General features: G+C 43.7%; 2 protein-coding genes across 2 annotated transcripts; one reads left to right on the top strand and one right to left on the bottom strand.

Moving 5' to 3' along the window:
• Positions 1–148,809: 148,809 nt before the first annotated feature.
• On the top strand, positions 148,810–276,734 carry LOC147684818 (cytochrome P450 3A5-like). The gene is made up of 13 exons (XM_086940693.1): positions 148,810–148,964; positions 175,726–175,819; positions 179,155–179,207; positions 186,140–186,239; positions 201,822–201,935; positions 214,633–214,721; positions 215,202–215,350; positions 217,004–217,131; positions 231,895–231,982; positions 235,257–235,417; positions 245,060–245,286; positions 252,196–252,358; positions 275,908–276,734. The coding sequence occupies exons 1-13, from the start codon at positions 148,894–148,896 to the stop codon at positions 276,007–276,009; spliced, it is 1,539 nt and encodes a 512-aa protein (XP_086796819.1). The 5' UTR covers positions 148,810–148,893; the 3' UTR covers positions 276,010–276,734.
• On the bottom strand, positions 261,469–262,389 carry LOC147684819 (uncharacterized). Its single transcript, XM_086942393.1, has one exon. The coding sequence runs from the start codon at positions 262,387–262,389 to the stop codon at positions 261,469–261,471; it is 921 nt and encodes a 306-aa protein (XP_086798519.1).
• Positions 276,735–277,324: the final 590 nt, after the last annotated feature.

Here is a 277,324-nt window from a genome sequence, read left to right as displayed (position 1 = left end):
GGTTGTTCAGTTTTATGGAGGATAGAATATTCAAGATAGTATGGTTGTCATATAATTAGAAAGCAGACCAGTGCGCTTGTTTTTTGGGTATTGCCTGGTGGGAATGTGTGGAAAGATGTGTAGCTGAGAGAGGAGAATGGACGATAGCGGCGGAATTCAGCTTGTTTCCCAAATAGTTGATTTTGGCTGAAAAGAAAGAGGAGAACTCATGACAGGTTATTAGGCTTTTTGTTGCTTCTTTAGAGGTTGGTGCCAGTTTGTTTGATTGCTGTTTTGCCATTTCAAAGAGCTTACAAGGTCTGTTCTTAGTGTTCTCCAGTTCCAATCTAAAGAATTTTGATTTGAGAATGCTCATGTTGGGCGCATTTCTGGTCTTTCTAAGAAGTTTTAGTTGGGAAGCGGAGGGGTGTTGTCTCCTATTCCTTTCTGTAAGCCGAATATTTCTTCTTTCATTATTTAGGGAACCGTTGAACCAGGGATTTATGTCTTTAACCTGAATTCTTTTTAGTTTGACGGGGCTAGAGAATCAATTATATCAGACATTGTTGAGTTGTAATGCTCTGTAAGTTCTCTAACATTTGATAGCTTGGGGGGAAGGGGAGATACTTCTAGCATCCTACAGCCAGCTTCTCAAAGTCTAAGGGGCAGATTTACAATAAGTGGCGCATCCCTGCATATCAGCAGGGATGCGCCACTTATTGCGCGCCATGACTCCGCCACCATTGATGCGCCGCATTTACAATGATTCAGAAAAGGGGGTGGTGATGGACAGAGTATCTGAATTAAGCAGAACACTCCTACCCAGTCAACAGATCAGGGCTAGATCCATCACTGTTTTTTACCTCACTGCACCATCCCATCTCAGAACCTGGCTACATGCAAATTAATCTGTCCCTGGCCCAGTGCATCATGGGAACAGGGCAGACAAAACTACCAAGCCAATTCTTTTACTGGAAAATAAACAAGCTTCCGGGGACCGGTTTCTGGCATTACAGCCGTCTTCGGCCCGGCTTGCTTGAATCCTGATGGTGCAGTGAGCAAGGGACTAATGTCTGAGCATACCCTTCCACCCTTATGGTGGACAAAACGATTCAGAAAAGGGGGTGGTGATGGACAGAGTATCTGAATTAAGCAGAACACTCCTACCCAGGCAACAGATGAGTGCTAGATCCATCACCGTTTTTTAGCACACTGCAACATCCCAGCTCAGAACCTGGCTACATGCAAATTAATCTGTCCCTGGCCCAGTGCATCATGGGAACAGGGCAGACCAAACTACCAAGCCAATTCTTTTACTGAAAAGGAAACAAGCTTCCGGGGACCAGTTTCTGGCATTACAGCCGTCTTCGGCCCGGCTTGCTTGAATCCTGATGGTGCAGTGAGCAAGGGACTCATGTCTGAGCATACCCTTCCACGCTTATGGTGGACAAAACGATTCAGAAAAGGGGGTGGTGATGGACAGAGTATCTGAATTAAGCAGAACACTCCTACCCCGTCAACAGATCAGGGCTAGATCCATCACCGTTTTTTAGCTCACTGCACCATCCCAGCTCAGAACCTGGCTACATGCAAATTAGTCTGTCCCTGGCCCAGTGCATCATGGGAACAGGGCAGACCAAACTACCAAGCCAATTCTTTTACTGGAAAGGAAACAAGCTTTTGGGGAGCGGTTTCTGGCATTATAGCCGTCTTCGGCCCGGCTTGCTTGAATCCAGTGGCAAAGTGAGCAAGAGACTCACGTCTGAGCATACCCTGCCACACCCATGGCGGCCAAAAGCGGTACAAAAGGGGGTGGTGATGGACGGAGTATCTGAATCAATCAAACACTCACACCCAGTCAAAAGATCTGGGTTTAATCCATCACCGTTCTTTAGCCCACTCTGCCACCCCAGTTCAGACATAGCTATATGCAAATCAGTCTGACCCTGTGCCTCATGGGAACAGTCAAGCCCGAACTGCCAAGCCATGTCTTCCCTGGACCGAAAACAAGCTTCCGAGGACCGGTTTCTGGCATTCCAGCCTTCTTCAGCCCGGCTTGCTTGAATCCAGTGTCAAAGTGAGCAAGAGACTCACGTCTGAGCATACCCTGCCACACCCATGGCGGCCAAAAGCGGTACAAAAGGGGGTGGTGATGGACGGAGCATCTGAATCAATCAAACACTCACACCCAGTCAAAAGATCTGGGTTTAATCCATCACCGTTCTTTAGCCCACTCTGCCACCCCAGTTCAGACATGGCTATATGCAAATCAGTCTGACCCTGTGCCTCATGGGAACAGTCCAGCCCGAACTGCCAAGCCATGTCTTGCCTGGACCGGAAACAAGCTTCCGAGGACGGGTTTCTGGCATTCCAGCCGTCTTCAGCCCGGCTTGCTTGAATCCAGTGGCAAAGTGAGCAAGGGACTCACGTCTGAGCATACCCTGCCACACCCATGGCGGCCAAAAGCGGTTGATGGAAAGGCTTGATTTGGGGGACGAGTACTGATTTTGAGTGAGCTTGATTATAGAGAGAGAGCGTTCAGTAAGGTGTAGGATGCTCTTCATTTCAAGGATAGCATTATGGATGCTCTGAGCTATGCTGGCTGTTCTAAGGTTCAGAGCTTCAAGGTCCATTAGTCTAGGTTGTACTAACGGTGAAGGGACCCATCGATCAGAACATGGTTTACTAGTATGCTCGAGGATCCTGGTAGAGGAGTTTGATCTCCCTGGGACTGCATTTCTGTGCGGAGATGTGTGCAGAGAGCTTATCTTGCTCAGCAGGGTGGCCAAAGGGCCTTTTGGGGAGTAAGCGGCGAACTCTGAGTGATCTGTGAGCTATCCACTTTGGATGTGAGATGGAGAAGAGGATTGGATGATGGGGGTGCAGTCGTTGCCTTAATGAGATGTTGAGGATATTGCGGGGACGTGGTGGGTAGTACTCTATTGGATTTAGGGGCGATGCTGCCCTGAGTACCGTGCTGTAGGGACATCACATTGGGGAGGTGAGTGCCAGTCCCTTCTTTAGGAGAGAGTGATAAGGGGCTTAAGTTGGTAGGTTCTGCTTTGATGATTGCGAGCGGGAGGACCTTACCCTGCGATGCAGACTTTGCACTGCAGTGAACACTGCTCCGATGTGAATTAAAGACAGCAGGTGCTGGGGGTACGTTGAAGGATTTGATCCATACACCTCCTCTTTGAGGGTGGTGAAGATGTCACTTTAATTTTTTTAGATCCATGTTTGGAGTTTGGATTAGAACAGTGCCATTTTTATAGATTGTAATAATGTTAAGGTCAACCCTTAGGTTTTGAGAAGGAGCAATCATATTTTTGTGCCATACAGAATGTTTCTGGTTTCAAGAACGTTATGTATAGTTAGGTCAGTGTTCATTTTAGCCTGACCAACAGGAAACAGTAGGAGGAAACATGTCACAGGAAATAGGTGGTCTTTGTTGGATTGGACTAAGGTAATGTAACTTGTAAAAAGACATTAATTGCTAAATTAACGTAATAATTATAAAATGAATAATTCATATTAGTTAAAAATTAATTATTAATCAAAAATTACTTCCCACTCTGTTGCCCAAAAAACCCTCAACCCACTACGATATTAAAAATCACAAAATTAATTAAATTATATTTAAGAACTACTAAAAATGCAACAACTACATTAAAAACATAAACAATAATTATACAAAAAATGTACATCATATGCATTTAAAATATATACTAAAATGCATAAGAATAATTAAAAAACAATATTACTAACATTCTATATTATAATAAACAATATTAATGACTTTGATATTTTCAAAATTGATATTACCTTAAAACCGATATTCTTGACAACGATATTCTTGCAGCGATATTTTCTTATCACAATATTTTGTTCATGATATTTTGGTTGGACGATATTTTGTCTGAATATCCTGAAAATCTTATCATCAATGTATGCAGTCATATATCTTTGAGGATGGGTGGGACCCAAAATGAGGCACAAGGCACAAGGCCACTAAATATAAATATACATCATCATAGAAATCCAATACTTTACATGGGTATAGAAAATATGGCCTTGTGTGGCCGGATGGGATGACAGAGTACATGAGCCGTAAAGTAGGGCACAGATGCGTGGCGCATCTGTGCCGTAAAGGCGGCACATTGCTGGAGTTGCGTCGCAAGCGCTACGCAGCTCCAGCAAGGCTCTGGGGTGCCCTATCTTGTTAATGCTGCATCAATCCTTACGCCTGCTTCAAGCAGGTGCAGGGTTTTGACGCAGCATGGGCCCCAAAGTGACTGAGTGAAATCTTGTAGATTTCACTCAGCCACTTTTAGGAGGTGTTCCTGCGCCGGAGCGCCCGCCCCCTGCGCAGGAACGCCTCCTTCTGGCGCAGGGCTGTACAACGTGACGCATTCTCCCAGATGCGTCACGTTGTAAGTACCCCGCACCATGGCGCATCTTTTGCGCCGCCGCTGCGTCACAAGTGATGCAACTGTGGCGTAAAAGAAGCTCAAGGGGCTTGTAAATCTGCCCCATGTTTTTTGTGTCCCTGATGTAGAGTTTAATTTTCACTGGTTGCGCTGATCTTTTCTTATGTGTGCCCAGTATTAGGAAGCTAATAGTGTGGTGGTCTGACCAGTCACAAGGAGTAATTGAGGTTAGCCTGACTGCCATTGTCTTTGAGATGATCCAATCCAGCGTGGAGCCTTTCGCATGGGTTGGTAAAGCGCTGGCTTGTCTGAGTGATTGGTCAGCCAGGAAGTCTTTGAGGATGTTGACCTGCGGGTCATTAAGGTTGTTCCAGTGAAGATTAAAGTCTCCTAGGAATATATCATTTGCTGTAATGATTTCAATGAGGTGGTCGATGAATGGGTCATTCTTACCCCGGGGGGGGGAGAAGAAGGTGTGCAGTTTGCACAATTGGTTACAGCTGTTACTCATGGAGAGTGCAAGATATTCAAAGGAATCAATAGGTTCAGAGCAAAGTTCGGTAACAGAGAGGTCGGAGAGGTAGATGCAAGCAATACCTCCCCCTTTTTTTATTTGCCCGTCGAGCCTTACAATGTTGTAGTTAGACGGAACCAATAAATCCAGGCAGGGTGATAATGCTTCGTTGAGCGGTGATTTGGTTAAGATTGTCAAGCCAATTACTTGGCTCAGGATGAATGCAGCGATGTTGGAGGCATGCTTTACTGCTGATCGGCAATTAAGTAGGAGTCCACAGAGCAGTGAGGCCAAGTTCCCCAGGATTGTGTTGTGAGTTGAGGTGGGGAATGGTACTCACGTTAAGTGGTTACTGTTCACCCCTCTGTTTCTAGTGTGGACATTCTTTTTGTGTTGATTGAGACCGTATGAATTTTGTTTTCGTCTTTATTGTCTGGGGGACTGGAAGCAGCATTTGTTGCCTCGTAAGATAAAAAAAGAGCTAGTGTTTCATCCTCCGATAGCTAGTTAAGTTGTTTGGGAGGGCAATAGTGGCTCTTGGCCAGCAACATTGGTTGATGGAAAGGCTTGATTTGGGGGTAGAGTACTGATTTTTGAGTGAGCTTGATTATAGAGACAGAGCGTTCAGCAAGGTGTAGGAAGCTCTTCATTTCAAGGTGGTACGAAAGGGAGTGGTGATGGATGGAGCATCTGAATCAATCAAACACTCACACCTAGTCAAAAGATCTGGGTTTAATCCATCACCGTTCTTTAGCCCACTCAGCCAACCCAGTTCAGACATGGCTATATGCAAATCAGTCTGACCCTATGCCTCATGGGAACAGTCCAGCCCGAACTGCCAAGCCATGTCTTCCCTGGACCGGAAACAAGCTTCCGAGGACCGATTTCTGGCATTCCAGCCATCTTCAGCCCGGCTTGCTTGAATCCAGTAGCAAAGTGAGCAAGAGACTCACGTCTGAGCATACCCTGCCACACCCATGGCGGCCAAAAGCGGTACAAAAGGGGGTGGTGATGGACGGAGTATCTGAATCAATCAAACACTCACACCCAGTCAAAAGATCTGGGTTTAATCCATCACCGTTCTTTAGCCCACTCTGCCACCCAAGTTCAGACATGGCTATATGCAAATCAGTCTGACCCTGTGCCTCATGGGAACAGTCCAGCCCGAACTGCCAAGCCATGTCTTCCCTGGACCGGAAACAAGCTTCAGAGGACCGATTTCTGGCATTCCAGCCATCTTCAGCCCGGCTTGCTTGAATCCAGTAGCAAAGTGAGCAAGGGACTCACATATGATCATACCCTGCCACACCCATGGCGGCCAAAAGCGGTACAAAAGGGGGTGGTAATGGACGGAGCATCTGAATCAATCAAACACTCACACCCAGTCAAAAGATCTGATTTTAATCCATCACCGTTCTTTAGCCCACTCTGCCACCCCAGTTCAGACATGGCTATATGCAAATCAGTCTGACCCTGTGCCTCATGGGAACAGTCCAGCCCGAACTGCCAAGCCATGTCTTCCCTGGACCGGAAAAAAGCTTCCGAGGACCGGTTTCTGGCATTCCAGCCGTCTTCAGCCCGGCTTGCTTGAATCCAGTGGCAAAGTGAGCAAGAGACTCACGTCTGAGCATACCCTGCCACACCCATGGCGGCCAAAAGCGGTACAAAAGGGGGTGGTGATGGACGGAGTATCTGAATCAATCAAACACTCACACCCAGTCAAAAGATCTGGGTTTAATCCATCACCGTTCTTTAGCCCACTCTGCCACCCCAGTTCAGACATGGCTATATGCAAATCAGTCTGACCCTGTGCCTCTTGGGAACAGTCAAGCCCGAACTGCCAAGCCATGTCGTCCCTGGACCGGAAACAAGCTTCCGAGGACCGGTTTCTGGCATTCCAGCCTTCTTCAGCCCGGCTTGCTTGAATCCAGTGTCAAAGTGAGCAAGGGACTCACGTCTGAGCATACCCTGCCACACCCATGGCGGCCAAAAGCGGTACAAAAGGGGGTGGTGATGGACGGAGCATCTGAATCAATCAAACACTCACACCCAGTCAAAAGATCTGGGTTTAATCCATCACCGTTCTTTAGCCCACTCTGCCACCCCAGTTCAGACATGGCTATATGCAAATCAGTCTGACCCTGTGCCTCATGGGAACAGTCCAGCCCGAACTGCCAAGCCATGTCTTCCCTGGACCGGAAACAAGCTTCCGAGGACCGGTTTCTGGCATTCCAGCCGTCTTCAGCCCGGCTTGCTTGAATCCAGTGGCAAAGTGAGCAAGGGACTCACGTCTGAGCATACCCTGCCACACCCATGGCGGCCAAAAGCGGTTGATGGAAAGGCTTGATTTGGGGGACGAGTACTGATTTTGAGTGAGCTTGATTATAGAGAGAGAGCGTTCAGTAAGGTGTAGGATGCTCTTCATTTCAAGGATAGCATTATGGATGCTCTGAGCTATGCTGGCTGTTCTAAGGTTCAGAGCTTCAAGGTCCATTAGTCTAGGTTGTACTAACGGTGAAGGGACCCATCGATCAGAACATGGTTTACTAGTATGCTCGAGGATCCTGGTAGAGGAGTTTGATCTCCCTGGGACTGCATTTCTGTGCGGAGATGTGTGCAGAGAGCTTATCTTGCTCAGCAGGGTGGCCAAAGGGCCTTTTGGGGAGTAAGCGGCGAACTCTGAGTGATCTGTGAGCTATCCACTTTGGATGTGAGATGGAGAAGAGGATTGGATGATGGAGGTGCAGTCGTTGCCTTAATGAGATGTTGAGGATATTGCGGGGACGTGGTGGGTAGTACTCTATTGGATTTAGGGGCGATGCTGCCCTGAGTACCGTGCTGTAGGGACATCACATTGGGGAGGTGAGTGCCAGTCCCTTCTTTAGGAGAGAGTGATAAGGGGCTTAAGTTGGTAGGTTCTGCTTTGATGATTGCGAGCGGGAGGACCTTACCCTGCGATGCAGACTTTGCACTGCAGTGAACACTGCTCCGATGTGAATTAAAGACAGCAGGTGCTGGGGGTACGTTGAAGGATTTGAGCCATACACCTCCTCTTTGAGGGTGGTGAAGATGTCACTTTAATTTTTTTAGATCCATGTTTGGAGTTTGGATTAGAACAGTGCCATTTTTATAGATTGTAATACTGTTAAGGTCAACCCTTAGGTTTTGAGAAGGAGCAATCGTATTTTTGTGCCATATAGAATGTTTCTGGTTTCAAGAACGTTATGTATAGTTAGATCAGTGCTCATTTTAGCCTGACCAACAGGAAACAGTAGGAGGAAACATGTCACAGGAAATAGGTGGTCTTTGTTGGATTGGACTAAGGTAATGTAACTTGTAAAAAGACATTAATTGCTAAATTAACGTAATAATTATAAAATGAATAATTCATATTAATTAAAAATTAATTATTAATCAAAAATTACTTCCCACTCTGTTGCCCAAAAAACCCTCAACCCACTACGATATTAAAAATCACAAAATTAATTAAATTATATTTAAGAACTACTAAAAATGCAACAACTACATTAAAAACATAAACAATAATTATACAAAAAATGTACATCATATGCATTTAAATATATACTAAAATGCATAAGAATAATTAAAAAAATATTACTAACATTCTATATTATAATAAACAATATTAATGACTTTGATATTTTCAAAATTGATATTACCTTAAATCCGATATTCTTGACAACGATATTCTTGCAGCGATATTTTCTTATCACAATATTTTGTTCATGATATTTTGGTTGGACGATATTTTGTCTGAATATCCTGAAAATCTTATCATCAATGTATGCAGTCATATATCTTTGAGGATGGGTGGGACCCAAAATGAGGCACAAGGCACAAGGCCACTAAATATAAATATACATCATCATAGAAATCCAATACTTTACATGGGTATAGAAAATATGGCCTTGTGTGGCCGGATGGGATGACAGAGTACATGAGCCGTAAAGTAACAATGTATTCAGTAATAGCACTTTGACTTCCTTTGTAAATGATAGGGTTGAGGGGGGAAAGAATTTCATATTCTTTGGGCAATAACCGAGAAAGGCTCGATTATAAGTTTTCTTCTTATAGAATTTCTGTAGTTTCAGCAGTAAGGTGCTAGTACTTCTAGAAGATCTACAGCCACCCATTTTTGTGCAAAGTACCTCGGGTTGTTGCAGTGTAGGGCTTTATGAGTCATGCAGGCAATTTTTAACTCAATCCTTGTCTCATGGGAGCCAATTTAGAACCTGTAGATCAGGATGATGTGGTTGTACTTTTTAGATCCTGTGACGAGTCTTGCTGCAGAGTTAAGAGAAGCCCTTAGTGGAGCCAACGTTGATCTCATCTAGGCCGGCCGCAAAGGGTTGCACTTCCATAGTCCAATCTGTAAACCTCTAGGGCTTAAACAACTGATTTGAAGATGTCGAGGGGGGGAGGGTTTTAATTTTTTTAGGATGTCAATTTGTAAGTTAGCGCCTTTAGTGGCAGTACTTATGTGCTCCTGCATGTTCAAGTTCTTTTCAAGGGCTATTCCTAGAGATTTCCGGGAATCTATAATGTGTGGAAGGGAATTAAGAGGTGTTAGCTGCTTCATCCATTCTCCTATATCAAAGGACTGTTTTGGTGGGGAGTTATAGGAATTCCACATTTCGAGCATTTAGTTTGAAGTGGTTGCGTGTCAGCCTGGTTTGAGTTTTTTGAAGAGTTGTGTTAAGAGACCAGATATCTTCAGGGGAAGAGATTTTCAAGTACATTTTGGTGTCGTGGGCATACATGTGATAGCGGATGTTGGATAGCTTCAGAATTTAAGTTAATGGCTCATGAACAAGTTAAAGAAGGTGGGTGAGAGTGTTGATCCCTGTGTGGCCCCTAGTGTGACAGTTGGCAAATTGGAAAGGGACTAATTAACCATGATTTGTTGGTATCTGTTGTGCAGGAATGAGGTGAACCAATTAAGGATGGACCCAGATAGCAACATACTACATTCTGGTTAGTCTAAGAGGCTGCCATGTTTGCCCATGTTAAAACTGGACAATGGGTCAAGGAGAATTAGCAGGCAGAATTCATTTTGATCCAGCACTTAAAGCACATCATTCACTATGCACGTTAGAGCTTATTCAGCGCAATGGCCTTGTCGGAAGCCAGATTGGATTTGGTGTAAAAGTAGGAATTGTTTAATGTGGTTATCTACTTGGATACAAACACATTTCTCCAGGAGCTTCTCCAAGGTCGGAATATTAGTGATTGGGTTGAAATTGTTTATGGCCGCCTGATATGGCATGGGTTTCTTCCAAATAGGTTTTACATGTCCAGACTTCAAGCAATCTGGGATGGTGCCTTGATGTAATGAGGCATTTACAATCGTGGTTCAGTTTGGGAGTATGGACAATTTGAACTAATTGAAATTTGATGCAGGGGTCGTTGAAGTGGTTTGAGGGCTTTAGAGCTGTAAGAATTTTGGGGGTATGCCCTGAAAGAGGCGTGAGCTCAGTGATATAGAGTATGGGGTGGCTGAGATGTGGTGGGTCAGGAAGGTACTCCATTGCTATCATCAGCTGAGTTTCAATTTTGTTTGTCTTTTCCAGGAAGAAGGGGGAAAAATCCTCGCAGTTTGGTTGCAGACTTGATCCAGTAGAGGTAGGGTTGTATTGACAATTCAATTGTAGTTTTATTTAAAAAAAAATGTATTTAAAATGTTTTATATAGCGCTGGCTAGACCCGGGGGTATCAGAGCACTTTACATGAGACCATAGTTGCAGGTTGAAATATTATAAAGGTTACACAGTTGTTAGAGCATGGCAACATAGTTACATGTAAGGGCAAGATAGACAATAATGACTTGTACGTAAGGGAATAAGCAGGCAAGGGGAGAGATTCTGGGCAGGGGGTAGGAGCAAAGGAGGTAGACGGAGAGTGAAGGAGGGAAAGAGGTAAGGGGGAGGGTGATGGGGACACAAACCGGTAGACGAGTCAAAGCTGCGTCCAAAGTCAAGTAAGTTGTGATCCCAGGGGAAGTGGTATCATTTCCCCATCTCTGTTGCGAGAGGTTCCCTTTACGCAGTGGACTCTCTCAGAGGGGTTTCTGAGACTCCATGGCCTACATACTGGATCCTTCCCCCAGAAAGGGGAGAGGAAGTGCTTTGGCAAGGGGTGCCATACAGAGATAAAGGAAACTATCCCAGACCTCCGCTAAGTGAAGAATCCCTTAACACTGTGGACTCTCTCAGAAGGGTATCTGAGATTCCAGGACAGGAATGCTAGGATCCTTCCCCAGCAAGGGGAGAGGGAGTGCTTTCACCAGCTCGAATAGTTATTTAGGTCAGTTTCTAGGTTTAACTAGCTGATTTCTGAAGAAGTTTGCTTTTGAACTTCTGATGTGGTGTAATATATGTGCCTAACTGATCTAAGATGCGCCAGGTGATCGAGGGATTGCGAGAATCTCCACTTACGTTCAGCAAGTCTCAGATTGTATCTTTCTGCATTAAGGGCACCATTGTACCATGGTTTAGAGTCTTTGGTGCACAATCTTTTTAACTGTTGGGGAACAATTGAATCTAGGACATTCGTTATTGTATTGTTTTAATGATCTGTGAGCTTATGGACATCCGGCATTACAACCAGAGAGGGCAAGATGTTTTTGCTGTGGATGTCAGATCATTCAGGTTTATACATCTTTTCCAGTGTTTAGGTTTCTTTAGTTGAGCCTTGCTAGTTATCACCAGTTCTTTAATGATGAAGGTGATGTGACGTTGGTCTGTCCAATCACAAGGGACTATAGATTTGAGTAGAATGGAATTGGCCTTAGCTATGACTAGATCTGAATTTGCACCCTTGTTTTGTGTAGGACTGTTGCAAATTTGGATCAAGTTTAGGTCATCTAGGAAGGTTTTAAGGCTGTTCGCTGCATTCATTCTGGTCATTCTAGTGGAGGTTGAAATCTCCAAGGAAGCTCTGAGTGCAGTGCTGTCCCACGTCGGATGAGATTATTTCCATAATTTGTTCTAAGAACGAAAGGTTAACTCCTGGTGGATGATGGATCGTGTGCAGTTTGTATACTGGTCTGTTGTTACTTGCTATGTTGATCCATAGGTATTTCCATGAGGACAGAGCAAAGGTTTGTGACTGTTTCACTGAAAGATGGTTACGGTGAATGCAGGCGATTCCTCCCCCTGTTCTGTAGGTTCCATCCAATTTTATGATGTGATAACTGGGAGGAACTAGTAGGTCAATGAAAGGAATGGAGGAATGGTTTAGCCATGTTTCAGTAAGAATTATGAGGTTGAGTTAATGTGTAAGGATGAGGTCAGCGATGTCCGTTGCATGTTTTACTGCTGATCTACAACTAGTCAAACTCAATAGCGCCGAGACACCCCTGGGTAATTGTCGCGCTCTAAAAATTGCAAAAACATAAACATGTATTTCAGAGGAGAAATAGTATCTGCTGAGGTAGTCTGTGTGGTGGAAATTTGCATAAATGTTGGAGTTGTTAATTGCTCTAGAGTTGGTCCTAGGTTCTCTGAGTGGGTTCGAAGGAACTGTTTGGATTTGTTCCAGAGTGTCTGTGTAGCCAGAAGATGTTGAGTTAAAGGAGAGGAGGGGGGTGTTAATGTCTCTGTCAGAAAGAGGATCTTTGAACCTAATGGGTCTTGTTGGGTCCTTGTAATACGGAATAGTTTCCCAACTCAGTTGGGGAGAAGTAGAGATTGTATAGAACACAATGGTGGGGGGTATGAAGGCAACCCAGTGTGGAAGTTGGTAGGTTGGGCATGGGTGTGACTGTTCCTACTGGGAGTCCTTTTGGGCCAACTAGGTAGTAGGTAGCCTTCATGGAAAGTGAACCTATGATTTTAATGAATTAGCTTAGAGATTGGAAAGAGCTCTAAATTAGATTTCTGTACCTGAATAGCTCTGTCCCATAATCCTTCAGGTCACCGACATCCTACCTCGAACCCAACACCAGAACTGTGTCCAATAGATGTAGGCGACACAAAAAAGGCTGGGGTATGCTGCACCTTCGTAGTAAGTATTTTCTGAAAGAAACTGACGGGCAAGGAAGAACTCCTAAGATCCCAACTGTGGGCAAATACAGGTAGAACACAAGCCTGGCACAATGGTGCAATAATACTGAGCAGCACTCGCAGCTCCATACTGTATGTAACTGTGATCACTCTCCACTTCTCTGCTGCAACTTTGACCCTTCTCTGCCTGTATACCCAAGGGTCCAAGCTAGAACACTACTTCACTTAGCTGGTGGGAGTGAAGGGATGGAACAGTCACCATGCAGAGGGAGATGATGATAGTTTCAGTGCACCCCCTGCCTCTGTGACATCAAAGACCAGGTACAGCACATCAGCAGTTCTAAGGGATGACAAGGAAATGGGAGATGTGATGGTACTTGCCCTTAGTGATTAAGAAGAAGACAATTTGCAAGGTGTGTCTGGTTGTGGTCAAAATGTGGGGGCAGAGATTACCGATGCTTCTTAGTTCTAGAAGTATAGTGGAGGCAAGGTGGCATTGTTCACCACTGAGACAAGGAAACATGCCAGCATATAAATGTACAAATATGGTGAGAGAAGTGAACTAGGTATATGAGGAGGAAGGAGCAGTGGACACATTTGAAGGAGAGGTAACAGAACCTAGAGGGGATAAGAGACAAGGTCCAGGCTATATGGCATGAGCCAGGAAGCCATTGAGGAGCTGGAATAGACTGATTTGAGCACAGAGAATGTTAAGGAGGATGAGGGTGAGAGACCGCCACAGGATAAGAATGTAACTCCAGAGTTTGGCAATGACGCAGACAAGAGTCGGTGGGAGAGAAGAGTGGCCCTTGATAAAGATGATAGAGGAGGGAAGGAGGAAAGGAGGGAAGGAGGAAGAAGGTGTGGAAAGGTATCCAAGAGAAACACAGGTGGAGCACAGGCACTGCAAATCTAGAAAGGGTGAGTGGGAAGACGGCATGAGATGGCCATAGAAGTGTGGAAGACTCATAGCTAATTTGTGCATTGAGCATTGGTGGCTTGGCATAGGAGAAAGGCTCAGATAGGTGAGATGGGGCTCTGCCTCCTAGAAGAGGTAGTCCTGATGAGATAGTGAGACGGTCAGCAAGTGGATCTGTTTGTAAAATATAAATAGGTGTGATAGGACTCTTAGGAAGATAAAAGAGATAAGGTAAAGATTATGAATGTGATTATGAATGTGTCAGAGGTGGTGGTGAAGGCCATCTGGGGTGCAAAAGTAGGTATTTTGGTAATGGTTAGGAAAGTACCCAAACTCAGTGGATTGAAGTACATTGATGCTAGTGAATAGATTGTTCTGTGGTTAGATAAGATTGGTGAAAACTCAAATGATGTGGTGTGGGTAAAAGTTTGAAAATAAGACGAAAATTGCCTTGCATGGTCATACCGTAACCACTGGAGTAACACGTGGAAGAGGGTCAAAGTGGAAAGATTTTTGCATTCTAGGCTCCTGCTTATGGAGATGTTTTATGAGGATAGGTCTAAGGAGGAGGAACGGGAATTGTTGATTCGACCGAAGGTTGCGCCTACATTTAAAGTCTGGATTTTGACCTTCCTAATTTAAGCCTGTGTGTACTTTAGGAAGTTTGAAGAGGAGAGTGCCTTGCCATTTAAATATAATGGCATGATAATGACAGAGCTGACAAACTTTGTTAGAGTACAGTAGCAGGGTTATAATAAAGTTAACAAAGAATGAGTGAATATGGGCCCATGGTGTTTAAGGATTTGGACACCAATTAATGGTTATGGTGGAAAGCACCCAGAAAGCTGATAGTGGCAACACACACACAGCTATTGGGATACCCATACCATATGCCCCATCTTAGGTCACCCAACTGCAGGGGTAGCTCGGAATCAGACTTTAGATCTGTACAAGACCAGATTATTGGGCATAGTTGAACCTATAATCAATCCATCAGTCAGGGGGTTTGTAAAGCGGGAAACTCACCCTTGAAGGGCTCGGTTCTATGCATTTATTTAGGTGTAAACAGGAATGTTGGAAAAACTGCTGCACTCTTTCAGCACTGAAGTGCTCTGGCCTGCAGGTGGCATTAGTCAGTTGCACTCAAAGGCAAAGAGAACAGGAAGTGGACTTTAGGGAAAGATTGTACTCCACTTAGATAGGGGCAGAATTAGAAGCCTGTTGGCCATCTCTATCTACTGTGCAATCTACTGAGGAATAGGAATCAAGTTGAGGGTGCGGTTGAGGAGCCTTGGCAGAGAGACAAAGGGCTAAGGAATATGCCAGAGATTGCCTACTTCAAATGTGACAATGTTCCAATTAGTTTTCATTTACACATATTTCGAAATGTTTGGGATCACCGATATAGCCACAATCAGCAAAAAGTCAACAGTAAAGCATTCAGTCAAGCAAACTAACGAAATATTAGCATTTAGCTATATTATGAATAAATAAAAAAAGTAGGTGTTGCACTGTGCCAGAAAGGTGTGAACACAGAGCAGAAGTGGAGGAATAACAGCCCAATGGCGTTTAAACTGGAAAACGACTATAGGCGGTAAAAAAGTGATTACACACTATTTTGGACAACAATTGCACATTCAAACAAGTCCTCTGCAAACAGATTCTTTTTGGAAACCATCTTTTATCTGCCTAGCTGCCAGCGTATGGACCCAAGGTTATTGACAGGTCATCACCAGGAAGAACAAAGTATGGCAGGAGCACAATATATTCTTCAGGGGTGTGGATGGAATGAAAGATGGCGGTCGGGTCCTCCATCTCGGTTTAGCCTGGTGTGGGTCTTGGAACAGTTTCCTCATGTAAAGCATGGTATGACTGTGCTATACAGCGCCTTGAGACCCTCACGGGTGAGTAGCGCGCTATACAAACCCCTGATTGATTGACCGGTTGATTGATTGATTGATTGATTGATTGATTGATAAAGGGGGCAACTGTTCCTGGATCACGCCTATTTATATGAGGTCTGAGCACATGATGTGCTGCCCAGCTATTTTTGGTGGAGCATCGAGATGGAGAACTCTAAGATGGAGGAAAGCACAGTAAGCACAGGGGACAACATTTGGAATTCACCACCCACGAAGAGGAACAAGCGCTATGAGGCAGGGAAGGAAGTCCTCTCAGGGGGGCTTTTCCGATGGCAGAAAAAGTTTACTGAATAACAAAAGTGAAAGTGTTTCACAGCATATTCTTATTTTAAGGGTTTAGAAGGAACAGAGGATGCAGGGATACGGTCAGCCCTTTTCCAGGTGGGTGCAGCTGGCTGTGAGGCGAGCAGATCTGTGCTACTGAGGACTGCATCAATAGAGAAATGGAGTCTAGATTAGGACCTTGTACCAACCAATTAGGCCTGGAGCATGGCTTTTAGACCTCCGAAAAGTTAATTAGAAAGTTGGGGAATCTGAGAGAGGGGAGAGCCAATTGCAGACAAAAAGAGGGGCCGAGTTGATTTGTTAATAGGGTAGAAGTTAGAGGACTAGTTTGATGTCCGGGACATATTATATGTGTATAGGACCAGAAAGAGGCCAAATAATACATTTTGTGAATTCTATTATACCCCACAATAAAGCCGCCTTTATATGAACTTCACCCTATCCCCTCTCATGCCCACAAACCTGAAGATAAGCTGGAGAGAGGCATGACAGACCTGCTTCAAGAGACAAAACAGTGGTCCTAGGGTTCCTCCCCAAGGCCCGTGAGCGCCTTGTCCCTGTGACCCTCACCTGGGAGTTTTATGATTAACAATGGGCAGAATAAGGAATTCGGGGGGGTTCCTACAAGAATAGGAAAGGGAGAAATTATTTGAAATACATTAAATACTCATACATGCCAGAGATTTGAAGTCTCGGGTGAGGCTATGACAGGGAAGACAGACGAGGTGGTAATTACATTCTATGCATAGCTGGTCTGAAAGCACCTTTCCCTGAAATTGTACTGCATTCACTTATGTGTTCCTAATTTACACCCTGTCAATAATGTTTGCTGCCCTTCTCCTGTCATTGACTGAATTAATTTCACTTGCCCAGCGTGTTGCTGTTTATGTTGAATGGGTTTTGTTTCAGATAAGAGATTAATTGAAAGTTGAAGGATTCATAGCTGGAGAGTCTTTAAAAGCAGACGGTAAGAAAGTTACAGCCCATCTGTCTCTTCAGAGAGCACTGTTGTGAATGGCGCTGACACGTCATCTGTGCAGACTCCCTGCAGGGTTCAACTGAGCATGCCAAGATAGAGTCTTGTAATACTGCAATCATGCTTCTAGTGAAACAACTTCAAGACAACAGTCAAGAGATTTATTATATTACATTTAATCATTAAATTGTGTCCTTTTGTATTTGGATTTAATTAGCTGCACCTCTTCCCTTTCATGACTTGTCCCTAAATCTTCAAGTAGAAGACTGCACAGGTTCTAAAGCCCAGATGTGTTATAATTTATTGACAATTTTCTTACACTAAAAGGCAAATGTGCTGGCTGATGTAAATCTTGTGATTTAGTCATAATCATAATTAAGCAGATAATGTGTTCCACAACTTCCTTGATTAAAAGAAATGCATAAAAGTTGGTAAAGCATTATGATTATTTAAAAGAAAACTCCAAATCAGCAGGAATGTGAAAGATGGCACAGCCATGAAGCATTATGATGATACGCCATACTGACAACCAGATGAAACAAGCATCGGCAAATCAACTAAATCTGAATGCCTTTTGCTGCTGCTGTGCAGCATCATTAAAACAAACTAAAAAAGTGCAATGGTGTACATGCATGCATCACTGAGCATATAAACCACGACAATATTGTGGCCCAGTATGAATATGTATTTGCATATGTCTCCACGCTTGTGCATGCATGTGTCACGAGAAGTCCATCATTTTATTTTATTTTATTTACCATTTCAAGATTGTGGACGTCAATCTTGGAGCAGTACATTAAAAAAACACTAAATGAGCAAGAAAGCTCATTTTATAAAAGGACTATAACATTTCAAACTACCTGCCCCTCCAAGAAAATTGTAAAAACTCACCTTTTTTATTGAAATAGACCATCACGATGGGAGAGGTAGTGGAACAACAATTAACAGAGGAGCAGGGCAGGGGAGCAACAAAGCGTCTTGAGACAGGGGATAGGAGGAAATAAAAATAAATATATATATATATATATATAAGTGTGAATATATATATATATATATATATATATATATATATATATATATATATATATATCTGCAATACCTCGCAGCGCTCCACCACTCGGGTGAAATACAAGGCATGGACCACTTTGTTGCAACATACAGTTTATTCGCCCAATAAACAGCTAGTCATGACGCATTTCGACCGTCCCTGCTGCCTTGGTCACATGACAATGCAATATGCTCAGCCCATTTTAAAGTGCAAATGCATCACATGTCCAAATGGAAATAGACAAAATACTATATATATATATATATATATATATATAAATATATACGCTCCATCACCAACAGCCACCGCCGAAAGTGAAGAGGCCAACCCAGGAGATACAGGTGGAAACAGACTTTATTCAATCCTCAGCAGGTAAGGGAGCATAGTACACCCGCTTACAAGGCGAATGCATTTCGGAATTTGTTCATCCTTCTTCAGCGCCACAGGTGTGTAGGTAAATCAGGCGGCGGCAAATGTGTCTGACAAAATGTCACGCCCCTCCCGATTTATATATATATATATAATCCACAAGGTTACCCTCTCGGAATTGCCACACTCAAAAGGGTTAACACACAAACTGCAGCAGGTAGTGGAGTTCTCAGCATACAGCAAGCTTGCCCATGCGTCATACGCGTTTCGAGCACTTTGGTGCTCTTGTTCACTGGCAAAATGACGGAGCACACAGGTATCACAGAGCAACTGATTTATTCATTAATTAGTCCCGCCCCAGTGGGCGTCGATAACAGTGGCATTCTGGTTGTAGTAGTCCCAATAATGTGCCACAAGACTTGAAAGGCTCGTCAAAACAAGTGCACTGCTTCCTCCATCATTGTTTGAATAATGTCCCGGTTAGGTGAAAAGCACTGTCTGCATCACTGACAACACCGCCAATATGTACCTAGTGCTCGAAACGCGTATGGCGCCTCAATCAGAGTGAGGAACTTTATGTACACTTATAAGGGACTGATGGATTGTTGTGTTCAAATAATTGGTTGTTTTTTGTTTGAAATAGAGAAAGCAATGATCTAAATAATTATTCTAATGGACAGTGGGATTTTGAAAGTAACTAAAAATGACATATGGTGTGTGAGACAAAACCATCTTAAGGAATCAATTGAAGGTGATAGTAATAAGAACAATTAGCTATAAGTGGTGTATACTAGAATTCTGATTTATGATGCAATGAAAAGGAAACGGGGCGCATACAATTGCCTACTGGAGGGCTTTATTGTGAAATTAATTGTATAGAATTTACAGAGTTTGGCCACTAGAGGGTGATATGTTAACTTACAACGTTGTTTTCGTTTTGGGCTTTTGTTCTCGTGGAAACAAAGTAACTAGAATACAGAAATGTATCTACAACATTCTAGGAATGATACATGTATACAGGCACCGTGTAAATTCGCATTACCTTTTTGTTTGTTAAAATTACATCGCACGATCTCACCATTTATTTAACGAAAGAATTTTATGTAAACTACATTTCCCAGCTATTTCCTGTTGGCTAACAGGAAGTAAACGTAAATCCAAGGCGGGTTCCTCAAAATATAGGAGGAGTATCCATACTGACAATCGACCGTGATCAAGCAACTGCTGTTGTGAAACGCGTTGGTTTGTGTTACTGTTTGGAGAGAGTGACAACGGAATAAAGAAACTTGGGAAACTTGAAACCTGTGAGTGCTGACTCATTCCCCTTCCCGCGGGAAAGGGGTTTGTTCGAATATATATATATATATATATATATATATATATATATATATATATATATATATATATATTATATATATATATATATATATATATATATATATATATATATATATATATATATATATATATATATATATATATATTCAAGGCTGCCTTCCCGTCTCTTTTTTGTCATCCGCAAGGACCAAACTCAGACTCCAGCTTCAAAGATTATTTATTCAGCACAATGCTCCGTCATGACTGGCCTTGAGCACATGCCTGATATACACATATATTCACTGGAGAAAAACAAAGTTTACAGGAACGTTATAGTTAGGAAATACAATTTAAAAAACTTAGAAATTCAGCAGATATAGTTACAGTTAGCTCAAGTAACTATAACCTGTGCCCTAAGGTATCTATAACTCACACCCCTGTCATGCACATTTTTCTTATGAATAATTTTACAGCACATGTTGCATTTATATTATGAATGGTGTCATAGAAGTTATTATGAGTGATGTAATATCTGTGGTAATTAGCAGCCCATGACATGATTGCAAGTTACAGTTACCATAGGGCATGAGGGAGGACGGATGGCACTAGGGCCAGGCATGCAGCCAACTGCTAGCAAGGAGCCAACCCCACACCAAACATGGCCTTGCACAATGGGATTTGGCCACAGGGCCTGGCCTGTCACCAGGACCAGTGACCAACTCCCCAAAGGCAGCCAGCTTAGAACGGGGTGCACAGCTCCCCTCCCCATGCAGATTTCGGGCTTGTGGACCCCATCCTTGGAGCCCATCACATTATTTAGGGGTGGGGGTACATAGCCCCCTTCCCAGGTCCTGTTTGGCCCCGAGGACACCATCTCCTGGGGCCCATCACTTAATTTATGGGGGAGGGGGGAATGCAGCCCCCTACCTGGGCCTATTTGAGCCCCATGAATCCCATTTCCCAGGGCCCAGCCAGATTTTAAATGGGGAGCTGGACATGCAGCCACCTCCCAGGGCCAATTTCTGGCCTGGGAGACCCCATCCCCCAGGGCCTATGCAAATTTTAACTGGGGAGGAGGACCTGGTCAATTTAAAATGGGGGCAGATTTTGGCCCAGGACTCCAGTGCCCAGCCAAAATTAGTGGAGAGGAAGGGGAAAATAATGCAGCCCCCTCCCGGGCCCGATTTCAGCCCTGTGGACCCCATCCTCTGGGGCCTAGTCAATAAAGGATGGGTGCCTTGGAGTTCACCCAGAGCAGCCAGCTCTGTTGGTGTATGTGAGTGTGTGTGTGTGTGTGTGTGTGTGTGTGTGTGTGTGTGTGTGTGTGTGTGTGTGTGTGTGTGCGTGTGTGTGTGTGTGTGTGTGGTTTTGAGTGTGTGTGTGTGTGTGTATCAAGATAAACTTAGAGTGCTTATGTCTTTAGAATATTTATTTTCCACAGTTGTTCTCTTTTAGACTTTTAAATTTTCAAATACTATCCGTCAAGGAAATGATGCTAATAGTTCCACAATCCTTTAAATTTCAGCTTTTCAGCAGAGGCCAGGGCTTGGAACACATTATCAATTATGTCTTCCAGAAAATGTTTGAGGTATTGAACTAGAACATAATTAAAAACAGATTCCATTCTTTAGAAGTTTTTTGAGATGTTGTAGGTTGTAAAGTTCTTGGGCCCAATTCACAGAACTAACTTAAGACAAAATGCTAAACTTACTACCATCTTGGTGTTCACAGAAGGCACTTACTAATTTTGGAATTCACAGAAGGCACTTACTCATTTCGGTATTCACAGAACCTAAATGCCTTCTGTGAATACCGAAAGTCTTAAAGTTATGATTTTCCTTAGTTTAGGAGTCCTAAAGTTAGCAGTCCTAACTTTACTCTTCCTAAACTGAGAAAAATCCTAACTTTAAGACTTTCGGTATTCACAGAAGGCATTTAGGAGTCCTAAACTTAGGACTCCTAACTTCTGTGAATACCGAAGTGAGTAAGTGCCTTTTGTGAATACCACAATGAGTAAGTGCCCTCTGTGAATATCAAAATGGTAGTAAGTTTAGGATTTTGTCTTAAGTTATTTCTGTGAATCGGGCCCCTTGCCTTTTCTTTCAATCTGAAATAATTGTTTCTTTTCTTTGCTGTTTAGAATTTCCTGGATTTGCCTGGTCCTCTGCCCCCGGTTATCTTTATCTGGACTTCACCAATGCCATTTTCCCATTAGTGGCTCCAGTCTGCGCTTTAAGTTGTGACAGCTGGAGAAGGAACTTTGCTCAATCATTGGCTTTCTGTCTTCCTGCTCACTACTCTGAGTTTTGTTGCAAAACCCTGCCCGTGCTTACTCCAGTAATTTCAACTGGAGGCCGCAAACAAAATGAGGCCCTGTTAGGGGCCCTAAACACGCTTTCCATGTTGGAAAGTCAGGCATGTAAAGCCTGTTGGTAACCGTGCACCGTATTCCGGATGCCTTAAAAACGCCGTCCGTATGGATTACAGGCCTTGAGCCCATTGGAATCCAGCTGGAATGACCAGGCACTTTCACTTCCATCCGGTTGTATTGTAATCAGCTGGTCGGAATTGAAACCGATGATCTCGATGGGAGGCTTTCTGACCAAGATCAAAATAGGCCCCTAAATCTTTTGTGGTGGCAAAATCTGGGAAAATGTATCTGTTGTATCAACCCCGAACAGAGTGAAGAGCTTTTTGGTGTAAGGAAATGGTGCATGCTGTATGGCAGTTACTTTATCTAGTTGAGGTTGTATTTGATAGATATTTTATCTGAGTTGCGGGTAACAGACTTTCCTTACAGTTTGCGTGTAAGCATGCCTGTGGGGGTAAAACGAATACCTGATGCACATAATGGAGGTAGGATAAACAGTATTCACTGAAAAAAATATTGCCCTACCAAAATATTGGGACCAAAATATTGTTGTCAAAAATATAGTCATCTTATACTTATAATAGTAGCGCAAAAATATCAGCAAAAAAAGTCATTAATTTCATTATATTGAATATCGTATATTAAAATATATATACATTCAGTTATTACATATTAAATAGTAACATTCATTTAATGAAAATAAAATAGATTTCATGTATATTTAAACGAATATAACAATGAAACTTATTTCAAAAAGTTAAACACAAACACACGCATATATGTGTGTGTTTAACATGTGTTTTATATATATACATATATATATGTATATATATTGAATTGGAGAATTTATATTTAAAACGCCTTGCAGAGAATGATTGTTCATGTGCTCTTTATTGTCTTGACTTTAAAATAAATAATGTAATAATTAACCTTGCTCTTATTTCTCAACAAATGTACAAGAAGAAGAAGTAAGGTGAAAAGGTAAATTTTTCTTTTTCTATTTGGTAAATGGACAGAATGTCTTTTTGTAACTTTTACGTACAATTGATGGCTCGAGATTCAGTTCACTCAGCACAACTCAGAAAAACTAGTCACTTAGTATTCAATAGAATAAGTCTTCCACAGGCTTTCGGGTTTCAGACTGTTTCTGCAGAAGAAGTTTCGAATGCATCAAGTCTTCTGCAGATCTCGGACTCAACTCACAAAGGCTGGTAGATTCAGGATAAATGCCTTCACAATGTCAATATTTAGATGGAATCACTACTACTTCAAGGATACGCCTACTTAAACTCTGTTCTCTATTCTTTCCTGTCTTGTGTGGACAAGCTGTCAATGCGCAGACTCGAATTTAGTAGGAAAAAGATTCCCCTAACACCCGATGGGTAAAGACCGAAAATCTAGCTGCACGGTGCCTTCTAAACTTGACTGGCAAAACGCAAGCTACCTGACTGACTTCAGCTTCCCAAAACTAAGTTGCATACCCATGAATTTACTTCAGTGAAGTGCACTGTCCTCAAAAGCCACACGCTTCAAATAGTGTTCTAAACTCTGCTTCTGGAGAGAGCAACTAGACCGCATCCCTGATAGGAAGCTCGAGGTGCCATCTTAGAGTATAGTTTGTACTAGGTTTCTACCCAAGATTAATTCTTATTCTTAATACTCCCTTCATAAGTGTTTTGGTATAGTATAGCACACGTCGAATAATCCTGGGTTTTTGGAATCCTAACTTTACCCCCTGCAAAGGAGGTCCTTCCGATTGAGGTTTAGTTGGGAATTTTGGGTGAAAAGACCTCACTAACCTAGGAGCATGAACATCTGAATCTAATTCCCAAAACCTTTATTCTGGCCTATAGCCTTTCCAGCCAATTAAATAGTAAAACTGACCCTTGACTCTCTTTGAGTCCAGAATTCTCTTCACTTCAAACTTCACCCCAATTCCTATTTGCACAGATTTTGGTGGTAAAATCTTCCTTACATCTTAGGGTACCTTCTTAAATAAAGAGACATGAAAGATTAAGTGAATCTTCATTTTGGTGGGTAGGTTTAATCAATAGATCACTGAGTTTACTACTTTGTCTATAGGTAACAACCAATATACTAAGGGTGGAATTTGCAATTCCCTTTCAATCTATGATTTTTTGCACTAGCCAAACACTTTCTCCTACATGCAAAGTCTCTTCTCTTTTTGTCTGCATACATCTTATATTTTTGTTTAGCTTTGTTCAAATTCCTAAATGCTGCTTGATGAATAAGAGTCAAATGCTGCACTAAATCTTTCACTGCTGGAACTAAGATCTCTCTGTAAGTTACCAAGGGTATCTACCATAATTGAGATAAAAAGAAAGAATACCCTGTGGATAATTTTTTTTCGTTATTATGTGCAAATTCTGCATCCCACAAGTGCCCTGGCCAGTCACCATCCTGATCTAATAAAAACAGTCTCAGATACTGCTCTAGCTCTTGGTTTACCCTTTCGGTCTGCCCATCTGTTTCCGGATGATAATTGGTGGAGTATCTTTTGCCTCAACTACCAAACCTTCTTCAAAGGCTTTCCAAAAGTGATACAACAATTGGGAACCCCAATCAGAAATGACAACTTTGGAATTCTATGTACTCGGTCCACCTGTGTTCTGAAATAAATGGCTAGTTGTTTAGCAGTAGGGACCCCTTTCAAGGCCCAAAAATGTGCCATATTTGTGAAGGTGTATATGATTACCCGAATGGTATTATACTCTTGACTGGAAGGTAGATCCACTATTAGGTCTAAGGTGACTGTATGCCAGGAGTAAGGGGTATATATATTTACAACAAGGGGTGGTGAGGGACAGAGTCTCTGAATTAAACAGAATACTCTCACCCAGTCAAGAGATCAGGGCTAGATCCAACACCGTTTTTTAGCTCACTGCACCATCCCAGTTTCAGAACCTGGCTGTATGCAAATTAGTCTGTTCCTGTCCCAGTGCATGATGGGAACAGGGCAAATCAAACTACAAAAGCCAATTCTTACACTGGGAAGGAAACAAGCTACCGGGGACCGGTTTCTGGCATTTCAGCCTCTTCGGCCCGGCTTGCTTGAATCCTGATGGTGCAATGAGCAAGGGACTCACATCTGAGTATACCCTTCCACGCTTAGGGTGGACAAAAATATTTACAACAAGGGGTGGTGAGGGACAGAGTCTCTGAATTAAACAGAATACTCTCACCCAGTCAAGAGATCAGGGCTAGATCCAACACCGTTTTTTAGCTCACTGCACCATCCCAGTTTCAGAACCTGGCTGTATGCAAATTAGTCTGTTCCTGTCCCAGTGCATGATGGGAACAGGGCAAATCAAACTACAAAAGCCAATTCTTACACTGGGAAGGAAACAAGCTACCGGGGACCGGTTTCTGGCATTTCAGCCTCTTCGGCCCGGCTTGCTTGAATCCTGATGGTGCAATGAGCAAGGGACTCACATCTGAGTATACCCTTCCACGCTTAGGGTGGACAAAAATATTTATAACAAGGGGTGGTGAGGGACAGAGTCTCTGAATTAAACAGAATACTCTCACCCATTCAAGAGATCAGGGCTAGATCCAACACCGTTTTTTAGCTCACTGCACCATCCCAGTTTCAGAACCTGGCTGTATGCAAATTAGTCTGTTCCTGTCCCAGTGCATGATGGGAACAGGGCAAATCAAACTACAAAAGCCAATTCTTACACTGGGAAGGAAACAAGCTACCGGGGACCGGTTTCTGGCATTTCAGCCTCTTCGGCCCGGCTTGCTTGAATCCTGATGGTGCAATGAGCAAGGGACTCACATCTGAGTATACCCTTCCACGCTTAGGGTGGACAAAAATATTTACAACAAGGGGTGGTGAGGGACAGAGTCTCTGAATTAAACAGAATACTCTCACCCAGTCAAGAGATCAGGGCTAGATCCAACACCGTTTTTTAGCTCACTGCACCATCCCAGTTTCAGAACCTGGCTGTATGCAAATTAGTCTGTTCCTGTCCCAGTGCATGATGGGAACAGGGCAAATCAAACTACAAAAGCCAATTCTTACACTGGGAAGGAAACAAGCTACCGGGGACCGGTTTCTGGCATTTCAGCCTCTTCGGCCCGGCTTGCTTGAATCCTGATGGTGCAATGAGCAAGGGACTCACATCTGAGTATACCCTTCCACGCTTAGGGTGGACAAAAATATTTACAACAAGGGGTGGTGAGGGACAGAGTCTCTGAATTAAACAGAATAAGGGGTAAGCATTGATTGTAACAGTTCCTTAGGGGGTTGCTGTTCCGGTTTTCCCTGAGCACAAATCTTGAATGTCCTAACATACTTTTGAATGTCCCTGTCATTTGTGGCCAACAAAACCTTCTCTTGACTAAATCCCCAGTTTTTAAAATTCCTTTGTGGCCAGCTAGTGGACTATCATGGCATTCATGCATAGCCTGGGTTCATAGCTCTTGGGTCGGAAGGTACAAGGCTTCTTCATAGAAAACTGGTGTCGGATTTTTCTTCCAGCCTCCTGTTCAGCCCATTCTCACATTTTTTCAGAATCCATTGCATGCATTACCTGCACTTCTATGGTTCATGAGTCACTACACTCATAATCTTTGAATCTGGTGTTATTTTCTTGAACTTCGATTGGACTTTTTGGGTTTTCCATATCGATCCTGGACAAGGCATCTGCTTTTCCATTTTTAGTTCCTGGCCTATAGGTAATCACAAAATCATAATCTGCAAAATATAATGGCCATCGGAGTTGTGGTGAAGTTAGCATCCTTGCAGGTTTTAGGTTCCCGATGATCAGTGAACACGATGACTGTGTGTCTTACCCCCATCTGGTAGTGACGCCATTCTTAAAAAGCATCCTTAATTGCCAGCAATTCCTTTTCAGTAATTTTGTAGCTCACTTCCGTTGAAGTTACTTTCTTGATGATAAGCACCTGGATGTAGCTGACCAGTCCCTTTATGTCTCTGAGATAGTACCCCTCCTGGTCGGAGGCATCGGTCTCCACAGAAAATGGTTCTGTTGGGTCTGCATGCAAAAGGATGGGCACAAAGGTAAAATCTGCCTTTAAGGATTCTAGCGCCCTATTTGCCTCCTCTGTCCATTTGAATTGAACTCCTTTCTTAAGTATCTTGTGTGAGAATTCACAAATGAACCTTCTGTAAAAATTGGCAAAGCCTATGAAACTTTGTATCCCTCAACTCTTGTTGGGGATTTCCACTCAGTCACTGCTTTTTATTTTCTGTTCATCCATTGTGATTCCTGTTGTGGAAAGGACGAAACCCAAGAATTCTAGTGTGGTAACATTAAAAGCACATTTCTCTAGCTTTACATATAATGTATTATCTCTGAGTTTTTGCAAAACCTTCCGTACTTTTTCTCAATGTATTTCTTCTGAGGTGGAGTAAACCAATATAGCGTCTATGTACACAATGGCACACTGATCGATGAATTCACTTAGGATGTCATTAATAAAATGCTGAAAAGCGGCTGGTGTGTTGCAAAGTCCATAAGAAATTATCTGATTCTCAGATAGACCAAATCTTGTTCGAAAAGCGGTCTTCCATTCATCGCCTTCCCTCATTCTGATCGTGTGATAAGCCACCCTCAAATCGAACTTTGTATATATCTGTGCCCCCTTCACCTGATCAACAAAACTGAAATGAGGGGTAATGGATAGTGATTCTCCTTCATAATTCTGTTAATTGCTCGATAATCAATGCAAGTCCCCAAATCCCCTTCCTTCTTTGGTAGGAAGAACAAAGGCGATGATACAGGGGATTGGGATGGTCAAATAAAACTATTTGCTAGGTGCTTGTCAATATATTCCTTTAAATGCTGGTTTTCTTTTTCCATTAACGCATAGACTCAACTGCAAGGCAAATTGGAACCTGGTTCCATATTTATCTCATATATGCGATGAGGCAGTAATTTCTTGGCTTCCACTTCATTGAAGACATCCTCACAGTCCTAGTATTCCAGCGAAATGTCATTTGTGTGTACCACACATACCGAATTTCCAGCACCACATAGCGAAGTTGGTGGATTTAGTTCTCTGCAGCTTTCTTTCCTTCCAAAACAATTTTCCTTGCAATATTCTGAATCCATTACTATGGTTCTAGCACTCCAGCTGATGGTAAGACTATGCTCTGTGAGCCAGGGTAATTCCAACATGATCTGAAATTGAGGGGCGTCAATTAGGTTGCACTGACTTATTTCACTAAGAAATCAACTGCACTTGTTCAGTATGACTCATTATCGGTCCTGAAGACAGGTTAGTTCCATCCACAGCGTGTACAGGATCACTCTTGGACTTCTGTATTGCTCTCAATCCCACCTTGTCTGTGAATTTCAGATCACAAAAGTTCCTGAAGCTCCGGGGTCAATCATCACTGATATCTCAGTTAGTGTAATTTGTCTAAATGTTATTGCCATCGATAAAATCAGGTGAGGAGATGAAGATTGCAATGTATTAGCCAGTCGGTGTTCACCTGGAGTTGTTTCCTCCTCTGCACTCATCAGTCCAAATCTTCCTACTGATGGTGCTGCAAGGTTTCCTTCAGCTTCAAAGGAGTTTTAGGTTTCTTCTGAGAACCCCTTACGAAATGACTACTTGCTCCACAATACAGACATAAGTTGTTTTCTCGTCTCTTGTCTTTCTCTTCCTTTGTCGAAGGCCCTAGAATAATTACTATCTGCATTGGATCTGTTCCTTGCAGGCATTCAGCAATTTTGATGAGTTTGGATTTAATTCTGTCAAACCTTGGTATACTATGCCTGAATTATTTTCGTCGTTATTCTTTTCTTTCACTTTGACGGAAGGCAATTTCTAATACTAAGTCTACTAGTGCTGAGATTTTAGTCAATCAATCAATCAATCAATCAATCATCGCATTTATATAGCGCACTACTCACCCAGAGGGTCTCAAGGCGCTGGGGGAGGGGGTCCGCTACTGCTCGAACAGCCAGGTCTTGAGTTGCTTCCTGAAGGCGAGGTGGTCCTGGGTCAGGCGGAGGTGGGTGGGGAGGGAGTTCCTTGTCTTGGCGGCGAGGTAGGAGAAGGACCATCCCCCTGTGGTAGCTCTTCGGATGCGGGGGACGGCGGCGAGGGCGTGGCTGGTCGATCGAAGCTGGCGTTTGGGAGCATAGAAGTTGAGGCGGCTGTTGAGGTATCCTGGGTCTTGGTTGTGCAGGGCTTTGTGTGCGTGGGTGAGGAGACGGAAGGTGATTCTCTTGTTGACCGGGAGCCAGTGCAGGTCTCTCAGGTGTCCGGAGATGTGGCTGCGACGGGGGATGTCCAGGATGAGTCGTGCTGAGGCGTTCTGGATCCACTGGAGTCTCTTCTGGAGTTTGGCGGTGGTTCCGGCGTAGAGGGAGTTGCCGTAGTCCAGACGGCTGGTGACGAGGGCCTGGGTGACCGTCTTCCTGGTCTCGGTGGGGATCCACCGGAAGATCTTACGTAGCATGCGCAGGATGTTGAAGCATGACGAGGAGACGGCGTTGACTTGTCTGGTCATGGAGAGGGAGGAGTCCAGGATGAAGCCCAGGTTGCGTGCGTGGTCTGTTGGTTTGGGTGCGCTGCCTAGGGCGGGGGGCCACCAGGAGTCGTCCCAAGCGGCGGGTGAGGATCCCAGGATGAGGACTTCCATCTTGTCCGAGTTCAGTTTCAGGCGGCTGTTCTTTTTCCATTCGGCTACCTCTTTCATCCCTTCATGAAGGTTGGCTCTGGCGGTGGCGGGGTCATTGGTGAGGGAGAGGATCAGCTGGGTGTCGTCGGCGTAGGAGATGATGTTGAGGTTGTGCTGGCGTGCGATGTCTGCGAGGGGGCTCATGTAGACATTGAAGAGGGTTGGACTGAGCGAGGAGCCTCAAGGAACGCCGCAGATGACTTCGGTGGCTTCAGATCTGAACGGCGGGAGGCGGACTCTCTGTGTCCTTCTGGCAAGGAAGGAGATGATCCACTCCAGTGCCTTCTCCTGGACTCCGACATTGCTGAGGCGTTGTACTAGGGTACGGTGGCAGACAGTGTCGAAGGCCGCGGAGAGGTCGAGGAGGATGAGGGCCGCTGTTTCTCCGTTGTCGATCAGCGCTCGGATGTCATCAGTGGCTGCGATCAGGGCAGTCTCGGTGCTGTGGTTGGCCCGGAAGCCAGACTGCGAGGGGTCGAGGGATCCATTTGTCTCGAGGAAGGCGGCCAGCTGCTTGTTGACGGTCTTCTCGATGAGTTTTGCAGGAAACAGGAGCAGCGAGATGGGGCGGTAGTTCTTGAGGTCGGTGGGGTCGGCCAATGGCTTCTTGAGTAGGGCGCTGAGTTCGACGTGGGTCAATTAGGAATTTGTGCCAAGGCATCCTTTAGTTAATCTTTTAGCCCCCAATAAAAAGGTTTGTCTCTTTTGCTTTATGGCCAATTTGTTTCTACCACTAACTTATTTAATTGGGCTAAATAGGCAACCGAGACTTTGTTTCCTTGCCGTAACTCCAGCAGTTCATTATCAACTGCTTGTGAAGTTTGTTGGCGATCAAATATTCGGAGTAACTCTTTTTTGAAATCCTCAAAATTGTATAGCAATGCATCGTCTCGAGAAACCAGTGGCATTGACCAAGATGCTGCATTTCCATTGAGGTAAGAAAAATATAAATGCCACCCAGGATTGTGCATCAGGGAAAATTGAAGGATGGCACATGAAGTGTAAAGAACATTGAGTTAAGAAAATCTGTGCTTTTTATGGATCCCCACTAAAACGTTCTGGTGGGGCTAACGGAATGACTGGATAATGAATGTACTACTCGGGTCGTTAATCTAGATGACCCCGCTGAGACTGCACTTGATGTTTCATTTTCAGAGACTGGGAGTCTACCCATCCTAGAGGGTAAATCTGAGGTTTCACTTCTCAAGGTTACCACTTCCAGTCTTAAACTTTTGTTATCCTCCCTGACTGCTACCAATTCTTTTCGCATTGCTTCTAACACCTTCCTTCCCAGGAACCCTCCAGAAACATGATATCAACTGTGTATCAGACGACTCAAGGGCGGGGGGATTTGGATAAAATAATAAACAAGAAAGAAGAGACTGCCCAGGAATGCAGGGGTCTGGTCTTCCCTCTATGTGCTGCTCACTTGTTTTAAACATATGATATTTGTAGGAAAATATGAGGAAGTAAAAAGATGCAACAATTACTTATCAATTTATTTTGCTGAATCTTTCCCTTGTTTTATATTTATTTTCTAATTTGTTCTACCTACCCTGCAGTCCTATACCTGTGCTTCTCTTCTTGTGTTTTGGATTGGAGAAGTTATAGTAAAATGCCTTGTAGAGAATGATTAGTCATGTGCTCTTTATTGACTTGCCTTCAAAATAAATGATGAAATACTTAACCTTGCTCTTATTTCTCAACAGATGTACAAGAAGAAAAAGTAAGGTGAAAAGGTAAGTTTTTCTTTTTCTATTTGGTAAAAGGAAGGAATGTTTTTTTTTAAGTCTACGTACAATTAACTGATCGTGATTCAGTTCACTCAGTACAACTTAGAAAAAATAGTCACTTAGCTTTCAATAGAAGAAGTCTTCCGTAGGCTATCGGGTTTGAGAATGTTTCTGCAGGAGAAGTTTTGAATGCTTGAATTCTTCCATTGATCTCGGACTCAACTCATAAATGTCAGTAGATTCAGGATGAATGCCCTCACAATGTCAATATTTGGATAGGAACACTACTCCTGTGCTCCGACTTCAAGGATACGCCTCCTTTAACTCTGTTCTCTATTCTTTCCAGTCATGCGTGGACAAGCTGTCAACGCACAGACTCAAATTTGGTAGGGAAAAGATTGTCGGAACACCCGACGGGTAACAGACTGAAAATCTAGTTGCACATCGCCTTCTAAACTCATCGGACAAGACGCAAGTTACCTGACTGTCTTCGGCTTGAAAAAAAAATTAAGGTGCGTACCCATGAGATTACCCATGAAAAAAGATGCGCTTTTCACATAGTGTTTTAAACTCCTGCAGCGAACAACTAGACCGCATCGCTGATAGAAAGCTTGAAAGACTATCTTAGAGTTCCATTTGTGCCAGGTTTTTACCCAAGAGTGATTCTTATTCTTTACTCTTCCTTCAGGAGTGTTTGGTATGGTATAGCACACGTCGAATAACCTCGGGTTCTTGGAATCCTGACACATAAATCTAGGTAAATCTATTATTAAACTAATAACTGTATTATAATTATAGTTTCTGTATTGTTAAAATATTTGAATATTAATATCAATATATATATAGCAAGAATGTAAAATATTTTTGAAAAAGCTTTTTTAATTAAATAAAAAAGTATTCATCATAATTGTCTTACAATTCAATACAAATATTTTCACATTAAAAACTAATATAATTTTAAATAAACTAATGCATAATATTATGAACTGTAACAATATAAAATAAATTATAACATTTTACATATGATACATATACTATTCCCACTATTTTTTAAAAAGTAAACAAAGTTTTGTACTAAGGATGTATACAATTCACTACTCCCACTTCAATCAAAGCAACAGTAGGATATCTGTTACATCACACAAGGTAACATTTACTTTTCCCACTACCGTCAGTATAACAGTTGAGAAAGTGGGTCTGATTTGGATGTCGGTCAGTAAACTCCCGACCGCTCATCGTATGCTTACCGACTGACATGGTAGGTTTACATTATTTCTGCTGAATTACAATGTAGGTAGTCAGAGTGTAAACCGGCCGATCAATATGATTTGGTTTCAATGGGCTCAAGAAGCATGTTGAGCAGTCAGAAACCAATCATGATCCTTACGGATGGCGTTTCTGCCATTGGGATTATGATGCCGGTTTTCGAAAGCCTTACCATGCTGGCCATTCCGATAGGGAACGCCTGTTGCAAAGCGACTTTGGGGACCCTTGCAGGGCCCCCATCCCTCCGCAGCCTCCGGTTGGAGGCCACATTTGATGCGCCACTGTAAATCTCTGCACCGTGTGGCAGGCACTGTGCAGGGATTTACAGAAAATCCTATTTCTCTATGGGAACTTGGGCTGCACCTGGTTTCCAACTGTCGCACAAGCTCCCATAGAGAAATGGGAGTTTGGTGCGGTCGCATCTCAATAGCATGTGCGGAACCACTAACTGGAGGTCGGTCGGGACCTCAACCGCTAGATGTGGGTCGGAGGCAACTCTGACCGACATCACAATGAGGCCCAGTGTAGGATTGCGGAGGGGTATATCTTACTATTCCCACTCCAGTCAGTACAACCGTAGTTAAAGTGTTGGATTGCAAAGGGGTATAATTTACTATTCCCACTCCAGTCAGTACAACAGTAGGGAAAGTGTTGGAGTATGGAGGGGTAAAATTTACTATTCCCACTCAAGTCAGTGCAACACTAGGGAAATGTGGAATTGCGGAGAGGTACAATTTACCATTCCCACGCAAGTCCCTGCCACAGTAGGAAATGTGTTGGATTGCAGAGGGGTAAAATGTACTATTCCAACTCCAATAAGCACAACCGTAGGGAAAGTGTTGGATTGTGGATGGGTAAAATTTACGACTCCTGCTCCCAATGAGTGCAACAGTAGAGAAAGTGTTGGACTGCGGAGGGATAGAATTTACTATTCCCACTCAAGTCAATGCAATAGTAGGGAAAGTGTTGGACTGTGTAGAAGCAAAATGTACTATTCCCACTCCAGTCAGTGCAACAGTAGGGAAAGTGTGGAATGCGGAGAGGTAAAATTTACTATCCCAACTCCAGTCAGTGCAACTTTAGAAACAAACAAATTCTCTTCAACATAATAAAATAATTTAAAAAACATAGTAAGTAATTGAAAATATAAATATCTTTTTTATATATACAAATATATTACAAAGTAAATAAATACATATTACAATATTAAATATATTTTATAAATAACTACACATATAATTAAAATACATACATTTATTCTCAGCATACTATTAACTAACAAGTAAAATATTATTTATATTTAAAAAACACAACACACACTAAACAGGGAAATTAAATAAATATTATTTTCAACATTTTCATAGTTAAATCTTAACCGCTTCCGTGCGGTGCCGATTCCCCCCCGGTGCTGGACATTCCAGAATAGGGTGCGGTCGTGACGGAACCATTCCGTCATCAGCACAGCTCAACCGTGACTGATGACAGAATGGTTCCATCACAAGCATCAAAGGGGTTAATTAAACATTTATAATAAACAAATAACACCTAATATATAAAATAAAACATATTTTATGTACATATTTAACATAAATATTTTGTATTTCTATAAATATTATAAAATAACGTATTTATTATTTAGTATAAATAAATTCCTCAAAACACCTGCAAAAACTGGGCCGTAGTGCATGCTCCAATAGGAAAATGTGAAGTGATGTTAATCCCTGCACCCCATGGCAGGCACCTCAAAGTGCCTGCCACAGGGGTGCAGGGATTAACAGAGGGGCACACTATGTGCCCCCTAGGCCACCAACGAAGGCCACAAATAAAAGGGGATCTTGAGAGGGGCCCCCAAACACTCTTTCCAACGGAGTTTCCATGTAGAAAAGGCCGGCATGGAAACCCTCCCCGAAACCGTACATCGTAATCCAGATGACATAAACCGCCGTCCATTTGGATTACATTCAGGTTCCTACTGGCCGACAGGCTTCTTGAGCCTGTCGGAAGCCAGCCGTAATGACCGGCCTGTTTCAATTCCAACTGGCTGAATCAAAATTAGCCACTCAGAATTAAAACCAACAATGTTGGTCGTAAGGTTTCCAACCTGTGGTGATTGTAGTAGGCCCCTTAATATATTACACAATTTTTCATTTAATTAGATATCATTATTTACAAATTATTAATTATCAAAAATATATTTCTTAAATATTTCTAATTTAGGTACTTCCCACCCTGTACCCCAACAAAACTCACAACCCGCACCTAAAATGTAACCATATAAACAGATTATGTACACTATTAACATAAATATTCATCAATTTACTAATTATCATTGATGAAAAAGTAATTATCACTTAATTATAATTAATTCACTTCCCAAAGTATACACCTAAACAACTCACAACACACTCCTAAGATGTAATTTAACAAAAAAATAATTACACAATTAACATAATTAATTAACAATGTAATAATTATTAGCAAATTATAATTAATTATGATTTAATTACAAATAATTAACTTCCCATTCAATACCCCTACAAAACTCACAATCCACATCTAAAACTTAAGTAAAATAAATGTAATTGCACAATTAAAATCATTATCAATTAAAGAGTTGATAATAATTACAAACAAAATATGAAATAATCATAATTAGTTTACTTCCCACCCTGTACCACTTTACACCCCACAACCCACACTTCAAATGTTAATTTAAAAAGAAATTAATTGCACAATTAACATAATTATTTATAAATTAAATGATTAATATTAATGAAAAAACAAATTATTAAACAATAGAATAACATTATTTCCTACCCTGTCCCCTTATAAACCCACAACCCGCTACAGTACTAAAAAGCACAAAAAATAATGAAATCATATTTAATAACTGCTAAAAACCTAACAACTAAATTAAAAACATAAATACTGATTATAAACATGTACATTGTTTACATTTAAAATATATACTAAAATACAAAAGATTAATTTTAAAAATGATATTACTTACTACTATAATTTTGGAAAGATATTAATGACTTCAATATTTTCAAGATCAATATTACTTAACTTAAAAATCATATTCTTGACATCAATATTCTTGCAGATGATATTTCCATATCACGATATTTTGATCATGATATTTTGGTAGGACGATATTTTAGTTTCAAATTTTGTCTGAATACCCTTAAAATCATATCTTTAATGTATGCAGTCATATATCCCTGATTGTAATTTAATATATTATGCATGAGTCCATTGGAAGTTTCGGGTGCTCCACATAATCCAAAGAAAAGTATCTTAATTTAATAAAAAAGCATCAGTGTGGAAAAGGCAGTCTTTATCCAATCCTAAGGCACCAAAGGAATTTTTCAGTATCACTTACTAGGATCTGTTGTGGCTAGAAACTGATCATTCTCCAACTGTTCTAATAATTAATTTATATGTGACATTGGGTAAGAGCCCAATTGAAATTTGACATTCCCTTGTTTAAATTCTATGCAAAATCTAAGTGAGCAAACATGTTTCGGCACCAAGACAATGTGTGAATTACATTAATTCCCATATTCAACAACTTTTCCAAGTATAGATCAACAGCCTGCCTATGGGCCTGCGGAATTCATGAAGGTTATGGTATAACTATCTTATGAAGTACTGTTATAACTGGATATTCATTATAGTTCATACTGAAATTTCTAAAAACAATGGATGAAATTGACTCACAAATTACTGAATGTCTCTTGCTTGATCAGGTTACAACGTAAGACCCACAGACATTTTGTATAGAGTAGTATCATCTATGGGCTGAAACTATTCCTTTCGAAGTTCCGGAAAACAGAGTCATTTTATCCAGATTTTGATTGGCACTGAAGTGAGGGAACATTTCATCCCATTCTAATTTCAAGCAAGCTTAGTTTGTGTATTCGGGTCCCCTTCTTTTCTAACAAGGCCAATTGTAGGTTAGTTTATTAAAAGGATATATTTTGTAGGATCTTGACCACCTTAGATTAGCACCTCGCAGTGAGGGAGGGGGAAGTCGGACAATGTCCATTAGCTCAGGTGATGGGACATGCTGGGCCTTTTTATAAAGGCGCATGTGCCTGGTTTCCATGTAGATTCAATTTGAACGACTGAAATGCATTAGATCACAGCCAGGGATGCTATCCTCTGGCATGCCAGGTGGTACAATGCTCTGGTGGCACAGTCAGTGAAAGAGTGAACAGAAAGACTTCAGTGTTGTGTAGTCATGTAGTTCCTACTAATCTGTAGGATCTGCACATTGTTTGGACAACCTAAACTAGGGACTTGGTGCCAAGACTGATTCTGGACACCCCCACAGGATATGTTGGCATATCGACCAGTAGCTACAGTGCCACCGTAAGCACCCCTAACCTAGCAGGAAGCGAATGGTTTCTGGCAACCACTGAACATGACATCCCTGACCCCTCAGGGATCATGGGAACCGTACAGATCCTTTCGCTCAGTCACTCATGCTCACCTATTCGCAGAGAAATATATAGAGAATACTCATTGGGACGTTTTCAATAAATGTATTGAACCAACGTTGTTCTTGCATAAAATGCGTATGCTGCAATGATTAATAGACAGAAGCAGATAAACGTGATTACAAGCACCAAAAGCGTAAATAGTAGATATGGTTCTACCATGGTGCTGAAGCAATGTATATATGCAGGCATCTAAAACAGGCAATAATCAAGTGTAATCTTACGATGTGAACCCTACTTTAAGTGTAACTAAAGTGTGTGTAGGTGTAAAGCCAAGAATCCCCCCAAGGGACAATCCAACCCTAATGCCTGATGGGTTAGAATAGACCCATCTTGGTCACGAATTGGACAATCCTCACAAGATGTCAGACTGCTGTGTGGTGAAGTGTCAGTATGCAGGGACCCTCTGTGTCAGTGGAAGTGCCTCCTCTACTAACCAATCAAGATGCTCATTATTTATAAGAGAAAGCAGCCTTGCAATGTACGCATTAGATTAGCAATGTAATGGATATGTAAATAGCCCTGTTGCTCTGCGGATGAAGATAGGACAACTTTTGTATATAGGGGCTGATTATGATGTCATGTGGAAAGCCCCTGACCGAGAGTCGGATTCCCCTAGATCGTGTCTGAACTCATCCACCCAACCCGGTCAGATTCTAATCTGCCCGACCGATTAGGATGTTGTGGGTCGGAAGGTAAACCGTCCGGTCATCCCAAATCGGTTACAACCAGCTCTCAGAGTATACGTGTCGGTCGGAGCCAAATCGTACAGCTCTTAGGATAGCGTTTCTGACAGAAAGATAATGATGTTGGTTTCCAACAGCCTTTCCAAATCAGACTGTCCGACACAAAAAGGCTGTTGCAAACTGAATTTGAGGGCTCCTAGCAGGCCCCCGTCATCCTGCAACCTCGGGTTTGGGGCCGAGGAGGTGCCCAAGGGACCCCCCTGTAAAACTATGCACTGTGTGGTAGACATCATGGGGTGCCCGCGACAGCGTGCAACGTTTTCCGCAAACACCCCTTTTCCCCACAGGTGCTAGATTTGTCGGTCGGAACACAGGCTCCCATGTAAAATCAATGGGACTCCAACCGAACAGTGTTCGGTCGCATCGTAATCGGTCGTGTGGCACCGCAGACCACGAGTCGGTTGGAACCGATCCAGGAAGAAGTCAGGTGGAAGGTTCCGCCTGACATCGTGGTTGGCCCCATAGTGCTTAGCGAGGCCTGGTACATGATGTTCGAGGTATAGTGATAATGATGTGCAAAGCTAGATGTGGCCCTCACTGCGTCCCCATCGACCTGTTTAAATTTAAGACGGAATTGTGGCTGCCCATCTTAACAAGGGTCCTTCAGGCAACGTGTGAGGTGGGCCTTATCGATTCATGGTCACAATCCATATTAGTGTCTATCTTTAAGAAGGGGGATCGCCAAGCACCATCGTGCTACCGACCTATTTCCCTGTTGAATTCTTTAGGAAAAGTCGCTGGCCGTATTATATTAGATTGCTTACAGCAGTGGGCCATGGATAATAATGTTTTGTCCGATCTCCAGTTCGTGTTCCGTGAGGGATTGGGTACAATAGAGCAAGCCCTCAATCTATCCCTATTAATTGAAAAATACGTCAAAGCGAAGGGGGGGCCATCCACATGGCATACGTGGACCTATCAGCGGCATTTGACTGTGTCACTCACAATAAGCTGTGGATCATTCTAGCTGATATGGGAATGGATAAGTTTCTCTTAAATTATCTGTGTGAACTATATTCCAATGCCACAGCTAGAGTTAGATTTGGAGTCGGGCGACTTAACAAAGCCATTTAGAGTAGTGCGCGGCGTAAGGCAAGCCTATGTCCTAGCCCCGTTTTTATTTAATTTGTATACCAATGGCCTGGAAAAAGCCATGGTCACGGGCTCTAAGGACCTCCCCATTGTAAATAAGCGCCCTATACCGATCCTACTCTATGAGGATGACGCTGTCATATTATTGCGTACTCCGCTAGAGCTTCAACGTGCCCTAACAAAGTATCACGACTTCATGGCTAACCTGGACCTAAAGATAAATATTAAAAAGACGTTTGTCATGTTTGCAGGTCCAAGGGTGAAGAACATTAAACCAATCTACATTGAAAATCAGAAATTGGATTCAACAGCCACTTATCCCTATTTAGGAGTTTTAATTGACAGCAAATGCACCTGGAAACCTGCCATTGAATCAAGGAAGCTCACTTTTAAGAGGACTAGAGCCGCCTTGTTTAACTTTGCTAATAAATTAGGCAGGCGTCCCCCGGTTGAACTTCTTGAAATCTACAAGGCCAAATGTATTTCAAGTGCAATTTATGGGGCTGGGATTTGGGGCTTTGTCAAGGTTGAGGAGCTTCAAAGGGTCGAAAACAGTTTCTTAAAATGTATTTTGTCTGTCCCGAAAGGATCCTCTAATTACGCATGCCATACGGAGTTAGGCCTGACATTTATAACAGATCTGATCAAGATCCAACCCCTTCTTCTATGGCACCGTATATGGTCCACCAGTGAAACTTCCCTTAGTAGGGAATTTATTGAGGACTGTATTTCCCTAGTTAAGGGACATTACATCCCCTGGTTAGCTTATGTCAGGAAATCCCTGTGCGACCTTAGTATGCAGCAGTTTTTTACCCTACCCTCTACCATTGCTAAAATGCCAAGGAAACAGTTTAAAAAGGCGTGTTTGACCCATCTAGAATCTTTACGATTACTGAGTGAGGTATCCAAATCTACTGTGCAACACTCACTTCAGATTCAGACTACATTATCGGTCCAGCCTTACTTAACTTTTGAACTTTCAGGATATGAAAGACTCCTGCTAACGAGATGTAGGCTTAATATTTTCCACCACTTAGTTACTTTCCCTAATATTACAACTGGGAAAAAGACCCTCAGCCATGCCCCTGTGATGATTGCTCCCCCCAAACCACTATTCATACAGTACTCTTCTGTAATTTTTATCAGGACCTGAGAAAACAGTGACTAATTCCCATCTTAAAAATCATGGCTTACGCAGGTGTCGACCGGCATTTCTCGCGTTGCAATTTCTAGAAGTTGAACTTTTTGCTAAGTCAATCGTAAACTTCCTGTAATTGACAATCAGACGCAGGCAGAATTTACAGCAACATTGAAGTGTACCTCGTGTGTTTATAAAATGGTTTAATTCTATTGTTCTTTCTAGATTTTAATGTATCTATATATTAGTTTTATGACATATGGTTTGTCACTTTTTCTTAACCTGCAAGCTTTTTACCTCGATTGTATTGTTTCATTTCATGTCTATGTCTTAGCATCTAATATTCTTATGGTCGTTGCTCCCATATAAAGAGTAAACAGTGTCTATTTATGGAATGAACTGAACTGTGCGATAACGTCACACTGTCGATATTTTTTATCATTTTTATTCAATAGTTCTTAATTGTATCTTTTTAGGCGTTTTATATTATGTGCTTTTATGGATGTTCTATATATAACCGAATAAAGCTTGATTTGATTTGATAGATGTGTAAAGAAAGTGGTGTCAGAGAATTCAATCCAACATTGTCGTGCATGCAAATGTGTGCAAAAGTTCTCATCTGAAATGTTATTTTCTATGACAATGTAAGAAATAAGCTGCTTTGCTATATGGGCTAACCTTGCAATGTAACACTCACTCCTTATACTAAGGGTCGATATATGAAAGCTATCTAAACAAAGTCAACAGACCATAATGGAATAAAAGTATAAAAAAGTTTCATAACTACTCTTAAAATCATCTAAAAGCAAGATTTCCTTTAAATTATCATAAAAATTTCAAAGTAGTTATACTACTTGAAATCCTAAGTACTCCAAAAGCCTTTGTCCCTGAAAAAAAATAAGGCAAAACTGTTTTGAATCACTTTGTTTAAAAACATGCGGAATTGTTCCCACACGGAAAAAGCCAATATTGTTATGTGTTCCAAGTGGTCGACGCAACATTGCTGTTGCCCACAACCGCAGACAACAATCCCAGAGGCACGCCTCAAAGCATTTTTATGTAACAGAGGTGATTCCATCCTGTTCCCGCAGTAGCCGCTGAGGGAGGGACTGCGTATTTAAACGTTACATAACGTTACATAATGCCCTTCCAGCTGTTGGCGATAAGTCAGAAACTGAATTAAAATGGGAAAAAAATCTCAAATTTTCCCGCCCTATTACACTTTAAAATAAAATATGATTAAAACTTCATATAAACTCACAGCCTACCAATACCTACTCAAACCCACTTTTTTATTTATAACAGACTTATGCTCACCCCAGTCAAAATGCACAACATGTAGCCCGAGACTTTACTAACTTGTTGGTCGTGTAGTTACACTCCTGCAGATCTTCATCATCTTCTTTTCACCTGTACTCTCACACATGATTTTTGGGTCAAAGTATGGACTCAAATTAATACTGCTTTTTCATTCACAAATATTTATCTAGGTGTCTTTCCAAAGATTGGCAACAATGCTCATTTAATGGTAACATAGTTGACATGTTAATTTCAATTGCTTTTCCACAAATAGCTTTAAACTGGAAAAATAACTTTCAAATATCTCTTTCCAAGCCTGGTGGTATGGTGTTTGTTATAAACACAAGCTTGACAATGCATATGTTCACCCTATTTCACTTGCTATTAAAAGAGACATTGTTTAGTCACATGTTACTCCTTTGTTGGACATTTCATCATGGAATGCTGCTTCTTATCATCCTTTAGTTGAAGAACACTCAAAACCTCCATGAACTAATTTATATTGCATTTTAAGGGTCAGTTTATACTATACCTCTGGCACTATCTCCTCACTATTGTGTTTTTTATACACATTTCTTATTTCTTATAATCTCCCCTTGACTTTTTTTTTGCACTCCATTTCCTTTCTCCTATCTCCCTATTTTTTATCTCTTTTTCATTACAGTTTTATATAGTATTATTACAGTATTATAGTATATTATTTTAACTTAAATATTATAATAATATTCATGTGTAACTTTTTCCGCTAACCTATTGTATGATATTTAATTATATTATTATTTTTATTGTAATTTGGCTCTTTTTTTGTTCTATAATTTTGATGATTTGAAACTTCTCTAATAAACTTTATTTAAATGTGAACATTTGTTTAGAGGATGGCAGAAGTTACAGATGTTTGACATATAACAACAACAAGGACATATTAGTGTGTATGGCGAGAAAGGAAGGTAGATATATATGGTGAATTTTACCCTGCCCTCACAATAAAGACCTTTATGCGAACTTCATCTGTCCACCATGAGCAAGCATAGTGTTCCTGCACACTTACCTGAAGATGCATGGGAGAAAGGCAGGTATCTTATACCTATAGGAAGGAAGTGAATGTATCCAAAATATACTAAATAACTTGCAAATTCTAGGGATTTCAGGGAAACTTGGGACATATTTGATATTTATATCGCCCTATTAGCAAGCTGTCGCTAATTTATTTATTTATTTATTTATTTATTAAATTTATAGAGCGCTGCAGCTACCCAAAAAGGGTTTCCCGGCACTGGACAGGCAGAGTACTTGGTAACAAAAATTCAAAACTATGAGCAGAGTTATTGATTGAATAGCCAGGTCTTAAGGGCTCTGCGAAAGTGTATGTAACTAGATTTTTTGCGGATATCCATGGGGAGAGAGTTCCAGACTGTGGGACCAAGGTATGAAAAAGATCTGCCACCCATCCTGGCGAGTTTGATTCTAGGTACAGTAAAATTTCCGTGGGATGAAGACCGACGGTGGCGGGAAGGAGTATAGGAGCGGACCAGGGATTGTAGGTATAGTGGAGCGGTGCCCATTTTAATTTTAAACATGTAGCTCAGGGTTTTGAATTTGATACGACTCTCTACCCTGAGCTAATGTAGGTTGCGGAGATGTCCGGAGATGTGGGCTGTTAGCGACAGCTTATAGGCGATAGCTACAGGTTTGGGGCCCGCTTTGCATGTCAGCGATATTTATCGCTAATGACATGCAAAGTAAGCGTACCCAACCTGTTAGCGACTGAAAGCAGTCGCTATCACAGCTGTCGCCTATTAGCAAGGCAGGCGGAGCGATTAAAAAAATTGCGCTATGAGCGAATATCGCCAGAACCTAACGCCTGCTCAGACCATGACTTAACCTGTATATCCAATGGAAGGTGGATATTCAGGTTAAGTCCCCAATAGCGATAACGCCAGCGATATTCACACATTGAGCCGCTTTCGCCGGATATTTTATCGCTTTAGAGATAAACGTTGCTAATAGCACGTTATGTCTGCGATAATATCCGGCGATAGGCGGCGATAAAAAAAAATGCGCTAAGCGCATTTAGCGATAATTATCGCTATTTGTTGCTAATATGCCCCCTTGTTTTTATTTAATAATTAGGTAAGTGACTTCCTCATCTCCCTGGTGAGGTCTCAATGAGTCTATGAGGAGGAACATGCACGAGGTGGTAATAAAATTTTGCATTTTGCAAATAACTGGACTCAATTCACCTGCCCTGAAATGTTATTGCATTCACTTATGTGATCCTAATTTACACCCTGCCAATAACGTTAGCTGCCCTTCTCCTGTGTCATTGACTGAAATAGTTTCACTTGCCCAGCGTGCTGGTGTTTATGTTGAATGGGTTTTATTTCAGATTAAGAGATTAATTGAAAGTCGAAGGATTTATAGCGAGAGAGTCTTAATAAGCAGACGGTAAGAAAGTTACAGCCCATCTGTCTCTTTAGAGAGCACTGTTGTGAATGGCGCTGACACGTCATCAGTGCAGATTTAGCATGCCAAGGTAGAGTCTTGTAAAACTGCAATCATGCTTCTAGTTAAACAACTTCAGACAACAGCCAAGAGATTGATAATACATTTACTCAATAAATAGCGTAATTTGACTGTGCGTTTAATTTGATGCACATCTTCTCTTTCACAACTAGTATGTAAATCTCCCAGAAGTAGACTGAACAGGTTCGAAAGCACCAGATGTGTTTTGTTATATTGGCAATGTTCTTAAACTAAAATGCGAGGAATGTGTTTGCTGATGTAAATCATGTGATGTTGGCAGAATCATAAATGAGCGGATTTTGTGTAGCGCAAGATCCTTGATAACATAATTAAATGGAATGCACAGGAATATAAAATGTGTGTGAGCCAGGGAAGCACTTTGATCTAAGCATGGGCGGAAAATCCGTTCCGCTCGCGGATTTTGCAGATTTTCGGTAAATTCGCAATCCGCGAACGCTCGCAAATTTACCGAAAATCCGCAAATCCGCACGCAGCGGATTTTTTTTTCTTGGTGATACAATTTTGCGGCGTGCGGTGTAAGTTCGCAATTGCGAACATGTAGGTGCGGCGGGCAGCAACAATCTCGCACCCGCGAAATTACAAAAATTGCAATTCTGCACAAGAAATCTACTAGCAAGGAGCATAGACCTTCTGAAAATGATGATTTTTATCAGAATAACTCCTCAGGTTGACATTTGCCTGCACTTTTTTGGAGTTGAGGCCTTTTGATTTTCTTTGGATAACTTTTGGAATAGAAATCAACTTTCTCATATAAGCTTGTTTGGGGCATTACAGTTGCTGTAATGCTGTTCTGCAGAAAAACGAGTTTTGCAAAAGTGAAAGCAGGTTCAAAAGTTCAAACTCATCATTAGTAACCATTCCCTGTAGTGCTTCCTGACAAGGGCCCCTCAAGAGTTCAGTTGCTAGTTGCAACAATTGTATGACCCTGCTCTGACCCTCACAGCAGGCTCATAGAATAGCTACAAGTAGGCCACAAAGGTCCTGGAAAAAAAATTGCACTGCAACAGAAAGCAAATTACAGATAAGGAAGCAGGTGCCAGACTGGAATTTTGACACATTAATAAATCAACCCCAAATTAATTCATGTCAGTTGAAGCAGGCAGGTGTGCTTGCTTTTTCCCCCCATAATCTACAGTGATGATGAACCAGAGGGTGGCATTGATGTACCAGAGGGTGGCATGGGTGAAACAGAGGGTGGCAGGGGTGAAACAGAGGGTGCTGGGAACCTGTGATGATGAACCAGACGTAGAAACAACATAATCGTGACCGTTGCGAGCCGACATGTAAGTTCGCAATTGCGAACTGGTACAAAACCCTCGCGAACTGTCAGAAATCCTTGCGAACTGTCAGAAATCCTTGCGAACACAAAAAAAAATCTGCAAATTCGCGAGAATTCGCGGATTTTGCGGATTGCGAGTTCGCAAATTCGCAAAATTCGCGAACGCCAGATTCGCGAAATTCGCCCATGCTTACTTTGATACCATACTGACAACCAGTGAAAAACAAGCACTGGTAAAGCCAACAGGTGTGCCTTTCTTGGTAACCAGCAACACTAGTAGAGGCATGTGGGCAAGAAGAGAGAAAATACACACTCGCAACACAGAAAAACAAAATGAATATGCGCATGGGCCCACAGAGATAGCATCTCTAGAAATGCTGGCCTTTGCATGCACAATAGCAAAGACAGACCTGTTGTCTTTGTTACAGACCACTGCACCATGCCACTAATTCCCCTACCTCTTTCTCTCAACACTTTCCTTGTGCTCCCTGATTTAGGGCCTATCATGAAGAGCTGCACTGGTTCAGCATAGAGCTGCACACCTTTTTTTGCTTGTTAAAGGTCTAAAGTTCACTGTTGTAAGTGAAAGATTCTCATAGTTAATGCATGAAATGCAGACAGTAAACGTCAGAAACAGTGAGCAGATTGCCATTCTCTTTTTTGGCTTGTTCTCTCTAAAGTTCATGCCTTAAGACAGAAAAAATATAATTATAGGTATAAACTGTAAGCAACTGAAATGCAAAGACAATTTATGATATGGCCACTTGAGCTGTATCATGTTGCTCTTGTTCAGTGCAGAGCCAAGCCTGATTTTTGGCCTGTAGTCCGTAAAGTGAATTAATTTAACCCAATGATTCTCTGAGTTAGGACTTGATTTTCAGACAGTACCACTCAGAAACAGTGAGTAGGATTTGCCTCTTTGATCCTGAGCTTACCTGTCTAAACTAAAGCACTAACACAGAACAAGCATTTGCAATGCAATAGGTCTCGCATCCATGCGAGTTGTAAATGACAATGCCTTTTATGTATGTTTTGGGTTTTAAAGCATAAATAAAAAGCATTGTCATTTACAATACTAATAGCTTAAACTCTCGCAAATGCCAGACCTTCTGCATTGCAAAAAAGGGCATTCTCAACAGCTTGTTAGATTGTAAATATCAGAGGAAGATACCGGCCTGCGACGTCTTCAAAGTAGTAATAAATAGTGCATTGAAGATGTGTAAGTGTGGTAAATTACACAGACAGTGTGAAGTGAGAATTACAAATGATCTGAGCTATAAGCACTACCAAAGTGCTCCAATACCTTTTTCTCTGTGATTACACTGTCGCAGCTCAGAAGGAAGAGCGGAAGGGGGAGCTATTTCCTGACCTCTCCGTGACTTGAGTGTGCAGCGTGGCATTGCGTAATGTCATTGCTATCTTTGGCCTAAGAAAAAACACTCCAGCTGTAGAAGGTCCCTGGCTTCACCTCCTAGTGCAGGGCGGGCTGTGCTTTATTGCAGGCATGAAGGGAGGGATGGTCTCGGCTGCAGCTCTGGCCTCGTACAGTGCCCCTGCTATCACTAGTGAGCGAGAGGTGCTGAGGTGGTGGTATTGGTGGTGGTGGTACTGGTGGGGGTATTGGTGGTGATGGTATTGGTATTGGTGGTAGTAGTATTGGGTGTGGTAATGGTGGTGGTGGTACTGGTATTGATGGTGGTACCAGTATTGGTGGTGGCGGTATTGGTGGTGGTGGTATTGGTGGTGGTGGTACTGCTATTGGTGGTGGTGGTATTTGAGGTACTGGTATTGGTTGTGTGTGGTGGTATTGGTGAGGGTATTGGTGGTGGTATATTGGTGGTGATGGCCGTATTGGTGGTGGTGGTGGTATTGGTAATGGTGGTATTGGCGGTGGTATTGGTGGTGGTGGTGGTATTGGTATTGGTGGTGGTATTGGTGGTGGTGGTTGTATTGCTGGTGGTATTGGTGGTGGTGGAGGTATTGGTGGTAATAGTGGTGGTTTTGGTGGTGGTGGTATTGGTGGTGGTGGTTGTATTGGTAGTGGTGTTTGTATTGGTGGTGGTGGGGATATTGGTTGTGGTGGTATTGGTGGTGGTGGTCTTGGTGGTGGTATTAGTGGTGATGGTGCTATTGGTGGTGGTATTGGTGGTGGCATTGGTAGTGGTGGTATTAGTGGTGTTGATGGTATTGTTGGTGGTATTGGTGGTGTTGTTATTGGTATTGGTGGTGGTATTGGTGGTGGTGGAATTGGTGGTGGCGGTATTGGTGGTGGTGGTATTGGTGGTGGTGGTATTGGTGGTGGTGGTACTGCTATTGGTGGTGGTGGTATTTGAGGTACTGGTATTGGTTGTGGGTGGTGGTATTGGTGAGGGTATTGGTGGTGGTATATTGGTGGTGATGGCGGTATTGGTGGTGGTGGTGGTATTGGTAATGGTGGTATTGGTGGTGGTATTGGTGGTGGTGGTGGTGGTATTGGTATTGGTGGTGGTATTGGTGGTGGTGGTTGTATTGGTGGTGGTATTGGTGGTGGCGGAGGTATTGGTGGTAATAGTGGTGGTTTTGGTGGTGGTGGTATTGGTGGTGGTGGTTGTATTGGTAGTGGTGGTTGTATTGGTGGTGGTGGGGGTAGTGGTTGTGGTGGTATTGGTGGTGGTGGTCTTGGTGGTGGTATTAGTGGTGATGGTGCTATTGGTGGTGGTATTGGTGGTGGCATTGGTAGTGGTGGTATTAGTGGTGTTGATGGTATTGGTGGTGCTGTTATTGGTATTGATGGTGGTATTGGTATTGGTGGTGGTGGGATTGGTATTGGTGGTGGTGGTATTGAATTGGTGATGTTGGGATTGGTGGTGGTGGTGGGATTGGTTGTGGTATTGGTGGTGTTGGGATTGGTGGTGGTGGGATTGGTGGTGGTGGTGGGATTGGTGGTGGTGGTATTGGTATTGGTGGTAGTGGTATTGGGTGTGGTAATGGTGGTGGTTTTACTGGTATTGATGGTGGTACCAGTATTGGTGGTGGTGGTGGTATTGGTGGTGGCGGTATTGGTGGTGGCTGTATTGGTGGTGGTGGTATTGGTGGTGGTGGTATTGCTATTGGTGGTGGTGGTATTTGAGGTACTGGTATTGGTTGTGGGTGGTGGTATTGGTGAGGGTATTGGTGGTGGTATATTGGTGGTGATGGCGGTATTGGTGGTGGTGGTGGTATTGGTAATGGTGGTATTGGTGGTGGTATTGGTGGTGGTGGTGGTATTGGTATTGGTGGTGGTGGTGGTATTGGTATTGGTGGTGGTATTGGTGGTGGCGGAAGTATTGGTGGTAATAGTGGTGGTTTTGGTGGTGGTGGTATTGGTGGTGGTGGTTGTATTGGTAGTGGTGGTTGTATTGGTGGTGGTGGGGGTATTAGTTGTGGTGGTATTGGTGGCGGTGGTCTTGGTGGTGGTATTAGTGGTGATGGTGCTATTGGTGGTGGTATTAGTGGTGGCATTGGTAGTGGTGGTGTTAGTGGTGTTGATAGTATTGGTGGTGGTATTGGTGGTGCTGTTATTGGTATTGGTGGTGGTATTGGTATTGGTGGTATTGGTGGTGGTATTGGTGGTTGGATTGGTATTGGTGGTGGTGATATTGAATTGGTGGTGCTGGGATTGGTGGTGGTGGGATTGTTGGTGGTGATGGGATTGGTTGTGGGATTGGTGGTGGTGGGATTGGTGGTGGTATTGGTGATGGTGGTGGTGGTATTGGTGGTGGTGGTAGTATAATTGGTGGTGGTGGTATTTGTGGTGGTCGTGGTATTGGTGGTGGTCGTGGTATTGGAGATGTTGGTATTTGTGGTGGTGGTGATGGTATTGGTAGTAGTGGTATTGGTGGTGGTATTGGTGGTGGTGCTGGTATTGGTGGTGGTGCCATTGGTGGTGGTGGTATTGGTGGCGGTGGTTGTATTGGTGGTGGTGATGATATTAGTGGTGGTAGTGGTATTGGTGGCGCTGATGGTATTGTTAGTGGTAAGATTGGTGGTGGGATTGGTATTGGTGGTTGTGGTATTGATGGTGGGATTGGTATTGGTGGTGGTGGAGGTGGTATTTTTGGTGGTGTTATTGGATTGGTGGTGGTGGGGTTGGTGGTGGTGGTGGGATTGGTGGTTGGTGATGGTGGTGGTATTGGGGTGGTGGTGGGATTTGTGGTGGTGGTGGTGGGATTGGTGGTGGTGGAGGTGGTGGTATTGAAGGTGGTGGTATTGGTGGTGGTGGAATTGATGGTAGTGGTGATAGTACTGGTGGGATTGGAGGTGGTATTGATGGTATTGGTGGGATTGGTGGTATTGGTGGTGGTGGTGTTGGTGGTGTTGGTGGTGTTGGTGGTGGTATTGGTGGTGCTGGTATTGGTGGTGGTGGTATTGGTGGGTGTAGTGGTGGTGGTGGTATTGTTGGTGGTGGTAGTGGTGTTGTTAGTATTAGTGGTGGTATTGGTGGTGGTGGTATTCATTGTAGTGGTGGTATTGGTGGTAGTGGTATTGGTATTGGAGGTGGTGGTATTGGTATTGGTGGTGGTGGCATTGTGGTGGTGGCATTGGTGGTATGGGAGGTGGTCTTGGCATTGGCAGTGGTATTGTGGTGGTGGTGGTATTGGTGGTGGTGGTATTGATGGTCGTAGTGTTGATGGTTGTATGCATGGTATTGGTGGTGGTATTGGTATTGGTATTGGTGCTGGTGGTGGTATTGGTGGTGGTGTTGGTGGTGGTGTTGTTGGTGGGGAATCAGTGGTGGTGGTATTGGGGGAGGTGGAGGTGGTGGTATTGGTGGTGTTGGTGGTAGTGATATTAGTGGTGTTGTTAGTGGTGGTGGTGGTATTAGAGGTGGTGGTATTGGTGGTGGTGGTATCGGTGGTGGTGGTGGTGGTATTGGTGGAGGCAGTGGTATTGATGGTGATGGTATTGATGGTGGTGGTGGTATTGCTGGTGGTGGTATTGGTGGTTGTGTTTTTGTTAATAAAACAGGCATTTTTTTAAGCTACCTGGCAGATGGCTTTAGTACAGATAACATGTAATACAGATGTACTGTTGTCAGCTTCATCCCATCAGCACAGGATTATGCGCTACATGTAATACACATGACTTAATTCACTAATCATTTCGAAATCCATTTTACTTGGGGGAGGGGTTGAAACAGGCACAAGATAATGCTCGGTTAAAGTGATTGAAAGTAGGCGCCTGTGTTACGGGGGTGGCTGTGTTGCTTAAAAAAACACAAGCGGTTTCAGCTGAAGCAGCGCATGTCCGGCCTGCAGAGAGAAACTCAATAAAGTAAATAGTGCTTACAGACTAAATAACTGGCCCCTTGAAACAACCAAAGTAAAGGGGCCAGTCGCCGTGGGAGGGTACAAATGAAGACAAGACCGTACTATAGAGGGACAAACAAGCCTATTAACGTATCCAAAGGCAGCATTTACGAAAGTCAATGGCACAAGCCAATGAAAAATATGGGAGGAGAGTGGGCACTGCTTCTTTCCCATACTCTACAACAGCAGTCTTGCAAAGCGAGCACTGCATGCGTGCTGCCGCTAGGCTCGACCTTAAAATACCAGGTTGAATGAATTCAGTCTTGACCCTATACCTTGTCGGACTGTTGGTTTTGTAAAAAGGGGACTCCTACTGAAAACAATGTATCTTACTAGCTGTGGGGAAAATATTCAATTGGGGTAAAGAAATGTGCTAAATACAAGATCTATTTTATATTATCATAATAAAAACATCAAGTGTAATCATGCTTATTGGATAAATATGTACATATGACTCAATGCAGTGCATTCTGATACAAAATGATATTTTATTCTTATTCTTATTTAAGTTATTTCTTATTTTTCTTTTTTTTGCTATTTAGATATTTTCCCTGATTTTTTTTATACATATAGTTCATATTTTCAATTGACAACCGCATATGTACATAACATATACACAGAATAAACACATCACAAACAGTACATTACAGTGCTGTAAAAAACTCGAATGTCTGACATAATATCGACAGACAGAATATCGAAATACAAAAATATCGGAGCAAAAATATCGACATCAAAAATATCGGAATCCTATCTTCATAAAGGTAAGTACAAAAATATCGAAAAAAAATTATCGTAGTACAAAAATATCGGAATAAAAAATATCGTTTTTTTAAATGTATTAATAATAATGTAAAAATAATTTTAAAATACATATAATTTTACAAATATTAAATAAAAATATTAAAACAAAATTAAAACTAATACATATACATTTAAAATAAATAAAACACTTAATAATGTAATGTAATCTTTTTTAATGTTATTAATTTGATTTAATGTAATATTTTTTTGTTTTTACCCTGTACGCCTGTACCCCAAAAACCCAAAACTGACCCTGAACCCTAAAAATATCCCTGTACCCCAAAAACCCAAAACTGACCCTTAACCCTAAAAATACCCCTTTACCCAAAAACTGAAAACTGACCCTGAACCCTAAAAATACCCCTTTACCCAAAAACTGAAAACTGACCCTGAACCCTAAAAATACCCTTTTACCCATGAACTGAAAACTGACCCTTATCCCTAAAAATACCCCTTTACCCAAAAACTGAAAACTGACCCTGAACCCTAAAAATACCACTTTACCCAAAAACTGAAAACTGACCCTGAACCCTAAAAATACCCCTTTACCCAAAAACTGAAAACTGACCCTGAACCCTAAAAATACCCCTTTACCCATGAACTGAAAACTGACCCTGAACCCTAAAAATACCCCTTTACCCAAAAACTGAAAACTGACCCAGAACCCTAAAAATACCCCTTTACCCAAAAACTGAAAACTGACCCTGAACCCTAAAAATACCCCTTTACCCAAAAACTGAAAACTGACCCTGAACCCTAAAAACACTCCTTTACCCAAAATTAATTAATATTATTTAATTACCAATTAATTATTAATTAACAATAACAATAAAGTAAATATATTAGCACATTAGCTGTAATTAATTTAATTTAATAATTAATATTAATTTTCCAAATTAATTAATTAAGAATAACAAAAAATTATATATAAAAAAATACTATAATTAATGTAATTAAATAATTAATATTAATTAATTACCAACTAATTAATAATTATAAATATGTACCAAATTATATTAATTAATTAACTAATTAATTTAAATTAATTACCAACTAATTATTAATTAAAATATGTACAAACATATATTAATTAATTAATTATTATTAAATTACTTCCCACCCTATTCCCCTATAAACCCATAACCCGCTACAGTACATATTTATCAATTAATCAATTAATTAAAATTAATTACAAATTATTTCTCAATTAATTAATTAATAATTTCTACTAATTAATAATTAATTTAACATAATTAAATTACTTCCCACCCTATTCCCCTATAAACCCACAACCCGCTACAGAAGTAAAAGACAATATTTAATTAAATTACATTAAAAATAAATAATAAAACATAAGAAATACAATATAATATACACTAAATTTATTTAAAAATTGATATTAGTAACATCGAAGTTATTTATTTTGATATTATTGACATCGATATTTAAAACTTCGATATTACTGATATCATACTAATATCGATATTAAGACTGTCGATATTACTTACCTTCGATATTTTGTCCCATCGATATTTAAACTTCGATATTTTTGTATATCGATGTTTAAAAATCGATATTTTGTCTGTGTACCAAAAAACTCAAATATAAAACAAGGAGAGGAAGTTCCTATATTGACAAATCTTTTCAGAGGCTGGCGGTCGGATAGAACACAACATGTGTTTTGGCGTTTTGAGCCTTCTTCAGGGAAACCATCTCAACTTTTTCTGTAGTTCTAAAACAAAGCTGTGATCTGCATTTTGTCACAGCTGAAGATGCTATTCCATAGATATTGAGGAATTTCATGTAAATTCGATCACTTCTGAAGGTGAACAACTTCAAAATTTCAATAGCCGGTTATGAATACAATGAGTCCATCCTACTGGTTACTCGATAATATATTTTAATAATTGCACTCCAGCATATTAGGGAACAATGGAATTCAGTAATAGTTATCTTCAAGTCTTTTATGTCTGGTCTGTGACACTAAAGAATTTGTACCGACACCTCAACGAGGTTCTACAGAGAGTCCTCGGCCATATATATTCTATGTCTCACCCGCACACTTTATCCATGTGAGTTTTTGTGAAAACTTCTGGCACAATGCTCCGTTCTGTATGAAATCAACAGAAACCTTTTGGGACTATTCCCATGAGGCACAGGGTCAAGAATGATTTGCACATAGCTGTGTCTGAACTGGGGTGGCGAAGTGAGCTAAAGAACGATCATGGATTCAACCCAGATCTCTGACTAGGGGTGAGTGTCTGAAAAGGTTTCAGCGCTCCGTCCATCATCTCCTTGTGTTTGCTTCATCCCGGTGGGGCCGCCTTTCTTTATACTAATAATAGCTTGGGAGAGGAGGAGGAGCTTAGGGCGCATCCAAGATGGTCGTGTAAGCTGTGAGCTCCCGAGACCCTCGCGGCCTCCACCGTCTATCCTGGCGCAAATCCTGTTTCTGACGACGGGTTCTAGTAGCTGAGACTCTCCTGATCTGAAAGGCCTTTTTCAAACTTTGAATTGGATGCCGGACGCCAGAATTACTCCTTCCTGAAGCCTGAAGGCCTACTCCGTGGCTCATCCTGGGACTTGGGCATCCGGAGCACCCCGAAAGTAGTTGAACAACAACGGCGTGTGGAAGGGGACGGCTACCCGGGGTCTACTTTCGGTTTCGCTTTTCCTGGCTAAGAAGGTTGGAAGCGGCTGCTTAGTGATCAAGCTGGCCTGTGAACGCACTCGCTTGACTGATCTTCACCGACGCCCTGCACTTGAGTCTCTCGTGGTTTTTCCTTGTGGGGAGCCATTTACACCAGGTCCCAAAAGCCCCGGAGGGGTGCGCAGCCCACCATGGCGGGCAAGTCTGATACTGACAATCGGTCCCTCAAGAACGCGACTCGCGGTGGCGTAACTCAGACCACCATTATGGACAGATTTGCACGCAACAAGGGCTCGCCTAGCGGGACTGGCAAAACCCCGGAGGACCTTGGTGGTGGCCCCCCTGAGTCGGAAGAGCCAACTCTTCAAAACGTGATGGGCGCCATTGCGAGTATACAATCATTGATGGGCCAACAATACGAAACTTTGGTGGCCAAGATCGACACGGTGGCGGAGGATGTAGGCTTGATTAGGGTGGACTTGGCCAAGACCAACGAGAGAGTCAACTCGTTGGACGTCAAAACAGCCAGTCTCACCACCGATGTCTCCGATCTCCAGACTGAGATCCGGACTCTTCGGACGTCGAGTGACCAGTTTGCCCGCCGGCTTGAGGATTTCGAAAGTCGCGCTAGGCGCAATAATGTCCGCATAGTCGGAGTTCCGGAGTCCTCAGCCGATCAATCCACGGATTTACTCGTTGAAGATCTTATCCTCAACCACCTCGCCCCTAAGGGCCTGAGTAACCTTTTTGCGGTGGAGCGTGCCCACAGAGTCCCGGGCGGCAGACGCAAACAGGGGGCTGCACCGCGACCCATCATTGCGCGGATCTTCAATTATAGGGACAGAGACGCCATTTTGCAGGCCTCAAGGACTAGCGGCCCCACTAAGTTCGAGAATGCGTCCATCAACTTCTACCCTGATTTACCCCTTCGGTGCAAAAGCAGAGACTGGGATTTTCTGGGGTGAAGCGGAGACTAAGAGACCTGGGCATGAAATATGCTATGCTTTTCCCCGCTCGATTGTGCATCAAACATAATGAACGGGTGCTGTTCTTTGATATGCCAGAGGTGGTCAGTGCCTGGTTGGACACACTATCTATGCCACGGGACAATGTGGAACAATCCAGAGGTGCTGAAGGCAGCCAACGGGACCAGGAGGAGTATGGGCACCGGCGTGTGTTACCATCGTACCGTGCTGCGGTGGATTGTTATCCTTTTTTGGGTCAATGACACTCTTACAGACAAACCCTGGGGCGGCGGGGAGTTCGGGACTTTTCCTCCTCCGGGGGTGTTTCCTTTTCTACTTATAGTTTAGTTTTCTGGGGTAGGGCGACAGGCACACTGCAGAATGGGGTGGTTTTCTGGCTTTATCGCAGGGGTGCAGGGTGGGGGGTTGTTGTTCTGGTATTTTGGGGGGTCTTTTCTTTTTACTGTTTGCATTGTTCTCGAGGCTATGTATTGTTGTATGGCTTATTCTGTGTTTCCTTTGTGGGGTTTGGGGGACCCTGCTACTCTTTCTTTGGATGGGGGGTAGGGGGCTGAGAGTCTTGAGTTGGAATGTCAACGGCTTGGGGGACAAAATAAAACGGGGAATTGTACTCCAATATGTGAAGCGCCATTCCCCGACATTGTATTACTGCAAGAAACCCACTTGGTGGGGAACACGTTCCATGCAATGAACCGAAGGGGCTACCGGTTCGTGGCACACTCGGGATTCACTTCGGGCTCTAGAGGGGCTGGTGTTATGATCCGTAGTTCCCTTCCCCTGGAGATTGATGAAACGATATTGGACGATAGGGGAAGATATGCGGCGATTGTTGGTAGGTGGGAGGGGAGAACAGTCGCCATCCTCTCGATATATGTCCCCCCGGGTTTGCAGGCCACCACGTTTGTCGACCTGGGGAAACTGGTGTTGAGGCTTCCTTAGGGGATCCTAGTGGTTGGAGGGGACTTCAACTCGGTGGTTAGCGGCCTGGAGGATCGACATCCTCCCAGGGCTCTTACACCATCGCAGTCCTGCCTGAGTGGTTTCTTGGAAACGTTTGGTATGGTGGATTGTTGGCTGACGCTTCACCCAGGGCAGGCTCAATATACTTTCCACTCCGGGGCCCAAGGGAGCTTAGCTAGACTTGGCTATATTCTTGTGCCCGCAGCCCAGGCCACAACGGTGCGAGAGGCCCGACATTTGCCTAGAGGCATCTCTGATCACTCCCCGCTATGGATCCATATAGATCTCCATTTAGGCGCAGGGGGCCGGGTCGCCCCAATTAATCCCTGGCATCTCCGTGTTCCAGAGACCAGGGCTGGGGTGATTAAAGCCATAGAGCACTACTTCGTTGAAAATGTGGGATCGGTGTCTTCGTCTGTGTCCCTATGGGAGGCCTTTAAAACTGTGATACGGGGTCAGACGCTGTCGCTAGTCGCCAGCTCTAAGAAGCGCCACAATGGAGAGGTTGAGCAGCTGGAGTCTGATATAGTGGCTTTGGTGAGGGATCTTGAGTGTGGGGTCACGCGTGAAAAGGAGCATGTTTGCAACTGAAGCAGTCTGATTATAATTCCTTGGTCACGAATGCCACGAAAGCCATGAGTCGAGAGCAACAGGGCCGTTTGTATGATGTGGGCGACAAGGCCGGGAAGTTGATAGCTTGGCTGGACAAGAGGGAGAGACTGAATCGAGTGGTACCGGTGGTTGAGCGAGTGGATGGTGTACGTGTGACGGATCCGTTGGAGATCGTGGAGGAGTTCGCTTGCCACTTCCGAACGGTGTATGCGCCGGTCTCGGACCGGCCGGAGGAAGACTCCCATCTTTTGCTTAGGGATATCGCTTTGCCTTGCTTGTCCGAATCTGACAGAGAGCTAATGGAGGCGGACTTCTCCACTGAAGAAGTAGCGCTCGCTATTCGCTCCATCCGTTCTGGAAAGGCCACGGGCCCGAACGGCATACCCATCGAGCTGTACAAGTTGTATCCAAACAAAATGGCGTTGTATCTTCGCTCGATGTTCTTGGAGTCCAGGGAGAGGGGTTCGCTTCCCCGTGACCAGCGTTTAGCGTCTATCGTGGTGATCCCAAAAGAGGGTAAACCCCGTGAATTCTGTACCTCCTATAGACCTATCTCACTTCTTAATGTGGAGCCTAAAATCTTGGCAAAAATGTTAGCTAACCGTCTGATTAAAGTGATCGGAGATTTGGTGCACCCGGACCAGTCTGGTTTTATTCCGGCCCGCAATACCGCGTTGAATTTACGCCGCTTTCATGGCATGCTGGCGAGGGCAGAGACGCTACGTGAGCCGGCCATTTTGGTTTCTTTGGATGCCACTATGGCATTTGACACAGTGGAATGGCCATACCTATGGGCAGCTCTGGCGAAGTTTGGCTTCGGACCGGTATTCATCGGATGGGTCCGATTACTCTATGAGGAGCCCCTAGCCCAGGTAGTCGTTAACGGTCGAGTGTCGGCTCCCTTTGTTCTGAGGAGGGGTACGCGGCAGGGGTGCCCGCTGTCTCCGCTGCTTTTTGCCTTGGCTCTGTAGCCCTTGGCCGCTTGGTTGCGATGGGAGCCGTCCCTCAAGGGTATCAGGTGGACTCCCGGTTTTGAAGATCGCATCTCACTTTATGCGGACGACATTCTCCTTTACCTCACCTCCCCTCGGAAATCTCTGGGGGTATTGTTCGACGTCCTTAATTCCTTTGGGAGGAACTCTGGACTGGTCATCAATTGGGGTAAGTCCTGTGTTTATTCGCTCACAGACGATACTCCACTCGTACCGCGCAATTGTCCAATACAAATTTCATCCACCGGGTTCAAGTATTTAGGTATCTATTGTGAGAAGTTGGCCCGATATGCAACGTTCGCTATTCTAGCGACCGCTATGTATCGTTCCAACGACCCTTATGGTGTTTGGTTGTAAGTCAACCTATAGACCAGCTATCCTAGTAGCGTGGATACGAGCAGTCTAAGGCTAAAGACTCGAGAGGGCGCGTTAAGCCAGCTGTTTACCACACATGTACCCCTTGAACACCCAGTGAAAGGACACCACACAAGTGTTATGAAAATAAACAGTATATTTATTAAGAATCACAACAGCCCTGTACTCTTTATGAGGACAGGGTACTTAGCACAAACCAAATCTCTTTAGCAAATACTTTAAGTGCACAATTAAAACAAGTGTCCAAGGACACGGAAAGGTTAAGGCAAGTCGGAAGCGAGGGACTCGGGACCCTAGAGTAAGGAGGCTATGCAGGCACTGAAATGCCGAGTTACCTAGCCACGAGGGCTGCGGCTGCACAAGTCTTACAGGCGTCGGGGTCTTCGCTGACGAGCCAGGAGCCGGAAGAAAAGGAGTTGCTGGCCGGCGACCAGTGCTGAATAGTTCGTAGAGATCCAAGCCTGGATCGGAGATTGATGAAACCTGAAAGCAGAGGGGACCAAGTTCGTACTACTAGCCAGTAGTCAGAGGGTACCAGGAAGGCACCAGTTGGCCGTCACCTCGACCAGGTGAGTGGGCGACGCTAGGCTCTGCAGTCTCACGGACCAGGAGGCGTTGTCGGCGACCACGGTGGAGGTGCGAGCTGTCCCACGACGGATGTCGCTGTCGGCGTCTTGAGTGGACCAGGAGGGTCCGGGGTGCTTCTTGAAAAGATGGAAGCAAGGGCCAGTCTGGAGCAACCAGACCGGCAGTGATGATTCTCGGATGTCGTCACAGAAGGACACAAGCCAGCGGCTAGTGACCAGACAACGTGCTGAGCAGCGAGCAGAAGGGCCCCACGCAGATCGTGGAGATGCTGGGAGACTGCACTTCCGTGCTGGAGCGGCTCAGGGTCGGGGCTTCTCGGACCCCAGAGCACTCACCAGAGAGTTACCTCGATGGTCGTGCTGATTTTTAAGAGCGTGCAGGTTCTGATGATGGCCGGTCCCTCGAGGTCTCGTCGCACCCACAGATCACAGCTGAGCTGATGACGGGGGTAGAGGTCAGAGGTGCCAGGGAAGCCGGTTCTCGTCGAGCTGGGCCGTCGGATTCCTTGAGGAAGGACTTACAGCAAACCGCAGAGTTCTTAGATGGTGCCCGCTGATGCAGGGTGACTACTCCTTAGCCACAAGGGAGAAATCTTGAGAAGAGTCTTGAAGTCCTTTCGTAGAAAGTATTCTTGATTCAAAGATGATCTAATTTGGAAGGGTCCCCACTCCGGCCTTTATCCTAAAGAAAGGGGTGGGTACATGACTAGGTCCTGCCCTAAGGGTGGGACCAGGAAGGGGGGTAGTTACACCCCTCTCCCCTGCCGGACTTTCCCCAGGCCAGGGCTGTCGCCCCTGGAACTGGTTCTAACCGGCAGATGCGTAGTGAGCACCGGGGTGCCACTCCGCAGTCACCTTCTCGCAAAAGCCCTACCTACCCAGAATACACAAACCCTGTCTGGGACGGTGCGAACACCGCCCTCGACAGGAAACCCTTTGTCCAAGTGCTCCTCGCTGGAAGGACTCCCAGCAGCAGGAGGTCAGACTCGTGTCTGTGGTGGCAGCATCCATTTTGTGGAGCTGAGGCTTTCGTTAACTTTAACCGGGGTTCACAGTTACGTACATGTCGTGTCCCTCTAGAAGGGCGGAATGCTAACCTCGTCGCCAGGGTTGGTGAGAGGGCAGCATCCCGATTCGTATGACACCTTACTCGACATGTCTTGATAACGCGACACCGAAGTTACCGATGTGGTACGCGTTATCATGGAACAGCCATTGGATCTTTTCTCCGCAAGCTGCAACCGGCTCGGCTCGGGCCAGAACACAGTTCACACGAGCCCATGCACTCTGCCTTCAGGATTGTCAAGGCCTGCCATAGGAGTGACTGATAGGAACTCGGGTGTCCATTGTAGGGTTAGATATAGAGCTACTATATCTAAAGCAAAGGGTGATTACACGACTTCGCCCCAGCTGTCATGCAGCCAGTTGTGTCAAATTTAGGAGGCCAGCCAGGGGTGGCATAATACATGCTGCAGCCCCTGGCGGCCCTGGGTACACATATGCCCTGAGTTACAGGGTCTGATAAGGTGGCCCAGTACCAATTGGAAATGTACCTAGGGTACATGGAATCCATTTTAAAGAGAGAGCAGTAGGCCTGGGGTCCTGATTGGCAGGGTCCCAGGTCGACTATGTCCAAAACCAGCTAAAACACAGGGCAAAAAAGTTGGGGGCAACCATAGTCAGGATGTACCTTCCTACACAACCCCCCCCCCCCCCCCCAAACGAAAGGAGATAAGGCTATCCTTGTCCAGGTAAGCCTCTATTACCTAAGTGGCCATATAAGGAAGGACCAGCTCTGGCTTGGTTTCCCCCTGTGTCATGGTCCACTAGGCAACCCCTCACCCTAAGGGTATCTGAGGGTCTCCCCCATAGGGAATCTCTGTCTCTGGTGTGTCTTGGGAAAGAAGAAGGCTGATGCTGGGATGGAGTACTGAAGTGAGGCTCCTCTACCTTTGGGCTCAACTTCCTCCAATCACCATTCATCATGTGTGCCTTCCTTTCTTTAGCTGAGATGCACTGAGCTCTCAGGGTCAGCCTCTGGCTACCTAAAGCTGGAGGCTGAGTCCTTCTGTTTGGCTTACTGGAGGGACAGGTCAGGTCTGGGGTTTTTAGGCCCCATGTTTGGCTGTGCCCAACAGTGTCCAGCTGTGGGAGTTCCCTAACTACTTTTAAGGGGGATCCCTCAGGAGTCTGTTCTATTTTCACTTGGCTAGGTTTACCAGCTTCAGTGGTCCTAATCTGCTGATTAAGGGGTTCTTTTGGACAGGGGACCCTTTGGGGTCCACCACTGGCCTCCCTAATCTCTTCAGCCCTGGGCTGACTGAGACAGGGTAGAGAGGTGCAGGTTACCTGCTCCAGACTGGGTCCCACCCGGGAAGGGTCCACTGTCATCAGGGGCTCTGCCAGGCTAGGCCTGACTACCTCTGGGGCAGTTCCTTCAACAGGGGTAGAGTCAGTTCCCTGAGGAGGCTGGCTCTCACCTAGTGTCTGGGAGGGGGAAGACTCTTCTTCCTCCTCAATTCTCTCTGTTTGAGTGGAGTGATCCATTGTTTCAGGCTTCACAACCTCACTATCTGTTTGAGTAGAGGCTGAGACCATTTCAACCTTGCCAACCTTTTCAGGAGGGCACTCAGTCTGTGTTTGGGCTGTGACTGTCACAGCCCTCCTATCCTGTTCTGAAAAGTCTGTCTGAGCCTGGGCAGTGGCTACCACTGCCCTTCCAACCTTTTCAGGGAGGAATGGTGCTTGGACTGGGGCTGTAGCTATTACTGCCCCACTAACCTGTCTGGATAGGCCTATCATTCTGGAGTGAGTTTCTTGCTCCACCTCAGCCCATGCTGAGAGTTCCAGGTCGTTCCCCAGTAAGCAATCTACAGGTAGGTTATCTGTCACTGCCACTCTCATGGGCCCTGTGACATTACCCCAACTGAGCTTGACTACTGCCATGGGATGCCTTCTCTTCACTCCATGAATGTCTGTCACCTGATAAGTAAAACCAGGGGTCAGTTGAGCAGAGGGGACCAGATGGTCAATCACCATGGTGATGCTGGCCCCTGTGTCTCTGAATGCCTCAACTTTCTGACCATTCACTATGACCTCTTGTCTATACTTTCCCAAAATGTGGGGTCCAGTAGTGAAGTTGGCAAACCCCATGCCAGTCTCACAGACAAGAGTGTGGTCAGGGGACCTGGCTAGGCCATAGTCCTCCTGATGGCCCAAAGTAATGCCCACCACATTCTTGGGGGCACTCCCACCACCTGGGGGATTACCACTAGTGGTAACAGGAGGTCTGGGAGTGTTACTTGGGGGTATGTTTTCCTTATTGCTATTTTTAGGGCACTTGGCATCACTTTTGTAATGGCCCACCTGTTTACAGGTATGGCAATAAGGCTTCTTCTGTTCTGAAGGAGTGTTCTGGGACCCACCCCCCTTGTTGGAGTTTTGGGGCCCTTGGGAAGTCTTCTCTGTGGATTTATCCCCACCCTTCTCTTGAGGCTTGGTTGATTCCTTTTTCTGGTCACCACCCTGGTTTTTAGGCCTAACCCTGGTTCTGACCCATTTGTCTGCCCTCTTACCCAATTCCTGTGGAGAGGTCAACTCAGAGTCTACCAGGTGCTGATGTAATAGCTGGTTCTGACAATTATTTAAGATTTGCTCCCTCATAATTAGATTATACAATCCTTTAAAATCAGTAACCTTACTACCCAGTAGCCAGCCTTCAAAAGCCTTAGTGGCACAATCAACAAAGTCAGTCCAATCTTGAGACTGAGTTTTCTGGGTGTCTCTGAACAGCATCCTGTATTGTTCAGTGGTTAAACCAAACCCATCAACCAGTGTATTCTTCAAGATTTGGTAATTGTTAGCATCCTCCACCCTTGTGGTGAGGAGCTTATCTCTACCTTTACCATCAAAGGAGAGCCACAAGATAGCTGCCCACTGACTTTGGGGAACACCCTGCACAGTGCAGGCTCTCTCCAAAGCAGTAATCCATTTGTGGATGTCATCCCCTTCTTTAAAGGGGGGCACTATCTTATTCAGGTGCTTTTTATCAAAACTCCTTTCCCTATTGCTTGGTATATTGCTGCCACCAGTGGGGACTGCCCCACTTAACTGTTGCTCTCTAGCAAAAGCAAGCTTTTCCTTGGCCAGGGCAAGTTCTTCCCTTTCGATCCTCAGATTAGCTGCCCTTTCCTTCGCTTCGTACACTCTCCTCTGAGGGGACGTCATCCCTCTTTGAGAAGAGTTGTGAGAGCCGTTGGTATGAAGGGATCTGCCAGAGCCTCTTGACAGAGATCTGGCTCGTCCATTCCCCATGTTAAGCGGACCCGACAGTAGCGCCGGGGTTTCCCCCGTACCACTATCGTGTTTGCTTAAGTTGGACCGTGTTAGTCTGACGACTTCTACCTGTCCCTTATCTGCCTCGTCCCCAGAGAGATCCTCATCCTCATCCTCCTCGCCATCTTCGTTCTCAGTTGCGAGGTGTATGAGGTCAGGATCGTCCCGGGTTCCCTCGAGGGGAGGCATGTCTCCTTCTGGATTAGAAGAGCTACGAAGTTTCTCAGCTCTCCTGGCATCATAAGTCTCCAAGAGACCAATCAGAAAGGACGTTGTGGGGTTAGACCCCTGCTGAATCTTCCGGGAGTGACACAGTCGTCTTAACTCCTTGAAGCTCAGTACAGTATATCCTGAAGGGATGACCTGTGGAGGGTCAACTGACACAAGGGGAGACTCAGAGTTTCCTCCTTGGCCCGACATACTGTTTCTAGTGTGGTGTAAGTGATGCACCTACCTACACTATGTGTTTTCCTACTGTACCCTTGCTAAGAGTTGTAGCCAAGGTGTGCTAAGCCTTGAGGAGCTACAACAGCTGGTTCAGTAGAACTCAGAGTATTCTAAGCTTTAGTTATATGTACTAACAGTACTTGTGCGATCTTTCAACAAGATATTCTTAGGATACGTGTGGTAAAACAACAGCAAGCTCAAATCCCACCCGCTGCTCACCAATGTGAGAAGTTGGCCCGATATGCAACGTTCGCTATTCTAGCGACCGCTATGTATCGTTCCAACGACCCTTATGGTGTTTGGTTGTAAGTCAACCTATAGACCAGCTATCCTAGTAGCGTGGATACGAGCAGTCTAAGGCTAAAGACTATGAGGGCGCGTTAAGCCAGCTGTTTACCACACATGTACCCCTTGAACACCCAGTGAAAGGACACCGCACAAGTGTTATGAAAATAAACAGTATATTTATTAAGAATCACAACAGCCCTGTACTCTTTATGAGGACAGGGTACTTAGCACAAACCAAATCTCTTTAGCAAATACTTTAAGTGCACAATTAAAACAAGTGTCCAAGGACACGGAAAGGTTAAGGCAAGTCGGAAGCGAGGGACTCGGGACCCTAGAGTAAGGAGGCTATGCAGGCACTGAAATGCCGAGTTACCTAGCCACGAGGGCTGCGGCTGCACAAGTCTTACAGGCGTCGGGGTCTTCGCTGACGAGCCAGGAGCCGGAAGAAAAGGAGTTGCTGGCCGGCGACCAGTGCTGAATAGTTCGTAGAGATCCAAGCCTGGATCGGAGATTGATGAAACCTGAAAGCAGAGGGGACCAAGTTCGTACTACTAGCCAGTAGTCAGAGGGTACCAGGAAGGCACCAGTTGGCCGTCACCTCGACCAGGTGAGTGGGCGACGCTAGGCTCTGCAGTCTCACGGACCAGGAGGCGTTGTCGGCGACCACGGTGGAGGTGCGAGCTGTCCCACGACGGATGTCGCTGTCGGCGTCTTGAGTGGACCAGGAGGGTCCGGGGTGCTTCTTGAAAAGATGGAAGCAAGGGCCAGTCTGGAGCAACCAGACCGGCAGTGATGATTCTTGGATGTCGTCACAGAAGGACACAAGCCAGCGGCTAGTGACCAGACAACGTGCTGAGCAGCGAGCAGAAGGGCCCCACGCAGATCGTGGAGATGCTGGGAGACTGCACTTCCGTGCTGGAGCGGCTCAGGGTCGGGGCTTCTCGGACCCCAGAGCACTCACCAGAGAGTTACCTCGATGGTCGTGCTGGTTTTTAAGAGCGTGCAGGTTCTGATGATGGCCGGTCCCTCGAGGTCTCGTCGCACCCACAGATCACAGCTGAGCTGATGACGGGGGTAGAGGTCAGAGGTGCCAGGGAAGCCGGTTCTCGTCGAGCTGGGCCGTCGGATTCCTTGAGGAAGGACTTACAGCAAACCGCAGAGTTCTTAGATGGTGCCCGCTGATGCAGGGTGACTACTCCTTAGCCACAAGGGAGAAATCTTGAGAAGAGTCTTGAAGTCCTTTCGTAGAAAGTATTCTTGATTCAAAGATGATCTAATTTGGAAGGGTCCCCACTCCGGCCTTTATCCTAAAGAAAGGGGTGGGTACATGACTAGGTCCTGCCCTAAGGGTGGGACCAGGAAGGGGGGTAGTTACACCCCTCTCCCCTGCCGGACTTTCCCCAGGCCAGGGCTGTCGCCCCTGGAACTGGTTCTAACCGGCAGATGCGTAGTGAGCACCGGGGTGCCACTCCGCAGTCACCTTCTCGCAAAAGCCCTACCTACCCAGAATACACAAACCCTGTCTGGGACGGTGCGAACACCGCCCTCGACAGGAAACCCTTTGTCCAAGTGCTCCTCGCTGGAAGGACTCCCAGCAGCAGGAGGTCAGACTCGTGTCTGTGGTGGCAGCATCCATTTTGTGGAGCTGAGGCTTTCGTTAACTTTAACCGGGGTTCACAGTTACGTACATGTCGTGTCCCTCTAGAAGGGCGGAATGCTAACCTCGTCGCCAGGGTTGGTGAGAGGGCAGCATCCCGATTCGTATGACACCTTACTCGACATGTCTTGATAACGCGACACCGAAGTTACCGATGTGGTACGCGTTATCATGGAACAGCCATTGGATCTTTTCTCCGCAAGCTGCAACCGGCTCGGCTCGGGCCAGAACACAGTTCACACGAGCCCATGCACTCTGCCTTCAGGATTGTCAAGGCCTACCATAGGAGTGACTGATAGGAACTCGGGTGTCCATTGTAGGGTTAGATATAGAGCTACTATATCTAAAGCAAAGGGTGATTACACGACTTCACCCCAGCTGTCATGCAGCCAGTTGTGTCAAATTTAGGAGGCCAGCCAGGGGTGGCATAATACATGCTGCAGCCCCTGGCGGCCCTGGGTACACATATGCCCTGAGTTACAGGGTCTGATAAGGTGGCCCAGTACCAATTGGAAATGTACCTAGGTACATGGAATCCATTTTAAAGAGAGAGCAGTAGGCCTGGGGTCCTGATTGGCAGGGTCCCAGGTCGACTATGTCCAAAACCAGCTAAAACACAGGGCAAAAAAGTTGGGGGCAACCATAGTCAGGATGTACCTTCCTACATCTATGTTTCGCGTGATTCAGCTGTCAGGTATCAACGCAACTTACTCCCCCCGCTTATTCGCCTAAAAGCGGACGTGAAAGCCTGGAGCAGACTGCCGCTGTCTCTGGTGGGCAGAGCAGCCTTATTCAAAATGATGTCCCTTCCCAGATTTTTATATGCGCTCCAAAACACACTGGATCTAGTGCCTTCCAGCTACTTCCGCGAGATCAAGTGCCTACAAAGAAAACTGCTGTGGGCCTGACGTCCCCGGATTGCCTTGGCTAAGCTTATGCTGCCTTGGTATGATGGTGGTATACCATTACCGGATATAAGACGATATTACTGGGCCTCACAACTGAGCTTAGTTAATCATGCGATGTATGGTCCAGCTCCTAACCCGGCTTTTGCTATGGACAAATGGTTGCTGCCGGGCGGGGACTATAACAGGGCGCTTTATTCAAAACGGTCTGATGTAGCGTTGACGGGCGCACCAGAGTCGGGGTGCGGGTCTGGTACAACGCTAATGCTGCTATGGGCTGGTCGGACACTCTCACCCGAGCGACTTTAGTCTACGCAGCCGAGATGTTACGCAATTTGTGGACTACCAAGGGTTTAAAAAAATGGGACCTCATTGAGATTAGTAGGGTGGGGGACCTTTGGCGGAAAGACAAGATAAAGTCTTTTGAAGAGCTGCAACTTGAATTCAAACTCAGCAATCGGGAATACTTTCGGTACCTACAGGTCCGACACGCCCTTTCCTCTGTTTTTCCGGCCGGCACGCTCGTTCCAGAATCCTCACCCCTGGAGGACAGAGTACTCGACGGTCATGTCCCGGACAGTACGATCTCGCTTATATATAAAAAGCTGATAACTGACCAAGCGGACCTTCTTCTACAGATCCGTACGGCCTGGACCAGCGATGGACTGGAACTTGATGATGAAGCCTGGCAGGCGGCGATATCCTCCCCGAAGGAGGTAGCAATCTCGGCCCGTCTGAGACTGGTGCAGTTGAAAATCCTACACCGAGTGTACATGATGGGTCCTCGCTTGTTACGTATGGGGTATGCTTCGGATGATTTGTGTAAGCGCAGGTGTGGAATGGTGGGTACATTCCTTCATATTCTGTGGGAGTGTCCGGTGGCAGTGTCTTTTTGGAATCGTGTGCATGGTGTTATGACCGAGGTGATGGGTGTTTCGCTTTTGCCTGAGGCCCGAAGGTGTCTGTTAAATGTGTGGGAGCCCAATGATTATAATGTAGCACAGATGCAGTGTGCCACCTTGGGTAATAAGATCGCTAAGCGTGACATTGCGCAATTGTGGGGATCGTCGAGGGCGCCCAGTCTGTCGGACTGGTCTAGAAACATGGACTGGTGCATGTTTCGTGGAAAAACAGTCTACATTGCTCGGGCAGGCCCAAGAAGTGGGGGAGGGTGTGGAATCAGTGGAACCAGTATCATGGTGAAATTTGTACTCCCCCTTTTGTGCCTCCACCTGAGGTGTTACACTCCCCTTAGCGTGATGTTCCTTCTAGTCTGTATTTTTGTCTATGTATTGCTGGCTTGCTCTCTTTCCCCTTTCCCCCTCCCGTCTGCTCTTCTTATAGCTTCAATTTCACTTGTTACTATGTAACAGTTGTAGATGTGGTAGTCCCTCCCCAGAAGGATTACTTATGTATCTGCCTTGCGTTTAGCCTCTGCAGTTATTTTTCTTACTTCTTGGTTGGTTGATTTTCAAAAAACACAAAACAAAGACCGTATTCCTCCTGTGATGTAATGTAGGACATGACATGTTTGTTTAATTGCCGCTGGGCCCTAAGGTTGTCGGCTGAAGGGCTGTGTATTCATTCATCCTGCTATGACCATTGTAAATGTTGCCAGCCGACCCGATGTGGCTGTATGATTGCTATTGTATATCCATGTTTATCAATAAAGGTTTAAAAAAAATAGCTTGGGAGGTAAAATTTCTTTCATATCTGTGTCCAGACCTAAGATTCGCCAATACTTGTTGAGACTGTTGTATATGTTCCTGTTTTCCTCACTGTACGTAGTGATGAATTTTAAAGTTCTACTCCTGGAAGTTTTATTATAAATTTTATCTCTGAGAAGTTCTTCCCATGTTATATTTTGTACTCTCTTTCTTGCTCTATAGATAACCTGTGTGTCATAACCTCTTTTTCAAAATATTTCTGTAATGTCACAGCTCACTTTCTCAAATTCTTCTCGATTGCTGCAATTTTGTTTTGCACACCTCTGGGATATTGGGTGACCTGAACCTGTGTGTAGAATATAATTTATCAAAGGAGAAACAGACACTTGTAACACTAAGCCATTGGTTTAGTAAATTTTAGAGTAACCTCATAAACCCTATGCAAATTGGAATATAGCGGTATATGTGGTTCATCCGCCCCGCATATGGGTTAACGGCCGTTATCATCGGTTACTCTAAATGAGTGATTTAGCCAACCTCAACCGGAGGCACCTCTGGCATATAGTGCAGTGTCCAGAGAGAAAAAAGTGGTGTGTCAAAAAAAGGGAAGAAGGGAAAAAAAATTTGTTTAAAAAAACTGGAAACTCACCCCCAGTAGGTTTATTAAGTGGAGTGGTTACCAATTGGTTAAAAATAGTTGGTACTACTGAATTGATCGGGTTACTGGATCATAGTAGTAGGAAAAAACACTTATTACATAAACGTCGACATGTTTCTGCTCTGTCGGCCCATAGGGGTCTATAGAGCATTCGTCAGGACTAACAAAGGACAAACAATATTTAAATTTACTCACACCTTTTTGTGTTGTAATGCTTAAATAACCTGTATTATTTGCAGGGTATTGACTCCTCTGGTTTCTGAAAAGTAATCGGGAGACAACATCGAGAGAAGACACACTCTATTATTGACAAAACCTAATTTAGGCTAGTACAATTCATATGAAATAACATTGTTTTTCATTTAGTACTCGAAAATGCAAGACATATCGTCTCAAAGATGGGGAGGGTAGTGTTACTGGGAAGAGCTTATCGCGCTATAGACTAGGTGATGAAAAGAAATCGCATTCCGCTGTGATGCAGTGCTTACAGTGCGCGTTAGTCTAGTATCTAACAAGCTAAGCAGGAGGACAGCGCGTGAAATAGACTGAGCGCACTCCCGTCAGGGCTGAGGGTACGCAGCTGGCACATTCGGCAAAGTTGCATTATAACTTTTTTACACACATGAACCTCTTATCTAGCGAGTCTTGCATGCGCACTGAGGTAAATAATGTTGGGTCGAGTAACATTAAAGCGCAATAAGCTTCTAAAGCAGAGTTGGCGAGTTTTTGTAAAAACGCGGCTCATTTCTAGTACCTTATAACCAGGAGTACTTGCTTGCGTCGGGGGGCCCTCGGGACTCAGAGCTATATTAAGAGAATATCGGGTTGATTAGTATCTTGTTGTGTCACCTTACCGGGATTCAGTTGGCTGTATTGTTTGGTTCCGCCATTACCCGCATGCGTCTGCACATTCGTCTAGTGCTGACTCTGCCCCCGGAAGCTAGGGAGGCCGGCTGTGCAGATATTTTTAAAGGGCCAGGCGCTGATGACTCACGTGTTACCTGCAACGTAGGCTGATGTATTTTTTTCTTTCTCGAACTCAGCTTTATTGATCTCATCAGAAGCGGAGTTTTGGATGCTCATATCTGCATCATGGGCTGATGTGTTTTTTTCAACTCGGCTTTATTGATCTCATCAAAAGCGGAGTTTTGAATGCTCATATCTGAATGGAAGTCACTTGTGTTGGAGATTGTAATTCATTGTGTGGTTTTGTCAGAGGCACTGGATCAACAGTCTCTTGTGTTAGAGCTGATAACACATTGGGAGGTATTTGCAATGGCACTAAAATAGCGGTCGATCATTTAGAGAATTGGTGCCACGGTATGGAGTCATTAAGACCGTTTTCATGGGTTCTAAGGCGTTCCACCCATCTTTGTTCTTTTTCAAACAATGTTCTTTCACATCTTTGTGATTTATCGGTAAGCATTTCGATTACTGACCATTGGATGTCGTCGCAGGAGTGGCCTGCTTGCACAAAGTGGGTACAGAGTTTGGTGGTGTTCTTTTTTAATCTAATGTTACTGCGATGTTCGCCAATCCTTGTTTTTATCTTTCTACATGTCATCCCGATGTAACGTTTGCCACATGGGCAGGTGACAGTGTAGATGACGTGGGTCGAGTTACAGTTCGTATGCTGTCGTTGTTGCCAAACAAAGGTGTCGGATAGTTGCAATGTTTTCGTGGCCGTTGTGGTTTTACATGCCACACAAGACCCACATGGGTAGTGTCCCATTACTGGTGCCATGGTTATGTCTCTCAGAGGGATTGCTTGCAGTTTTTTACGTACTGGTCGGGTGTGTACTAGGACATCCTTGATATTTTTAGACCTCCTATTGGCAAATCTCGGTCTGGGCCAGTCAAATTGTCCGGTCTGGAGGATATGCCAGTTCTTGTTTACAAGTTTTTTTACTGCGTAAGACGCCTGGCTGAATGTTGTGACACAGGTGGTTAGGTCAGGTACTGTTTCTTTTTCAAAAGTTTGCAGAAGGCATTCCCTTGGTTGGTTAGAGGCTCTCTTTTTGCAGAGTTTGATGGTTTTCTCTGTGTAATTTCTTTGTCTTAGTCTGTCACTTAGTTCATTGGCTTGTGCTACAAAATCAGAGTTGTTACTGCAATTCCTCTTTAAACGCAGGAACTGGCTGTAAGGGAGGTTGTCCCTTAAAGGTTTGGGGTGGAAGCTGTTGTAGGACAGAATGCTGTTCTTAGCCGTGGGTTTCCTGTATGTTTTGGTATGTAGCTCATTATTCTTGACAAAGATTGTTATGTCAAGGAAGTCAAGGTTGCAGCTTGTAGCTGTATGTGTGAACTTAAGCCATGGGTCAAGGCTGTTGAGCCAATTCATAAAGGCTTGTAGGTCCAATTTTTTATCCCAGATCATGATGATGTCATCAATGTATCGCTTCCAGTATAAAATACTGGAAGAGAAGGTGTTATCTACATTGATTATGTTGAGTTCTTCAAAGTGACTGACATAGAGCCCCGCTACCGAGGGAGCGAAGGCGCTCCCCATGGATGTACCATGGATTTGGAGGTATAGGTCTTCTTCAAAAGCAAAGAAATTCTCCTTCAATGCTAACTTGCAACATTCTAGGATAAAATGTCTTGGTGTTTGGAATTCCCAATCTTTTGAGAATAAGACATCTTCCAGAACCTGTAGAGTCTCATTTTGAGGCAGACTGGTAAATAGAGCTTCAACATCAAGGCCCACAAGGAGCATGGTTTCTGGATTGAAAGGTTTTTTGTCTATTTGTACCAGGAGATCTCGTGTGTCCTTTAAATACGCCGGTGTTTCTTGGACGAGAGGCTTCAGGAATTCGTCGGCAAATTTGGAGAGGGGTTCTAGAATAGAACCAATGCCCGAAACTATCGGACGGCCTGGTGGTGGGCTCCTGTTTTTATGGGTTTTTGGCAAAGAATAAAAATACGGGGTGATAGGTTCTTTTGCCATCAAGAAATCTGCTTCTTTCGGTGTGATCCATCCTTTAGTTTCAGCTTCATTGACCATAATTGAGATGGTGTTTCTGAGTCTTTCAGAGGGATCCAAGTCTATCTTTTGGTAAAACCTCGCATCTGATAACAGGGCTAGGCATTGTGTCTCATATCCTTCTTTACTTAAGATAACAGTTCCACCCCCCTTGTCTGCTGGCTTGATCACTATTTTTTCGTTGGTTTTCAATGCTTCTAAAGCCATGCGTTCATCTTTGCTTAAGTTTTGGTATGGTTTTTTATATTGCAATTTATCTACGCCATTAAGGAGTGCCTGCTCAAAAGTCTGTAGTTCTGGGTGAACGGTTGTGGCTGGTGGGTTGAAAGTTGACTTGTTTCTCAAGGTTGTATCACCCTGTTTCGTAGTCCCAGCGTTGGAATTGTGATCAGAGAAGAAGGCTTTCAACTTCAAAGTTCTGCAGAATTCGGCTAATTCACTCTTCAATTTAAAAGTGTCGAGCCTGGGAGTTGGAACAAAACCTAGTCCCTTGTTAAGGATTTCTATCTGTTCTTCCGGTAGTTCAATGCCTGAAAGGTTTACTACGAGGGATTGGTTTTGCTGGTGGAGGGGTGCGAAGCTGCCATGCTGCGTGTCTGGACATTCCTCTGTTGGTCTTGCCATCTGAGGGATTTTTTCTTGCCTCTTGGCTGATTTTGGCCTCTCGATAAAAAATGAGGTTCCTTTTGTGTAGTGTACTGATTATGACCCATTTGTTGTTCTCCCAAATTTGGCATTTGTTGCCCGCCTGGGTTGTATGGGTCCATCCAGCCACCATATGGTGGGACGAACGGTTGGTAGTATGGCATGTTGTATCCGTGAAAGAATGGTCTCTGCCATCTATTACCTCTCCTTGGGCGATTTTGTCTATAATTGCCCCTTCCTCGTTTGGGGAAATAACCATCTGAACTATTGAACGAGCTGTTGGAGGAATTATTGGATTCGTTGTCAGATCCTGTGTCCTGAGGGGAGTATTCCTCTGCAGTATACGGGTGCATCCTCTCCTGATTGAATTTCTTGAGGTCTTTTCCCAATTTGGTTAATTTGCTCTGAGTGAGAAAATCCCGGTTTTCCTGCAGTTCTTTGTTGATTTCATCAAGCCTTTGTTTGTACACTGCAGGGTTGATACCTTTCTTCAGCTCTTTTTCGCAATCCTCAATCTCTTTGAGGAGCTTATCTGATAATCTCTTTGCTGTTTTTACAATTAATACTAAATAGTCCAGAGTGCACTTCCACGATATTGAGGACCAGTCACGTCGGAAGGCTAGATCAGTCAAAAAGATTCGTGGGGCGTTATTAACCCAAAGGCCTCTTGGGGCAGCTTTCACTCTCAGATATTCCGTCATAATGATTCCATGTATAGATGTTCTCATCTCTTCTCTTTTCATCTCTGTCAATTTGTCCCAGTCATCTGCCTGTGCCAGTGCTTCAGTAAGTTCAGTGTTCTTCAAAAGCGATTGTCCAGCCAGAATTTCATCAATGTCATTAGCATCAAAGCTCAAACCAAGATTACCCTCCATCTTGAGTATCTGGGTAATACACACACCTCAACTGTGTATATTGTGTTTTTGTCCCGCTGCGGTGTGCAGCTTAAATATCAATCAATCACAGGTGTAGGGACTAGGGATTTACGGGTCTGTCTCATTCCCCAGGGAAAGTACAAGATTTATCAAAGGAGAAACAGACACTTGTAACACTAAGCCATTGGTTTAGTAAATTTTAGAGTAACCTCATAAACCCTATGCAAATTGGAATATAGCGGTATATGTGGTTCATCCGCCCCGCATATGGGTTAACGGCCGTTATCATCGGTTACTCTAAATGAGTGATTTAGCCAACCTCAACCGGAGGCACCTCTGGCATATAGTGCAGTGTCCAGAGAGAAAAAAGTGGTGTGTCAAAAAAAGGGAAGAAGGGAAAAAAAATTTGTTTAAAAAAACTGGAAACTCACCCCCAGTAGGTTTATTAAGTGGAGTGGTTACCAATTGGTTAAAAATAGTTGGTACTACTGAATTGATCGGGTTACTGGATCATAGTAGTAGGAAAAAACACTTATTACATAAACGTCGACATGTTTCTGCTCTGTCGGCCCATAGGGGTCTATAGAGCATTCGTCAGGACTAACAAAGGACAAACAATATTTAAATTTACTCACACCTTTTTGTGTTGTAATGCTTAAATAACCTGTATTATTTGCAGGGTATTGACTCCTCTGGTTTCTGAAAAGTAATCGGGAGACAACATCGAGAGAAGACACACTCTATTATTGACAAAACCTAATTTAGGCTAGTACAATTCATATGAAATAACATTGTTTTTCATTTAGTACTCGAAAATGCAAGACATATCGTCTCAAAGATGGGGAGGGTAGTGTTACTGGGAAGAGCTTATCGCGCTATAGACTAGGTGATGAAAAGAAATCGCATTCCGCTGTGATGCAGTGCTTACAGTGCGCGTTAGTCTAGTATCTAACAAGCTAAGCAGGAGGACAGCGCGTGAAATAGACTGAGCGCACTCCCGTCAGGGCTGAGGGTACGCAGCTGGCACATTCGGCAAAGTTGCATTATAACTTTTTTACACACATGAACCTCTTATCTAGCGAGTCTTGCATGCGCACTGAGGTAAATAATGTTGGGTCGAGTAACATTAAAGCGCAATAAGCTTCTAAAGCAGAGTTGGCGAGTTTTTGTAAAAACGCGGCTCATTTCTAGTACCTTATAACCAGGAGTACTTGCTTGCGTCGGGGGGCCCTCGGGACTCAGAGCTATATTAAGAGAATATCGGGTTGATTAGTATCTTGTTGTGTCACCTTACCGGGATTCAGTTGGCTGTATTGTTTGGTTCCGCCATTACCCGCATGCGTCTGCACATTCGTCTAGTGCTGACTCTGCCCCCGGAAGCTAGGGAGGCCGGCTGTGCAGATATTTTTAAAGGGCCAGGCGCTGATGACTCACGTGTTACCTGCAACGTAGGCTGATGTATTTTTTTCTTTCTCGAACTCAGCTTTATTGATCTCATCAGAAGCGGAGTTTTGGATGCTCATATCTGCATCATGGGCTGATGTGTTTTTTTCAACTCGGCTTTATTGATCTCATCAAAAGCGGAGTTTTGAATGCTCATATCTGAATGGAAGTCACTTGTGTTGGAGATTGTAATTCATTGTGTGGTTTTGTCAGAGGCACTGGATCAACAGTCTCTTGTGTTAGAGCTGATAACACATTGGGAGGTATTTGCAATGGCACTAAAATAGCGGTCGATCATTTAGAGAATTGGTGCCACGGTATGGAGTCATTAAGACCGTTTTCATGGGTTCTAAGGCGTTCCACCCATCTTTGTTCTTTTTCAAACAATGTTCTTTCACATCTTTGTGATTTATCGGTAAGCATTTCGATTACTGACCATTGGATGTCGTCGCAGGAGTGGCCTGCTTGCACAAAGTGGGTACAGAGTTTGGTGGTGTTCTTTTTTAATCTAATGTTACTGCGATGTTCGCCAATCCTTGTTTTTATCTTTCTACATGTCATCCCGATGTAACGTTTGCCACATGGGCAGGTGACAGTGTAGATGACGTGGGTCGAGTTACAGTTCGTATGCTGTCGTTGTTGCCAAACAAAGGTGTCGGATAGTTGCAATGTTTTCGTGGCCGTTGTGGTTTTACATGCCACACAAGACCCACATGGGTAGTGTCCCATTACTGGTGCCATGGTTATGTCTCTCAGAGGGATTGCTTGCAGTTTTTTACGTACTGGTCGGGTGTGTACTAGGACATCCTTGATATTTTTAGACCTCCTATTGGCAAATCTCGGTCTGGGCCAGTCAAATTGTCCGGTCTGGAGGATATGCCAGTTCTTGTTTACAAGTTTTTTTACTGCGTAAGACGCCTGGCTGAATGTTGTGACACAGGTGGTTAGGTCAGGTACTGTTTCTTTTTCAAAAGTTTGCAGAAGGCATTCCCTTGGTTGGTTAGAGGCTCTCTTTTTGCAGAGTTTGATGGTTTTCTCTGTGTAATTTCTTTGTCTTAGTCTGTCACTTAGTTCATTGGCTTGTGCTACAAAATCAGAGTTGTTACTGCAATTCCTCTTTAAACGCAGGAACTGGCTGTAAGGGAGGTTGTCCCTTAAAGGTTTGGGGTGGAAGCTGTTGTAGGACAGAATGCTGTTCTTAGCCGTGGGTTTCCTGTATGTTTTGGTATGTAGCTCATTATTCTTGACAAAGATTGTTATGTCAAGGAAGTCAAGGTTGCAGCTTGTAGCTGTATGTGTGAACTTAAGCCATGGGTCAAGGCTGTTGAGCCAATTCATAAAGGCTTGTAGGTCCAATTTTTTATCCCAGATCATGATGATGTCATCAATGTATCGCTTCCAGTATAAAATACTGGAAGAGAAGGTGTTATCTACATTGATTATGTTGAGTGGTCAGTAATCGAAATGCTTACCGATAAATCACAAAGATGTGAAAGAACATTGTTTGAAAAAGAACAAAGATGGGTGGAACGCCTTAGAACCCATGAAAACGGTCTTAATGACTCCATACCGTGGCACCAATTCTCTAAATGATCGACCGCTATTTTAGTGCCATTGCAAATACCTCCCAATGTGTTATCAGCTCTAACACAAGAGACTGTTGATCCAGTGCCTCTGACAAAACCACACAATGAATTACAATCTCCAACACAAGTGACTTCCATTCAGATATGAGCATTCAAAACTCCGCTTTTGATGAGATCAATAAAGCCGAGTTGAAAAAAACACATCAGCCCATGATGCAGATATGAGCATCCAAAACTCCGCTTCTGATGAGATCAATAAAGCTGAGTTCGAGAAAGAAAAAAATACATCAGCCTACGTTGCAGGTAACACGTGAGTCATCAGCGCCTGGCCCTTTAAAAATATCTGCACAGCCGGCCTCCCTAGCTTCCGGGGGCAGAGTCAGCACTAGACGAATGTGCAGACGCATGCGGGTAATGGCGGAACCAAACAATACAGCCAACTGAATCCCGGTAAGGTGACACAACAAGATACTAATCAACCCGATATTCTCTTAATATAGCTCTGAGTCCCGAGGGCCCCCCGACGCAAGCAAGTACTCCTGGTTATAAGGTACTAGAAATGAGCCGCGTTTTTACAAAAACTCGCCAACTCTGCTTTAGAAGCTTATTGCGCTTTAATGTTACTCGACCCAACATTATTTACCTCAGTGCGCATGCAAGACTCGCTAGATAAGAGGTTCATGTGTGTAAAAAAGTTATAATGCAACTTTGCCGAATGTGCCAGCTGCGTACCCTCAGCCCTGACGGGAGTGCGCTCAGTCTATTTCACGCGCTGTCCTCCTGCTTAGCTTGTTAGATACTAGACTAACGCGCACTGTAAGCACTGCATCACAGCGGAATGCGATTTCTTTTCATCACCTAGTCTATAGCGCGATAAGCTCTTCCCAGTAACACTACCCTCCCCATCTTTGAGACGATATGTCTTGCATTTTCGAGTACTAAATGAAAAACAATGTTATTTCATATGAATTGTACTAGCCTAAATTAGGTTTTGTCAATAATAGAGTGTGTCTTCTCTCGATGTTGTCTCCCGATTACTTTTCAGAAACCAGAGGAGTCAATACCCTGCAAATAATACAGGTTATTTAAGCATTACAACACAAAAAGGTGTGAGTAAATTTAAATATTGTTTGTCCTTTGTTAGTCCTGACGAATGCTCTATAGACCCCTATGGGCCGACAGAGCAGAAACATGTCGACGTTTATGTAATAAGTGTTTTTTCCTACTACTATGATCCAGTAACCCGATCAATTCAGTAGTACCAACTATTTTTAACCAATTGGTAACCACTCCACTTAATAAACCTACTGGGGGTGAGTTTCCAGTTTTTTTAAACAAATTTTTTTTCCCTTCTTCCCTTTTTTTGACACACCACTTTTTTCTCTCTGGACACTGCACTATATGCCAGAGGTGCCTCCGGTTGAGGTTGGCTAAATCACTCATTTAGAGTAACCGATGATAACGGCCGTTAACCCATATGCGGGGCGGATGAACCACATATACCGCTATATTCCAATTTGCATAGGGTTTATGAGGTTACTCTAAAATTTACTAAACCAATGGCTTAGTGTTACAAGTGTCTGTTTCTCCTTTGATAAATCTTGTACTTTCCCTGGGGAATGAGACAGACCCGTAAATCCCTAGTCCCTACACCTGTGATTGATTGTAGAATATAATTAACAGATGTTGTTTTCTATATAACATTGATTCAAGCTTCCCTTCTGCTATATAAATTCTAAATCTAAGAAGCAGATTTTAACCTTGCTGTATTTTAGACTCAGTGTTATGTTGTAGTGATTGTTATTCAGTAACTCATGAAAGGTTTTCAATGCATCTTTAATCCCTTTCCAAATTATAAAGATGCCATCTATATACCGACCCCAGTACATCAAGGTCTCTTCTGTGTTGTCATTCCAGATCCAGGCATGCTCCCTTTCAAACAACCCCATAAATTGGTTTGCATGAAAGGGAGAAAACCTGTAACCCATTTCAGTGCAAAGAATAGTTATTGGTAAGTATATCTACTAGGCCTAAATCATATTAGAATGGGTCAGAAAACTGGCAGATTTTGTGAATAAGAAATATGTGATAGCTTCTAAACCTCTTGAGTGTTCTATACTTGTGTAGAGGCTATTGACGTCCATAGCCACCATATAGTATTATTATTATTATAGTGGTTTTTATTATTAATAAATTATTATTAAAAAAAGTTTATAAAGCACACAGATACCCCATGGGTGTATCCTGGTGCTAGCATCAGATAGGGACTGCCAGGGGGGCGTGGCTTGGGCGCCGATGGCGATGGTCGCCTGAGAGCTCGGCTCCGGGACTAAGCCCGAGATTATCCTGAAATTCGGAGGCTGCGGGGCACCCCAGACCCCGCATTCTGCTGAGCGTGCCGACGGCAACCTGCCGGGAGCCCTGGTGGAGTTTGGACGAGGGTAGCTCCGAGGAAATACCGAAGTTTGCGGAGTTGCGGAGTGCGACCCAACATGGCGCCCGGACTCCTTTGTCCCCTTGATCGAAACTACTGAGTTGAAGAGGGGGCGCGGGGGTCGTCTGGCGCCCGGCTTCGCCATCCTCCGTTGTTTTGGACATTACTTTACAGGATTGGACCTTTTGCAGCGGATTTGGACTCGGTTGGAAGGCCAGACGGGTGCCCGCGCACTAGAGGGCACCGGGAGCGAACGCCCTCTGATCCAAGCGGTGGCCCGCCTCGCGACTCCGCAACTGGCTACGTCTTCCTGGCCAGTCCAACTACATGGGAGGCGCGACACTCTGGCGCCACAGATCATCCGAAGGAGTTGGTGGCCCTCACCCCGGTGCTATTGTGGGTGAACGGGTCTGCCCGACTCGGCGACGGCTGTCTCCGCCCCCTCATCGGTGCCCTCGGACGCCGTGGCGGTGGCGTGAGCCGAAGCGGCGGAGTCTCCACAGGCACTGGAGAAGGAGATCGCCCATACCCGAACTGAGGACAAGCACCCGGGAAGGTCGTGATCGACGCCTGTGCACGGAGATACCCACTTCGGGACCTTCACGGAGTGCCCCTAGCAGCATGGGGAAACCTAAAGGGGCCAAGGGATCCACCCAGACCACCTCGGACTCTGAAGCCCAGGACAAGGAGGAGCACGGGGACCCAAAATGCTCTGGTAGTGCGCCACTGCAACAACAGTTCGACCGTGTCCTGCAGGCGATAGAGGCTACGAGGTCGGCCCTTCAACAGGACATTGCTCAGGTGGCGACGAGCCTGGGCCTCCTCAGGGCGGACCATGGCAAACTCTCAGACCGGGTCAAGGAGGTGGAGGGCACGGTGAAAACTTTGGAGCCGGCGCAGCGAACCTTAGCTGCGACGATAAAGGACGCCTTATCTCGAATCGAGACCCTCGAACGGAGGGCGGAGGATGCGGAAGGCCGCAACAGGAGGAACAACATCCGAGTGGTGGGCCTGCCGGAAAAGATCGAGGATGGAGACATGGTGCGATACTTGGAGACCTGGCTCCGAGACACGGTGGTCCCGGAGGGTCTGTCCTCCTTCTACACATTAGAACGGGCCCACAGAGTCCCAGCACGGCCCCCACAGCAGGGACGTACCCCGAGGCCGGTAGTGGCGCGGTTGCTGCATTTTAGGGACAGGGACTTGATCCTTAATGCCGCCAGGCACAATGGCCCATTCCAAGTTGCGAACAGTCAGGTGAACATCTTCCCTGATTACACCTATGAGACGCAGCGCAAGAGGTTCTCCTTCCTAGCGGTTAAGCGTGAACTCAGGAGCGAGGGCATTCAATATTCCCTCCTATATCCTGCAAGGCTCCGCATCATTGTTGACGACAAAACCCAGTTCTTCGACACCCCGGAGGAGGTCTGTGACTGGCTCGAACTGTACCGGACGGGGAAAGGTGGTTTTGGCTCCTCGTCCCAACAGGCAGACGAGCCGGACCTAAGGAGGCGATCCAAAAGGGTCAGGAATCGTCGCGGCCGCACCGGAGGGCCATCGACCGAGGAGACATCATCGGAAAGGAGGGGAGTGTTGGAAGTACTGTCAGAACTGTCGAGAGCAAGAGACGACGCCATCGAGGAGGAAGATAACCCGGGCACTCAGGGGGCACCGTCGGACTCGGAGGATTCAGTGGCAGATAGTACCCATACACCGGTGATCACACCGAAATCGGTGGAGGACCTTCTAGATGGACAAGGATAACGGGGTATGCTGCCTTGTGTTGGGTGGGGGCCCGGCAGGGGGGAGGCGGTTGCCGTCCTTTATTGCTGACAAAGAGGGAGAGGGGGTTGGGGGGCCTCTGCTTTTGCCCCGGAAGGTTTTGACACTGGTTGGGGCTTGTTATAGTCCTGGTGGCCTGGGCGACGAGGGCCCACTGCCTCTGCCCAGCCCGCACCTGGCCCATAAGGCCTTCCTACGGTGGCGACCGTAGGACTAGTGGGGGTTCTGGGGTTGATGTACGACGAGGTTTGGATGGGATCTAGATGGTGCAGTTTGGGTCCTGTTCTGGGGGGGGGCGGGGGGGGGGCTTTGTTGGTTCTTGGGTGGTTTGGTTTTGGTTGGGGAAAATGGCCGCCATCAGCGCTAGGAGGATCGATGCTTTTTCTTTGTGGGGACCCGGATGGGGGGACTGTGCAAGAACAATCTGGGACAATGGCTGATGTTGCTAATTTGAAATGTGTTACTTGGAACGTGAGGGGGCTTCACACTATGGCCAGGCGCCATAAGGTCCATGCTTATTTAGTGCGTAGGGGAGTGCAAATGGCGCTGCTGCAGGAAACGCATCTGAACAAGGCGGAAGGGGCGGCGCTTCAGCGTAGATGGCGGGGGCAGGTCTTTTCCACGTCGTACTCAGCGTATGCCAGGGGGGCGCTAATATGGATCAGGGCAGGGGTCCCCTTTCAGGTCACGAGGACAGTGTTGGACCCAGAGGGGCGTTTCGTGGCCATCTCAGGCACTCTAGGAGGGAGGGACTTGAACGTTTGCTGTGTGTACGCTCCTAATGTAGACCAGACTGCCTTCCTTTCCAGGTTATCGGGCTCGTTGGCCCATTTTTTTGCCGGGCCCCTCCTGTTGGGGGGAGACTTCAATTCCGTAGTGGATGTGGACATAGACCGCTCGCATCCCCCGCTCCCCGACTCCCCGGTCCGTCGCACGGCTAAGGGGCGTCAGGATTGGCAGACCCGCTGGGGTTTGACGGACATTTGGAGGGCGCATCACCCCGCATCCCGGGATTATTCATATTTCTCGAGCCTCCATGAGTTGCATGTCAGGCTAGATGGTTTTCTTGGTTCGCCCGAACTGGTTTCGGCAGCGGTCCGATCAGAGTATTTATCGAGGACCATCTCGGATCATAACCCCCTCCTGCTGGACATTCGCTGGTTTCCTGGGACGCCGGCGGTACCCACCTGGAAGATGCGTCCCGAGATCCTCGAGGACAGTGTCTTTAAGGCGGACCTGGGGGAGAGAATATCGGATTATTTCGCGTCCAACGGCGGTTCCGCGAGTACTAGGGCGTTCGAATGGGACGCTTTTAAGGTAGTGGTGAGGGGCTATTGCATCTCTAAGAAGGTGGGCATGAGGCGAGTTATCCTGGCTGATTTAGACACAGCGGACCGGGCACTCCGCGAGCTTGAAGTTAGCCGCCCCGGTCACCCGGAATTGCAAACACAAACGATGGAGGCGAGGGAGAGGGTAGCGGTGGAGGTCGAACGGCTCCGCTGTTTTGATTACAAGGCCTATACGGTCCGGTCTATCGCGGAGGGAGACAGGGCGAGTGCGTTGCTGGCCTGGTTGGCCAACCCTACGCGCCAGTCCCAGACAACGACAAACATGCGTGGGGCAGATGGGACCGAGGTATACACCCAACCGGAGATTCTTAGTTGCTTCCGGCATTATTATGAAGGTTTATACCGCAGCCGCTCCGCACGCGATCCAGACCGGCTTGATAATTATCTTCGCCCACTGGAGCTCCGCACAGTAGAACAGGAAGTGGCGAAAACTCTGGGTTCCGATATCGATTTGGGGGAGATCCGCGGGGCCATCAAAAGGATGGCGAGGAACAAGACCCCGGGCCTGGATGGCCTACCAGTGGAGTTCTACGCAGCTTACGCTGACCTCTTAGCCCCTCGGTTGCTGGTGGTTTACAGGGAGGCGAAGAGGTTGGGGCGACTCCCGAGCTCGATGTGTGAAGCGTTGGTGGTTCCTCTCCTCAAACCGGGCCGTGACTCATCCGACCCGGGGTCCTACCGTCCCCTATCAATGTTGACGGTGGACTACAAAATATTGAGCAGCATCTTGGCCTCGAGGCTGTTGGGACATATGAGTTCCCTGGTGCATGAGGACCAGGCCGGTTTCATCCCACGGCGGAACACGACTATGAATATTCGAAGGTTGTTCCGCTTGTTTGGGGAACCATTTGTGGATGCCCCATCCCCGGTAGTCTTGTCGGTGGACCTGGAGAAGGCTTTTGATAGCCTAGAGTGGGACTACCTCTGCACGGTGTTACGGAGATTCGGCCTCGGGGAGGGATTTGTTCAGTGGACCGCGGTTCTATATGCTTCTGCTTCGGCCAGGGTCCGATCGGGCCCATTGATTTCATCGCGGTATCCGGTGGAACGTGGCACGCGGCAGGGGTGCTCCTTATCCCCGCTTCTATTTGCGCTTGCGGTGGAGCCACTGGCGATGCACCTTCGCTCGGGAGCCTACTATACGGGCTTATGGACGGCTGCGGGCCCGCATTATGTCTCGCTATATGCGGACGACCTGCTGCTCTTCCTGGAGGACCCGGTCGACGCTTTGCGGGGAGCGGAATTGGCGCTTACGGAGTTCGGAGCGGTCTCGGGCCTCCAGGTGAGTTGGTCTAAGACCTGTCTCTTTCCAGTGCGCAGGGGTACCCCTGCCCCTGCGCTACGTAGGGAGATCAGATGGGAGCCCGACTGCTTTAAGTACCTTGGGGTATTCGTTTACCACGACCAACCGGACCTACTAGATGGAAACATTGCCCGCTGTATTCGAGCTCTCAGAGGTAGCATGGACTTTTGGGCCACGCTGCCGCTCTCAGTGGCGGGACGCATCGCCCTGCTCAAAATGGTGGCGCTTCCCCGGTTATTGTATTACTTCCGGACTTTGCCGATTTGGATCCCACCGGCCACGTTTCGTCGCTTGCGCTCTATGGTGGTCGGATTCCTCTGGGGAACGGGCCGACGACGGGTGGCCCTCAATACCTTGATGAGGCCGAAGGACGAGGGGGGGCTCGCTGTGCCGGACTTCGAGAAGTACTATCTGGCGGCGCAGCTCCAGACCTTCACCCAGGAGATAGCCAGGGAATTTAGGGGCCCGGAAGACGGTAGAGGGACGGGGATGGCCAGGCATGTTCTCTCCTTTATAGCGCTGCGACAACGCCTGGTCCTGCGGGACTTGTCGATGGAGGAGCGGACTATCCGACTGTGTTGGAATCGGGCTCACGCCAGAGGCCAACTGAGAATACCATACGCGCCTGAAATACCGTTGGGGATGCTGACGGCCCTCCCCCACGGAGGGGATTGGTCAAGATTGGCGGCCTGGGAGGATTCCGGGTTACAGCTCGTCGGTGATCTATACGAGGACGGAGCGCTCTTGTCCTTTCGGGATCTCATTGACCGCTTCGGGATCCCCCGGGGCGACTTTCTGTTGCACTCGGCCATTGTGCGGGCGATCCAGGCGCACTGGCAGAACGGGCTGGAGGAACCCCACTTGTCTCAGGTGTGCCAGTACGTAATGATGTCGGCGGGCACGGTGAAGGCGGTCACTTGCCTCTATGGCAGGTTGATTGCCGAGGGATTGGTTCCTCTCACCACATTGAGGACCCGCTGGGAGGATCACATTGGTAGGGAGATCCCGGAGACGACCTGGGCCCAGTTGGTGAGACGTGCCTGGAAGGGCACGCGTAGCGCCCGTTTCCAACTGGTTCACTATTATGTCCTCCATAGAGCGTACCTAACCCCGGTAAAGATCAGGCGTTACTTTGCCACGGCTTCGGCGGAATGCCCTAGGTGCCCGGCTCAGGAGGCGGACCTCCTACACATGTTATGGGCCTGTCCAGGACTGCAGTCCTACTGGCAGGAGGTAGCGACGACTTTGGAGGAGGTGACGGGGAGGTGCTTATCATTCGATGCGGCGGTGGGGCTCTTGCACTGGTTCCCCCATACCCCTCGGAATAAAATCTCCAGTAAATTTATCGACCTGGGGCTCCTCCTTGCTAAGCGAGAGGTGACCAGGAACTGGAAGGCACGAACTGGTCCGGCAGGCAGCAGATGGCACAGTGAGCTTTTGAAATGGGCGACGGGAGAGAGCGCGCTAAGATATCAGCTGGCTTGGAGGCAGGGTAATGAGAAGGCGCAGGAGGCCGCGTTGGAGTGGGAAATGCTAGTACAGGCCCTCAGGGATTATTGTGCCCCCAGCGACTCCGAAAGTGAAGAAGCGACTCGCCTCGAGTCCCGATGAAAGTCAGCACTGACAGTCCTATTACCTTCCCCGTGGGTCACACAGTAGATCCTATGTTGATAAGCTCCCTGGCGCTGGTGGTGGGGGGGAGGGGGGGGGTTTCACAGTTAGCAGGTATTTTGAGGGGGGGGTTGTTTTGGGGGTTTTGGGTTTGTTTGGAAAAGCAGATGACGGACAGTGTGTTATCCGGACCAGCTTCAACATTCTTCTGACCCCTGTTGCATTTAGCCGCCCGACTCCAGGGTTGCGGACCAGTTGGCTGTGTACAGACTTTACGAAGGGGGGCCAGAGGGCTTTATTCTGTATGGGTTGCTTTTAATACAATGCTGGTCGTTACTGTACTGATTTACTGATTCCTGCAATAAAAATATATTTAAAAAAAAAAAAAAAAATCAGATAGGGACTGCCAGAACAAAGAACTCAGAAGAGCCATGTTTTCATCTTTCTTCAAAAGATCGTGAGTGAGGGGCATTTTCTCAGCTCTTCTGGAGGGAATTCCACAGCTTCGGGCCCTGAAATGCAAATTAACATCCTTCCATACGTTACCATTTTACTGTTGGGATCCCACATAAGGACCGGCCACTAGAACGAAGAGAGCGGGCCGACTGAGACACTCTCACAAAGTCCTGTAGATAACATGGGTTAACCCCTGCACTTGCTCTTTGCACATAATACAAAGTTTTCAAACAAATTTGCTTCTCTATTTTAAGCCAGTTCAACTCCTGCAACAGATCCTCTGTCAAGCTCCGCTTCGGAAGCCTGTAGAGCATCCTTGCTGCAGAGTTTTAGACCACCTGTAACAGTCTAATTGAGGATGTGTCCACCCCAAATGGAGTATGTTGCCATAATCCAATCTCACCATAAGAAGTGCCTGTAGTACCACCATCCATTGAGCTGAACATGGGAGCAACCAGATGATCTTTCTCAACAATTTCAAACAGTAAAACATGTGGCTTCATTGACTGCTTGTCATTGAGCACAAACCTCAGGTTCTTAACCTTAGGGGCTGGCTCTGGCAATGGTATTCCTTATCCAAAGTTATACCATTGATTAGTATTAGAAAATCCTTAGTATCTCTAATATAGGGCGTCATGGTTCGGACAAAAATGTGCTATATACATGTCTACGCATTCTAACACATGGTCTGTGTGACAACCTATACCTCAAATTATTGGTCAAACGGGAGAAATCCTACCTCCTTTATGGATTTTCGGTAGAAAATAAATGTTTTGGGTCTTTACATTGCCCACCCACATATAATTGTATTCTTCAATATCAAGCAAATGTTTATCAACATACCATTTCAGTTTGTTTTTGATCAGCATTTTAGACATTTCAAGTTTAGACATATCTACTGTTTAATAATTGCATTTATCTGTCAATTGTCAAAGTGCTTCATTGGGATTCAAAACCACAACATTAGAGCTTTTGGAGGCCTGTCTGATTATAATGGATTTATCACAACATAAATCTTGTTGTGCTTTGAATTCCTCTTTATTCAGATTTGAATCATAATTATTTAAGACACATGTATCAAAATCTCAAATGACTATATTCTAAAAGATGTTCATGACATTATCTGCTTTCATAGGAGGTATAAATGTTGATTGAGGTTTAAGACCACTTGTCACACATACTTCTGTATCTATTTAAAGTTCTATTGTAAAATCTTCAATATCACAGTCTATATGTTCTTCTAAGCAAATTAATACACCAATATCATGCAGTTCTTTTCTAGAAATGTGACTGGGGTCTTTGCAGATACATATGGCAAGCTTAGTCTTTTATCTAGTGTAATTCATTTTTTGATTCCCATATCATGGGGCACCTATAAGGATTGTGAAGAAGATGCAACCTTAGATGGCAATTCATCTGGTTTATATGCTACATTTTGGTAAGTGAAAAAACCTAGTAGAATATCGTAGAATAGTTTGGGTCATGGTAGTGAAATTATTTAAGACTTGAGGAAGTGACAATAAAAGTGATTTTTCAGAATTACCTTTAATAATCTTTTATGAAAATTGAGGATGAGGTTGCTTAAGTATCGAAGAATGTCAAGGAAAACAATAATTTATTTAATGGAACTAACAAATGTTTATTGAAAGTAAGTGTCAATTCACCAAATATCTTTGAAATTAAATTGTTACTGCATGGGTAATTTATATTATAATTGGTGTATTGATATATATTTGTAGACAGCAACATATGAAGTGAACAAACAGCTACTGAGACATAGCAAGGAAACCGGTATATGAGGTCTACATATAAAAGAAAATATACATGAGACAGACAACTTGTACAAAGGGTATTGATTCATTTTTATGACTTTAGTTTGTTAACACCATAGCTGCTTTGAACGTTCCGTGCCAATGTGGAACGTTCGAAAAACGGGCGGGTCATGTGGGCCTTTGGCCGTTCGCAGCACCAGCCCGGTAGTGCTCGCGACGGCCAACGGCCGACGAGAGCACTTAAAGGGTTAATAACTATTATAAAACACATATAAAATCCATTTACACATGAATATTAGTGATTTTTCACATGATGTACATGCATTAGGAATAATAATAATAATAAAGGAGTTTATAAAGTGCCTGGTGACGCCATCCCGGCGTGTCCCCGCGCTGTGGAGAGAGTAGCAGGAAAGAGGGCAAAATTAAAGGGTATACAGGTAAGTTTTTAAAAGTTTCCTGAATATTGTTTCTGTTCCAGCTAGTCTAATGTTCATAGGGAGGGAATTCCAGTTTTTGGCTGCCAACACACGAAAAGATCGTCCTCCCATTCTGGCCTTCCTTATACGTGGAATTTTGAGGAGACCAGTTCCCATAGAGCGAAGTGCTCTGTTGGGCTCATAGGGAATGGCTAGATCCTTGAGGTATTCAGGGGCTTTCATAGAGTTAATCCTGTAGCATATAAGGAGTGCTTTGAAAAGGATCCTCTTTTTTATAGGAAGCCAATGGAGAGCATCCAAGGTGGGCTTCGATGGTGCTCTTTTAGGTAGCCTAAGGACTAACCGTGCTGCCGTATTTTGGAGGACTTGTAGCTTTTTCATATTCTTTTCTGTTGTTCCTAGGAGTAGCACTTTACCGTAATCAATACGGGAGATGACTAGTGCTTGGATCAGGGTGCATCTGGCCTCTAAAGGAAGGAGGTCCAGAGTTCGATTTAAGGTTTTTAGCACCCCAAAGCACTTCCCTACTACTTTGTGGACATGGCTGTCAAAGGAGAGTTTGGGATCAACCCAGACCCCTAGGTTCTTGGCTTCCTTGCCGGCGGTAGGTAAAGGACCCAGACAAGGAGGCCACCAATCCTGAGTCCAGCTGGTAGCGCTACCACCTATCACAAGAACCTCTGTTTTAGAGCCATTGAGTTTCAGGCAGTGTTGGTTCATCCAACCTGCAAGCTCCTGCATGCAAATTTTAAAGTTGGTTGCAGCTAAGGTAGGGGCTTGGAATAATGAGATGAGCAGTTGGGTATCGTCGGCGTAGGATACTAATTTTATGCCGTACGATTGTACCACATCTGCCAGCGGGGCCATATAAAGGTTGAACAGGGTGGGGCTCAGGGCAGAGCCCTGAGGCACCCCCTGTTCAAGAGTAATGCTGTCTGAGAGGAAAGTACCTCTTTGGACCTGAAAACTGCGGCCTAAGAGGAAAGCTTTTAGCCAACCTAGTGCCGACTTGGTGACCCCAGCTTTGTTTAGACACTGTAGCAAGATGGAGTGTGCTACAGTGCTAATAAGACAGCACTAATGAGGTTTTTAGCTACATCATGACAACAAGGCTGATTTGAATACATTGTTTAAACAGTTGTGGAGTACAACAGCTATAGGACTATGGTTTGAGAACAGGTGTATGATTGGATATGCAAAGTTTTGGAGAATGTTTTGTGTAATTAACTAGCTTTGTGAAAAGTAAGAAATGCAGTGTTTAGATTAAGGGGCCCATTACAATGTCTGTGGGACAGGTTCCACCGACATCTGTAACCAGATAGCATTGCCCCAGGGACAGACCGACAGCTTCCGATGGGCTCAAGGAGCCCGTTGGGTCGTCGATCAGATTGCATTTCCCACAATGGTGGTGGTGGCTTTATAGGCACCGCCATGGGAATTAAGATCCACCTTTCCACCAGCCATTTCATGTTGGTTCTTCTGATGTGAAAAGGCTGGTGGAAAGACTTTTTTTGTAATTGTAATTGTTAAGTACTCTTATAACGCGCAACAGCTACTCCGAGGAGTGTCCCGGATCGGAACCAAGAGGAGTCACTGAACTGCACCACCCTCATTTATGGATACAGGTAAGTTTTAAAAAGTTTCTTGAAGGCTAACAGGTCTTGAGTATTGCGCAATGAGAGAGGAAGGGCATTCAAGCCTGTGCAGCCTTGACAGCCAAGGAGCAACCACCCAACTTTTGACGGAAGAAGTGGGGCACCCTAGATAGAAAAAGAGCTGAAGAGAGCAGTTGTCTCAGTGGGACATAGAAGGAGAACCGCTTCTGTAGACGGGCAGGCCCACAACCATAGAGGGCTCGATGAGCAATGACCAGGGATTTGAATTTAACCTGATCCGCCACGGGAAGCCAGTGGGGTGTGCGGAGATGTTCATGCACGCTGCTCCTCTTAGCGATTCCCAAGAGGAGCCTGGCGGCTGCATTCTGAATGGCCTGGAGTCTATTCAGAGAATATCCAGGGATGCCTATGTACAATGCATTAGCGGAGTCCAATCGGGAAAGACTAAAGGCACGAATGACCGTCTCTTTGTCCAGCCTGGGGAGGAGAGGTAAAAAGCTCCTTAGTGTTTTGAGAAGGCCAAATCAGTTGCCTGAGAGCTTTTTCACCAGAGCATAAAAGTAAAGGTTGTCCTCAAACCACACTCCAAGGTTTTTAGCGGTTTTGCCATTAGAGATTGGTAGGGGGACCCCAGGAGGCCAGATCGTGTCTCTGAAGCCTAAAGGGTATTTACCATAGAGTAGGATCTCTGACTTTTCTTCGTTACAAGCCACTCAAAGACCGAAGACAGGCAAAGCTGAACAAAGGATACAGAGTCTTCTTCCATTTCCCATGTAAAGAGAAGCTGGTTGTTGTCAGTGTAGGATTTCAACTTAACCCCAGTTCCTCAGCTAAATAGACCAGAGGAGTGACGTAGTTAATAAAAAGAAGGGGGCTAAGGGAAGATCCCTGTGGGACACCAGTGGTGACCGACTGCGGAGTTGAGGCGGTGGGTGGCAGCCAAACCTGTTGAGCCCGCCCTTCAAAGAAGGACCTCAGCCAGCCCCAGGCTGCACCTGAGACACCAATCACCGTGAGTCGGGCAATCAGCAGGGAGTGTGGTACCATGTCAAATGCCGCCGACAGGTCGAGCATTACCAGTCCTGCTCTCCCTCAGAGGTACAAAAGGGGGTGGTGATGGACGGAGCATCTGAATCAATCAAACACTCACACCCAGTCAAAAGATCTGGGTTTAATCCATCACCGTTCTTTAGCCCACTCTGCCACCCCAGTTCAGATATGGCTATATGCAAATCAGTCTGACCCTGTGCCTCATGGGAACAGTCCAGCCCGAACTGCCAAGCCATGTCTTCCCTGGACCGGAAACAAGCTTCCGAGGACCAGTTTCTGGTATTCCAGCCGTCTTCAGCCCGGCTTGCTTGAATCAAGTGGCAAAGTGAGCAAGGGACTCACGTCTGAGCATACCCTGCCACACTTATGGCGGCCAAAAGCGGTACAAAAGGGGGTGGTGATGGACGGAGCATCTGAATCAATCAAACACTCACACCCAGTCAAAAGATCTGGGTTTAATCCATCACCGTTCTTTAGCCCACTCTGCCACCCCAGTTCAGACATGGCTATATGCAAATCAGTCTGACCCTGTGCCTCATGGGAACAGTCCAGCCCGAACTGCCAAGCCATGTCTTCCCTGGACCGGAAACAAGCTTCAGAGGACCGGTTTCTGGCATTCCAGCCGTCTTCAGCCCAGCTTGCTTGAATCCAGTGGCAAAGTGAGCAAGGGACTCACGTCTGAGCATACCCTGCCACACTTATGGCGGCCAAAAGCGGTACAAAAGGGGGTGGTGATGGACGGGGCATCTGAATCAATCAAACACTCACACCCAGTCAAAAGATCTGGGTTTAATCCATCACCGTTCTTTAGCCCACTCTGCTCCTCAGCAGAGCCCCTGTCCCCTGTGGCACTCCGCCATGGGCCCACAGTTGACCCTCAACATCCCTACATCGTGTGGCAGGCACCGCATAGTGCCTGCCACAGGGTTCAGGGATGTTTAAAAACATGCTTCTTTGCATTGGGCCTTGTGCTCCGGCTATTTTTCGGGCCACAGCACAAGCCTAAATGCCAAGAGACATACTTAGTCGGATTGTAATTTGGTGGGCATGACCACTGACTACCTAGTGGCTGGTCCCGTTCCCGCAAAGATGCCCATCGGACGCTCATCCGACCACCCTCGTAATCAGCTCCTAAGAGTCCAATATCTTAAAAAAATTGTCAAAAGCAGATATATTATTAGGTTGTGGGTGATTTGTGAAACTATGTATGTTTTAGGAATAAAAATCATAGCTCCGATGTTTTCATGATGTTGGTATTTATATGTACTTTTCTACATTTGTAATATCCCTGAAGTAGGGCAGCATGCGTGAAACAAGTGTTGATGGTTTGAAAATAATTTCATTATAGAATAAAAGAAGTCATGACTCAATTGTTAAATAATGTTATTTTGGATTATACGTACCAAACACTGGTTGCGCACCAGTGTACTGAGAGTTCAGTGCTGCTCATTATTCCTGATACCCACAAGAGTATATATATTCACTGAAAAAAACATAGGTTTAAGCCACGTTATAGTTAGGAATTAGCATTTAAAAAACCTTAGAAATTCACTGAAAAAAACATAGGTTTCACACATGTTATAGTTAGCTGGACATTTCACTCATACAAAACCATTGAAATTCCCCCGTTATAGTTAGTTCAGCTAACTATAACTCGCGCGTCCGCAATGCACTGCTGATGACGTCAAATATTACATCACTCATGACATGGTCAGTGACATCCCTCATGACATCACTGATGACATCTCAAATGACATCACTGATGACATCACTGATGACATCATCCAGTGAATGTGTGTCTTTCTGAAAAATAAATATTTTTTATATATGTATATCTAAAGGTCGATGGAAGAACTTCCATGGGTAAATTAGTGTCTAAATGGATGGTTTTTTTTGACAAAACTGATTGTATAACTGACTTATTAAGTGTATCTTACAACCAGATTCATCATTGTTTCGTTTTGCGAGTCCTTAATAGCGATTATTAAGGAATCGCTACTAAGGACTTGCAAAACGGGATTCATGTAGGAATCGCTAAATAAATTGCGATTCCTACACATTCCTTATTTGCGATTAGCAAATTGCTAATCGCAAATAAGGAATAACTCCCCATTCATTCCTATGTTTAAAAACATGCTTCTTTGCATTGGGCCTTGTGCTCCGGCTATTTTTCGGGCCACAGCACAAGCCTAAATGCCAAGAGGCATACTTAGTCGGATTGTAATTTGGTGGGCATGACCACTGACTACCTAGTGGCTGGTCCCGTTCCCGCAAAGATGGCCATCGGACGCTCATCCGACCACCATCGTAATCAGCTCCTAAGAGTCCAATATCTTTAAAAAATTGTCAAAAGCAGATATATTATTAGGTTGTGGGTGATTTGTGAAACTATGTATGTTTTAGGAATAAAAATCATAGCTCCGATGTTTTCATGATGTTGGTATTTATATGTACTTTTCTACATTTGTAATATCCCTGAAGTAGGGCAGCATGCGTGAAACAAGTGTTGATGGTTTGAAAATAATTTCATTATAGAATAAAAGAAGTCATGACTCAATTGTTAAATAATGTTATTTTGGATTATACGTACCAAACACTGGTTGCGCACCAGTGTACTGAGAGTTCAGTGCTGCTCATTATTCCTGATACCCACAAGAGTATATATATTCTCTGAAAAAAAACATAGGTTTACGCCACGTTATAGTTAGGAATTAGCATTTTAAAAACCTTAGAAATTCACTGAAAAAAACATAGGTTTCACACATGTTATAGTTAGCTGGACATTTCACTCATACAAAACCATTGAAATTCCCCCGTTATAGTTAGTTCAGCTAACTATAACTCGCGCGTCCGCAATGCACTGCTGATGACGTCAAATATTACATCACTCATGACATGGTCAGTGACATCACTCATGACATCACTGAGGACATCTCAAATGACATCACTGATGACATCACTGATGACATCATCCAGTGAATGTGTGTCTTTCTGAAAAATAAATATTTTTTATATATGTATATCTAAAGGTCGATGGAAGAACTTCCATGGGTAAATTAGTGTCTAAATGGATGGTTTTTTTTGACAAAACTGATTGTATAACTGACTTATTAAGTGTATCTTACAACCAGATTCATCATTGTTTCGTTTTGCGAGTCCTTAATAGCGATTATTAAGGAATCGCTACTAAGGACTTGCAAAACGGGATTCATGTAGGAATCGCTAAATAAATTGCGATTCCTACACATTCCTTATTTGCGATTAGCAAATTGCTAATCGCAAATAAGGAATAACTCCCCATTCATTCCTATGTTTAAAAACATGCTTCTTTGCATTGGGCCTTGTGCTCCGGCTATTTTTCGGGCCACAGCACAAGCCTAAATGCCAAGAGGCATACTTAGTCGGATTGTAATTTGGTGGGCATGACCACTGACTACCTAGTGGCTGGTCCCGTTCCCGCAAAGATGCCCATCGGACGCTCATCCGTCCACCATCGTAATCAGCTCCTAAGAGTCCAATATCTTTAAAAAAGTGTCAAAAGCAGATATATTATTAGGTTGTGGGTGATTTGTGAAACTATGTATGTTTTAGGAATAAAAATCATAGCTCCGATGTTTTCATGATGTTGGTATTTATATGTACTTTTCTACATTTGTAATATCCCTGAAGTAGGGCAGCATGCGTGAAACAAGTGTTGATGGTTTGAAAATAATTTCATTATAGAATAAAAGAAGTCATGACTCAATTGTTAAATAATGTTATTTTGGATTATACGTACCAAACACTGGTTGCGCACCAGTGTACTGAGAGTTCAGTGCTGCTCATTATTCCTGATACCCACAAGTTTATATATATTCACTGAAAAAAACATAGGTTTAAGCCACGTTATAGTTAGGAATTAGCATTTAAAAAACCTTAGAAATTCACTGAAAAAAACATAGGTTTCACACATGTTATAGTTAGCTGGACATTTCACTCATACAAAACCATTGAAATTCCCGCGTTATAGTTAGTTCAGCTAACTATAACTCGCGCGTCCGCAATGCACTGCTGATGACGTCAAATATTACATCACTCATGACATGGTCAGTGACATCACTCATGACATCACTGATGACATCTCAAATGACATCACTGATGACATCACTGATGACATCATCCAGTGAATGTGTGTCTTTCTGAAAAATAAATATTTTTTATATATGTATATCTAAAGGTCGATGGAAGAACTTCCATGGGTAAATTAGTGTCTAAATGGATGTTTTTTTTTGACAAAACTGATTGTATAACTGACTTATTAAGTGTATCTTACAACCAGATTCATCATTGTTTCGTTTTGCGAGTCCTTAATAGCGATTATTAAGGAATCGCTACTAAGGACTTGCAAAACGGGATTCATGTAGGAATCGCTAAATAAATTGCGATTCCTACACATTCCTTATTTGCGATTAGCAAATTGCTAATCGCAAATAAGGAATAACTCCCCATTCATTCCTATGGGCCTAAAAGCCCATAGGAATGAATGGGGAGTTAATCCTTATTTGCGATTAGCAATTTCCTAATCGCAAATGAGGATGCGATTTCAAGGGTGCCAGGGGTGTCCAAAGGACACCCTGTAGCACCCCTGAAATGTAATCTAAATTGGTGTTGCGCACACACATGTCCAAAGTACATGTGTGTGTGTAACATGCAACTTAGAAAAATGCATTTAAATGCATTTTTCTAAGTTTTCGCTATTTACCACGAGGTTTGACCTCGCGGTAAATAGCGGCCATAAATAGCGAATTCGCAATTTAAAAATGGTTAATGAATTGCATTTAAGGAATCTCAAATAGAGATTCCGTAAATGCAATTCCTCGCAAATGTGCGAATTCTTTATTAGCGATTTTTGCATTTGGGATGATGAATCCCAAATGCAAAAATCGCACTTGCAAAGGGCCAGATTCTCCGAATCTGGCCCTTTGCGAGCCCATTTTTCTTTGATGAAACTATGTGTTAGTGAATAAATGTATTAGCGAGTAATGTTTAAATATGTAAATATCTGTATCAGTGTCTCACTTTGTGTATAAGTGGCTGCATGGGTTGGAGAGTAGCTACATGAGTGTCTATATGGGTCAGAATGAGTGTCTGTATGGTTTAGTGGGGGGTATTACTTAGCACACACATGCACGAATGACTGACTCACTGTTTGTATGTGTTTTGAAGGCAGCATGTGTGCAGGACTGTATGGGTGGATGAGTGTGTGTATGGGTGTGTTAGTGAGTGAATGACTGTCTCAATAGCATCTTTATGAGTAACTACATATGTTTTAAACTAATATATGTGAGTATTGATGTATATAAGTGAGTATATGTGAGAGTGAGAGATTGGAAGTGTTCCTGCATAAATAAGTATGTGTTTCTATAAGTGATTGTTTAAGAGAGTAAGTATGTGTACGTTTCTGTAGAAGTAAGTGTAGTGGTGTGCGCATAGCTGTATATGCAAGTAAATGGAGTTTGATAGTTTATTTGCATGTGTGAGTATGTGTGTGAGTAACTCTATGGATGAGTATCGGTGTGTAACAGGATGTATAGGTGTATGAGTACATAGGATGAGTGAGTACATGTATGAGTAACTATATAGAACTGATGGTGAATGAGTGGATGTGTATGTAGATGTTGGAATTACTGAATAGGTTGTTGTAACTGGTATTGGTATTTCAATGTTTTTGAAAATGTAAGTTTCTATTTTTGAATGTGTGTATCAAAGGTTATATTAGGGTGAGAGGAGGTCTTCTACTCTTTCACAAGGATGATGCCATCAGTGATGTCATTTGAGATGTCATCAGTGATGTCATCAGTGATGTCACTGACCATGTCATGAGTGATGTAATATGTGACGTCATCAGCAGTGCATTGTGGGTGCCCGTGTTATAGTTAGCTGAACTAACTCTAACGGGGGAATTTCAATGGTTTTGTATGGGTGAAATGTCCAGGTAAATGTAACATGTGTGAAACCTATGTTTTTTTCAGTGAATTTCTAAGGTTTTTTAAATGCTAATTCCTAACTATAACGTGGCTTAAACCTATGCTTTTTTCAGTAAATTTCCAAGGTTTTTTAAATGCTAATTCCTAACTATAACGTGGCTGAAACCTATGGTTTTGTTCGGTGAATTTCAAAGGTTTTGTACATTTTTAAATGTATTAATTGTTATATTTTTTTATTCTGATTTACTACATAGTTTTAAAGTATTTATTTTTAGATATTTTATTTTTATTTTAAATTACATTACATATTTTTAATACAAATTGAAAAAAAATGTTTTAAAAATATTGAAATTGTAATATTTGTTTTTTTAATTTTATATATTCTTTAATTTATATATATTTTATATAGCAGGCAATTATATCATATGGAAGGAAATTCAAGTTACTGGTAAGTACGGTTAAAATTACTTTTCAGGATCAGTACTGGGCTGAAAGATGCAGCACTGAGGTCTCTCCTGATAACAGAGGAGTAAATCAGCATTCATATTTCAACTGTTTTTAGAGGAATTTTTTAAAGTTCCAAAACTCCACATTTAGAAGAATTTCCAAGTGAAACCAGTCAATGTTAGCCTGAGAAGGAAATTCAAGTTACTGTAAGTATGGTTAGAATTACTTTTCAGGATCAGTGGTGGGCTGAAAGATGCAGCACTGAGGTCTCTCCTGATAACAGGTGAGTAAATCAGAATTTGTCGTTCAGTTGAATTTAGAGGAATATTTGTACGTTTCAAAAAAAAAAATTAGAAACTTTTCTGGTGAAAACCACACAATAGATTCCTATGGAAGAAAATACAAGTTACTGTAAGTACGCTTAGATTTACTTTGCAGGGTCCGTACTGGGCTCAAAGATGCAGCACTGACGTCTCTCGTGATAACAGTTGAGTAAATCGGAATTCGTAGTTCGGCTGATATTAGAGGAATATTTTGCTCAATAGCGAAGGAAGGGGGCCTGAGGTGACATGTGTGCAAACGCCCTGTGGTGCATTTTAAGTTGGGGAATTAATTCCTCTTCAATCCTGAGGTCCCCTGTGGGCCAACTAGCCCACCAGGTACCTCCAGTATGGGCCAGGGAGCTGCGTTGCAGAGAGGTGTTCAGAGGCCACGCCCCCTTTTTACAACACTCTGCAACGCAGCTCCGTGGCACGTACTGGAGGTACCTGTTGGGCTAGTTGGCCCCTAGGGGACCTCTGGATTGAAGAGGAATTAATTCCCCAACTTAAAACGCGCCACAGGGTATGTTTGCACACATATCACCTCAAGACCCGCCCCCTACCTTCAACACTGTGCAAACGAGTTGGAGGATTATGTCCCCTTCAATACTGGGGGTCCCTGGGGGCCAACTAGCCCACCAGGAACCTCCAGTATGCGCCAGGGGGCTGCTTTGCAGAGAGGTGCAAAAAAGGGGTGTGGCCTCATTACACCTCTCTGCAATGCAGCCCTTTGGCGCGTTTCCAGAGGGGGAACTAAATCCCCTTGAATACTAGGGGTCCCTGGGGGCCAACTAGTCCACCAGGAACCTCCAGTATTCGCCAGGGGGCTGCGTTGCAGAGAGGTGTAAAAAGGGGCATGGCCTCATTACACCTCTGTGCAACGAAGCCCCCTGGCATGTTTCCAGAGGGGGAACTAAATCCCCTTGAATACTGGGGGTCCCTGGGGGCCAACTAGCCCACCAGGGATTTCGGACCTCCAGTATGCGCCAGGGGGCTGCGTTGAAGAGAGGTGTAATGAGGCCACGCCCCTTTTTACACCTCTCTGCAACGCAGCCCCCTGGTGCATACTGTAGATTCCTGGTTGGCTACTTGGCCCCCAGGGACCCCCAGCATTCAAGGGGAATTACTTATCCCTCTGCAAACGTGCCAGGGTCCGCATTTGCAGAGTGGTGCAGGAAGGGGGCGTGGCCTCCTCCCCGATGCCAGTTTTTTATATTTTTTTAAGAAGGGGGGCTGTGTAACCCCCCCTATTTTTCTTTTTTTGGGGCACTGAGGACCCCATCCCCCAGGGCCTGACCCCCCAATTTGTTTTTATTTGTTTTTAACGGGAAGGGGGCCGCATGGCCCCACTCCAGTGGCTAATCCAGACCCCGGGGCATGCCACGTTTTTAAAAAAAAAATTAAGGAGGGGGCTACATAGCCCCCTCCTCAGGCAACTTAAGACCCGGGGACCCCATCCCCCCGGCACCAGCCTGCCTCCTTTTTTTTTAATGTATTATTTGGGGAGGGGGGGGGATTGGCCCCCCCTCCTGGGCCACTTCTGGCCCCGGGGACCCCAATTCCCCGGGCCCTGGCCCTGTCCGTCGAGGACCGTGGGGGTCCCCAATCCCCCCACGGTTCGCTAACATGCTGCTCCCCATGCAGAAAAGAAATCGCCTTTGGATTTTGAAAGAGAGAGCAGGTTTCCTGCTCTCTCTTTCAAAAACCATAGCAAACAGCAGTGTCCCAGGGGTGGGTAACCTGGGACACTGCAGGAGCCGGCCCTGGGGGGTGGGGGTCCTCAGTGCCTCTACAAGGCTCCAAGAGGGGGGCCACGCGGCCCCCCCAATATTTGTAAAAAAGCCCCGGGGTGGTAGTCCCCGAGGCTTGGGGGCCTCAGAGCCTCCCCACTCTATTAAAATAAGCCCCGGGGTGGCGGTCACCGGGGCTGGGGGCCTGAGAGCCCCCCACCCATAATTTAGTAAAGCCCCGGGGGTGGCAGGGCCTTACTCATATGCCTGAGAGAACTGCCTGAGAGAACTACAAGGTTTTCAGAAGGGATCTAAAGCGGGTATAAGAAGTAGTTAATTTAAATTCCAAGGGGAGTGAGTTCCAGAAGTGAGGCGCAAGAAAAGAGAATCTAGGACCACTGTGTTTCTTTCGTTTGAATGTGGGGGTGGTAAGCAGAGCCAAGTGAGAGGAGTGAAGATCCAGAGAGGGGAAATAGCGGTGGATCAAAGAGGAAATGAAAGCTGAAACCAGACTAGTCAATGCTTTAAAGGTGGTACAGCCCAATTTGAATTCGCAGCGTTTGGCCACCGCGAGCCAGTGAAGGTTCTTCATCAGGGGACGAACATGGTGGTGTCTAGGTTGTTGAAAGATGAGCCGAGCTGCCTGGTTTTGTACCAGTTGCAGACGACGGAGCTGGTAGGCAGGGATGCCAACATAAAGTGAGTTGGCATAGCCAATGCGGGAAATGACCAGGGCCAGGAGAGCAAGGGTTATGGACTCCGTAGTTAAGAATCTAGAGATCTTTCGAATGCTGCGGTGATGGAAGAAGCAAGACGACACCACTGCGCCAATCTGAGGCTTCATGGATAGATCTTTACAGATTATAACCCCCAGGCTTTTAACAGATCCTGCAGGACGGGGAGGATTGCCTAGGAGGGGGGGCCAGAAGTTAGGGTTCCATGGGTTAGAGAGGCCTCCAGTCAGGATCAGCTCAGTCTTATCGGGGTTGAGTATTAATTGATTGGCCACCATCCAATCGCTAATGAGGATCATGGTGGACTGAAAGTTATTGACTGAGATGTCAGAGGAGCCAATTTCAAACACCAGCTGAATGTCATCTGGGTAGTTAAAAGCAGCTACCTTACTTTCGCGCAAGGACCGGATCAGGGGAGACAGGTACAAGTTAAAAAGAAGGGGAGAGAGGGAGAATCCCTGGGGAACACCACAGGTCATCCTACCTTTCTCCGCAGAGAAGTTGGTAAGGCAGACAGCCTGGTGTCGGTTACTAAGGAAGGAGGAAATCCACCTCCGAGCCGACCCCTGGATGCCAGCATCGCTGACACGGCCGATCAGAATGTTATGGTTGACCATGTCAAAGGCGGCCGACAGATCCAGGAGCACTAAGGCCTGACTGATGTTATGGTCTGTTGACAGACAGTTGACAGCCAATTAGCATGCAGCTCGTGCTCGTAATGGTTCGCGTACAATCCTCGGACGGTATGCGTATGGTACAACTCCGTAGATATATCTATGATTTTACTTTTGATTTTCTCAGGAACTATTGAACGGATTTACACCATTTAATAAAAAGCACAATCTACGAACCAAACTCTACCTTTTTGCCAAATTTGGTGTAATTCCGTTCAGCAGTTCAGACTGTAGCCGTGTCTAAAGGTCCCTATGGAAAATTGCATGGGGAAAACATGTTTTGGGACCCCCCTTTTTTCTCAGCCCCCACTTGACAAATCACCCCCAAACTTTCAGGGAAGGAGCAGAGCGGAGTGCCCCATCTTCTTTAAGAATTTCGCCAAAATTCGTCATCCGGCGCCAAAGTTATTCCAAAAAAAATGCTGCGGATTTCCTATGGAAACTAGGTCCTAACTATAACTACCTACTGGCGACTGCCAGTAGGTACTATACATAGACTTAGGCAAAAAGAATCTAAGCATATCATTGGCCTATGTACACTGTACTCTAAAGGGCATAATATGGATGAAGAATTAAGTATACATTTGCAGGAGGAATAATGTATTTAAAAGTTGCACTGTAGTTCAACCAATGAATTTGCTGTTGTATTATTGTTACTTAACCGTATACTCTTCTAATCTACATATGTATTTTCTTCTGTTTCTCTTTCCTCTCACAGGATGAAAGGGAGGGACATTGTCTCAAGATTGCGGCACCTGTACCCTAATCCTTTCTCTGTGGCTCTTCTACTCTCTCTCCATCTATGTAAAGTATCTGGATTTTTTATTGATTGTGGTTTTGATCAAATACACATGCACTGTTTTAATTTTTGATGTGCACTACTTTTCACAGGAGAGTGAGAGTATTCCCTGAAACCTTTTACACTTTATTTCACGTTTGCCGGTAACCATTTCTGAGACTTACGCACGCAGCACATAGTTACACAGCCCACTAGCCAGGGTATTATATTTATATTTATCTGTGATTGGTTGGACAACACATATATATGCCTACATTCACAACCTAGTCCTGATGTATCTGCTTTGGGTGACACCAAATGCCCATTGGCTCCGCTCTTAAGCACTAACAAGCTAATACCTATAGAAGAGATGTTGAGACATTACATGCACACATTAACATGTATACAATCGTATTAATTTGGCAATTGCAGCTCCTCAGATCCGTTACATTCTGGCTCAGAATCTGTAGACATTGCCAAATGTCAGCACAAGAGAAATGCCGAAACGTGATGGTGCATTTATTCTGACTAACATCACGATGCTATTACATGTCCTTCATAGCGGGAACTACAGGGGAGAACGTGCTGCATCCACATTGCCCACAATACACCTGGACAGAAGCATTTACATAACGCGGCCAGCAACTATTGTACAAGTGTCGGATACATATGCCAAACCTCTTTGGATATATCTATAGCGGTGGGCAGGTACAATTGACCACATTCACAGTCGCACCATGCATTGTAAAATTAATTTTGTGCTGCAAACATGTATTTATGTGTTTTGACCATGATAAGATGGCTCTTATATTTTTTGTTACGAAGTCCTCTTTCCATTACTTTGTACACGGAAACACCATGACTTGAAAAATGGCAAACTTTATTGTTTATGTTTTGTGATCAAGCGCTCTTTGGAGCGCGAAATGCGTCACAAAGGTTCATGGTGTGAATAAACCTTGAAACTTGGACACGTTGCTGTGACTCTGTCATTTATCTTTCACCCGAGAGCTCGTTTGGAACTCCGTTTGTTTGTGGATATTGTTACCGGCTGCTACGCCGGCACCGAGCCACCCCAGCTGAAGGCGAAGGGTTTCCAACAGGAGCATACCTTGTTGTGATATATATATATATGTTCACTGAAAAAAAACATAGGTTTTACACCAGTTATAGTTAGCTGTACATTTTAGTCATACAAAACCATGGAAATTCCCCTGTTATAGTTAGTTGTACTCACTATAACTCGCGCAGCCGCAATCCACTGCTGATGATGTCACATATTACGTCATTCATGACATGGTCAGTGACATCACTGATGACATCACTGATGACATCATCCAGTTAATGTGGTTTGCTTTGATATTTAAATATGTATTATAAATACACTACTTTGCATTGAAGAATGGGTAGATATATAAATATAAATAGGTGGATGGTGGATTTAGTAACAGTGTCATTGATTGTTTCCTTGACAAATTTGTAGAGTCTCACTATATATATTGTGTAGTTATTTAACTGTGTGAAAATCTTTATTGCTTTGTCTTAATTGGTGTGTTAAAGACTATATTTGTCGTGGTTTCTTAACTGAGTATTTGTATGGGAAAATGAATGAGTATGGGGTTTTGTGGGGGTTATGTTATTGCTCAAAAATGTGTGAATAATTAATTCAGTCGATAATAAGGTTCTGACTACATGTTACAACAGTTGTTTTAGTGAGTGTATATGTTTATAGGTGTGGTGGTGTTGAAAAACATCTCTCAATAGTATATCTCTATTAAATTTGAATAAAAAACAGTATATGTTACAGTAATATCTAATTAAGTGAGCCTAAGAACTATTGTTCATATGAGTCACTATATGGATAACTGTATATTTTTAATAGTTATTTCATAACACACTAAGTGAATAGATGAATATATAAAGTGGTTTTCGTATATGTGTGCAGGTGAGTAAATGTAAATATGATCCATTCTTTGCATAAGTCAATAAGATGTTTTTATAAGTGAATACAATGTATCTTGGTTTTTTAATGTTGAAATAGGCATATAAGTATATTTGTTAGTGTTCTATTAATTATTCACTGCATATAACACTGAACCTATAGGTAAGTGATTAGATGTGTGTCTAGATCTATGATTCACTGAGTGGGTGCTTAGAAAATACCATTGGTGTGTCAATGGTTTCAAATAGGGCACGTTCTATTTTACATTGATGAAAAATATTATAGTAGTGTATGATGAGGTGTATTTCATTACCACATGGATGATGTCATCAGTGATGTCATTTGAGATGTCATCAGTGATGTCATAAGTGATGTCACTGACCATGTCATGAATGATGTAATATGTGACATCATCAGCAGTGGATTGCCGGCGCGCGAGTTATAGTGAGTACAACTAACTATAACGGGGGAATTTCAATGGTTGTGTATAACTAAAATGTACAGCTAACTATAACTGGTGTAAAACCTATGGTTTTTTCAGTGAATTTCTAAGGTTTTTTAAATGCAAATTCCTAACTATAACATATGTCAAACCTATGGTTTTTTCAGTGAATTTCAAAGGTTTTTTGAATGCTAATTTCTAACTATAACGTGTGTCAAACCTATGGTTTTTTTCAGTGAATTTCAAAGGTTTTGTAAATGCTAATTTCTAACTATAACATGTTTTAAACTTATTTTTTATTCAGTGAATTTGCAAGGTTTTTTAATTCTAATTTCTAACTATGACGTGCGCGATACCTAAGGTTTTTTTCTGTGAATTTACAAAAATTTTAAATGCTAATTCTTAACTATAATGTGTGTAAAAATGATATTTTTGTAGTCTTTTTTTTGTGAGACTTAAGTTGAGATGGCCTATTTGCAGAGCTACAATAGACTGGACCCGAGAACTCCAGTGGTAGACGATCCCAAGTAGTACAATTGTGGCCGAATCTTGACTTTGTTCTTCCGAACAGGGTCTGACGTGAACTCTTGCTTGCCCTCCAGGGTCCTACTCATGTCCTCTCTACGTTCACGTGTCTCAGACCTCTTTGGACTGTACGGATGCAATAAAGCACTGAAGTCTTTGTGAACTCTTCCCTATGACTTACTAGTTGCCCGATGGGTGAGGCATTTCTTTACAGATTTGCTTTGTTCCTACCTACTGTGTGAAGCGGTATTTCAATTCTCAGTCCATTTCTTACTAATTTTGCCTGCTTTAAACGTGTTATTGAAATTGTCAGTTAGACAGTGAATAATGTATAAAAAGTGCATGGTTTCATCTCTCTTGATATACGATGGACGTCAGCTCTTTGATGTCCAACAATCCTTTTACGAAAGTATGGTGCACATTTTATAAAAAATGATATAAAAAAATTAAATATATTCAGGTGTTTTCTTAGATAATAATGAAATAATATTAATAATAATAATAATTTTTTTTTAGACGTGCGCGCACCTCGCGATTTTTTTTAAAGGGTTTTTTTGCCAGTTGGGGTTCTTTAGGGACCCCCTGAGAAGCTCTAGAGGGTCAGGGAGTGTCGACCTTGCCTCCTATTCACGTTTTGAAACTTTTATGTAAATCGGGTAAAACACCATTTTGAAGTGAGGTGCGCGACCGGGTGTGCGCACCTCGCAATTTTTTTTTAAAAAAAAGGTTTTTTTTGCCCGTCTGGGTTCTTTAGGGACCCCCTGAGAAGCTCTAGGGGATCAGGGAGTCTCTACCTTGCCCCCTTTCCACGATCTCCACTATAGTTTTTCACACTCTTGTAAATCAACCTCGCGATTTTGTGAAAAAAAATGTTTCATTTGCCCTTGGGTGTCCTTAATGGACCCCCTGAGAAAACCTATGGGGGCAGGGAGTCTCCACCCTGCCCCCTTTCCACGTTCTGCTCCTTTGTTCTCTACAAAATGTTGACTCGCACTGACAAAATGGCGGTCAACACTTCCTGATTTCCTCCGAATCGAATGTTGACAGACGTCAAACAGCAAATCAGAATTCCGCTCGCGCACAGGGTTGTGCGCACCGGTGCGCGCACAGGTGCGCGCACCCGTGCGCGCTTACAGATATATAATTGATTTCAACTTTAATTTTCTCAGCAACTACTCAAGGGATTTACACCATTTAAAGAAAAGTGTAATCTGCGAACCGGACTCTACCTTTTTGCCAAATTTCTTATAATTCCATTCAGCCGTTCGGGCTGTAGCCGTGTCTAATCGTCCTATGGAAAATAACATGGGGAAAACACGTTTTGGGACCCCCCTTTTATCTCAGCCCTCACTTGACGAATCCCCCCCAAACTTTCAGGGAAGGTGCGGTGCGGAGCGGGCCATCTTCTTTGAGAAATTCGCAAAGATTCGTCCACCGGCGCCAAAGTTATTAGAATGTTGCGGGTTTCCTATGGAGACTAGGTCCTAACTATAACTGCCTACTGGCGACCGCCAGTAGGTAATATATATATATATATATATATATATATATATATATATATATATATATATATATATATATGGAAACCAAATCCTGGAAGGAAAGCACAGTCCACCTTCACGAACTGCAAACCGCCACACACCAGGAACGGCCCAACACGAAGAGGATAGAATTTAAAGTGCAGTTTATTTAGCCATACACAACATGACGCGTTTCAGCCGGGTTTCCCCAGCCTTGATCACATGACGTGTTTAGGAAAGTAACACCCCTAAATACCAGGTATCAATTTAGACCCTCCCCTCTTTTTTGCTTTTTTTCATTGAGAGAGAAAACAAACTAAGTCATTACTAAAGTGCATTGAACATGAGTGCAAAATATATAAAAGTGCACTCCTATTTCTAAAAAGAAACAAAGTACTTCAAGACATCCAATTGAACTTAAATTTCAACATCGTTTCCACCAAACAAATGGTAATTGGAGAAGAATTAATTGATTATGTCATAGATATTAACATCTGGAAAAATCCGGGGCCAGTGCCCAAATCCTGCTCCAATAAATAGAATTGCCAAAATTGCACCAAATGACAAAGATTAATTGATCATGGTAAATTACCCAATGTGCAAAAAGTGAAAATGTGGCTAATACTAGCCATACATTATAGTGAGTTAAAATCAGATGATTAGGGATGCAATCAATAAGCGGGACAGTTAGAAGCATAAGGAAATACAATAATTCATATAGTTTCAATCAAAAACAACAGTATACAGAGTATCAGAAACGAGAAGGATCAATTAAAACACATTATCAAATATATATATATGTAATACAAAGGAACTTAAAATCTATGAATTTTTAGTCGGATCATCACTGAGTGCAAAAAATAGTTGGAGTATAAAGAGGTCAGTATAAAACTGATAAAACTCTCATAGACTGTCATATTAAGACATACTAAAATATCCAAAATTAATTTCAACACCGAAATTTTATCTTAAAATTCATTGCAGTCAATAAAACCAATGTCCATAATAAAAAAGCCAAAGTTCATATATATACATACATACACATTCAATCCGTATAGAAAAAGACCACAATCAGTTGAGGATAGACACTTCATGAATATATAATCACAAAAATGAGGATAAAACGTTGATGTTGAGCCCAACATCAGCATTATAGATAACCAATTATTGTATAAGACTTATTAACGATAGTGCTGATCTAGAAAAATATATATCTGTACTTATAAAAAATGGGCCAAATCTTACCCCGTATTAAGACCATTAGGTATCTTTGTATTAAGTCTTACTATGTAATGACTCTCTAGTTGGCGGAGTTTCTTTTCTCTGTCACCACCTCTTATAGATTTTGGCACAGAGTCAATCACATAATATTTTAGATCATCCAATTTGTTTTGATGCACAAGTTTAAAATGCCGGGCAACCGGATAAGATGGATCAGAATTCACGATTGCCCGCAAGTGCTGGAGGATCCTATATATATATATGACATACAAAATATAATTAATTAAGGTACTAAATAGAATGAATTACTATTCCCAATCCAGCCAGAGAACCCATTGGATTTGGAGGGATTACATGTATTATTCCCACTCCAAACAGTGCAGCAGTGGGGAAAGTGCTGAACATGAGAGGGGTAAAATGCATATTCCTACTCCAGTATGTACAACAGTAGGAAAATCATTGGACTTTAAAGGGGTTAGATTTACTGTTCCCATTCCAAACAATGCAAAAGTAGGAAAAGTGTTGAACTTTGGAGGGGTAAAATGTTCTATTGCCACTTCAAACACACAACAGTAGGGAAAGTGTTGGACTTCAGATGGGTTACATTTAGTATTCAAACTCGAAACAGGGCAACAGTAGAGATAACGTTGCATTTCCAAGGGGTAGAATTTACTATTCACTCTGCAAACAGCGTAACAGTAGGAAAAGTGTTAGACTTATGAGAGGTTAAGTTTACTATTCAAACCCCAGTCTAAGCAAGAGTAGGGAAATTACGTCACTTCCAAACCCCTTACATATATGGGTAACCCCATGTATGTAGAAAAAATATTATTATCTTAATTAATAATTAATAATTAACACAAGTATATAGTATATTAAAAATCTATAAACAATTAATCAATTTACATAATTGTTATTCAATAAAATAACGGGTGAACAACCTTTACAACGCAACTTTTACCACGCAGTGCCTTTACAACGCGGTATTTACAACGCAAACCATTACAACCATTGCGCTGGGGGCGCTCTAGGATAGGGAATAAGTTTAATTTACTATTGAACACCTTCCCTAGTGTCCACGGGGACTGGTGTTGGAATAGTAAATTAAACTTTTCACTATCCAGCACCCCAAAGCGCTATGCGTTGTAATGGTTTGCGATGTAAAAAACGCATTGTAAAGGCATGCGTGGTAAAAGCATGTGTTGTAATGTCATACATACAAAATAACTATCAATTAATAAATACTTCTTATTAAATTACTAATAAAGTACCTCAAACCCTATACTCCTACAAACCTAGTAGCCCACACCCAAAATATAACTATAAGAAATAGGTATTCCATAATTTACATTTATAAAAGCAATTAAATAATTAATTAACAATTAATACTTAGGGGTCGATTCCGATGGCAGTTTGAAGGGCTCCGAATTGAATTCGGATTTGCTGAATTCGATCCAGAGCATTTGCTTCCGACAGATTCGGACACACTTCCGAATGACCAAGTAAGAAGCCTGGAAACTGTTAGAGCTGTCCGGATCAGTTCTGAAAGGCATTCGGACAGGGCGAGCCTTTCCAGAGCCGTTTTGTACAGCTCTTTGGACTTGGTTTCCAATCGAGGAAGTACGATTACCGGTACAGACAGCATTTCCGATGCGGTTTGCCCAGAAGAAATGGCTGTTGGAATCTGTTTTCGGATTGCGTAGCAGGCCCCTCTTCACCAGGGCCATCCAAATCAGGCCCATGGGGGTACCCATGGATCCCCTCTTCCCAACCATGCACAGTGTGGCAGGCACAATGGAGGGCATGCCACAGGGTGCACGATTTTCCCCAACCAGCCCTTTCTTCTATGGGAGCCTGTGTTCACGTTCGGAGCACAGGCTCTCATTGAAGTCAACGGGAGTCCGACCAAATCATATCCATGATCCATTGAAAGGCATATGGAGTTCTCTTTGGGAGCCCGTTGCAGGCCCCCAGGGAGGTGGGGGGCTGCACTTGGGGATACCTATGGTACCCCCCAACATTGGCATGCACAAGGTGGCAGGCACTGCGCGGTGCCAGTCACATTGTGCATGCCAATGCACAACATCCATATATTGCATTTGTGGAGGGTGCTGCTTACAGCACCGCCCGCCACAATGTAATATATGCGGGATGCCACCGCCACCACTGGCGTCCGGTTCCAGCACCGCTAGGGTGGTGGGCAGACTGAAGTCAGCCCGCCATCCTAATGGACCCCTAAATATCAACAAAATATCTAATTAGCAAATAATAATAAATTAGTAATTAATTATTACTTAATTTGGTTCCCACCCTAGACCCCTACAAACCTAGCAGCACCCAACTAAAATGTAAGGAAAATAAGTAGGCATTCCATAAATTACATAATTAAAAATCAATTAAATAATTAATCAGCAATTCATAATTAATTGTTAAATAATTATTACTTACTTAACTTCCCACCCTGTATCCCTGCAAACCCAACATATCACTATGACACTGTAAATTGCTATTAATAATTAAATACAACATTTTAAATCACTTAAAATTACAAGCTATATTTAAAAAATATATTAACTAAAACACATTAAAATAATTAAAAAACAATATTTTTAACAACTGTATTACTGAAAATGATACTAAAAACCTTGTCTTTTGTTTAAACGATATCACTTCCCTCAAAAAATTATATTCTTGTCAGCGATATTCGTGCATCACGATATTTGTGTGTCATGATATTTAATTTCCAGAATTTGTGTCTCTCGATATTTTGAGCTCAATATTTTGTCTAAATACCTCTAATGTGACATGGAGGCTAATCCCAATAGATGGGAGCTGAAATAAAAGAAATCTTTATCCTACTGGTAATGGTGGTCTTTAAAATATTACATTCTTCTCAAACTAATATATATCTATAAGAAGCACATGATCCAGTCTCGCAATGAAAGCCAGGCTAATATACGAACTGTTGATTAGGACAAAACAGCATAAATTAGAAACACAAGCAATGTGGGGAACAATTTCAGAAAGTCCATAATTTTTAAGGCAAATAAGAGTGGAATATCAAGAAAGGGAAAGAAGGAGACGATACAGGGGAGCCTCAATGGCCTCTGAGTCTTTTTCTCTTGTCAAGTTATAGGAATCTGTAAATCTAAAAGTAAACGAGTGCCGTGCCTTGAAATGGACCTATAATAAAGATAAACTATCACTGCACAGGAGACAATGGGCCAGATGTATCAAAGGATTTTACCCATTCTGTGTCTATGGGAAAATATGTTCATACATATGGCCCAATATATTGAATGTGTGATCTAAAGTATAGCATGAAAGAATACTATCTCCATATCAAAACCTGCTTCTGATGTTAACCATTTGCACTTTGAACAGTGTAATTCTATGACACCTCCTGTGCTCTTTGTGATATACTAACCTGTGACCATAAATGGCTAAGTTGTAAAACTGAGGTAATCGCTATATTTATCCCAGCTTTAAATACTCTTTAACCTGCCATTAGTGAAAAAGGATAATTAACTGGTCTGATGAAGGCAGTTTGAAAGCCTTCAAATATAAGTGTTTGCAGGATTGTTATATTGTAGGGAGCATATAGAAAAAGGTCTTACACTTTACTTTTTTAGAGTCATTGTTGGAGTCATTGTTCTGTGATGTTCTTTACTGTACTTAGATTCTAAAAAGATTATGAATGTAAATTCAGAGTCAGGAATCATAGAATTTACCGATTGTCAAAGGCACTTCCGACAGCAAGAAATCTTGCAGGTTGGCAGCTATCCCACTCGCATAAATTGAGCGCTAGAGATGGGACACCGGATGTTTCAGGGTGAAAAGACCTGCAGAAGTGGGTGTGAAAACCTAGAAATATTCAGCTATTCAAATATCTCTTGCAGTCAGTTTTCTTCCATTGAATGTTACACTCATCTATTCCAATGAAAGGGTTGAGCAGGTGCCTCATTCTAGATGGGAATGCCAAGGAAATAATCCTGCATTTTCTGGGCATGTAGGCAAAGTCTTTACACCAGAATGAAAAAAATACTTTACCTATACTAGAAAAAGAGCTATATGTTTAAAGAGCCCACTTCCAATCCATATGTAGAGAATCTATTTGAAATGTGAATTTGAGTAATTCTGGAAATTGACATTGGTTGTACATTTTCAGGTGAACTGGGATTCTTTCTCAATCCAGCAAAAGTTACAAATACAATCCAAGTTTATATGAGTAGATTATTGCCTTTCAAAATCCTGCCATTGTGAATCGAGCATTAGGAATGTGTGTATGCTGTCAAATCTTAACACTTCTTCAGATAATTGAGTGATAATGATATGAATTCATTGGTAAGGATCCAAACTATGCAAACAAACCACGAGAGAACACTTGCAAGTGTTGCATTTTTTTCAGAATTGGCCAACTGTTCATTTGTCTTAGTGATGAGCTAGTGCTGAGGGCTCCACTTACAACACTGGGGCCCCTGCTAAGAGGAATCCCAGTAGAACCCACCTCTGGAAGTGCTTCACCATCTCCAGAGGTTTCAGGTTTGCACACCTCTTTTTCTTAACTCAAGATATTCTGGCCAAGGAAGACTTCAGGTATGTCCACCCATCCACTGGACAATCACACTATCCACCTGTGCACAGTGGGAGCTAGGGCCTGTCCAGAAAGTCAAAGAAACTGGTGTCCCATTGTAGGGAAGAATCTGCAGTTAGGTTGTTCCAAAGTTATACGTAGACCTGTAGCTAAGGAGACCAACAGGTGGATAGGCTCACTTCATACACTAAGGGGCCGATTCCGATTTCGGTCAGAAGGGCTCTGAGCAATGGTCGGAGCCCTTCCGACCAAACCGGATGTGTGGCCCGGATTCCTTTCAGACCGAGCCATTCTGATGGGCTCGGTTGGAAAGGAATCAGACTCGGATTTCCGAATTGTGGACTACAGGCTCGGAGAGCCCGTCCGCCGTCCGAAAATCCTCCAGTACTCCCCCGGCCGCCTCTTTGTGACAGAGGGAGTATGATGGCAGTTTTCCACTGCCTTGTCGTGCCGGTTTCTCCGGCACAAAATGACAGTTGGAGACTATCTCTGGGGGCCCCCAGCAGGGCCCCCATGGGTGCGAGGCCGCCAAACGGTGGCCTGGTGGCACCTTGGGGTGCCGGCCACAGGGTGCAGGGATGAACTGCACTCCTGCTTTCAAAAATGCAGGCATGCATTCCGCTCTTGTATTGTTAAGAATACGAATGTGACCGAAACCTGTTCTGCCGCATTGTACTAGCAGGGCTGTAACCGACGACAGCAGGTCGGTCGGTTACAGCTCCTGGCCGATGTCGGAATCGCCCCCCATATGTATTGTGACTTGGACACTATATTCATTCTACAAGAAGGTAACCCTACATCTCAGACCACATGATTAAGTGGCTCCAGCCTCATGGATGCTATTGGGGGCTTGCAGCTCCCCATTATGAGGCAATCTCCAGCTCTAGCGTTTGCCTTTTGGAACAGGAACTTTTGGTACTGGAAGTGATGTTTGACCCACCAATTGACAGTTTTGCCATGGAAGAAGGGTGGAGATGGCCCGAAACGCATCGCAAGAGACTGTTAAGTGTTTGAGGCGCTAGCATCTCCCTAATGGAACCACGTCTCCAGCGAGTGCTTCCCGCAAAAGGCAAACCCTATTTCTCATGTAATTCGGCCCGCCAGGTCGAGGGCAAGCACCACCGCGATGTCCTTGCGGGTCCAGTGCTGTTTATTGGGACAGCTGTTTTCCATGAGTTGGAGATTGCCTGGTAATGGGGAGCTGTGTTGCAATCGAGCACTGCAAAAAGAACTCATGTTTTTATCTTTGTAGAGGTCTGAACAAAACCGCATGGATTATTTATTTTTAACAAACTTCAAGTCCCATAATTCTTTGCTACGGCGTGAGTGTTCTGCCGGCCCACATGGGCGTGACTATCATTTAAATTTGGGGGACATACTGGAAGTGATGTTTGACCCACCAATTGACAGTTTTGCCATGGAAGAAGGGCAGGATTGGCCCGAAATGCGTCGCAAGAGTCTGTCAAGTGTTTGAGGCGCTAGCAGCTCCTTAATGGAACCACGTCTCTAGCGAGTGCTTCCCGCAAAAGGCAAACCCTATTTCTCATGCAATTCGGCCCGCCAGGTCGAGGGCAAGCACCACCGCCGCCTTCGACACAGTATGTCATAGCACACTCATACAACGCCTCAACAACGTCGGAATACAAGGAAAAGCCTTGGATTGGATCATCTCATTCCTCGCTGGAAGAACCCAGAGGGTCCGCCTCCCCCCATTCAAATCGGAGGCCACCGAAGTCATTTGTGGTGTACCACAAGGATCTTCACTCAGCCCCACCATCTTCAACGTATACATGAGTCCCCTCGCATCCATCGCGCGCCAACACAACCTCAACATCATCTCCTACGCAGACGACACCCAGCTGATCCTCTCCCTCACTGAAGACCCAAACACCGCCAAAACCAACCTACACGAAGGAATGAAAAAAGTAGCCGAATGGATGAAGAACAGCCGTTTAAAACTCAACTCGGACAAAACGGAAGTCCTCATCTTAGGATCATCCCCCTCTGCCTGGGATGACTCATGGTGGCCACCGGCCCTGGGTACAGCACCCATACCTACAGATCACGCTCGTAACCCGGGCTTCATCCTAGATTCCTCCCTCTCAATGACCAGACAAGTCAACGCCGTCTCCGCTTCATGCTTCAACATACTACGCATGCTTAACAAAATCTTCCACTGGATCCCCACCGAAACAAGAAAGACAGTCACCCACGCTCTGATCACCAGCCGACTGGACTATGGAAATACCCTATACGCCGGGACCACAGCCAAACTACACAAAAAACTCCAACGCATCCAAAACGCCTCAGCCAGACTCATACTGGACATTCCCCGTCATGCTCACATCTCCGATCACCTGAAAGATCTCCACTGGCTCCCTGTCAACAAGAGAATAACGTTCCGTCTCCTCACCCACTCACACAAGGCCCTATACGACCTAGGAGCCGAATGCCTCAACACACGACTGTCCTTCTACACACCCACCCGCCAACTACGATCATCCAATCAAGCCCTCAACGCAATTCCGCGCATTCACAGGTCCACCATGGGAGGAAGATCCTTCTCCTACTTAGCGGCCAAAACCTGGAATTCTCTCCCCACTCACCTCCGACTTACACAGAAACACCTCTCCTTCAGAAAGGAACTAAAAACCTGGCTTTTCGATAAGTAGCACACCCACCCCCCATCAAGCGCCTTGAGACCCTCCGGGTGAGTATTGCGCTATACAAATTCCTTAACTTGAATTTGAACTTGAACCGCGATATCCTTGCAGGTCCAGTGCTATTTATTGGGACAGCTGTTTTCCGTGAGCTGGAGATTGGCTGGTAATGGGGAGCTGTGTTACACTCGAGCACTGCAAAATTAACTCATGTTTTTATCTTTGGAGAGGTCTGAACAGATCCATATGGATTATTTATTTTTAACAAACTTCCTGTCCCATAATTCTTTGCTATGGTGTGAATGTTCTGCCGGGCCACATGGGCGTGACTATCATTTAAATTTGGGGGACGTACTGGAAGTGATGTTTGACCCACCAATTGACAGTTTTGGCATGGAAGAAGGGTGGAAATGGCCTGAAACACATCGCAAGAGACTGTCAAGTGTTTGAGGCGCTAGCGGCTCCTTAATGGAACTACGTCTCCTGCGAGTGCTTCCCGCAAAAGGCAAACTCTATTTCTCATATATATATATATATATATATATATATATATATATATATATATATATATATATATATATGTATATATATATATATATATATATATATATATATATATATATATATACTAGCAGCCCGTCCCAACCTTGTCCGGGAGCATTCAGGCTTCCCCTACACCGCCTGCCCTGACATTGCCCAGCACCCCGTGCCCCCGCCCGCCCCGTCCCCCACCTGCCCCGACCCCACTCCTCGCCTCTCTGCTCCTCACCGCTGCCCGACACCCGCCTGCCCCGACACTGTCCCCGGAGGCTTACCTGATCCGCCGCTTCTTAGTTTACCGCTCATTGCCTCTCTGCTCCTCCCCGCCTGTTCGCCGCCGCTCCTCCCCTGCGCCATGTCCGCCTCTCCACTGCTCCCTCTGCCGCTGGCCTCACGTCACCGCTCCTCCCCCGCACCATGTCCGCCGCTCCTCGGACGCCTCTCCTCCCCGTGGTGACGTGAGCACGCAGGTCGCGGCCGGCGCTACTTTGGGGGGGACTACTTTTAAAAAAGATATAAATATTGTAAATAACGTTTTATTTTGACATTTATATAGCCTATAACCATCTACACACCCTGACGATTTCAACGGTGTATCGGGTGTGTAGATTGGCGCAGTGGTTCCCGAGTTTACCCGCCTCAAAGCCTGAAAGTTCTTACTTTATTACAGTAGTATAGATATAGATAAATATATCCAGACAGCAGCGCTTTCTAACGTGGGTCAGGAATCCTCCACACCACAGAACACGCAGACACGGACCAGGTTTGAGTGCAATTTTCTTTTATTTAGGTGCAAGCAACTCGCATGACGTTTCGGCTCCGAAACGTCATATATATATATATATATAACTATATATATATATATATATATATATATATATATATATATATATATCAATTAATGCTTTATAGGCATGCTCTAAGAACAGTATGTCCTTATAATTGCAATGTCTTCTTTGAGCCTGAAACAGTATTGTACCGCCTCTGCAGTTGTTCTTATTTTAGCATTATCAAACAAGGGGAGTAGATATATCCTCCGTATGGGCAGCAGCTTCAGGCAGATGCATAATAAATGTTCAAGAGTTTCCTTATCAGTTCCACAAAGCCTCATTTTGTACATAGTTGCACCTCACATACATTAATATTTAAAAGTATGCCCGGGCGGTAAACTCCACTCTGCTCACAGACTTTTCTGAATTCTGGCACTCTGCGCCGGAGTTCCTGGATTCCACCTTCTGCGTGTAAAGCGGAGATTTTTTTTGCAGTTCGCAAGCGCCACAATATTCTCGGGCCGTTAGGAAGCATGCGCTAGACTTCACGCGTGCGAGACTTTGCACCCGCTTCCACAGCTTCCGGCTGCGACATTGCCAATGCAGTGCCGCTCGCAAACACATTACTCGAGTAGCGTTTGTGCTTGAGAAGCAGCTAAATCTACATTAAGAGGTTTACAAGTGGATTTTCTTCTCCAGTTCACCGTTCAAGTTGTTTTTTGTGTAAGAAGCATTTTTTGCACATTTTTTTCAACAGGAAGGAGGGTGCCCCTGATAATCCAACTTCCTGTTCCTGTCCAACAGGCTCCTCCCAGTGCTTTGTCCATCTCCTGGTCAAATTTCATTTGTATTTGAAGCTGGGAAGATCACACTTTTTGTCTGCTTATATATATTATTGGATTTAAGGACTTTGTGTTTGAGATTTCGCAAGTAAGTTAAAAAAAACTCTTGTATAAGGGTGTTGGTTGTTTGACAGAGGGCATGCACCAGTACTTATTTGTAAGTTTATTCAAATGTTTTAATTTATTGAGGTGGGTGGCCTGCTGTTTCAGTAGGGGTCTAGTTATATTTTAGCAATTCGTTTTTATTCTTTTGTAAAGGAACAATGTTGCACAGTTCAGTACACTTTCTTCATGTTTGTTAAATTTGCAATAGTCATTAATTTTACTATGTGGCATTGCCTGCCAAGGGACCATCCAGTCAATACGCCTAGGCCAGTGCTAGTCAAGGGTGAATAAACAAGCTGTTTCTGTGGCATATGTTGTTTTAAAACATCATTTCGAGTTGTGATGGTATTGGATTAAATTAGGAATGTGGTGGGTTTTTTTTAGCCTTTCACTGTTTTGTGGAATTATTTCATACCTTGGGAGGATGTGTATTGTATAATAGCTAAGTTAATTTTCGTTTTTGGCATTGCTTAATTAATGGTTGTGTTTTCTTCAGTGTTACCATGCCTCCTTTGTCTTGTGAATGTGCTTGCCATAGGCAACCATTTGTCTTTGATCTACATGCCATGTGGTCAAGGTCTATTTTGTTGAATCTGTGTCCATAGGCCTTAATGTTTTCTCTTTGTTCCCCATGCGGCTGTACAGTTTGCTTAATTAGAAAAACACTCTACTGAACTTCCTCGGCTCGATTTTAATTTCCTTGTATACCAAATGCAGTTTGATTTTATGGAGAAGCCTTGTTCCAAATATGCGTCACGATACAGGTGCTGCCAGTTTATTTTTATTTTATTATTTCCCTTTTTCACTTTTGTTTTAGTTAGTTTTGATTTACCAGTAGGTCACTGGAGTTCAAGGGAGCTTGAACCGGTGATCTGCGTTGCTGGACCCCAGGTTTGTGGGTTCATTTGCCCAATTACAGTTTCCAACTGGCAGTGACTTGTGCTGCTGGCATTGGTTAACAACCTGGCTATGCCCATGCTGGAACTCAAATTTAAGCACAGACTGCGTCCGTGCAGCGGCTGCACAGCTTGCTTATTTGGAAAAGTACTCTACTGGATAACTGAGGCTTGATTTTAATTACCTTGAATGCCACTTTTCTGTTTCTTTCTGTCCGTTATGTTGTGATGCAGGTTGGTAATAAAGCGCCGGGACACTCTTCTGAGTAGCCGTGCGCTATACATGATAATAAATAACATAACATAACATAACATAACTGTTGTTCTTTTATGGAAATGCTTGTCTTCAAATATGCGGCATGATACAGGCACTGCCTGTTTATTATAATTATATTATTTCCCCTTTTCACTTTTGTTTTAGTTAGTTTTGATATAACAGTAGGTCACCGGAGCTCAAGGGAGCTTGAACAGGTGTTCGGGTTTGCTGGGCCCGAGGTATGTGTTTTCATTTGCCCAATCACAGTTTCCAGCTAGCGGTGACTCCAATAGCTGGCATTGGTTAACAAATCGGCCATGCCTCAAGCCAAAACTCAAATTTAAGCACAGACCCTGTCCAGGCAGTGGCTGCACAGCTTGCTTAATTGGAAAAGCATTCTACTGAATTACTGCTGCTCGATTTTAATTTCCCTGTATGCCGACCGTTGACAGACTTTTAAGGAGATTTCTGGCTCCAAATATATAGTGTGATACAGGCGCCGCCTGTTTATTTTAATTTTATTATTTCTATTCTTAACGTTTGTTTTAGTTAGCTTTGATTTACCAGTAGGTTTCCGGAGTCCAAGGGAGCTTGAGCCTATGAATGGGTTTTTTGGACCCCGGTTTTGTGTTTTCATTTGCCCAATCACAGTTTCCAGCTAGCGCTGACTCAACCCCTGGCATTGGGTTAACAACCCGGCCATGCCCCATGCCAGTACTCCAATTCAAGAACAGACCGCATCCACACAACAGGCATGCCAAAGGCATTCCAAAGGCAAGCCTGTCCACTTCCAGACAGTGGCCAGTGCCAGAACCCCAGATCAATTTTTTAACGATTCCATAGACCTTCCCCTACAGCTTGCACCTGGAGGTAAGGACCCTACCTGTAAGCTTTTTAATTTTAACCTGACAGATTCTAACTATTGTTGTACTAACTGTAAGCTCTCTTGATCACTCGAGGGAGCTTGTGGGAAATTCTCTCCCTCCAAGCTCGATTGCTTTCCCTAGCAAGTTGCTAGTATTGCTACTAAATTAAGTTGTATCCTGCTGAACACAAGTTCGGCGATAAAATATAAGTATGAGCTCTTTCAATATCTGAATAAATACAACCAGGACATTTGTTTTTTAACAGAAATATTGGCTGATAAATCATCGGACCTGGACATAGGCGCTGCTCGTCTACTAGGATATGTAGCGTCTAGGTTGGAAGGATTGAAGAAAAGTAGTGGTCTTGGCTCTTATCTATAAAAATAACCTTGGTATTAAATGGGAGCCGAGGCAGAGGCTCTCATGTTTAATGGCAAATTGGATGGCCATACTAGGTTTAACGGCTTCCTGGTTTACCGACCACCAGGCCCCAAAGTATAATTCCTGGAAACCATATGGGAGCTGCTAGATAATTTATTCCATTCACCATTTTAGGCGATTTTAATTTTCACTTGGAGGAGGTTACCAATAATGATGCAAGGCAATTAATCGACAATATGGTAAACCTAGATATTAAGCTACTAATCACAACTCCAATGCACAGTTCTGGACATACTTTGGATGTAATCATCTCTAATTTTCCAGAACTTTGAATTGATAGTATCTTGTCCCTCACATGGTCAAACCACTCGCTGATCAGTTTTACCATTGAGGTTCCTTCCTGCAAGCAGAAGAGTATGGTTAGGGAATTAGATAAAACATTTTGAGCCTGGAATAACTTGGACAGACATGAACTAGCAGCGACTCTGGACTAATCTCCCCTGGAAATATTTGGGGAGGTTAATGCATCAGCATATGCATTCTTCATTTGGATTGAGGAAGCATCAACAGTGCTGGCACCTCTTAAACAGGCTAAAAGTCACAGAAGTCTTCCTGTTGCAGGATAATACTCACCTGGCTTAAAAAGCTAAAGAGTCTGTTCAGGAGACAAGAAAAAAGATGGAGAACTAGTTATCTAGAGGAGGAGAAAGTAAAATATAAGGAGCTTTTATCAGAATATACATCTGAAATAATAGTTGATAAGAATAACATCTTTATAGATAAGATTAAAACTGCTGGCAATTCTTCTAAGGAACTTTCTAAAACAGTCAATCCGCTCTCCTGTCCCCCGATTGCAAGCCTTTAGACCCCTACTCAAATCTTCTGCGACAATCTACTGAACTTTTTCAAGTAAAAGGTGGAAGATGTCTATAGAGCTTTTAACACTAGAAAATACTCTAAGCCTGTGAACTGTGGTTCCCACTGATAAAATTCCAATCTTAAGTAACTTTCCCCCCTGACAGCAGATGAGGTGGTTCGAATGAACAAACTCACCAAATCTGTGGCCCTAACAGATCCTTGTCCAGTGTTATCTTCCATGATACGGCCTATACCTTAGCACTCACACTCACAAATCTATTCAATATTAAATTGATCACGGGTGTATTCCGCATAGATTGGAAAAGAGTCTCAATCTTTCCTTTACTAACAAAAGACATTTGTGACCCTAGTGTACTAAAAACCTATTGTCCATTTCACAGACTCCCAGTTCCAGCAAACATTTTCGAAAAACGCCTCAATAAGGCTCTCTCCAATGTTCTGGACTAGAATGGTATCCTGGATGGATCACAATTTGGTTTAATGAAGTCCCACAGTACAAAATTCACCATAGTGGTGGTAACCAAGGAAATTTGTGGAATAATGGCTGGAGAGGGAAGGCTGTCGTGGTCCTTGTGGACCTATCTGCAGCCTTTGACACCGTAAGTCACAAGGTTTTGAGACAGTGTCTCATAGAGATAGGTATTAAGGACAATGCACTTGATCTCCTTGCCTCTTTTCAGAACAACAGAAGGCAATCTGTCTCATATGGAGATTTCCTTTTTAACTCTTTTTCTCTGCAGTTTGGGGCCCCACAGGGACCTTCATTAAGCCCCACATATTTCAACATCTATTTTGCCCCTTTAGCCACTTTAATTAGATCTTTTGGTTTCAAACAGTATCATAAACAAATGATATACAACTTGTTAATCTCTTTTCACACTAATATAGATAAGGTAGCCATGAGATTCGGAAACTGCATGTCAGCCATAGTCAGTTGGATGGATAGTCAAAGCCTATAGCTGAACTCCGATAAAATGGAGGTGATCCTCGTTGGCTCTATAGGCTGAAAATACTAAAAAAGGTGTTATCTTTTACCCCCGATCTTCAGGCAACAGTGGTGGTCTCAATTGTACTCTCACACTTAGACTATTGCAAATGCTGTCTATCTAGGCACGCAACAAAGGCTGATAAAAAAAGGATCAGAGACTGTAAAATGCAGCTGATTGGCTCTTGAAAAATTTGAAGAAAAATGAGTCAGTGACTAAGGTCCTTAAGAGGCTACACTAGTTGCCGATCAAAGTTCTCTGTATGATGCACAAAGCCCTGCGTGAAATGGGCTCAGCCTATCAGAGGGTAAATCATGTCATGGCCCATCCCCAGAAGAAACCTGGGCCCTACCTACTCTAGAACTATGGCAGTTCCTAACATCCATAAAGCCTTCTGGAGATGCAGAAGTGTTGGTCATGCTACTTCCATTCTTTGGAACCAAATGCCTTTTCACTTAAAATCACAGGCTAATCTGATGATCTTAGGAAAGCATTTAAAACGTGGCTTTTTGCATCATCGGCTTAAACAATTCTTGTACTGCTTTGTGGTCTTTTCCAATTAGTAAGAAGTGCAGACACACCACCAAGACACCTTAGGTTATACGTTGCACTTTACAAATATAAATCAAATCAAATCAAACCTTGCCTCTTTGCTCACTGTTGTTGTTTGGCTATGTGGCTGGCAGTCATTTTGTACATCCAGCCAGTGTGTTTTTTTCCCGTAAGCTTGTATGTGTTCTTTGTTCCCCATGCCTCTGTGCTCATTGTTGTTGTTTGACTGTGTGGCACTGGCTGGCAGACGTTTTGTGTATCCATCCAATGCGCCTTTGCCATAGGCTTGCATGTGTTCTTTGTTCCTCCTACCTCTTTGCTTGTTGTTGTTGCTTGACTATGTGTCAATGGCTGGCAGCAATTTTGTGCATCAAGCCATGTGCCTTTGCCATAGGCCTGCATGTGTTCTTTGTTCCCCATTCCTCCTTTCTCGCTGTTGTTGTTTGATCATGTGGCACAGGCTGACAGATGGTTTGTGCATCCAGCCAGTGTTCCTTTGCCATAGGTTTGCATGTGTTCTTTGTTCCCCGTGCCTCCTGCTCACTGTTGTTGTTTGACCATGTGGCACTAACTGGTAGCTATTTTGTGCATCCAGACAGTGTGCTTTTGCCATAGACATGCATGTGTTCTTTGTTACCATGCATTCTTGCTCACTGTGATTGTTTGACCATGTGGCACAGGCTGGAAGATATTTTGTGCATCCAGCCTTTGTGCCTTTGCCCAAGACTCACATGTGTTATTTGTTCCCCATGCCTCCATGCTCTGTGTTGTTGTTTGACCATGTGGCACTGGCTGGCAGCCATCTTGTACATCTAGCCAGTGTGCCTTTGGCATAGGCTTGCATGTGTTGTTTGTTCCCCATACCTCCTTTATCACTGTTGCTAATTGACCATGTGGCACTGGCTGGCAGTCATTTTAAGCATCTAGCCAGTGTGCCTTTAATATAGACTCAAATGCCTTCTTTGTTCCCATGCCTCCTTGCTCGCTGTTGTTTTTTGACTATGCGGCACTGGCAGGCAGCCAATTTGTGCATCCAGCCTGTGTGCCTTTGCCATAGGCTTTTGAGTGTTCCTTGTTCCTCATGCCTCCTTGCTTGCTGTTGTTGTTGTTTGACCATGTGGCACAGGCTTGCAGCAATGTTGTGCATCCAGCCAGTGTACCTTTGACATAGGCTTGCATTTATTTTTTGCCTCATGCCTCATTGCTCAATGTTGTTGTTTGACCATGTGGCACTGGTTGGCCTCCATTTTGTACATCCAGCCAGTGTGGCTTTGCCAAAGGCTTTCATTTGTTCCTTGTTCCCATGCCTCCTTTCTTACTGCTGTTGTTTGATTATGTGGCTGGCAGTCATTCTGTTCATCAGCCAATGTTGCTTTGCAATGCCGCAATGGTAAAAATCGTAGTAGTCCCTCGCTGCCACATGTTACAAAACACGCTATATGACATTCCTAGCTACTATTTCCTGGAACTGGATTGCCTGCTCCTGAGCCTCCTATGGCTAACAAGAGAAAAAGAGCTAACTTACCTATGCTGTGACAAACTTGAAAAAGGGGAGGCATTGAGATTCCCCATATAGAGCTTTACTACATGGCAGCAGATCTGCAGCATGCCATCCATTGGATGTATCCAGATGATAATTGGGAGAAGCAGTTACTAAAAGGAAGCCACCGCCGGCCCGGAGGATGCGGAAAATCCGTAGCGGACCCACCAAACACCAACCGCCACATTAGGATGGCTCGTGGGTCCTGGTTTCCGTCCGCAGCTTTTCCTCCGCGGTTGGCTTACAACTGCGGAGGAAAAGCACTAATCTGGTGACGGTGTCTCTCAGACACCGTCCGCCAGATTAGTATGTGCCTGCAAACATGCTTTTCCGCGGCGGCTTTTCCGCCGTGGAAAAGCATTTGTAACTTCACTGCGGGGGCCCGTTGTCGGCCCCCTAGGTGAAGGGGGGGTGGGGGGTGCACATGGGGGGTACCTATGGTACCCCCCTGCATTTGTATGCAGAAAGCGGCAGGCACCGCACGGTGCCTGCCTCTTTCTGCATGCAAATGCAATGCATGCATTTTTAACATTGCTGCGGGTGCAGCTTGAAGCCGCACCCGCCGCAATGTTAAAAATAGAGGATGTGACCGCCTCCCTGGCGGTCACATCCTAATCGCACAGAAGGGGACTCCGCAGCCCATGCGGACCTCCCCTCCTCCTCAATGATCGCGGACGGGCGCAAGTCCGTCCGCGATCATAATCGGCCCCATAGTGTGGCAGGTGTGTTGGATTTGGGAAATGATGGTCAAGAGGATGTTACAGTGTGTACCATATGCACAAGACATGTCGATCTGATATCTAAAACCCTTTGCCCAGGTTGCACAGGGGATGTCTGTCATATAGCAGCTTTTTTGCCGTTCCGAGCGCCGCACAGCACATGCAGGCTCGGAAATCCTCACTTCCGGGCGGAAGTATAGTCCCGGTCTAGTTCTCCGCCACCTGAAGCTCTTCCGGGGTTAAAAGCTTAAATGCGTTCTCCACAGCAGGATCAGCGCTTCTGATTCAGTGTGTGACCTGTCCAGAGCCCAGCAGACTGCAGCGGACTGTTCCGCTTCTTCGTCCGGAGCCCAGCAGACTGCAGAGGGTTTTCCCGCTTCTTCGTCATAGACGCCTTTGAAGACCTCGCCGGAGTCCGAGACACGGTAACGCCTTCTGTCCAAAGACGCTGTTCGTGACATTTTCTTTGCCGCTTTTAGTGTAACTATCGCTGTATTCCCAGGGGGTGTCTCATATCGCGCAGGAGCGCTATTGAGCATATTCCCTGAGTGTTACTCGTCAAATGCAGCCATGCAGGAGCGCTGCTGCAGTTACTGTTTGGTTGAGCGCAGGAGCGCTGTTGATCATATACATGTTGTGCAGGATCGCTGTTTTGAACATGTACTGGGCCGCGCTATAGCGCTTACCCTGGAGTGTTTGTTTGGGACACAGTGCGCAGGAGCGCTATTTCCTTGGTTCCTAATCACCGCGCAGGAGCGCATTATCCTGGGTTGTTTTGTCCTTTGGTGGTTTCTCTTGCTTTCCTCAATGTATGCACAGGAGCGCTTTACTTTATGGCATTGCTCAAGCGCATGGGCGCTAACTTGCTGACCTTTCTTTCCTTGGTCCTACATGCATAGTGCACCTTGGTAAGTTCTGGGAACTGGGACTCCTTCCTGCATGTGTTTCGTGGTTTGCTCTGAAGCAGGAGTAGTGCCTTATTCTAATTGGGTCTTTTCTTGTTCCCTCAGCCATGCCAAGACCCTACCCTACTCCACTTCCACCAAAGACCTCTCCATTCCTTATTTGCCCCCCATCCCTGGATATATCTCATCCTTGCCGGGTGCTACTCCCGCACGGGTCAGTTCGGTACAGGGGCGGTGGTTCTTGTCGTCTCTGCGGACTTGCTTCACATGCCCAGGTGAGTCTTGTGGGGCACCCGACAATGTCTTTACAAAAATGGAGGGAGGGCAGCTGTGATGTGCTTGGTGAACTATACCTAGGGGGACGATTTATAACCCGAGGGGATGCCTTTGACTCCTTCGTCTTAGATAAAGGACAATACTGACAGTATATGAAGCTGTCTGCGACAGCCACAGTATTATGGCCTTGTTTTCCAGAAGAACCGGAACTTCCCATACATTGACATTGCTTCTGTTCCTTGCAAATGGGTTCAGGCTGATACCCCATATGTACTGAGCACTTCATGTAGAAAGACCTACGCTGATACCAAAGGCATGTGCTCAGTGGGGGAAGTTTCTTGGGGAACCTCTGTCACCCAACAGTGGAAGAAAATTCAAGTTTGGGTACAATCAGTCAGCTCAAATGCTCAGTTTAAACTAATCCAATACAATTTTATCCACCAAACTATCTCTCACCAAAAACACAATATTACATTTATGAACAAAGATCAGATGGGTGCAGTAGGTGCGGACGCCCTGCTGCATACTTTATTCATGTGATATGGCACTGTCCATTTATAGTACCCGGTTCACTGACAAAACATCGAAACCCAAAACATCCCCATACCACAAAATTGAATCATAAATATAGATGTCAAGAATATTGACATCCTCTATTTATAAAGGTAAGTACATAAATATCAGGGAAAAAATATCGATGACATAAATATAGATGTATAAAAATAATAAATATTAAATATATTTTTTATTAAATAGATTTAATATTCATTTTCATAGAAAGAACAATTAAACTTCCCCTAAAAAGTTAAACACATATGTAATAATTATTATATATATTTGCTGTAAAACAATCAATAAACTATTAATTTAAATTTATTTTATAATTTTAAAAATGTATAAAAAGTAACAAATACATGTATATATATAGGCGGATAAAGGCGGCAATGTGATCATCTGGCCGAGGGAAAAATACATTGAGGAAGCATGGCAACATCTCAATGACAAAGATTGCTACAAAAGGGTGGATGTAGCCACAATTAAGGTATTTTGGAACAATTTGTATATGAAACTAGTGGCCTGGAAAGGTTTGGGATTGCTGAGCTCTGATGAGCTTAAATTTTTAAAGACCGATCACCCAATCATACCCTGCATATATTTCATACCCAAAATACATAAACACCCATTGAACCCTCCGGGCAGGCCTATCATCTCTGCCTGGGGTAGCCTGCTAGAGAATACTTCCAAATATATCGACTTTTTCCTACAGGAATGCATGAATAGTTTACCCACTTTTATCCAAGACACTGGAGATTTCCTCAGGAAATTAAAAGACATTACATGGCAGGAGGACTACTTACTTATCACGTTAGATGTGACTTCGCTATATACTAGCATTAATCATGTTGACGGCCTTAAAGCTGTAAAACACTTTTTGGACAATCGGCCATTACATTGCCATGCCCACAATAATATGATTGTAAACATGATTGAAATGTGTCTGTATAACAATTTCTTTATGTTTCAGCAAATGTGCTTTCAGCAGACCAGAGGGGTGGCGATGGGTTCCTGCTTCTCCCCCAGTTATGCTTGTTTGCATATGGGACTGTGGGAGAGGCAGGTTCTCGGAGTCCAGTTTGCTGAAATTATGCACAACAATGTTGTATGCATATATAGATCCATAGATGATCTGTTTTTGATTTGGATGGGGAGGAGAGTTTGGGGAATGTATTTATTGACAATCTGAATGTCAAATCTTAAATTTACCTCCAATATTAGTAAGTCCACAGTGAACTTTCTAGATGTTGAAGTTTTTATTGACCAACAAACAATACAAACTAGATTGCATGGTAAGGCCACGGCAGATAATACACTACTGCACGCGACCAGCCACCATCCTCGCCATTTGATCCACAGCATCCCCAACGGGGAGATGCTGCGTATCAAATGCATTTGCAGCCGAGTACAAGATATGGAGGAAGCGCAATCGGCTTGCCGACTGCGCTTCCTAGCGAGGGGCTACAGTGACAAAACTATCATGGCAGCTATTAAGCGCACACGGGCCTTACCCAGAAATGAAGCTTTAATTACAAAGGCCATGAGACAAAGAAATCAGCCAGTGACCGAAGACAACACTATTCGCCTAATAGTTACCTAGAGCAAACAACATCAGGCGATTAGAAAACTCATGGGTAAACACTGGGCACTAATTCAGAATGATCCAGTGCTAAAAATGGGGTCGTTTAAGTCACCGACCATCACGTATAGAAAGGCAGGATCAATGCAGAATAGCCTGGTTAGTAGCAGCCCGGAGGTCTTGGCTAAGACCGACTGGCTGAGTAGAAGTACAGGCTTCTATAAATACATGACGTGCAAAGCCTGTAAACATGGGGTTAACAAAAAATCTTATACTTCCCCTTTTTCAGATAGACAGATTTCCATTTCAAAATATTTAACTTGTAAGACCGAATTTGCGATTTACGTCTTGGAGTACCCATGTGGACTTAGGTACATAGGAAGTACTAAACTTCCTGTCCACAAGAGAGTACTACAGCACATGAGGGCCATCACGCATTGTGATGAAGCTTATCCTATCGCAAGACATTTTAATGACTGCCACAATAGAGATCTCCAACTACTACAATACTATGTGGTAGATGCAGTCATGACCCTGAGAAGGGGTGGCGACAGGGAAGGGATCCGCCGTAAATTAGAAACCCATTACATTCTCAATCTTGATAGTAAACATCCTAATGGGTTGAATGCATGGGAGGATCTATATACTTGCTTATAGATCATTGTTAAATCTGTCTTCCAGTTATTGTTCTGTCTAAAATGAATTGCAAGCAACATATTTGATATTTGTCTATTTTATTAGGAAATACGTAATGAATGTTCTGGTTTTTCAACTTTTTGATAAATTGATTTTACAGTTATAATCAATTTTATTCAGCACTGAATTATTTTATATAAGCATTTTACTATTTATTGGTTTTTAAATAGTGGTTTGCATATTTTTAGCACATTTGTGGTTTGTACAGGTTTTTCTTGTATTATTGTTTTGCACGTTGCCTTTGATATCAATTTTTAGTAATTAGCAGTGTCTTTGCTTCTGATTAAATTTACTAAGGAATATCCATCAAATTATACATCTGTAGCAATTGTATTTTACAATTATTCCCAGAAACAACCGCAGAAGGCATGTTATTTACACGAGTTAGTGTCAAATACGGTTTTAAATTGCTATTTTAGCAGTAACTATGTTGACTCTTACCTTTCTTGATTTTACCATTGATTTGTGTAAATAGGTTGTATTACTTTTAAAAGCATTATTTATTGATGTCTTTAAAGCAAATGACAAGCTGCTTGACATTGTATTTATGTCTATGTCCATGATGACGTTGTCGATTGCAACTTGCACTGTCTCTTTAAATTCATGAACATCACTCCATAGCGTGTCATGTGATCAAGGGCCAAGGGGGCCCGAAACGCGTCATGGCTAAGGTGCGGGGTTACTTGCACGAATAAAATATTTGCACCTTCAAAATTTGGGTCCGCTGTCGTCCTTCAATTCCTCAAGGTGTCGACTTTCCTGATCATATATATATATATATATATATATATATATATATATATATATATATATATATATATATATATATATATATATATATATATATATATATGAGGTATGTAAAGCTCCGAAGGTCCGCAAGTACAGCAGGTGAAGCCACACAAACAAACAGGAACCAGCAAGACCTAGGATGGTGCAATATTTTTGTTTATTTAAGTTTCAAGCCCAGCACAAGTCCGCCATGACGCGTTTCGGCTAGAGATAGCCTTGATCACATGACGACGTCATGGGGGCTGACCACCCATTTAAAGTGCAACAATGCCATCACGTGACATAGAAAGGGAAAAAATACTGTTTCCTATTTTTTCACAAAGTTGATAACTGCATAAATGTCGGTATTGCACAGAGAATACAAATTGGTAATAGATGGTTAAAATATCTGTAAAATACATATTCCAAACCCGAATGTAAAACCTCAGTGACCAAATAACATTGTGAAAATTGATGGCAACACTATATAAATATACAGTTAAAACCTATAAAATGAGTATAAATGTTAAAACCTATAAGTATTCACATATAAATATTGCCATTTAAAATCCATCGGATCAAAACACCCTCCGTATGTCGAATAGGGCAACAGAGGGTAAATGCAAAAGGATAACAAATAATCCTGATTGTCGCACATTCATGTCTGATCAAAGGAAATAATGCCCAAGTGGGATATACACTAGCACTGAGCTAAAAGGTGAAATTGAATCTGTGCAAATACGCGTAATTAGTGCAAGCATGTCATGATGGCAATAAAGTGCTACCAGAGAAAAGTGCAGAATTGTTAAATCAATAAAAATAGGAAAACAGTTACAAATAGGTCAGGAGGGGTCCATGATGCATGTTTAGAGTTTCATTTCCCTGGCCTAAACTCAAGTTTACAGGACAATCACAGTACTGATGAGAAAGTGCAATGTGCATGTTACAGGATGAGCAGATACTATAGATAGGTGTGGCAGTCCTCCCCAGTGTTGAGCCCTTGCGGTGTCTTGGTATCTAGTAATATAATGTAACGGGTCTCTAGCTTTTGCAACAGGGACTCTCTGTCACCTCCCCTCCTCTGGGGGGGAACACAATCTATCCCAAAATACTTTAGCAAGGAAGCATCTTTCCCATGAATCTTCTCAAAATGCCTGGCTACAGGATATGAGGGATCTGCGTTGATGATCGCTCGCAGATGATGTAGAATGCGTTTGTGGACTTGTGGCCTCGTACTGCCCACATATCTTAGCCCACAAGGGCATTCTAGAACATAAACTGCAAATTCAGATTTGCAGTTTAGTTTGTGCTTGATTTTAATGGGAAACGGGGAAAGTGGCGTGCTCACCTCAGACTTGCTGGTGCCATATTTGCATGCTTTACAAGTAAAACATTTCAGGAAGCCCTTGCTTTCGTCTAACCAAGATCCCATAACCACCTCTGGACTGCTAGAGACCAAGCTTTCTTGCATTAACCGGGCTTTCCGATAAGTTATACTAGGGCGTTTGGGCATGACAGGGCCAAAGACAGGATCACTAGAAATGAGGGACCAATTGTCCTTGATTATTTTATGAATACTTTTGTGTTGATTACTGTATCCAATAATCAACCTTGTCTCCTCACAGGATCTATTAGCGGGATACTCAACCTGTTTAACTCCTGAGCCCAGGAGTACTATATATATATGCCAATAACATAACATTTATGATAAAAAAAATCTATTATTAATTAAAACATTCAACTTTTAAAAAATATTTAAACTTACATTTTCCTCTCCAGTCAATGCAACATTAGGGAAAATGTTGGATAGGGGGGGGGGGGGGGGGGGGGAATGACTATTCTCACTCCAGTGAGTGCAACAGTAGGGAAAATGTTGGATTGCGGTGGGATAAAATTTACTATTCCCACTCCAGTGAGTGCAACAGTAGGGAAAGTGTTGTATAGCAGAGGGAACAATAAAGTGTTGTATAGCGGAGGGATACAATTTACGATTCCCGCTCCAGTCAGTGCAACAGTAGGGAAAGTGTTGGATAGCAGAGGGGTAAAAATTTCTATTCCCACTCCAATGAGTGCAACAGTAGGGAAAGTGTTGGTTAGCGGAGGGGTAAACATTACTATTCCCACTACATTGACTGCAACAGTAGGGAAAGTGTTAAACAGCGGAGAGGTGAAAATTACTTTTCCCACTCCAGTCAGTGCAACAGTAGTTAAAATATTGGATAGCAAATGGGTCAAAACTGCTATTCCCACTCCAGTCAGTGCAACAGTAGGGAAAGGGTGGGATAACAGAGAGGTAAAAATAACCATTCCCACTCCAATGAGTGTAACAGTAGGGAAAGTGTTGGATAGCGGAGGGGTAATAATTACTATTCACACTCCAATGACTGCAACAGTAGGGAAAGTGTTGGAGGGCAGAGGGGTAAAAAATTACTATTCCCATTCCAGTCAGTGCAACAGTAGGGAAAGTGTTGGATAGCGGAGAGGTAAAAATTACTATACCCACTCCAGTGAGTGTAACAGTAGGGAAAGTGTTGGATAGCGGAGGGGTAAAAATTACTATTCCAACTCCAGTGAGTGTAACAGTAGGAATAGCGTGTGATTGCAGAGGGATAAAAATTACTATTCCCACTACAGTGAATTCAAAATGAAAAACAAACAAAATATCAACAAAAAATATTTGAAATGTAAAATAAATTAGAAAATATATATAAATATGTTAAAAATTAAAATACAAATATAGTTAATATTATAAATGTTAAAAAACCAACATATTTTAATGTTAAATACATATCACAAATACCTACAAATATTATATTAAATAAAATGTAAAAATATGTTTCAAACAAATATTTTTCGTTAGAAATTATTTATAAACAAAATCATTATCACATACATTTATTTTATTTACATCCTACCCTATAACACCACACAATTCACAACCCACAACTAAATTAAGCATAAAGGGGCAGATTCCGATTCGGTAAAATCCCCTACGAATAGCCATCTGGAGCATATTTCCCGAATGAATCGTACACCTTAAACATCCCCGTACGTACAATGAAGTACGATCCGAACTCAAAGCAGACACGTACGATGAAGTACGATCCGAACCCAAAGCAGATCTCCGTACGAATCGTACGAAAGACCCTACGACTCAAAAATCCGTGCAAATCACATTCGGAACACGCAGAACGCGACGTCTGTACGGATTGAAGCAGCTTTTTACGACTCAGCAAGTACAATTCATCCCGTCAACACTCTGTACGACTCTTTTTATACGTTAGCCCAAAACGTCAGTAAAAGCAGATTTCGAGTTGAACCGCGTACGAAACGGACCCCCTCGGGTACGCGAGTACACCCCATGTTAGCAGGGGTATGGTGCGTAGGGGTACGGTGCGTAGGGGTACGGTGCTTAGGGGGGTTGGTGCGTAGGGGTACAGTGCTTAGGGGTACGGTGCATACCCCCATGATTGCAGGGGTACGGTGCGTATGTGATTGTGTGGTTCTCCGTACGAATTGCTCATACAACGTTTTCCGTACGAATCGCGTTCTCGTTTCATGGTTGGATCGTACTTGTCGGGTCGTACAGCAAGTTTACGATTTGTACGGTTCACCGTGAGGGTCCGTATCGTACGGATTTTCCCTTGCTTTTCGTATGGTTCAAAAAGATTCGGACGTATTTTTTTCCTACGGATCGTACTACGCGATTCGGACAGATTTGTACGATTCGCACGGAAAGGGCTATGAATACGAACCGTCGTACGGATTAGTTTCCCAAATCGGAATCAACCCCAAAATGTACTTCCATAATTAACATAATTCATTATCAATTAAATAAGTATTAATAATTAAAAAACAAATTAAAACACATAACAATTAATTAACTTCCCACCCTTTACCCCAATAAACCCCACAACTGACACCTAAAATTCATTACAAAATTCCCATATTTAATTTTTAATGATTGAAAAAATATTAAGAACTAATTATTAAATATTTAAAAATATATTACTTCCCACCCTTTACCCCTAAAATCCCCACAACCCAAACCTAAAAATAATTGCACAGTTTTCACATTTAATTTTCAATTAAATGATTATTAATAATTTATACTAATTATTAATTAATTATTACTTCCCATTCTCTACTTCTATAAACCCCACAAACCACACATAAAATTAATTAAACAATTTTCAAATGTAATTTTCAATTAATTATTTAATAATAATTTAAAAAAAATATGTATTTAAAAATAAATTACTTTCCATCCTTTACCTCTATGAACCCCACAACCCACACCTGAAAAGAATTACACAATTTCCATATTCAAAATTCAGTTCATTAATTAATATTAACAACTAATTATTCATTAATTAAAAATAAACTACTTCCCACTCTTTAGCCCTATAAACACCATAACCTGCACCTAAAATGAATTACAACATTTCCATATTTAATTTTCAATTAATTAATTAATAATAATAATTAACAACTAATTATCAATTGGTTAAAAACAAATAACTTTCCACCCTTTACTCCTACAAACCCCACAACCCACACCTAAAATTAATTCACAAATTCCATATTTAATTTTCAGTTAATTAATCAACAACAAATTAATAATTCCTTAAAAATAAATTACTTCCCACAATTAACGCTATAAAATCTCAATTAAATAATTTATGAATAAATAAAAAATATCATTAATTTATTATAATTAAAATACTTCCCACCCTATTCCCCAATAAACCCACAACCAGCTACAGAACTAACTACTAAAAATTAAATACATATATTAAAAAACATAAACAATACTTATACAAAAACTACATCACATACATTTAATATATATACTATAATACATAACACTAATTTAAAAATCGATATTTTAAACAACTATACGTGTGCAAATGATATTATTGACTTTTATACATTTTTTTGCGCTATTTCTTGCCTTCAAATCAATATTCTTGACCACGATATTCTTTCTGTCAATATTTATCACGGATGATATTTAGGCTCGATATTCCTGTAGTTCAAAATATCCAACTCGATATTTTGTCTACACAGCATAGTACTGTACTGCGATGGAAGGCCTTAATGTGGCAACGGGGTGGGAGCTACAGCTCATCCACAAGCGGGGCAGCTGGGCCTGGTGCCAACCCCAGAAGGCGATTCAAATTCATTTCAAAACAAGCTTTATTCGATTTTGAGCATTAAAATCATAAAAGCAAACATGTAAAAAGAGACAATACATCATCATATATTACATTAGGAAAATTCATTTATACATGGCTATCATGCGTAAAGTTCTGAAATGTTCATAATAATATACTTGTAAACATGTTGTGGTTCCCTTAGGTAGATATTCCAGTACACATTTCCTAAAATTCAAATGTTAACAGCTTTCCTTGTACTCAATACATTCTTTAAGAACCCCAGAAGGCAAAAAGTAGTAGGAAATTCTTTGTACTGGGTCTCCTCCACGCTAAAGACTGCATCACATAAAATGACTGGAGAGCCCGTCCGCCATCCAGAAACCCTTCAGTACTCCCCCAGCCGCCTCTTTCCGGCCGAGGGAGTATGATAGCAGTTTTACACTGCCTTTCTGTGCTGGCCTTTCGGACACAGAAAGGCAGTGGGAAACTGTCTTTGGGGGTCCCCAGCTTGGCCCCCATGGGTGCGAGGCTGTCGAATAGTGGCCTAGGGGGTAACTTAGGTGCCTGCCACGGGGTGCAGGGATGAACTGCACCTCTGCACTTAACGATGCAAGCATGCATTCCGTGCAGAATGCAGGCTCTCATTGTTAAGTATAGGATTGCGACCAAACAGGGTTCGGTCACATCCTACTTGCAGGTCGGAAACCGACGACAAGAGGTCATACGGTTCCAGTTCCTGACCGATGTCGGACGGACTCTGGTCCGTCCGACATCGGAATCGGCCCTTTAATCTATAATTCATATAAAGAAGGTATGGCTTTCCAGCTGTTATAGGACTAGTTGAGTCTTAAGAACTGTAAACTTGTGACTACTTCAATTGAACTCTTTAGACACTTTATTTTACCAGCATTAATTAAGTGTATTCCAACAATAGAATTATAATTCTCCTGGGCCTGCCATTTTTGACTCATTACTGAGATCACTTGCCTAGTAATGGTGCATCTAACACTTAAGAGCACAATTTCTTTAAATAATTCAAAGGATCATCTCTCTTCACCCCTCTTTCCATCTATTCTGACTGTTTAAAAAAAAGATACATTCTTTACAAAATCATGATCCTTGCCAGATAAGCCTTGTCGACTGCTGAATGTTGTAAACTCTTTTCATTGCCAGTTACCAGTCACCTGTCTCTTTTAACTTATTCTTGGTGGTGTCAGTAAACTGATGCAAGGCCATTTTTTGATTGATGGAGACTTTGATGAGATAAGAATCTTAGTAGAATTTACAGAGAAGTGTGTGTTTCTTTTTTCCATTGCACTAACAATATGATGTGCCCATAGGCTGCCAAGTCTTATATGTTCAGTGATGATTTCCTTTTTTTTATTATTATTTTTTTTTATTATTCACCTTGAAGACAAAACAATAGCACATATCATATGAGATTATCATGGATATCGATGTACATTATACATTTCATATATAGCATCAGACAGCAAAGGAAAAGAGAGGAAAAAAACAAGAAAAAAGGGAAAAGAAAAAAGTTAGAAGAAACAAATAAGTCAGACAGATCCCCCATGTCCCAATAAAACAAATACAATAAACCTGTAGCAAAGCTGGTTTTTACACCTCAGCTGTTCAACCATTGTGTAAATGGAGCCCATATTTGTACCCCCCTTTCCCGCCTCCTCCTACCCCCCCTTCATAAACACAGCTAATTCCAAATTGTGGAGAGCTAAAATCCTTGCTCTCCAATTCACAAAGGTGGGGGCGGTAGGACTAATTCATTCCGATGTAATACATAAACGTATTAAGGACATTGCAATAAATATTAGGGCTGAAGTATGACTCGTTCTGACAAACAGAGCATCAGTCTCGCAACCCAGTATTACTAGTTCTGGGGATAAAGCCACAGGGATTTTAAGACTTAGGTTGATAAATGTTTGAACGTCTTGAAGGAACTGATCAAGTTTGGGGCAGGTGAAAAACATGTGTACATCGTTAGCTGCTACTAAGCCACATCTCGGGCAGCTATGGCCTCTCCTACCTCCCCATTTAGATATTTTGGCCGGAGTGTAGTACAGCTCGTATAGGGTCATATAACTTTGGGAGCGTAAGCTCCCTGAAATTAGCACTGGATAGCTCTAGTGCCTGTGTAATATGCATACCAGCCTTACCTAACTTGTTTTCCCATTTAGTATTGTGAAGAGATAGATCATCAGGGAGACCTAACAGTAAATTTTGATAGAGCAGCCCAATTCATGACCTCTTCAAAATCAAATCCATAAGTATATTCTTAACGAATAAAATGGGGGTGTTGTGCAAAAGTTTATCTAAATAGCTTTGAACCTGTAAATATTTGAAAAATTCATGCAAGTCCAAAGAAAACTTATTTTTTTTAAAAAGAAAAGAGGCCATGCTCCCATCATGAGCTAGATCCTCCAAAAAAGTGATGCCATGCAGCCTCCACCGGATTGTAATTTGATCTTGAAAAATGGAGGTTAGCAGTCTAGCTGCTGAAAGGGGGGGTAAAAATGAATACTGGGAATGGACCATTTCCGCCGTACCTTCCTCCAAACTGAATACATTGACGTGATAACTTTGAATTTAGTTTTTTTATAATAGCTAGGTTCAAGGACTGACATTAGTATCCCCTTGGCATCTTCTCCTAAACCAATCTCAAAGATAGAGGGTCTACAGAATGGTGGAAGTATTGCTCTATCACCAAAGAGTGGGACAGCAAAGTGTTGGAGTAAAATTGTCCAGCTGTAGAGCAGCAAATTGGGGACTGACCACCCACCCCTGTCCAGTGGTAACTGCATCCATTTTGCCGCCCTTCGTGGCTGGCGATAACCCCATAAGAACCTGCTACAACATCTCTCTGCACGGGCAAGACTTGACTGAGCGAATTCTAACAGAATGGTCTGGAATAAGCAAAGGAATTTCGGTAAAATCAACATTTTTAACACATTCCTTCTTCCGAACAAAGATAGATGCAGATTGTCCAATCTACGCAGAGTAGAACTAGCTATGTCTATGATAGGTAAGATATTCATATCTGGCAGCTTGTCCACTGCAGATGTAATTTTTATTCCTAGGTACACTGCACTTTGAACCACTGGTGCGTCAGAGGGACCCATAGCGGTAGATTGGACAACCTGAGTTTTCTGGGCATTAAGTTTATAGCCCGAGCAGTGGCCATATTGTTCCGCTAAGTTTTTAATTGCTGGAAATGAGGCTGCCACATCACTAGTTAACACTACCATATCATTGGCGTAGGGCAGGACTTTAAATTCAAATGTATTGATCCTAACCGGTGATAAATTCGGGGAGAGCTCAAGTTTGCTTAAAAATTGATCTATATACAATATATATAATAGCAGGGGCGAGCAGGGACAGCCCTGCCTGGTGCCCCTGCTAATTTCAAAAGATCTTGAGACCAACCCTGATATACATTGAGTTGCATGTGGTGTGATATAAAGAGACTGCAGGGCATAGATGAAATTTGAACAAAACCCCTCCCAGTGCAGAACTTTCCACAGGAACCCCCAGGCAACCCTGTCAAACGCCTATTCGGCATCTAACAGGATTGCACCAAAGGGGGATCACGTGACTTGAGCCCAGTCCAGCAATGCTATAACGCGGCGGACATGGTCCGCCGTGTCCCTACCTGGAATAAATCCATGTTGGCGAATGGAGACTAATGGAGATATCACTGACGCTAATCTTGTGGCCAAAATCTTTGCAAAAATCTTATTATCAGTATTAATCAGTGATATCGGGCGAAATGAGGCAGGGTCCAGCTCCGGCTTATCTTCCTTCCTAAATAGAATGATAGTTGTATAGCGCCAAGAGTCTGGTATATGGCCAAGCTGCGCATCTCTAAGGATCGTTAGAAAATCCTCCCGAATCTCAGAGCGAAATATAGTATAACACTCCAAGGGAATGGAGTCCAGGCCGGCCGCCTTGCCCTTGGCCAATGAGTTCAGTGCCAATTTGACCTCCTCCCATTCTATGGGTGCCGCCAAGATTGTATTCTGCTGGTCTGTTACTTTTGAGGTTTTAAGCTCATTTACAAAGGTACCGAACTCATAGTCTATATTAGGGTCCTTAGCTTCCTCTGTGTATAGAGAGCCGTAAAACTCAGAGAAAACAGTCAGGACTCCTTCAGGAGTATCGTGAATATGACCCAGAGGGTCCTGAATCTTAACAATGCGGTTGGCCAGGGCTCGCTGCTGAATTCGTTTAGCAAGAACCCTGCCTGATTGTTCGCCAAACTCGAACATCATCGAGCGGTACTGTAGATATTTAGCTGCGAGGTCCTGTCCAAAGAGCTCGAGCAGGGAGGCCCTGATACGCGCAACCTGTGCTTGACTATGGGTTAAATCACGGCCTTCCCTGATCGCATCCGTGAGCAGGACCTCTGCAAGCCGTAATGCGTCAATCCGCCCATTTGTTTGCTCTTGAATTTGCCTCTGACGAGAGAATGAGAAGCTCTTTCTTTCGCCCCGAAATCGCTGCTTTAAGTGTATCCCAAACGATGTTACTAGGGGCTGACCCTCTATTGATGTTCAAAAATTCGGATACCCAGGGCCTCATGTGATCTAAATAGAGTTGTTCTGATAGAAGCTTTCTCTCAAAGGTCCATGCTCTAGGAGGATTCACAATACAATTTAAAGTAAAACCAATAATCAGCGGATTATGATCTGATATGATACGGGGTGAAATCGAAATTGATGTAGTCTCTGCGAGCTGATGGGACAAAAAAAAGTAATCTAGGCGTACCATTTTATTGTGAGGGGCTGAAAAGTATGTATATCCATCTAAGAGCTTATAATGATGAAACCAAAGATCAGTCATAGAGTGTTCCTGAACCAGCGCTTGTAGCGCCCTAAATACTCTGGGTTTCTTGCCCCCATATTTTTGCCCTCCTGTAAGATTAAAGTCAGCTGAAAGATTAATATTAAAATCGCCACAGAGACAGATGGGGTGGGGCCATAGAGCTAATTCTACATTTAAGTAGTGTAAGATTGCAGGGTCATCCACATTTGAGCTATATACAGTACAAATAGTCAGAGGTCTAACATTAATCAGAAACTCAGAGATAACCCAGCGCCCCTCATTACCTTGACAGGTTCTAACACAAGATCCTATCCCCCGCCTTACTAACATTGCCACCCCTCTTATCATTGAGGACTGTCGGGAACATCCTATTAGGTCAAATCCAGGAATTTTTTTATAATCTTGATTGTTCCAAGGCACATGGGTTTCCTGCAGGCATAATACCTCTAAATGTAAAGCCTGAATAACTCTTTAAAATAAAGCTCTCTTCTTCCCATTGTTAAGACCACAAACATTCCATGATGCTATACGAATTTTACCCAACGCCATTAAGTCTTTTGTACAGAAGAATCAAAATAGTGAATATAACAATGTAAACGATACCATGATAAAAAATGTTCAAGCTTGTTTTTTCATGCACCCCAACCCACCCCCCACCCCAACAGCCCCCCCATCCGCCCACCCACCCTTGACACCCACCCAACCTCAAACCCTCACTCGACCACCACCCCCCAACCTAGGCAATAGGACCGAAGTCCGAGTGATGGAGGATCTGGTATGAGCCACAGCCCCCCCCCTGGAGTCGCTGCCGACTTAACGATACTGGAGGACTTGCCCTGGGGGATATCAGAAACAGAACATTAACACCAAATACTCCAAGAATATCATCCCCATAATAGAGCATTGTCCCAACTAACAATTCTACAAAAAAAGAAAAAACTAAGGACTTAGATCCAAACAAATTTGCCTTACTAAATTGAATCTAAAAAGGCCTTGGCCAGAATTTCAGACTCAAAAAATGTTGTCTGAGCTTGATAAATGATTTTAAGTTTGGCAGGGAAAAGCAAAAAGACCTGTGCCCCTTTAGACTGAAAATGGGCAATGAGCTGACGGAGCTGCCCCCTCCGTTCGACCGTGACTGGACAAACGTCCGGCCTGACAAAAAACTGACAGCCCTTCCCTGGCCTTTGCTATCGAGCCTGTCTAGATCATAGATCCTTTCTCTAGCTAGAAAGTTATGTAGACAGATTAAGATAGCACGAGGTCTATTGACTGTTTGGCCCGGGCGATGTTTAGGCTTAAAAGGGAAACGATGGGCGCGTTGGATTTCTAACTGCCAGTCCCATTCCTTGATCTCTGGGAATGCCTCGGTGAATAGATCAACCACGAACTGCCGAGTGTCCGATCCTTCCGTGCCCTCGGGAACCCCCAAAATTCTTAAGTTGTTTCTTCGTGCCCGATTTTCCATGTCAACAAGTTCCCATTTGATATCCTCCCGCTGGGATTGAATTGCGTCTATAGTGGATTTTTGGGTGACTAAATCATCTTCAAGATTAGAAATCCGGGTTTCTGCCACAACAACCCGGGATGCAATATCTGCACAGGTCTTAATTACTCTTCGCAGAGAATTTAGGACCCTACGGCATGCCCCCTGTGCGCGGGCACTTTCCTGTTGGGTCTCCTCACGGTGAGCCATTATTGTTTGGTATATTATCGCCAATGTAATTTCACCAGGAGGCGGGTCTGTCTTGGGATCGAGATCCTTAACAACTGAGTCTTGAAAATTGTCATGTGCTCCAGGCTGAGCAAAAAATTAATAATCCCAAGCTAGGGAGCAAATGTTTGAGCCAGAGTCTTGGGGTACCTTACGAACTTTGGGGAGGCCCCTCGAGATGTCAGCAGAGTTCAAAACATCGTTTGTACGCCAATCACACGTCTCATTGCCATCATCGTCAGTCCAGTCCTTATCCAACCCATTGTCATCCACAGAAGAGCCCGTATGTTCAGATAGAGAGTAAAAGTTATCTCTGTCTATGTCGCCATCAGTGTTTATTAAAGCAGAATGTAAAGGAACTTGCAGTAATTCTGTTTTAAAGGGATGAGCTACTGCTGATTGTATACTAAGTGCTGTATCTAAGGGGACTATATCTCCCAGCATCCCACTGGGTTGCAAGCCCGGATCAGGAGAAGATTCTGTACATTGAACAATCCCTGTCATGTTCTCGGCAGGCACCCCCACTTCGGATGGAACAGTTAAACTTGTTGGAGTGCCCCATCAATGTTTTTAGGCAAATCTGCGGAGGAGGATGTCAAGGAAGCAACATTCGCCTTACCGGTTGCAGACACTGTGGTGGCCATGAGAGGAGCGGGAGGAAGACCGGAGGATCTCACGGCAGCAGGGCTCTGCAAACTCTTGCTAGTAGAGCTCGCCCGAGGTTTGAACATTGCAGGCACCGGTACCAGAGCTGACTTTGATGTTTTGCCAGCCATGATGTCTGGCTGGCTCCTTTTCAGGGCCTCTACTAATGGCGGTGTTGTTTGAGCTGCCGAGGACGCTGAGGTTAAGGTTGCAGTTTTTACTGCAGCCCGGGACAGGTTCTTTGTTTGGCCCTTTGGAGGTATTGCGCTGTCACTGCACTGATAGCGCTGGAAGCACTGGAAGCAGCGGTGTTCAAGTGGCAAGCCGTCTCCCGGTGAGCGTCTTGTTGTAAAGATCCAATGCGGCAGGCTAAGTCGATAGCAGCAAAACCACTGGAGCATCCCCCTTCAGCAGTAAGAGGTAAAATATATCAATGCTGACTCTGACCCCGCACTGTGAGACTTAGAAGTTCGCAGGTTATCCAGGAGGGAGAGAACGCTGGTACCAGCTCACACGGCCAGAGTGCTGGCCGCCATCTTGCCCCCGCTCAGTGATGATTTCATACGAAGTTTAGTAGCTCTGAGATTGTTTGGAAATCTTCTGAAATCAGAACTGAAACTTTACAATCAGTATCAAAATGTGTGTGAATCCTATCAAGTACACACCCAAGCCAAAGTCAGGAATTAATTGTCAATTGGCAGCCTGTATCTGCCTAGTGAATTATAAGAGGGTATTTCTTCCTTTACTGCTAATCTAGTAGAAGGCAGACAACCTAATGATTTGTGTGAGATATAACAATGCCGCTCCTGCCCAATTCACAATTCAAATTGTACATCGTTTCTCATAGTTGTACGCTTATAGTTGGACTAGATTTCCGATTTGTTTGGAATTTGCAAACGTTTCCAGGAGTACACCTGGACAGTTGCAACTGTTTCCTTCAGTATTATTGAAGTCTATTTGTGAATTCTATTTTCACATGAACAAATATACATGTGCATATTTGCTCCTGACCAATGCAATTGCTCTTGCTACCTTTCTATTTCTTTTTTTCCCATGTGAAAGATATTAGGACCTTCCACGTCCCCACCCACCCCAGAGCCACAGGTATCAGTTTTCTAACACCCTGACACAGGGACTTAGTTAATACGCCAATACAAATTAGAAATCCAGTTGGACTGCAAACCATACACAATCCCCTGAGCAATATTGCACAGGAAGTGTTTCTTGGTAACAATCAGTCTCACAGGATGAGTTTATGGACACAGTGGAATGCCAAACCCTGATTGTTAATGAATAACATTCTCAAAACAGCACTAAGAAACAGGATGCTACATCACTATGTCTCATCCTCACTCCCTTTCAGGACAGGTATTTCATCATTGTGATGAATTTCCAAACTGAAGAAAGTCAGCATGATGAAATCAGGGTGACTACACTTCCATTTTGGGTAAATGCCACAGTAAATACCTATATATTCTATGACAATAAATTGTTATCTTGGAAAAGGTATACTGGGCCCAGCATTGAATCTCAGGTTATGAAAAAACATATTACTAAAATTGCTAATACTATAAGAATTAAAGTCTTTTTTTTAAGAAAAAAGGGGGTAGTCCTTATTTTATGTCACTGCAACCAGGTGGTTAAAAAAAGCACAGGAAGTGCAAAGACGAGACAGAGCTAAGACGGGAACCTGGGGTGGAGAAGGAGGTTGGGGGAGGTGTGGATGGGGTGGGGAAGCTATTTAGGAAGGGGTCAAGCAGAAGATGGAGCACCACTAAGGGGTTTTTAGGGGAGCGGGTGATTGGGATGGGGTTAAAGGTGAGAAGTGCACTCCTTCCTTTAAAGAAAAGAAAGCAACTTGATTAATTAGAGGGTTAAGGGAGTGAACACCTTTAAGGACACATAAGAAAAACCAGCTTGCAGAAAATAATTGTTCTTCAAGAAACTCTTTTACCAGGTTGATTTCTTCATCTTGGAGAGAGCCATTCATGAAGTCAAGTATGGTTCAACAATAACATTTCATCTGAATCTTTTAAAACACCATGGCTAGTCTGAGTTGAAGGCCCTACGTGCTCACCCACTGTGTCACTTATCCTTCTGACATATACTTTAACAAGATAACAAGAGGTTGTGGGAGTCAAAAGTTAACCACAAATCAACAGTACCACCAAATCTGCTTTCATCATACAAAATTGTATTCGAAAAATGTGAAACAAGTAGTTCTCATAAACAAAACATGTCAATCATATCAAAACGTTATGTACATAGGTCCTGAAGGTATACAAACACTGAAGTTGCCACCAATGTTTCGGGGACTCGTATCTGCTTCTCAGGGCTACAATAATTCCCAGAATGTCGACTATCAGTGCTCAGGGCCTCCTTAAGGGTGTCAAAAGCTTTCTAGCACTCCTCTGACCAGAAATATGACATGGCTGCTTCTTGGAACTCAGCTCTGTCAAAGTGCAACATTGGTGCCATTTCCCTTGACAAATCTCCTGTAATAATCAGTGAGTCCAAGGAATGCTCCCACTTCTGTCTGGGTCTTGGAGGTTTTCCAAGCCAGAATGGTTTGGATTTTGGCCTGTAGGGACTGCACCTTGTTTCCTCCCATTTGGTGACCCAAATAGACCGCTGAACCCTGCCCGATTTAGCACACAAAGGCCTTGATAGTCAGGTCTGCCCTCTGCAGACCCTAAAGCACTTGTCTGAGGTGGCACAAATGGTCCTCCCAGCTACAACTGAAGACTGCAATGTCGTCTAGATAGGCAGCACTAAAGTTCTCCAACCCAGCCAGAACCTGTTTGACCAACCTCTGGAAGGTGGGAGGGGTATTCTTCAACCCACTGGACATTAGCTGGAACTGGAAGTGTCTTTCAGCCATAGAGAATGCAGACCTCTCTTCCTCTGCCTTGGTTAAGGCGATCTTCCAGTACCCAGACGTTAGATCAGACATTCAAAGGAACTAGGCAGCTCCCAACCGGTCTATTAGCTTATCAGCTCTGGGTATGGTGTGTGTGCATCAGTCTTGGTGAACGCATTGAGCCCCTGGTAATCCACACTGAACCTTAGTTCTGGAGTGGCACCTGAAAGTGCAGCCTTGGCGACCAGCACCACTGAGCTGAACCAAGGGCTGTTTGAGGGCTCAATAATCCCTAACTTCCGCATCTTGGAGACCTTCTCTTTAATGCTGACTCTCACCTTATCAGACAACCAGTAGATTTTACTCTTCACCGGTGTGCTGTCCGCAGTGTCAATATTATGGGTGCACCATGTAGTGAGTTCGGTCATAAGGGACAATAAAGAGGCAAACTTCCCCAACAACTGGTGGGAGTCTCTCTGTTGTTCTAGCATCTAGCTTACACCCTCCACTGACCCATCCTACTCCTTGGAAAAAAGGAAGTCAGGGAGAGGTTCACTCTCTTTCTCCACTATCCGCGACCAGAGCATAGTTAACTCAGACCTCTCAGAGTGGGGTTTGAGGTTATGATTGATGTGCAAAACCCTTAAATATTTCCTGAAGGTTTAAGGTTCACTAGGTAGGTGACCTCACTCTTGCACACTTTCCCCTCATAGGGCCCAGGCCATTGGTCTTGCAGGGCCCTAGGCACTGCAGGCTCCATCACCCACATTTTTTGGCCAGGCTGAATCTTGACCAGAGAGGCCTCCTGGTAATACCACTGTTTCATGACCTCCTGGATGGTTTCTAGATTAACCTTAGCTTGCTTCCAGAAGGTCTTCAACTGGGTCCAGAGTGCCAGCAAGTATCTGACGACATCCTGCGGAGGCCTTCTCGGGAGCATGCTCCCACCCCTCCTTGACCAGACTGAGAGGTCCTCGCACTGGGTGCCCTTACAGGAGTTCAAAGGGGCTGAAACCAACTCCCTTCTGAGGCAGCTCCCGGTGCGCAAACAACAGGCATGGCAAGAGCTCAGACAGACCCATGTTCATGCCTTTATGGGTCTTGTTGAACCTCTCAACAAGCCCATTGGGTTGAAAGCGGTAAGGAGTAGAGAACTTGCAGCTTACCCCACACTGCTTCCACATGGCCTTCATGTATGCCAACATGAACTTGGTACCAGAGTCTGACATCACCTCCTTGGGGAACCCAACATGGTTAAAGATCCCCATAAGTGCCTTGGCCACTGCAGGCGCAGTCACAGTCCTCAGAGGCATAACTTCTGGGTATCGGGTGGCATGGTCCACCAAAACCAGGATAAACCTGTTATCCATGGCTGTCTTGGGATCCAGAGGCCCGACAATGGCAATGCCCACCCTTTCAAAGGGGGTGCCAACAGCAGGAAATGGTTGCAGAGAAGCCTTGTGCTTCCCTCCTGACTTGCCACTGGCCTATGAGGTAGGACAGGACATGGGGTGGGTGGAATTTTTTTAGTTGTGCTACGCAAAGCTTCCCAAAATGGTAAAAAGTCTCCACAAGCATGCAAAAGTCCGCAAAGACGCGGAATTGCTTGTTCCGCCTGTCCACGATGCTTTTTTCCTGTTCACAAATGCTGTTTGCGTGCTCAGGAAGAAATATCTTGTGAACATGCATTTTGAAAGCGCGAACAAGCAAACATTTTCGCGAAGCAGCGGTTCGTGGAATTTTTGACAAATCCGCATTCTCCGCGGAACGCGAAATTACCCAAATTCTGCAAATTCCGCGAGCGGGACAGAATTTACCGCCGAGGCCTAGACAGGAACTGCAGCAAACATCTGAGACCCTCCTCATATGAGGCCAATAAGAGTTGGTGACAAGCCTGTCAAAGGTCTTGTCCTGACCCAAATGACTGGTCAGGGGTGCATCACGACCCAGCTCCAATAGGAAGGCCCTGTAGCAGTAGTGCCAGGATCCTTAGGCTTGCTATACAGGAAACAATTCTTCCAGTAGATTAGGTGATCCCCAGAGGTGTCACCAGCTACCTGGGCCTCGGTCTACTGCTGAAGGCCCACAAGTGTAGGGCACTCCATCTGCACCTTGCAGAACACTTCTGTGGAGGGGCCCCTTTGCTGCTGCGAGTTGGCCAGCTCAGGTAGTTTTCCAAGGGCAGCAAAATTCTCCCCTGTAAGCTCTGGGGCATCCCCTCAGGTTCACACTCCTCCCGGACTGTGGAAGTTTCAATAGTGAGTTACCCGTGCCCCTTGCCCTCCCTCTTTTTGGCAGGTCCCTAGGGCCATTCTTCCAGGCTCCAAGAACTCCAGACTACCCTCTGAGGCATCCATGCACTGTGTAGTCAGGCACACCCACTCAGGCAACCCTAACATCGCCGAGTGGGGCCTGAGCACTTTAGCACTGGTTAGCAGTGGTAAAGTGTGCAGAGTCCTCAGACCAGAAAAAACGAACTCAGTAAAAACAGGAGGTCTGAAAACAAAATGTTAGCGGTATATCACGCCAAGGATGCTAGGTCTAACAGGGACCTCAAGAACTGCAAATGAAAATTTATATGGGGCACGCTTTTACTGTGCCGAGAGAGGGGATACTCTAAATGGCTCGCCCGGCCCTTGTCTCTAAATGGGGGAGTTCTCTTTTACTCCTCCTTACACATACCCTGTTTGCTTATTCATAGGTTTTAGGGAGAATTGTTTCCACCAATGGGAGCAGTCTACGTGCCTTTCTTTTAAATTAAGCCAGTAGCCTTGGGCAGATGGGAGCCTATTCATGCTAATTATTTTTTATGTTTGATGTTTTGTATATTCGTAAAAGGTGTGCACAAAAGTGTTTTTGCAATATTGCGGCCATCTGAAAGTTTGCCCATCATATAGCCTTCATGAACACTACTGCTGCATTTGTTGTTAGTGTCACCAATAGCCATTTGCAAAGTTTTATTTTGTTGACATGATTTGCAAACTAGAGGATGAATGTTGGTCATAGACGGCAGCCCCATCACCCCCTTCTCCCACAGCTGTAATTTTCTTTCTAGGCAAAACTCAAGATTTTTCTCCAGAGCATATGCAAGAAGGCAGGTATCCCTCTATTGCATTCTGGAGAGAAGCCCTTCCCAGAATCCTAGGGAAACAGTGTCCCATCATTACTGGTTGGGCCCTTTGAATGTGATTGGCAGCTCATGACCAATTTATTGAATGTGGACATGGATGATGGGACTTACCTTCAAATTGGTGAACAGTCTGGAGCTAAGTGTTAATCACTTCTTTGATGGACACAGCTGAAGATATTCAAGCCTGCCATGCAGGTGACCTTGCTTGAGCAGAAGCCTCCAACTGCCCCAAGCAGTTCATAGACACAGCTCCTTGAAACACTATCTACCCATCACCAAGGACAGGGGGGTGGCTGCCCTAGAAATCTACTGTTTCAAATTGTAGATAAGCTAAACTATGACTGCCTTGTGAGCAAACCTCTAATCGCACCAAGGTTTGTTATTTTATGTTCTTTGTTTACTCTGCAATGCATTTGCCTAGAAGCTGCTTGATTTCAAAGGTAGCCGAATCAAGAGAGGGCTGTGTAGTCTGTGAAAAGCCATTTGTACCTTCGGATTTCAATCGACTTCAGGGAGCCAGGGTCTGTTCTTCCAGCTTCACCATCCAGGCTGGTTCCCTTTGAGTGTGGTGCCACTGCCCAGAGCCTCTGTAGCCCCTAGGTAGCGAGACATTCCCACATTGAGAGAGCGGTATCGTTAATCCTAAACCCCGGACTACCTAGAACCATGAAAGGAGTATTATACACTCTGAGACACCAACCCCTTTCTTTGAGGAATACATGTTCGCTATTATTTTTGCTTTCTTCTTGTCTGATTTTAGGGGTTTGTGAATATTAGGATTGCTGTCAGTTAGTGTTACTAGTGTCTAACAGGTCATTACTTTCATAGGAATTCGACTTGTTTATTGTAACAAACAGTCAGTTAGTGATCACAAACGTTTTGGCTTATGGGCATTCACAAACTTTTCCAGTGACCTCTGACACTGAAATGGTCATAAATGTACTTGTGTCAGAGCCATTGCCAGTAGCGAAGGCGGGTCTTTAGTCCATCCAGGTCTAAGGGCCATGCCATTGTGGCTTGGACTGGCTACTGGGCCTTTCCCATGTGGGGTTTACCTGCATCCTTTGCTTCCTCGCGAAACTGGCAACTGGTGGTGGGCAACTCACCGGAAATGGTTAAAAGAATTGGACAGAAGGGGTACGGGGTATAAAAGGCTGACTTGCCCCGAGGGGATCCTCTTTGTTAATTTGGGCTAAAAATGGTACTCGATTGCTACATTGCCCTTGATTTTATTATTATCAACCCCTCTTCCAGAGAGGTTGTTTGGAATTCGGGTTGGTTAGAGGGAGGACTGACCGGCTGGTGGTCCTGGCTTCTCAGCCCTACCTCTCGTGCCCATGATGTTTCTTGGGACACATAACCAGATTGTTACAGGTTGCCCTAGAAGGGTCAATGTGCTAAGTGGTGTCCTGATGTTTGCCTTATGAATATGTCATTCCTCTGAACGTTCTATTTGTTTTGAGTAATCCCTGTTCGCCTGGCCTTTGTTCCCTGCCTGACTACAGGCAGGTGCGGCCTTAGGCATGTGCAAGCTGTGCACCTGCACAGGGCCACCAAATCCTAGGGGCCACCACACCAATAGTGGGAGAGGTGTGGCACCACGGCTAGGGCGACTGACTCCGGAATCTGGGGATCACAGTTCGAAATTAGCCCAGCACCATGTGACTCTGGGCAATAGCTTGCTTAATCTTCCCGACGGCCCCCAGCGCCTAGAGACCCTTACGGGTGAATGTGCGCTTTACAAATGTGGATTATTATTATTATATATTTCCTTAATATAATAATCCTCTGAGGATGGATACATATTTGCGTGGCGGCCCATGGCAGGGATTTGGTGGCACTTCCAAACACCCTGACCCCTCCCCCACCCCTTCTTCACTGGCTTCCGCGCTAAGCCCTGACCCACTCTTCCGGGGCCCCCCACCTACGCTCCCTGCCCAGGGCCGCCATGAGCCTAGAGCCGCCCCTGCTAAAGGAGATGTAATATCTATGCCATGTGGTAGGTACATTCAAGTTTCAAGCTTAATATCTGTCTTAGGATGTTCACAGGGTCGGACTAGCCTATAAGGCATTGAGGCAGTGCCCGACGGGCTGGTCTGACAGGTCAGTATTTGCATTGTTTTTTCTCCGTTTGTGGGCCTGTTTTCTGGTCTACTGATCCGGTTTTTACTGTTTATTTCCAAATATTGCCTGCAGCAAGCGCAACACATGCAGTACTTCTATACCTTGCAAACCCCTTATATTTTCCCATGGAGAAATACTTAAAAACCGACTCTTACAATATTTTTTTTTCTATCCATAAATATACTTTTCAGGTTGTCATAAAAGAGGAACTTATAAAAGTCTTCCAAAAGAGACCGCAAGTGAGCCTGTGGCTTCTCCGGCCTACTCCACAATCTGTGTCCATTGCAAATAAAAAAGTAGGGAATTTACATTAAGTACAGGGAAAAAGACACTGTTTAAAACTGCTGCGTAAACCCACGCCTGTGTGGCCAAGGAGCAGGAAATGCTGGGTTATACAATCTTATACAATCTGTCATGTTTACTGTGAACCGTGTCACTTTGTAACTTGACCTTGGCAGGTCGACGTCATTGTTCACTTCCGTTCAGTCTGAAAATTCTGCACTTAGTCTCCGAGGAATAGATATGAAGCAATGCAAACTTCTTTGAATGCATTGAGCAAGAATAATCACGTGAATCATAGCTCAGCCAATCATATTAACGGATGGTGGTAATGTATATGATGCGGTCCCGTCCAACCACGCAACCACGTGACCTGGGCGAGTCTGATATGAGAGAGGCGCACAGAGGGTGTGGCATCAGAGCTGCGAAGGCCATCCGCACGGAAACGAGATGAGCGTCCTTTCGTTTTTCTCCGTAGAAACCTGGACCCTGCTCGTTGTGTGCCTAAGCCTTCTGTACCTGTGAGTAGAGCACACTCCTTACTCTGTAGCTTTGTTCAAAAGGCTAAAAAGTGTTTATTATTTATTTGAAGGCTTTAGACCTTGGGTACAGACAGTTTTTAGAGCTCTCTGTTGGGCATACCTGTTGTTCCCAGTGAATCACAGATAGATAGATAGATAGATAGATAGATAGATAGATAGATAGATAGATAGATAGATAGATAGATAGATAGATAGATAGATAGATAGATAGATAGATACATAGATAGATAGATACATAGATAGATAGAGTGAGTGAGTGAGTGAGTGAGTGAGTGAGTGAGTGAGTGAGTGAGTGAGTGAGGGAGGGAGGGAGTGAGTGTCTTTCCCTCGCCCATGATTGGAAGGCTTTGTTGTCTATCTCAGTTGTCTACTCTTCAATGGTTTTAGTCCTAATTTTTATGTTTTTCCTCCCTAATAATTTTGGTCTCACAGTGTTGTAATTGGATGACTTTTATCCTTCTACTGGATACCTAAATGAGACTAATTTCTTTAATTTTAAATTTAGCACTCCATTAGAGTGCAGGCGTTCTGCTATTTCTTCCCTCTGCTCATCTTTCATTCCTTCTTCTCCATCCCTGGTTCTATCCATTCTGCTCACAGTGGCTTATATTTATTTCTTTTCTGTATTTTATTTCCTGCTCATCCAGTTTCCCATCCTACTTCTTGTCATTTATTTACAAGGGCCCAGCGACTGCAAAGTGCTGCTGAACTTCTCACACTTTTCTATGTGAGTGCACTGACGAGCAGTTTTTCTTCTCCACTTTTATTTGTTTATCATTCTAATATGGCCATCCCCAGTGTTAGATCAGTAACTAACAAGCATCTGCAACGCAATAGGCCTCGCTTTTACACAAGTTTGAGCTGTTGGCATTGTAAATTACAATATCTTTTATTTATGTTTTGGTTTTTAAAACTCAAAAGGCATTGTCATTTACAATGCCAGTAGCTTAAACTCTCGCAAATGCAAGACCTATTGCATTCCAAATACCTGTTTAAAAGTTTGTGTGTGTGTGTGGGGAGGGGGGGTGCAAACAGAAGGTAGCAGAAGGAACACAAACAAGGAGGGTGTGGGGAAGCAAAATTGAGGGTGCGGGAGTGGGGAAGCAAAAATGATGGAGCAGTCGGGGAAGGGGCATGGAGGGCATAGGGAGGCAAATGATAGGCAGAGAAATTTGGCGGCAAGGAGGAGAAAAGCAAATTAGCGAGAGCAATGTTAAGCTGGAGGTGAAAGCACACCCTCTACGGGTAATCTGAGCTGAGGAGCAAAGCGCAGCAAGCAGCCACTTTGGAATTGGAGAACTGCTCAGTAAAGCGCTCCAGTACCTTCCGGTCAGGTTCGCGCTTGCGGCTGCGGGAGAGTGTGTCCAAAGAGACATTTCCAGCCAAAGAGTTTTTTTTTTTCTTTTTTGGATCCATTTCATAGAAGAACAAATTGAGAAAAGGGGGTAAGAGCTAGGCAAAATCTTACTACGCAGTGGAAAGGACTTAGCCAGCCAGCCCCCCACATGGCCCAGTCCCTGCTTCTGATCCCAGCCAGGTTGGGAGAGACTCCCTTGGCCCGATGGACCCCATCACCGGCACCCAGACACTCGCTAGGCCGCAGGACGGGGGCTCCGTCACCACAGGGTCTTTGTTGAATTCATGTTTTTTAGCAAGTGAGCTTAGGAGCAATCCTAAAGCCTATTCATCTTTAACCTAGATGTTAATTCAGAAAATAAACACGCCCGATCTAGCGGAATTTACATCACACACCTTTGACCTCCCTAACGACATTGCTGTGTTGCCCCCTTCTGTATCCCATGGCCCCTAAAGAGCTCCCCGTTTGCTGCGAGTTAAACAAAACGGTGGTCACAACTGTGCATGAGACCCTCCTGCCCTCCTGCAGTAAGAGAAACTCATTAAAGAAAATAGTGCTTACAAACTAAATAAAACAACCGAAGCGAAAGGACCAGTCCTCATTTGAGGTTACAAATTAAGACAAGGCGGTACTAAGGAGGGACTAACAAGCCTATTAACGAATCAGAAGCCAGCATTTACGAAGGGCATTGGCACATGCCAATGACAAATATGGGCCGAGAGTGGGCTGGGGCTTCAAGTACATACTCTAATAAAGCATGGCTAGACCTAAAAAGGCATATTTTGAATGGATGAATGCGTAGGGAAGCACGTGATGGCGTAGGGAGTGAATGATGGGGCATTAGCAGACCGTTCAAAGTCTATTATAGAACATGCGGGGGATTACAGAAACAGAAATCGGAATACGGAGGGGGTAATGTTCAGAGGAACAGAAGTGTTAAAACGGATGTTGATGCAGAGACTGCTTTTAGATAAAACGGACACCACTAAGTTTATGTAAATATAGGAGAAATAGTGAGTAACGCATGATGACCATAAAGGAAATGTGTGAAGAAGTGTTTAGCCGGTTATGCTGAAAGGAAGTGTGAAAGGTAGTATTCGGTATTAACACAAAATAATGATTTAATACATTAAGTATGGTTCATGCAGCTAATGAAATATGTATTTCTGTATTGATTTCAGCATATCCTGATGAAGAGCACGTGATGCTCGAAATGCATTGGTTTTAATAAACTCTGTTTTGGATGAACCCCCTGCATCTGTCATGTTTGTGCAAGAGGTCCGGATGGGCACAGCATTCACATTAGAAGCTAGAAAATGGCAAAATTACCCGTTTGTGGAACAAAGGAAAAGATTGAAGATTTGAGAGAAAGTATATGTTGAAAAATTAACGATGGAAAATATTGATTTAGAAAATTATAAAGCAGAAACTGATCGCCAGAACGGCAATGCGCAATTGTGCGGTCGATCGGAGCACCAAGTTGCTCCCCTACCATGTCTAGACCTAAAAAGGGGCATGCCAGAAAAAATCAGTGTGAATTCATTTGTGAATTGGTTGATGTCTCTGCACAAGACTTTATAGATGGGTGCAGTATTAGCTCTCGACCCTTCTGACATAGAAAAGTGCCGGAAAAAATACTGTATTAAAGTTATGTAGGACTCGAACCACAAACATTTATGAGTAACTACATATTTAGCAAATACCTTCATTAATCAGTACATATTAACATTCATGAGTCAGAAAATCGATAATAGTGTTGATTTCCACTTGCAAATGGGATTTGTCACACAGCACACTTAAATATTTAACCGTACAACAGAATTTGTTCAAGATCTGCTCTCTGGGGTTGCTTTCTGCACATTGCAGAATGGTGGAAAGTTCGTATTTCCAGCTCATTCCCGCTGTCAAGAACAGCAGTAAATGTATTTACATATTGGGGTTTTGGGGGTGGGGGTCCTCAACATTGGTGTTGGTATGGGGAAAGGAGTTTCTCCAAGTGGAAAATAGTTTAACCATGAAGAAACAGGGAAAATATTGACAGACGCATAGCCACATTAGAATGACATCCGCATGCCAAAATGTACATATTTATATTTTTGTATGCATTAATGGATACACATGTGAGTACGCACTCCTGACAGTCTTTGACAGTGGCAGTCTCCCAGGGGTTCTTCTGAAACTTTCAGAATACAGGGTGCTGACACCCAGCGAATGTAGCAACTCACACTTTAAGTGCATTGCTGTATTATGGAAAGCTGCACCTTGCCGTGCAAAGAGGAGTGGGCGCTTCTCCCGCCTCTCTGTCAGAGTCTCCGAGTCTTCCACGGATCATTGCAACAATTTATTTTATCTAAGTTGTGGTTGGATGGAAAAACGTACCGGAAGTCAAAGGGGATCAAAATTGTTTCAGTCACATGTTGTCTCTAGGCTCAAGTGCCCGATCAGGAGACACAAATATACAGTCAACTGTGTAACTCATATTTATAACTTGAAATGTGGAATGGTTATATTTTTTAAGTTTTACGTATGCTATTTAGGTCGATGTGTCTGTAATTAAAGTGATCGTGATAGGACACAATGAAAATGGATTGATTAATTATTGGCGTAAATTGCTTGTTAAATTGAGGGTACTGTTGTGTACTGGTGGCACAGGGTCATCTTGTAACCGTCCATTTTCTTAGCTTCAAAAAGCTTAAGGAGGGACTTACAAGCCTAATAATGAATCAGAAGCCAGCATTTATGAAGGACAGTGACACAAGCCAATGACAAATATGGGCGTAGAGTGGGCGGGGCTTCAATTACATACTCTAATATCCAGATTCTGCCTTTGGGTTTCTTTTACAAGGCTGCTCATTCAAGGGGCTTTAATTCTGGTATGCCCTATACCAGGGTAAATCAAAGACCCTTTGTACCTATCGGGGGTAGTCAATCCCAATCCTATGGGGGGATGTCTCGCTTGGCTGGGCACTGTGTTACCCCCCCGGCTAGAGCTATCTAACAGATTTTCAGCCCTTTCCAGGTTGGATGAGTGCTACTGACTACTTACGAGCGATGAGCCTACCCGAGACCTAGGCAACCAATTAGAGCCCACCTGCCTTAGCATTTCTAGTGCTGTGCCCTGTAGGATGGAGTGGATGGGGACATCTAATCCCAGCAGATGGTGTCACCCCCAATAGCACCACAGGGGGAGATCACCTCCTTAGTTGCCTATAATGTTCTGTCATGGAACGTAGCAGGTTTGGGTTAGCGGGGAAATTTCAGGATCCCTCATGGGTGCAGTTCATCAGGCAGTTCTCTGTTATTTGCTTGCAGGAGACATGGCTGGTGAACTGCGATCTATTTTTGGAGGGATACAAAGCTTTTTTTGTTCCTGCTTCCCCATCAATTTGTGGCAGGTCTAGGGGTGGCTTGGTCATATTTATAGCACTGGCAGTGAACTGTAGGATCCAGCATTTGCCTACCTCGTATAGAGACTCTCAAGTTATTATTCTAAGGAAAGGTAACAATAGTATGGGCATTATTAATTTTTTTAACGCAGTAAGCACACAGGGGGATTGCAAGATTGTTCAGTTGTCCTGCCTTTTAAGGCAGTCTTGTGTTCCGGTGGCCCACACACTTATGGTGGCAGGAGATATTAATGTGCACCCTTGTGGTGATCCCAAAACAACTTGTATGAGTGAGTTGGGGTGTGCTAGGATGCGGGGCTTTCACTTTGAGCATTCCGCTCAGGGGGAAGTACTCAATAACATGCTCTACGAGTTGGATTTGATACCATCTATGTCCCTTTCCGCTCCCCTTAGCAAACAGCCAGTCCCCTCGTTCAAAGGACGAGGGGACGGTTCTTTTCTAGACCATATTCTGTTTTCAGCTGGGCTCCAGTCTAACCTTACGGGGTTCAGAATCATGGATAGTGTGTTCAGCGATCATAATCCGATCTGTGTGAACTTTGGAGGTCGATTGCTGTCTAGTCAAGACAGGGAGACGGCCCGGGCATGCTGAGACCCACAGATAGTAGGCGCCGTCTAAAGTGGTCCCAGGTCTCGCCGGATTCATTCTATGCCAAGGTACAAGTGGTCTGTGCACCGTAAATTGCATCTTGTGCGTCTCCTTGCTCCCTATCGGTGGGTGTTCTTGAGGCCTTTGAGGGTATTATCAGCAAGGTAGGGGCTCTGTTTAGCGCTCCCACTATTAGGACGGTGCCGCGTGACCCCAGATGGTTTGATTCTTGTTGCTCTAGGGCTGGTAGAGATTTAAAGGAAGCCTTAAAAGTCACCCTGAGAGATCAAACTTTGATTCAGGCCCATCGCATTAAATACAAACAGGCACTAGCCACTCGCAAGGGGGAACTAAAAGAAGCAACATGGCGAGAACTATTGGAACCCAGCACTTTAGGTAGTAGCTCAACGTTTTGGGGCATTATCAATTGTCCGCTATTCAGGAATGACGGGTTTGGAGAACTAGGCACTAACATAACAGAAGATGAATGGGTGTCTCATTTTAAGTCCATTTTTAAAAGTGTTACAGGTCACCAAAAAACACAAGCTAAAGACCTTAACGAAATCCCGGCTACCTTTACACAGATTGAGGTGGAGAAAGGCATTTTAGGGTCGTCATGTAACAAGGCACCTGGCCCGAATGGCATCCCTCCGGATCTTTTCAAATCTAATATTTTATTTTTGGCCCCGGTATTGGTCGCTGTGTTAAATGCGGCGGCGAGGGTCAGTTGTCCTGCGTCTTGGGGCTCCTCAACTATTGTGCCGGTTTTCAAGAAGGGCGATTGTAATAGCACTTTGTGCTATAGACCGATCTCTCTTATTGATTCTGTGGTAAAGGTTGTGGGCGGGGTTCTATTGAACAGATTAGCTTCATGGGCGAAAGAGAATAAAATCCTTGCAGATATACAATATGGGTTTCGTCCAGGGCATTCTACCATAGCCCAATGCCTTAACCTGTGCATGATCCTGGGAAAGTACACAGTTGCCCACCAAGGTACGATCTACATGGCCTTCATGGATCTTTCCTCCACTTTTGACTGTGTCAATCGGGGGAAACTGTGGCAATCCATGAGGGCCATGGGGGTGGAGGCTGGCCTGGTAGACTTCTTGGGGGACCTGCACAGGGATACCAAGGCCAATATTAGATTTGCCCAGGATCTTCGGGTCTCAAAGGACTTTAATATCGAAAGGGGAGTACGGCAGGGATGTATCCTGGCCCCATTTCTGTTCAATTTATACATCAATGACCTGGAAAAGGTCTTGGTAGAAACAGGGGCCGACTTTCCTTATGTAGGGCGTAGAGGGCTGCCTGTTCTGCTATATGCAGATGACGCGGTCCTCTTACAAAGGACGCCAAGGGGTCTCCAGATACTTCTTGACTTTTTCAGGAATTTTATGGTGGACCGTGACCTAGCTGTTAATAATTCCAAATCCGGAGGAGGAGCTTCGCGCGCAACCGTGATGGCCGTGTGAGCACAGAGCTCTCGAGACCCTCGCCGCCCTCCGCATATATCCTGAAAGATATCCTGACTACGAAGACGGGTTATTGGAGATGGAACTCAGCTGATATCTTAGCTGCTTTCAAAAATTGATTTGGACTTTGGGAACCGCTATTATGATGAACTGAACTTTTGAGGCCCACCCCATGGCGACGCCAGGGGCTCGAGTCGTAACGGTGCCCAGGAAGTAGTTGAACAACAACGGCCCACGAAGCTCTGCTCATTGCCTTGGAGTTAACTTTTAGTTTTGTTTTTGGGTCTATGGCCTTATCCTATCTCAAGATCGATCTGGTTGCCCGAGGTCTAGCCGAACTCGGTGGATCCACCCTGGGCCAACGATCGCGAGTGTCTGTGTGCTGAGATACAGCTGCTGGCGTCTGCTTTTGAAGATTTCGGTGGGCTGACCGCGAAGGGCCATTTTTACCAGGTCTCACAGGCCCCTCGGGGGCACATCGCCCAACATGGCGGGCAGGCCCGACAACGAGAAGCAAAAAACTAAGCCACCTCTTCGGGGGAACAATTCAAACGAATGTCATGGATCGATATACCCATCCCAAGGGGTCCCCCGGTGGTACGAATAGGACTCTGGAAGAGGCAAAGGAAGACCCGACTGCGTCGATCGAACTGACTCTACAGGATGTCATGGGCACCATTGCTAATATGAAGACCTCCATTGGCCAGCAATATGAGGCTCTCGCTCTTAAACTCGACACCGTAGCTATTGACGTTAATTTGATTAGAGCGTACTTATCAAAGACTAATGAGAAGGTCAAATCTTTAGATCTGAAGACCTCCAGCCTCAAGACCGATATGTCCGACTTACAAACGGAGGTCGGCAACTTACGATCCTCCAATGATCTCATGGCTCGTCGACTGGAGGAGTTTGAAAATAGGGCCAGACGCAATAATGTACATATCATTGGGGTCTCTGAAGAAACAGAAAATCCTGCTGCAGATCTCCTTGTGGAGGACCTCATCCTCAATCATTTTGCCCCCAAAGGACTAAGTAAATTATTTTCTGAGTAGCGTGCTCACCGAGTGCCGGGTGGGAAGCCAAAACCGGGTGCCCCTCCGAGGCCGATCATCGCCAGAATTTTCAACTTTAGAGACAGAGACGCTATCCTGCAGGCATCGCGGGTGAGCGGCCCGTGAAGTTTGAAAACACAATGGTGAGCTTCTACCCGGACTTCACCCAGTTCGTTCAGAGGCAAAGGATGGGGTTTCAGGGGGTGAAGCGACGGTTGAGAGACATGGACTTGAAATATGCGATGCTATTTCCAACCAAGCTCCGCGTCGAATATGAGGACCGGACATTCTTCTTTGATCGCCCGAGAGAGTGAGTGACTGGCTAGATGCATTACCAACCCGGAGTGACCGAATGGAGCACTCTGGTGGAGCAGAGGGTGATTCTGAGTCTAACGCAGGGGTGCAGGGTGAGGGGTATTGTAACAGGTTCTTGTTGGGGGCGGAGAGGAGAGTTTGGGTGTGTTTAATTTTTTCTCAAGGCAACGTATTGTTTTATTTTCGGATCTGGGTACTGTGTTCGCTATGGGGTGGATTCTGCATACATTTCTGGGATGGGGGGTAGTGGGTTGAAACTACTGTGTTGGAATGTCAATGGATTGGGGGACAGGATAAAGTGGGGAGTAGTGTTACAACTGTTGTGACGCCTCTCCCCTGATGTTGTGTTGTTGCAGGAGACACATTTGATTGGAAACACTTGTCATGCCATGAATCTGCGAGGATATCGTCTTGCTGCACACTCTGGGTTCACCACTGGTTCTAGGGGCGTAGGGATCCTAATCAAGAACTCTCTCCCTTTGGAAATAGATGATATGATCCTTGATGACAGGGGGCGCCACGCTGCTCTCACTGGGAGGTGGGAGGGGAGGACTGTCTCGCTGCTTTCTGTATACGTCCCGCCTGGTCTACAGACCTCGACTTTTGCTGATCTTGGGCGTGTGGTACTGGGGCTTCCGGATGGTATCTTGGTGATGGACGGAGATTTCAACTCGGTTGTCTCCGGTAGTATAGATCGCTACCCCCCCAGGGATCTCACTAGGTCACAGTCTTGGTTGACTGGGTTTTTGGAGACACTGGGTTTGGTAGACTGTTGGAGGCTGATGCATCCGGGACAGGTACAATACACCTTCCACTCCGGGGCCCATGGTAGTCTCTCTAGACTTGATTATGTTTTGATGCCGGCAGCGCAGGCCCCCTCTGTCGCGGAGATTAGGCATCTGGCCCGGGGTATATCAGATCATTCCCCACTGTGGCTCCAGATGGACACCAGTATTGGTACCGAGGGACGCGTTGCCCCGATCAATCCCTGGTATCTTCGCAACCCCAAAACCCGTGCTGAGTTGATTAAGTCCCTGGACCAATACTTTGCTGAGAATGAGGGGTCCGTGTCCTCTGCTGTATCACTGTGGGAGGCATTTAAGACGGTCATCCGTGGACAGGCATTATCGCTGATCACTGGTGCCAAGAAAAGTAAAAATGAGGAGGTGGTCCGTTTAGAGACTGAAATAACTGAGCTAGAAAGGGATTTGGAACTGGGTATGACGCGTAGCAACCTTCATGCCCTCAGCCTTAAACAACTGGATTATAGAGCCCTGGTGACGGATGCTGCTAAAGTCATGAGTAGAGAGCAGCAGGGCAGACTGTATGATGTGGGAGATAAGGCAGGGAAACTGATTGCTTGGCTGGATAAAAAGGAGAGGGCGAGTCGTGTGGTTCCTGTGATTGAAAAATTTGATGGAGTGTGTGTGACTGAGATCGTAGAGTGTTTCGCAGAACATTTCCTAACTGTGTATTCCCCAGTCTCCAATAGACCGGAGGAAGATTCCCATCTGTTGCTGCGTGACATTGCATTGCCTTGCCTATCGGATTCAGATAGGGACCTAATGGATGCTGCGCTCTCAGCTGATGAGATGGCCATCGCTATATGCTCTGTGCGTTCGGGCAAGGCTATGGGCCCTAATGGTCTTCCCATCGAGCTCTACAAGTTGCGTCCTGGCAAAATGGCGCCGTATCTCCGTGATATGTTTCTAGAGTCGCAAGACATCGGCACCCTTCCTCGTGATCAGCGTCTTGCTACCATCATGGTGATTCATAAGGAGGGGAACCTCGGGATCGCTGTGCGTCCTACAGGCCCATTTCGCTCTTAAACGCCGAACCAAAGATTCTTGCTAATATGCTGGCAAACCGCTTAATAAAAGTAATTAGTGACTTGATTCACCCGGATCAGTCCGGTTTCATCCCACACCGCAATACAGCACTCAACCTGACGCGCTTGCACGGTGTTCTCGCAAGGGCGGCGTCTCTGCATGAGTCGGCCATTTTGGCTTCTTCAGACGCTACAATGGCCTTTGATACGTTGGAGTGGCCATACCTCTGGGCCGCCCTTGCGAAATTTGGTTTTTGTCCTGGGTTCAATGGCTGGCTGAAACTTTTGTATGAGAAGCCATTGGCGCAGGTGGTAGTGAATGGTAGAGTGTCTAAGCCCTTTGTTCTCTGGAGGGGCACGCGGCAGGGCTGTCCCTTGTCCCCACTTTTTTTCGCCCTTGCCCTGGAGCCCCTGGCGGCCTGGCTGCGATAGGAGCCCTCGATGAAGGGTATTCAGTGGACCCCGGAGTTCGAAGATTGCATATCGCTCTATGCAGACAAAATTTTTGTTGTATTTTACGTCCCCTCCGAAGTTGTTGAATGTTTTGTTTGATGTGCTCACCTCGTTTGGAAGGAACTCCGGCCTTGTGATCAATTGGACCAAGTCCTGTGTGTATGTACTTTCGGGTGATACCCCCCCTTTGCCGCGCAGATGTCCCATCCAGGTGTCGCAGACGGGATTTAAGTACTTGGGGATTTTTATAACTTTAGATCCCGTGGCTCGTTATAATTGTAATCTGCTCCCTTCTCTTCAGAGGTTAAAATCTGATGTGGTGGGCTGACGCAGGCTACCGCTTTCACCGCTCGGCGCGCAGCTCTTTTCAAAATTATGTCTTTACCGCGATTTTTATACGCGCTCCAGAATACTTTTGATGTTATTCCGGCGAGTTACTTTCGGGAGGTGGAGAGTCTGCAGAGACGATTGATCTGGGATGGACGCTTGCGTATTGCCCTCGCCAAGCTCACGCTTCCCTGGTATGACGGAGGTATAGCACTTCCGGATATTAGTCGGTATTATTGGGCCTCTCAGCTGGGAGCGATTAATCATGGTACGTATGGACCAGCCTCTAACCCTGCATTCGAGATGGATAAGTATTTGTTGCCGGGCGGGGACTACAACAGAGCGCTTTATTCCAAGTCAGCAGGAAGGGATCTATCGGGACCCACCAAGATTGCGGTACGAGTGTGGCATGATGCGAATGCGGCAATGGGATGGAGGAACCGACTGACCTGTGCGACTCCGCTTTATGCGTCTGAGAAACTGGGTTGCCTGTGGAAGATGAAGGGTTTTGAAAGGTGGGATATGATTGGTATTAGTAGGGTGAGTGATCTTTGGGTCAAGGGCAAAATTAAGACCTTCGAGGTATTGAAGGTAGAGTATGAGCTGAGTGACAGGGAATTCTTCCGTTATGCACAGATTAACCACGCATTGAGTTCGGTTTTTCCAGAGGGTACGGACATCCCCGACTCCTCCCCACTTGAAGATCGGGTGCTCGACGGCTACGTGCCCGACAGCACTATTTCTTTGATATATAAGAAATTGATTAATAATCGGACTGATCTGTTGGTGCGACTCAGGGAGGTTTGGAACAATGACGGTTTAGAGTTGGATGACGAGGACTGGCAGTCGGCGCTATCCTCGCCTAAGGAGGTCGCGATTCCGGCCCGTCTCCGACTCGTTCAACTTAAAATCCTACATCGGATATATGGTACTGGCCCCCGCTTGATTTGTATGGGTTATTCCGTGGATGGGTTATGTAAGCGTGGTTGTGGACTAGTTGGGACCTTCCTCCACATAATTTGGGAGTGTCCGGAGGTAGTGGTGTTTTGGAATCGTGTACATGCTGTGATGGAAAGTTTCACGGGGGTGGCATTATTGCCTGAGGCTAGGCGTTGCCTGTTGAATGTCTGGGAACCGAATGACTGTGATGTGGCACAGACGCAATGGGCGACCCTTGGGAATATGATTGCAAAAAGAGACATTGCGCAGCTGTGGGGCTCCTAGCGGCCGCCCACGGTTTTGGCATGGAAGGAGAATATGGACTGGTGTATGTTTAGAGAAACGAAAGTGTATGTGTCGCAGGGTAGACCCAGGAAATGGAATAAAATTTGGAGCTGGTGGAACTCCTATCGTGGAACCATATGCACCCGTCCAATCGTGGAGACTCCAGAGTTTCCCATTTCCCCCTGATCTGGCATTCCATGTCTTGTGTAGCTTTTATGATTACTAATTTTGTTTCCTCACTGCCCCCCCCCTCGCATCAAAGATTTTTGTATTACATTGTACTGCTGTTTCCCTCCTCCTTGAACACATGTCCGACTGTATTATTCATTGCCTTGTGTATAAGTTCTTTTTTCTTAATAAATAAATAAATAAATAAAAATAATAATAATAATAATTCCAAATCCTACATCATGCAGGTCGGGATCCGCCCTAAGAAGCAGTACCCTTTTAGAGTGGCTGAAGAGAAAGTGCCTTTGACCCCAACTTTTTTATGTCTGGGTGTTCTATTAGATGACCACTTCAATTGGGGGGGCTCTTATTCAGAGGAAAAAGGGGGAAGTTATACGGGCAAATGCAGCTATTTTCAATTTAGCTGCAAAAATTGGTAAGCGCCCTATTGCGGCCTTGTTGAAATTATACCAAGCTAAAAGTGTTGCTATTGCCAGTTTCGGGAGCGAATTATGGGGATATGTTGTAACTGATGTTCTTCAGGTGGTGGAGAATAACTTTTTTAAACAACTCCTTGGGGTGCCTAGAGGATGCTCAAATTTGGTGGTACACGAAGAAATGGGGCTACCATTTATTTCTGATATTCTGGCCTTGCGCCCTCTGTTGTTTTGGCTTAAAACATGGCTAAACAAAGATCTAGGCCTAGATGTAGGTAATAGCAAATTACCGAATGGTAAATACCGAATTTTACCGATTCGGTATTCACTATTCGGTAATTGCTTTGTAGGTAAAATATTCGGTAAAAATACCGAATCTGTAAGATTCGGTAATTACTGATTCTGTAATTACAGAATTGGTATTTGCCATTGATTCCTATGGGCCTTACAGAATCGGTAAAATTACAGAATTTGCAAGGGTGACAGGGTGTCACTTTGACACCCTGTTGCACCCCTGTTTCTGGCTTGTGTGCCAAGTGACACACAGACATGCCCTTAGGGCATGTCTGTGTGCCACATGGCACAGGTGTACATGCACAGATGTGCATGTACACTGGAATTCATTATTTACCATGGAATAGTATTTCATGGTAAATAACGATTCGGTAAGGGCCTGTGGCACTGATTACAGTGCCACCTACATCTTGATTTACAGAATCGGTAAATTTACCGATTCGGTATTTTACCGATTCTGTATATTTACCGAATCGGTAAATATACCGATTCTGTAAATAAAATGCCCCCTACATGCCAAACCCAAATACCGGTCGGTAACGGCCGAAATCCGCCGTTACGGGCCGTAATTGGCGACCTACATCTGGCCCCTAGTTCTTAACTATCAGATTTTGCGAGAAGCTCTGAGACTTGAACACATGTTACGCATCCCATGGTAAAGTATTTAAAGGGATGCTTCGAAGAGTTGGGGCGTCCAGATCTCTTTTTAAAGCCTGATTTTATCACAGCTGCGGAGTAAGCATTTGTAAGGAAGACTTTTTCCTCCCTTAAAAGGCTTGATAGAGATGGGTAGAACTGTGCAAACCGAGAATCCGTAAATTTGTGATGCTAAAAACTATGCCATCTGTTGAACCTTATCTATTGTGACCTTTGTCGTCCCACGGGCGGGTTCTTTTAAGCAGGTTTCGCTTGGATTATTTCCACTTTTTACGTGCTGTCCCTAAAGGGAGTTGCAGATGCCAAGTGCTAGCATCCTGTGGCTGCGACAGTGTGTCTCCACAGGATTTGCTGCACTTTATGTTTTTCTGTAGTTTTTATGAAGTGCCTCCTAGGTTTCTTTTAACCTCTCTGTTAAAAAGGTTGAATTTTATACAGGTACACCCAGCTCTCTTTTATCTACAAATGTTGAAACCTGAATGTATTCCATTTGTTATAGGCTTTTTGAAATCCTCGCTGAGATCTAGAAGTTGTATGGAAAATGAATAACACCCCAATACTAGTAGGCAGCCGTTTATCCACCAGCCATGAATTAGTACATCCAACTCCTGGTAGCCCGTTATTTCCCCCGCTTTTAATATTGACTCTGATGTATATATTTTTTTCTGTATTTTACTGGTGTGTCCATTACCACTTATCATATGAACAGTATGTTTTTATATTTTTAATGGAGTTGTATAACTTTTATGGTTTTTGTTTTTAAACTGAATAAAGTTTTCTGAATTGAAATTGACATACTCTAATACAGGATGGCTGGCAGTGCAGTGCATGCGCTGCCCAGGCTCGAACTAAAAATTACTGCCATGCATTATGATGATCACCTGTGCATGCATAACAATGTATCTGTACACATTTGCACCCATCTTGGAATGTTTCATCATTGAAATCCAAACATGCTAAGAGCCTTGATACTTAGAACAGATTTTTTTTTTACAAATCCAATACCTCATGTTTATAGATCTGTGACCTACTGGCTTTGCCAATGCGTGTCTTTATAGTCAGAGGTGCTCTTTTTCAACTATTTTAGAGTGTTCTAAGCTTCAATATAGAATACAAAGGCCTAAAAAAGTTAGTGGAATTCAGAGGGGCCGTTTCAACATGCTTAGAGGCAAGTCTCTTCCATCCAGGACTGCCTCTTCTCCCCTTTTGCGTTCAGTTCATTGACTTCCTGTTCGCAAAAGATTTATGTTTAAAACCTGCTGTTTAACCCACAAATTCCTGAGCAGCAAAGGCCCAAGCTATGATTCCTCAAAACTTATACCCTACCAACAACCAGGCAGACTCGTAAGACCTAGTGATAAAGCTCTCCTCACAGTCCTTTGGATCCGAAAATCTCGCTCAGGAGGGAGATCCTTCTTTTATCTTGCCCCCCCTGTACTGGAATCAGCTTCCCTTACACATGTGGAAATGTACTATTTCTGGTCTAAGTGCTCTCTTATTGCCTGAGATCTGTGCTGCCCCGAGATACCCCTCCAGGTGCGATTCATGCGTATTATAAGTCAAATTAACATAACATAACAAGATACAGTGAGATTATATTTAACTCCATGCATTTAACCCCTTTGACTCCAATTTTACTTTTCAATCACCAATATAAAAGCATTGAATAACGCATTAACTTGAACTGAGAATGATTTTCAGGGTGGTAAAAATCAGTGAGGTGAACTAATTTTGCTTTATTGTTGTGCCTTTTCTTTTTATATGATGTTTTTTATCAATTTTTATTATTATTATTTATTCATGTTTGTTATTTATTTTGTTGGTTCTCAGTGTGAGTTTGTTTTAACTTCTGATTCAGGTACTTTTCTTGAAATTAACTTGATTTGTTTGAGATAGGTTATGGGCGTACGGCATTTCATGATCATGTCATTGAAAGAGTTTCCAATATAAAAATGCATTGGTGTCATAATGAAAATGGGCCCGATTCAAAGAACTAACTTAAGACAAAATCTTAAACTTACTACTTTTGGTATTCACAGAAGGCATTTAGTAGTAGTAAAGTTAGGATTTTGTCTTAAGTTTGACATAAGACAAACTTAAGACGCACTTAAGACAGACCTAAGACAGACTTAAGACAGACTTAAGACAGAACTAAGTTAGGATTTTGTCTTAAGTTTGTCTTAAGTCTGTCTTAAGTCTGTTTAAAGTCTGTCTTAAGTTAAACGTAAGCCAAATCCTAACTTTACTACTACTAAATGTCTTTTGTGAATACCAAAAGTAGTACGTTTTTGAATGGGGGATGGGCCTGTCGGATAGGATTGCTCTGTACGCGGATGATGTCCTGTTCTTTCTTACTAACCTTAACAGATCAGGGCCACGTATACTTGAGATAATGCAAATATTCGGTGAAACATCAGGTCTATATCTCAAGCCTAGAAAATCCACCATATGGGTACTCGGGCGCAAACCGTGGTGGGAGACTGGGCATCCGCGCTACAGGTGGCTGGTGGGGGTCTCAAATACCTAGGAGTGTTCCTCTCGGAAGTCCCAGCGATCTCATGGGAACGTAACCTAGTGCCGGTCTGGGATAGGATTCGGACCGAAATGAAGACTTGGTCCCGGATGCCCCTCACTATATATGGCAGATCGGCCATATTTAAAATGGTGTCCCTCCCTTGATTACTTTACCAACTACAAAATCATCCCTATCCGATAGCACCATAGTGGTTCCGCCAGGTGGATTCAGCGCTGGGGCAGTTTCTCTGGGCTGGAGGAGCAGTGAGGGTGGCACTGCGGACATGTTTCCTTTCAACTTACTGTGGTGGTTTGGCGACCTCTGATATTCTCTCCTACTATTAGGCCTCTCATCTCCTAGTCCTGAATGAGTGGTGGTATGGGGATAGGAGTGACCCCACATATGCCCTAGAACAACATCTGATGGGCTCTAATTCCCTTCATGTGATATTGTACTTAGCACAGCTGCGAAAGAGGTTGCCCCCGGCTACCCAAATGGTATTCCAGGTGTGGAGGCGAGCATTGCATCGTATGGGATGGTGGGGTAGGCTGACCGAGGAGACCCCACTGTGGAATAATGGACGCTTCCCAGCCTTGGAATAGCTTCAGGGCTTTAGGGGCTGGGACGCGATAGGAATTTCGACCCTGGGGGATGTAATGTCGGGAACAACACTTAAATCCTTCCAAGACCTACAAGCAGAATATGACATGCCCCGGTCCCAATTTTTCAGGTACTTGCAATTTCGCCATGCAATCACACCGAGCTTAGAGGGCTGGAATTACTCCCAGAATTTAGTCCGTTAGAGGCCAAGGTATTTATGGGGGACCTAGGAGACAAGAAAATATCCCGCATTTACCAAACACTAGTAACACATTGCTCCACAACACTGCAGAAGCTCCGGGAGGCATGGGAGAGGGATGTAGGAGAGCTTGAGGAAGAGGATTGGCGGGAGGCATTGGAGGCCCCTAGATGGGCAGCCATAGCGATGTGGCTGCGACTTGTCCAATTTAAATACTTGCACAGGATTTATTATACCAGGGAAAGGCTGTGGTGGGCGGGCCTCATTGCATCCCCAAATTGTCTTAGATGCGAGAGGGAAGTGGGGTCGCTGATGCACACGCTATGGAACTGTGGTTCACTGGCTAGGTTCTGGAATGGAGTATGGGATTGCTTGGCTGAGGTCTTGGGGTGGAGCCTCCCGCGCACGCCACACTTAGGTCTCTTGCACGTGATGGAGGAGGTTGGGGGGAACAGGTATAAGAGACACTTATTGCTACTGGGCCTGACCACTGCCAAGAGAGATATAGCCAGGGCATTGAAGGACCCCAGGGCTCCTTCTGTTCCGGTGTGGAAGGGACTAGATTTTTATATGGGGCTGGAGCAGCCAATCTTCGAGGCACGCAGCTGCCCGCGTCAGCATTATAAGATATGGAAGAGATGGGCCGATTATCGGGGCCTGTGGCTAGAACCTCCGGTGGGCCAAGAGACTAATCTAGAAACTGTTTGAAGAGCCTTAATGAAAGGTGTGGGTTTACTCTGGACTTAGATATATTTTGTAGAACTGAGGAGACGGAGAGGTGTGACCGGGGGGGGGAACCAACATGTTTAAAAGTTGATACTATTGACGGCTAAAAATGATGTAAAGATTGCTACTTCACTGATAACATGTGTATGACTCGTCGTGGACTCCGGAGTACGCGGCGCTGCAATATATGTGCAATCCATCTAATAAAATCTGTTTTTTTTAAAAAAGTAGTACGTTTAGGATTTTGTCTTAAGCTAGTTCTGTCAATCGGCCCTGGAGTATTTCAGGGCAAAGCACCAGACGGAAACCAGAGGTTGGAAAATGTAGCTTATACAGGGTTGTGTGAAATAACAATGCATCACCATCACAAGGATTTCTGGGAGACTATCAGGGCAACCTTAGCTTCAGGACTTAACTTGCAACCAAAGTGCATGGGCCCTAAGTTTTTCTTAAGAGCCCACCTCCAGCACTGCCATGTACCAGAATTGCTGAATAGCAAGGCTGCCTAGTCTTGAATCTACTTCACGCCTCTTTTTTCCACACCCTACACTTCCTGTCTGTTTGTCTCACTGTTGCAGGTGTTTTTTCATCTCTTTCTCCTTTGTTTGCAGTTCCTCCCTTTTCTTCATTGCTATCTCTTTGTATTAGTCAAAGTCTTGGCCCAAATTTGCTAAGGTTTTGTGTCAGGATTTTGGCACCTTTTTGGGGTAGCCTCAATGCTCAATCCATGTTGGGATATACCAAGCCACACAAATTAAGATGTGCATGGCTTTGCTTTTGGTTTTATCCTAAAAGTAATGTAGTGCATAGCACTGCCTTGCATTAGCTGGTGTCTCGGAGGCGTTAAATGGGTTGAGCATGGGCATTTCCATGCATCCACACATGCATTTTGACAGCAAACCATATTCTGACCAGAATTCTGGCACCCTTGCATCTTGGCGCTAGGGTGTATCGACCCTATGTGATGTTATGTTAGTGGTAATTTATAACGTGCGCAACTTCTCTTAAGAGTGTCCCGGCGCAAGCCCCGAGAGAACATGAACAGAGTACAGAGATAGAGGCAGAAAGAAACCAGTTTAATTGAATAGGAAAGTTTTCAGTTTTTTCCTAAACTGAATAGGGTTTTGAAGGCTCCGGAGCTCCGGGGAAAGAGAGTTCCAAGCTTTAGCAGCCAGATAAGAAAGAGAGCTGACCCCCTTTCTTTTCAAACAAATTCTGGGTATGGAGGACAGGAACATGTTTGATGACCGTAAGAGTCTGCCCCGAACATAACACGAGAAACGTTTCCTCAGATACGCTGGGCCATACTCGTAGAGCGCTGCATGGGCCGTAACTAAAGCCTTGAACATGACCCTAGCTTTTATCGGCAGCCAATGCAAGTTGTGTAGATGTTGCCTCATACTAGTGTGTTTGGGTAAGTCCAGCAGTAGCCACACAGCAGCATTCTGAACAACCTGCAACTTATCCATTAGGTAGCTCGGAAGACCCACGTACCCCCATCATCGCATGCCCATCAATGTGCTGCCTAGAACTCCCCTCAGTCTGAATCCTCTATTCCTCAGTTTCCTGCATCTCACTTTTCTGCCTCTCATTATCATGCCCCTAATGCTCTCTGCCTTGCTTTCCTACGCACCACCCCATGCATGTCAATGCTCTGTCCAACATGGTCCTGCCATTATTACCATACAGATCACAGACCTAATCTTCACTGCTTTGACTCTTGCCACCATGCCCTTAATGCCTCACCTCGCACTTTTCTTCAACTCACTCTCTAGCTTACTAATGACCTGCCTCTCCTGTCCCTGACTTTTTGGGCCTTACCCAAAAAACTGTTATTGCCCTGAAATTTGCTGCTCTGACCCTCATTTTCCTGCTCTTCTGCCTCTTGCTGCTGTGCCCCTCAACTCCTTCTCTTACGCCTCCTTCTCTTACGCTCCTTTGCCTCTGACCCCCAGCACCACAGTCCATGACCTTCACTCCGGTGCCCCTCAATACCAGGCTGGTTTTCACTGTCCCTCCACTCACTCCCCTGCTCCTCACTGTTCTGCCCCTCCCTGCTTACCCATCAATAAACTGACTCTCCATGGCCAAAAGTGCATGGCTAGAAAGCCTCTAACAGTCCTATCATTCAATGTAAAGCTTATCACTCTCCTATCTTGCTCCCCTGCCTCTCCATCTCCTACCCCTCTCTTCCCAGTCTCATTAACGTTCTCTTACTACCCTACCATCTCGCTTCACTATCATGTCTGCCAGGAACTACTGTTCTTCTCTCACTACTGTTTTTTCCAGCCTCCCCAGTTTTCTATACGTAGTGCCACTGTCCACCCTTCTTTATCACAAAGTCACCCTCGCAATTGCCTCTCCCACCATGACACTTATTCTTTTCGTCCACCATCTCTTTTGTGCTGCTCCCTCCCTACGCCTGCACCACCCATTTTACAGAAGCACTTTCAACATCTCACTCCATGGCATACATGTCACCCCGGACCCTCTATAGAGTAGAAAAGTGCTGGATCACGCACATGTACCTGCTGATGGTGAAGTTGAGGAATATCAATGGGTAGTTTACAGAGTGTACAACAACACACGAGGAGAAGAGAATCATGGCTGCATCCCTAGGGCTACCACTGCCTTCTGGACTCATCCTTCAAAATCCTCTTCATCCTTCAGCAAAAAGCAATATAATTTTGAAGGTGGGAGTGCTGAAGTCCCGGATTCTTTTCCATGTCAACTCTGTCTTGACATATTATGGCGAGCTGTCATTCACCAATGAGTAAGGTCTCCTTCGAACCCTGAGAACACAGAGCACTTCGCAAGGTTGTAGACGACCACAGGACAACTATCCTTACCCTAGCAATAGTTTCTTAGGTCATACCTACAACTTCACAAGCGGCATCAGCTTCCACCATTAGGATGAGACCCCTTTCCACCAGCTTCCACCAATCGCCCCTTTCCAGATCTGGCTCTAATGCTGTCAAGAAACCCGCCCTCAAATCTTTCCATTCATCCAGTGAAAACCATGAAACACAGAACCTTGAGGGACTTCCCAGAAACCCTCTTCGCAGACCAATATCATTGCCAATGCAAAGTCTCCCTCAAAACTGACCTCCTCTTCTTAACTCACAACACTGACTTATGGATCAGGTCATTATGCAATTTTCTCCCATTCTTAGCTCTTTGTAGCATTACCTTTGGACGTAAACTCAAATGCTTTTCCCCCTTCGACCTCTCGGTAAACCTTTCTATATCCATTCACAATGGGAAAATCATGTTCCACGTTAAAGACACATTTCTGGCCTCAATCAACTTAATGTATCTTACCCTCAGGCCCTCTGGCGATCCTGATAGCTCCCTCTCTCCTTCCGCCCATAACACCTCTCACCCATTCTCCTCCCCTGGCAATCTACCCAGACAACACCTTTCACCCGGACTCTTCTACAATCCGAAAGGCGTCCCACAACCCACAGCTCACTGCCAATACCAAACCTTGAACATCCCCCCCACAGACTATCCCCCTACCGTTCCCCCAACCTCCCTCAAACCATTATCTCCCAATTTGGTTGCAGACTCCACCTTCTTTTCATCTCATTAGTCGGCTCATATATCTCCACCCCCTCCCTACCATCTATGCCCGCTGCCCTAACATCTCCCAACACTAGATACCAACAACCAGCGCCTTCCCCTACCTGCACCGAAACCCATTTAAGCCCATCTCTGACAGCCCACTCAATCCTGCCACAATTATTGAACATAACTGTCCTCTGCTCAACAAGTTTGTTTCCTCGTTCTCACACCTCTATCGAAGAATGGAAACCTCACATTGACTCTACTCAATCAAAGTGTCTCTCAGTCATCTTGTCACTGCTACACTCAACACCCTTGCAGACCCTCCCTCCACATCCTTTCAGCATAACCAGAGACAGCCGCCTATACAGTCCTAATCAACCCTACATAACTCAGACCCACTCTATCTCCCTAAGAGTTAAGCAACTTCAAGTTGCTCTACCCCTGCCTTCTAACTTCTCGCAGGGGCTGCCCGATTTCCACTATCATCCCTGATCCCACTCAAGTTCACGCACTCCACCACAAGGCATGCTCATCCTCTCTTAACTTAAAACAAATCCCTACTACCCACCCAGAACAGCCAAGTCAAAAATACAACAGGTTCTCCCTTAGTTGCATGCTACATATTTGTCGGACCGCAGTCCAACACCCGTCTAGACATATCTGACTCGATCCAGTCTCAGAGTCTTGACATCATGATCCTCACAGAAATGTGGCTTATTGTCTCATCTAGATTAATACTAAAGAGATCAACCTGCCTATATGCCGGATATATTGTGCAGGTATAGGGTCACCAAATAGTTAACAAAACTGGGCTAACATAGGGACATTTATCACAATAAATCCAAAGAAGCAATTTTTACAGAATTTGTATATATTTATTTTAATTATTGTCATTCATTTGGTTTATCAAAATTGGCAACGACAGAGAACAAGACTGACATGTAATACATATCGAACATATAAATATTAAACATGTCCCGCACAAACACCCTCATAACCAGCACTCATTCAGGGCTCCAGAGGTACATGAACACTCAGGCATGACTAACAATCAAAAACATTCTAGCAGCAATACAAATCCGTGAGGTTCCAAAAAAATCAAAGCACTACGATTGTTTCAAATGCCAGACAAGCGATCCCCACCTTGGGATTGCGATTGAGAGAGCACGCACTCGTGCTTCACCGGGATTGTACCGGTCCTTGCCATACTTCTATTGTGATTCCAAGTTGAGAATCTGCCTTTTAAAACTATTTAGACTCGATTGTTTCTGGCGTCACTTCATTTACCGGCCTATTAAGGCTTGTATTCTTCTCTTTGAACACTTCTATTCAAGGATTTAGTTACCCTGCCGGGTTGGAATTCTCACCAGATGTGGGCTTTCCAATTTTGGATTCAGCCATAGAGCCCTGAAGAGTTGTAGAACACTCTTTCCTACAACAAAACACGTGTTCTCTGTCTGTTTGTAAATTACACCTGATGCACGATTAAAAAGACAAGATAAAGAACAAAGATTCCACCGTTGGATTTTCCTATTTCTCTCAACATACTTATCTATCGGATTCATTATTGTATATGTGTGCGCAGGACTATTGCTAATGAATCAAGGTTCCTATATAGCCCAATGATGTTGATATAGAGGGCTCTCGGATTTATAGACTATACTATATTTATTGACTATAAGGGCACAATATATTCTATATGGGCAGGTTGATCTCTTAAGTATTAATCTGGTTGTTCTCCCCTGCTCCACCTGCCTATCATTCGTTGTCAGGGGCCCTCTTCTTAGTGGTTTAATGTCTCATCTAACCAATCTTCAGACCTCCTTCTTTTTCACAATGACTCAATTTTGTGTCGCTACCGGGAAGATAGACACGTAGAGGTCTCGCAGTCATTCACAGAAACTCCTTGAGATGCCGAACTCTCCCAGCGACTGAATTTCTGTCTTTCGAATGCATGTCTGTGGAACTGTCCACTTCCACTACCTCCAACCTCTGATTGAATGTGATTTACCACCCAACGGGTCTAAACAACACCTTCATCGAGGAATACATGGATTTCTTCACTTAGCATTTCATCAGTTCAGATAACGAATATCTTCCTTGGAACTTCAACATCTACTGGAGACGTGTGATCAAAAGCTGTGTGAACACTTTCACCTCCTTTCTCAATGCCAATGATCTCTAACAACACTGCCATAAACCCACACATCTCAAAGGTGCCATTATGGATCTGATAATATTCAACTCCCCCAACCTAAAGACATATGACCCCATCTCAGTCAAGTGGTCCGATCACACACATATTCCATTCTCCTTAACCGGCTTGCATACCAAAACATGCGGGCAACCTAAAGAAGGAGAAAATATGGTTCTGGGACACATCAACCCTGAAACAGAAGCCAGGGCTGTCATAGTCCTTCCCACCCTAATTTCGATTACACCTCAAATGGACATTAATGAGGCCACCAACAAGTACAACTCCTGCAAGGAATACCTTATCAACAAATGTGCACCCCTGAAATGCAAGTTATCCAGACCTGGTTCTCTAAAAAGCTTTATGAAGAAAAAAAGCTGATCAGAAAATGTGAGAAAGAATGGAAAAAAGGGCCATCTCACCTAAGTTTGACTAGGTTACTCAAAGCAAGAAAACATTACAAAGGCCGAAATCTCAGGGCCAAGTACTCCCATATCAGAACCCTCATGAATTCAGCAAAGAATTGACCAAAGCTCCTGTTCAAGGTCATTGCACAGACTATTAACCCCTCCACCACTTCGGCTCCTAAGTCATCAGTGGCTCGTCGCAACAACTTTGTGGATTTTATAAAAAAGTTAGAGACATCCATATCCCGCTGACCGGCAATGACTCCCTTGAAATGGTTGAGACTCTACCATGCAAGGCACTACATTCATGATCATACTTCTCTCCAAATTCTGAACAGGTCTTAAATGAATAATCTCCAAAGCAAAACCCTCAAACCACCATCAGGGTGCCATCCCAGGTTCTAGCAGCAAATCTGTTGTCAGGCACCTTCTCCCCATTGACCACTTTGGAGAACTCTTCTCTTAAACAGGGCCTCTTCCCAGAACGACTTCTAAAGTCAAATTACCCCTCTTGAAAAAGCAACCTCTCCATCCACAGAAACTGAACAGCTACCACCTAATCTCCACACTCCCATTTTTTAGGCAAAGTCATTGAAAGTTACGTAGTGTCCCAACTAGCCTCACACAATCGAGCACACAATCTCCTAGATTCTCATCAGTCCTGTTTCCACAAGCTTCACAGTACAGTAACTGCAATCCTCCAAATTGTCGATGGCTCCCTCTGAATCCTCAACTCCGGAAACTGCTGCTACCTGGTTCTCCTGGATGTTTCCTCTGCATTCAACTCTGTGAAACATCTGGACCTCCTTCATACTCTTGAGCTTCGCATGAGATGTGGAGGCCCTATCCTCAACTGGTTCTCCTCATACCTATTCAATCATTCCCAACTTGTGAAAATGGGCAAATCACTCTCGAGACAAGTCAGCTTTTACCAAGGGGTCTTCCAAGGTTTGATCCTTTCACCAACCCTCTTTAACAATGTCTACATAGAACCTTAATGTATGATTCTCAGAAACTCTGGGATTCTCTTCCACATCGACAATACCCAAATATATGCGAAAATCTCTTCCGGGGAAGACTTTTCCCTGCTTTCAAAAACTTTGTTAAAGAGTCAAAACTGGATGTTCAACCACTATTTAAAACTCCACCCATGTAAAACAGAATTTGTTTTCATCTCACCTTCGAAAGCAAAAATGCAAGTACATGAATAGATGGCTAACCTCCCTGCCCTGGATGGTTGACCCACCATTATCCAGAGTGCCAGATCACTCAGCATCCCCCTTAATAATCATTCCATTCTTCACAGCCACATCTCAGCCATGGCCAACAGCGCACAACTCAAACCTAGGCAGCTTTGGGCCATCAGACAATTGATTTTGGAACAATACCTTAAAACAGTGGTGCAGTCAGTCGTTCTCGCTAGTCTAGACAATAGAATTGCCCTTCTCTCAGGCATTCCCAAAGTTCACCTAGGCCAACTGAGAGGAACTCTGCATGCTCCAGCATGCTTCATTTTAGGTCTCAAGAGATCTAACCACATTTTCCTGGCCCTGCTAACCCTCCACTGACTCACTTGAAGCACGGGCCCTATTCAAAATTGCTTGTATTACCCACAGAGCGCAACACTCCTTCTCACGCTCCTAATCAAGAGAGAAACTGAAAATCTCCAGTGCAAATAAGGGTTCCAGAAATGCCCAAGCCCTGCTATTGGAACCCCCAACCTTCAGTTGAGAATAATATATGACTTCTCTGGGATTCTTTGCCCCTCCCACCTGCCTTGTAACCTTCAAAAAGGACCTCAAGCTCCTCCTTTTTGACAGACATCTTGGTTTATTGACCCTCGACCAAACGTATGTACTCTCTCCGCAGAGTTCTGGCCTGCCTTCGTTAGTTGACCCCAGAATCTGAATTGATGCCGTAACTGTTCATTTCTTCTGATCAATTGCGGTAGCTGTTTCTTGTGGCTATCCTGCACACATCCTCTGAAGTAATCATTTGAGTTTAATTACCAGTAATGTAACCCACTGTAACTCTTATATTCTGCTTGTTGTAAAGTGCTCTGATGCCTTCAGGCCATGTCAGTGCTACATAAAGTTGCACAAATAATTAATAAAAGTCTTTGACTTTATACTGTTTTAATTTTAGTAATCTCGCTTCTGCGGATTCATCTAAATAAAAAAAAAAAAATTTCAGTACTGTGATATCAGTACTGCTACTATATCACAACAGAAGCAGGCCTTGCTTGGTACCGCAGCACTGACAACAAACATTTTGTTTCAAGTTTTACCTTAAGGATGGCAGTGGGCGGTCCCTTTGGCACCCCCCACATGACCCTGACAGTCGAGGTGTGCCCACCCTTTTCCCGTCCTTTTGGACGTTTTCATGTTTTTTTCAGGACTCAGTGAACAAGTGCCTGATACTGGAGATCTCACTCCGCACTTGGAGGGTGATCCCCGCTCCAGGTGCGGAGTGGAATCTCCGCACTCGGGCATGAGATTCTGTGGACGTAAAGATACTACTTGTAACTTACATTTGTGAATACCGAAAATCATAAACTTAGATTTTTGGTCCAAGTTTACCTTTGTGAATCAGGTCCTTGGTTTCCATTCAGCCATTTTTTCTCCATCCAAGAACAAAATGTCCTTAGGAAATTAATATGGTAAATCAATGTTTTGGAAACTGAACACTTTTCTTGGTCCCCGCTTGACGGATTAGTGCAAAACTTTCCTTGAAGGAGCCGAGGTGGATTAACTTTTTGGGAAAACTTTGTGCAGGTTAATTAAACATCACCAACGTTATTGACAAAACATAAAAAAAGCCTTTAAATAGAAACTCTGATCCTTTCGGATTTTAATACCTTCTTCTGTGTGAGTTGCCTCACATTTATGCTTTATTTGAGGCGAGCAGTGGTCTTTCATTTGTAACCCCTAAATACTCTATTTCACTCTTCAGATATGGAACTTGGACACATGGAGTATTTAAGAAGCTGGGCATTCCTGGGCCTAAGCCCCTGCCATTCATTGGAAACTTTCATCAATTAAGGAATGTGAGTTAAGAAAATTATTTCCTCTGCTTTCTCCCATACAATATGTTCCTGCTTTTCTGTGATGTTTTTAAAATGCATTGTATATTCCTCTTTGGATATTCACATACAGCCTAACATCCTCTTTCTAAAAAATTTGTAAATTACACTGATCTCCATGTTTGTGAGTATTTGTATTGTATTCTAATTGCATTGCTCACTTACTCCTACTTTCTAAACACTGTACTCTTTGTTTTGTAATGACTTCATTCATTATGCATGCAAAGGGATAGGAGAAATTTGTAATTTTGTTTACATTTTATGCTACTTTGCATTGTTTTAGTCTAAACATTTTTACTATACGCATGTCTCTTTCTTAAGAAGAGACCAATAATTTTCCCTGTGTTTTATTGACTACTTCATCTGGGTAAATATTGGAGGTGAAGAAAATGTGAGACATTTGTAGTGAAATGTTTGTGATTACCTATGTACTTTAGTTAGGTTGGTGGCCTCATTAAATCACATGTTGCTAAGTTTTCATACACACCCCTATTGGAAGAACCACTATTCAAATGTTGTATATGCTCTCTGTGCCTGCTTCACAAACTTTACTCTGTAGTACATTTGTAGTACTACAGAATGTTTAGAAAGTGCTATTCACAAGCTACTTTCAGAGTGTATGCCTCCACAATTACCTTTACTTATGTGTGCAGAGTTCTCTGCCACAACTAAAGTTTAGTTTAAGTAGTAAATGTGGGTGAAACAAAGAGAAGTAGCATTTAAAAGTATTAGACATACTCCAGAAGAGAATAGGATTAAGGAGGAATGAGAGTGGTTTTGTGAAATTCAAGAAGGGGTTAAGGGAGGGAAGTCCCCTACCCACACTAGAATAAGCTAATTGCTATACTACCGGGTTGAAGACATGTAACTTAAACCTTTGTAGTAAATTTACACTTGGAGATTGTGAATACTAAAATTAGTAAACTTTCTTCAAAGTGTACATTACTCAAAAGTTACCTTTGTGAGTCAGGCCCTGGGTTTTCATATTGTAGAGGTGCCTCGTGTCCATTAAACATGTGCACATGATGTCTATATCTATAAAGTCTATGAAACGATCTGCTAGAACTTTTGAGCAAGGCACAGCACACAACCTTTTACGAACCCTGTGGTGTTTTTGTGAAGTAATATTTTACCTGGTAAATACTAAAACTCTAAGGGGCAGATTTATGAGGCCCTTGCGCCACGTTTACGCCGCTGTTGCGTCACGCAAGGCGGCGTAAACGTGGTGCATCCCTACGAACGATTTACAACGTGATGCATCTAGGCAGATGCGTCACGTTGTAAAGCCCTGCGCCGCTTGTGGGCGTTCCGGCGCAGGGTGGGCGTTCCGGGGCAGGTGCGCCTTGCAAAAGTGGCTGAGTGAAATCTATGAGATTTCACTCAGTCACTTTTAAGCCAATGCTGCGTCAAAAGCCTGCGCCTGCTTGAAGCAGGCGTAGGTCTTGACGCAGCATTGTTAAAATGGGGCACCCCCGAGTCTTGCTGGAGCTGCGTCGCGCTTGTGACGCAACTCCAGCAATGCGCCACCTTTACGGCACAGATGCGTCACGCATCTGTGCCGTTTTTGCACCATGGTGCGCCGCATTATAAATGCCGCGCACCATGGCTGGCGGAGCTGTGGCGCACTGTGGTGCATGTTAACTGGCGCATCCCTGGGGATGCGCCAGTTAACATAAATCTGCCCCTAAGTTGTGGCATTCACTAGGTGTGATGTTACCCCCATCAAAGTAGAGCTTTGAACATCTCAATAGTAATCCTCCTTTTACCTACACATTGTTCTGGGATTGCTTTAGGACGGTCCAGAACCCGAAGCGTGCAATGCACTGCTTGAATACAAAGATGCTCCAAGTGAAGTATACCTATTGTCATCATTGTGAAAGGGAAATAAATCCAGTATGATTCTAGCATGATTGGGTGTATAATAGCTGTTTCGTGAGGGCTAGTGGCTTCTTACATTAAATGATTTCATAAGCAAGGTGTAGGGACCTAAATACCTGAACTGGTAAGTCTCTGTTAATGGAAGGGTAGCTATTTTAAAAAGATGAAAGTAGGATTTATTCTATACATGCAGGAGCCTTGTCTTGACAGCAACTATGATCCAGAATCCAATCACCAGTAGTCACCTATAGAACTTAGAACGTCACTGATGGTCCAAAGAAAGCATGCACAGTAAATGTAAAGCAATACAATAAACGAATTACATTACATTTTGAAGCAAAGCATGCCCAAAAAATAACTGCTGAAAAAAATGTATACATAAATACAATGTGAACATTGATATGCCACACAGGATATAGCATCTCTTCTATCCTATTTCTTTTATATTGGTATAACTCATAATCTCTCAAACTGGTCATCTCTATGGCTTCCCGCAATGAGTATATATCTTCCACCTGAAACTCTTCCATCCTCCACTTCAAGATGCTATTGTATAGAGGCAGATTCATCTTCACTCACCTAGCCTTCAACACTTGCATTTCCATGGCATCTTCAACAACTATATTTTCTCCATACCCTCCACTTTGTCCTGATCCCACCACAGGATTTCGACCACTGGCAAGTCACCAATTTCCTTTGTGTCATTCCAACTGCTGTCTTCATACAACGCAAAAGACTTGACCTGCTCCTTCTTTAGTACAACCATATTCCTCTTAGAACGCCACCTACCATCACTCAGTTTCACAGACCCTTTAGTGGCGTCCACTACATGTACAGGCCCATCATACCCAAAAACTGCCTTTGTTCTTTGTAACTTTTATTCTCTTCAGCAGTCACATACACACACACATTTTTTACACCCTCTGTCTTCATAACACCTCTTCATCTTGTCTGGCTTGACCTTCACCTTTTCTTTGATATGAATTTCTAGATACATGGCTCTGAACATGTATCTAGTCGCCATATGGCACCATGTTCCTAGTCCTGGGCTTTATCTTGAAAATGTACTGCTTTTTGAGTATTGTATTTTTGAATTTCTTCAACTGAAACAATTGTAGCAAAGAACCTGGTAACAATTATTTATAAGCATAAAACTCCAAGCCTAGGCCATTTAGTGTGCTGAATGTTATGTCCATCATTGGCGCTGATATACAAGGTCTTTAGGGGCCTCTGATGTGAATGAGTATAATTTGTGTGATAGTCGAGGCACCCATACTCTTACCGCTTCCATCATGGCGGAGGTATCCTGCACAATAAGAGCAGATAATTGATAAAAAAAAGCTTCTTTGATTAAGTACACTTAATTTTATAGCATTAGTCTTTATTTGTTTTTAACTTAACCTGTTTTCCTTCCTTTGCAGGGTATTTTGCAATTCGATATGAACTGTTTTAAGAAGTATGGCAAAATATGGGGGTAAGATTTCCGTTTACAGTACACACATGCACACATACTAGGGATTAAAAAAAGCATTAAAGGAGTGGTTGGGTAAACAAGTGAAATTGGATCAGATAGATAAATACACAGAAGTGAAGCACGAAGTAATACTAAGGCATGGAGGATAAGTCAAAGAGGAAGAGCAGAAAATAACATTAAGGAATTAAATGGATGAAACAAATTGATCTGGGATTTGCAAAGATGATATGAGCGTGATCAGCCAGAAATTGGACTTAGTGGGTTTTGGAAAGAGTAAGGTTAAAGGTGCCTAGAACTAAGAGTGAGCCAGCGGAAAGGTTGAAAAATGAAAGAAGCGTCAAATGATCATCATGCCTTTCAGACCAGTTACTGACAAACTTTAAGAAAAGAGAGCAATTCAGGGTCCCAAAAGAAATAAACAATACACTAAGATAATTACTAAGGACAATAAGTAAAGAACTCATACTAAATGGTGAAGATCTCATGATTTCCGTTAAGCTATTCGAAGGCAAACAAGTTGTCTAAATGTGATAACAAGAGGAGAAAATGTTCACAGAAGATTTCTGCTATGGCTTATAATGTAATATCTTAGTAAATCCTTTGGCCATATTAGTGTTAAACAGTTCTAGGGTCCTAATTTGAATCCAGTAAGGGTTTATTGCTCCTCTGCTACCTTTGTGGAAGAGCACCAATAAGCAAATGTTGAGCACGAATGGTTAAGCAGTCCAAGTATTGAAACAGGAGCATGGTAATAGAGACCAAACTATTTCTTGTTTTCAATCTTCTCTCACACCAGATCCTCAATTTTTGGAAGCCAACCGGTAACAGGAATCAGTAGTGCATCAGCAGTGAAAGATGGTAAATGCTCAGTTGCCAGAGTATCACGTAACTTTTGTAGATCTTGTAACATAGCAGAATGATTATCTACGTCAAACTTCGAGGCAGCAGCCACAATGTCCTCGCCATCAAGGTCATGTACAAACATGTGAAAGCCAAAGAGCATTTTGTAAGGGGTCCGCCTACCCAGAGATCTTCTTGGGATTTTATTTAGTGTATGTTGTACCCCATACAAGTGGGACAGCCAGTCCCTGCCAGTACTTAAGACTCTAGCCGTCAAGGATTGCTTTAAGTCCCGGTTCATTCGCTCCACAACTGAATTGCCCTCAGGCCTGTATGGAGACAAAAACTGCACCTGTACCCCCAACAACTTCATCGCATCCATGTAAGCCTTAGAGGCAAACGCTGGACCTTGGTCAGAATGGAAACAGGCAAACATCCCGACAAAGACACGCAAAACCCTGATGACATTTTGAGTGTCAGTACTACGTTGTGGCCAGACCCACAGGAATCGAGTGCACAAATCAATCGCAACCAATATACTTGTATGTAGTATTAGAAGAAAGAGGACTGAAGTGATCAAGATTGACACAGCCAAAAGGTCTATTACAAATACATAACTGAGTTTGTGGCAGACGTGGGACCGTAGAAGGCTTGATTTGTTGGCAAACATCACAGCAAAGAACATAGTTACGAGTCTGTTTATATAAACCACACCACCAGTAACGTTGCTGAAGTATAGAGACTATTGCCCACACACCAGCATGTGCAGAAGCAATGCCTTCATGTGCGGCCTTGATCAAAGCTTGTCTGCGGTCAGAGTTGGGACTCAGCCGATCACCAACCGAAGGAATGGTAGCATAAGGAACCAGTTCGAGAGTTACATGATAAGAATACTTAGAAGGTAAACCCGAAGGATAATTACCTCCCTCCCTAGTTGCAGTGACCGCTGCAAGAATCTCATTATCTATTTTAGCCATAGATCTTGTAACTGCTGCTACGGAACACGTGGCTACTGCAGACTTGGCTGCTTCATCAGCCAAAGAATTACCTAGAGCGTGTGTCCCACACTCTGGTCGCCAAGAGTGTGAATAACATGTGCGAGAGGCAGACGTTGTTTAAGATCTGCCAATCGAACCCAAAGCGTTTTATGCTTAATTGCGCTGCCTCTAGAATCGCAGTAATCATTTTGAGACCAAAAGAATAAGTTGTCATTGAACGACTGGACACAGTAGTAAGAATTGCACACTATAAGAGTAGTCACAAGAGGATCAGCAAACTCTAGAGCTAGAACAAGAGCACGCAGCTCCGCCAATTACGCCGTACAGTTCCCTTCAAACTGTCGAGGCTGTTCACGAAGTTGTGACACAGGTTGACTTCGACCCGGATCCTGGGGATCAACTCCACCGGCTTTTGAGCCTGATGTTTCCTGTAAAGAACGAGGAGAACGCTGATCAAAAACCTGAAATCTATCAGGAGACATCATTTTAGCGCGGTCACGCAAGTCATAAGTACGTTCAGAAGCATCAGGGGTCGGTGACCCTACACGCGAACCCTGCTTCTGCTGTTAGAAAACCTGTTTCGTATTTCTTTGCCAATTCTTTTTAGGAAAGAAAGGGCGCCCATCATTATCAGGTTGGGTTTTCTGTTGATTTAAAGACTGCGTTTGTGTTTGAGTCATAGGCTTATTAGCCAGACTATTGCGGCCCATGGTTTTATAAGCCTTCGCAATAATCTTAGGTAATTCTCGTGGTTTGCCAGCCCCTGCAACCATTTCTAAGCAGTTCGCCACTTGAAAACTAACTGCATTGCCCTTGACATTCGCAAGGATCATATCAGCAACCACATCGAACACCCCCCAGTCTCATCCCCAGCTTGACAGCTGCTTCGGCTCCGTGTTCATCTTGAACGCGCTTAATCACAAAGGGGAGTACGGTCATGGAGGGAGTGCCGAAACGCATAGAATATACCATTGCAAACACCCTTCCCCAGATGTTACAATCAGCCAATTCGGGAATTAAGTCTTTAGACAAACTAATAGTTAGGATCATGTGTTTCTCCACAGGATTAGTATTCGGAAAGACAGCTTTGGTCTGTCCAAATTTCTCGTCAAGCTAATAAGGAAATTCATCCTTATTCTGTGGGTGCTTGCCCATGACAGAATTAACCATAAGGGGACTGATGGTTTCGCCACCAGGACCCGTAGGTTGTACAGCAGCACCAGGTGGTCCCACCTGGATGGTGCGGGTTACGTACTGTATTACAGCTTTATATATGTGTATTAACGATGTGTGAAATACACGGAGCTCCGCTAGAGGTGCAGATGTAAATGCACGTGGGTGTGGGGTAAACCCAGCCAAAATGGGCCATGTGACCCTATCTATAGATAAAGGACCTAAACGGATTTGCTGTCATTGGATGAGGAAGGGCGCCATTAACCAAATACGGGGCTGCCAAGCTGTAAGCAGAATCTCATGAGCTCTATAAGGCTGATACTGCTGAGGAACGGCAGTGGGAGTATATGTGTGAAACATATCATCAGTTCCATTCACCGCCGGCAAGGTGACCTAAGAATAAAACATTTTAAACTGGTGAGACGGGTCGGCTTCCACTACGAAAATAAGCGCGGCCCCAGCATCAGGGACTGCATAACGAGTCAAGTGCCCCCTCAGTGCGTCTCTGCTATAAGCCGGAATATCAACAACAGCAATTATAGAGAAAACAGTAGAACAACTTAGAGAGCGGCAGCGCAAACTCGGGTTATAAGAAAAGAAATACCTTTTAAAACGTTAAGCTTGAATAAACCTATAAAAATATCAATATAGGAGGTTACTCCATCACAGCTGTCTCGGGAAACAGAAGTAAGGGGATTGTGGATCAGCACGAGCACTACTCAAGCGCCTCGCAGATAAGAACCAGACCAGACGTTGGCGGTACCATGTTGCGGGGATTCTGCTCATACACAGCACTATGCACAAGAAAACAGGACCTCAGTAAATAGGGGTGTACCTCCTACCACATTAGTACCCAAAATCCCAACCAACTAGCAATAGTGTCTCATTCGGTCTCCTACAAATATCAAGAAGCTACGAATGCTTTGACAACCCAGAACACAAGCACTCCCGACTCACCTCAGAGTCACGGGAACAAGACAATCTTTTGCTCTCTAGTACTTTTCCACAATAAGAATAATCCTAGTCACAAAATAAGGTCAAAATGTTTATTTTGACTATAGTGATTCATAAAACAGTATGCAAACCATGACCAGCAGAAAAATGCATAGAGCTAGCATCATCAGCATTGTTACAATACCACAGAATATAAAAGGAGTTGTCATTTTATAAAGACTGTGAAAAAGGCAAAACAACCAAGCCTAATAACCCTCCCCAGTAAGTAGTTATTTTATATAACAGAAGATCTCTAGGCGTTGTTAGCAGATCCCCTACCTGAAAGACTAAACGCAAAGGTTTACATCATAGGAACAGCTGAGCTCACCTTCTTAGAACAGCTTTCTTCGAGTGTGTTTTAAATACATGCAACAACGCTATATAAAAGCACAATTCTTTCATATTGCATCTGTTGGTAACATGTTATGTCTAGGTAATAGGGACTGACCAGAACAGAATAATAAGAGACATTGCTGATCGACCTTGCACATTCTGTTCAGACAGAATTGAAGGCAAAGCTGAGAACGTGAAAATCAATCTGTTATCATGTACAGGGCAGAGGCGAAGTGTTGTGAAAACAAACTCTTAGCAGAAGCATGCGCAAAGGCAGCGGCATAGGGCAAGCAAACTCATGCTATCTTAGCAATGTCGAAAATGTATCCCAATAACCCCATATAACAACCCAAAGGACTATTAATGGGTATTGAAAGAACATAGCACCTGTCTGTCGAAACCTTATAATTTAAACAAAAATGCTTGCCATTTACTTCCCAGACGTCTAGGAACTGAATCAAATGCTCCAGACATTACATTTACAAACAGCCAACAAACAATAAGCTACATCCTGTCTAAAAGCCCTCTCTAATTAGGGGCCTATTCTGATGTCGGATGGACCGGAGTCCGTTCGACCTCGGCCAGGAGCTGTAACCGACCGACCTGCTGTCATCGGTTACAGCCCTACTAGTACGATGCAACCAAACAGGGTTCGTCGCATTGGTATACTTTACAATACAGGCATGCTTTCCGACCAGATTGCATGCCTGCATTGCTGAAAGCAGGGGTGCAGTTCAGCCCTGTACCCTGTGGCCGGCACCCCAAGGTGCCTGCCACCGGGTGCAGGGATCAATGGAGGTGCACCACAGGTGCCCACAGGGCGCCATCCGGCGGCATCACACCCATGGGGGCCTTGCTGGGGGCCCCCAGAGACAGCTTCCGACTGCCTTTTTGTGCAGGACAGACGACACGAAAAGGCAGTGAAAACCTGCCATCGTACTTCCTCGGTCGGAAAGAGGCAACCAGGGGAGTACTGAGGGATTTCCGGACTGCGGACAGGCTCGTCCGCAATCCGGAAATCCGATTCGGATTCCTTTCCGACTGAGCCCATCGGAATGGCTCAATCAGAAAGGAATCCGGCCGGCACTGACTGATTCGGTTGGAAGGACTTCGAACATGGTTCGGAGCCCTTCCGGCTGAAATCGGAATCGGCCCCTTAATGGTATTGTCTGCAATAGGTCTTCAACATAAGGCAGCTAAAAGCTGTCTGTGGGAGAAACTTGAAACACAGAGGGCCTATTCAAAAACTCCACTGTGTAGTACATTTCGTGGGACTACAATAGTACAACTCACATACTGCAAAATTCTGTTCCCAAACCAATGGGTGTAAATCCCCACTTCCACCTCTCCTATCTTTTCAATGGTAGACACACCTGAATAAATGCATTCTTGGCTTCGAAGTTAGGGCTGTGGGCCTTGAGTCTGGTCTGCTATCTTAGGGGTCTATTAGGATGGCGGACGAAGGGTCCGCTGGGAAGGTGGTGGTAACCACTGGACCGGCGGCGTACATCCGCCCACAAATGCAACCCGGTCCCATTAGCATGGCGGGAAGACTGCGGCAGTGAGATTTTCCACTTGCCACTTTTCCACTGGTACCAGTCCGCACGCCTGCCTAAAGGACGAAACTAGACTGCTACAGTGGTGCCAGTGCAGGGCCAGGCTCCGCCGGCTTGATTATGATGCCGGGGGTAGCCAGCCTTTCCGCGGCGGTGGTTCCTCCATGCAAAGGCATGCAGAGAATGTCTCAGGGGGCCCATTGCGGGCCCCCAACGTGTTTGGGGGGGGGGGGTTGGTGCACTGGGGGGTCTACATGTCCCTGTACCTGGTGACAGGCACTGTGCAGTGCCTGCCACGCGGTGCATTGATATGCATGACATGCACCTTCTCACATCACGGCGGTGCTGCTGGCAGCAGCAACTGCCGCAATGTTAATGCCTGCGATCGTACCGCTGCGGTCGAATTTCGACTGCGAGGCATGCAAATCGGACCAGCGGTTAAGCCGCAGTCCTCACGGTCGGTCTTTTCCCGATACCATGGCGGTCGAGCTGATCGCCGACCGCCATCCTAATAGACCCCATAGATGAAGGATTTTCAGGGTAATACTGTTGATAGGTCTGTTTTGTTTTATTTATCTGACCCTTCTGTAAAATTAATCTCAATTTGAGGATACTTTTGCGTCACTCCAGTATCACAATATCCACAGTTTAGATTAAGCCATGACCCAATTTTGTCATATACTTTAGAACCGCTCAGTTCCAAATGGCGTGAATTCTTTGGGGTACTCTTGAATATTAAAAATTATTTTTGACATTAGGGAAATGGTTAGAGTAATTCCTTCCGTTTTCTATAATGCTTCAAAAGAGAATTACAAATGTAACTGTCCTTAAGGTTGCAGATAGAGGTAACTGGTAAATACAGCTGCAGAAGGTTGCTCTTCAGATGGAATTCAAATATAAGAATATTAATAATAAAAATAATAGTAATAATATTAATAATACACTTTGCAACAAGTTAGAAAGAAAGCTGTCCTACTGATTTTGCATTATTGCCTATTTGAATGGAGTTTCAATTAATATTTGTATTCTTGTTTTGTAGGACATATGACGGCACAGTCCCTGTGCTCAGCATCATGGACCCTGTGATTATTAAAACCATAATGGTGAAAGAGTGCTACACTTACTTTACCAATCGCCGAGTAAGTGTAATAAGATTAATAATTATGTCATTGAATCCCTTGGTTCCTTATTCGTCATTCTTTCTATTGATTTCATCTTGTGCATATAATTAATTGAGGTTCATGGGAGATTGACACATACTATAATGTGGCTTATTTGTGTACTAAACTTACCACTTACTGTGTCAACTAAGGGGCCGATTATGATGGTGGTCGGACGAGCACCATCGTTGTGGGAACGGGACCAACCAACAGGTAGTCGGTGGTCCTGCCCGCCAAATTAGGATCCAACCTCAGTGGAGGCGGTCTGAAATATGCCCATTTGTATTCAGGCTTGTGCTACAGCCCAGAAAAAGGCCACAGCACAAGCCCCAATGCAAAGAGGCATGTTTCAGATATTCCTGCACCCCGTGGCAGGCACCATGCGGTGTGTGCCACACGATGCAGGGATATTTAGAGGAGCACCACGGGTGCCCCCCAGGGCCAATCGTGGAGGGCGATGGGGGACAGGGGCTCTGTTAAGGGCCCCAGAAAAGTATTTCCGCCAGCCTTTTCAAGTCTGAAGAACCAATGTGAAACAGCTGGCGGGACGGTGGATCCTAAACCCCACAGCTGTGCCTGAGAAGGCACCTCTTTCATGGTGGGAGATGTCATCTTACCGACTGCCCGACAGGCTCCTTGAGCCCATCGGAAGCTGTTGGTCGGTCCTTGGGCCAATTCAGTCGGACCGACCACATGCTAATGCTGCAGTCTGACCGGGGTTAGAGATGTTGGTGGGACCGGCACGACTGCATGTCGGTGTCGGTTCCACCGACATCATAATTGGCCATTAAGCTTGCTTTAAATCTCTTTGATTGTCGAAACTCAATTTTGACAGGATTGTCTAAATCCACTCTTCCCCTTTGAAGTCAGTGTTTCATGAAGATCATGACTAGTTGACATGCCAATTGACCTAATTCAGGTGGGAGGCTTCAATTTTTGAAGCCAAAAATTACTTTATATTAGCTGCCTTCAGCTTTAAATTGGCTCTGATGCAATAGAGGTCAATAAGAGAAATACATTCTCCCGATTATGTTTTAAAAGTCTCCCACTTTCCTATTCTAAAATGTTGGCATCCAGCCCCAGGGTTGTATGCATAAGGCTGTGTACTACTATTTGCATGACAATCACTGCGGGCCAATAGTTGTAGGCGTGAGCTGTGTAAAAGCCTTTCTGATCTTATTAAAGAGATTTGTTCCATAAAATGTTGCCATGTATGTACTAGTAGCAAGATCAGATACATTCAGTCATATCCCAATTGTTCTAAAAGAACTATACTGGTTATCTTTACCGGCTTGTGTGCAATTTAGTATTACTGTTCACACAGTGCTGAACTTGTTGTAACTCAACATTATTTGACGGATAAACTGACTGTCTCTTATGGGTCCAATATGCTAAGAGTCAGTTACATGCAGTTGTGAATAGAGCTCCATGCATCCAAGAGACTTATAACTTCATCCCGCTTTTTCTCAGATGAATAATTTGTAACATGAAACTCTTGTCCCCTCCTTTGAGTATCCTTTCAACTTCCTTGGTTTAAAAATCTTTAAAAATTTGGCTTTGGTCCTGCTCTGTTTAATGCAAGTATCCCCGTCCCTCTCCCTCTCTCGCTGTCCCTCGCTCGCTCTGTCTCTCTCTCTCTCTCTCTCTCTCTCTCTCTCTCTATATATATATATATATATATATATATATATATATATATATATATATATATATATATATCCAACGTAATCAGGAAGCACCAAAGGGGAAGACCGTTGGAAGCTTGCAATAATTCTTTTTATTTTTCTCGAACACCTGCTGACAATACAACTCCAAACTCCAGCTTCTCTTAATTTCTTTATGCCAGACGCGTTTCAGGTTACAAACACCTTTCCTCAGTGGCAATAAGCAGGAAATGAAAACATCGCGTTGCGATCTGCTGATGAAAAGCACCTGCCTGTGTAGGCGTGGCACTCCCTGTGCCTCATGGTGCTTGTAGTCCATAAACCCCGAGTGGGTGCCATGCTCATTTCCTTGCTCGTAGACCTACCGCAACTGGGCGGGTCTGTCCGAGCTTCGAATCAAGCAAGGAAAATACAGAGGGAGCAGCGCATGTGGTATTGCAGGGATGCTGCTTGCGCAGAGTTCATTTCTCGTCCACCAAAAAGCAGGACAGTGACTTACTCCAGGCACAGTGCATCAACCCACTGGGGTGAAATATTATTTGCTGAATTTGAGGAAATGAGCATGGCACCCACTCGGGGTTTATGGACTACAAGCACCATGAGGCACAGGGAGTGCCACGCCTACACAGGCAGGTGCTTTTCATCAGCAGATCGCAACGCGATGTTTTCATTTCCTGCTTCTTGCCACTGAGGAAAGGTGTTTGTAACCTGAAACGCATCTGGCATAAAGAAATTAAGAGAAGCTGGAGTTTGGAGTTGTATTGTCAGCAGGTGTTCGAGAAAAGTAAAAAGAATTATTGCAAGCTTCCTACGGTCTTCCCCTTTGGTGCTTCCTGATTACGTTGGATGTTTGGGGCTTTTGCACGCCTTACAGGGAAAGACCTACCGCAACTGGGCGGGTCTGTCCGAGCTTCGAATCAAGCAAGGAAAATACAGAGGGAGCAGCGCATGTGGTATTTCAGGGATGCTGCTTGCGCAGAGTTCATTTCTCGTCCACCAAAAAGCAGGACAGTGACTTACTCCAGGCACAGTGCATCAACCCACTGGGGTGAAATATTATTTGCTGAATTTGAGGAAATGAGCATGGCACCCACTCGGGGTTTATGGACTACAAGCACCATGAGGCACAGGGCATGCCACGCCTACACAGGCAGGTGCTTTTCATCAGCAGATCGCAACGCGATGTTTTCATTTCCTGCTTCTTGCCACTGAGGAAAGGTGTTTGTAACCTGAAACGCGTCTGGCATAAAGAAATTAAGAGAAGCTGGAGTTTGGAGTTGTATTGTCAGCAGGTGTTCGAGAAAAATAAAAAAAATTATTGCAAGCTTCCTATGGTCTTCCCCTTTGGTGCTTCCTGATTACGTTGGATGTTTGGGGCTTTTGCACGCCTTACAGGGAAAGACCTACCGCAACTGGGCGGGTCTGTCCGAGCTTCGAATCAAGCAAGGAAAATACAGAGGGAGCAGCGCATGTGGTATTTCAGGGATGCTGCTTGCGCAGAGTTCATTTCTCGTCCACCAAAAAGCAGGACAGTGACTTACTCCAGGCACAGTGCATCAACCCACTGGGGTGAAATATTATTTGCTGAATTTGAGGAAATGAGCATGGCACCCACTCGGGGTTTATGGACTATAAGCACCATGAGGCAAAGGGAGTGCCACGCCTACACAGGCAGGTGCTTTTCATCAGCAGATCGCAACACGATGTTTTCATTTCCTGCTTCTTGCCACTGAGGAAAGGTGTTTGTAACCTGAAACGCGTCTGGCATAAAGAAATTAAGAGAAGCTGGAGTTTGGAGTTGTATTGTCAGCAGGTGTTCGAGAAAAATAAAAAGAATTATTGCAAGCTTCCTACGGTCTTCCCCTTTGGTGCTTCCTGATTACGTTGGATATATATATATATATATATATATATATATATATATATATATATATATATATATATATATATATATATATATATATATATATATATATAATGATAAATGATAATACCGTGATTAATCTCAGTGATGTTGAACTCTCCACAGCAGAAGAACAATTACTCGCACTGGGATTGAATTATTGTCCAGGAGAAAATTTCAATTATGCTAAAACTCGTATAGATGTTTACTGCTTCATACGTAAACTAAAATTAAAAAAGTTTTTTGCCTCTAAATCAGACAAAGGACATTCTGTTATTACTGACACTATAACAACAGAAGAAGGTAACATACCATCTTTGCTAGTTTCTGATGCTTCTGCACTGCTGATGTTTAATGAATGGGACAATGAGGCGTCCAATGTAGGTACTTTAGATAATGTTGATCAATCTACACAAGACAGGTTACGCAGAATAGACTGTATACAAAAAGGTGCAGGTCTAAGTCCGTTTAAACCTAACTCTGTGTTTGTACCTCTTATGCCCAAAGACAGCATTGATACATATCATGACATGGTCGTGTCAGATATTAAAAAGTTAAATCATGCTGTTAGAAAAAACAAATGGCAACGTAGTGTTTTCTTTAAAAATGTGGCATATACGAATTTGATGAAAAAACTTAGCAATAATTGTAATGTTGTTGTTAAAAAATCTGATAAGGGCGGCTATGTCATTTTGTGGCCAAAAGCAGATTACATTGCCGAAGCACAAAGACAATTGGCCGACACCGCTTGTTACACCAAAGCTAGTTCAAAGGAGTACGACAAAGCAAAAGATATCATATACAAATTGTTGTGTCAATGGAAAAGAGAGGGCCTCATCTCTAATGAGGAGTTCAAGTTTTTATATAATGAATTTCCTAAACTCCCCATTTTGTATCTCATTCCAAAGATACTTAAAGATAGAGTGCCTGTTCCTGGTAGGCCTATTATATCGGCCATAGGAAGTATGGGAGAACATCTCGGTCAATATATTGACCATTTTTTACAAGAAATAGTTGTTACCCTTCCCAGCTACATAAAAGACACGGGACATTTCCTTTCTAAAATTGACAACACAACATGGTCTGAAGGCCTTCTGTTAATTACACTCGACATAGAGTCATTATACACCAGCATTGACCATGGTCAGGGTCTTGAGGCCATCAAGTATTATTTGTCTAAGCGTCCCATCGAATACTATGCACATAGCAAAGTTATTCTTACATTAATTGATTGGTGCTTACACAATAATTTCTTTCTTTTCAATGACACTTTGTATAAGCAACTAAGAGGAGTCGCCATGGAGGCCTGTTTCTCTCCCAGCTACGCATGGTGGGAGGAACAGGTCCTTAGGCGTCTTCACAATGACATATTTGAAAGACATGTTATTGAATACTATCGTTATATTGATGATGTGTTCCTGATATGGCAGAGAACCCAAGAAGAGACATTATCATTTATTGCCACCATCAATAATAACAACATGAATTTAAATTTCACTTCTACGATCAGTTCAGTGCAGATTGATTTCCTTGATGTTAGGCTCCAAGTGAAAAATGGTATACTAAATACTACACTATTTAGGAAACCTACAGCCGGGAACATTACATTACATGCTGCTAGTTCCCACCCTCAACATGTGGTAGCCAGTATACCATACGGGGAGATTTTAAGATTAAAACGCATATGTAGTGATCATGAAGATTTTTTAGCATGTCAAGAAAATATGTGTGCACGTCTTAAAAATCGTGGATATAGCAATAAAGTTATTGCAAAGGCCATTAAGAAAGCTAGTGAACGTCCAAGAAATTCTATGTTCTCTCAGCTTCAATGTGAGAAAGAACCAGCCAATCAGGTTTCTGACAACCCTAGATTTATTACCACCTTTTCTAGGCAAGAAAGGAAGATCAGAACCATTATGACTAAACATTGGCCTATTGTTTTGACCGATGTCATGCTACAAGAAAGATTGCCCAACACACCTTCTATTACTTTTAGGAAGGGCAAATCAATGGGTACTGAACTCGACATTAACTCTCCAGAAACCAGAAAACCAACGGTGTGGCTACACACTAGCAATGGCTTTAGACGTTGCACCTCTTGTCGTGCTTGCAAATTTGGATGTAACAAGACTAGCTATCTAATACCCTTTCAGACATCCCCAGTTCCAATAAGAGGCAGTTACAACTGTAAAACCGAATGTGCTGTTTACGTTTTGACGTGCACGTGCGGGCTAAACTACATTGGTAGTACTAAGCAGCCAGTGCACGTCAGAATATTGCAGCACATAAGGGCAATATTGCATAATGACCCTGCCTATCCTGTAGACAGGCACTTTGCTCAATGTCATAATAAGGACATCAACTGTCTGTCATACTATGTTGTCAGTGCCATTCCTAAATCCAAGAATTGTGGCAACAGAGAGCGTCAACTGCGACAACTTGAAACTAAATTTATATTAGAGTTTGACAGCAAGTGGCCTCAGGGTTTGAACAATACAGAGGATATGCATACTTACCTTTAGGGTCACATTATCATTTACATCTGCCAACTTGTGTTAAAGAGTTTAAAACAGTTGTTCTGCCACTTTAATTTATGATATCTTTATATAACGGCAGTTCCATTGAACAAGTCAGCACCCTTTCCTTGCCTCATCTTGATTACTATTTTACAATGTGTTCATTTTTTAGCAATTAAGCTACTTTTGTATAATTTTATCAATTTTAATGTTTTACCCGGACGGAGTATCTTATTATTGATGAATTGTTATACATGCTTGCTATGAATTTGTATATTGTATTTTATAATATTAATCAAGGTTTTATTATATTTATTGCACTGCACTTCTTTATGCTCATTTGCACATCACTGTCTTTTTTGCACTGTCTGATTAGTCCTTTTAATAGGAATTGTTTGCACTATGCACTTTAATTGAGTACTTGGTTGCTTGGATTTATCCGGTTATTTTCATAACACACAAGATGGGCGTGAATTTATCATGTTACACTGTAACACTGATACAAACATGGATTCATCCAGCTAGAAATGTTTGGTATTTAAATAACTCGACTGCAAAAAAACGCTATAATTTATAAAATTAATGTATGTGCAATACACGAACATTTAGAAATATTTTATAAATCATTTGAATAGCGACTAAAGCATGTATTGATGTCAGGTACAGAAGAAGTACTAGGCATAATATGAGAACATAGTCTTTTTTCAATGCCTTTTAATCTTGTGAATGTCACTGGAATGCAACTCAGGTGTGCACTTTCACCAATTGTATATAAAGAAAAAAATGGCGCAGTTTTAGCTGAATGTGATCAAGGGCTGCATAGCCCGAAATGCGTCGTTGTGAGGGGTGACAAATAAAATACTTCTTGCCTGAAAATACTTGCTGCAGAGGCCTGAGTTTCCTTCTTCGCCAGGTGCTTGTCTGGAAGTGGGGGAATAGTTTTGAATATATATATATATATATATATATATACTAGCAGCCCGTCCCGACGTTGTCCGGGTTCAAAAAGTAAACTGTGTAATCTTATGGGCGAAAGGTCCCTCTAGTTAATGTTACTCGTGTTTCCTTGTTTGTCCTTGCCCCCCGTGAGAATGTTGTTGCTTCTGCCAAGACTATATTTTATGTAGCACTTGGTGATGTTGGCGAGTGAAATATTTGTTTGAGCCCTGAAGTCAAGTTTTCTCCTTAGCGCCGCAATAAGTGGGAGTGTTACAGTGGTAACACAGATAGCGGCGAGTGAATCCGTAGCTTTGTTCTTAGGTTTAGAACGCAAGTACTGTGTTGAATGCTGACTCGCTTAAGGGCCATGCGAAACCCTGTTTTTTTTTATGTATGATATCTCTGTGCCATAAATATTGCAGCTTCAGAACGGCAGAACGCTTACTCGCCTAAGCCGTGAAACGCCATGTAAGCCGCACCACTTTTGCTTGAGGTAATCCTCCTGTGACAAACAGGAGCGTGACCAATGGTGAAATTGTTTATAAAATATTCTTCGCAAGGCTTGCATGTGTTATGAGAGTTATGTGGCGTGATTGGTCGGCTGTGAATACAAGCCGCGCCCTGTCCCTGATGTCAGCGAACAACGGTAACGCCCAGGTCAATGAATCTGCCTCCCCGAAGATGTGTGTGTGAGTGAATATTTTGCGTTTGCAATATGCTGCACTGTGATTATTGCGCGTTTAAAATACGCTGCATTGTGAGCACGAATGGTTGAAATACTCTGCACTGTGAGCACGAATGGTGTGTTTGGTTTTGCACCGTGACGTCTCCTCGCATCTCAATGTTCTCCTCGCACATCTAAAGCCCACAACTTGCCTCTCTGAATGTTAAGGCCCCCATCTCACGGCCACCTCTCCTCACTGTTTGGTTTTGCACCGTGAACTACAATGTTAACGCCTACATGTAACGCCCACAACTTGCCTCTCTGAATGTTAACGCCCACACATAACGCCCAGAAGGGACTAATTTACCACTGATGGCACCCCCCCTTTATAGTGTATATCAGGGGTCTCCAACAGGTCGATCGCGAGCTACTGGTAGCTCGCCGACCCTCTGAGGGTAGCTGGCGCTGGTCTTTAATTATTACGATGTCATTTGCAATTTTATTTTGTATCCCATTGTTTTCTTTAAGAACTTTCAGCCCTTTTTCACAACTAATCTGCCCTTGTCCGCCCTCACACAAGCCAGCTGCTCTGATTGGCTCTAGTAAGTTTAGCTGGGGCGGGGCGGGGCGGGGCGGGGCGGGCTGAAGTACATTACGTTTTTCCTCCTTGTAATCACGAGCCACCTGTGTTTTCCATGCTGGCACCGCGCTTCGGATCATCTTCCACGCTCTTGGGTCTGCCGGAGCAGCTCTGAGGTAAGAGGGGCTCCTGACCCTGAATGAGCCGAGTCGCCGGCTAAAAAGCACTCAGTGCTTGCAAGGCCTTTTGATTTTAGCGTTGTCTGCCACTGCACTTTAGATCTGCCTTCAGTAATAAAGTGCAGTGGCAGGCAACGTTAAAATTAAAAAGTCTTTTCAGGCACTGGGGCCGGGCCGATATTACTGTGGCAGTGGATGTAATAAAATGTAAGGTTCTTGTTGCCTGAAGAACGTTATTTTTTTCCTCGAAGTCACGCGCCAATTGTGTTTTCCATGCTGGCACTGATCATCTTCCATTTTTGGGCCTCTCAGCAGCTGTGAGGAAAGAGAGGCCCCCTGACCCTGAATGAGCCGAGTTGCTGGCTAAAAAGCATTAAGTGCTTGGAAGGCCTTTTAATTTTAGCGTTGTCTGCCACTGCACTTTATAATTAGATGTGCCTCCTTCAATAATAAAGCACAGTGGCACCGATGTTAAAATTCAAAGTCCTTGCATGCACTTTTAATTTGAATGTCAGCTGCCGCTGTGCTTCACTACTGTTAAGGCAACAGTTGGAGCACAATGGCAGCCGATGTTAAAATCAAAGGTCCTTGCCTGCACTGAACTCCTTTCACAGTCATGCAAAGGCAAATATATAGCGCAGTGAAGTAATCACTGAAAGGATTTCATTGATTACTACACTGCGCTATATATTTGTCTTTGCATGACTGTGAAAGCAGTTCAGAGCATGCAAGGACCTTTGATTTTAACATCGGCTGCCACCGTGCTTTAACTTTTGCCTTAACAGTATTGAAGCACAGCGGCAGCTGACATTCAAATTAAAAGTCCTTGCTTGTACTGTGCTGCAGCTAGGGCGGCGCTACCTATGCCACCGGGTGCTAAGGCTGACTCCGTGTGGGGGGTGCCAATATAAATATAGATAACACCTGCTACTGCGTTCCTGGCCTCCAACACCTTTCTACCAACAATAAAAATGTCAAACAGGGTGATGAATGTACTTCTTTGAAACAGAGAGAGAGATCTGTGTGTAATTTGTAAACTTACAATACAAAGGAAGTTTTTACTCACAGTAAGGTAGCACAGAGGGTCAATATGCCTGCTGCAAAGAAGGTGCAGATTGTTGCTAGCTAGCTCTTTGGGTTAAAATCCTAATGTAGAACAGTGAGCAAGTAACTTATCAAAGAGCTGCATGAAAACTGCAAGGTATGGGCTGGCTGGCCTGGGCTGGACCATTATGATTTCCCCCAGTTGTTGCAAAATAGGTTAATTTGGGAAGAAATCAATTCCTATTAGAATCCCCCAACCGTGTTGTTAGGAGTTAGGGGTTTTTAAAAAAATTCTATGTTTCTGTCTCCCCTGACCAAGCACTTTTAAACTATCCTGCATACCAGTATGGATGACTTGTGACTCCTATACCTTCTTGTCCTCTGTCTTATGTAACATTTCACTGATTGATTGTCTTTGTGTAAATCTGTGTCATTTAAAGTGTTCTGACACCTTACGTTCCTGATTTTGAAGCTATTATTAATTGAAAGATCGTACACCGGTTTGCCAACAGCACACATGCAGAGTCTTTTCTTTCAATGTTATTGTGTACAAACAACAGTATGGGCTCTGAAGAAATAGGTTTAACGTCAATGAAACTGGGCGTGGGAGGTCTCTCTGAAAAATGCGCGAGTTGCTTGGGGTTTAGTAGCTCACGACGATTTTCACTGACCAAAAGTAGCTCTCACTACACAAAAGGTTGGAGACCCCTGGTGTATATGGTGTCCATTTATATAGCCTATGTCCATCTCCTGGACCTCCCCTTTCCAATGCTGTATTGGGTGTTGTGATTTGTGGTGTACTTTTCGAGTTTACCTGGCTCAAAGGACACAGTTCTCTCTTTATAATAATAGTATAGATAGATAGATATATAAATGTGTGTGTATAAGTGTGTGTGTGTGAAGAATGAACATGGCTCATTAGATAGTTGTTTGTGAAAAACTTAAGAGGGTCTATGCACAAAAACTATTTTGGAATATATAAAGTAGTACTCCTTTATATGCTCCAAAATGTAATTTACAAACCTGTGGCTGGAGATCTATGCCTCTGGCATAGGATGCAATGGTAAATGCAGGAGGGACAGGAGGGCGTAGTTGGAAAATGGGAATAATTACTACAAAATGGGTTTAGTTACGTTAAATTTGACATTGGGGTGGGGCATGCCAAGACAAAACACAGACCCACATATGAGTAAGAAACTCACAGTTCTAAAAGTACTACTGCTGATAAAACTGGCTGAAATGTACTCCAGCCCAGCTTTTAAACACCACAAATTACCAACCACTGCTATGGCAACAGTCTCACATAGTGATCAATGGAAGAAAACCATAACACGAACATATAGGGACACATATGAAATACATTAAATAACATTTTTAACTAAACTTCGTTTGCAATATTTTAAAGTTTATTATTAAATTTTTTTTTTTTTAAAACCTTTATTCAAAAAAGAAGGAGATACATGCGCAGGCCCACAACCATCATGGCCGGCCGCAAAGACAATCAATGAAAACAGGAGAAACTGAAGCCAAGCAGTAAACAGGATATATCAAATTATACCAAATGTGGTTGTGGGGCTCGCAAACAGGATGTGAGGTTTTCTTTTAAAATTTTAGAGAAAGAGTAGGGGCTGCAACAACAAGGACATCACACCTCACAGGATAGGAACACAAGAAATGCTATTTTTAATGTGCATAATAGCATTTTAATAAAAATGTACTGTAAATAGTTTCCTACCGTTGTAATAAAGTTTAATAGTAACTAAAAACATATATTACTTGAATTCAAGATTGTGGCACATTCAACACAAATTATAATTTTAAAGGGGACTAGAGGTAAACTTAACACTTGATATAATTTGATAAAAAAAATATTTGACATAAAAATTTAAAAACAGCTAAACCAATGTAAAATGTAATGATATGCCATGTTGTGATGCATTGTTCATTGATATGGTGGTAGTCCTAGGTAAATAGGAGTTAGAAAAATGTTGTTTAATATTTTTAACTAAAAATAAATATTGTATTCGATTTAAAATTCCTTTTTTTGAATTCCCTGTTATTTCCACAGACTTGAGCAGAGATCTCCACAAACCGGTTATAGAATCAGTTGTGGTAGTTTCCACTCCCTCATACTTTCGCAATTCTGTCTGAAAAGATATCATCTAAAAATGCCCATATCTTTGGATGCAAACCATTATACGTCGATTGACTATAATTTCAGACCAAAAAATAGTTTTGGTTCAAATAAAAATAATGTATAGACAAATATTTTATAGAACTTTAATGAGGATAACATCTACCGTCTCAGTTAACAAAACCTTCTTGTGAGCGTGCAATTCTTCCATTATTTAAGGTTTCAAGGTGAAGAACCTCTCTATTCAAAGCATACACTATCTTCTTATTGGAAGGGAGTTTAGTCGCATGCTGCCCTCAATAGTGACATTTCCTAGCACACTGCAGAAAGCGTTGATGAATGGCCCCTCATATGAGACCGCAAGCGTGACATATAGAATAGTAATATAGCCCTTTGAGGATTGTTATGAGTGTTTCTTCTGTTCCTTTTCTCAGAAGGTTTGCAGGGCATCTGAGAAAATGGCAACATGAATAGTAAAGCATACTTTAAAAGAACCAAATACTGGTAAAAAGAGAACAAAGGTTACTACTAATATTCTAAAGCGTGCTCACACTGTGGAATAGTTTTGAGTTAAAATGATGTCGAAAGAGTGCCGTTATATAATAACAATATTGCATGAATAAGGTTTACCCATGATGTTAGGCAAACTTCCACTTTCATTTGTTTAATAGGAACTGACATTTTCATTACTTTAGGAGTCAATGAGGTGACTACGTTATTGGAATCATTATTGCTCTTTGCTAATGCCCCCTGTAGAGGCCATTAACCACTGTTAATTGTCTGCCTTGATATTATGAAGGTGCATAATCAAAGGAATGAAAATGAAAATGTGTTAATTCCCAATTACACATGGGCAACAGCTTTGGTACTGCATTAAGGCCACTATAAGTACTCAGCCTATAGCACCACCACAAAAGGCCTCATGGGGGATCAATATCACCACCAATGGCCTCTGAATCACCTTGCAGGTAGAATGCTCAAATAGAAAACTGCAAAAGTTGAAACAAAATCCACTACCTATGTACATAATAGTAAATTTGCACTTCAAATCACTCTGTAAGACTCCAAAAAGAAGGTAAACAGGGTTAATTATAAAGGCTTTGATGATCTTTACAAAACATTTAGAGTAACACTCTAGTCCAAACAAAACATACATTTTAAGCTGCGCTCAGGTCAGTGTTTAGGTGGGTGAAAGAATGGTGTTCAGTTTTATTATCTTTTGGAAAAAAGTTGTTGGTCTTTAATATCAAAAATATTGTGATGTCATGAATATCATGGGACATAAAACTGCAAGTAAGAATATACTTTTGTCGCTTTATTAATAATATTTAAGCATTTAATATTGTCTTATTAAGCTTTAGTGTATAAAATATTGTATTGGGGTTTCATTAAATATTTTATGAGTTTGAGTGTTATAATTTAATATTTTATTGGTAATTTGTAATTATTTTGTTGTATTTTTACATTATTTGGTTTGATAAACTATTTAGAGAAGTATGCTAAATTTATTTATAATATCTTTGTATTTGTTGATGCATTGTTGGATTTGTAGGAGAGTAGGCTGGGAAGTGTAGTCCCATGTATATATGTTAAAATATTTATTACATTGTTATTTCTTTGCTCTTTTATTTTAGTTGGTCGATTGCATTATTAAGTATGTAAATTAATGTATTATTTTAAAATATACTTTTATGTATTTGGTTATTAATTCGTATTTTTAGGGAAATGTTGGTTTGTTTTTAATTTATTATACATTAAATATTTTTGTGGCAGGTTATTGGCATTACATGGGATCAGGGCAGGGAAGGGTTTAAATATTTATATTTTAATTTTTTAATTGGGTAATTTATTTTTAATTGGTTAGTTTAAATATGAAATATAAAATTTGTTAGAATCATTTCAACCAAATATATACGAATATTTGGTTGTTTTAAAATATTCTTAAATGCATTTAGTTTATTCTTTTTTTATTTCTATTTTAATTATATTGTGATTGTGTTTTTTATTTTTGACATATTTAATAGATATTTTACTTTGGAGTGTGGCATTAGTATGGAAGTTGGGTTGGTAAGTGCATATAAATATATTTTACTAATTTTAATTCTTAATTAATAATTAGTGAAATGTATCATGTTTAACCATCAGTCTGTCTCTGAATGTGAGCTTTTACTGTGCGATATTGTTGAAAATCTAATAAAGAAATGAATCACAAAAAAAATAATTGGTCAAGTGGTTTGTTAATGTTGTGAATTAGGTTTTTAAATATTTTAAATTGAATATTCATATTTTATGTTCATTTAGTTTATTTATTTATATTTTTGTTAAGTAGTATTTTTTTACTTTAATGCTCATTTTTACGTTGTGGCGTTAATAGGACGAATGACCGGTGACTGTATACGGTCATGCAGTTTTAAGTTCTGTTTATGCTGATGTATGTTAAGTTTATGTCCTGTTGATGGAAAGTATAATATTTTAACTGTTTTTTTGTAGTTTTTGTTCTCAAAGAGAGACATAATAAGAGTCTATACCCCAAGCTCGCTCTATGCAGGGTTGTGCACGTCTTCAGCAAAATGTATTTATAGATGTAACTAAAAGCAAGCCTGCCATCTTCATTAATAATAAGGCAGCTTACGTGGTTATACAGGTCGATGACTCTAAATGCCATGTTTTCTGCTTTCCTTGGCTACATTTGCTTTTTAAGTACTTAAAAATAGTTGCTTAGAGCCCTTGGGAAAAACGGAAGAAGCCTCCAGAAGCCCACATTAAGTTTTTGCCCCCAGGCTGCGCAAAATATTCAGACAAGTCTTCATTCAGGTGGGAGAAGGAGCATCCTCCACTGTTGCTTCAGCAGATGCGGGGAGTGTGAGCTAGGATGAGGGAGGCAGAGCGCAGGTATCTGGAGGGTTGGTGGAAGTTCAGGCGGTGGTTGATGTATGCTGGTCCTTGGTTGGTTGTGGAGAGCCATGAAGGCTTGCATCAGTATCTTGAATTTGAATTGCCATTTTTTTTGCTGGGGAAGCCAGTGAAAGGTCCTGAGCTGGAGGGTGATGTGAGTCTGCTTGGGGAGGTCAAAGATGTACTACCATTTCATGCATTGCCGCACAGCAGTTGAAGTTGTTGTGCTGCGCTGAGCTGCCTCAGAGGAAGAGAGTAGACCTGCAGCATATTATCAAAGAGATGGCACAGTTCTGCTATCTCTCTGAGCTGGGGCACTTTTGTAATTACAGTCTAGGGCCTGCTTTATGGTCAGGTTAGTTTTCTGCAGAAAGGGGTATCTTTTTGTACAAAAAAATATCCTTGGAGGCTTTTTCCTTTTGTTATGGGCAGAAAGGCAGGTGCACTTTTTTGATGGAAACCTGGGTATACAACTCTATGTAAATATCCGTTTGCATAAAAAAACATAGGACGATGCACAGGAACACCATCCACCACCCATGGATTCAGTCACAGAGGGTGCAGGTAAGTGCGGAGGGGCGATGGGGTGGGACGGGCGTGGCGGGTGGTGAATCGACAGACGATGACGAGGGAAAAGAAACAGTTTTTAAAAACCACTTACCTTGCGCTCATTATGCGGCGACTGCATAAAATGCCTCCATGAGGCATAGTAATGCAAGGCAGGTGCAATGCACTGCATTGCACTATTTTTCTTTTTTATTAGCAACACAAATAAATCTTCTTGTTGCTTTGTGAATACCAAATGAATCGTCCATCAGGTCTGTGTAAAATAAGTCAAGTAAGTAAAATCTTTGTTAATCTGAGATTCTGTGTCCAAAATGCTTGTTACTTGCATAACCAAACCCTATTAAATATGTCCCAATAGTTATATTCAGCTATTTTGTTGGGATTTCTAAAATTCAGCATTGTGTTAGAACTTTAGTAAATGACTAATCTTAACCATATTAAATATGTACTGGGATTTATATTTTGTTTTCATTCAGAACTTTGGCTTAAATGGACCCCTGGAATCTGCACTCACTATTGCCAAGGATGAACAATGGAAGAGGATTCGTACGGTGCTTTCCCCAACATTCACAAGTGGAAAATTGAAAGAGGTGATTTATTCTCTTTTCCTGACTGCACTTCTATTTATTTATTTTAATCCATCCATATTTCATATGAACTCCACAATGAAAAAATAGAATTTGATTTTTATAACTTTGGCTACCCTCAAAAGACATCAAAATAATTTGTCTAAATATACCAGTTGTAGAGAGATTTGAATTTTTGTATTAACATTGGTTCAATTTGCCTGGACATCTAAAAGCGCTGACTCTTTAAAGATTGAGACAACCATTATAACAGTGCATTGTTGATGGTCAGAATCAGTAGCCCTCTTCATCAATCGAAACTATGCATTGCAAAACTTGTTGTGGTGTTTTGACTTATTTTGCCAAGCATGTTGTATATTTGCCAAGAGTTTTAAGGAGAAGCAAAAGTGTGTCTATACAGAAAGGCATTTAGGAAAACACTGGAAGGAGTTTATTGACAGAGTTAAATATGTGTGCTTTTGGTAAAATAGTGTCATTCCTTTCAAACAAATTTTAGGAACATCCATCTCCCCCCCTCAAATTAAGTCATTACTGATTATGCGCTGAATTAAGATATACTCAATCATGATTATTTATGTGCAGATCCAAGGCCCCAGAAGAAAATTCTAATTAAAAATAGAAGATTATGAACTCTGCCATGGTCGAACATCTGTAAGGCCATGTTCCGAGTTCCAGTCGCCTTGAGTAGTCACTGGGCGGTATCTGTGATGCATACATTGTTTATCATGGTTGTTCCAGGACCACTATACTACAACAGCACAACTGTTTAATCAAGTTACTCCAGTTGAACAGTTGGCTTTTCCGGGGTAGCTAGTGGCACAGTCAAGGCTTGCTAAGGATTCCGGAGAGGATGTGGAGCTCAGATACTGCGTGACACAGGTGGTTGCACTCAATGAACTCAATATCCAGTCACAGCTATCTCACTGGCAACTTATAGGACCTTTTTACATTTTGTAAATTATGGTAGCTAAAATAATGAAGTTCATAAAAACCAGAAGGTCCTCGGTAAAGGTTCTCCACATTTTTCTATAGTAGTAGCTAATTATGTTTAATGGTGATCACTACTAGCATGTATTATTTGTGATGTTAGTTTTATAATATTAACCATCACCCGGCAAAATTACATTGATGGCCATTTCATTAGGATTAACAGCTTTAATGCTTTGGAGTTTGTAGCTTTGTTTCTTATTTAGTGCAAACTTGGTCCAAGGGCATTAGAGGACTTTACATGAGCATACAAGTATTTTACATAAGGTCAGATCATTTTATTAAGGCAAATAGAAACTTACCGCCCGATTATAATGCAGTTAGGAAAGCATTCCCACCTAGGGCCCGATTACGATGCAGTTAGGAAGGCCTCCTAACTTCTGTAGCTCCTTCCAAATCGGATCGGGAACGTGTCTGCTCAACCGAAGGCCTGATAACGATGCGGTTAGGAACACAGGCTCCCATTGATGTCAATGGCAGTCCAACCAAATCGTATCTGGAAGCATCCAGGTGAATCGTACTCGGTCGGTCAGATTCTCCCAATCCAACTGGGTCAGAAACCATTTCCAAACCGATTCGGTTGGGAAAATTTCCTAACCGAATCGTAATCAGGCCCTAAGCGATTTACACATGGTCAGATTTTTATAGGGCATCGAGAGATTAAGTGAGTTGCTCATGATCACTAGATGTTGAGCCGACGCCAGGGCAAAACATAGTGCAATATTGCTCATGTTTTGAATGTATTTTATTGTCTTATAAACAAACAAAAAAAATAATAAAGGAGGAGATACTTTTTACAAAAAACAGGACGTATAGTTTTGTATGAATGTGTGTGAACGGATGTGAAATCAACAGTTTGGAAAACTTAAATAACAGACTAACTATTGCAAAGGGGGACATATAATTTTGCCCAGTTCCAAAGTTGGCAGCTCTGGTTGGTAGGCCACGTCTCCTGCCCAAGATTGAATAATGGGGAATGCATATTCAAGAATAATCATATAGCAGCACTGCCACAAGGCAAGAAGGAAATATCAGCAGTGGTAGATCTCCTCAAATCAGGGTTAATTATAATTCAACTATCAGCTGTAAATATGTTATGTTATGTTATGTTATGTTACTGATATTTATATAGCGCTCAGCTTCCCCAGCTAAGGGGCGTCCCGGTGCTGTATCAAACCAGCAGGGAGGACGGTAGCCACTGACATTCGGGCAAACCCAAAAATACAGAGTGCCTAGTCTAAAGGAAAGAGGTAAGTCTTAATGGCTTTCCTAAATGTCAGCAGATCATTTAATCCACGTAGCCAGGACGGCAAGCGATTCCATAGTTTAGCAGCCATGTAGCGGAAGGAGCGTCCGCCCATCCTAGAGCGTTTCACCTGTGGAACCGCTACCAGGTTCTGGCCTTCTGACCTCAGGGCACGTGAGGGGACATAAGGAGTGAGTAGCGATATATTTTAGAAATTCAACAGTTTTGTTTCTTAGCAGCAGATTTAAAATTTCTGAAAATAAACCCATTCAATGAACTAAATAAAGTTAGTTTCTGAAAAAAAAGACACTTTTTGCCTCAACATACTAGTTTCCTTTTATAATAAACACGTTTGTTTTTTAACATCAGCTTGTTTCCATCTGAAACTTACATGTTCAATTGCTTCACACAGACAGCTCTGATTCACATGCTTATGTATTACTTCATATGGGAAGTATGTCACTAGTTAAGCAAAGTATGGCAATAACGTTTCAATGTAGACACCATTAGGTCAGCAGTGGACTCAAAAATGACAAGGATGTCAACAGTTTGTGAACCGGAGCTGAATGGCAGAATCATGACTCTGCAAGGGCTGAACACTACAATTCCAAGGATGCATATGTTACATATAAAAATAGCCAACATGATGCCAAGAGTATCCCCTATTTCTCCAATGGTGGTACAATTAGGACAGAGAACTCACATTATGCATATGATTCCAAAAGTGCCAGGAGTGGCCAGTTATCCTATTCCAGGGGTTGCCACGAATAAGCTAATGATGTCCACTATATGACATGAATGGCCAAATTATTCCATGCCCTTCATTTCTTCAGAACTGGATGCCTCAAATGCAAGGAAGATGACAAATATATGAAGAATAGCCATTGTTATGTCAGAATTGACCACCATTATGGCTAGGAATGTGAGCTATCTAAATGTGCTCCATTGCAAGAGATGTGGCCATGGCTAGGGCAACAAAGTGCAAATAATTTAAAGCAAAATATTTAATCCATGACCAATCTTTATGCAAAGGTTGGACACCAACAGCTTGCCATCATTACTACAAGTGAGGATAGACCTCTTTAAAAATACACTTGATTGTGACATTGTATAGCAGTACATAGTCCACTTCTGTTCTCAGAAACCAGCTAACCTCCAATTACCTGGACTGTATCTTTGCCGTTGACCCTGTACATCACTTATCCGCATTTCATCTATGTTTGTGCAATACAACTACCACATCCATGCATACTCAGACATATATAACATACAAACATACATACCAGGAATGGCCAGGATTGTGGTTGAGATGATCCCTCGTATGCCAGATGGACAACCAGATGTCAGGTGCCAAAAAGGGACACTGTCTGACATAGAGAATCCACACTTGATCACACAACTTCCACACACACATATATCCCGCTATGCCAAGCTGATTATGTCTGTACAAGTCTCAGCTCATACTCTGCTATTGCTCTCCTTCACCACTGAGCTGCATCAAATTGAGCTCACACACCTCTATCCTTGCTCCTCCAGTCCTCAACTCAAGCTGATTCAGATATTCCTGGCATTCTTCTTTTCTGGCGCCATTCTTTCACATGTATACACTAACTGAAAGCATGAAAATTGGCTGTGTGCATTGCTGTAATTTACACTGCGTGTGTGACCATTGGACCTTATCTTCGCTTTGGCTGCCACCCACTCTAAGAGTCTGAGGCTGAATGGAGCTGTATCCTACATATTGAAGGAGGAAGCACCACTGAACTCCAGATTCTCTGAAGGACATACTGGATAACTTGATGAATACACCTGCCTACCTGGGAACAATAAATAACCCTAAACACTATTTTAATGTGTTCACTTTAATCTCCTATTCCAAATTAACACAGGCCTTATGATCAATCTTAGTTTATAGGAAAGAGTTTAGATATTCACAGAAAACTTTATAAACTCTCACATTTACAATAATAGTAATAACAACAAATATGTTTATTGTATATTAATTAAAATCATTAAAATAAAACTCACTTAAAACAATGTACCATTAGCACAGTTCAACACAATTCAAACGTCAAATGATTTGAGTCAGGGCTGCCCTTATTGCAGGAAGTAAAATGATAGTTAGCCAAACTCCACAACCCTGCCAATTGTTTATGGTGCACATTCAACTTAATAAGTGTATTATGGTACCATTGCCCTGCTGGGGCATATGTTAGATGTAATGTAAATTCTCAAGAACAACAAAATTGTGAATTTTGTGTAACAGCTACCTAACATGTGCAAAAGTGCATTTTTGGCTTTGTGGACTCAATTGTGATGACAATATGTGTATAAATCATATTATTTTACTCACCAGCTGCACATCAGTGCCAATCAGACAGTGCTGGATCCCTTGCTCAACTCTTATAAACTCACGATTTCGAAGTGTATTTATTTATTTTATTTATTTTGAAAGTTTTATATAGCGCGAACAGGATCTTTGCAGATATCAGAGCGCTTTACACGGCTGGGAATGCCAGCAAGAGAGTGGGGTTACACATAAGTAGTACAGCACATCAATAATACAAATATAACAATTAAATGTGTGCATAGATAGTCAGTAGCATCAATAATACAGGTGGGATACATAGTCATAGAGTTCGAACAGCGAGTTAAATGTGTGCGTAGATAGTTAGTAGCGACAATAATTCAGGTGAAATACATAGTCATAGAGTTCGAACAGAGTGATACAGTGTAGGTTTTAGAAACCTTTTGCACTCATTCAGTAGTGCAGGTCAGATACATAACAATTGAGATGTTAATTCTGGATTTGCTCCACAAAGTCTGCAGCATCAACATGTACATTTGATCAGTTTAATGCACTGCTGTCTTAAAGTTAGAGGTAAGTAAACTATGTAAAGTTCCTTCCTTTTTTTCTCACCTTCGTTATTTATTTTTTTGACAGAGAGATGAGACAGAAATATGATTCACACAATCGATGAAGAATAGGTTACTCAAAAACAATAAATAGCAACACACTTAAATAGTAGATATCAATGAAACTTTACAATTAGGGATACAGAAATTGTTCCCACATCTTATCAATTTTGTTACTGGTTCCAATTCTAGCCAAAACATGCTTGTCTGAACTGTATATTTTTCCTAACCACTCTGAAAAAAATTCGAATTGTGTTTCCCATTTTTGAATGATGAAACATCTGGCTAGTAACATTGAAATATAAATTGTCTTGATCCCCTATTTGTTAGACATATTCACTGTGATTTGTATACAAGTAAAGCTATCTTAGGATCTCTTGAAGTACTAGGATTGATTTCAAAATACCGAAACATATCTTCTCAGAATTGTGCAGGCAAAGAACAAGATCATACTATATGAAGCCAGTTTTCTATTTCTCCAGAAGAGCAACTGAAACACTGGGGGTTAGTAGTTTGATAAATCTTTTTTAAAAAAGGAAGCATTTGATAAATCAAGTTCAACTCATTGATCTTTTTCCACATGTTGAATGTCATGATAATATGCATGTCAATTTCCCATTTCTGTATGATTTTTAAAAAGGAACACCAGGTGGGTTTTTTTAGGAGTCACATGATCCTATACTATTATTTTCTATTACATTGAAGGCCACATCGTCACCCACATTCAAATAAATAAAGTCTATTTTAGCCAAAAAATTATGAATACAATCATACAACCACATGACCAGATCTTACAACCTCTTGCTTATGGTTCTATGAGGGAACATGTCTATGGTTCTATGAAGGAACATGTCTTCTAATCAAACACAATCTTGCCATCCGAATACTTTAATTTTGGAGAGAAGATAGTCAAGTCAAGTCAAGTCAGAAAATTTATATAGCGCGCTACATACCCAGAGGGTCTCAAGGCGCTTGAAGAGGGGTGGGGAATTATTGGTCAAATATCCACGTTTTAAGTTGCTTTCTGAATGCTAGGTGGTTCTGAGTAAGGCGAAGGTGAGTGGGAAGTGAGTTCCAGGTTTTAGCTGCCAGGTAGGAGAAGGATCTACCTCCCATGGTGGTTTTGTTGATGCGAGGTACAGTGGCCAGGGCTTGGTTGGATGATCGTAGCTGGCGTGAGGGGGTGTAGAAGGACAGTCGTGTGTTGAGGCATTCTGGTCCGATTTCGTAGAGTGCTTTGTGTGCGTGGGTTAGGAGCCGGAAAGTGATCCTCTTATTGACGGGGAGCCAGTGGAGGTTTTTCAGGTGACCAGAGATGTGTTCTTTGCGCCGGATGTCTAATATGAGCCTGGCTGAAGCGTTCTGGATTCGTTGGAGTTTTTTCTGGAGTTTAGCGGTAGTACCGGCGTAGAGGGTGTTTCCGTAGTCCAGTCGGCTCGTGACTAGAGCGTGAGTGACCGTTTTCCTAGTTTCGGTGGGGATCCAACGAAAAGTTTTTTTGAGCATGCGAAGAATGTTGAAGCAGGATGAAGAGATGGCGTTGACTTGTCTATCCATTGAAAGTGAGGAATCCAGGATGACGCCCAGGTTCCGTGCGTGGTCCGTCGGGATGGGTGCTTTTCCAAGGGCTTCTGGCCACCAAGAGTCGTCCCAGGCAGAGGGGGAGGTGCCTAAGATAAGGACTTCTGTTTTATCTACTGCTCATTCACTATTAACTTCTAACCCAGATGTAGAATTAACATATGCAATAGAAAAATATTTAAATAAAGGTTCATTGCTCTTTAGAAACTATTGTAATAACATGTTTTTTAAAGTGACACAGGAAATTTTTAAATATTACCAAATCTACCATAGCAGAGCATTTGATACTGGAAGATTTATTTCCCCAAATGGCAGTTGAAAACATTCCTTTGATTTAAAAAAAAACATTTGTCTAACATACAAGGAGCACTTTATAACACAAAATAAAAAAAATGGTAAAACCACCATTTTGATTGAAGCTCCTTGTCCCATAAATGTTATAATGGGGGACAGCATCGCTGAAATTTGGACTGAACCTGTTTTTAATCAAAGGTACACAATTACGTAATATGAATCTGCTATATCTGAAGAAGCATATATCATTAAGTAGCATTTGTGATTAGCATTATGTGCTTTTGGAATTTCATCATGAATGACTTTGGAGGAGCAATTAAAATGAACAGTATCTGTCTCTTGCTGATTCATTTATAACCGCATAATTCTTGAAACATGAAAAACCTTAAGCACATGAATAAAATTGATTCTTTCGAGTTTCAAAAATAGAAACACATCATCTGCGTAAAGCTTGTTCTTTGATAAATTATGTATTATAGGAACTATGGGGATCATTACGATGGCGGTCGGCTTTTAGTCTGACTGCCATCGCTGCGGAAGTGGGAGCGACTGCCTACGAGGCAGCATACACACCTACCGCATTACGATGCGACCGCCACATTGCGAAGGGTGCTGCTGGCTGCAGCACTTGCCGCAATTGAATTAGGGCACTGTTTACATTTCCCTGCACTAAGTGGCAGGCACCATGCGATGCCTGCCACATGGTGCATGGAAATGTAGGGGAGCATCATAGGTGCCCACCAACCCCCAAGAGAAAGTGCCCAGGCTGAAGGGGGGCCCACTACAGGCCCCCAAGTTCCCTTTCCGCCAACTTGTTCCTTGTGGGTTAACTGCCATGAACAGGTAGGCGGTAAGGGATATCATGACCCCAACGGCGGTGTCTGCAAGGCACCGCCCTAATGCTGGGCAATGTTGCTGTTCTGACAGGTGGTCGGAAAAGGACCGCTTGTCGGAACCCTGGTGGTCTTTCCAACCGCCACGCTTTCCCAACACTTCCACCCACCATCATGATGATGGCGAACTCCATCATAATCAAACTCCGACCGCCATCGTAATGGGCCCCTTCCTGTTTTGAGGAGCGAATGCAGTTTACCCAAAACCATTGATCTTCATTATCTTCCCGTCAATTTTATAGTTCTAGATCTCAGGTTTTGGAGAAAAAATTTGCTTTGTCTCAATCTTTGGAATCAGGGCCTGATTTAGAGTCTGGTGGGCATGGTACTCCACCACAAATGTGGTGGAGTACTCTGTCTGCCAAACAGGTTCCCACCTGCTGTATTTTGAATCGAACAGACCATCATGTCCTAATGGCAGTGCCCCCAATGACCCTACTGTTGGAAACTCTCCGCCAACAACGCAACAGAGTTGGGATCATCAGTGTAGGTGCATCAGACCATCTGCACTCTTTAAAGTGTTTGGTGAACCAAACTGAAATACATTATAGTGATCCCCCCACACTCTGGGACAAAATTCCTTTCTTGTTTTTCAAAAACAAACTGCCACTTTGTGAGTTTGTTTTTGAAAAACTGCCTGAAACATGGCAGGTCCTCACCAAACTATCAGTGCCTTCAGAGGAGTCGCCATGACAGCGGCTCCTATGAAGGCACAAAGATCTCCGCAGGGCCAATGGAGATCTCAAAATCTGGTGGGTGGTAGTCCACACCCTCATAGACAGCAGGTTACCAACCAAAGTATACATCAGGCCCCAAGATTTTACCATAATGAAATGATACAATATGTTATAAGGAATATGAGTTTCTTGTCAAAGGATAAATGTGAGATTTTTCAATAAAATCCAGGCTTCAACATCCAAACACTTTTATCCATTATTAAGACCATTTGCTAAAGGAAACACTTCTTAAACCATACATGTTCTAAATAATTTCCTGTCATTTTCTGTGTTAAATTAAGTAAGGGCAGATAATAAAGTGCATAAATCAAATAGCAAAATGCTTAAATTGTAAACAGTCAGTATCAAGCCCACATTATCTTGACAGAAATAAAAGTGCCACAATCTAACACTAAAATGCATTAATGCAAAGTACTATTTAATTTTAATTACTCCAGAATAATGTGCCTAATTTCTTCCTAAGTTTCTGGATGCCAAAAGAGAATCCTGTACTGTTTAGCTAGCCAGGTGTTTATTCATTCACCCTGCCACCCTCCTCCCCACCATGCATTGGGAGATCCTAACTCCTAGTACAGATCATATGGCAATCATATTGATCCTATAGAGAACACATTACCTGAACTTTTACTGCTCCAAAAATTTAAAAACATAGTACATGATTTTTTGGAACTTAATTCCTGCAAAGGTTGTTGTGTAGACTTAAGTTGGCAAATGACTGCAATTTGTCATCATAAATCAACTGAGCTAGATTGCTGAAACAAGGCAGCTTTAATACCTAAGGCTTGAAATTGAGGAATAATTTGTCTGAACCTATTTCACCTCAAGACTGAATCTTAAATCCTATCTATAAAACCACGCTATTCTTTGGTGTTCAACATTTTACTTGATAATGATTTAGTCAGGATTCTCTTGTTTATTCTGAAATCTGTCAAATTTTCAAAATGAGGAAACGTGGATTGTATATTCTAATTCACAGAGTTGTAATGTACATCTATTACTGTTACAACTCTGTCAAAATCAGCTAAAATATGCTCTCCAATGAATTTATGAATTTGATTACTTTGTAGTAATTTTGTAGTTTGATTAGTTTGTTCATTGTGATGACATTTTAGTTATTTTATTTACATACAAGAACATCTGTAAAAAGAAGAATTGACCTCCTTTGATGATTTGCAAGTTCTCCTTGCTTTGCTTTGGGCACTTAGATGTATTACTCATAGTTCTAAATAGAAAATTGCTGCTGATTTTGACTATCCTCTGGGTCAGAGACCCACTGCTAGAGTTTCTCCATTCATTTAGAAAACCAGGCAAATCTCTGAATCAGTCTTTCTAACTGCTCCTTAATACATGTTATAGATTGAGTGTGCCTGCTTGATCTTTTGGAGTTTGTTTGAAAATGTATTGAGAATATGTGCAGTGGGTAAGCCTAGCAGAGACATGATTTCTTGCCCTTTGATAAAAGTAGAGACGGTATTTGTAATTTTTGGGATGCATCTTATAATGTCAGCCATCAGAGTTAACAGATCCTTCAAACTGTGAAGCCTCAAACTTAAGATCAGCATCATGCGCTTCCAAGCACACAAGAGTGCTATCAGATTGTATTATTGTTTTCCTCCTTCCCCAACCTGCTTATTGAATAGTCAGAGTCGTGAATGCTACCTTCTTAGTTGGACATCAAAGCATGATTGTGAGGCTGAAACAGAGGGTATAAATCACGAGGTGCTGCTCTCCTTACAATATTTGCGTGGATAAAACCAATGGACTCAAATATTTGTTTAGAAGAGTCAACTGTTAATTCATGAGTTCCAATCACAGCAGCTCGATCAGGGAGATTTGCTTCTCTTTCCTTTACCTTATTTTGGGTAAAAATTGTGGACTCCAGGTTAAACTCTGTACTAAGCTCATAATGAATCTGTGTCTGAGATTGAGGAATTGCAGTATTCAGGGGGGAATATCGTTTGCTTACAACTGGATGGGTCCTTTATCTCCAGAGTGGAGTTGCCACCATTAGGAGGGGGTAGTTAATCTTTATCTCCTGAAACTTGTACTATGGGAAATTTCAACATTTGACCTTCTGGCTGCTTTCTGGAACAAAGCAGTAAGTTATTTTTCATTTCACTGGGGGGCATTCTTGTGGAGACTGACTTAATTAAGTCTCACATTAAACTGCTTTTCCTCTTGTATGAGTATATGCCTCTGGAAGGGAGAAGGATGGATCTTGTATTTAATGATAGATTCAACAACAATGCTTTGACAGTACCAACACCAGAGTAAACTCCTCTTCCTGAGTGGGATGTAACTAACTAAGTGCAATACTGATCGCTCCATCCCGACCACCAATCAAGACATTATGCAGGATCTCAAAGAAGCGACCGTAGGCAGTCCCATACTTAAAGAACTTGTCTCACTTTTCATTCACTTCAGAAAAAAGCCCCCATGACTTTATGGAAAGATATCACAAGGCACTCTACAGTGTGTGATTGGCAGATACTCTATCATTCATAGTTCTCAAAAGCAACCTCTCTAGTACTAACCTCCATTTCAAAGCTCCTAACAAGGAGAGGGTTTTTTGACATTAGCTCCCTCCAATGTTGAGGATGAAAACGCTGTTGCTGCATTAGATTCAGCCAACTTGGATCTGAAGGCCGCCAGCACAAGCTTCACTGATGGCGCTAACAGGATACTTCAGCCCCACTAATTTAAGTATGCTTTCCTAAGTTCATTTAATTAAAGAGCTTCTCATCAAAGAAGTACTCATGACCCTTTACCTTGATAACATTTTTATACTGATACATGCACACCATATTTTTCCAAAAAGTTGCATTACTAAGCTGATCAACAATTCTTTTGTAATTTATGGGCAAAAAAAGAGCACCATGGGTTCTTTACATTGTCATGGCCAAAGGATTTACTTAAGAGTACCGGGTAAAGTTCTGAGTAATTTAAAACAAATATTGATACATATTTAATCCAACAAATAAGCCACCACCTACTTTAATAGAGACACATGTATTCCAGTGAAGTTCTGTGTAAGGGAACAACCCAGAGCCCACAGTACATAAGGTACTGGTCACAAAAGGTATTTGACAACAGAGTGCTATAGCTGTAAATTCGACCTAAACAGTTAAGAAAAGCCAATAAAACGTAATGCATTCAAGGGCCTTTTCATTGAAGCAAAGCTGTGTCTCTTTGAATATTCTTTGTTAAAATCAGCATTTTGACATTCATGTTTATCTCTGTTTCCTTTTATAATGTATGCTACCTGATTTTCTTTTCACTTTGATTGAATATGATTTTAGTTGATTTCTAGACTCCATTTCAGGAGAGACGCATTCAATCCAGTGAATTAGAACATAGCGGGGTCCTTATCGCAGCTATAGTTTCCTAGTAGGGTGTCCTACTTTTGTGTTTCCAGATGTCACCAGATTCCACTTTTTTTCCAAGGATTCAAACATCCCATTTCCATCTTTGATTCGTGTAGAACTCCTTTGTCTACATATCTTTGCACTACCCCAAAAACCTTGGCACAAACCCACCCACACACAAACACTGTTGCTCAAGTTGTTTCAAGGGAGAAAAGGCAATTTAATTCTGTTTGTTTTTTGGAGAGCTGACTCGTTTTCCCTCAGAAGCAAAGTGTGCTGCTGAGAGGGCAAATGCTCCTTTTTTTTCCCAAATCATCTAAGACTTTTACTTTTGCACACCTAGCTGTTTAACATAATAACAAACAGCAGTTGCACAGTTCAGACTCACCACTTTGTCCGTAACTTTTCTAGGGCATTGTACTATTTTCTCCTCCACACAAGCAGCAGTGTCCTCCTTTGTATGCCAGCTAAATCAAATTGCCCTCTATAAACTGCTTTAAAGTATTCACCTCCTAAAAGCTACCAGACTTGATATGTGTAAACAAAAGGAAACTTGTTTATATTCTAGACTAGAAATACTTGTTGCATGCAAACTTGCCATCATTGACAATATGTACCTGGCGAAAATGGGACATAGTGGACTAATAAAGCACTTCCACACTGGTATTCCTGTCATTTCAGATGTTTCCTATCATTAAACAATGTGGGGACGTTTTGAGGCAGAATATCGAAAAGAAAATAGAAAAAGATGAACCTGTGAATATGAAGGAGTGAGTATGCCTATGGTGCAACACTTGGTTAAGTCGGGTTTGTATGGGGTTAATGAGGGGGACAGCTCCTCACGTGTTTTCTTTTCTTTTTGGCAGTGTTATATAGTGCAAACTTTGCTCAATGGCATTAGAGAGATTTATTGTGGGAACAAGAGTGCATTATACAAACCATTTTCTTATTTTTTAGGCACAAGGAGATTAAGGTATATACCCAGAATCACATGATGTCGAGGTGATGCTGATGATATTTTCTATGTAGGCAGAGCAATACTATTAATTTGTAATCAGGTTCACATAGAACAGCATATCTAGTGCTTTTATGAATCCATCCTGAAATATTATTTATTTCTACAGTGGATGACATATCTTATGCTCTGTAGTTCACTTTGAGATCATCGGTAGTAACCCCAAAATACAAGCATGATTTGTCATCATTAAAATAGTTTAGAAATCCATTGAACTCTCCCATTCTCTTCTCAGCGTCTTTGGAGCATACAGCTTGGATGTAACCACAAGCACCGCCTTCAGTGTGAATATTGACTCGCTAAACAACCCCAATGACCCCTTCGTCATACACATCAAGAAAGTGCTGAAAATTGGCTTTCTTAACCTGGCTATCCTGATTGCAGGTAGGAAAGCATCAATGTTCTAACTTCTCCGTCATTGATACTATCCTCAAAGAACCTTTGCTCTCCTCTCTTTGGTTTTAGAAAACATTTGCATAGGGTGTTCACCTGTACACCGTCTGTGCTGGTGCACCCCTGGTGATGTGTCTATGCTGGTGGTTCTTTTGCAATATGGACAAACAAAACATCTATGTGTCCTCATGTAACGCAGTCTCCTTGGGAGCACAAATCCTGAGCGCTCTGGCCAATCTTGATACTGCTCTCATGAATGAGCATCAGTATTGGCTGCAGGGGATTCTATGGGGGTCATTAGGATGGTGGACGGACTGCCAATGCCAAGAAGGAATGTTGTGCACTTCCATGCACAACGTGGCAGGCATGGCGCGGTGCCTGCCATGTTGTGCATGGAACTGCACATCATAACAGAATAGGGAACTCACTCCCACCCGCCATTAGAATAATACCGTCTCTAGCCCACTTCAAAAAGGAGACCAAATCTTTCCTATGGGCAAATTCCTCTCCTAAAGATCACGCTACATTCCCCGCAACCTGCCTTTACCTATGATCATGGCACTATTCCATGGCTGCCTTCCCCTATATTACCCACCCTGCACGTTGAACAATCGTTCAGGGTGATGAGACTGCTTTTTTAGTTTTACTGCATCGTTTTTGTTCCTATCCCTTAGAGTAGTCGAATGTTATGACTGTTTTACTATATATTGTTTCTATTTGTTTCCTTATCCCTGGACTCTCCCTCCGCCTTTGTTCTGTATCCAACCTGATACTTCTGTAAAGCGCTCTGATACCCTCACAGGTCTGGTTTGCGCTCTATAAAACACTCAATAAATAAAACAAAATAAATAAATAAATAAAAACTGCCATAGGTACCCCCATGTGCACCCCCCACCCCCAGAATCCCTGGAGACCCGCTACGGGCCCCCAATTGCGTGAACCGCCTGTCTTCCCGTGGCGGCGTTGCCGCCATGGAAAGGCATGTCCCCGCAGACATGCTAATATGGATGGCGGTGTCTCCCAGACACCGCCACCATGTTACACCGCCACTATGTTAGCAGCTTTACCGCCCGGTCGACTCTTCGACCGGGCCGAAAACCGGCAGATGGACTTTCCGTCCGCCGGTGTCCCCCCCTCATGGTAATGTGGCGGGGGGAATTTCAATGCGGGCGGTGGTTTATGGTGGGCAGATCGCCACCACCATACGGGCGGTGGTGATCTACCCGCCATCCTAATGACCCTCTATGAGTCTGTACTCGTGAGGAGAAAAACGTTGATGCAGTAGGACGAACAGGTGAGTTATTTCTTTTATTTGTTATTTGTTTTTTTGTTGTAGTCGTAGTCCCCCCTCCCACACCCTCTCCCCCACCCAGCCACTCAGTGCAGACATCAGCCACTACTGCCGGAAGCCCCACTTATTGAAATACTACATGTTTGTGGAGAAGTAACAATAGAATAATTGCCCGCTGACTTGAGCACAACGTGTGATGGTTAGTCGAAGGGATTTGCTTACAGAGCAGTATTGGGCACAGTCTTAGGGTGCAGAAGGCATTTTCCAAGAAAACATCATCCCGTACAGGGAAATACAATATTACATGTTACTTATTACTGAACTACCCATCATTATTTTATTTTGGTTTTCAGTGGCTTTACCTTTCCTTGTCCCAATTGCGGAAAAAATGGGCCTGAGTTTTTTCCCAAGAGACACCATGGAGTTTTTCAGCAGGGCCGTCACCAGCATCAAGGCGAAGCGGAAAAAAGGCAGCCATGAGGTGAGTGTGCAAAGCCTCAAAACTGTGACTGCCAACATAAAATAGACACATTTTGGTGTTATATGTCAAATGCAATGATTCTTTCCTTCTCCTGGCTACTCCTATGGCACTGGCACATTGAGTGTGATCGCTGAAGGTGATGTTGTACAGTCGTCTTTTGCTGCATTGTAGCCTAATGCTGTTACATGCAGGACAATAACAGCTTTAACAGCCTTCGAGGTGTACCCATAATTAAGGTTAACAGCCATTACTGCCTGCAGGTAATATCAGTACCACTAACCAACTAATTTCCCAACTTCACAATCTTTTGCTGTCACATTAGAAAACAATGGCATTTGGTTAAAAGTCAATGCCAGTTACAGGTAGGCCAGCAGAAACGTCTCTGGCCTCTGAAACCCTGATATCGAGTGGGGGAAGTTCAACCAGAGGTATAACTCTGGTTGGAATTCCGACACCCATAATTATTAGTGTATCCAAGCCTAGAATTATTAGGTCCACAAAGTCCAGATGTGATCATTCCGGATTCGAAGCGGCTAAGGCGGAGGAGCATCGCCCCACTGCTTTGCAGCAGTGAAATGAAGGAAACATAAAATGATAATAACTCGAGGTTATCATTTTATGTTTTCCTCCTGCAGCAGGTTTGTGGGTGGGGCGGGGCTACTCCGATGACAGAGGAGCAGGGGGAGGAGTGGTTTGTCCACTCCAAATGCGCATGAATGTTTGACCAGCCCTCTCGGGCTGGTCAAACCGAACCGCCATGCGCACTTTTCATGTTCTCTACGCAGGCTGCATTACAGCCTGGGTGGAGAACCTGCCCAGGCTCCCATTCCCCACCTGAGCACCGGACCACGGCGCTCAGGCCAATCACAATGCATTGCAGCATTGTGATTGCCTCAGGGGAGCCTAGGTGCTTCTGTACCGGCCCCAGGGGAGAGACGGTGGAGAGACCTGCCAACCAGGTATGTTTTTTTTCTCTTTTTTTATACCCCCTGACCTCCCTCCTACCCCCCCACCCTGATCCGTGCGGCTGCCACTGATTCAAAGACATCAGACCTCACTTAAATTCTGCACAGGTCGCGGACAGCAGCACAGCCTGGCACCCTCCGACCCCTGTAGCAGCACTGGAAGGAGCAGACTTTGCTTTCCGGGGCATATATCTTGCCCTAAACCCCACACCCAAAACCCCACATCAGTTTCCTGGTGACACTTTCCACCTCCTGGAAAAAGGTGGAAAATGCCAGTGATTTTCTCTGTGGACCATGGGAGGAATAACTGCTAATGGACCCGGTATTTTCAGGTTTGTGCAGTCGTTCCCATGCTGGGGAGAAAGCTCAGAATAGCAATTTTTTGATACCGGCCTGAATTGGGATGTATTGGCCTCTGATATCCACAGACCCAAAAGCAGCATGCTTAGAATCCGGGCACAATATTTTGACTAATGTTCCAAGCAAATGCAGTTTTAAGATATAATGAACAAATGTACATACTTGGACCCAGATTTATCAAGGGATTGTGTTGCCCTTGAGTCACACAGGATGTTGCAAAGGATAATGAAATCCCTAAGTCACATTTATAAAGCAACTCAAGGCCACCTTGTGTGGCCCTGCGCTGCTTGGTAAGTCCAAGTAACGCAAGGCAGATCAAGTCGCTGTCTTGCGTTACTCTGCCATGGAAAGGCATGCCATGGGTGTGGCGTGGGTGTTCCCAAGCATCCACCTATGGATTGTGGTGTATTCCCCAATTTACCAACACTGGTAAACCTCGGAATGTGAGAAAATGCTATGCCTTCTCGGGAGAGGTGCAACGAGGAGAAATATCTTTATTTCCCCTTGTTGTTTCCTCTTTCTAACTGTGCACAGGAAAATGCCTCTGAGGATTGTTTTTGTGCAGGAACAGACCCCTTCCTTCACAAAAACAATCCTGTCTGCAGCAAAGGGACTCTTGCACCATGACGCAAGGATGCGCGCGTCGGCACTATCAGCACATTGTGCGCTGGTGCAAGGAGAGGACAGGAATGCGCCACATGATGTGAAATATGGCACATTCCTGCCCTCTCCCTTTCAACGCAACGCAGCAAGGTTTCTTGGTGCGTTGCATGAAAGTAGGATAAACCTTGCCCATGATCTCTTCAATGGGACTTGATGGAAGTGCAGCAGGGGAATGGTGCAAATGTCTAGAAATCCCGGAAGTAATTCCAGTGACATTGCACAGTAATTACTGTCAATGTTTAACCCTTTAAGTGCTGCCGTCGGCCAACGGTCGTCGCGAGCACTACCTTGCCAGTGCTGCGCACGACCGTTGGTCGACGGGCCAGCATTCGTTCTCCGAATGTTCAGCACTGGGCGCTGAACGTTCGACGCTGCGAAGGTGTTAATGTACGCTAAAGGCTAATGCATAAGGACACAGGAAGGATGCAATGCCTTATAATAATGGTATTACGGAAGCTTGAAATTACCAATGTATTTATCAGCAACTCTTCAGTGAGGGCTTTAGTTGTTCTGCAATAAAACATTAACAAAGAAACACAGAAATTGTTTTAAGAAGTGTGGTATCTAATATTGTGATTCTCAGTATAGGTCACTCAATATGTTGCTCTCAGGGAGGGCCCAGAAATTTCAGTCCAAATATTTGTGATACATTTGAGAAAGCGGGAAATAGCTTTCAATTCAGAGATCTCAGAAGTCTGTGACTATATTATATATTTAATACCATTTATAGAAATAAATGGAGTAAAAGACCCAGGAAATGACCGAAATCCGCATCATTTAAAATACAATTGGAGATAAGTCCTCAGTTTTTGTATTGACATAACACATTCAGTACCTTTGTTATTGATGGATTGTTGATGGTATTCTACAAGAGGAAAGTGACTTGTGTTGCTTTACCTTTACACTTCTGAGTAGTCCTGTTCATTAAACTGGCTATGAGCCAGTTGAGAGACCCCGAAGCACAATTATTGCATGAATAGCCTCATCTTCTTTCAAAGAAGAAAGGGCCTGATACGCTACAGGCCATTCGCAAACAACAACGTGCAATTTCCAAATAATCACCAAGCTGTCCTTCCTTTTGTGATGAGACTGGTGTGGTAGTCAGTAGTATCTCAAACTGGATGTTCCTAAATGGTCAGAAAACCTCCTGCATCTTTAAATATAATGAAGCGGGCCACTTTTTAAAACAAGATGGAGGCTTGAGAGGGACAGCAGATGTCCATCCCTGCATTCCCATTCCCAGCAATGCTGCTAATGAGAAGGGAAATTCAACAGAGACACTGCCAGACCATGTGGGAATCCTAAATTCAACTATCAAGTGGATAATGTTTTTATTACAACCACCTGCTTTCCCAGTAATTCTTCAACTTGGCAAGGTGTCAACTGGTTTATTCGCGTTTTGATATAAAGATCTGTGAGGCGTGCATTAGCAGTGTCACCCGCTTGCAAATTGTGTCTCAGTCTATGCAGGCAAATGCATGATCTGCACAAAGAATAGGACAGTGCGGTCCAGCACAAAAAGCCAACATATGCTGTTTGGTTATTGCATGATAGGTCATGTTCTCTTTACATTTGTAATTTTGCCTTGAACAGTGACTAAAGCTATGGGTCTTGGAAGTCCTAGGCTAGTGCTTTGGCTATGATCTCCAACTGCATGCAATATTTGACTGCTGGTGTGTTCAAGAATTTTTTTCAATATGTTGTCTGTCTTTTTTTTCTGGTGTTGTAACATTTTTGGCACTTGGCTGCTATGAAGACAAATCTCTTCATGCAACTTGTAACACCATTCTTTTCCATGCTTTGTGAAACCGCAGATATATGGAAAGTGTGCTTTTCTTCTGGTAATAATGTCGGGTGCAATGAAAGGGATTTTTTGAAGGCAGGTTAGGAAAAAATTAGAAACTTAATCGGGGTGAAGAGAACCTTCCCATCGAATTTCTACACACCTCGGAATACACGTTTTAGGGCGAAATGTACTATTGTTTTGTGAGTCGCAATACAGACGACAGCTGGGTTGCAACTGTTATGGAGTTGACTGTCTAGTAGTTGGGGTGGGAGGAGCTAGGTGGGCAGAGGGGAAGAGGTGGGGTCAAGACAGGAAAGGGTCAGTTAGTGTAGGGACGGGGACCGAGCTAGATGTTAAATAAAGAGCTCGTAAATACTAAGTCTGTGTCCTCGTGTATATGTAGAGTGGGACACGACAGCTGGCGACGAGGGTGGGATGAGAAAGAAACCCCACTCACGAGTGCCCCGTCCTGCAGCGTGGAGTGAGCTCCGCTGCAACGTAGCCCCTCCGGCGCCGGTGACGAGCCCCCAGGAGTGGCCAGGTCTCCCCTCGCAAGTGGAAGAGGGTCGAGAAGGGAAGCGACAACCCAGCGAACGAGCGCTGATGTGCCCCGAGAAGAGCGCTGAATCAGAGCGCCAGAAACGCGGCAGAAAGGGCACCGAGTGAAGAGCGCCAGAACGCCGACCGCGCTGGACGCGCAGAAGAGCCTGCAGTGCGCCGAGACCGGCGGGGAGCCGGAAACCCACTCCGAGGCTGCCCAGGTGAGCCTGCACTGCCGCGAAGGCGAGAGGAGGCGAAGGAAGAGCCCCACGCACGCGCAACCCCCCACGGAAGCCAGCGCTCGATCGGCCAGCGGCAGCAAAGACCAGTCAGGCAGCAGGCGGTGCGCGAGGCCAGCGCAAGACAGACAACGCTTACCCCAACGCGCTGTGAAAGTGCCCAGCTCAACTGTAAGTTCTCCAACACCGAGTGCGTGTGTGCCCAGAGTGAGAGAAGAACCTCGTGGACTGCAGAGGGAGGCGGCCATCTTAAGGTCAGGCAGCCCAAGGGACAAACCCTACCTGATTGAAAGGCGGCCATCTTTAAGTCAGGCGAAGGTCGAAAACAAGCACTGGCGCCTCCAAATTAACGCACTGCGTCCTGATAGCCCAGCACTCACTGCCAGACAAGTGCTAACAAGTGGAACAAACAAGCAGTGGTAGCTGCAGCAAACAATAGTGAGAGTGAACGTCGGTGACCGCGACCAGTGTCAAGTGCAAGCCCGGAAGAGCCACTACCAAGATGTCCAACCCTCCTGCGCAAGATGCCCAAAACCCCTCTACGAAGAAGGAGGTCAAAGGCACGCATCTGCGTGCGCCGGAACCCTTGATAATCACCACCGGAAGTAGCATGGGCCTGAAATGGCAGGAGTGGCTGGAGGACTTTGAGGACTACATTGAAGGCTCTAAAATCGAGACAGACAAGGACAAGATAATAACCCTTCGCAATCTCGGAGGGCGCGAGATCAGCAAGATAGTGCGAGAGATCCCAACCAACGACAGTGACACCTACATCAAAGTAAAAGACATACTGAACAATCGTTTCCTGCACAAAAGAAATGTTGATTATGAGCGACACAAGTTCCATCAACAGCGCCAGGACAAGGATGAACCGCTAACGTCCTTCATACACCGACTGCGGCGCCAGTCCCAGTACTGCGACTTCACAAATTTCTCGCCGGATGCGGCCATCAAGTCCCAAATAATCTCAGGATGCCACTCAGATGCACTGAGGCGAAGACTGCTAAGGAAGCCACAAGAGTTGGCGGAAATTTAGGAAAACTCACGAATATATGACCAAGCCGAAGAGAACGCGGCGGATATCGAAGTCAAGCCCAGCTGACGTGAACGATCTACGCTCCTTTCTCGGGATGGCGAGTTACTGTGCTCGCTACATTCGCGATTATGCCACCATAAGCCATCCACTGAGGCTCCTCACGAAGTCCAACCAGCCCTTCGACTGGACCCCTGACTGCGAACGCGCCTTCAGAGACATCAAACAGGCAGTTGAATCGTCTGACTGTTTGTCCTACTTCAACCCCAGACGAAAGACAGAGATCACCGTAGACGCCAGTCCGGTGGGCCTAGGAGCGATCCTGGCTCAGTACGACGACGACTCGGACCAACGGAGGATCATCGCCTACGCCAGCCGCAGCCTCACCGATCCGGAAAGGAAGTACTCCCAGCCTGAGAAGGAGAGCCTGGCGGTCGTGTGGGCGTGCGAGCATTTCCACATCTTCATCTATGGGAAACACTTCACGCTCATTACTGACCATCAGGCGCTCGTGACAATATACGGAAATCCGAAGAGCAAGATGCCCCCCAGGATTGAGCGGTGGGGCCTCCGGCTGCAGGAGTACACGTTTACAATCATTCACAAACTGGGGAAGGGAGACAACCCTGCTGATTACATGTCCCGTCACCCCCGGGACTCTGCAGTGCCAACCTCATCCATAGCAGAGGAATACATCCACTTCGTGTCAAGTCATGCTCGCCCTCCAGCCATACCAATGGACACCATCCGGGAGGCAACCAACAAGGACAATGTTCTACAGATCGTGATGAAACGCATACTATCCAACAGGTGGAGACATCATCCGCAAGATGACGACGAGAATCCGGAGGTTAGAAGTGAGCTCCAGGCTTTCCGACACGTCTCTGATGAACTCTCAATAACCGAAGATGGCCTCCTTCTAAGGGACCACCGGATAGTCATCCCAGCCACCCTGAGACAAGGAGTAGTCGATCTAGCACATGAAGGTCATCGTGGGGTCGTATCCACCAAGAGAGCGCTTAGAGAGCGTGTCTGGTTCCCAGCTCTAGACCAAATAGTCGAGAACACTCTGAAGGATTGTCATCCCTGTCAGCTAACCGGCCCCAACACTCCGCCTACACCGCTTCAGATGACCCCACTACCGGACGGAGTGTGGCAAGAAGTTGCAATGGATTTCTACGGACCTCTGCAGTCAGGGAAGTATGTGATCGTCATTGTGGATGAATATTCCCGATTCCCTGTGGCTCAGTTTATCTCTTCCACCAACGCCACCTGTACTCTCAAAGTACTTGAGGAGGTTTTCGCAACCTGGGGTGTTCCCAGAATCATCAAAACGGACAATGGACCCCCGTTCAACGGGCATGAATTCAGCGACTTCGCGAAACAGATGGACTTCCAGCACCGCAAGGTCACCCCACTCTGGCCGCAAGCTAATGGGACCGTCGAACGGTTCATGTCTACCATCAAGAAAACCTTCCAACAGGCCACCGCCGAGAAAAAGGATCTGCAAGCAGCACTTAATGAAGTCCTCTGCGCCTACAGAACCACTCCTCACTCCACGACGGGTGTCTGCCCTGCCACTCTCATGCTTGGGAGGACACCGAGAACTCGGATCCCAACCTGGGAGGGAGCCCTGAAGAAACCCCTCTCAGACCACCAGATCAAGGACATGGTTGCAACAGATCAGTACCACAAGGAGAAGATGAAGGAACATGCTGATCTCAAACGGAGGGCCCGGTCCCCCTCCCTCAAGTAAGGTGATAGGGTCATTGTTAAACAAGAGCAGCGCCAGAAAACTGACTGTCGTTTCAAAGACGAGCCCCTCACGATTGTGCAGCAAAAGGGCACCATGGTGACCGCGGAGTCAGAGAACAGGCGAGTCACCCGACATGCATCCCACTTTAAGAAGTGCCCTCCTGAAAGACGTGACTGCACACCTACAGCTTCCGTGCCGGAGAGCCATAGCAGCCCAGAGGCTGGCGCGCCTGACTCGGCACCTTCTACGGTGCAAGAACCAGTGGTAGAGAACATTGTGTCTACACCGGCTCGACCCCGACGCCAAGTGCAGCCTCCCAAGAGACTGATTGTAGAAATGGACTAAGTTTCACTTCACTGCTGTTTTGTTAAGAAAGGGGGAGATGTTATGGAGTTGACTGTCTAGTAGTTGGGGTGGGAGGAGCTAGGTGGGCAGAGGGGAAGAGGTGGGGTCAAGACAGGAAACGGTCAGTTAGTGTAGGGACGGGAACCGAGCTAGATGTTAAATAAAGAGCTCGTAAATACTAAGTCTGTGTCCTCGTGTATGTGTAGAGTGGGACACGACAGCAACCACTAGCATAAGTAAATGAAATAGATTAAAGGGAGTTCAAGTTCAAGTTCGGGAATTTGTATAGCGCACTACTCACCCATAGGGTCTCAAGGCGCTTGAGGGGGGGGTGCTTTATTTGTCGAATATCCAAGTTTTTAGTTGCTTTCTGAAGGCGAGGTGGTTCTGTGTAAGTCGGAGGTGGGTGGGGAGAGAATTCCAGGTTTTGGCCGCTAGGTAGGAGAAGGATCTTCTCCCCATGGTGGATTTATTGATGCGCGGAATGGCGGCGAGGGCTTGATTGGACGAACGTAGTTGGCGGGAGGGGGAGTAGAAGGACAGTCGCGTGTTGAGGCAATCGGGTCCTTGGTCGTAGAGGGCTTTGTGTGCGTGGGTGAGGAGGCGGAACGTTATTCTCTTGTTGCCGGGGAGCCAATGGAGGTCTTTGAGGTGGTCAGAAATGTGAGCTTGCCGAGGAATGTCCAATATGAGTCTGGCAGAGGCGTTTTGGATTCATTGGAGTTTTTTCTGTAGTTTGGCTGTGTTTCCGGCGTAAAGGGTGTTTCCGTAATCCAGTCGGCTGGTGACCAGTGCGTGGGTGACTGTCTTTCTTGTTTCGGTGGGGATCCAACGGAAGATTTTTTTGAGCATGCGGAGTATGTTGAAGCAAGATGATGAGACTGCGTTGGCTTGTCTGGTCATCGAGAGGGAGGAGTCCAGGATGAAGCCAAGGTTACGTGCGTGGTCCGTAGGTTTGGGTGCGGTTCCCAGGGCTGGTGGCCACCAAGAGTCGTCCCAGGCGGAGGGGGATGATCCTAAGATGAGGACTTCCGTTTTGTCCGAGTTCAGTTTTAGGCGGCTGTTCTTCATCCATTCGGCTACGTCTTTCATCCCTTTGTGTAGGTTGGTTTTGGTGGTGTATGGGTCTTTGGTGAGGGATAGGATCAGCTGAGTGTCGTCTGCGTAGGAGATGATGTTGAGGTTGTGTTGGCGTGCTATTGATGCGAGGGGGCTCATGTATACGTTGAAGAGGGTGGGACTGAGTGATGATCCTTGTGGTACGCCGCAGATGACTTCGGTGGCCTCTGATCTAAAAGGGGGGAGGCGGACTCTCTGGGTTCTTCCGGCGAGGAATGAGATGATCCAATCCAAAGCTTTCCCTTGTATTCCGATGTTGCTGAGGCGTTGTATGAGGGTGCTATGACAGACTGTGCCGAAGGCTGCGGAGAGGTCAAGTAGGATGAGGGCAACTGTTTCTCCGTTGTCTAGTAGTGTTCGAATGTCGTCTGTTGCTGCGATGAGGGCGGTTTCGGTACTGTGTTTGGCTCGGAAGCCGGACTGTGAAGGGTCGAGGGATTTGTTGGATTCGAGGAAGGCGGCGAGTTGACTGTTGACGGCTTTCTCAATGACTTTGGCAGGGAATGGGAGGAGCGAAATGGGGCGGTAGTTCTTAAGTTCAGTGGGGGTCTGCTGTGGGTTTCTTCAGAAGGGCGCTGAGTTCAGCATGTTTCCAGCTTTCCGGGAAGGTAGCGGAGTTGAAGGAACAGTTGATGACATCGCGGAGATGGAGTGCGATGATGGAGTTTGCTTTGTTGAAAATGTGGTGGGGGCATGGGTCGGTTGGTGATCCTGAATGGATGGAGTTCATAAGGCGGATGGTGTCTTCGGTGGTGATTGGGTCCCAGGCGCACAGGTTGTTAATTAATCCCAATTTGCTATTTTGCAAACAGAATGATCAATTTCCTACTAACGATTCAGTATTGCGATCTGCAATTCATGTGTACCAAGCATTTTAAGTAGCAAATGTATGGAAAACTATAAAATTGTGCATTCAATGTACCACCAAGTGGAAGGAGTGGTAACCAGGTGCAAACTATAGGAGTAAGGTTTTTTTTCTACTTTCCCTTCAAAATGTCTGTACTGTGTGTGATGGGAAAGAGGGTGATGATTTTTACGATGCATTAGAAGAGGAGAAGGCAGCAGGAGAGGGTTTGTAGGGTGAGGATAACTTTATTGTACTAAATTGAGGAGGATCTATATCACAAGTACAGAGTGAGCAGACAGCTGAAACCTGATTTGATTCACGAGTTGGACCGATTAGTATATACAAGACCCAAAGTATTAACTCTAGCCACATGCCCAAGTCTTATTTTCATTGTATCACCTTTTGTCTGGCATTTATCAGGGCACTGGAGTTAGTAACAGTAGGAGATGTGTCAAAGAGGGCACTTTCTAGACTTTTCATATATCTCATTGATGCATAAAAGTGAAGGAGCACTTTAGTACTCACCCCAACGTTATGCAAGGTTGTTGCCACTTGGGGCATGTTGTACAACGCTGGCATCAGAAAGGCGCATCCATTGATAACATGACAGTAGCTCCGATGAAGATAATGTTCCACCTCTAGGGTGATGAAATACATGTGCTATCGATATTGTAAATCATTTGTTGTACATTTTGAAAAATGGTAAGCATGAACGCTATATGTTGTGTTATTCTTGGATTTGCAAATATGCTCGGAAATATGTTATGCATATACTCAAAAAGAGTATCTCAGAAGCACTGCTTACTCACAGATCTTGGCACTGTTATTGAACATGCAAAGTTGGGAGGGGTGCTACCCAGGGTATCTCTTTTAGTTTGCATCCTTTGTGGTTTCGCTTCCAGCTTTTGGGGGGAGGGGTCTTTCAACGAGTCCAGTAGTCTACAAAGCAGCAGGCTACATTGGACATAGCATGCTCCATCATCCTATACAAAAATAAATTCTTGATTAACATTATATAAGCAATTGTGTATGTGCGGATATAAACCCATGGCTGCTGTACATTTTGCACTAAAAGTCGATTTTAATTGGCTTTCAGACCTACAACTAAACTGAGCTTACTCCACCGCACACCACCCTCAGCTCTTGTCTGATCACTCTCAGAACCAACCAGGAGGGTATACAACCGTTACAACGCAACTTTTACAACGACCTACCATTACAACGCAACTTTTACAACGCAAACTATTACAACGCATTGCGCTGGGGGGCGCTCTAGGATAGGGAATAGGTTAATTTACTATCCAATAACCTTCCCTACTATCCACGGGGACTGGAGTTGGAATAGTAAATTAAACTATTCACTATCCAGCGCCTAAAAGCATTATGCGTTGTAATGGTATGCGTGGTAAAAACCGCATTGTAAAGGTAGGCGTTGTAAAAGTATGCGTTGTAACGTCATACATCCAACCAGGAGAGAGTATCTGTTAGGTGGTCAGGGACCCCCAGAAAAAGATAGCTAATTTTAGATACTGTTCTGCACTTGGTAAACTGGGTTACCCTAAAATACGTATCTGCTGATAGCCCCTGGTCTCCAACTGCAGTTGACTACTCAGGATGTTCACAATGAATACTCATAAGAAAACTTCAATGCCATGGATCTGAATAATGATGAATATGAATATTTACAGAATATACTGAAACCCCTACTGGTTATATACTTCTAAGAAGATAACAGAGTATTTATGCTGCAAGAAATATATAGCTCCAGCTGTAGGTCCTCAGGTCCTGATGGTCTGCCGGTGGAATATTCTCAGACCTACACAGAACTCCTGCTTCCTCGCCTTCTGGAGACCCTGCAGGAGGCCAGGGAGGTGGAACTCCTACCACATTCGATGAGAGAGCCCCAAATCATTATGCTTCCTAAACTGGGTAAAGACCTTTGTACGCCGGGCTCATATCGGCCTTAACCAATGCTGGGTGAAGATACTAAAATACTGGCTAAAGCATTGGCGATGCATCTGGGTAGGGTTATAACACACCATGTCCACACGGATCGATGATGTTTCATGCCGGGCTGCGATACACATACGAACCTTTGAAGGTTATCCCATGTCTTGCACACCATGGAACATATGGACATCCTTACTGCCGCTCTAGCTCTAGACATCGAAAAGGCCTTAGATACTCTGCAGTGGAAAAACCTCTGGGAAGTGCTGGCAAGAATCGGCCTGGGCCATGAATTCATCTCCTGGGTTCACATCCTGTACAATCTACTGACTGCTAGGGTACGTAATGGCGGTGTGATTTCTGAAATTCTCTCCATCGAACAGGGCACGAGGCAGGGCTGCCTGTTGTCCGCACTCCTATTCGTCATTGTACTGGAACCCTTGGCAATCCGACTGAGACGGGACATGACTCGTTGGGGCGTCACGGTCAAGTTGTATCTTTATGTGCGGATGATGCCTTGCTTTATATCACTCACCCAGAGGAGGCAATGCCCATTCTTCTGGAAATCCTATCGGGATTTGCCACAGTATCGGGACAGAAGGTCAATAATCAGAAGTCAGTTTTATTCCCACTCACCACACTAGTCAGTACAGGAGTGGCAGATCTTCCCACAGCAGAGTTCGTTTGGAATGCAATAATTTTCGCTACCTAGGAATTCAAGTGGTACATTTAGCCGATACACAATATGCATTGAATATGGGAGCAGTCCTTTACAGTTTAGCAGTCATCTATTAGTTTTTGGAATTGCCTCCCTCTATCTATCATGGGTCCTGTGGCCTTGGCCTGAATGGTGCTCCTCCCTTGCTGCCTATATGTTCTATAGAATTCCTTCTGCGTTATTCCCAGAGCAGTCTTCAGGACCTTTAATAGTCTCCTGCTATCGTTGGTTTGGGCTGGAAAGCGCAGCAGAGTAAAATTGTAGATTCTGAAGTTAGATATGGAACAGGGGGGTTGGGCCTCCTGGACCTACATCTTTATTATCTTGCTTCTCTTCTTCAGTATGGAGGGCTATAGTGTGCGGAGGGCCCCAATGTCGAGAAGGACCTCCTGGCGGATTGGGGATGGGAGAACGGTGACCGGTATGTCTCATGATGGTATTTCGGACCCCTCTGGAGTATCCCTTTGTGGTTCGTCAGGTCGTGGGAGCATGGCAATGTGAGGTCGCGTTGGTGCTGCGGAAAGCCCCATATGTACGAACGCTGCCATTGCAATGGTCGAGCAATTTTTGCCATGTACAATCTGTGACGGACTTGACGGGGTGGTTCAAGGGGCGGTGCCTCACGGTGGGCAACCTCTACCTCAATGGTACCTTTCTCTCATTTGCCGATGGGCATGAATGTTTCGGGTCCCGATGGGACACTTTCTGCAGTATGCGATAACCTTGTGCATAGCACGTGCGCTTTGGACCCCCTTTCCTGGGAGCCTATGGAGTCCCACACCTTGATGGTGATTCTCGACCCAGGCACCTTTAGGGGCTTGATTTCTCGCTCATACGGAGTACTTAGGGCCTATCATAGGGGCTGATTAGGATGGAGGATGCGGAAAATCCTCTGCGGACCCACCAAGACCCACCGCCACATTAGGATGGCTGGTGGGTCCTGGTTTCCGTCCACAGCTTTTCCGCCGTGGTTGGTTTACAACCGCAGCGGAAAAGCACTAATATGGTGACGGTGTCTCTCAGACACCGTCAGCCAGATTAGGATGTGCTCGGAAACATGCTTTTCCGCGGCGGCTTTTCCGCCGTGGAAAAGCATGTGTAACTTCACTGAGGGGGCCCGTTGCGGGCCCCCTAGGTGAAGGGTCGGTGGGGGGTGCACATGGGGGGTACCTATGGTACCCCCCTGCATTTGTATGCAGTAAGCGGCAGGCACCGCGCGGTGCCTGCCACTTTCTATATACAAATGCACTGTGTGCATTTTTAACATTGCTGCGGGTGCAGCTTGAAGCTCCACCCGCCGCAATGTTAAAAATAGAGGATGTGACCGCCACCCTGGCGGTCACATCCTAATCTGCACAGAGGGAACGCCGCAGCCCATGCGGACGTTCCCTCCTACTCAGGGGTCGCGGACGGACTCAAGTCCGTCCGCGATCCTAATGACCCCCTTTTTGTGTCGACATTTCCCACATTCGGGATAGGTGGTCGACAGACCTGCCAATATCCCTCACTGACGGTGAATGGAAGCAAGCGTACGCTCAGGTCCAGGAAGTGGCCAGCAATGCTCGCTTCAAACTCATACAATGTCATTACCTACACCGCACATATTTGACCCCCCTCAGATTAGCACGGTTTAACATGACGTGCTCCCCGGGATATCTCCGTTGTGGAGCCAAGCCAGCAACGTTTACCCATATTTATTTACTGGGTGGGAGTGTTGGAGACACTTGGAGAGTCTACAGGCCTTCGGGTCGAGGAAGCAATTAAGCAATGTCTTCTTGGAGTTCTACCAATCCCAAAGGCAAGGACCAGAATGCAATATAAATGTATGAACTTAGAATTGGTGCTTGCTAGGCACCGCATAGCGATACATTGAACACAGCTTTTGCCCCCTGGACTGCCCAAATGGACAGCAGATATGCGTGAATGGGGAGTAGCTGAAGAGCTACGTCTAAGCATAGCTTGTGTGAATGAGAATGCCGACCGAGATTTGGAGACATGGGGATTGCTGCTGGAGAAACTGCAAACTCTTGTGCGGGCGGATGGGGGTCCGACACTCTTTCATGGACTGGGACCCCTGATACATGGGCGGTGGGCGATGGCGTGCGCCCTGACTGCCCGGATGCAGCTGACTGATTTAGGTGGTTGGGTGTTGGGTGGCGGGGACAACTGACTGGCCTCAAAGGAGAGGTGAGGTTTATAGTTACACTTTGATGGGGCGGTGGTCGCCTCTATGGCCTGGGACCACCCAGCTACACACTACAGGAGGTGCATGGGGCCGGCAAAAAAAACGAAATATATAGCTGCCTGGCTGCACCTGCCAAGTATACAAGATTATATTTAACTCTGGCTTCCAAAGCTCACCTGTAGGGTTTTAGATCAGTGCCATTAACCATCAGTACTGCCAGCACTGTGCTCTCTGACTTGGATCCTCTTTTGTGCTTCCAGGACCGGGTGGATTTTATGCAACTCATGGTTGATTCCCAGAAAGAGGTCAACGACACCAACTCCAGTGGGGAAACTCATGAATACAAAGGTAATAAAAGATAAAATCCATCTGTCAAGCTTGCTGCATGGAAGAATGAGTATAATTCAGAAAATTTACAAATGTCTTCGAAAACTAATAGCGCTTTGCCAATGTACCTGGAAAATACGCTTTTGAAATGGAATATTTAATATAGTAAATTCTGTAAAGAAATCGTATTGTGTGAAAATAAAATGTGACAATAAGCATTAATTTGGCCAACATTTCATAGCAGACAACCCTATCCTAAACCACCATTATCTACAGTTACATTGCATCAAGGGGTGGATTCCAAGGGCAGTACCTGTGCATTTTACTCTTTTATTGCTCCCTCTTTCTTCTGCTCTTGCTTGTTTACTAGCACCGGGACACTCCTGAAAGTAGCCGCACGCTCTACAAGTCCCGCAATTCAACTCAATTCATTCCCATTCCACCACCCACGTTTTTTGGCTAATTTACTAACAATAGCAGACAGGGTATTCCGCCAAATAATAATATCTCCTTGAAATTAGCATAAACACTTGGAGAAATTCTTTTATTTCTCCAAACATTTCGGACTTGCATGTGCGCTGCACTGTATAGCAGACATCCATATTGGGAAAAAAAATTAAAATTGGTCTCAGCATAGTATTTTACAGGAGAAAGGGTACCCTTCCAGTACAAAACCTATGTTAGACAAGACTCAAATTCCTTTGACCTGTGTTTTAGAGGTGTGTACCTGGCTCTAACCAGCTTGATTGTGCACTAGCGCTAGGGAGAGAGCTGGACAGTGCTATATCTTAGCAAATATGGCACTGTCCGGCACTCTCCCTCTGAGCATTGTGTGATATCTTTGTAAATCGGCCTCATAGCATTTCGACATCTGCAGTTTGGATGACTTGTAAACAAGCCCTGTGAGATGGTCTCTGGATACATATTTTCCTTACATTCCTTAACTTTCCCTTTGGTAAGGAATCAGTTTGAGGATCCATGCTCAGACAGGTTATGAATATGGGGAGTAGAAGTGAAGAATGTGTATGTCACCAGTAACTTTAGATATGGATGTCCTTTGAACATAAAATTCTAAATTTCTAGGGTTTAAAAAGTGAGCGGCGAAGTTAAGTACAGTCTACCTCAATTCATCTGCTGTGCATTCCAAAAAGCATGCATATACCTCATTCATGTCTTTGTTGGCCTCTGTCTGCCAGCTGTTACTTGCAACTTCAAAAGACTGTCAACTCAATACTCGGGCAGTGCTTCACTTGGTTTTAGTAATGTCTTTCCAATTCATGGGAGAAAATCAGAAAAAACAATGCATACCTGAGTGGGCGTTTATGTTTTCTGTTTAACTTTGATCCCTATGTCCAATTTTCTTTGGTTTTGTGCCTTTTTTATTGCATGTTTGACATCTTAACTCTTTTGATTTGGACTGTTTACGTTCTTTATATTTAAACTGTATTATTTTTGTTTGAGTAAATTGTGATCTAATAGTATATATGTTTTCTGCAAGAACTGTCTTGCTGCTTCCGCCAATGTGCCACAGCTGGTCCAGGTGTTCTTCATAGAAACCAATTCACATTTGTGAGTCAATTGATTTGGGTCTTCCCGGGGTTCAGTTACTGCTCACATTAAGACTGTGGCCGCTCTGTCGCTAACACTCTGATTGTTTTCTGCGCCCAAGTTAAATACATTATTTAAACATTTTAAGGCCATCCCGCTAAAGCATCAACAAAGGCACACAAGGATTCCCTTGCATATCAATCACAATGAACCCTACCATGGTCTTGCAGCGTACATGTTATACGCAAATGAAGAAATACCAAAGAACCTACAGGCGCCAATGGTCAAACAAAGATGGATAGTACCCGGTAGATTGAAAACAGTCAAGGTTAAACAGTTGTATGTACACTGAAAAAAGAAACAAAGTTCTTGCTAATGAGGAATTTGCTTCAGACAACAAACTCTGGTTCAAGCATCAATAAGAATTCATCGAAAATACCCAGAGTAAAGACATATGCAAGTGAGATGCCTCAAAAGGGCACTGTTCTTTTTGCAATCAGAAGATTACTGTCTTATCTGAGAAAATGAAAAGCCTTTGAATGAACCTCTCAATATTTTTTCCTTGGTGAGATGGTCTGCCTCGATAACTCTAAATTTGTATTACACAGCTAAACAATGTGCCGGAAGATCGAGGTGATGGACTCTTTAATCTACACCAATTTCCTAGTTTCAAGCATTGGTGAGAATGTGATAATTTGATATGGGTCTTTGGAATTCAACATTTTTGGTTTCCAGATTAAACAAATACAACACGGTCCTCCAGGCACGTCATAATAGTAAACAAACCCCTATTGGGCCATTTAAACATAATGTGCAGGAGGGTCCATTTTAAGACAAATTATTAGTCAAGTGAGTAATGCCATAAATATATTGTTAGTGGAATGGCCGAAGGATTTTAAATGTGAGCCCTTAAATTGTTGGCAACCTGTGGGGAGATGCCAGGAGGAAGGTAAACACCATTATAAATCCTGAGATTCAAGTGGAATCAAACCATCGAGATTTGCATCCTGTTGATGTGTTGATTCGAAAAGGGATCCATCTTTACCTACCGTCACTAGAAGCAGAATAGGGTTCATAATAATCAGTCAATTGTGATGCTTTTGTGAGAAGTTGCTTTGATGTGATTGAACAACACCCGAGGACTTTGTGTCATTTTTGGGTTGAGGCTCATCTGTTCAAAAGAGCTCCTAGGTAATTTTTCAGAGTGTTTATTATTCAACATTATTTATGATAGTTTATTTGGCAGATGGAGAAATGTTCTCCAACAGCAGCAGTGCTTAATTTGTGCCTGTGGTTTCCGGTGCTCAGCACCGGCACTTAATAGTCAAAACCGGCTATTATAGCAGTCGGCCACATGGGGGCACTGTTTGTTACTTTTGAAACGAGCACAACACTAGTTATTTAATTATTCAATATACAATAAAAATAACAAACACCTGCCGCCAGAGCCATTCCTATAGCTTTTGGTGGTCTGAAATAGTCTGCACTGTCAGACTTTTAGGAGTGAGATGGTTAGTCTTTGTGCTGGTAGAGTCATTAGCCGCGCTGGCAGGGGCAATGGGCAATGCAAGCTGTGTTGGCCTTCTGATGAGGACCCTGGTTCATCGTTGTTTACAAATTAGGCACTGCCAACAGGGCACTCTGTATGAATACTACACAAAGATATGCATCTGGTGTTTACTGCCCATCAGTTTTAATGATTACTTATTCATCTCCTTTAACCTATGTTTTTTTTTTATCTTCTCAGCTCTTACAGATTCAGAGATAATGGCTCAGGCCATCATCTTTATATTTGCTGGATACGAGACCAGCAGCACTTCTCTTAACTTCCTGTCATGGCACCTGGCAACCTATCCCGAGATCCAGAAGAAGTTACAAGAAGAGATTGATAAAGTGCTTCCAAACAAGGTACGTCAATGTCCTGCCTCCTAAGCAAGGAGTGTGTGACTAGTCCTATGCAATAAAGAGCTGTATAGTACTCCTGGTGATGCTGTTGAAAACTATCTATGGCCCCTGTGCTAGTGTCCAATTAAGTTGCGACTGAAAATCTGAACTTTGATAGAAAAGAAAAAAAAGAATTATAAAATAAAAAGTAAAATTCTGTGACCAATTTAGACGTGCAATGTGGAAAGGAATGATCTGTGACGGTTTCCGTGCTTAAGCATACAAGAAAATATTGTGAATATATAGAGTGTATTTTGATTTAACTAAGAACAAAGTTTACCAAGCGCCCATCTCAAGGACAATGGCATATCTCAGTATTAGCACTGGGAATTGATTGGCAAATTTGATGGAGGAGAATGGACAGTTAGAATAGGTACCAGCATGTAAAATGCTTTTACATATGTACAAAACACAAATTGCGATTCAGTGATTTGTGTTTGCGATTCGGTATTTGGAAGGGGCGTGTTTAAGGCATCCTTTCTAAATAGGGAATTTGAATGGGATGTATGAATGTTTTATGACCGAATCATATTTTACCGGCTCCTTGAAACAGTTTTTTGGAGCAGGCAGTTGTCCCATGGACCACTCCTAACACATTAAACTGAAATGTTAAATTTTTTTCTTCTTAAATGCATCCTGTTTTCCTTTAAGGAAAACAGGCTGCCTTAAAAAAAAAAAAAGATTGATTTGTTAGAAAGCAATTACAGACCTGGTGGTCTGCTGACCTCAGCTGGCCAAAATCCCTGTGATGGCTGCAATTCCTAATGGGTCGCAAATTGCGACTTACCTCGTTAAAATGTGTGAGGCAGGTCTATTAGCGACCCACTAGAAATCGCTAAAGAATCTCAAAAGAGTTCAATACATTAGGAATACCGATTTCCTAATTGCAATTCAGAGAGATTCGAGGTTAAGAAATTAGTATTCCTAATGTTAGTACATCTGGCCCTAAATTCATCAAGAGATTAGACCAGATAGCACCTAGAATTCAGGTGCTGCCTATGCTATAGCTTTCTGAATTCTTAGCTATGATCTGCTCTAAATGTCTAGCACAGAAATCTGGCATCTCACTGGCTCCTGTTTTAGGTGACATAGAACAATAAGGGTAACAGGAACAAACTCTGTTGGCTGTGAGATTTTACACTTTTGAAGGAAATTTCCCCAAAGAAAAGAAAAAAAAGGTTCCGCTTACTGGATACATTGTCATCCACACATATACTTTCTTGGGATAAAGACAATGAAAACAATCGAAGATACAGGGCAGGAAGTTTCTTGCAACAATATAAAGTGAAACTCTGGATAAAAGTAGTAGTTTGAAACAGTGTTGTTTGTTTCTTTATATGCTTCCATGCAGCAGTAGTGAGCTTGACAACCAGCCTTCATTGGCCAGCTGCATATCAGGGAGGCGAAGTGAGCTAAAGAACGATGATGGATTCAACCCAGTTCTGTGGCTGGGGCTGTGTGTCTGAAAAGTTTCAGTGCTCCGTCCGTCATCTCATTGTGTTTGCTTTGTTCGCCCTAAGTTGTCAGGGTATGCCCAGACATGGGTCCCTTGCTCACTTTGCCACTGGATTCAAGCTAGCCTGGCTGAAGAGGGGTGTTACCCGGAAACCGGTCCCAGGATGCTTTTTTCTGGTCCAGGAAAGACATGGCTTGGCAGATATCGAATGCAGAGTGGTTTCCACTAGTTGATGTATGCCTTTCATCTTGTGTGCGTGAAAGTGGGTGGTTATACTGACACAGGTGCAAATGGGAGTGACCCTGTGTTTGGCAGATTGTCCCGTACCACAGTTCTCTAAATCATGCTGTTGATCTAAACGTAACAATTTGAAGTTTTATCAAGAACTTCTACAAATTCATGTTAAGCAATGGAATAAGTGTACAAAAACAATGTTGGAAATCTCGCTGGGGACATGTTGGTAGGATTTGTCTTCGAACACAGTGTATGGCATTTTTTATTTACCTATTTAGCATAGGCTGTATTAAAAAGATGATTTTTAGGAGCCTTAATGCCAAAATAGTTCATAATATCGATAAGGCGTAAACTGGGATCTGTACAGCACCTGTGCCTTCGATTTGTCCTGCCTACCTGTCCATATTGTACAATATATAAAGAATTGTCTGGTCTTTTCCTTAAATAATGCCAAGTGTTCAATTAATAGAGCACTTACTACCACTGTGTTGTAACACTGAACATAACAACTGTACTGTTGCAAAATCAGTACTTCTCCATTGAGAGATTGTGAAAGGATAAAGGATTGCGACAGTCTTTCGGGGGGGTTTTCTCTCGGCCCTGGAGGTTACATAGATGCCCAGTGAGCAAACAAATATCTCGCTGAGCTATCATGCATCACACTTTTATGCAAGATAATGTTAGTGAATACACGCTCCAGAACTGACTCTTTCTTTTCCATAAAAGTTCATAATAAAAAAAAAGATGTTATAAACAATACAAATAAATGTACACTGTAAACAAATAATTTTGTGAATGTACTCAATATCTGTCAGTTTTCAGTGTCTTCATTTTAAAAGTGTGTTCCCTCAAGTGGGTGATTTATTTTTAGTTCATTAAATTCATTTTCATTCATTGTATCATTGCAAACTGTAACTGATACTTATGTTTCATCTTTTTTCTGGCATCCCGCACTTATTAGTAGGTTTCTACCTTCGAGATATACTTTTGTACATGTACAAATCATTGAAACAGCAAACACAATTAACAAGCATTATCAAAGCAAATACGTCTGGTTTTCAGGTGTTAATGCACACAGTGCTTGTGCATGCCTCTGCATGCATTAAACTTAAAAGCCAGAACTATAGGCATTGCCACTGCGCAGCTTTCTGAGAAACAACGATAGCTCCCCGTGGCACCCCTAGGCAAATGCCTGCGACACATGGTGATGAAGAGGTCTGATCGGGTGCCCTTCTGCTCCTGGTCTGCGAAGCGAGTGGCAGGGTGTGATGCTCAGAAAGGAGGTAGCCTGACTAATATTGACCAGGACATGACCTATGGTCTCACATTAATTAGTAGTCCTCAAAACATGGTTTACCCTTAACCAGCCACCGCAGGCACCTGTCAACATAGAACCAGTCACACCTGTGGTGGTGTGGGAGAATACAGTAAGGCTTATCCTGCCATCTTTGCTTGGTTAAAAGGATTGATGGCGACTCCAGGACCTGCATAGATCTGCCAAGTGTGTTGCTGCACGTCAGAAGAACCATGGGTTCTTCTGCCTCTGGAAATGATGGACTGCGTGAGCCCAGGGCTGACCCTACCTCAGAGAGAGTGTTGTGTTGGCCCAGGCCTCTGAAGGAAACACAAAGAGTGTTCTGCGGGCTGCTGCAGGGCTGTACAATGTTAAACTGCTACAGGAGATGATAATGGAAAGGGGCGACCACTCGGTCCCCCCGAACGTATGGTCGGGTGCCCCGATCCTCCTGGGAAACCATTTTGGGCGGGGGGGTGTGTCTCGGCTGGTATGCCCGAAGCGGCGTAGCCGGGGCGCGCCTTTTCCCGCCCAAGAGGGGTTGTCCTAGACACCTACACCGATGACCACGCCCAGTAGGCGTACTGGAGGAGGGTACACGCCCTCCCGAAGAAGAATAAATAGAGCGGGAATCCGAAGAAGCGTCCTCTTGTTCCTGTGCTCTGAAGGCTGCACCCACTCGTTGCTCGTGAGCTCTCGACGGAACAAGCGGCAATTTTGACCCACCCACCAGCCCCTTATGGCAATGTTGGTTTAAATAAAGTTTTGGTGCGATAGGCCCTTTTTCCTTTGTAGAGAAAGTAAAGGAATGTTTTAAGATAAGGATGTGACTTCTGCCTGTAAGATAATGTTTTCTTTGTAGGAGAGAGCAGTTGATGAAACATCAAGGCTATGTCAGAATTTTTTCCTTCCTTAGTAGGTAAACAACTGTCGTATTTATTTTTGGTCGGGCGGTAAGGTCATGATCGGTGAGCAGTAATTTCAAGGTCCCTAGAGTGGGGCGCCACCCAATATGGATGGGAGCGCCCGGGGGGAGGCGGCCATTGGCCCCTCCCACTGGGAGGTGGAACCCACTAAGGATGGGTCGCCTAAGGGGAGACGGCCATAGGCCCCTTCCAGGGGAGGAGGCGGCTATATGCCCCTCCTACGAATTTCCCGGGGCCCGGATATCCGCGACGGCGGATAGAGAGTGTGGGGATGGGGGGGGGGGGGGGGGGGGGGAGTCCACACTGTCCTTCCTACAGATACCTCGCACAGGAGCTCGGACGACCTTTAAGATGGCGTCGAGCGGAAAGGGGGGCCCCCAACAAGACAAGGGAAATTGCAGTTGGCAATGAGGGTACAGTCCTCTGCGCATGCGCCATTCACACCGTGAGGGCGACAGTTTTGGTAGTAGGGATCTGACACCGGTTAAGACCTTGCCGTTGGCCCTTAATGCTAGGATGTACAATTTTAATTTAGAATGTATGCATTTGCAGGATGTTAGACTCGGCTAGGAAACCTTTGTATTAGAGATTTGTTAAGGTTAGCCAAAGAACATGTCTTCATCGAAATGTAATAAATATAAAATTGTACATGATTATGAAACTTTTATTTAATGTTTTAATTTTGTTTCATATTTTAATAAATACGGCCGGGAGGGTGACTGCCTCCCGCCTTCCAAAAGTTCAGAACTGCGTCCGACTTCCCATCCTTGGGGATTGTGTTGGGAGGGGGTGGCGGGCATTCCGGCCATACTAACATTCAGTTGGTGGGTGGGACACAAATATAGTCCCTATAAAGTATAATCAAGCTAAATATTAAACCTTAAAGATTGCCGTAAGAAAGTCTTAAGGCGTTCTCAGAAGCCGGGCAGAGATGAAACTGCACCTCGGGTGGTGCTCAGTGTCAGACACTGCTAAGGGCTGTTGCTCCAGTGCTGAGCACCACCCCTCTGGTGCTTTCACCCATCAATTGTGCTTGTTGTGCTCGACCCTGGAGGGAATGTGTGGGATGTGCAGAGGTGATGGCCGGAATCAGACGTCCTTGCCTGTTGAAACAGAACCCCACACAAAGTAGTTAAATGCCATCACTCACACTGCTTGACACTTCTCACACCCAATGGCTGTCCAGAAGTCTGAATCAAAATGTGAATAGCACTGACAGAAACACCAGTGGTCGAAGAGGCCTGACTCTTTGCCCACTATCTGTTATTCTGTGGGCTGATCCTAAACACGAATGACACTCCAAGCGAGGAATAGCTACTCTAAAGCCTCTCTCTGTGTACTATTATTTTATAACACATAGGTATCTGTAATATATATATATAAAAACGAAAGTATGTCTGTTTGTCCTTTATGCATTACTACAACATTCATCCAATCGCCATGAAACTTTGGAAAATTGTTGAGTACACTCCTGCGAAGGTTTCTGGCAAAAAAAAAGAAAAAGAAAAGTTAAATAACGGCCTCCCGGCTCCCCAGGGCCCTCAAAATCATTCCAATACTGAACGTTTACAGTTTCCGGTGCGACTCGCTTTTGCAATGACCATCAACAAAGCACAAGGACAATTGCTGCAAGTGTGTGGACTACATTTGGAGAATCCGTGCTTCTCACATGGACAACTGTATGTGGCCAGCTCATGCGCGGAAAACCTTCTGATTTATTCTTGTACGCACCAGACGGAAACACAAAAAATACTGTGTATCCACAAGCACTCAAATAAATAAACAGAATTAAAACAACACTTTAAAATGTTTTCTCTGTCCTTTATGCATTACTACACCATTTATCCGATCGCCAAGAAACTTTGGGAAGTTGTTGAGTACACTCCAGCGAAGGTTTCTGTCAAAAACTTTTTTTAAAAATCGGCCCCCCATGGCCCTCATAATCTTTCGAATACTGAAATAGACAGCGAATTTGCGAGCATCGCCGACAGTTATGACCCCCAAACGGAAATCGATTGGTCAAATTACATCAGAAGCACGAAAGAAAAAGGCATTACGAGCTTCAGAAACAGACGAGCAACGGGAAGCAAGATTAGAAGCTGTTCGAATAAAAACTGCTCAAGCCCGTAATTCTCTAACGAACGAGCAATGAGAATCAAGATTGGAAGCCGATCGAGTACGCACTGCTCAAGCCCGTTCTTCAAAAAACGAACAAGCAACGAGAATCAAGATTGGAAACAGATCGATTACGCACTGCTCAAGCCCGCTCGAATGAAACAGGAGAGCAACGAGAATCAAGATTGGAAAACGATCAATTACGCACTGCTCAAGCCCGCTCAAATGAAACAGGAGAGCAACCAGAATCAGGATTGGAAGCCAATCGAGGACGCACTGTTCAAGCCACACTTAGAAATGTTTTCAAAAATAAAATGAATAAGTTTCAATAACAATGACACAATGTAAATTTAATGTTATCATAACGAGTTTCCTTGAATTTCCTTTCTTCTGAGATCGCAGTAACGCGCGACGGGTAAGCTGGTCTATGTATAAATGCCAGTCTCTAATTTCTTTATAGTCGGTGACTTGTGACGCACCCAGTCGCCGATTATAAAGAAAAGGTGTCGTAACTCCACTATTATAAGTTATTACAGTCGAGTTCTAACATCACAATGCCTTCTGCCAGAGCCGGCAGCTGGGGTGAAAGGCAGGTCAGGTCATGGGTCATAAATGAAACAGCTGTTTAAACCAAGAAAAAAGAACATTGCTTTTCTCTTGTCTGCTCTATTTGTTTTACCTTACAATGACAAGCAGAGAGAACATGTTTATTTTTTGAATTCATTAGATAGTTAGACAAAAGCTTGAATCTTTATGCATATTTCGACACATTTAGAACTACTGCAGCTTTTTTTTTTAAACAGACTTCTATTGAACAGTTTCTAATATCTGCTTGCAACAAATATCTAACAGGTGGTTGATTTGTTAAATTTTGCACTAGAGGTTTTATTTTTATTCTTCATGTTTGCAAGCATCCTCTCTCTTTCATATGAAAGAGCTAGGCACCAAGGTTTTAAGTGGTTTATGGAAAAGGTGATGGTGTGATATGGGATAAAGTACCCCCTGCAGTACATGATAAGAGTATTACTAGCCACCTTGGAGTTCCATAACCTTATAAATGAACTTGGCCTTTGGCCTTGTTCCTCTATATGGTTATGGAGCTCTTCAGTGACTTACAATATCCTTATAATGTACGACAGGGGATACTTTATCGATTATCTCATACATGGGATTCTGCAATCCCTTTAAAACATCTGTCCCTAAATTGTTTATAGTACATGGGATTCTGCAATCCGTGTATAAACGCCTGTCTCCAATTTCTTTATAATCTGCAACTTGTGACTCACCCAGTTTCCAATTAATGAGAAAATAAGTCAGAACTCAACTGTGATAAGTTACTGCAGTCGAGTTCTGCCATCACAATGTCTGCTGCCAGAGCCAGCAGCTGAGGTGAAGGTCAGGTAGGGTTACGAAGAAGCTGTTTAAAGAAACACAAATGAAACCTAGCATTTCTTTCTTCTGCTCTATTTCTAGCTTACAGTGACAAGTAGAAAGAACATGTTGGTTTTTTACACTCCTTAAATAATAAAAAATGAGTTCAAATCTTTCTGCATATTTCTACACATTCCTAGCTACTGCAGCTTTTGTTTTGTTTTTTTAAAACTGAATTGCATTGAAGTCTTTCTGATGGCTTTTTAACAACAAATATCTAACAGTTTTTGATGTGTTTACTTCACTAGAGGTTCTATATTTATTCTCCATGTTTGCAAACATGCTGTGGAACTGCTCTGTGACTTGCAAAATCCGTATAATGTACAGCCGGGAGGACATTTTCCCTTATATATTGTGTTTGAATTTAAAAAGTACATACGCTACACCGCAAAGCAGTTAATGAAAAGGTAACACCTTGCTTACTAGTTCACCTCACTGGGCTCACTAATACTCTAAGGGCCAGATGTACAACCCACCAATTTGTGACTTGCAAATTGCATCGCATTTGCGACTCGCAGTTTGCGACTCGCAAATTGGGATGTATAACAGTGTCTTAGTCACTATTTGCGATTCCTAACGGGGTCGCAAATTGCATGCCTCGTGAATATTAATGAGGCAGGCGCAATTTGCGACCCCATTAGGAATGGCTAGCACTCCCAGGGTTTTTTGAAAAAAACAAGGGGAACCCAGTAACTGGCTCAGGACCATGGGTATCAAGTGTATTAGAGGGAACAAGTGGTCCTTAGCATATAGGAATAAAGGTAAGCAAAGATATTATATAGACCACAATGGGCTGCTATATAGTTCACAATCCCTTGTCCAGCCGGACAGGGAATTTTTATTAATTTGATAAGTTTGTTCAGTATGGAAATAAAACATATAACCAAAACAATAAAGGTTACAGTGTGGCACAGTCCTGTGCCGTACGCGAGAAGAAAGTGAAGAGGACAGTAAGTGAAAGAAATATCAGGCAAACAAGGTGAGCTTTCAGGTCACTGGTGTGAATTCAAATTAACAGTGTATCCTGGAGTAAATCAACCATACAATAATACATTGAATTCGCATGTATTGATCACTCATAAAGGAGTCGACGTTTCGATCCCAAGCTCGGTTATAAGGGGATCATCTTCAGGACTATTAAAAAATAATTTTGCCTGAATAGAACCTTTTTAAACATATAAACGCCAAGGCTTTGTCTGTAATTGGGGTTTTGTTCAAGTGGATGGCCTCAATATAGACTGCAGACCGTTGCCCATGTTTTTAGTTATCTCTAGTACGATGGTTTTTTACTTGCGTAGCAGAGGTGAGGCTTGCGTTCAATATACCACAATGCTGTGTGCAGTGGTGGCTTTTCTTTTGGTCTCATTAACCGAGTCTGTGCCTGCAGAGTTCGGCGTCTTGGTCGCTGTCAATTTAAGCGGATGAATGCATAGTGATTTCTTCTAGTTGGGGAAATCCAGGTACGGCGTTATCGATGGCACCGGTTACCTTCATTGAGGCCAGAAGATGACTGGTCCGCAAGGGGTTTGCGAGGCTGTCGGTGAGCCGGTGTCGCGTTGCGATTTGCCGGATCGCTGTCCAGCAGTGTCTGGGACCACTGCCTGCTCTTAAACAAAAATTCTAACATACTCACAAAGGGTTTGCGAGTGGTTTACCACCTACTTGAAGTAGGTGGTAAACTGACTCGTTATTAGGAAGGGACGCCCCTATTAGTGAGAGTCGCAAATGCTATTTTGCGAGTCAGTGACTCGCAAAATAGTATTTGTACATGCCATTACCCTTTTTTTGCTGACGCAAACGGGAGGATCTCCCGTTTGTGGACGCAAAAAAGCATTGTACATCTGGCCCTAAGCAGATTTAAGTACTGCCTTTTGAAGCGTATTACAAACTGGTGGCACTTGCTTTTAAAATGACTAAAAATGACTGTGAGTCCTGAATATCTTCCATAAAATTTCGACACGTGTCAGAAAACAGCATTTAAACATGAAAAACATTTAATTACATATAACAAAATGACAGGCGAGTAATAATGTGATGACAAAGAAGACACCTAGCTTGCTCACCAGGGTTACACACTTTAAGTGTTGCCAAAACATTATTTGTACAATGCACTTCTATAACTTTCGATTTTTTTCAATATATACTTTTAGGCTCCTCCCACATATGATGCACTGATGCAGATGGAGTATCTCGACATGGTTATTAATGAAAATCTGCGGCTCTACCCCCCTGGAGGACGTATTGAAAGGGTCTGCAAGAACACCATTGAGATCAAAGGAGTAACCATTCCAAAAGGCGCCATAACATTAATCCCAGCCTATGTACTACATCGAGACCCCGATTACTGGGAAGAGCCTGAGACTTTCAATCCCGAAAGGTAGCGCCAACTTTGGGGCTGGGGGAAATGGGAAAGATAGAACTGCAGAGGATAAACCAGAAGTGTTAAATTCCAATCAATAATATGAAGCAAAACTAAATATAATGCTTTGTCAGTGGAGATCTTCATCGGCCATTATCTAAAGAAAGCAGCAAACAAAAAATATTTATTTTAAAAGCACATAGTGCAAAAGGTATCACCAATAAAAATATTGCTCAAACCATCATAAGAACACTGGAATGCTGAGAGCTCCATTGAAGACAATTGAGTAGTTCCGGGCTTTTAGTGGTCAGTATAAGCTTCTACACCAACATTCCATTGTTTGTCTTCCTGTTTCTCCCATATTAATGTAGTTTAATTGAATTTAGAACCTTCTACCCTCACTGGGTGGAATGTTCTAATTTCCTTATACAGGGCCAGACTGGGAACCAAAACAGGCCCTGGCAAAGGGATCGCCCCCCCCCCCTCCCTCCCCGGGGGGGTTGTGGGTGCCGCCAAGCTCTTTGCCAGAGTTGGTTTTCGGCCGATTTTGTTACAGGGCCGATTTTGTAGCTATGATGAAAAAACGGCCTTGTAACAAAAAAAGGTCCCAGGGGCCCCAAACCGGCCCTCCCACCCATGCGGCGCACCAGGGAATTAACCGGTGCCCGCTACAGCCAGTCCGGCCCTGGCCTTATAGCCCTTCTGCCTCAGGCTATGCCGGTTTTTAAAGGCTGTGGGGGTCTATAACTCTGGTTCAGGGCCTTTAACAACCGGTATATCACTCGGCAGCAGGATATAAAGCTATATTATGTGCTACAGTACAGTGTAGGAGATTATTTGTCAAGTTAACGAACCTGAGAATTGGCTGTGCTTTCCTGGCATAAAATAGCACTGATCGTTACCAGAAGGATGCATGCACTGAACATAAATTAGAAATTTGAAAGTGACCTAATTTTCCTAAGATGGGCACAAGGTATTGCCGTTGGGCAGCTTCACCATTGGGAATTGTAGCGGGTGTATTGGGTCGGGTAATGTCTTCTGAAAGGGTAACCATTGATTTAAGGACCACTTGTTAATTAACAAAACCAAGGCTGCTTTCAAAAAAATGTAGGGAACATCACAAAATTTCAGGTATGTCACAAAACTTTGTGTGAAATCTGCACCCACTATTGTGATTGCCTTTTTAAAAACTAGGCACAGTGTTTAATTTGAGCTGATGGTAATCGTAGGGGCCTCCGGCACTTATTTTTGGGGACCAGCGCCAATGTTTTCCTATCAGGTATTTATCGAGCACAAGAAAGTGGAAAAGGGAAAGATTGAGGAACGTAAAGACTGCAAAATCATCATAGAACAAGTGGCAGGGAGTTTAAAGACAACAAGCCTCGGTATTCGGGATGTCGACTTTTAATGGCCTTCTGTGCAAAGCTTTGGGCACCGGAGTCCCTGGTAACTTATTACTTCCAGCTTGGGCTACAGCCATTCATTGCACTTTGGAATACCTAAATATCTCCTAAAGGGCCTCCAGATTTTCCAGACTGCAGAAGCTTTCTCAACATCTGTTGTAATCACCCCATCACTAGTAATCTGGTGGATCTTCCCCAGATCAAGCAGGTTTCAAGGCTTTCTGCCCAGTGTACATAACCTTCCACAACACAGGCCACAGATATTTTTATAACTTGATTGCCCTCTATGAACCTATCCGCTATTATCGAGCTGTAATCTGATTGCAATCTGGTCAAGACTCTGCGTCTGCGTCAGCAAGATGATTCCAAGTGAGACGCTCTTTCAGCTCCCTGGCTCCCATGCTACGGAACATCCTTCCCTTAGACTTTTGCCATTCCTCTTCTGAATCTGTGTACAGAAAGAAGCTTAAAACCTCGTTAATAACTCAATAACACACTTTACTGTTGTCCAGAGTCTAGCTATTTAGCACCAGAATGCACCACTGTGGGTAGCAGATTGAGGTTGATTTAACTAGACCTTTGGAAGGATCCTGAGGTTGCAAGGATGAACAGACAATAAGACAAGACTACTGGTAAACAGTTGTTAGACCTGGTATCTTTGGTGTCATTTCCCCGGTCTTTTTACTTCTGATGTTCTGTTCTTTGTGACTGTGCGCTGCATAAAGTGGAATAAAGTGATACAAAAGCATCAGTGTGTACATGAAAGATACTAAACCAGTGATCCAGCAGTTCAACGGATTCACCAGTAGGACCTGCAAAAGTCAGGTTCCATGCTACATCTGTTCCTGGCTAGTAGCCTAAGGTACACACGCCCATCCAACTGCTTCACTGCAGCATGGAGTCAGCGGAGTGTGTCCAGCAGGCAGGAGACTGCTGGATCACTTGTTTAGTATCTTTCATTGTACACACCAACACTTTTGTATCAATGTATTCCTTTCACTCACATATAGCAGTAGCTGTATTAAGAGATCCTGATGAAAGCCATGACACTTTTTTAGGTCTTGAGGCTGAAACATGTTGACGCTATCTAGTGTAACTACCTCTAATGTTGGCAGCAGCACTATCCACGATTTGTTTTTACCACTGGCACCCGGTAGCAATATTAAACTGCGTCTGGCTAACCTTGTAGCTAGTTTTAACCACCGTTCCAATATCACTGTACTTCTCCCATCACACGCTTCGCTCACATTGGGTTTTATGAATACCCGGCTTACTGGAAAACATCCCTGAGCTCCTCCCTCGCAGCGAGGGGGTTGAAGCCTGCATCACGAACCTGAGGAGGAGTCCCCTGATGCATGACATCTTTGGTGTGTAAGGGAAACGGTCTTTAAAAGAGAAATCCCCCCTCTCCAGCATAGTTGTTCCCACTTCTGCACTCACCCGATGTGAGTAAGCAACCAATACATCGCTTTGCATTCCCTGCTCCTCACCTCCCTTGCGCCTATTTCGTCTTTGAATTTTGATGCACCTAAGGTACTTTATGCTAAACGTAACGCATCCATTGATTTCCTCGAACTTATTCAACCTTTGAAAAGTGATATATTTATTTGTGTATGTTTAGTCGTTTTGGTTTTGTTTTATTCAGATAAATATTGGCAATTTTTCTAAACTGGTGTGAACTCCTTTTGTAGTGTTTTCACTGTGTTGCTGTGTGTGTATGTGCACATGCTTTACACATTGCCTCTGACATAAGTCTGACTGCTCATGTCAAGCTACCAAGGGGGTGACCAGGGGATACCTTAGCTGTGTCACTTCCTTATCGTGACTAGAGTGAGGTTCCCTACTTGGACAGGGTGCAAACCACTGCCAACTAGAGAAACCATTTCTAACAACAGGTATGAACTGGTATGTAGTTAGGGCAGTCAGCTGTTGCTTGCAAGCTTTCCAAGGTGGCAAAGTTTCAAAGGTGATGGAGGTACCCATGATTCTGCCACAGCCACTGGGTAGTAGTAAAGCGATCAAATGTTATTGGATATCTTGGGTCACATTTGTGTAGGTGGTAGTACTCTAAGGTTTTTTGGTTGGTGCTAGTAGACCATTTTTTCAGGATGGACAGAGGTGTGGGCCTAGATTATTGTCTGTTGTTTACGGACGTGCTGCATGAAAAATTGCAGTGCTTCATTACATGAAGGACTGAAAATAGTGCAGCATGCAATCTAATAAGAGTTATCTTACGATGATGCTATGGCCACTCCTGCTAATTTTGGATGTTATCTATGATGCAGAACCTTGCGCTGGGGCTCGAAGACAAATTTGCACTGACTGGTGTGGGCTTTGATATGGAGGTACAACCTCCAATATAAATTCCTATGTATCCCCACGCGCATACGGATGAGACATGTAAGATTAGATGTGTGCTTTCAGTTAAAGGGCCAAATGTTACATGCAGATTTCAGGCGATATACCCGCTTTCCCCCTTGCTTTTGCTTGCCTTTCTTTATCACTCGTATTTGTAGCAAAGTCAGATCATATTATTTAATAAACCTAGCTTTGCATTAAAACCAACATTTTTTGTTCTAGCCCGCTACCAACACAACCCCCCCCCCCTCCCCTCCATACACTAGCAGGGCATGGCACAAAAGGGTTTGGGCACAGTGCACAAAATTGCTTTTCCAAGTGAAAGGTGATTCGTAGCTGGTGTTTGCAGCACTTTGTGATGCTTACAGCCAGATTCATCAAACTAAAATCGGCTCGCAAAGGGCCAGATTCTGAGAATCTGGCCCTTTGCGAGCGCTATTTTTGCATTTGGGATTCATCATCCCAAATGCAAAAATCGCAATTCTAGAAATCGCTAAATTGCGATTCATTGCATTTAAGGAATCTCAATTTGAGATTCCTTAAATGCAATTCATGAACCATTTTAAAATTGCGGATTCGCAATCTGGGGCTGCTATATACCGCGAAGTCTAACTACGTGGTAAATAGCAAAACCTTTGAAAAATGCACTAAAGTGCATTTTTCAAAGTTTCATGTTGCGCACACACATGCCCTAAGGGCATGTGTGTGCGCAACATATGTGCACACATAAATTTCAGGGGTACAACAGGGTGTCCTTTGGACACCCCTGCACCCTTGAAATCGCAATCTCAATTTGCGAATCGCTAATTGCGATTAGCAAATTGAGATGGTCTTCCCATTCATTCCTATGGGCCTCTAGGCCCATAGGAATGAATGGGGAGATATTCCTTAATTGCGACTCGCAATTTGCGAGTCGCAATTAAGGAATTATTAGAAATCGCTATTTTTTAAGTGATTTCTTGATGAATAGCATTTTGCTATTCCTTAATAGCGAATCGGTATTTTTCGCTATTAAGGAATCGCAAAATGTGTTCTTGATGAATCTCGGGGTTAGTGATGTGCGAGCACCTGCACAACCCCTTAGTAAATCTGGACCACAGTTTCCTAACAATATCAATATGTTATGTGGTTAAATCAATGGAAGGAGTATTCATCAGTGATTGCCATCCTACTACCTTGTTGAGGGAATACATTCTAATCAGCCTCTTGACAGATGAAGTAATGTCTGGGAAGATATGGCATGGCATGGTATGCAAGACTATGTCCTGGTGTCATCTACAGATCCAGGCCTAATGTACAATGCTGTCCAGGTTGAACAAAGAGGATAAGAAGGGTTGTTGTTAATAAAATTAGCTACTGAGTCAAGAGAAAACAGAAGAGTGCCTGTGGATACACGATGGTCATAGGCTGAAAAGAGTTTGAGCGTTGAGGTTAGAGGATGGTACTATGTGGAACGATGGGCGTTTTACCAGAGGATGGGAGATGAAGGAAATTGTAGGTGAATATAGTGAGGAGAGAGGAGTGAAGTGGAGCAAAGAAACACTATGTACCATTTCCTGTTGATTTCTCACCCTTTGTTCACCTACTCCTGTGTGCTGATGTTTTTCTTGTTAGGGAGACAATGTTTGTGTGTGTTTCTAGCTACCATATGTTTGTTTGTGTAAGCAGGGAGATGTGCGTTATCCTGTCTACCATTTGGTTCAATTAGGTCACAAAGATAGCAGTTTCTACTCATGTGCTGCTGCTTGCAGCCCTGTCCTCCTTCTAGTAACCCCAGACTACCTGCTGATCAATCAAATTTCTCTCTACTACTTAAAAAGTTTTACGAATCATCTTAAAACTGGGTTCTATAGTAAAGAAAATTGGCTCAAATGCAATGTAATGAAGCAAAAAAATATGTTTTTTAATGTAATGACCTAGCAGACACTTAGTAGATCATTCATTGTTTCTATGTAAGCTACACTGTGCAGTGATGTAAAAAACACTCAATAAAATGCATGTAAATATCTAAGTTAAAACACTTGAACATCACAGCGATAACACTCCTCCCTCAACCGCCCCCATGTTTACCTCTCTCTGTTAGAAATGTGCATTTTATTTTTTGATTTGAGGATGTTTTCATTGTTTGTAAAGTTTACAACATGAATAATATTTAGGCTAATATTTCTCAGATGTTTCCCTCTAGTCCGCCCTAAGAGGAGAAATTAAACACAATCAATCAATAAAACTTTATTCGGATAACAAAGTATCCATAAAAGTACAAGTCAGAAAAAAGAGACAGTTTTAAAAGAAACAACATAAGATCACATGGTACATACAAATTAAACACATTTTAAAATGTATTCGCATACAGGCAACATTGGTTATTTTAAAGATAATCTGTCTCCTCAAATTGGTTCCTGGTTTGCTAAATACATACCTCAGAACATTACAGTCAACCTGTTTGCCTTTCAAAATCACTTTGTGTGATGTAATCATGCTGCCACGTGCCCTACACCTAAATGTAACTGACACTGCTGCTCTACTGTCTACTAAAATCAGCCACAATACCTCTGGGTTCCAAGATGAAAATAACTGAAGATTGTTGGCCGATCTGCTAGTGCTTTGCCAAGTGGGGTAAAAATGTCCCTTTCATGTGGGGTCTGTGTGGGGACGTACGTAATAACTCCGCTCGTAGGGCCCGATTCACAGAACTAACTTAAGACAAAATCCTAAACTTACTACTTTTGGTATTCACAGAAGTTAGAATTTTGTCTTAAGTTTGTCTTAAGACAGACTTAAGTTAGGATTTTGTCTTAAGTTTGTCTTAAGACAAACTTAAGACAAAATCCTAACTTCTGTGAATACCAAAAGTAGTAAGTTTAGGATTTTGTCTTAAGTTAGTTCTGTGAATCGGGCCCATACTGAGGAGTGCCCTACTTTTTCATAGTTTGAGACAAATTAAATGTTTAAAAGGCTTTCTCAGGTACATTCACTCATATATCTCTGATTAGTGACACTGGTTAGATCTAGGAGCCCTGCTAAGGTGTACATGAGGATTGCAACACAATTTCCTCTTACCTTGTGTAGTAGAGCACACGTCAAGGGAGTGCCCATGAGCATTTGCTGACCCCTCAAGTACTGTCTCTACACATTTGATAATGGCATTTTTCATTTTCATTTCCAGGTTCACTAAAGAGAACATTGAGGCTCAGGAACCATACACCTTCCTGCCCTTTGGAGCAGGGCCCAGAAACTGCATTGGGATGAGAATGGCTCTGATTTCTATGAAGGTCGCTTTGACCATCCTGCTGCAGAACTTCTCCTTCCAGGCTTGCAAAGAGACACCGGTGAGTGATCAAACCCTCAGGTAATGTCAAGATGTGAATCACATGCTTGATAACTAAGCAAGTAATGAGCTTCTGTTGCTATCTGTTAAAATGATAATGGATACACTTCCACTTTCTACGAATGAATATGTGAAAATGAGTGACTGAGTATGTGTGTGGGGTATGAGGTAATTCAGCCAGTTAGATGCCCTGTTGCTTATTATATCAAAAATGGTTGAACATATGAACCATAAACGTTGTTAGGCAATACCCACCACTCGACTGAATGCATTTCTTTGGGTTGCTAGCCCTCTCTCTTCCTAAGCCAATGTCTCCGTACCGTAAGAAAACATTTGCATCATAGAAACCTCCTGCCTGAGCATGCTTACATTTCCATGGACGACTCTATATTTTGCCATCTCTTGGAACCCAGAATGCAAAACAAGAGTTATACATGCAGAGAATTGTGCAGCTCCAGGGTAAATCAGACGCTATTCCATATTTTTGTATCTGTATTATATGTGTTGCTTTCCCATACATAAAGGGGCAGATTTACAAGAAAGTGACACATCTATAGAGATGCGTCACTTTCCTTGGCCACCCTAAAAAATGCTTGCACCACCATGGTTGTGCTGTATTTACAATACGGCGCACCATGGCGGAAGGATTGACAGATGCGTCAGAAATTCTGGCGCATCGTTTGAGGCGCAAAGTCACGCTGGAGTCGTGTCGCAAGCACAACGCAACTCCAGCAATGCATTTTGAGGCCTATTCACACTACACTGCGTCACTCCCTACGCCTGCTCGAGCCTGCGTAAGGTTTTGACGCAGTGGCATCCTAAAAGTGACGCAGTGAAATCTTGTAGATTTCACTGCATCACTTTTACAAGGCTTTCCTGTGTAGGAACGCCCCCCTGCATGCATTATACCTGACGCAGGTATAATGTGACGCAGGTCTTTACAACAGGACGCATCTCCCTAGATGCGTCACGTTGTATATAGGGCGCATTGTTTGCGCCCCCGTTGCGTGACAAAAAGCGATGCAATGGAGGTGAAAAGAGTAGTAAGGGGCTTGTAAATCTACCCCAGGATCTTTTAGTCTGAAGTGGTAAATGTGTGCTCGGACTTACTAATGATAGGAATGTACATCTGTACTGAAAATTCTAGATTCGTGGCAGATGAAATTAAGCCCTAAGCTTTTGTTTGTCATGAGTTGGAGCAATTACAAAACTTTCAGCCCAAGTCGCAAACGTTTTTAAAAAGGCAGAAATGTGTTCCTGTGAGATTTTCACCTACTTAGAAAGATATGGAACACCTTTGGGAAGCTGTCACTGTTTCCATTGAGTGCTCATGTGTACAGGGCACTTCACTAGTCGAACATTTAACCCCTTGCATGCTCATGACGAGGTCAGCTCGTCATGGGCCACAGTGCTCCGGTGCTCATGACGAGCTGAGCTCGTCAGGACCTTTAGAACGCTCACATGCTGGGCTAATTCCCCTGCTGTGCGAGCGTTCTAAAGAAACGGGTGTGGTCATGACGAGCTCAGCTCATCATGAGCCCACGAGCACTGTGGTGCATGACAAGCTCAGCTCATCATGAGCACCGGGGCGCTGCGCACGCCCCCCTCCCCCCAGCACAGCAGGGGAATGTGCCCAACAGGGAAGGGGTTAACTGGTGTGCATTTCAGTTTGCAGAAATCTGACACCAAAGTGATACTGCACCAGAACATCTCCCACAGCAACCTCAGCAATTTGGAGAACTGGGTGTTCCCTTCTATCTCCCCCCCTGTAAACATAATTATTCATGCAATTGACAGGAGTTATTTTATACGGCTTTTGAGATGGATAACGATAGTAAACGTTTGGTGACTATGCACAAGCTTGCAAGTCTGGTGGTGCTCACCTACTGAGGCTGTTTCCTCCCAGGAATGCTCACAAACCTGATTCTAGTACTAGATTTGCTGAAATGTAAATTCCTCCATTCTGGCAGAATTTCTGTGTGAGCAAATCTCATTAGTGCATTTAGAGTTGCAATGGTCAGGACCTGATTAACAGTATGGCGAACAGGGCTATCTGTCATAAATGTGTTGCTACCTTGTCTTCAAAACTCTCAGTCCGCCCACTCTATTTAGAGTCATGCTGACTGTCCCATGGGTGCTCCCATTGGCTCCATTGATGGAACAGTTACTCTGACCGCCTGACGGAGTGCTGCCTGTCGAAGTTAGAGAATCAAACCTTCCTCCCTAACCCGCCAGGGCAGATGGTTTGATGTCCTTTATTCTGGCAATCATTGCCAGGCAAAACCTTGTGGTGATGAACAGAAAAATTTAAATAAAGACACCTGCGCTCGTGGAAAAACTCAATGGATGTGTGGGTCATTAGTTATTTGTTTTTCACAAACAAACTCACTTCAGAGTGTGACTAGAGAGGTGCCAGAGCGGCAGCTCCTCTGAAGTCAAAGATCACCGATTGGCCAGTGGTGATCTCCAAATTTAGTAGCCTGAGGTCCGGGCAGGGTGGCGGAGTAAAGTACTCTGTTGCCCCTATGGACGGCACACCGCCCGCCAAATACAAAATTAGGCCTTAAGTCTCAGGTAAGTCGGTGATTATATTTGATGTGCAGACAACCTAAGTATAACATGAGTGTGTGTTCCTAATTAGATAGCAGTCTCTCCTATTAGAAAGTAACCTCAAATCACTCTATAATCATTATAATCACTGATGTTTTCGTCTTTTTGTTTGTGTTTCTCTACACACTAAGGGGCATATCATCAAGGGTCATATTGCCGCTTTCCTGGCCTTAAAAGCCAGAAAAGCGGGGATATCCACATCGCACTATCAGCAAGCTCGCGCTAAGCCTTGTTAGCGCTATTTTCCATGAGTTTGCTCCCGTTTTCTAATCGCCCTGCATGTCATTGCTAATGACATGCAAAGTGGCGTTCCGGAGCAAAACTTAATGGAAATGGACGCTAACAAGGCTTCGCTTTATTAAGCCTGCAGCAGACCCACTTAGCGACAAGATTAATCGCGATAAGCCCCGTTATCGCAGGATCTTAACACCTGCTTGAAAGTCGACTTAAGGTCACTGGGGCGTATCAGCAAGGATCTCCTTATCTCCTCCAATTTAACTCTTGTTTTCAGGCGATACTGCCGCTTTTCGCCCTATTGCTGGATTTCATATCGCCTCAGAGATAAGCCTTGATAATAATGCGCTATCTCAGCGTTGAAATCCAGTGATAGCTGGCGATAAAAGAAATAGAGCTACGCTTGCTTTGCTATGTTTATCGCAAGTTCTTGTTAATATGCCCCTAAATATGTAACAAAAGCTAGACTAGCTTGGTTCTAGAGGGATGATTATCATGTCTGTGTAAGAGCTCTATACTGGTATCACTAATCCATCCGCTCACGCCCTTCATTCTTTCATTAGTAAAAAGCATATGGATACAAATGTGATATACTTTATTTAATATATACATTGGATTTGTTTGACTTCTGCTAAATGAACAGAACAGGCACAATAGGTTGTAATACTGCCATGCACAAAATGTCTGCAGTATTGGACTCAAACAGAAAGCACCATGAAAAACAAACGCTGCCTCCTCTTTATTGATGAAGATTGGATTCTATTGAAAATGACAATAAATGAAGAATAATGAAGAGAATTTGAAATCTGGGACTCAACATTTGTCTTTTTTGATATTAAGGAACTTTTTTAGCTCAGGATTTATCGTTTATTTCATAGCTTTACATTTGTGGCCTGTCTAAAGTCGCATTGTTTGATTCTGGCCGGGTGACCGGAATCTAATCCTTTGAGCTTACCAGATATTGTACTATACTACCATTATTTCCTCTCAGCGCAAATTACCCTCATTCACCTGTTCTCTTTGTTGTATTGCTTCCAAAGGGAAATGTTTTCTTGTGACGACCTGGATAGTGTAGTGGATACTTTGAATATTAAGTTACCCCCCCAAATAACTATCTGAAAATCTTGTGTTTTCAAGCTCATATAGATGGAAGTTTCTACTGTAAAATGAATTATTTGGCCCATCGCTGGTATAATATAAAACCTCTAAGGATGCCCAAGAATGTCTCAGGCTCACTTGGTGCAATATGAGGTTGATAAAAGTGGTTTTCCTGGAGCTGCATTTAGCTCCCACTATGGGTTTGGCTAGTAACGGGAATGGAATTCTGCAATGCGTTCACCCACCAGAGCTCAGACAGGCCTGTTCTGATTAGCACCATTTTTTTGTCCAGAACTCTAAAGGGTTGGAAAGCTGTCTCTATGAACAACTGTTCAGTTGTAGCAAGACTGGGAGTGCCTGGTGGAAAACAGAGGGGCAACTCATGGCTTCACTCACCATCCTCACTCAGGTTGTCTGAGCCATTCGGGGATAGATGACCTGAACCAGTAGTAGTAAGAAACAGTAGTGAGATAATGGCCTACATGGAAGGTGTGCAGGGTTTACCACCATGATGCTGGATGTGTGTGCGGTGAATTTGCATCGTCCCGGATCGCAGATCCTCTGTGGGAAAATGTGGTGGAAAAGGGGCCTGGCAAAGCTCCTGCCTGGAACTACACACTACCCTACCATTATAACTTTAAGCCATACACACAAATTAAGACACATAAACTACAGATACACACTTCGGAATTAATTGTACTTAAAGAAAGAAAAAGATTAGAGCAACTAAACACATAGGGGTATATTATCAAGAAACGGCGTTAAAATTATCGCCGCTTTATGGACAGGAAACTGACGCTAAAGCGGCGATAATGGGCTTGATAATATGCCCTTGTGAATTTCCATAGAAGCCCATGTTCTGTTGTGAACATGGGCCTCTATGGGAATTCTCAAGGGCATATTATCAAGCTTATTATTGCCGCTTTAGCGTCAATTTCCAAGCAGCTAAAGCGGCGATAATTTTAACACTGTTCTTGATAATATGCCCTATAAGTACTTGGGAGAGCACCACATTGCAGCCCGATTAACTAAGTCCTATTGCAGAATGTTCTCCACAGCATGTACATGATGAAAGTGGTCCTGTCTTGGCCGGCTGAGCCACGAAATAGAGTTGAGGCCTCATCCCTTGGGCCTCATTTATGAAGGCCTTGCGCCACTGGTACGTCACTTTTTCCCATTTTAAAAGTGACGCATTGGCGGCGCAAGACCTTCATAAATAAGGCCCCTGGTACATTAAGTAAATGAAAGAATGCACAGTGGTTGAAGGTGATATACCCAACCCAGTATCCCAATCTCTTTGAGAGATGGCAGTCATGATGGCTGAGGGACCAGAGTTGGAAAGAAGAGTAGGTTGTCAACCTGAGGATGGATTTGAAAGACTGCTGTCTGGCTCCCTGTGGCAGGACACAGTAAATAAAGAGCAAAGATGCCGCAACAGCCTGGATGGCAGAGACTTTCTCTGGCATTTCTCGCGTATTTCATTCCCAGTATCCCTTTACTTCCAGTCTTTGGACCAGAAAACGTAACCTTGTCCAAATTCAGTTCAGTTTGAGGCTACAGAGATGTCTGCCAATAGGTTCAGCCTCCCTGACCCTGTGTCCACAAACAATCATCATGGGAGGGACGATACACATGTTTTTTAACCTTACGAATAGTTCTGCCAATGAAAATGTCACCCTACTATATCTTGTTGACAGAACAGTTAGAACTAAAGGTGTGGAAGCAACGTGCAGCTCAATGTGGAGACTCCTGCTGGGGAAAGCAGTATTTTATTTCATCAATATTGCTATACTGATTTTTCTTTTTAAAAGTTAATAACTCCAGAATCCTGCTACATGACTTGAAGTATTAAACAAACTATTGTAAGTAACATAAAAAAAACATAAGAGGGTGCCAATTGCAGTGTGAGTAACACAAACCACAGCTTCACTGTCTAATTTCTCCAAAGTTAAAGAAAAATAAGAACAAAATAGAAACAAAAAGTCCCATATTTATTTATATATATATATATATATATCCAACCAAAACCTTCTCCAGTAAAGAAAAGAGATCCGGGCCACTTGAAAGTGCAAAGCGTGATTTTATTCAATGGCTTTCTCGACGCGTTTCGCAGTAAGTTCTGCTTTTTCACGAGACCGAAACCAACCAGGAAGTGCAGATTATATACAGTCACATGGTACAGTCACATGGTATTAAGATCATACTCATAGAAAACAGACTGCCAGTAATTTCACGGGCTGAGTCCTATGTAAACAAACACTCGTTGTGCAGGAGAATGGACATGTATAAGTAATCATATATATCAAACAAATAAATGTTAAAGGTGCAGAATGCATACTCGTACATTCTATTTTCATTGGATATTTCTAATACAGCCCCAGTGGGCACAGTGGTCGCAACTAATATCCAATTGCAGTAAAATAAAGGATTCAATCCATATGCTCGACATTCAAACAGTATAGAAGTTCCAGTTGGCACCAAGACAGCCATGAATTAATTCATTCATACTGTCCAAACATCTTGAGGTGTTATTGCTGTGATTGCGCCCGAGTGGGCGAAGCCAATACGTTAAGAAGTTCACACTTCAGTGAAGTCCATTCATACATTTCATGCTCATCCGAGGCTTATAATATTCGGACAGATTCCCAAGATTGGTCCCCAGGCAATTCTGTAAACCAAAAAAGTGAGAAACATGTAATAAGTGACTGTACTGTAAGTGATAAAAGTGAATAAAAAACATTATTGGTTAAAAAACGGCAGAACTATACACAGACAAACCAGGTTAACCTAAATGCACACTCAATTCCTCATGTAAATTGTGGCCATTGGGTTGGGTGGTCCTGTACTTGATGATCAGTCTAGATTCAAGTCTTCTCATCTCTTTTATGCGGTCTCCCCCTCGTTCTCTTAAAGGGACTGTTTCCAGAACACAGAATGATAGTAAGTTGGCATTGCTCTTGTGGTGCGTGGCGAAATGCCTAGCAATGGGATATTGCTTATCCCCATTGGTTATGGCTCGCATGTGTTCGAGCACTCTTTTCTTGGCCTGGTGTTTGGAGCTGCCGATGTAATGCAACTGGCAGGGGCATTTCAATGCATATATAACATGGTCAGTCAGACATGTCATATGCTTGGTGATTTTGAATTTGCTAGTATCTTTAGACAGTTGTATTTCCTTGATGTTTTTGCTGTTGGGACAGGCTTTACACCACCCACAAATGTAAAAGCCTTGTACTGGGTTTCTCTGTTTGATCGTCTTGGGTAAGAGAGTCGAACAGCGAAGATCTTTCAGGGATTTTGGTCTCCTGAAAGTGAGTTGGGGATGCTCAGAGATTCCTGGAGCTAGGTCTTTGTCTAGTTTTAAAATGTTCCAGTATTTACTCAGAGCTTTTCTCACCCCCTTGGAGTCACAGTTGTAATCAGTAATAAATCTACTGATCACGCCTTTGTTGAACTGACTCTCAAGTGCAGTGGGGCTGAGGAGGCTTGTCCTATCTCTCTCTTTTACCTTAGCCAGAGCCCTGGCTATGCATTTGCGGCCATATCCTCGTTCTTTGAACCTTTCACTCATGAGGGTTACCTCCCTGTTGTAGTCTAATTCATTAGAGCAGTTCCGTTTAGCTCTAAGAAACTCTCCTACTGGGATGGAGTTGATAAGATTGGTCGGGTGACAGCTCGAGGCGTGTAATAAGCTGTTCCCAGCCGTACTCTTGCGGAACAGGGTTGTGGTAAGAGTGTTATTCTTGTTTTCAACCCTGACATCAAGGAATTCGATAGCTGTGGGATTAGTATGACAAGTGAAGCTAAGGTTAAAGTCGTTAGAATTCAAATCCTTGACGTAATCCTTCGCCTCTTGCTGGCTACCCTTCCATATAACGAAAATATTGTCTATGTAGCGTAGCCAGCAAACAACTTTGGTGAGGAACGCCGGGGACTGGTAGACCACCTTCTCCTCCCAAAGTCCCAAGTAGAGACAGGCAAAGCTCGGCGCAAAACAAGTCCCCATCGCCGTGCCAAGCAGCTGATGGAAGACTGTCTCATTAAATAGAAAAAAGTTCTTAGTCAGGCAAGTATGTGCCATTTCAAGAATCATCTCAGTGTGGAGAAGATAGGAGATAGACCGAGTTTTGAGGAAGTGTCTGCATGCGTCAATCCCTTGCTGGTGGGGAATACAGGTGTAAAGGCTATTTACATCAAGTGTCATAAAAAGCCAATCAGAGTCCCAGGGCATGTTGTTGATTTTTTGTAGGAAATGGCCAGAGTCTCTGAGATATGAGGGTAAGTTCAACACCAGAGGTTGAAGAAAGAAGTCCACATATCTTGAGGTGTTCTCCCAGCAGCTACCTCTGGATGATACAATAGGTCTACCGGGGGGATTGGTTATATTTTTGTGGACTTTAGGTAGGAGGTACAGGGCAGGCAATTTAGGGTGTCTTTTGAGAATAAAATTGAATTCCTCTTTGCTGATAAGCTTCCTTTCCCTCCATTCGTTAAGCTGTTCAGTGTATTTTGAAACACAGGCCAAATAAATTGCCCTATTACTTTTTTCATATTTCGTGCAGTCGCTCAACTGGGACAAACCCTCAATAATATACATATCACGGGGTAACACAACCATGTTGCCCCCTTTGTCAGATTTCTTGATGACAATTTATTTGTCATCGCAAAGGGATTTAATAGCCTCAGATTGTGCTGTAGTTAAATTGTGCCTCACATGGTTATTAGACCTAGACAATCTTTCAAATTCTTTGACCATAGCTTTTTCAAAGATATCGATTGATTCATTAGTGATTTGCGGTAAGAAGACAGATTTAGGTCTAAAACCGCTCTTAAAATGCAAACCAATATCCACATCATCAGGTATCACATTAAACAAAGGATTTTCGAGCGTGTCCAAGTCTCCTTCCAGTTCATGGAGTAGATGCAGCGTTTCCACATCTTCACCTGTGATACTGGTAGGTACTTGTGCAGTCTCGCGGGCCTCGGAGGAAAGTTTCGTAGCATGCCACTTCTTTAGGCGCAACTTACGGGTAAAGTAAAAGAGGTCAATACGACTCTGGGTATAGTCGAAGGAGGAGGTGGGGCAGAAAGATAATCCTAAGGAAAGTACCTCTTTCTCAGCCGTGTTCAGCTCCCGGGTAGACAGGTTGATGATTGTGTTGGACTCCATTATTTTCCTCTTCTCTGGCCCCTTGTCCTGGATCCCACAGGGCTCGATATGTTGCTGGTGTTCATATTCACGTTGTTTCTTCCGGCGCCTTTCCCGCCTTGACCTCGTCCTCTTCCTCCTCCGGATGGCTTGTTCTGCCCAGTTAGTCTTCCCTGGGCTACCATATTGAACTCCATTAAAATTTTCTCTTTTGGGCTCATGAGCTCAGGATTCCGTGCTGGTAGAGTGCTCGGCCCAGCTGGAACTGCGGCTGGTTCCCTTACATCAGCCTGATCTTTAGTTTTTGTGGCATTTGTTCCTTTGGGAGCAGGGGATGATGTAGACTCCTGTATAGTTACTGATCGCAGATGGTCGTATCTTTTGGCAAAGGTCAACACTTGGCCGCGCTCATAGTCATTGCGGTCACGTATGAATTTGCTTTCTTTCTTGTCACGTATTTCTTTCTCCAGTTTTTCAAGCTCAATTTCAAACTTTGCCATTTCGCTGTCAAAGTCCTTTTCATTCTCGTAAAGGCTTTTTAACTGGTTTGTAATGACCTCTATCTCTGAAGCCAATTTTTCACAATGTTTATTCGCATATTTCACGAGAATTTTGAGCATTCTTATGGAACATTCGTGACTGTTCCCCGCCCATTCTTCCACCATATCCGGGTCCGGGTCTGCGAGGGTCGGCGTGGTGTAGATCCTCAGCCCCCTTGGTACTCTGTCTACTTCGATATACTTTTGCAATGTGGTGGCTTCCCACCATTTGCTTTGTTCTGTTACCAATAGCTTCCATAAGGCATTCCACAAGTTCTGTTTGTTTGGGCCAGTACTTCTCTGATTAACATTCTCAGAGGTATTGCTAGAGGTGGGTGAGTCCAGATCGGTGAACATGCGGCTTGCTGCTTCATTCTGCCGTTGGTTCCTACCAGAAGCCATTGTAAGTATAGTTTGTTTAGGTGCATGCGGTAAATATGAGCTTCCGCCTGCTTTGCATTCGTGACACACTCATGCACCGGTATGCGTAATGTGTATCAAGCCTTAAGCCTCTCAGAACAGCGCTGCGGTGTAATGGCTCGTGATCGACAAAGTTCATACAAACATCAGTCGGTAACGGAGTACGGCAGGACACACAGGAACTCACCAATGCCACTGGCGGAGACTGGATAGACGTTTCTGCAGTTCACCTCCGTTACTGATTTGGAAAGATATTATCCATAACGATTGTCCGTTGTTTGTAGCAGCGTTAGCACAATGATGCCGTGTCCAGGTTCGAAGAGGGGCGGGCGGGGTTCTTTTTCAAACACATCCAACCAAACAAGTCGCTGTAGAACCCTGCCACTTGCCACTTACAGCGACTTGTTTGGTTGGATATATATATATATATTCACAGAAAAAACCATAGGTTATAGTGGATATATAGTTAGGAATTTGCATTTACAAAACCTTGAAAATTCAATGAAAAAACCATAGGTTATAGGCCATATATAGTTAGGAATTAGCATTTACAAAACCTTATTTTACTCGCATAAAACCATTGAAATTCCATATATAGTTAGCTAACTATAAGCGCTAACTATATATCGCGCACCCGCAATCCACTGCTGATGATGTCACATATTACATCATTCATGACATGGTCAGTGACATCACTGATGACATCACTGATTACAACATCCAGTGACTGTATGTTTCTGTAAAGTTAAAATATGTTTCACATATTGAAGAATGAGTGGATGTATAAGTGTCTGGATGAAGAATTTAGTAGGTGCATGACTGACTGTATGAGTGAGTGATTAAATGTGTCTCACTGAGTGCATGGGTTAGTGACTAAACTGTCTTAATTCGTGCATCAGTATGTTTGTTGTTGTGTAAACTGCTGCTTGTGTTGATCAGTAGCTATAAGAGTAGCCATATGGGTTATTGATTGGTTGCCCAAATATTTGAATGGGAGGCTGAGTGTGTGTGTGGGTGGCTGGGAGGTGCGTGACTCTGTGCATAGATGTGTAAGCAGTTGATTCACTAGGAGTATGAGTTCAAGAGTGCATGTGGAAACAGCTATATGAGCGGTTGACTGTGCATGGGTGTGTTGGTGAGTGAATGGATTTCTCATTGCTACATGTGCAAGTAAGTACGTATGTAAAACACAATACATGTGAGAGTTGAGATATATAAATAACTGAACATAAGAGCCAGTGAATGTGTGAGTGGCTGTATCGATCACTGTGAGCTTGTATCAGGGATTATATAAGAGAGTAAATATGTGTTATTATATGTTTGAATAAGTAAGATGTGTATAACTGTATAGTTGAGGAAATGGAGGTGTGATTGATTCTTTGCATGACTGACTAGGTGTGTGAGTAAGTCCATGGATGAGTGACAGTCTGTGAGTGTCTGTTTATACTGAGTGTATGTAAGGTTATATTAGAGTCTGAAGAGGTTCATTGTATTATCACATGAGTGATGTGATCAGTGATGACAAATGAGATGTCATCAGTGATGTCATTTGAGTTGTCATCAGTGATGTCATTTGAGATGTCATCATTGATATCATTTGAGTTGTCATCAGTGATGTCATTTGAGATGTCATCAGTGATGTCATCAGTGATGTCACTGACCATGTCATGAATGATGTAATATGTGACATCATCAGCAGTGGATTGCGGGTGCGCGATATATAGTTAGCGCTTATAGTTAGCTAACTATATATGGAATTTCAATGGTTTTATGCGAGTAAAATAAGGTTTTGTAAATGCTAATTCCTAACTATATATGGCCTATAACCTATGGTTTTTTCATTGAATTTTCAAGGTTTTGTAAATGCAAATTCCTAACTATATATCCACTATAACCTATGGTTTTTTCTGTGAATTTCATTGGTTTTTTAATAGCAAATATGAAAAGCTTTAAAATGTCAAGTACGTGATAGATAAAAACATTTTCGTATTTATGCACGCTGATGTGCTTTGAACGCTGCCCCCCCCCCTCCCCTCTTTTGCCTTTGTTAGTACTCTCTCTTTGCAGATACAGAAGGGTAGTTAACGCAGGCCTTTACCCCCGTTGTAATCCGTCGTACCTCCTTGTCTCTCCATTTGATTGATTGTTGTCCAAGCATTTACTGTTTTAGAATTGGTTCTCTTTGGATCATTCTCTATTTACAAACAAGCACAAAGTCGCAATACTCTGTTTAGTCTTTGCAGATAGTGAAAAATCGTGTAAAAAAATAAAAGTAATCGAGCAAAATCAGTAGGCCACTAATTGGATCTCTTTTTGACCTCGCTAAAATAGAAATATTAGGAACAACCCTTCTTGAGAAATACGAAAATAGTGAGATGAACTGAGCTCCACACCATGAGGGCTGCAAGACAGCTCGGCTCCATCACCCATCCCGCACAAAATAATGACAAACCCTATGCAAATATTAAAAATATAGACAACACACCAGCAAAGAAATAGGGTAAAACATTTTATTAAAAAACTATTTACATAACGTTGGTTTATAAGATGATGTCAGTAGTGGACCGATGTGTGAATAGATCGAAAACAGCACAAGGCTCCAAGATCCGGATAGCAAGCTCCTGGATGTTGGGTGCCATAGTTTAGAGTTCTGAATTTCAGCCTTTTTCAATGCCTGTGCTTTGTTGAATCAAAATGGCGGCTTGACACAAAGCTGACTCAAGCGTTGTTACTGATGCTATGCAGACCAAAACTGGTTTTCAGTTTGTACATTTTTCTAGATTTTTCAATCCAAGTTTGGTTGACTTTGTAGAACGATGGCTTCAGATTTTCAACATACGGTGTGGTGGCGCTGACTGGGAGGGGGCGCTTCGCTCCTGCCCCCTCCCCAAGTAAGATTTTCATACGTGAAAGTACGTTAATGGTTTTGGTCCCCGAGATGCTTCGATGTCACTACCATTCTCAAATAGCATAAGTTCTGGATGTTGGGTGCCATAGTTAAGAGTTCTGAGCAGCGCTTGTAACACTGTCTGAAGCTTATTTCCTCCTACTGCAGCTTCACTATTCTCAAAGTAAGTGAGTGTCGTTTGTGGACCTGACTGCATTAGAAAACAATATGATATGTTACCTTCCTAAACAGCTTGACGGAGGCCCCTGAGGGGCGCTGTGATGGCCATGGACTCGGAGAAGACGCTTGGCTCCGACACCCTCCCCAAGTCTTATAGCACTGGTGTAGCCTGAGATCGCCCCCGACATAGGCGGCCGGCTCCCGGGGTCCGGCGGTACTTTTTGCCTTTTGATGACTCTTCAATTCTGGACCTTGTCCCACAATCCGTTTGACCTGAAGACAAGCTGTAGTGAGGCGCCCCTTTATCGTTTTAGTTGCCATTCCGCCCGCTTTTGCTACACTGTGCCTCTTCCGCCATTCAGCTGTTTTCCGCCCGCTCTTGCGACTACAGCGTCTCGCTCACCATGTAGTTGAGATGCGCCCGCTCTAGCGGTGCAGCGATAGGCGGCTGCCACAGGACTCTCAAAATGGCGGCCGGCTCTTCGGTTTTGGGCCTGGTCCACTAAAATGGCCCTGGGACACCTTGGAACTCGGACGCTTGTCTGCTAGGGCTTGGATCCCATTCTCGAAAAGCGTCCCCTCAGCCGTGAAGATTCTACAAAAGTCATGGGGGCCTCCGACTCCCGCAGGCTTCTGGTGGGGAGCGGCTGCCATGATTGCTCGTGGAATGGCCACGACGGAGCTACGAGATGGTAGTGGTCTCATGCTGACGCCAGCTTTAGTCTGAAACATCCAGAAACACTGTAGACTACCAATTCGATCAGTTCCGGTAGCGCCCCAACATGACCCGGAAGAGAAGAACTTGCCCTCCCCTCTTTGACTGATGGTTCTTGTTGCCTGTCCCCTCTGTTGTCATTTAACAGAACTTTTTGGACTACTGAAAGGGGTTGTGTTCTGAACGCTGGTTGGTGGAGACATTTAGACTATATTCTTGACCTACGTTGTCGCGTAATGCGTTTTATGACACGCCGCGTTAGCGCACCCGGAAGTGATCCGAGGCGCGGCGCGCAGCGCGTAACGTAAGCATAACAGGTCATGTGACTTGTTAATAAAACTTTTCATTGGTTCATTTTACTTTTGTTAATTTAATGATGAAAAGCTTGGTCATATGACCTAAAAATTACGCTTTTTATTATTTTCGAACAATATTTTTTTTTCAAACATATGTTATAATATTCCAGGCTAATGTACTTTCCCGGAAAATTTACAACTGTCTGGCAAGTAAAATATATTCCTTTTTCGAGAAAAAGGGCGTTTCTTCCTTCCATGACGGAGCCGTTGAGTAAAAGAGATTCGGCCTGCTGTCTTAGTCGCCGATGCGCCTGATTATCAGATTCTTATCGATCACTTTATGTTGCAGACATGAAAAACACAACTGCCCTTGACCATTTATCTTTACTGCGTTCCTACATATTATACCTTTTATCCGTCATGTAATTGGACTGCTTTATTTCACTTGCCTTTTACTGATTCGAAAACAGTCACTAAAAGTAAAAACTTTACAAATGAAAATACTACTACCGTGTTTTGTTTTAAAAACCTTTATTGTGAAAATGTCAGTATACAAATACGGGCCTATAACCACGTGGGCCGGCCACGGAGCAAACTCAAATCGTATATGATGAGGAGACATTTACACTGTAGAAGAACGTAACGAGCGGGCCATTAGGTGACAAGAACAAAGGTGTCTAACAGTTGCGGAATCGGTGGACGTACATTTTGTAATTAAAATACGACAGGGCCACTTACAATAACATTTTCTAGATATACATTTGCGGGCAAAGAGTTACGAGTCCCATTTATACCGGCGCCATTTTGGGCGAGGCCGGGCAGGTCCAAGATATAGTCAAAATGTCTCCACCAACCATCGGCCAGACCAGAACCCCTTTCGGCCCTTTATGCTACAAGATGGTGTCTTCCATTCAGAAAATATTGGTGGCAGCATTTTGAAAGGAAACAGAAACAGCCGTTCTCCTAGTGAGTTTCACATTGTTACATTTAGGAAGAATGTTGAAGAGTAGTATGTGGAAAATCTGAAGCCATTTTTCTACAAACTCTCAATCAGACTTGGATGGAAAAAAAAACCTGAAGAATGTACAAACTGAAAACCAATTTTTGTCTGTATAGCACCAACAGTAACGCTTGAGTCAGCTTTGTGTCAAGCCGCCATTTTCATTCAATCAATAGCGTCCCCCTGCACACATTCAGGGACCTGGTCGTGTCTTTAGATGAAACGCATTGTAGGAAAAGAAGCAGAAAGGAAAAGGAAAAAAGTTCCGCCGGACCTAGTGAAGCTGCAGCAGGTGCAAATAAGCTTCAGACAGTCTTACAAGCACTGCTCAGAACTCTCAACTGAGGCACTCAACATCCAGGACTTGCCATTCGGATCTTAGCGCCTTGTATTTTTGTTTTGTTCTTGATGGAGGGGAAACAACAAAAAACAGGCATTGAAAACGGCTCAACTGGAGCAAAAAAAAAATTACTTCTTGGGTGCATTAGGGCATTTATGATTTTCGAATGCCGTATTCATCAGGTTGATGCTCATGTTGCCATAGGACAGCATAGCACCACAGTGTATACAAGTTAACTTCATATGTTCAGATGAGGCAGGTGGCATATTTAGCATTCACCTTCTTTGATCCAGGAGGGATGGAGAAAAACTGCCAGATGAAACTTGAAACTTGGCCATCCAGATCTCGGCGCGTTCGACTCACTGTACCGCAACAGTGACCGCAACTCAGCTGGACACGCCGTCTTTCGGCGCAGCATTGTAGGATGGCCACACCAGTGCGGCAATTTGCTAGACACCACCTCGGTGCCATCCGGATCTCGGCGCGTTCGAGTCACTGTACCGCAACAGTGACCGCAATTCAGCTGGACACGCCGTCTTTCGGCGCAGCATTGTAGGATGGCCACACCAGTGCGGCAATTTGCTGGACACCACCTCGGTGCCATCCGGATCTCGGTGCGTTCGAGTCACTGTACCGCAACAGTGACCGCAACTCAGCTGGACACGCCGTCTTTCGGCGCAGCATTGTAGGATGGCCACACCAGTGCGGCAATTTGCTGGACACCACCTCGGTGCCATCCGGATCTCGACGCGTTGTGCTGCCTTCGGCCTATTCGCACATCGGTCCGCTACTGACAGTGACCGCAACTCAGCTGGACACGCCGTCTTTCGGCGCAGCATTGTAGGATGGCCACACCAGTGCGGCAATTTGCTGGACACCACATCGGTGCCATCCGCATCTCGACGCGTTGTGCTGCCTTCGGCCTATTCGCACATCGGTCCGCTACTGACAGTGACCGCAACTCAGCTGGACACGCCGTCTTTCGGCGCAGCATTGTAGGATGGCCACACCAGTGCGGCAATTTGCTGGACACCACCTCGGTGCCATCCGGATCTCGACGCGTTGTGCTGCCTTCGGCCTATTCGCACATCGGTCCGCTACTGACGCCGCCTCACGTGCCAACGGATTTTCTACGCTTTTTGTAGCCCTATGCCGCAGAACAGGTCATGTGACTTGTTTATAAAACTTTTCATTGGTTCATTTTACTTTTGGTTTCCTAAAGATGGAAGGCTTGGTCATATGACCTAAAAATAACACTTTTCATTGGTTTAGAACATTTTTTTTCCCAAACGATGAAAGCCCCACCTTGTTTCTGGATCATTCAGACTGAAGCTGGCGTCAGCATGAGAGCACCACCATCTCGTGGCTCCGTCGTGGTCATTCCGCGAGCAATCATGGCAGCCGCTCCCCACCGGAAGCCTGCGGGAGTCGGGGGCCCCCAAGACTTTTATACAATCTTCACGGCTGAGGGGACGCTTTTCGAGAATGGAGCCCAAGCCCTAGCAGGCAAGCGTCCGACTTCCAAGGTGTCCCAGGGCCATTTCAGTGGACCAGGCCCAAAACCGAAGAGCCGTCCGCCATTTTGACAGCCATGTGGCAGCCGCCTATCGCTGCACTGCAAGAGTGGGAGCAACTCCACAACATGGTGAGCGAGACGCTGTGGCCGCAAGAGCGAGCGCAACTCAGCTAGATGGCCGCCACCTGGGGAGGCCCGTTCACGCCGCCTCCCCCCCCCCCCCGGGCCGCCGCACGCCAATTTTCGGAGCAGCATTGTAGGATACCAAAACCAGTGCGGCAGTTTACTGGACATCACCTGGGTGCCTGTCGTACATGTTGTGTCAGCCATGTGACACTGGACACAGACCGCTACTGACGAGGCCTCCCCCCGCACCACCCGGGACGCCCCACGCTGTTTTTCTGTGCTGCATTGTAGGATCCCTAAACCAGTGCGGCACCCAGGCGACATCACCTGGGTGCCGTCCAGAACTCTGCACGTTGTGCTGCCTTGGGACTATTCGCACAACAGACCGCTACTGACGAGGCCTCCCCCCGCCCCACCCGGGACACCCCACGCCAATTTTCGGAGCAGCATTGTAGGATCCCTAAACCAGTGCGGCACCCAGGCGACATCACCTGGGTGCCGTCCAGAACTCTGCACGTTGTGCTGCCTTGGGACTATTCGCACAAAAGACAGCTTCTAACCATTGTTGCTTTTTGTGTTAATAAATGTTTAAATGTTTTTAGTTTTTGTTCTGTTCATTATCGTTAAAAGTTAATAAAGTTTTATAACCTTACTTTGTTGGAGTGTTATCTATTTTTTGAAAAACGGGTGAATGGGGCCTTGAATCGGGTTATTGTCATGTGTGGGCTTTGGAAGTGTGCTGCTGCAGGATCGGACATTTCAAACTCAAATGCACGTTCTTTTTCTTACCTTTCCGAAGCATGGAGCGCAATAGCAAGCAGAGAAAGGGTGATGCACGTGTTGAACACTACCTGACCTGGCAAGTTGCTGGCAGTGCCCCCCCGCCCGCTCCTGAAAGAGGGCACACACACACCGCCGCCCCGAGTACTTCAGAAATCTTTAAAAGACCATGCGCTTGTTCATGAGGCTTAAATGGTTTATCACCTCTTCTAGAACCCCTACATCGACCCTCTGACGTTTCATGGAAAAATTACCATGTAACACAATACCAAGCCCTATCAGCTGAAACCCCCAAGGAATCGTGGGGCATATTAGCAAGGGGGTTTATCTCCGCTTTTTTGGCTTTAAAAACCATGAAAGCGGAGATAAAATTATTTCCCTATTATCAAGCTGTCGCTAACACCAGTTAGTGACACCTAAAAGGAGATAGCGACCATCTTGGGCCCGGCTTTGCATGTCAGTGATACTTATCACTAATGACATGCAAAGTGGCGTGCCAAGATGTTAGCGACTGGAAACAGTCCCTAACATCGCTACCCTCTATTACCAACTTTTGGAGATATTCGCACTAAGCGCGAATATCTCCAAAAGCTAACACCTGCCCTGAGCAGGTCTTAGCCATGTTATCCAATGGGAGGTGGATAACATGGCTAAGAGCATTAGGTCGATAATACATGAATATCGCTGACTTTTCTGCGATAATAGCAAGGTTTATCTGCGATAAAAATCGCCGATGTGCGGCGATAATTTTTGTCTCTAAACAAGTTATAGACAAAAATTATCGCTAGTTGTTAGTAATATGCCCCCGGGTTTTTGCTTGCAGAAATCGGGAGGCGGGAGACTAGCACTGAAATCAGTACTCACACGCCTGAATCAGGAGAATTGGCATGTCTGAATTCTCTACAGCTGGGGCCATAAACTACATCCGCAGGGGTAGGTGATAGCCTGGGACCAGCCTGGCATCTAAAATGGCTGCCGTGCACGACAAAATTGTGGCATTCGAAAAAAGGCAAGATGGCGCAGCCGCTGGAAGAGATATATCAACATATATCAGCCTCCTCAGCCACCCTCAGGAAACATAGGGGATTAGGATATGTCTCCCGCACCCCCTTATACCTAGTACTTTAATTAACGAAGCACAAAATGGCGAATTCCCGTTTCGCTACCAGTTTGCGGCCCAGTTCGCGGCCCGTGAAGCGCTTCTACCGTGAAAAATCATTTTTTTTTTATTTTCCCCACGGGACCCTTTAATAACCCCAACAACATTCCTAGGGGGTCAAGAGGGGGATACCTTGCCCCCTTTCATTAAATTCCCCCTTAGTTTTTCACCTTTTCTTCTCTCTCGATCCTACCGAGAGACAAGATGGCGGCCGCTCCGGACTGTCACGCAGCAAAAAAAAAAAAAAAGCTCACGCACAGCCGCTGGAAGAGATGTATCAACATATATCAGCCTCCTCACCCACCCTCAGGAAACATAGGGGATTAGGATACGTCTCCCGTACCCACTTATAACTAGTAATTTAATTTACGAAGCACAAAATGGCGAATTCCCGTTTCGCTACCAGTTCGCGGCCGCGCTTCTACCGTGAAAAATCATTTTTTTTTTATTTTCCCCACGGGACCCTTTAATAACCCCAACAACATTCCTAGGAGGTCAAGAGGGGGATACCTTGCCCCCTTTCATTAAATTCCCCCTTCGTTTTCCACCTCTTCTTCTCTCTCGATCCTACCGAGAGACAAGATGGCGTCCGCTCCGGACTGTTTAGAATGTTGACAGACACCGGAGAGCCAATCAGCTTTCTGCGCGCAAAGTTCCGATAAGCGAAAAGTAAGCGGACCGGATCGCTGCCCAGAGCGCTGTTACAGATATATATCTTGGTTTGAACGTTAATTTCTCAAAAACTACTGGAGCACATATATTGAGACCTAGCAAAGGCACATCGGGCTAACAGTCCCTACAATTTTGCCAAGTTTCGTGCAAATCCATTCAGCCGTTCGAGCTAAAAGTGAGTCCAACCGCCCTATGGAAAACTCAATGCAAAAAACGCGTTTTGGGACCCCCCTTTTTTCTCAGCCCCCCCTTGACGAAACCCCACCAAATTTTCAGGAGCTGCTCAGAAACAAAATGTGCCATTTTCCTGAAAATTTCAGCCGATTCCATCCACAAACGCCAAAGTTATTAGACATAGAATTTTCAAAAGTCCCATAGGGAATTTATCCTAACTATATATACCTACTGGCGAACGCCAGTAGGTAATATATATATATATATATATATATATATAGATATAGATATATATAGATATATATATATATATATATATATATATATATATATATATATATATATATATATATATATATATATGTTGTTGAAAATGCATCTCATAAGGTGGGAGTGCTCATGTGCAAATTGTAAAAGTGCCAGACTGCAAACACCCACATACCAATATTTCTCCCACCTTCGTGGCCTTTGTCAAGGTCACAATACAGAGCCATTTACTCAAATAAGAGAGAAGTATAAGAAAAATATATACATTTGTACATATAGTAATGTAATTCATGAATTCAAAACCAACCTTTTCGTTCACGGATGAAACATCACTACTCATACTCCATAAATGTAATTGGTGATGTTTTCATTTGTCAAAAGAAACGTGTTGGTAGTGTGTAAGTAACCTGTTGGGTTCGCTGGGCCAGGATTTCGCTTTCAGAACCTGATAATAAATAAATCCTTCAGAGAAATCAGTTTCAATTATCGTTCACTTCACTGGGCAGTTTTCACACAGCACTATGCAACCAGACAGCACAACAAGCAGGTCCTTGAAAGAACAGATGGGACCAGTGCAGTCCTGCCAAGTGTCACTCATCACTCGTGACGTTAACCCCTTTCATCACACCAAAACTGGTTAGTTCTCATGATCCACCTGGTTGGAGGGATAGGCTTCTGCTGACTCGCCCCCTCCACCTATATGGATGGATTATAGTAACACAACTATAAGGATGGGCCACCCAGTGCTTATCGTCTGCCATGTTTGTTTTCCACTTTACTTTTACTCCTAACAAAGGAGTGGAAATAGAAAACTGTAGTACAGAGCCCATGCCATGAATGTGTCTAGATTTAAATGACAAGGGAAAAAGGCAGATATGATCCCTGCCTAACTTGCGCCTAGGCAATATTATTCAACTCTTGCCAAAAAGGAAGTTCAACTACCATATTGACTTTTTAATAACTACCTACAACAGTATCGGTTGCAAGGTATCACTCCATCACCATACTGTGTTTTCGGGCTGGTTGTGTCAGGCTTCTACTCACTGCTTCAAAGGTGATAGGTGTGGGGTGTTCCCAACTAACAAGGACTCTAGAGACTTGATATGTGGCGGAAAGTTGGCCGCCATTGCTTCCTTCACTCTCTAGGCAGCTGTGCACGGGCAATCGCGCCTTGACTCCAAGGTGGCGTGGGGCTGAGGCTAGGTGTAGCACACCACAATTCTCACAGTTGCATTAATGATATTAATTACAGTCAGAGTTTTTGTAAGCATACATTTGTTATTAATATGTTATTATGTAAATGTATGTAATTTAAGAAATGTGAGAATAGGCAAACTCTCACAAATCACGCTGCACAGTAAAAATACTGAAGCAGTGACAATGCAGTGCTAAAATTAGTTCATATATATATAACACTCTAGACCATTCACGTCGTTAGACAATGGGGTGGTTCATGTACGGTTCACAAGCATGTTGTAAGGTTCTCCATCCTTACCTAGTCACAAGCCATGCATTGTACATTTGAGGACCGCAGTCCTTTTGCTGAACAATGGTAACTTTATCTCAGGTTCACAAATCTTTAGCGTTCGTGAGGGTAGTTACCAAAAAACACAGAATACCGCTAAACCAAAAGCAACATAGTGGTAAATCACATTCATAAAGTGAAATTAAGTGATTAGTGGGAGCCATTGGAGGGTCCCTTGTCTTTCAGCGTGCAGTGTCAGTGACGAAGAGAGTTGCTATCGGGTCCCTCAGGATGAGCAACACTACAACTGTTGTCAAGAACAAAACATGCACTAGAGATAAAGGAAAAGGGGGCAATGACATAATAGATGTACACATTGTGGGAAACTATAGTCTTCAGAAGAAGACCGTGATACAGCCAGGAGACAATCGGCCACATGCATCATTGCACCGGTTTGCGATTCCTAAATTGCAAAATTAAGGAATCGCAATTTAGAAATCGCAAACTGCAATGCATGAACAATTCGCATTTATTTTTGCGATTCGGTATTTTTCCTTAATTGCGATTCACAATTTGCGAATCGCAATTAAGGAAAACCCTTCCCATTAATTACTATGGGCCAAAAGGCCCATAGGAATGAATGGGAAGGCATTCACATTTTGCGAATTTCAAATTGCGATTCGCAAAATGTGAATGCAATTTCAAGGGTGCAGGGGGGGGGTCCAAAGAACCCCTCCCTGCACCCCTGAAATGTAACTTTAAATGCAATTTACACACACACACATGCCCCAAGGGCATGTGTGTGTGTAAATTAAAAGTTTCAAAAATGCAATTTATGCATATTTGAAAGTTTTCGGTAAATTAGCATGAGGTTCAACTTCATGCTAATTTACCACTTCCAAATTGCGAATTCGCAATTAAAAAATGATCATGCATTGCATTTAAGAAATCTGAAATTGCTATTTCTTAAATGCAATCGCAATTTTAGAAATCTCAACATGGTTGCGATTCCTAAAATTGCGAAATGCATGATGCATTCCAAATTAGTCAATTGCATTCCCAAACGGTCGAAAATTGCGATTCGCACCGTTTGCGAATGCAATTGACTTTGATGCATGTGGGCAAATGACCTTGGGGTCTGGCGACTATGAGACGTGGAAGAGAAAAGTGTGGGTATTGGGGACATTGGATGATGTAAATAGTGGGACAGAGCGAGAATGTGCTCGTCACAAGAAGGCACTTATACAGGTTCAAGGAGACACATTCACCAAATCTGGGACAACGAGACATATTCACAGGGAGAAATGAAAATAGTAAGACACAAGTGGCAAATATGGGACACGTGATATGGGTACGTAGACACGAGGACCTGTATTCTGCTGCAAAGACTTCAATATGCTGGAACCTCGAATGCAGCCTCAAAGAAACCCCCATTTTTGTAGCCTATGATCTCTTTCCAGCACATGATTATCGAAATATCAACAACAGAAAGATTGTGCTACTAAAATATCGTAGCCAAAACATCGAGAAGCTAAATGCATACAGGTAAGAAATTCATTTGCTAATTTTAACTCCACATTTACATACCCTGAATATATATGTCATCGAGGTACATATTTATGGAGTTCAATAAAATAAAATTATATTTACCTATGTGAATTTAACGGCATGATATTTTGGTCCATGTTATTTTGTTTACCATATCCTATTATTACGATATTCTGGAGTCGATTTTAAGGTTGAATACCCATGCATATGATGCGCATTTAAAAGGTCAGTGGAAGCCTGAAAAATGTCATTAGCATTATAATGTTATGCTGAGTGTGCCAGTGCATTCTTGTTGTGAGGGAAGCCCCTTTGTATCAGTCCCATGACGTGTATTTCCTCTCCCTATTCACCAAAATCCCCCTTTCTTTCTTTTAGGTCTCCCTGGAGCTAGACACCAAGGGATTCATGCAGCCCAAGATTCCCATTGTGTTGAAGCTGGTCCCACGAAGCAAAGCAGCAACACAGCAGGAGGATTAGCATTGGATTGAGTGAATGACTTTTCTTCTGGGTGGAAAAGTAGAGGTGTTCTCCCTAAATCATGCCCCGGCTGTGCAGCCCCTAATGAATCAGTAGCGCACTTTTTGTTTGCCTGCCCGGCTTATAGGGTCGCTAGGAAAACATGGTTAAAACCTCTATGCATGGAGCTGGGCCTTAGATGTCACAAAATGGCCCTACGGGTCCTCCGTACTGACACATCTTCTACTGCTGTGGTGTGTGGGGTAGCCAAATTTCTGGGTAGTGCATGGCAGACCCGCACTAGGAGGGCCAAGCTTTCCACCCATTTAACCTAACAGACGGACAGCATTATGGCATGAAGTGTTTTTATGGTTTTACGTAACAAGCTTTGAGCTTGATTTTACATAATTTAAACCGAGTAGTATATGAGGATGTGTTGAGCCCCTACTCTTTTATTTTTTTAATGTACTGTATAAACTGTATACTTTTATGATGAATTTTCCATCGAATAAAGTAAATACAACAGCATTGGATTCAACAATCAACCTCTTAAAGCCTAACTAATCTTGTGCCAGCTGTGATGCCACACCAACACCGCCTGCCACCTGACAATAATATAGAAAATTGTCTCTACTCTAAAGCTTGCTTAGTCGGGCACCCGCCAGGGGCCGGGCCTCTGACTGTAGCGCTACATGTTTTGTACTTTTCTCATCCCTGTGAAAACAATAAAACAGATTTGAACCATATATCTTGCACTGCTGTGTGGCTTGCTCTGTCCTGAATTATCCAATGGGGTCTTGTCTGTATTACTTTATCCTCGAGATATGTCCCATTGTACCAGACATGTCAGAAACGTTCGTGTGACTGGGGTCCAACAATTTTGCGGAGCCCTTATTGGTTTCCTATCCAAAGTTCCAACATGTAGTTTTAGAAAGCAAATACAATATTTGGTCCTACCAGCTGTGGTGTTGCAACATTTGCTGCATCCCGAAGGAACAGGCCAGACATGCTGTTAATTATGTAAATATATGTTGTAACAAAAGCTTGGCAACCCCAGTAAAGGTGGGGCCTGGGCCAAAAAGCCCTGCTGCCCAACCTCATGAAGGTAACGAATTTCCTGCATGGTGTAACCCATAATCACTGGTTTAAATGCTCCCTCAGTGTAACCGGTGACTCGACTGAGGCAATCTTACATTAAAAACAGGAGTCACTCTCACCTTGGAGCAGATTATCAAAGGCTTTGTTTATCAGCCACCAGGTGCTTAACGTCCATATTTCGCTACCACACTGTTGATGTGTCCCAATGGGATTTCTAGGTGAGTAGTGAAAAGGCGGA

The sequence above is a fragment of the Lissotriton vulgaris genome, chromosome 10 (genome assembly GCF_964263255.1).
Source record: "Lissotriton vulgaris chromosome 10, aLisVul1.2, whole genome shotgun sequence".
Classification (NCBI taxonomy): Eukaryota; Metazoa; Chordata; class Amphibia; order Caudata; family Salamandridae; genus Lissotriton; species Lissotriton vulgaris.
The sequence above is the reverse complement of the archived record's forward strand: the minus strand, read 5'-3'. Positions and strand labels throughout refer to the sequence as shown.

Bases quoted from the DNA above. Each gene is read 5' to 3' on its own strand.
- LOC147684818 (XM_086940693.1), top strand. From the start codon at position 148,894: ATGAGCGTCCTTTCGTTTTTCTCCGTAGAAACCTGGACCCTGCTCGTT. The intron at 175,820-179,154 runs GTGAGTTAAGAA...CTTCCTTTGCAG, and splicing joins ACTTTCATCAATTAAGGAAT to GGTATTTTGCAATTCGATAT. The intron at 235,418-245,059 runs GTACGTCAATGT...ATATACTTTTAG, and splicing joins ATAAAGTGCTTCCAAACAAG to GCTCCTCCCACATATGATGC.
- LOC147684819 (XM_086942393.1), bottom strand. From the start codon at position 262,389: ATGGCTTCTGGTAGGAACCAACGGCAGAATGAAGCAGCAAGCCGCATG.